The sequence below is a fragment of the Lygodium microphyllum genome, chromosome 1 (genome assembly GCF_053477565.2).
Source record: "Lygodium microphyllum isolate KBCC chromosome 1, Lygodium_microphyllum_v1.1.10, whole genome shotgun sequence".
NCBI classification, from domain to species: domain Eukaryota; kingdom Viridiplantae; phylum Streptophyta; class Polypodiopsida; order Schizaeales; family Lygodiaceae; genus Lygodium; species Lygodium microphyllum.
Window position 1 is genome coordinate 185801681 of NC_141135.1, and position 288358 is coordinate 186090038.

Genomic DNA, 288358 nt, shown 5'->3' on the forward strand with positions numbered 1-288358 from the left:
ACATCATGAATGGAAAACTGCAACAAGGGAATTATGCATCTTCTAGTAGACAGGGTGATGACAGAAATGAGCATTTGTTTATGGTGCAGCACATGAAGAATTCTGTGACAAGTACAGAAGAAAGCAATGATGTATGGTATGTTGACTCAGGTGCATCAAATCACATGACAGGTCATGCAGAATGGATGGAGGATGCAAGGAAAATGGAAAAACCAGGATTTGTGGAGACTGGTGATGATACTGCACATCCTATTGTGCAGATTGGAAAAATTCCTTTGTCTATGCAGGATGGGAAAAAGAAATACCTGTCTGATGTATTTCATGTCCCCAATATCACCAAGAATTTGGTTTCTATTGGTCAAATGGTTGAGCAGGGCTTGCAGGTCAGATTTAATCCTCATGGATGCTTTGTTGAGGATATGAAAAATAAAGGTCACTTGATAGCAAAAGGAAAGAAGAAGGGAAAAATGTTTACGTTGGATGCAGACATGCCTCAATTGAATGCAGCAATGTTTGCACATGGGACCAGTGTAGTTGCAGATATTGATATCTGGCATAAACGCATTGGTCATGTTAATGTACAACGACTTAAATCAATGCAGGCCCAAAATATTGTTGCACGATTGCCTAAATTCAAGGTTGCAGAAATGCATAAGGTATGTGAAGCTTGCCAATTTGGAAAACAGGCAAGGAAACCATTTCCTAGACATGTTCAAGAGAGTGAGAAGCCATTGGAATTAATCCACTCTGATGTGTGGAGTACTAAAGCTGCATCTCTTGGAGGCTGTCATTATTTTGTCACTTTTATTGATGACTATAGCAGAAAAATTTGGGTGTATTTTATGAAAAAGAAAAGTGAAGTTTTTGGGCATTTCAAAACTCTTAAAGCTATGGTTGAAAAAGAAACAGGCCTGCAGATAAAATGCCTAAGGTCAGATGGAGGGGGAGAGTACCTCTCAAATGAGTTTGCAAGGTTCCTGCAGGAGCATGGTATAAAGCAGCAATATTCATGCAGTCATACCCCACAACAAAATGGAATTGCAGAAAGGAAAAACATGCATATGGGAGAGGTATCTCGTGCCATGCTCAATGAAAAAGACCTGCTAGATTTTTATTGGGCTGAAGCAGTTGCTACAGCAGTCTACATAATGAATAGGACTCCCACTGCAGCAATACATGGGATGACTCCAGAGGAGAGGTATACTGGTAGGAAACCAGATATTTCTCATTTGAAAATTTTTGGTTGCATTGCCTATGTACATGTGCCAGATGAGTTGAGATCCAAGTTGGATCCAAAAGCTGAGAAGTGCATCTTTATTGGTTACTCTCTGCAGAAGCAAAAAGGGTATAGATGCTATAACCCTTCTACTCGTAAGTTTACAGTGAGCAGAGATGTTGTTTTTGATGAGATGAGTAGCTGGTATAAACCAGTAAATGTGATTGATGATGTAGATGCACAAAATGGTAATGCTGCACAGAATTCACAGCAGCAGTCACAAAATATTAGTGGACTTGGAGCGTCCTCTAGCAGTGGTTCACATTCTTCGCCATGGACAGGCAGATTGAGATTAGGAGAATCTTCTCAAAGCAATGCAGATAGTGGTATGCAGGTATCACGAAAAGGAAAAGAGAAGGTTGATCAGCCCATGTTTGATGTGAATGTAGGTCACTCTTATGTGGATGGTGAATCTAGTGGCTTAGAACAGAGCATTGATAATGAGTTGGGTATTCCTTCTATTGTTACACCTGGAGTAAGGAAGACCAGGGATGTTTTGAGAGCACCTAGGATTGAACCTATTTTGCGCAGGTCTACGAGAGCTAGGTATCCTGTGGATAGGCTGAAATATGATGGATTTATAGCCATTCACTATGCATATATGGTCAAAGTGATACAGGAACCAGAACCCACTTCTTTTGAGCAAGCCATGGGAAAAGAAAAATGGGAGAAAGCCATGAATGAAGAAATGGATACCTTGGAAGCAAATGCTACATGGGAATTTGTACCTTTGCCTAAAGGTAAGAATGCAATTGGCTGTAAGTGGGTTTATAAGGTGAAGCACAATGCAGATGGTTCTGTGAATAGATACAAGGCAAGATTAGTAGTCAAGGGGTATGCACAAACATATGGCATTGACTATGAAGAAACATTCAGTCCGGTTGCAAGGATGGCAACCATAAAAGCAGTCATTGCTATGGCTGCATCAAAGGGATGGTCTTTACATTAGATGGATGTAAAGAATGCCTTCTTGCATGGTGATTTGCAAGAAGAGGTCTATATGGAGTAGCCACCAGGTTATGTGCATGCCGTTCATCCTGAGTTTGTTTGCAGGTTGAAGAAAGCCTTGTATGGCTTAAAGCAAGCACCTAGAGTATGGTCTGACAAGATAGGACAGTATCTTGTCACTATTGGCTTTTAGATTTCCAAGGCAGATTTCTCACTTTATGTGAGAAAAACAGAGAAATGTATTATGCTACTTGTCATTTATGTTGATGATTTGATTAGGATAGGTGACAGTGATGAAGATATCCTTCATGTGAAAATGCTATTGAAGTAGAAGTTTGAGATGAAGGATTTGGGAGAGTTGCGTTATTTCTTGGGCATTGAGGTGATTAGATCACCAAGTGGGATACAGCTCTTGCAGAGGCAGTATGGATTGGACATGCTATCCAAATATGGGATGACAGGCTCTAAGCCTATTTCAGTTCCTTTGGAGCAGAATGTGAAGCTGAGCACAGATGCAGGTGAGCTTCTAGAAGACCCTACTATGTACATACGCATAATAGGAAGCTTGATTTATATGACTATTACCAGGCCAGATTTGAGCTATGCTGTTGGATTGGTAAGTCAGTTTATGCAGGCTCCAAGGAAACCGCATTCGGATGCGGCTAGATGCATACTCAGGTATGTGAAGTCCACATTGCAGTATGGACTATTTTATGAGACTGGGGTTCAGATACAGATGCATGGATACATTGATGCTGATTGGGCTGGTAGCATTTTTGATAGACGATCTACCAGTGGATATGTGTTCTCTTTTGGGAGTGCTGCAGTCACTTGGAGCAGCAAGAAACAGCCTACAATTGCCTTCTCGAGCACAGAGGCTGAGTACAGGGGTGCAGCAATGGCTGCATGTGAGGTAGCTTGGTTGCATAAGCTACTTTATGATATGCATCAGCCTACAGATGGGCCAGTTGTCTTTTATTGTGACAACATGAGTAGTATACACTTGGCAAATAACCTAGTCTATCATGCTAGAACAAAGCACATTGAGGTGCATTATCACTATGTGCGGGAGAGGGTTTTACTAGGTCTTATTGATCTAGTTTATGTCAGCACAGAGGATCAGGTAGCTGACATATTCACGAAGGCATTGGGCGCAGAGAAGCTGCGCAAGTTCAGAGACCTGCTTGGTGTGCAGGAATTGGGATTGAGCTCGAGGGGGAGTGTTGAGATATCGAGCTCCACTCGTGATATGCCAGGGTGACCGTTGTGCATTTATGTCACCGATGTGTTAGTTGTAGATGCGGTTGGTACACCGCCCATGAATAATAGCTATATGATAGCTATCCTTATCTACTCTAGTTTGTGGCTCAGTTAGTATGCCACCTTAGTTAGTTGAGTTTGGTTTGAGACCCATATATAGGGTTCTTCTATTTCCTTGTACTAGAGTTCTTTTTGGCTTACACAACTAAGAAGAGGAAAACTGTTTTCAGCCTCCACCCTTGTGTGTATTCCCCCATTGTGCAAGCAAGAAAGCTACAAGTGAGACTCCTTCCTTCTCTCCCACAATCTTGACACCATCTACTTACCCATATGCTTATCTATAGGTTTGTTTATTTCTTGGTCTGTCTATCTACTCACCCATCTATCTACCTATCCATTTGTTTATCTATTCAGCCATCTATCTACTTACCCACCTATCTATCTATTCACCTATCTATCTACCTATCCATATATATATAATATCCATGTATCTAGGCATCTATTTTCCCAAATATCCATCTATTGGTCTATCTATCTATATGTTTGCCTATTTATCTATCTATCCCATCTATTGATGCATTTATTTGTCTGTCTATCCACCTAGTTACCTATTTTCTACCTACCTATCTATCTATTCCATTTGTTGATCCATCTATCTATTTATCTATCCACCTAGCTATGTACCTGCCCATCCATCCATCCATCTATCAACATATCTATCCATTTATCTTTCTATTTATTGACCTATCCATCCATCGACCCACCCATCCATATATCCATCCATCCATCCATACACGCATGCATACATATATTAATGCATCTATGTATCTATGTATCTATCCATCCATTATCTATCCATTTATCCATCCATCGATCCACCTATTTATGAATATGTGTGTCTACCTATGTAGCTAAAATATTCAATAATCATTCCTTCTTAATTAATTTATTTTTAATCTATTGATGTATCTAAAGTTGTATCCATCGATTACCTACTTGCCTACCTACCTACTTACCTACCTGCTTATCTATCTATGTAATGTTGCAATATTTAGAATGAATTCTTATAAAACTGTGAGGTACCTCCTCCAACAGACATGGAGGAGACCTCTTAGTAGTCAACTGAAATTCATATCCATGCACATCACCGTCAGGTCTCCCCATGGGAAAACATTGGACTTAGTTGAACATGGGAATCTTAGTTCTACTTCACAAGGGAAGCGTGGACAAGTCACCCCTAACAGCAATCTAACGCCCACCTAAGAAAGACCACTTTGTATGGTAAACCTAGTAACTAATCCTACCGATATTGGGAAGGTCATGATTTAATCAACTCTATCTAATGTTTCGACTTATTGGGTCCACCCAGCCATAGGCGTCTAATCTTCAGGATCAAAGCCTCCCACTTTCCTCGATGGGATTTGCTTAGTTTTCTAATTAGCAAAGCATACTACCACACTCTTTGGACATATAAAATCAGTTTCCTTTTATTACTCCGTTAAACTGGGTTCGTTAAACTCAATCTTTAGCACATAACAAAAAATTTGAAAATTGGATACTTTATTTTATAATAACACCCAGAATCATCACTCTGCAGAGTGTTACAAAATTGTCTTTCCGCAGAAAGGCGCTGTCCAACCCAGGATAGGACCTTCCAATCCCTTGGGATTGGGCTCTTTGTGATCACACTCCATCCATAGTCAATAGGGTATTTATTGGCTTAGAGCCCCTCTAAGCTTCCCTGAGTCTCTAGAGCCGTCCCACATAACAGGGGCTCTTACCACTCGGCCCTTTTCCTTCTCAGGTGCTCGAGTAATCAAAAACCAAAAACACCTATCTCCCTAAGGAGCATAGGACCCCCACCCGCATGTGAGTTTTTCCACACTTTGCAAAGTGTTAGGGAGCATTGGGTCGCGGATCCCAATCTCCCAAACCACCATAATCCACAACTCGCCCACCGGCTGTGCAAGCTTGGATTCATAAGAACCATAATTCATCATTCACAAATCCAAAAGCAGTCACAACCATAAAACAATTTTAATACACGTGTATGTGATGCATAGAATCTATCCTCTTTGTCAGTTTCCGGGTCCTTCCTAAAAAGCAATTGATAATACTAACATGATTTTATAAGTTTAAGTAAGTTCTAATTAATTGTGATCCTTTTCTTATATACTAGCCTGATTATCTCCGTTCGACCATCCATCATGATTATGGTTTATGGTTGCAACCACGGTTTGTTGTGGGATAACCGGTCCTTCATTGTAGAGAGTTTGGTCATGAAGTCCTATTTGTCCACTTCCTGCAAGAGTAGGAGGTGATATGTACTCTCTTCCTAGGAATTTACCTTATAGACACAACAATATGGAATTAAGATCAAAGACCCATCCACATCTCAAAAGCTGAGTGTAGAAGAGAAAGAGAAAGAAGTTCCAAACTCTATCTTAGCTAAGGATAAAGTAGTTGATGTCATGGATGCAATTAAAAGGAGGAGGAATGTGGAGAGACAAGAACGTGAGAATGGGGTTGAGTCAAAAACTAGTAAGGTTGAGGAAACAAGGAAAGGGAAGAACATGAGGATGAGAAAAAAGAGATGAAGAGATCTAGAGCACCTAGAAACACTAACATGCATCAGAATTTTTGTTGGGTAAGGGAGAAAGTGATTATGATCTTAAGAGAGATTTGTTGGGAAGAAAATTGAGTATTACTTTTTCCCCATTGATGTAGTTGTGTTTATTAGGATAAAATTTTGGATAAGATAAGGATAGGAAAGTGTGTGGACAAAAGGATCCCATAGTTATCCACTTTGTAAATATCTAAGATATTTTAGAGTAGAAGATCACTTACCTCATTTAATGTATCATCTATATATACAACTACTAGCAATGCAATCAATAACTATAGTTCACTCTATTTTCCACGTTGTCTCTATCTCCTTCTCTCATTGTGCACAATGTCCTCTCATCTATTAATCCTCTAAATCTTATTTTCACTACGTGGTATCAGAGCCCTAGATCCTAATTTTCTAGCTTATCATATCCTCCTCAAAATTACAAATCATTAATCCTCCTTTACTCTCATTCTTCCAATGGCTCTCGTCAATGCCATTACCTCTTACAATTGACACATCAAGATTGAAAAACTCAATGGTAGTAACTATCAAGTTTGGAAGCTAAGGTTGGAACTCTACCTATCTCAAGCCAACCTCTGGAATATTATCAATGGGTTTCCTTGCCCCTGAAAACAAGGACTAGACAAGGAAGATTGGATGCAAAGAGATGCAACTACAATAATGGAAATACTTGTCCATTGCAGAGATCGACAAGTACAACTAGTAAGAACAATACCCACCACAAAAGGTATTTGGGATTTCTTCAACAACACCTATGAACACACAAACATTGCTTTTTAATCAAATGACCATGTTCAGAAAACTATCTACTACCACTATGCATGAAGATTAGTCTACCACTAAGTTCTTAGAATAATGGCAATCGGTGCTTAGATGAAACCATAATATCTAGTTTAGTCGTCTCTGAAGAACTACAAGCTATGTTTCTCCTCTTTTCTTTGGCTCTATCTTAGAGAGCTTTTATTACCACGCAAACTTCCACTAATAAATTCAAGCTTCAGGCCGCTCTGATTAATAGAATCAAGCAAGAGCAGTCATGAGAGATACTTTTTTCACTTCTTCTACTCAAGATTCCAAAGCCCTATCTAGAACTGCCTACAACCCAAAGCATCTTCACAAAAGAGCTCACTCTCTTCACCACCAAAAGCCCAAGTTTTCTCCTCGGTCTAACTTCAAAGGAATTCTTGGTAATTCTCATTACAAGCTCAACTCTCATTAGTCATTTCAATCCCTATCCCTCTCAAGAAATCCTCACTATCATCTCATATGTAATGTATACAAATGATAAGGCCATATAGAAAAGGGCTGTTGGCAAAAAAATAGATTCAACAAACATCACTCAAAGCGGAAAGCTCATTCTATTAGCATTGGCAATTATGATACAGAAGATAAACCATAAACTATAATTACCCTAGCCACAAGTGTTTGTGTACCTCATTCAAACTCCAAAGAAGAATATATCAGGCTTTTAGACTCTGGAGCTACTCACCATATGAATTTTCACAAAGAATGGTTGGTCAATTTCAGAGAGATGTCCACTCCACTCAATGTTTCCATGGGGTACAATAGCATTTAGTAAGCTCAAGGCTACGACACCATTCAAGTGGAGCTTCCTTTCAATCATGTAATCAAGGTACATTAAGTCTACTATGTTCCCAATCTCAAGAAAAATCTTTTAAGAATCAATAAGCTCACTTCTCAATCCTCTCACACTACTCACTTCTGTGAAGACCACTGCATCTTGCACCTACTTTTACATTCTCTCACATTCACTTGCCCAAAACTAAGTCAGCGTTACACACTTGGCTATTCACTTCTCCAACCCTCTACAAATACTTTTGCTAACTCCACCTCACTCACTAGTATGCCACAACACACTCTTCTATGGCACTCTCGACTTGGTCATGCCTCTCAACATGTTCTCCATCAACTTATCCACAAGAAATTTATCCTTAGCATTCCACCTTCCCTCTCTCAACTTCCATTTTGTCAAGCTTGTGTCCTCAGCACAGCCACAAATCTTCCTTACTCCAAATGCTACTCCATCACAACTCAATCCCTTCAATTAGTACACTCTGATATTTGTGGTCCCATAAATATTGTATCTCTCATTGGAGCAAAATACTTCATGGTATTCATTGATGATTACTCTAGATATACTGTTGTATATTTTCTCACAAGGAAGTCACAAGTCTTTTCCATGTTCCAAGAATACAAGGAAGAAATTGAAAATAAGCACGAGTTATGACTAAAAGCACTTCGGATAGACAATGGAGGGGAACCCACATTAAATGAGTTTGAAGACTATTACAAAGCTTTTGGTATTCAATACGAGCTTACTATGCTATATCATCCACAACAAAATGGAGTTGTTGAATGTAAAAATCGTACTCTACTAAATGCTATAAGAGTTATGCTATCACTAGCACATCTTACAAAAGAATATTGGGAGGAAGCAATTGCTACAACAACATATCTTCAAAACACGTTGTACTCTACCTCTCTACACAATCAACTCCTTATGAACTATGGTTTGGCCACCCTCTTGACCTATCACATTTGAAGGTATTTGGATGGACTCCTTTTCTTGTCAACACAAATCACAAGTCCAAATTCTCTCCCTAGGCCACACAACTTATCTTTATAGGATATGGTGAGCCCTATGGTCCCAAAGCTTATCGATTTTATGACCCACACAACAAGCTCATCCTTTATGGTAGGAATGCCATATTTAATGAAGTCAATCTCTTCCCTAAATGTTCCACCATCACACAAAATCAATCCCTAACCCTTTATCCACTTGCCCTATTTGCTACCACATCTTTGCATTCATCATCTAGAAATTCTCATGATGGGCCCACTATATCCACCACCATACAATCATACAATCATCTCTTCCTGTTACTTCCCATGGACATGAAACTCTTCCTTATCCCATAAAATAGTTTCCTCACCACTTATGACATGTGGACAAGCCCTAAATCCAAAAAAAAAAATTTACTCTACCTTAGCTCATTCTTTAAAGCTACGTTCCAGCTCACAAGTACCTCAAATCAACAACCATATGGTGCCATTCCCTATGCAGAATTCGGCACCAATCATGCCTACTCCATTCAGTGACATGTCTACAGCTACAACTCAGCATTCCACGCTACCCCTCCAACCCAAGCTAGACTACAACATGTAGAGTATGGCTTCGAATTTGCCACATAAGTTGTCCATGCAGGTAATCACCAATATAACTCCCTCTCCAACTCTTATTACAACAACAATTGAAGCTCCTCATCCATTTGAATCACAAAATACAAGCTCTCTAGCCGCCTCCTCACAATTATATGCATCTCAGTTACCCCATGCTACTATCATTGCATCTCTAAAAGCTAAAACTCCTATAGAAAATCTAGCATACTTCAGTCCACTCATAATTGCCTCTTCTCCTCAACAATCTTCTCTCTTATCCCTTGAACAACTCCCCACATAAAATCCCACAAAAAAAGCACAATCAAACTCCCTTCCCACTCTTCGAAGATTTTCCCAAATAGCTGCATTGTCCTCCACTTCTAACAACTTTCCTCATAGTACTCTCATAGTAACCACCCTTAAACCTCCATCTCCAATTTTCCCTTCCATGCCCATTACTCTCTTTAGCTATTTCAACTTTGACAATGATGAAGTCATCTCACTACCAACTCCATGTTACAAGAGCCTACATGACCTTCATATTCAAGCCAACATTGCCCTTGGACCTCGACATCCACCTCCAAATAGCATTCTCGAGCCACTTGATTGCCCTTCTATCAATCAAGCACTCTGGAGTCATGAAGCCTCTCAATGGCAAGCTACAATGCTCAAAGAATACAAGGCTCTTCTTGAAAACCGTACATGGACATTGGTCCCACTTCCTCTTGGAGAATCAACAAATCAGCTGCAAATGGGTGCTTCATCAAAAGCTCAAATCTAATGGCACTATTGATAAGTACAAAGCTCAACTTGTAGCTCATGGTTTCGAAGAAATTGAAGGCCTCCACTATGGAAGTACATTCTCTCCCGTATTTTCTATGACTTACTTACATGTATTAGTTTCCATGGGTACTCATTTCAAATTTATTCTACATCATGTCGATGTCAAAACTACCTTCTTGCATGGTCACTTAGATGAGCAAATCTATAAGTCCCAACCTCCAAATTTTGTCAATCCTGAACTTTCTAACTTTGTTTGTCTATTGCATAAAGCCCTCTATGGCTGGTACACTCACATTCATTCTCACTTAATACACCATGGCTTTAGAAGGCTAAATACTGATCATAACATCTATATTCTTCTTCAAGGCAACATAGTCATTATCCTAGGTCTCTATGTTGATGACATCCCAATCCACTAACTCTCATCATGCCATGTCCAAGGCCAAATCCATTATATCCTCCCAATTTGCTATAATACATTATGGTCCCATGCATTACTGTATTGGTATTGAAATTGAATAGACATCCACATTCATAAAAAGACATCAACACACCTAGATTATGTCTATTCTCTCACATTATTCCATGCTCCAATGTAATCCCATGGTCACTCCTCTTGCCCAGATTCTCCAACTCAATCTATCTTCATCTCACTCTCTTTCAAATGAGTAGGTCCGTGAAATGGAAACTATTCCCTATGAATATATTAGGTATCTAATTACTTGTACCCATCCAAACTTGTCTTATACAGGACATATTCTTTCCAAGGTCTCCATGCATCAACCCACATATGAATATTGGAAGCAATTGAAATGCGTCTTAAGATACATTCATAAAAAGGCATCAACACACCTAGATTATGTCTATTCTCTCACATTATTCCATGCTCCAATGTAATCCCATGGTCACTTCTCTTGCCCAGATTCTCCAACTCAATCTGTCTTCATCTCACTCTCTTTCAAATGAGTAGGTCCATGAAATGGAAACTATTCCCTATGAATATATCAGGTATCTAATTATTTGTACCCGTCCAAACTTGTCTTATACAGGACATATTCTTTCCAAGGCCTCCATGCATCAACCCACATATGAATATTGGAAGCAATTGAAATGCGTCTTAAGATACCTCAAGGCCATGTCTCATGTGGGGCTACATTTTCTAAAGATAGCAATGACTTTATTTTACATGCATATTTAGATGCAAATTGGGATATTGACCTTGCTACTCGAAGATCTCTCACATGTTTTATTGTTACTCTAGAAAGTGGTCCTATCTCATGGAACACCAAACATCAGCACACTCAGTGGCACTTTCTACTATGGCACTAGTCGAATAGGTGGCATACAGCATGGCTGCCCAAGAAGTTATTTTCCTTAAGAAACTCTTGGAGGATATCGGCTTTGGATATGAGCATCATCAGCAAACTCCCATCTTCACCAACAACAAAGCATGTATATTTGTGGTTCAAGGCCCCAAATTAAGTCTCAAACTTTTCCATATGAGATATCATTTTGTACCTGACTTAGTTGAAAATTCCCATATCACCCTTCAATATGTACCATCTTGTGATAATGCTGTTGATTTCCTCACCAAATCAATTCCCCACTTGAAGCATAAAATTGCAATACAAATCCTTTGCATGCTCTGATGGGAAGGGGAAAATATTCTAGATGGATGTAAGTCATGATCTTCAGTGGTACTCTCTTAATTTTTTTGCAATTGTATTCAGTTAAATTTCCTATGGAATCCTTGTGAGGGGGGATGTTAGGATAAAAGTCTAGATAAGATAATTATAGGCAAGTATGTGGACAAAATGATCCCATAGTTATCCACTTTGAAAGTATCTCATAGAGTGGAAGCTCACCTACCTCATTTAATATACCATGTATATATACAACTACTAGCAATGAAATCAATAATTGTAGTTCACTCTATTTTCCACATTGTTTGTATCTCTTTCTCTCATTGTGCACAGTGTCCTCTCATCTACTAATCCTCTAATTCATGTTTTCACTACATCATTCTAGGATGAGGAGTCAATGAAAGACATTGATAAATCCCAAGGGAAAGGAGAGAAAGAAGGGGACTATGAGAGTGTTAAGTTTAGAGGAACTTCTTGACATTTAACCTATGGTTGATGCTTAGCATAAAAATTAGAATATTGCTGAGGCTTATATTGATGGTGGAGCTTAAGGGTATGTCATACCTTAGGCTTACTTAGAGAAATTTGGATTGAAGATGGTTGAGGGATTGAGTTTTAGAGTTTTCTTAGCTAACCATGTGAAATTGAAATGCCTAGGAATCCTCAAGGATTTGGAGATCAAGATTTATGGAAACCCAATGAAAATAAATTGTCATGTGATGCATATAGGGTGGCTTAGAGCATTCTTGTTGATCTTACAATGGCCTTGACTGAGGAAGATAGATGCTATTCAAGACTAGAGTAATGGCACTATCATTATTTATGATCATTGTGGAGTTTTGAAGAAGTTTGGCATATCCACTAGGAAGCATATTGATATTGAGAGCATTAATGAGGTGGAGGATGAGATTGAGAGTGATAGTGAGGATAATGATGACTCATGAGGAGACCAATGAAACTAAATGTAGCTCTTTTAATCTAGATGTTTCTTTTCTTTAAGTGCCTAAGTGTGATAGATCCTTGAGAGAGACAAATGAGGTTATTGATATTGATGATGAGAATTCTAGGGGAGGTGAGATACCTCAAATTGTTTGGATGAGGAGGGACTAGATAGAGAGATCATATAGTATAATAGTTAGACGATCAAATATCCTAGATAGTTTGGAGGAAGAAGAGATCTGAGATAGTTTGGATGATGAGGATGATGAGAGCATCGAGTATCTAGAGAGGTTGGAAAGTTTTGAAATTTTTGGAGATTTAGAGAAAGTTGATACGTAGAGTATTTGAGTGTGCTTGAGAATGGTTTAAGCTCTAAGACATTTATTGAAAAGGAGAAGAAAAAGTTTGAGATTATACAAGAAAGAAATAAAGATAATGCTGATGATGACCTCATGAGTTTTTTAGATAAAGTAGTAGAGGAGTTTATTGAGATTAGCAATAATTTTGATGCTTGTTGGCACTCAGCAGTCCACTCGAACATGATTAGCAAAATACGATGGTCTTGCAATCAATGTGTAGTTCAACACGAAGCGCCGATAGTATTTGGTGTGACCTAAGAAACATTGAACTCCCTTATAGTCCTTTGGTGGCGGCAAGTTGACAATGACCTTGACCTTCGAAGAGTGAGTGGCTATGCCATTCTTGGACACCACATGCCCTAGGATGCGTCCATGCTTGACCCAAATTGGCATTTCAAAGGGTTCAATGATAGGTTGCAAAGCCTGCATTGTTTAAAGACTGCCCACAACTTCTGCAAGTGCTCTGCCCAACTAGAGTGCACGCATACGTTGTCTACAAACACCTCTAGCTATCATCTATGCATAGCTTTGAAGAAGGTGCACATTAGCATGTTGAAAGGTTGTAGGTTCATTCATCAATCCAAAGGGCATCATAATGTAAGTGAAGACACCCCACTTAATGGAAAATGTGGTCTTGTGCCTATCGTCGGGATGTACTTGCACACCTAGTTGTTTCCTCAGAACCCGTCCAAAAAGTTGTAGGCCTCTTTGCTTGCTACCCTTTTGAGCATGTGCTCCGTGTATGGTAATGGGTAATTATCCCTTTTTGTCGCAACGTTAACCTTCTTATAGTTCACACACACTCGTATCTTCCCATTCTTCTTCATGACTATCACAATTGGTGATATCCAGTCCATATGCTCTATTTCATAGATGAATCTTGCCCTCATTAGCTTATCGATTTCCTCCCTCACGACTTGAGCATGTTTTGGATTCATGGGGTATGGTCATTATTTTACAAGCACCACATCAGGGGCCATCGGTATGTTATGTGTCACCACTCTAGGATCCACTCCTTTTGAGCTCAGGCGAATGCATCCACATACTCTTGCAAGAGTGCAACGAGACCAACCTCTTCCCCCTTGGTCATATCGTTAGCTAAAAACATAGGTTGAGGCTTCTTGCCTCCCTTGCCAAGTTGACTTCCTTGACCCTGGTGGGTCCCTCAATCGACTCACTTGACTATCCTTGTCATTTTTCCCCCAACAGGATCACTACCCTTTCACCTTTCTTAAACTTCGTGAAACATTTTGGTAGGTCCTGCAGTTTCTTCTACTATTCCACCTTCGACTTCTTCATCTTTTCTTTCTTGTCCTCCTTCAATAGTTTGCGCCTCAGGTGGATTGGTAGGTCCCCCTTGGTGCGTTTAGTCCTAGGTGGTTGGGGTATCTCTAGGTCACTCTCCAAATTCTCAGTGATTCAAACTCCATCAGAATATCAAGGTAAAAGCTTCAAAACCTTGATTGACTATGGCAATACACATTCCTTCATCTCACCAATCTGTGCAAAGAGATTAGGAATAGCCACAATAGATGCACCTACTTTACTTGTGGAATTAGCAAATGATCGTGACCCCCATCCCGGAAGCTATTGAACTGAAAGAGAAACTCAAGCAATTGTTAGATCAAGGCTACATCCAACCTAGCAGTTCTCCATGGGGAGCTCCAGTGTTGTTCCAAAAGAAGAGAGATGGAACGCTTCGCCTATGCATTGACTATAGAGGGTTGAATCAAGCAACCATAAAAAATAAGTACCCCATTCCAAGAATAGATGAATACTTGACATTCTTCAAGGGGTGAAGATCTTCTCAAAGATAGATCTCAAATCTGGATATTATGAGATAAGCATCAAAGAAGAAGATTTCCCGAAGACTGCATTCAGTACAAGGTATGGACACTTCAAATTCCTAGTGATGTCATTTGGGCTGACGAATGCTCCTGCTACCTTCAATAGGTTAATGCAAGATATCTTTAGGCCCTATCTTGATGACTTCATACTCGTCTTTTTTGACGATACCCTAGTCTACTCAAAACAGGAAAAGGATCATGAACCCCAGCTTCGCATTGTTCTTGAAACAATGAGAGCACACAAGCTTTATGCCAAGAAGAAGAAGTGCACATTTTTCGAGCGACAGATTGAATATCTGGGATTCATTGGATCAGTTGAAGGAATTTCAATAGATCCAACTAAGGTCAGAGATGTTCTGGAAGGGCCAGCACCAACTTGTGTCAAAGAAATACGTAGTTTTTTGGGTTGACAAGGTGGTACAGAATTTTCATCAAAGATTATGCTTTGATTGCAGCACCTCTGACTGATCTACTAAAGAAGCAAGTAGCAATTGTATGGTCACCTGTTGAATAGACCAGCTTTGACAAACTAAATCAAAGCTTAGTATCAGCACCCATCTTGAAACTTCCTGATCTTAGCAAGGAGTTTGAAGTGGTAACTGATGCTAGCACACTTGCTTTAGGATTTGTACTTATGCAAGAAGTTCATCCCGTAGCATATTCTTCAAGAAAATTGAAGAGCCATGAAATGTGTCGAGTGCAGCATCATTCATCTCTTTGCCGATTGCCCTAGACGAAAGCCATCCCCTAGCTTGGAAATCGTGCCATCAGTACCCTTAGGCCTTTTTTGGAGTTGACACATTCAATAGCGAGGATACACCCATCCCTCTGCACGTCATGACTAGAGCACAGATGAAGCAGGCAATCATATCATTGCCAGGTCCCAACAATTTAGATGCAACCTCAATAGGAAAGAAGAGCCGACGAAGAAGGAACAAAAATATTGACGCAAAGGTCACTCTTAAGACTGAGGGTGTGACAACGCTAGTGACTGGCAAGAAGGTCACGGATGTAGAAGTAGAGACTACCACTCCAAAGACAACAGAGAAAGGAAGTGCCAAGGTAGGGGAGTATCCTCATCAGACACCAACTCAAAGCAATAGCCAAAGTAAAAGAGTGGGTAAAGGAAGCCCAAGAGCAGCTCAAGGATGATGAGCCTATCCTAGAGGACGAGATCAAGGATCTCTCGAGCATGAGCACACCAATCTCGCTTGCATGACCAAGGTCGAGAAATGCACCCATGCCATAAGCGGCCCCTCCGAGGTCAAGTCTAGATGTTGTGGGCCAGCTAGTCAGTCAAGACTAATGGCCAAGAGACACAAAACCAGGAGAGAAGCAGGCAATCAGCAACCTCCTCACGAGGTTGGTAACCACCCCAATGACTCTAAGTATAGGAGACATGCTTAGGCAGCACCCCAGGCTATGGCAGGAGTTGAAACATTGAGTGGAAGAATCGATGGAGCATGCTATAGTAGTTGACTTGTAGGATCACGATGCAATGCAGATACCCAGTTTGACACTACACTCAATGCCAAAGTCACTACACATCAACACTTTTTGGGAAAGTATTGAGACACATAAGACGAACTTTGAATAATATGCTTCAAGGGATAATCCTAGCTGCTTCAAGTCATAGAATTCATTCATCTTTTGTGTGCGGTAGGCAGGTGGTAGATACCTCCCTCTCACAGCTTCCTTAAGCTTATCCCAAGTGACTGTCCCCTCCGAGATCGCTTGGTCTCTGCATCACTGTTTCCACCAAAGTCTCGCTTCGCCTGTAAGCTTAAGTTTGGCAAGCATGGCTTGGTTAGTAGGTGCAGTTCCTACTGCCTCAAAATAGTCCTCCATGGACTCAATCCAGATCTCGACGTTGGCTTGAATAGTCCTTCCCTTGCCATCAAACTCGGGTGGCTTAATTTGTTTGAGAAGGAATTTCTTCTCTTGAGCCACAGTTGGACTTAGTGCAAGAGTTGGATTTGGAACCTGCACTTGGGGTTGCGTCTAAACAATAAGATTCTTTATGTTAACATCTTATTATACGTTCCCATATTATGTTAATATGACTTTTTCTTTTAGCTAAGCGATTTAATCACTTAACACCTTAGTTAACATTTATGATCAAGATAGACAATTGTAAAAAGTCTTATTTATTCATGAAGGCATAACCCCTTGAGTACATTTATTTTGGATAAGTAGGACATGCTGATTGATACATCCGTTTGGGGAAAATAGGATTGTGTTACAATCAGCTACAGGGACGGAATAATAATATAGAGTGGGGTCATGGATTTTCAGAAAACGGAAAGTCATAGGAAGCTTGGGGTATCCCTTCCTTTGATACCTGTTCTTCTCATAGTGCCCTAACACTTTGATTCTGTCAGCAGAGATCACTTGGGTCACTTCTTCATAGACATACTTGTTCTCTTGACTTGCCATGCTAACGTGCAAAGTTGCGTTTACGCGAGCTTCGACAAGGATGAACAGCTTCACGATCTTTAAATTCTCCATCCACTTGATTGTCTTCAAGTTCGTATGAAGGTACGCGAGTCGGTGGGCTGCTATGTAGTATATTCCTAAGTCTCCCGTCCATCTCCTCTCCGCATACAGGGGCGAAGGATTATAGATGCGGTCTAGAATATTCATCATGCCAAGCCTCTGACAATAATTCAAAGCATGTATTGCAGTCATGAACATGACCTGGAACACCAAGAACTTGCTCCATGCTTCGTGACTCTGCAACCCAGCATCCATAAGTGAGTAAAGAAATATTTTCAATAGAAAACACTGCTCTATTCTACTCACCCTCCCCTGTTTACCCCCTTATTCCCTTTATTTTCCTCCATTAAGTTCCTTTATAATCTTTAGATCTCGTTGGTTTGCTCTAATACCAACTGTAACATGTTCACTTGACCACGTGTGGGACACGTCTTAGCAGTCCATCGGGAGGGGAGTCTAGAAAGCACCACCTGGCACTCGCAAGGAATGTCATAGCGTTTGCGATCTAGGTCTTCCCGAGTCTGCCCCGAAGCGGAAGTATCTGGCCGTTCCCACTTAGGACCGACCTGAAGTCAAGGTTTCTTTCCTATTAGCCAAGTCTCTAGGAAGTTGCTAGCGTCGAGCTCCAGATGAACCACTTTGCGTAGGAACAATAGAGTTGAAGCGGATTTATGCTACACTTGGTTCATGGAGAATGGAAAATGAGAGGGATGCGAAGCTCAATCTTTCTACCCACCATAAGGCATAGTCCCATTCCGCTCCCCTAAATTAGCATAAATCGGGATTCTAACTCTACTGAATCTAGGTCTTCACAGTCTCGTTATCACATCTTTTGAGAAAAGTTCCAAGCTAACTGGGACCACCCTTCCGTAGGACGGTCGCATCCATCGCACTTTCCTCGGTTTGCTTAGTTATCTAATTACCTACCACATTATGTTTGACATGCAAATGTAGCTTTCGTAATTAATCAATTTAAACACATGTTCCTTGACGTAACTTAGGCATTGACAACAAAAAAAACAATGTCAAGCAAGTTCCTTTTCCAAATATTTGACCATTATTTATCATAGTCTTGGAATACATCAAGTATCATGCCCGAAGGCTATCCCAACAATCAATAGGATTGCTGCTCCAAGTTTCGCTTGCAGACTAGTACACGGGCCTCGAGATCCCATCTTGAGTCAGGTTGGCCTCTTATGCGGGATCCGAAGGCAAGGAATTTACAGCCAGAGCCTCCCCTTGCATCCAAGTGTCCTCGCGCTCCAAGCAGCACCCACGGAGAGACCTCTTGCAGCGGGTTCGGCGGTCCATGTACCCGGCGCGGCTAACAACCCCCTTGGATAGGGCCAAGCAGGCAGTCGGAGGTAACTGAACCTGCCTCTCCCTCCAAGCTATTAACCTGAAGCATTAAGTGTTTGGCCTTGAATTAGTTCCTTGAGCAAAGAAGTTCAACAATGTACCTAAGTGTACAATCACAATCATTTCTGTGGTCGTTCATATGACCAATTGCTAAGGTGTGATTCCTTTTTCCCGAATACTCCCAGCATTCGATCCTGGATCGTTCGCAACTTGGCAAGATTTCAAGGGCTTGGCAACAAGCGAGGTTCCTTGTTTACCCTTTTTCTTTGGGTTAGGGTTTATACCCTACCGACCCCAATCTTCGTTACCTTAGGTCTCCTTGTATTATAGACAAATAGATATTGGACAACCCTGTCATCCTCGGTTGGCCAATTTGCTTCTTGGCAATTCACAATTTCCCTAAGTTCGACAAATCGGTCCCCAAAAGAGAGAGTTGTAGTAGGGTGACTACTTGACTTCATAACGAATCTTACTTGTAATTAGATCTCGCCTCTCTTGGCCTAAGATGTAGTAGTAGCATCTTATGATTTAGTTGCAATAGCGTCTGACCCTACAGACTAGTTGCACAAGATAGGTAAAGTGCCTATCTTGAGGAATTACATCTCTTTGTTTGTCGATATTACTAGTATTCATGTCCTAAGGCCTGGAACCCTCTCTTACTTGCAACATAGGACGATCTAAGTACGAGAACACTGGATTAACTCTGCAAGCTCAATACTAAGCAACATTTTAACTTAACTTACCATATCTTTCATATTGAATGTAACTATCATTACATGCGTATTGCATCCTATATGATTTTCATCAAATGAAATATAACCCTTTTCCTTTTCATACATTTACTTATGCATGCAAGTTATGCTATGTACAATTACAATGATATTGAAATAAAAACATAATCTTTTCCTTTCCCATGCAAGTCACGCGAAATAGAATGCAGTTGCTTATGCGAAAATATAACCCTTTTATTCCTCATAGCAACTACCTATTCTTTAATTAAACATCCTCCTACGAGTCAACCTATTTACGGTCCTCACAAGGGATTTTTTATTGCACAAATGCATTGTGTACAACATAACTCATTCTTGCCAACATAAGTTACCCAATGCAAACCTTCCAATGCACATGAGAATCGCAATATATATTTAACCTATGTGCGCGATGCAACTAGGATATTATTGCATGAGTGCATCTTTTAACACATGAACCATATATTCAAGAATGCAACAACCTTTCATCATGATGGTGCGAGGAATATAAGTACCTTGTCATGCAATTTAAAACTTTTCCGAACATTCCCATGATATTTTTAAAACAAAGCGTTCTAATAATGCAATTAAGTTTTCCCTATGCAAATTTATACTTAATGCGCCCATATCATGCGGAAGCGAAAAGGGCGAATTTGATGGAACTTGAACTTCTGCAGGAGAGGTATTATCTATTTTTGCGCTTCGAGTTGGGACTCCTACATGTGCTCCTCTTATTCCCGCGTGTGCTCCTCTTGTGTGGCGCTTTGGGGCCATCACAATCGGGACTTGGGAATAAGTCGGACAGGTGGAGGGTGTGCTGAAATTCTCTGCAAACTGGCAGTCCTTCCTTCCCACAAGAGAACTTCCTTCGCAAGTGAGTTGTGCCCTTCCGCGGTCTGCGGGTGAAACACCCCCTAGGAAGATTTTTTGTGAAAGCTTCTTGGAAGCTTTTTTTTTTCTTCTTGTTTTCTGACAGGGGTCATGCTGAGAAAGGAGATGGAGATAATAATGATGTTGATGAGGGAGGCGGCGTCCTGGAAGCCTGGGGGGTGGCACTGCATGTTAGGAGAAGGGGGGGTGGGGGGCGTGACATGTAGGTGGAGTAAGGGGGGTAGTATCATTGCTGAAGACCATGGGGGGGCTCTCCCCTTAAATAGTGGGGAGGGGGTGGTTTATGAGGGGGGGAGATGGGCCGCCACCCCACACCTGGGGGGGTGCATGCCCCCCTCTCCCTCTCTTACTCCCTCTCTCTCTCTCTCTCTCTCTCTCTCCCTGACATGCTGTCGGCAGGGAGAGAGAGAGAGTAAAACATTTAAACTAATTTTTTAAAATTTAAAAAAGGGGGGTGGGAATTCTTATGGGCAATGTTATAACTTTTATTCATTATACATTCACATGAGTTAATTCTCTTATGCCAAATTTCAATATCTAAACCTTGTGCAAACATGGCAACATCCATTTCAAGTAGACTTACATCAAAAGTAAACAATCTGCTAGTACATTTCCATTTTGTAATAAACTTGCAATCACATTAGAATATTCTACATAATAACCATTAGATGTGAACCAAATCTACAATCCCTGTTCTACCATTGATGACACCCAAAAGAAGCATAAAAACAAGGTATTAAAATGTTCATGCATATATCACATTTCTAGTTTTTGTAAAGTTAATAATATTCACTTTGTTCTAAAACCACCAAAAAGAGATCCTACATGGGGAGGCCACATCCACTTTTATCATTAATAAATGGTATACACAAAAGTGTACGTGCATGCATTTGCAAAAGGTTAGAAAGAATTGAAATGTGAAGGCTAAAGCATTACGAATACCAATGTATTTTATTAGAAAAATCAAAGAAATAATAAAATATGAAGGGTTGTGTGTCTTTTGGAGAAAAGGTGGGGTGGAGTGCATGGTTGATTATGTGCCTCTTTCTCTCCTTTCTTCCAATATACACACATTCTCCTTTTGGGTGGTGCCAAAATTTCTCTCTCCTCTCTCCTCTGTCTTTTGTGCAAAAACTCCTCTTTTTCCATTCTCCTTTTCTCTTGTATAATTGAAGCTATGGATGAAGATGATGAAGATGAATAATTTGTTCATTATTAAGAGAGATTTATGGTTTCTTTTCAGTTTTGAGATACATGGCAAAGCCATACACATAGATTTTGTGTGCTTTGTCCCTAGTTTTCTGGTTGTTTCTGTTTGTGGGGGGGTTTCTTTCAACCATCTCACCAATAAAAATTAAAATTTTTGTAAGATTTGGTACATATAGCACATCAACCAAGTACTTAGTTTTACCATCTTACATACTCAAATGAACATTTTCAACATGAGTAATGGGGTGAGTTGTGTCATCCCCTCTCTCCACATAGCCTAGAGACTTTGGATGGTGCATCTCTCTAAACCACTCTCCATGAGAATTCATGTGGTTAGAGGCACTTGAGTCTATATACCATACATCATTCTTTTATGAACCATTATCATTTATAGTATTCATAAAGTGCTACATAGTAAGCCAATGTTCACTTCTGTCATCATTGTTTCTACTGTTGGATGCATAATTACCTTGCTACTTTTCCCATTTCTAAATTTAGTCGTCTATTTCTTATTTATGATTTGCAACTTGGCCTATTTGATTCCCCCTTCCTTATAATTTCCCTTCTTTATTTTGTTGTGCATTATAACTTTGACTAGGATCACCACCTTAGTCTTTTCCATGACCTCTACCTCTGCTAGTAGAGTAAAACACATGTTTGGACTTGTTCTTGATTTGAGAAGAAGAGGAATCCAAACAAAGGTTCTTCTCCTCAGGTATTAGCATAAAAATCAAGTTAGCAAAATCAGTGATATCATCCCTCATATTCATAGATTACCTGAAGCTCTCGTATTCATCCCCAAGTCCATCTAAACATAAATGCATAAGATAATCATCATCAACTACCACATTGATAGATCCAAGAGCCTTCATAATACTCTTAATATTCAAGGCATAGTCATCAATGGAAAAATTTCCTCTTTCCACTTTGTTCAGCTGTAACTTGAGCTACAACTTTCTGGCTTTTGTGTTTACTTCAAGTAGCCTTGGCAGATTCTTTCATGCAATAATAGGGGTAAATTTCACCCTAACATTGAGAATTTGTTCTTCAAGAACTTTCTTTATATTTGTTGTAGTCTTGATGTTAGAATCAAGCTTGTAACCTAACTATTTACTTTTTTTCTTCCCATCTTGTTTTCCATCCTATTTCTTTCCTTAAGATACATCCTCCATTGTATGCTAAGAAGTAGGATGAATTGAAGATTTAGGCTAGTTAAATTTTGATGTGTCACTCTTTTTGAAGGTCTTGTAGTATATTCTGTAAAATATTACACGGCGCAGCGAACAGAATTTGAGATAGAGATAGAGAGTACACAACAGATAAGAGGAGAATCAATAAATTCTTTAGCTCCAAACAACTGATACAAAGATGGCTCTGTCCACCGTGCGCTTCCATTGTGTGAAGCTTAGATGGCGATCTAGACAGAAGATAGGTGAAGAGCTTAAGGCTAGCTGGAACAACAACTCTGATTGGGTGAAAGATGAGTAATTGATGGCTGTGAAGGGGTTTATCTTTTATAGCCCGCAAAGGTTGTTTGGTCGGCCGACCTACTATATGAGCCTCCACTAGTCGGCCAGGGAATATTCCGCGGCCCTCGGACCCCAAAATAGGGGCCCCTTTTAACTCCTTACCCTGCAACTCGATGCAATGCACCTCGAGTTGCTACCAGCTTAACCACTCCATCTAACCCAAAGATTAGACCCACAACGGTCAACTTTTTGCCATCTGGTCACATAGACCTCATCTGATATACAAGTCAGGACTCAACCAATGTCCGGGCTCACATTTGGCTTCTCCTCATAATGGGGGCCTTACAACTTTGAGCACCATGGATCATTGGTAGCACCTAATGAGGGTGGGGCATTGATCATATCTAACATATTCATCCCTTTTTCTCTTATCCTCCACAATTATATCTATATTTTGCAAGTTAGCCAAATAAGCTTACATTGTGAAGAAATCAACTAGTGAGTCCCACCCTATCATGTTGCGAATGCTTGTACCTAAATTAGTTAGCTTACTCCATAATATTTTACCCTTCTTAGCATTAGCTTCATGCATCGCATGAGACCTTATCTCAGGTTTTTGACCAGCCATAATATGCCGAGTGACTTTCTCTGTCTGCAATCCACACATGGCAACATGCATTGATGCATATGCACTTTTATTAGCTATATCATCCAATAATTTTTCATCCCTCCTTTCCCAAGGTTCAAAGCAAGAGGAAGATATGTTTAATTTGCATGAATATTTCCATCTTTCCAAATATTAAATGCCTCTCAATGCATTATGATATATGTCACAATCATGCCTCTCATATTAAGGGTTGTCACACTATATACAATGATGAAAAAAGCCATATGGAGAAGGTTTAGGGATTGCAACCCACCGCTTTTTATCCAACTTCTCAACCTTTAGTTGTTGATCATGCATTCCCTTCACAAACTCATCCATGATATTCTCTTTCATTATAGTTATAAGAGATAGAGCCATATGCATAGGCAGCTTAATTGCAGATTCTATTACCTTGCCAGAAGTAATAGGTAGAGTCCTAACCAATTTGTCCCTTATCTTTAGTTCTTCACAAGCGCATTAACAATCTCTTTTACATGATACCAATATATCCTAACCATTTCAATTGTTTGATCTTCCAAACTCTTGTAAGGCAAAATCCATTGCCTATGAAAACATCTTAATATTTCGTGGCTCTAGAGCTTACTGTTTTTCTTCATCTAACTAGTCATATTTTCTTTCAAATTCATGTAGCGATTTAGTGTTTACAAGTCCTTTGTTAGGCTTAGTTACCCATTCTTAGAATGTTCTACCAATACCAAAATTAGTATTCTCTATGTAAAACTCTTCTCTTAAACTCAAGCCAATCTTGATCATTCAAATACAATTGAGTAATGCACACTTTTAGTTCATGCACAACCTCTTGAACAAAAACTACTAGCTCCATGCAAGTTGTAAAATCCCTAAGAATTTCATTTTCATTGCCTATAAATGTAAGAAAGTCGAAATATTACAATTGTTAAAAAAGGAAGTTCAATTCACTTTCCACAACCTTCAAAGCCTCAACCACTATAGATTCTACTTTTGAAAAGTCTAAATTCATTATTCCTACTACTACAGAAGCAACTATTTTGATTGTAGATACATATTAAAAGTTTGAGTCAAGTGCTTCACCTGATCGCCTACTTCTATAGAACAACCCAAACCTAATACATCATTCATCTTGCACCCTTTCAAGAGCCTTCACATTGAGTTCACTAAATGTTGAAGGATATTAAAGTGAATGCCTTAACCATGGGGGTTTAAGAGAGAAGGATATGAAGAGTATATTTTGAAAAGAATAAGAAAAGAGATAGCAAAAATCTTTAACAAAATCATTGGCTAAGAATTCCACACTATACCATGTATTACTTCAGGTAAAACTCTTCTTTATACAACTTATCAACTCCTTTCTAATTGAGAGCAATGTGTCTAAGGCAATGGCTTAGACAAATTCCTTCTGAGATGGTAGCTCAAATTTGATACTTCAGTCCAAAAGATTTTTGAATAGTAAATGCAAAGCTTTCTCTGCACAAACCCACACTCTCTTGAATATCCTAAAGAATACTATAAAAAATCTAAGTTTTTCCCTATAAAATCCTCACAAATAAATAGCTATAGTAATAGATACAAAAAGCTTCATATTTGTTCACTTTCTTTACCTATCCACAGCATAGAACAAAGTAATGGAATATATAAAATCTAATCAAATCCTTGTATATGTATAGTAAGAAAATCATTCCTTTGTTGTTCAAAAGCACCCAACAAAATGCCCTTTAATAGCCCAAAGAATCCATCAATGGTAGACACGTAGATAGCTTAAGCAAAAAACTTGTAAGCAATGGGCTTGGATTTTATTGTCATGTCAGGTTCCTTGCTAGCTTATTTGAGTTTAGAGTTTGACCAAGAGTCAGAGTTCAACTGAATGCAAATTTTTGGGAGAGAAGTTGAATTACATGCCATTTTTCTAGAGGTTTTTTTATGGTTATTCAGGTTCTTGTTGGTAGGATCTAACATGATAAAAAAATCTAGTGTTTTCTTCTTCTTTTGTCTAGGTATGAGCTCATGCCTTGCTGTGCCTGCTTTGGAGACCCTATGTCTTTCACCCCCCACCAAGTGTGCATCACTCTGACAATGGAAAAAGTTTGTGATGCCACTTCATTGATGCTTACGGGGAAAGTTTGTAATACCTAAATAAACTATTGATTCTCAAGGAAGCTTCTTGTATCAATTAGAGCTCGTTTACCTCAACATTTAGAAGGTTGATTGCTCTTATATACTCTCGTCAACAAGCATACATAGTCAACAAGCATACATAGTGAATGCTTATGTATTTCATGCCTACAAGCTTTCGAGGTATCCATATGGATGTATTGATGCTTGCCACTTATACATATACATTGATATGCTATATTGACCCTTGAGATTTGATATTGGGCTCGAATATTAACATATTTGTAGTGGCTACTTGCTATCGGCTATATAAGCTTGGTCATTTATGTCGTGCATATGCTCTCGAATATACATTTAATGCTTCTTGGATTTCGAATGATGTGACACTTTTTGTCTCAAGCTTGCATTGCTCTTTGCTATTCCAAATTTTGTATTGGTGGGAGTATTTCCTCATTTTCATTAGAGATCTTACCTTATTATAGACAATGGGAGTCTCTTGCTTATGTATATATACTCAACTAGTTTATGCATATATTGTCCTTGTAGACTTTGATCCTTGTGGGCTGATCTATGTGTGATTTTTATACTTGGTACTTCATTCTATTAGAGGGTTTTTTAGCTTTGGATACATGTTATATTTATATACGTGGGCTTCACTATTTATATACAATAAGTTTGGTTGCAGTTTATTGGATCTCTCTATTACTTGAAAGATCACCTATGCATAGTCAACTTATGTATATGGTTACCTTATTGGTTGGGATTCATCTATATACTTGTCGCCTTTGGTCTTTGATAGTATTTGGTATGTTGGTGGTTTTTGCTCCTTCTTGACACTACGAGTTGTATTATATATCGAGGTTTCTATTCGGATTGCACTGGTAGTGGGAGCTTCTCATTTGGGCTTTTGCCTATAATTGTACACTCTTTTACTACAATTTTATGGATAATAATGATGAAATTTGGTGTTGGGCCATCTTATTGAGAGCAAACACTTGGTTTGAGGACTTTAGTGCATTCATTTTGTGGATAGCTATAAATTGTAGTGTAGTTCACCTCTTATAGCTTTGGGCTAATTTTGGGACTAATTTACTATTATTATAGTAGCCCATTCACTCTTTTCTTTATAGTAACCATGGAATTCGCTTCAATGCTTCTAGGAATAGTACCATTTTCAACATAGATAAGTTTGATGGAAATGATTTCAACTCTTGGAAGACCCAAAGATGGGATATTTTGGTTTAAAAAGAAGAAAATCATACCATTCAAGTCTAAAGGAATAAATCCCAACAAGTATGTTATACTAGCTTGGGCTGATCTTGATGAGTTACGCAAGTCCACCATTATCTTCTCTTTGTCAAAGCATATTTATTTTAATGTCATTGAGATTGAGGGTGGTGCTTGGGAGTTATGAGAGAAAATATGCAATCTTCATGATAAGCGAACCCCTACTTTGGAATTATAGTAGCTTTAAAAACTCATGGATCTTTATATTGTTGAGATGACAAGCTCAACACATGTAGACATTAATGATGGACCGTCTGGTTAGATGGGTCCACACGTCTACACTTAGCACATCAGTGGTCATTATGACTCTCACATGGCCACTGACTCATTACTTATTATATTCAGGTTGTTACACCTATTTACAACTGGCATAGTTATAGTGCCAGTCGACTAGTGTAGTCGGTTATGCATTGTTTGACTTAATAGGCCACTTTCCTTTATGTTGTCTCTTATCTATACTTTGTGTACATTATAAAGTGTGTGGAAGAAGAAGAAGAAATCAGCAAGAAAACGTTTTGGCCTCGATCTCTCTTCTTGTCTCTTGAGTGAGCTTCTCCTTGTGCATTCTGTGTGTGTTCGGCGCAGCATCTTGAGCAAGTCCCCCCACCACATGATTCTTGACATGGTATTAGAGCTGTACCATTGAGAGAGGATGATTTCGAAGGCTGAAGTGAAGGAGAAGAAGCAAGGTTTGAGCAAGCAAGCCACGGGTAAGAAGCTCTCCCATTCTTCCACTCTTTCTCTTGGACAGTGCCTGTGGAGGCACTAGAAGCAGGGCAGAGCAAAAAATCTCAGATTGCAATGAGATTTGGTGTGCGCAAAGAGCATTGTGTATTTTGCAAACTAGCCCTTTAGGGCTTTCCCGCAGTTATTTTGGGCATTTGAGGCTGTTTCAGGCTCTGTTTTAGAGATATAAGGTTGCGGATAGCAGTTTCACGGTACACTATGACTTCGGCTGTATTGACCAAAAGTGGGTGCACAGGTTATAGATTTTAGATCTGTAAGTTCAAAGGTGTTTACCAAGGAATAAACACAAGGTTTATCTACAAACTGGTTGCAGATTGCACGTATTGTTGAGCAGACAGTGAAAAAGGCTGTCTAGTGCATTGCTGTGCACTACAGGTCGAGGGTTGCATAAGATTTGCTTGCTGTTTGGTATTGTGGATAGCAGAACAAAGGTTCGAACAACTCTGGTATTGTGTGTCACTACTGTGGCAAAACAGGTAATATTGCAGCCCAATGTTATGCTAAGAAATATGATATTCGCAATGGAAAGTTGTAGCAAGGAAACTATGCATCGTCTTCACGACAGAATGAAGATAAAAATGAACATCTATTTGTTATGCAGCATATGTTGAATGCTGTTACAAGAAAGGGAACACATGATGATGTTTGGTATGTTGATCTAGGTGCATCCAATCATATGACCAGCCATGTAGAATGGTTTGGAGAGATGCAGGATTTGCAAAATACAGGTTATGTGCAGACGGGTGATGATTCATGCCACCCAATTTCACACATTGGAAAAGTTTTCTTGTCCTTGCATGATGGTAAGACAAAGAGTCTTTCAGATGTATTACATGTGCCATCTATTACAAAGAACTTGGTGTCAGTCGATCAGATGGTAGAGCAAGGGCTGCAAGTCAGATTTAATGCAAAGGGCTGCTTTGTAGAAGACTTCAATGACAAGTGCACGTTGGTTGCAAAGGGAAGTAGAGTTGGACGTATGTTTACTCTGGATGTTGGAATTCCTACTATGAATGCTGCTATGTATGCTAAAGAAAAAGGTGTTGTTGCAGATATTGAAATTTGGCACAAACGCATTGGACATGCAAATGTACAAAGGCTGAAATTAATGCAGTCCAAAGGGTTGGTTATAGGTTTGCCTATATTTAGAGTTGCAGAATTTCATAAGGTATACGAAGCATGTCAGTTTGGTAAGCAGGCAAGACAACCCTTTTCACATGACAGAGATGTAAGCAAAAATATCCTTGATGTTGTGCATACAGATATTTGGGGGCCTACGAAAAATGTATCTCTTGGAGGCAGTTCATACTTTGTCACATTCATTGATGTGTGGGTATATTTTATGAAGGAAAATAGTGAAGCGTTTGAGCACTTTAGAACTTTCAAGGCTGTAGTTGAAAGAGAAACAAGCTTGAAAGTAAAGTGCTTGAGGTCAGATGGAGGGGGAGAGTACCTCTCGAATGAGTTCAGTGATTTTCTGAGGTCTCATGAGATAAAGAGACAGTTCACATGCAAGTATACCCCACAGCAAAATGGGGTTACAGAAAGGAAAAACAGGCATATTGCAGAAGTTGCACGCGCCTTGATGGTTGAAAAGAATATGCCTAAGCATTTTTGGTCTGAGGTTGTTCATACTGCTGTTTATATTATGAATAAAACTCCCACAGTTGCAGTTCATGGGATGACTCCTAAAGAATGATTTACTGGCAAGAAGCCTGATGTATCGCACTTGAAGTTATTTGGTTGTGTTGCATATGTTCATGTGCCAACTGAGATACGGAAGAAGATTGATCTAAAGGCAGAAAAATGTGTCTTTATTGAATACTCTTTAGAGTAGAAAGGGTATCGATGTTATAACCCTATCACATGTAAGTTCAGAGTGAGCAAGGATGTCATCTTTGATGAAATGAGCAGTTGGTATGCATCTAGTGGTGATGCATTGGATGATGATGATGATGATGATACTCATGTGCAGGTTGAAAAGCAAGAATCACGGACTCTTAGTGGACTAGAGACATCATCTAGTAGTCCTTGGTCTGGGAGACTAAGGAGTAGCTCTACATCTTCAGGTGCATCTAGTAGCACTACAGGTAAAGACAAAGGAAAGAATAAAGTGCTAGACGGCATTGATGCAGTTCTTGATGCATCTAGTAGCACTACAGGTAAAGACAAAGGAAAGAATAAAGTGTCAGATGACATTGATGCAGTTCTTGATGGAGACTCAGTGGCTCAGAGAGCTTGGATGATGAGCTTGGTATTCCTTCTGTCAGGGCACCAGGTGTACATAGAGCTCATAGTAATGTAAAGGATCCATTGAGTGATCCAGTGGTACACAGATCTAGCAGGGTCAGATACCCTGTTAAAAGATTTGGTTTTGAAGGTTATGCAGCTCACCATTATGCTTATATGGTGAAACTAGTTGAGGATGTTGAGTCCACTTGTTTTGAGGATGCTGTTGGTCATACTCATTGGGATGCAGCAATGGATGAGGAGATGGTTGCATTAGAGGCCAATAAGACTTGGGATCTAGTATCATTGTCGAAGGGCAAGAAAGCTATTGGATGTAAGTGGGTTTATAAGATTAAGCACGATGCAGATGGTTCTATTAGTAGGTACAAAGCTAGGCTGGTTACAAAAGGCTATGCCCAGACATATGGCATAGATTATGATGAAACCTTCAGTCCAGTTGCTAGGATGGCAACTATCAGATGTGTGATTGCTTTGGCAACAGCCAAAGTTGGAGGTTGTAGCAAATGGATGTGAAGAATGCCTTCTTGCATGGTGATTTACAGGAAGAAGTGTATATGAATTAGCCAGCAGGTTACGAAGATTTAGAGCATCCCATGTATGTGTGCAGGTTGAAGAAGACACTCTATGGGCTCAAGCAAGCACCTAGAACATGGTCTGACAAGATCATAGAGTATCTTGTCAATATTGGCTTTTATGTTTCTGATGCTGATCACTCACTTGATGTGAGAAAGGGAGATGCAGGTTTGGTCATCATAGTCATCTATGTGGATGACTTGATTATTACAGGTGATAGTGATAGTGGGATTGTTGAAGTCAAGGATTTTTTGAAGAAGAAGTTTGAGATGAAGGATTTAGGTGAGCTATAAGGTACTTCCTTGGCATTGAGGTGATCAAAGGTGATGATGATATATGGCTGTCCCAAAGACAATATGGCTTGGATATATTGTCCAAGTATGGTATGACAGCATGCAAACCACTTTCAGTCCCATTGGAGCAGAATGTAAAGTTGAGTGCTGATGTTGGGGATGAGATAGAAGGCCTTACTATGTTCAAGAGGATAGTAGGGAGTTTGATCTACATGACCATTACAAGGCTAGACTTGAGCTACGCTGTTGGTCTTGTGAGTCAGTTTATGCAAGTACCTAGAAAGCCACATTTGGATGCAGTCAGTCGTATATTGAGATATGTGAAGTCCACATTACATTATGGACTTTTCTATGAGGCAGGTACATATGTACAGATGTTTGGATACACAGTTGCAGATTTGGTTGGTAGTATGCCTGATAGAAGATCTACCAGCAGATACATGTTCTCTCTTGGTAGTGCAGCAGTTACTTGGAGCAGCAAAAAGCAATCTACAGTTGCTTTGTCGAGTACAGAGGCTGAGTATAGAGGTGCTGATGTTGCTGCATGTGAGGTAGTATGGCTGTAAACGTTATTGGCTGATTTAGATGTGCAGGTGGAAGGTCTAGTTGTCATTTATTGTGACAACATGAGCAATATATAGTTGGCTAGGAACCCTGTGTTCCATGCTAGGACAAAACATATTGAGATACACTACCACTTTGTGAGAGAGAAGGTACTAGCAGGTGAGATTAACTTGGTGTATGTCAGCACACATGATCAGATAGCTGACATCTTCACGAAGGCATTGGGTACAGAGAAGCTTCAAAAGTTTCAAAGCTTACTTGGAGTTGCAGAGATGCAGTTGCGCTTGAGGGGGAGTGTTGAGATGACAAGCTCAACACATGCGGACATTAACGATGGACTGCCTGGTTAGATGGGTCCACATGTCTACACTTAGCACGTCGGTGGTCATGATGACTCTCACATGGCCACTGACTCATTACTTATTATATTCAGGTTGTTACACCTATTTACAGCTGGCATAGTTATAGCGCCAGTCGACTAGTGTAGTCGGTTATGCATTGTTTGACTTAGTAGACCACTTTCCTTTATGTTGTATCCTATCTATACTTTGTGTACATTGTAAAGTGTGTGGAAGAAGAAGAAGAAATGAGCAAGAAAACGTTTTGGCCTCCATCTCTCTTCTTGTCTCTTGAGTGAGCTTCTCCTTGTGCATTCTGTGTGTGTTCGGCGCAGCATCTTGAACAAGTCCCCCCACCACACGATTCTTGACATATATGAAGGCATTGCTATGTCTTCTCACTTGAATGAGTTTCATTCCATTTCCATCAAGCTTAGTTTGTAGAAGATTATGTTTGAAGAGAATTTAAGGGCTGTCTTCTTGCTTGTTACTCTCCTTGAGTCTTAGGATACTTTCCACACTTCCATAAGTACAAATACTCTTATAGGTGATTTTAATCTCAATGATGTAGAGGTGTCCTTGATTATTGAGAAATTAAATGTAAAGAATATTAATGCAATCCCCATCTCTCATGCATTCACTACTAGAGGCCATCATGATGGTAGATCTTGTGGTAATGACTACCATGATAGAGATGCTTAGATCTCGTGGATAGGATCATAGTAGATCCCATTGCCTCAATCATATCTTACATATCATTGTTGTGGGTAACATGGTCATATTTGGCCATGGTGACATAAAATGTGCCATGATAGGTGAGATAAAGGCAAGGGAAAATTCTAGGAAAATATTAAGACTTTGGATGATCATAGCAAAAGTATACTATCAATATTGAGGAAATAAATGCATTGGAGTACATTTTTGATGACTACATTTTGGTTATCTCTACACTTGTCAATGTCTAGTTGATGATACTTAGCCATTTTTCTGTTAGTGTTGACTACATCGTGCTTGATTCTATACCTATCATCTTATGATAGGTTTTGTGAGATTGGGAGATGATCATGTTTATAATTCTGTTGGCATTGGGGATGTTCATTTGCAATTTTCCATGAGTAATTGATTTATCTTACATCATATATCGCATGTCCTAGCTTTGACTAAAATCCTTATCTCTAGAAGATAGTTTGATGGTGAGTGATATCATGTTTCTTTCTGTGATTTTGTATGGAAAATCACTTGTGGCAACCCCATTTTCACTAGAGTTTCAAAGACCATCAATCTTTATCCCTTCTATTTGGCACTATTGTTCATGTTTTAGCTATGATTGATCTTTCATATGTATCTCTTTAGAATCATTGTCTTGGGCATGTGTTTATAAAAGAAACCAAAGGCTTCACTCATTTACAATATCTCCCACCCTTTGACTTTTCATATTTTGATTCATGTGATCATTCTTTATATGGTAGCTAGACTTGTAATATACATAAAAAGTTAGGCACTATGTGGACAGATGAGCTTTGGTCTCTAATTCGTTTGGATGTTTATGGCCCCATGCCCTACCCATCCTTGGGTATTACAAATTATTTCAATACATTCATCGATGATTATTCGTATAAATTATGGGACTACCCCATAAAGTGAAGTAAGAAGTTTTGTCTACTTCTCAATGCTTTCTTACTATGGTTGAGAACGAGTCTATGTATAGGGTGATTTATGCCTAAGGTCTGATAATGGGGGTGAATATCTCTCTAAGGAATTCGAGAATTTTTTTAATGAGAGGCATACTAAGTATCAATTGACACTTCCCTACATCCCATCCCAAAATAGTGTTGTAGAGTGCATGAATAGGACTATTTGAGAAAGAGTTTTTAGTACACTTGGTTAGGCAATCTTACCACATAAATTCTAGACTGAGTTACTACTAACATTCACTTGATTAATAGATCCCCATTCACTGCTCTTTATGGTAGAGTTACATAGGAGTTATAGTATGAAAAATGTAACATGTCCGCTTGTCCACTTGTGGGACACGTCTTAGCAGCCCATCGGGAAGAGAGTCTAGAAAGCGCCACCTAGCACTCACAAGGAATGTCATAGGGTTTGCGATCTAGGTCTTCCCGAGTTTGCCCCGAGCGGAAGTGTCCGGCCGTTCCCACTTAGGACCGACTTGAAATCAGGGTTTCCTTCCTATCAGCAAAGTCTCTAGGGAGTAGCTAGCGTCAAGCTCTAGATGAACCCCTTTGCATAGGAACAACAAAGTCGAAGTAGATTTATGCTGCACTTGGTTCATGGAGAATGGGAAACGAGAGGGATATAAAGCTCAACCTCTCTGCCCATAGGGCATAGTCCCATTCCGTTCCCCTAAAATAGCATAAATTGGGATCCTAACTCTATTGACACTAGGTCTTCATAGTCTCGTTATCACATCTTTTGAGAAAAGTTCCCAGCTAACCGGGACCACCCTTCAGTAGGACGGACCCAAGTCACGTCCACTACACTTTCCTCAGTTTGCTTAGTTATCTAATTACCTACCACATTATGTTTAACATGCAAAAGCAGCTTCCTTAATTAATCAATTTAAACACAGGTTCCTTCACGTAACTTAGGCACTGACACAAAAACAATGTCAAGCAAGTTCCTTTTTCAAATATCTAATATTTATTTATCATAGTCCTGAAATACATCAAGTATCATGCCCGAAGGCTATCCTAGCAATTAACAGGATTGTTGCTCCAAGTTTCGCCCGTAGACTAGTACACGGGCATCGAGATCCCATCTCGAGTCACATTGGCCTCTTGTGTGGGATCCAGAGGCAAGGAGTTTATAGCCAGAGCCTCCCCTAGCACCCAAGCGTCCTCCCACTCCAAGTAGCACACACGGAGAGACCTCTTGTGGCGGGTTAGGTCCATATACACGGTGCGGCTAACAATCCCCTTGGATAGGGCCAGGTAGACAGTTGGAGGTAACCGAACCTGCCTCTCCCTCTAGGCTTTTAACCTGAAGCATTAAGTGTTTTTCCTTGAATTAGTTCCTTGAGCAAGGAAATTCAAACAATGTACCTAAGTGTACAATCATGATAATTTCGGAGGCCGTTTGTACGACCAACTGCTAAGGTGTGATTCCCTTTTCCCGGATGCTCCCATGGCGAGATCCTAAGGGCTTGGAAAGCTAGATTGCTTGTTTCCCCTTTATCTTTGGGTTAGGGTTTGTACCTTGCCAACCCTAATTATCCTTACCTTAGGTCTCTTGTAAAATAGATCATGGACGACCCCGTTGTCCTTGGTTGGTCAACTTGCCGGTTATCTCCTAGATCCCTCAAAGTACCTATCTACCTTTTTCTTTGATCTTAATTTATCAAGATTGTCTATCCCCTTGACCATGGCTAGTCAGGATGGTTCTGATTAGAATAGTTCCTACTTCGACTTAAGTATAATCTTCTTAAGCCCTCTTAATAATGCTCACAAGCACTAAGCCTTTACCTATCCCTCTTGAAGTCACCAAGGACTTTGTCATGGGATTCATGGATCTCAGTCCCAATTGGTAAATTACAATCAACATTGAATTTTCCCAACAACTTTAAAGCACGCAACGTAATGCCATGTCTTCATTTCAATGCTTACAATTTTGATAGTTTGTGCCACACATGCGAAGGTGCTTTCTATGCATGCAATCTTAACATTATCCTCCATGTTATTATTTATACGATCTATGACCTTCTTGAACGATCTAACTTTATGTGATCATTATATGAGCCTAGCTGCACTTTAATCTTTTCATCATATTATACATGTACTTTAGAATCCATCTTGCGATATGGAGGCACTTTGTTTCTTCCAATGTCCTCTGAAATGCATTTGAAGCAAGAATTTGTGCAAGGAGCAATGCACTTTATGCAAGAATTTTTGGTAATTTACGATGCAATTTCTAATCAATTCCACCTATAATTATGACATCTTATGATGGAAATTATCTTGATTGTTACATACATCACAACTAAGTTCATACCTAGAGGAAATTATCAAACACGCAATGCATGTGAATATGATTTTTCACCGTGGTAATTATAACCTATGATTTAAAAATAGAGCAACTTGGGTTCGGAGTGATGCCATGATTCCAATGATATTGATGCCTGATGAACCGTTCGTGGTTGTGGTGCCACCTTGTTTTGAACCTCCATCCACTCTTGTAGGGTTTCCGGCCATCTTTGTGGAACTACGCTTCGGGGCCATACTCGAAGACGTGTGTACGAGAGATAGAATTCCCGCACTCTCCTATGCAAAAATCTTGCTGCCTCTCCTTGAGTGGAAGAAGACAATGAAGGGGGAGGGGCGTATTTTTGGAGATCTCAAGAGGGGTGTGTGGCCTCTCTCTAAGGAGGGGGGAGAAGATGCTTCCAGAAGCTTCTCTCTCTCTCCCTCCCTCTCTCTCTCTTCTCTCTCTTCTCTCTCTTCTCTCTCTTTCTCTTCTTCTTCTTCTTCTTCTTCTTCTTCTTCTTCTTCTTCTTCTTCTCCCTCCCTCTTCTTCTTCTTCTTCTTCTTCTTCTTCTTCTTCTTCTTCTTCTTCTTCTTCTTCTTCTTCTTCTCCTTCTCTCTCTCTCTTCTTCCTCTTCCTCTTCTTCTTCTCTTCTTCTCCTTCTCTCTCTCTCTTCCTCTTCTTCTTCTTCTTCTTCTTCTTCTTCTTCTTCTTCTTCTTCTTCTTCTTCTTCTTCTTCTTCTTCTATTCTTCTCCTTCTCTCTCTCTCTCTCTTCCTCTTCTTCTTCTTCTTCTTCTTCTTCTTCTTCTTCTTCTTCTTCTTCTTCTTCTTCTTCTTCTTCTCCTTCTCTCTCTCTCTCTTCCTCCTCCTCCTCCTCTTCTTCTTCTTCTATTCTTCTCCTTCTCTCTCTCTCTCTTCCTCCTCCTCCTCTTCTTCTTCTTCTTCTTCTCTCTTCTTCTTCTTCTTCTTCTTCTTCTTCTTCTTCTTCTTCTTCTCCTCTCTCTCTCCCTTCTTCTTCTTCTTCTTCTCTTCTTCTCTTCTTCTCCTTCTCTCTCTCACTCATGGCTAGAGGGGGGGGGGGGGGGGGGGGCACCTGCTAGAGACCAATGGGGGGGGTATCTGACGACCAGGGGGGAGGGCACTATTCACGATGAGGGAGGAGGGCGCAGTCCATGAGGGAGGGAGGCGCTGCTGTAGGCCAGGGAGGAGGGGGGGCACTATCCAACGAGGGGGGGGGGAGGGCTTCCTTATAAGGTGGGGGGTCCTGATAGGGATGAGATGTGTGACCTTGGTGAGCATATCTACTACAACCATAATAGAGTTATATCCTCCTTGAACTTGGGGTAGGCCAACAATGAAGTCCATACTAATGAACTCCCATTTCATTTGTGGAATGTCAAGTGGCTGCAATTTCCCAGACATTTTAACATGTTATGCCTTAATGCGTTGACAAGACAAACATTCTATGACATATTTGAGTACGTTCCCTTGAGGCTTTCCCAATAATAGCTCTTTCTGACCGCATTAAGGGTCTTGTCATAACCAGGATGTCCCAAGAAAGGGGAGTCATGGGCTTCCCACAGTATCTTCTGCTTGAGAGTTTGGCTTGCAGGGATACATAATCTTGTCCTAAAGTAGACAAGCCCACTACTGATGGAGAATTCTTGATACTTCGTCTTTAGCTTCGGGTCTTGATCCTTGATGGGGATCTCCCTTAGCATTTTCTGAAAGATTGGGTCATGATATGCCCATTCTTTTGCTAGTTCAAGGATCGGGTTCTTTGGCATTGATACCTTTGTGGCTAAAGACCTTGCTATTGATGGATCTTGCAAAATGAGAGAATTTAGAAATGCCTTGCAACTGAGTGCGTCGGCAACTACATTCTCTTTTCCAGGCCTATATTTGATTTTGAAATCGTATTCTTCTAGCACTTTGATCCATCGACATTGCCTCATTTTGAGCTCATTCTAAGTGAAAATCCATTTAAGACTCTTGTGGTCCGTTACTAATGAAAATTTGTTACCTAGCAAGTAATGTCTCCAAAGTTTGAGAGCACGGATGACAGCCAATAGCTCCAGGTCGTGGGTAGAATAATTCCTTTCATGGCTTTTCAATTTTCTTGAAGAATATACTACGGGATGACCTTCTTGCATAAGTACACATCCTAAAGCAAGTGTGCTAGCATCAGTTACCACTTCAAACTCCTTACTAAGATCAAGAAGTTTCAGGATGGGTGCTGATACTAAGCTTTGCTTTAGTTTGTCAAAGTTGGTTTGTTCAGCAGGTGACCATACAATTGCTACTTGCTTCTTTAGTAGATCAGTCAGAGGTGCTGCAATCAAAGCATAATCTTTGATGAAAATTCTCTACCACCCTGTCAACCCAAGAAAACTTCGTATTTCTTTGACAGAAGTTGGTGTTGGCCATTCTAGAACGTCTCTGGATCTACTAAAATTCCTTTTGCTAGATACAATGAATCCCAGATATTCAATCTGTCGCTTGAAAAATGTGCACTTCTTCTTCTTGGCATAAAGCTTGTGTGCTCTCATTGTTTCAAGAACAATGTGAAGCTAGGGTTCATGATCTTTTTCTTGTTTTGAGTAGACTAGGGTATCGTAAAAAAAGATGAGTATGAAGTCATCAAAATAGGACCTAAAGATATCCTGCATTAACTTGTTGAAGGTAGCAGGAGTATTCGTTAGCCCGAATGACATCACTAGGAATTTGAAGTGTCCATACCTTGTACTGAATGCAGTCTTTGGAATATCTTCTCCCTTCATCCTTATCTGATAATATCTAGATTTGAGATCTATCTTTGAGAAGACCTTTGCTTCTTGAAAACGGTCAAACAATTCATCTATTCTTGGAATGGGGTATTTATTTTTTATGGTTACTTGATTCAACCCTCTGTAGTTAATGCATAGGTGAAGTGTTCCATCCTTCTTCTTTTGGAACAATACTGGAGCTCCCCATGGTGAACTGCTAGGACGGATGTAGCCTTGATCTAACAGTTTCTTGAGTTTCTCTTTCACTTCGATAGCTTCCGGAATGGACATCTTATACAGCCTCTTTGTGACCGGTGCAGCTCTTGGCATAAGTTTGATTTCGTGGTTGACTTCCCTTTGAGGAGGAAGTTCCGTTAGATCTTTAGAAAATACATCTACGTATTCCTTTAACCAAGAAGGTTCTTCTCCGGATTCCTGATTCTGATCTAGCTTATTTAGTTTAATCAGATAGAATGGTAGACCCTTTTGAACACCTTTTATTATCCGCATTGCCTTTGCCAACAGTATTTTTGGCTTATCGACCGCACCTTGAGTCGTGACTAGTTCCCCTTTAGAATTTCGGAAGGAGACTTGGCCCTTCCCACAGTGGATGTGGGCATCATTGGGTATTAGCTAATCCATTCCAAGTAAACATTCGTGGACACCTAGGTTCATTACCCTAAATCTCACAAAAGTTGGCTTCGCACCCAGTAGGAATTTCACCTTAGCAGTTTGCCTAGTACAAGTAACCTCACGACCATTTGCTAATTCCACAAGTAAAGTAGGTGCATCTATTGTGGCTATCCCTAATCTTTTTGCATAGATTGGTGAAATGAAGGAATGTGTACTGCCACAGTCAATCAGGGTTTTGAAGCTTTTACCTTGATTTTCTGATGGTGTTTGAATCATCGAGAATTGGCGATTTGGACCCTTCTTGTGAAGAGTGGCGTGAACCGTCGCCCTCTCAATGTCAACATCCATGGATGGGTCTTCTTCATCGTCCAGATCCTTGTTGGAAACACTGGAGGTTTTCCCTCTGGCCATAACGGTGGTTCCTTGGCTATGAGTGGCTCTATTTTGACATTGGGATTGCCCTTGGCGATGTCCTCTGCTAAGCTTGGGACACTCCCTCTTGAAGTGTTCGGGCTTGTTGCAATGGAAGCAACATGGGTTGAGATCATTACTTTGGGTTTGAAAAAAGTTGTTGATAGCATTGGCCCTAGCCTTCTTTCTTTGGCCCTGATTCTAACCCTGCGCTCTCTTGGTCTGAGCCTTAGACATACCCTTATTCTGATCTTTGTAAGGCCAAATCCTGTTGTACCTTGGTTTGTTCTGCACCTCCTGTATTATTGGAGCAGGTCGAATAAGTGCGTCTTGTAGGCCCATTGGGCGCATTGATTCCAATTTAGTGTTTATGGGTGGATTCAACCCAACATAGAATTTTGACACCTGTTGTGTCATATCCATTGGGGGTGCATACTTTAGGAGTAAAACAAACTTTGAATAATATGCTTCCAAGGATAATCCTAGCTGCTTCAAGTCGTAGAATTCATTCATCTTTTGTGTGTGGTAGGAAGGTGGCAGATACCTTCCTCGCACAGCCTTCTTAAGCTTATCCCAAGTGAGTGTCCCCTTCGAGATCACTTAATCTCTGCACCACTGTTTCCACCAAAGTCTCGCTTCGCCTGTAAGCTTAAGTTTGGCAAGCGTGGCTTGGTTAGTAGGTGCAGTTCCTGTTGCCTCAAAATAATCCTCCATGGACTCAATCCAGATCTTGGCGTCAGCTTGAACAGTCCTTCCCTTGCCATCAAACTCGAGTGGCTTAATTTGTTTGAGAAGGAACTTCTTCTCTTGAACCATAGCTGGACTTAGTGTCGGATTTGGAACTTGCACTTGGGGTTGTGTCTGAACAATAAGATTCTTTATGTTAATATCTTATCATACGTTCCCATATTATGTTAATATGACTAGCATAGCCTTTTGCTAAGTGATTTAATCACTTAACACAACAGCTACCATTTATGATCAAGATAGAAAATTGTAAAAAGTCTTATTTATTCATGAGGGCAAAACCCCTTGAGTACACTTATTTTAGAGAAGTAAAAAAGGCTGATTGATACATCAATTTGGGGAAAATAGGATTGTGTTACAATCGGCTACAGGGATGGAATAATAATATGGAGTGGGGTCATGGATTCTCAAGAAATGGTAAGTCATAGGAAGCTTGGGATATCCCTTCCTTTGATACCCGTTCTTCTCATAGTGCCCTAACACTTTGATTCTGTCATCAGCAGAGATCACATGGGTCACTTCTTCATAGACATACTTGTTTTGCTTGACTTGCCAACTGCTAATGTGAAAAGTTGCATTTACGCGAGCTTCGACAAAGATGAATAGCTTCACGATCTTTAAATCCTCCATGCACTTGATTCTCTTCTTGGTATGAAGGTACGTGAGTCAGTGGGCTACTATGTAGTATATTCCTGAATCTTTCATCCATCTTTGCTCCGCGTACAAGGGCGAAGGATTATAGATGTGGTCCAGAATATCCATCATGCCAAGCCTCTGACAATAATTCAAAGCATGCATTGCAGTCATGAACATGACCTGGAACACCAAGAACTTGCTCCATGCTTCATGACTAAGCAACCTAGCATCCATAAGTGAGTAAAGAAATATTTTCAACAGAAAACACTGCCTCTCTTCTACTCACCTTCCCCTGTTTATCCCCTTATTCCCTTTATTTTCCTCCATTACGTACCCTTATAGTCTTTAGATCTCGTGGGTTCACTCTGATACCAACTGTAATGTGTCCGCTCGTCCACTTGTGGGACACGTCTTAGTAGTCCATCAGGAAGAGAGTTTAGAAAGCACTGCCTGACACTCACAAGGAATGTCACAGGGTTTGTGACTTACCTTTCCATCTTATATTGTCATAGTAAGAATAAAGAATAAATTGAGACTCACAAATGGTCACCACTTGCAGTGTACAAGTATGCAAGAAGTAAGTACAAGATAAATTTAGGTAGTTAGGAATAGGTGGTCTTTAGCTCTAATAACCTCCCACTTAAAGGAAAATGTGCTTGAACAAGGACAAAACAAGAAATAGTGGCAAAGTACAAAGTGTAGAAATAAGTACAACTAGATGAGAAATCAATTCCATCTCATCGTATGCCCATCATCTTCCTAAGGAAGGCATACCATTCATTTAGGAGACTTTTAGTGAGTAGATCTACTAATTTCTCATATGCAAAGATCTTGACAAGCTCTATCCACTTCCCCCTAAACAGCCCTTTGATAGAGTGGTAATAGATCTCAATATGCTTAGTCTTCATCTGAAAGACTAGATTATATGCCACCTAGATAACACTCATAGAGTCCAAATGCAATGTAGAAGTCATAATTGTGATACCAAAATCTACAACCAAGTAGCCTAACCTTATAAGCCTCAATGATGGCTGCAATGTAAACCTTGGTAGTAAATAAGGAAGTGTATTTATGCACTCTAGAGATCCAAGAAACAACACCTCTACCAAAGATGAATACATAGCCAAAGGTAGAATTTCTACTATCTACATGGCCTAGAAAATCAGAGTTTATGTAACCCATGACTCTAGTATCCTAACTGCCATAGCATCACAATATAATGAGTCACATCTCACTTGTGTCATCATATCCAATAAAGATGTATTTGACGGAATTTGGATCTAGCTTGTTGTGTTTGTATTTGAAAATATGGAAAAATACATTGCATACAAAGACTCAAAAATGGGCATATAGTGGATAATTTTTGTAATATCCCCCGTGCCTTCGCCCCCATGAGAACGCCCCTTAAAAATTTTTAATTTTTTTTAAAAAAAAGTTTACTCTCCCTCTCTCTCCCCCTGTCAATTGCATGGCGGGGAGAGAGAGAGTGTGTGTGAGTAAGAGGTAGAGAGGGGGGGCATGCAACCCCCCAGGTGGAGGGTGGCGGCTGTGAATAGCCATCTCCCCCCCTTACCACCTCTCCCCCCACCTTATAAGGAAGCCCTCCCCCCCCTCTTCGGATAGCGCCCCCCCTCCTCCCTGGCCTGCAGCAGCACCTCCCTCCTTCGTGGATTGCGCCCTCCTCCCTCGTTGTGAACAACGCGCCCCCCCCCCCCCCCCCATGGCCATCTACAGGCACGCCACCCCCTTGGCTGTGAGTGAGAGAGAAAAGGAGAATAAGAGAAGAAGATAAGAAGAAGAAGAAGGGAGAGAGAGAGGAGAAGAATAAGAAGAATAAGAAGAAGGGAGAGAGAGAAGAAGAAGAAGAAGAAGAGAGAAGAAAAAGAAGAAGAAGAAGAGGAAGAAGAAGAAGAAGAAGAGGAAGAGAAAGAGAGAAGGAGAAGAAGAGAAAAAGAAGAAGAAGAGGAAGAAGAGAGAGAGAGAGGAGAAGAAGAGAAGAAGAAGAAGAGGGAGAGAGAGAAAGGAGAAGAAGAAGAAGAAGAAGAAGAAAAAGAAGAGAGAAGAAGAAGAAGAGAGAGAGAGAGAGAGAAGAGAGAGAAGAGAGAGAAGAGAGAGAGGGGGGAGAGAGAGAAGCTTCTGGAAGATTCTTCTTCCCCCCTCCTTAAAGAGAGGTCACACACCCCTCTTGACATCTCCGGAAATACACCCCTTTACCTTCAATCTCTTCCTCCACTCAAGGAGAGGCGGTAAGAATTTTGCATCGGAGAGTGCGGGAATTCTATCTCTCGTACACAAATCTTTGAGTATGGCCCCGAAGCGTAGTTCCACAAAGATGGCCGGAAACCCTGCAAGCGTGGATGGAGGTTCGAAACAAGGTGGAACGGCAACCACGAACGGTTCATCAAGCATAAATACCACTGGAATCACAGCATCACTCCAAACCCAGGTTGCTCTATTATTAAATCATAGGTTATAATTACCACGGTGAAAAATCATATTCACATGCATTGCATGTTTGATAATTTCTTAGGTATAAACTTAGTTGTGATGTATATAACAACCAAGATAATTTCCATCATAAGATATTATCATAATAGGTGGAATTGATTAGAAATTGCATCGTAAATTACCAAAAATTCCTGCGTAAATTCTTGCATAAAGTGCATTGCTCCATGCACAAATTCTTGCTTCAAATGCATTCCAGAGGACATTGGAAGAAAGAAAGTGCATCTCCATATCGCAAGATGGATTCTAAGGTACATGTAATAATCTGCTGAAAAGATTAAAGTGCAACTAGGCTCATACAATGATCACATAAAGTTAGATCGTTCAAGAAGGTCATAGATCGTGTAAATAATTACATCGAGGATAATGTTAAGATTGCATGCATAGAAAGCACCTTCGCATGTGTGGCACAAAACATCGAAATTGTAAGCATTGAAAAGAAGGCATGGTATTACGTTGCATGCTTTAAAGTTGTTGGGAAAATTCAATGTTGATTGTAATTTATCAACTGGGACTGAGATCCATGAATCCCATGACCAAGTCCTTGGTGACTTCAAGAGGGATAGGTAAAGGCTTAGTGCTTGTGAGCATTATTAAGAGGGCTTAAGAATATTATATTTAAGTCGGAGTAGGAACTGCTCTAATCAGAACCATCCTAACCAGCCATGGTCAAGGGGATAGACAATCTTGATCAATTAAGATCAAAGAAAAAGGTACATAGGTACTTCGAGGGATCTAGGAGATAACCGGCAAGTTGAGCAACCAAGGACAATGGGGCTGTCCATGATCTATTTTACAAGAGAGCTAAGGTATGGAAAATTAGGGTCAGCAAGGTACAAACCCTAACCCAAAGATAAAGGAGAAACAAGCAACCTAGCTTGCCAAGCCCTTGGGATCTCATCAAGTTGCAAACAATCCAGGATCAGATGTTGGGAGCATCCAAGGAAAAGGAAATCACACTTTAGTAGTTGGTCGTACAAGGCCTCCGAAATGATCGTGATTGTACACTTAGGTACATTGTTTGAATTTCCTTGTTCAAGGAACTAATTCAAGGAAAAACACTTAATGCTTCAGGTTAAAAACCTGGAGGGAGAGGCAGGTTCAGTTACCTCCGACTGTTTGCCTGGCCTTATCCAAGGGGGTTGTTAGCCGCGCCTGGTATATGGACCTAACCTGCTGCGAGAGGTCTCTCCGTGGGTGCTGCTTGGAGCGGGAGGACGCTTGGGTGCTAGGGGAGGCTCTGGCTATAAATTCCTTGCCTCCGGATCCCATACAAGAGGCTGACGTGACTCGAGATGGGATCTCAAGGCCCGTGTACTAGTCTACGAGCGAAACTTGGAGCATCAATCCTGTTAATTGCTGGGATAGACTTCGGGCATGATACTTGATGTATTCCGAGACTATGATAAATAAAGATCAGATATTTGAAAAAGGAACTTTCTTGACATTGTTTTTGTGTCAATGCCTAAGTTACGTGAAGGAACCTATGTTTAAATTGATTAATTAAGGAAGCTGCTTTTGCATGTCAAACATAATGTGGTAGGTAATTAGATAACTAAGCAAACCGAAGAAAGTGCAGTGGATGTGACTTGGGTCCGTCCTATAGAAGGGTGGTCCTGGTTAGCTGGGAACTTTTCTCAAAAGACGTGATAACAAGACTATGAAGACCTAGCATTAGTAGAGTTAGGATCCCGATTGATGCTATTTTAGGTGAATAGAATGGGACTATGCCTTATGGGTAGAGAGGTTGAGCTTCGCATCCCTCTCATTTCCCATTCTCCATGAACCAAGTGCAGCATAAATCCACTTCAACTCTGTTGTTCCTATGCAAAGTGGTTCATCTGGAGCTCGACGCTAGCTACTCCCTAGAGACTTTGCTGATAGGAAGGAAACCCTAATTTCAAGTCGGTCCTAAGTGGGAACGGCTGGACACTTCTGCTCGGGGCAGACTTGGGAAGACCTAGATCACAAATTAGACTGTTGGAGTCTCTACATATGGTCTTGCCCTCTCTTCTTACTCTAAACCCCACTCTTGATCAACCCTTCCACCTTTCACCCATGTGTTCTCTCTCACATGCATGCATTATACTTTTATATGATAAAAGAAAAAAAAGGAATGGCATTGCTATCAAAACAATAAGTCTCTCCATGTGTCTTCTTCATGAGGATGTGTCAAGACAATAGTGTTATTGCATCTAAATTTGACTAGGATTGAGGTTAACATTTCTTTTGATTCCTTGTGAAGGAATGCTATTAATGGAATTTCAAAAAGGTGTTAAATGCATAAAGGTAACTATGGAACCCAAAAAGAAATACACAAGACAAAGATGCGATGAGTTATTTAAAGACTTAGTGGGCCATCCAAACATAATGAATGCCATGGGAATTAATCTTACTTCCATGTCTTTATAAGCTAATTTTTTTTTTTTTAAAAGACACATGGATGTAAATGGATAAAGGCCTTGATTATATTGTATTCATAGCCCCTATTACAATTATATTCAAATTATATTACATAAATGGATAAATGCCTTAATTCCATTGTATTCATAGCCACTATTACAATTATACCATGAAGAGGCATGGAAAATTTTATTTCTAGGCTTTTCAAGGTGTGTACATGGAAAATTTTTAAATTATGAGAAAGCCCTCCTCTTAAGCTTGAGTCTTATTTTTTCCCTTGTGAGCTCAATGTTGAGAGAGGTGAATGAACCTTGTTTCAAATAGTACACAAGGTTTCCATGTTGTAGTAGAAGGGAAACTCCATGGATAATGTCTTCTTGCCTCAAGTATCAGCCACACCAAAGATCTTAGCCAAAAGTAGCTCTTGGTAAGAGAGCCTTGGCAAGGACCTTATTGAGGCACATCACTAAATTATTCATGTTCAAATGGAGCACATGGACTCAAATAGTAACTCTTTTAATAATAACAAAGCAACCATGAATAACCAAGTGAAGGTACAAAACAATCCTTTCAAGGCATACTTTCCACTTCGAGATTGTATCAATGGCATAATTCCAATCATACAATTCATTCACACAAGCTCTTAATAAAAAATTTCATAAATAAATTACTAACTTTCTCAATTTAGCCTACTCAAGGATCTTGAAATAGTTCTTAGTGTATCCTTTTAAAGAGGGTTCTTTGCTTGAATTAATGATTAATATAAGCCCTTGTGTAGCTTAACTAAGCTAGGAGAGATTAAATTATAAGAATGCAATTAATCTATGCTTCTTGTTTCATTCATTCAAAAAATCTAACTACTCACATCCATGTTTTGCTCCAACTTTGGGAAAAGTATGTATTTTTTGCCTTACAACTCTAAAATAGCTTTTCTTGGTCTAGAGTATGCTAACCCTAAAGCACAAACTCAATGAGATATCTTTTTATGAAGATCCTATGTTCCTTTAGGGAGGCCTTGGTTATTATGATCTCAATTATTGATATTATGTCTCAATCTCAAGATTTAATGGTACCAAGAATATTCCCTGAGAGATCACTATATATAAATCTTATATATCACTTGCATTCATTGTAATTGGGTCCAAGTTCCAAATGTGGTTGCTAGGTGCAATTTGGTTGTACTAGCTTTGTAGAATGGCAAATCTTTATCATACTCACACCCAACACAAGGTTATGCTAGCATCATGGGCTTCATGCCAAAGCATACCAACATGGTTAACTACCAATATGCACTATTGAGACAAATTGTTAATCAATAAAAGAGAATGCTCATATATTCCATCAAGTGTGTGTAGGGTTTGATCATAGACATCAAAACAGAGAGTATATCTCAAAAGGTAGCTACTTAGAAGAAATACATGATGATGGACTAGACTACTTGGCTTCCCTCAAGAATGGTGCAATACTCATTATTCCTTATGGCCCTATATGCTGATGTGGCAAACATGCATTGGCAACTTCATGCATCCATTCTCTCAAAAGAAAAAATTTCTTCACCTTTCTCTTCATTGTAATTCCTATTTTCAACACTCTATGCTCTCAACAACATCTTCACACTTGTCATTTCCCTACCATTGCTCACCTCCTAGCACCAATGGTGTTTCTTTACCTCTCATCCATCCTTTAACTCGACAAAGCCCCCCCTCTCTTCCCAAAGAGTGAGGGAACCATCAACCTATAAGTGCATAGCCTACGCCTCAATTCCTTCATTGCCTTCCCATGGGAGACACCTATATGCACCTTGATGCAGAGTCTATCTTGCTTCAGTTGCACAAAAGGCCTTCGTGTTCACATCAATGGCCATGACTACAAGCTTACCCCTCAGCATGTGTAGGATTAGCTTTACCTCCCTATGGATGGAGTAGTAGAGGATCCTATTCTTCTTCAAAATAGAGAATGATAAACTCTTTGGCTTGGTGTACAAAGGTGAGTATTGCCTCAACTCCATTGTCTACTACCACAAAGCAAAGCTGGAGGTACTCAAAATTTTTCTTCAAGCTCTATATCTATGCACGCCAAAGACTTCAACATCTCATGCAAGGTTGCCTCCCTCTTCTTCCTATCTAACACCTCAAAAATTGCATGGATAGGAATTTTTTTGGAGGGACTTTGCATCAAGTGCAAGCATGTTACCCAAGACTCCTTTGACACAAAATCCCTATGGATGATGCATGGCTAATACTTCACCTTCCTATTCCCTCCCCTTACCATAGTGGATCCTAATCACTCCCTTTACACAGCTAATGCCAACCACCCCTCCCCTTCATCCTAGAAATGTATGCATGGATTGTCACAAATGGATAGCTAAATACAATACAAGAGGCAACTTTCACTTCTACAAAACATCCCCAATAGATAATTGCAGAAGGCATACCTACCATCTAGTAGACTACACAAGCCACCCTCCACAACCACATCAAAAATAGAACCCTCGAGCTCTGAGTGGACTTCAAGCCCTATATTACTCTGCTCAAGTAGTCTACTCAGGCCCAAAAGCACCACAGAGAGGAGGAATTATAGACCACTAGCCAATCCACTGAAACTAGCACTGGCACTACCATCTAGGTAGTCCCCACAACCAACATGCTCCCATAGCTCACATCTACCTAGGAAAGCATAATTCTCACCACATTTTTTGTAGAGACCAGCCTACGTTGCCTAAAATATGTGATGAGAGGTCTACAATGCCACCATTAGTTGTGTTGCTGCAAAAGGTTAGATCACTTTGATCTATGGTGTTGCACAACAATGAGGCCATATGGATCCAAGTTTAGTAGTAATAGGAGGAGCTTCAAGAGCAATGTTAGTATCTTTACACCTATTATGAATCCCAATTAGATCTAACTGACACTCTTTAGGACCACATCTAGGGACTAGTAGTGGAATTCTCATTTTGGTGCAAAAGGAAACATCCAAATAATGGACATTTCCTTGATTTGGATATGGTGTAGGGCTTGTACACTAGCTTCCAGATGGACCTAGGAGATGCTTGGGAAGATGAAATGAGAATTTTTTGGGTTTCCTTCTCCTATCCTTATTCTCAATTGCCTATCTAAGAATATTCTATTGACTATCTAAAAAAATTTGGATTGGATGATACAACAGGGTATCATCTCTTTTGACCCAATTGTGTTCATAGCCATAGCCCTAGCAATAGAGCCCACATTTAATTCCAAATGTCTACTACAATTGGCACCATACAGAGGAAGTATACATTAGTAAAGAAGTCTAAGAAGGAGACTGAAGTCCACAACAAAGAGGCAAAAACTAGCTACTTAGTGCACAAAGCTAGAAGCGCTAGAGTTGGACATCAAGCTACATATCAAAATGGAGCAATTGAAAGGAAGGTTGATAAGTTTTAGGCATCTGATTTCATGATGTGCATCTAGTCCCTCCAAGATGCTACTAGCCAACAAGATGAATGAATTGATAATTTGTCACAATAGTTTGTAGTGTCAAGGATGGAGCACCATTGGCTCTAGCAAGTTGCATGGCTCGATGCCTATTACTTGGAAATCCTGGTAGCTAGCCGTACACTCACCAAATCCCATAGCCTTTGCACTAGGGGTCCATGTACCTTTAGCTTTAGTATAACAGCCTCCACTAATCCCTATTCCTATCCTTACTGTGAATCCTCTTAGCCCACTTTGACTCTAACCTCTACCCCATTAAAATCCACCTATCCCACTCGGTACACCACTACTGACTCCAAGAAATCCCAGTCACAACGGGGTGCCCACACCACTAGACTTGACACAAGATGCATCTACTTTGGAAGATGAAGGTGCCATTGAGGAATGATACATGTGATTTTGAATCCTCTATGCATGCCATGCGTTAGGTGTAAGATGGCTTGATTTTTGGTGACCCAAAATAGCATTCATGGGAAGATGGAAAAAAGAGCCATCAATTTTGAAGGTAGTGATGTAGTAATACAAGGCAATGGATTTACAATGTACCACCACCTATAATAAGGATCATGTAATAATATGATGAGGGATCATTACTAAGTGCCATGTCACTATAAGTGGTGGTATTTGAGTTACTTACAATTAGGATTCAAACGATCATTAGGGATTCATGATTTGGTGAGGAGCTCTTGGAGGCTCATGTGGAATCTAGTAATATTGGATCAATGGGGTACTTTGGAGTAAGTGGAAAGGGACACACCAATTTTTCCACATAATACTGTCATAAAATGGAATCTATTGATGGGTTGAGGAAGAATTTCCCATAAATGAGTAAGGTGGAAGGAATTTGTGGTAGTTGTATGGAAGATCCAAAACGGGCCGCTTAACCTCATTTTCAATTTTTTGAGAAGCTTGCCCATCTAAGTGTGAAAGACCACAATGGCTTATCCATGCTCTAAGAGCCTCTTCTTGGTGATCCGCTTAGTGCTTCTACCTAGGCTAGACTTCGGATAGGAGGTAGGAACTCCAAATGTCATCCTCATCTAGCTCTAATAGATTTTTTGGTTGAAATGGGAGGGATTCCTAGGGAAGAAGGTGATCTTTGACAGTAATCCAAAGACTAGGAACTACAAACTCTAGAGGCGTAATTACCTTGATACTGAAGGAAATCTTGTATTGAATGAGGCCTATAGACAATTTGAAGGAAGTGTGAAAAGCCCAAAGTGTTGTTGGGAGCTTTGTATCCCGATCTTTCCGATGATGCTCAACCAACTTTGTAAGGATTTTGCATAGGTTTTTATTGGTAGACTTGGCCTACCAAGCTATTGGCTTGTGGATAATAGAGAGAGGATTTCTCGTGAATGACCATGAATGAAAAATTCATATTTATGATGACTTTATTACGTACCAAAGTGAATTCCCAAATCATTGACCAATTCAATTGAGCAATCATAGCAAGTGAAGATGTCTTTGAAGAGGCACTTTGTTACTGCTTGTGCAAAATTATTGGGTAGTGCCTATGCTTTGACCTACCTGGTGCAATAGTCTATTGGTGTCCTCAGGATATGCAATTTTCTAGTATAGGATGATGCAAGTTTGATAGGCTGACAAAGTCTAGTCTCCGTTTCTAAAAGGATTCCAACAATAAGATTGGGTTGAGGGGTAATCAGGTGTGTAGCACAAAGATTGACCAAGCTATTGGCAAGTATCACACTTTTAGACAAATGTTTGAATATCCCCATTCATGATAGGCCACCACAGTTTAACTTATTGGATTTTTTAGATTGTGAATTTTTCTCCTACAAAGTGACCTCCAGCAATGCCCTGATGAGATTCTTCCATGACTGCATCCTTCTCCATGAGAACATGTTGAGGGTTGATATGACTGTGTTTTTGGGTATTTTTTTCTAGATTTTCAAGTGATTTTTGTATGCTTTGAATGATAATTGATTGTTTTGAAAGTTTTTGAGAGATTTTTGGATAAGGGTGAATAGCTTTGAGAAGCTCATGATGTTTTTCAGTGGAGATTTGATGTGTTGAAAGGCTCTTTTGAGTGCTTAATTGGTTATGTTGAGCTTCTGTTTTGTTGTGTTTTCCTTCTATTGTTTTAGTTGAGCTAAATTCTTTCTGATGACTTTCTATTAAGCCTCTATTGACCGTTCTGTAGAGCCTTTGGTTTTGTTCTATTTTTTGCTCTATATACCTTTGTAATTGTTCTGTGGGATGAATGTGTAGCTTGAGGAAGTTTTTTAATCTTTGGAATAGATGAATACAAGTTCAAAATAGCTCAAATTAGCAGAAGAAGTAATTGCTGAAGACCCAAGTGAAGACTAAAGTGATAGTGACATTGTTGAGCTATGAAAGGACATTGTAGTGGCTCTGGTGACCTTTAATGTAAAACATACCTCTTGGGATAGGTATTCACGACCAAAGAGGGGTTGTGGATGATTATTCTTGATGATTCCAATGTTTTATTGAGAGAAAGCATGTGAGAGAGAGTGTGTGTGAGAGAGATAGCTAATTTTTCATGCAAAACAATGTATTTACGAGTGAGAGACCATAAGAGAGACTATGAAGCTATTGAAGATGAATACTATGTGATGATTTCCATTGAAAGTGGAGAATTTATTTTTTCTTTCTTGTTCTTTTGATGAAGAATATGAAAAATGTATTAAAGTTTTGTTATGATAAATCCGTGGGAGAATTGTTATATGAAGTTACATGAAGATTTGAGAAGATTGGTGTTGTTTTCATTGTTATGGTTGATTAAAATATAAAGAACATGCTTATTGATGATACAAGATAGATTATCTTGTGATATATCCCCTATTTTTCTTTGTCTTTCTCTTGGGGCTCCATGTTTTTGATGCGTAGCTGGGAAAAACTGCCATTAACAAGCACCAACAGAAGTTGAAAATGGAAGAAGTGGCACTTTTGAAGAGGAAGAAAAGCAATCAAAGATTAGCGAATCCCTGCAACTGCTAAAGAATAGGTGATCTTCATTGCCAAATCCACCATCTACAAGAAGTGCATCCCTCAATGGTGGAAGCATGTCACTATCTTGATGCAGGCTCTATATGACAAACTGATCACACTCTCTTCTGAAGTTACAGAATGTTGTATCACAATAGCCAGTTGTTTTCCACAAGACTAAAAAGAAAAGAAAAAATAGAGAGAATGACATCCATGGAAAATTTAGCCTTCATTGAAGAATTTCCATTCATCATCAAGCGAGAGATTGCGAAGAAGCTTCAAGAGTCATGGCCAGTTGAAGCTCACAAGAACATAAAGGAAAAGAGTTGGAATCTATTTAAGGATGCTCAACAATAAGATACATGGGATGCTTGGCGCACTAACAACCTTTTGTTTTTCCAATTGACAATGCATTGGAAGCTAGTAGACAGAGTGTTCTTCATAAAATATGCTATTGAAACCCTTTGAAGTTTGTATTATTAGGACAATGGCACTATGGCGATCCTCAAAAGAATGAGTTTTAATATCTTTAGAATAGAATATCTTCCCCTTTGTAGCAGAATGAAAGATGAATTCAAAGACATTGAAAATAATGAAGTAGAAGAAATGTTGGCAAGAGAGTCTCTCTAGAGACTAAAGCCCTTCTGATTCTATTTTGTTGAGTATAGACAAACTAGGTGGAGCCAACTCCCTGATGAATGATGTGATTAAGAGACAAGCATTAGAACAAGGCTAGAGGTATATGAAAAGAGAGAAAACAAAAATCAACATGGCAATTCCGATTTTTGTATTAGCAAAGTTGAGAACAAGCAAGCAAATAGAAGCCTCCTTTGATGCCCTTGTAGCACTCTTTACACACTCAAGGCCCCCTTCCTAGTCAGATCTATCTTGGAAATATTGATGACATGCCACAAATGTAGTCGTGTTGCCCATTTTTAAGGGAGAGTATAATGAAGACCCTGATCTTCATATAGATGAGTTTATGGTAGCGTGTGTAGCTGATAATGCCAGAACCCTCGAGCATTGGTTGGCAATATTTCTCACCACTTTCAAAGATGAATCATTTCAGTGGTATGAGAGATAAGCAACATGAACTTTTGGCACATGGGACGACCTAAAGTTAGCCTTCCTCACTCACTAAATTCAGGTGTGAAGGTTTTGAAGAGTGGATGCAATAGGAGTTCATGAACTTAAGTCAGCCCTCTGGTGAATGAATGGAAGAATATGTCTCTAGAATGGAATCCATACTAAAGACCTGTTTGAGATTTGTAATGCTCCTACTACCTTCCAACAAGTGATGATGGTCGAATTTCAAAATCATCTGTTTGATTTCATTGAGGTATACCTAGATAACCTCTCTATAGCCTCTAATCTGTGAACATTGGGGACACCCAGAGTAGTGCTTTGACAGATTCAAGAGTATGGGATCTCTCTCAACCCCAACAAATGCATCTTCAGAGTAAGGAGTCCTTCTGGGACACATTGTCTCTACACAAGGGATAGCAATAGATCCTGCCAAGATTGAGATGATTGTAGCACTAATAGTACTAACTAACCTCAAACAATTAAGGGGGTTCCTTAGCCTTGTGGGCTATTACAAATGGTTCATTGCACACTTTGCACAACAAAGGTAGTCCGGTTGCATAAGATCCTTAGGAAAGATGTAGAGTTACATGGACCACTGATTGTGACAAAGTGTTCAACACCTTGAAGCAGTGTCTAATTGAAGCACCCATCTTGCAACCTCCTGATTCGACAAAGGAATTCCATTTGCACACTGATGCAATTGTAGAAGGATTAGGAGCAATGTTATGTCAAAAGGGCTCCTCAAAGTTAGATCAACCTTTCTACAATGCAAGCTGAAAAGTAACTAATCGAGAAAGAAACTATACAGTGTGATGGAGCTCAAAAGCCTCATAATGGTGTCCGCCTTGGAGAAATTCTGACACTATCTACTATTAATGCACTTCAAATTTTATGTGGACCATGAGGACCTATCCTTCTTGATGAACAAAGTAGATGTGAAGGGAAGAATGATAAGATGACTCCTTCTATTCCAAGAGTTTGAGTTTGAAGTAATTACAAAGCTTGGTTGCTCTCATGTCCTGGCTGGTCATTTGTCACGGTGACGTGCCGCTACATGGACACAATGTGAAAAACTCTAGAGTGCATTGTCATTCAGCTTTCTTATTGATCTAGAGAGTCAATGCCATATTAGTCATAAGTGTTAGTGTCCGTAGTGTGGATTGTTCAAAAATACTAGATTTTTGGACAAGTTTAGCCTTTTTTTGATATTTTGGATATTATTTCTTGTAAATATCCAAAAGATGTAGATAACTTCTAGAATAGGATCAAATGTAAAAATAAAAGTGGCTTTCAACCATTTTGGGGGTATTTTATGCAAAAAGATGGATTGGTGAAATCGCACGACGCACGATCACAGTTTACAGGTAGCAAACAGCATCCAAACTGGGAGAAGAAGGAGTGATCTAGGAGAATTCTGACCAGGTGTCCTAGTATTTTACTCCCCTTTCAAAGGCAACAAAAGCATCAGATTTGTGGTTTAGGCAGCAAAGAAGAAGCTATTGTTTGATGTACATTTTTTGTCTACAAGGGATTCATCTTCTTAGGATGCAGAAATAAATTGACAGGCTTCACGTTGTTACGTGAGCTGTGATCGAGAGCAAGCCTCACTCACAACTCGATAAAGAGACATTAAGGAGTGCCGATTGGGATAATTGAATTTTTCGGATACACAACACAACTTGAAAAATTCAAATATTCAACAATACACCACAAGCCACACACAAAAACATGACAACACACAATAGACAATGCCTCTTGTAGCTCAAACAACTAAAACCCAAATTCGGGTAGAGCATCACACAACCACAACACAACGAAAATACCAACAATTCAAAAATAAACCAAGTGAAATATATTCTCGTACCTTAACAACCTTGAGCCGACGCTCGGCGCTTTGACATCCAAAAGCTCCAACTTTCAAATTGGCATGACAAGGGCTCACTCTAGCATGCGAGCCTCCACTCTCCTCTCTCACAAAATAAAATTGTAATCAAGGGGAAAGGCCCTTAACTCTTCAATCTCCTCTCCTTATATAGTTTTCTATCCACACTCACATACATTAGGCTTTTTGCATTTAGCTTTTGGCTTTTGCTTTTCTACTGCTTTTCACTATTTTCGTTTTTTCTGCCCTATGCATGCTTGCAACTTGTTTGGATCATAAATTTGTCATTTGAACTTTGAATATAGTCATTCGGGTACTCAAAACAATTGAAATGCATCTGGTCAACAAGCTTACGTGGGCGGAATTACAAAAATCCATTAAAAATGGGCAAAAATATTGATTTTTGTAAATTGCATCATTTTTCTCCATCTTTTATCTTGGACGAATTATTCCCTTCCTTGGCCTATTGTTCTTGTAATTGCACACACTTTTAGCACACATGTCTTCTTTTTCTTCAAGAAATACTCGCTCACGATGTAAAACTTATGACCTTTTTCTTTGATCCTTGAGTCTTCAAAATAAATATTCTCTGGATATGAACCTGTTTTTTTAAATGCAGTGTGCCCTAGCAAGAATATGGTTTTTTAAATGAACTCCATGCCCAATCATTCATAATTTGAAAAAATATGCAATGTTGGATCCATAATATGCAACCAATCAATCAATGCTACACACAAAAATAATGTATGCATTGAAGAAATTATGCCTAGTCTATCTACATGTGATCGTGTGTCATGCAAATGCAAAAAAAATTCCTTGTTATTTTACATTTTTATCCTCACCTCTCAACTCTCATCAATAAAATATCAATCTCTGCTCAACCCATCCAAAATCTCACAATCAGTCAATAAATGATGGTCCTCAAGATGTTGACTAGATATGAACAACCCATCTCACAATTGGCGGCATCCTTTATGACCCTCTAACTCACCTAATCACCATACCCACTCAACTAGAGGTTCCTAACTTTGTGACGAACATCCCAAATATCGTGCATGTAAGAAATGTGTGTGCTTAATGATAGGTACTCTCTCATGTGCGTGTGCATCTAAAAATTACTGCTAGTGCTCAACGATGGTGCAAAACATGCATAATTCCAATCCATGGCATGGAAGTATTTGATAAGAACAGAAGACGACCCTTGAGTGTAGTGCATCAACAAGTGCAACGTGAAGTGCTCGTGAACCCATAGTCCTCGTGATGTGCAAGAGTCTCAATAAGAAAATAAACCTTGCTCCACAATGTTCGGTAGCTAATAGCAAACTTCAACATCAACCTGTACAAAAAAATACCAAGCTCAACCAAGGCTATCAAGTTTCACACTCAACAAATTAAAAAAAATGATAGAAACAAATCCTAAGCTAGACAAACACAAGAAATCCAATTACAAAACAATAAAACAAACAATCACGCAAACAACTAAGCTAGCAAAAATCAAATCTAACTACAATTTGACTAGGGCTTTTCAGTTTTCAGAAAAATGCTTGACAACGTTTATGAGTATTCTTCTACATCTTCTATTTCTTTGAACCCCTTCTCTTTCATCAATTTGCTCTCCTTGAATCTCTATTCATCCTACTGTCTCTTACCCACGTGGTAGACTTTCAACCCCAAAGACTCCGACAGTGGTGAACCCGACGTGAAAGTCGGCAACACGTGTGTAAAGATGGGAGATTCTGCATGTTCAAGTAGTGGTGATGCTTTACAACAACAAAGATGATTGCTTTGTTGCAACAACAACAACAACAATAGTTGTTATTACAACAACAAATGCAAACTTGATAGGAAGAAAAAAGAATTGATTCCTTAGCTATGAATGCATTGCAGGCAGTGGGACAAGAAATGAAGCATTTTAAGGGTCAAAATGTTTCCACCATCATCCGGTTGTATGAAGAAAAGATGTTGTTTCATGGGGTACTGCAGTATGCATGGAGTTAGTATTTCTCCCATTTGGCCATGCATGCATTGCATGATTGAATTGATGAGTTACATAGAAGAGATGCTGATTGGGTAGCTTTTAAGAAAGTTTTAAGAGAAGAGTTTTTCTTGGAAGATGTAGGATTGGTAACTAAAAGACATTTATAGATTGGATTGAAAAGCCCAATAAAGGGTTGGGTGCTACAGCTTTGCTCCATGAATTTGAAAGTCGATATATGCAGTTGGATGCCTATGAGCAACAATCATTGGAGAGTCAGAAAATTGATTTGTTTATGAAGGCTACATATCTTGTCTTACAGGAGAAGTTGATTGATTGTTTAGAATATGCCTCCTCTGAAATGGAGCTGAAATCAGATTGGGCTAATGTAACTAAGGCAATACATATATCCATAAAGAGAGAGCAAATGAAATTAAGATGGGGTATAGGGACTACGCCTGCCAGTGCGCAGAAGGGGGCTGAAATTGCAGCCAAGAAACTTGTGGGTATGGCAGAACAATAGACTATACCTGTTGGTCTGGCTCTTAAAGGTGATGTTATGGATGAATTAATCAAAGGCATGTGTGATTTGAGGCTGAATTTGATAGAAATCTATGCAAAGGTTGAAAACTTGGATGTTAAGGTAGAAGAGAAGGGTCAGGCAACAACCCAAAGACCATATAAAGAAGGATACAAGAGGAGATGCATTTGGTGTAACAGTTTACAACATGAAAAGTGAGACTATACAGCCTACTGTGAAGCAAAAGTGAAAAGGTTAGTCTCTTGGAAAGATGGCAAAATACATGCAACAGAAATTGGTCTTCCAATAGAGCTAAATTTTAGAAATGGTAGCATGTAGAAGAGGTTGGAAGAGATGGCAGAAGGACAACATTTGTTGCCATAGATGCAACCTTATATGGGTTGAGAATTGAAAGGATCAAAGAAGCTCGTAAAGGAGGCATGGCTAAAGCAAAATCTTGCATTTGGATGCAGGCATTAGATTGCATGGAAAAACGCAAAATAGCAAAGTCTGAATTGGCTAATGCAAGTGAGAGTATACAAGGGAGAACATGATGGAGTGCACCAATGGATTCATTTTCTATAATATTTCTACAACAAAGTATTAAAGACCCTAGATCCCACGCAAAAGCAATCCGTAGTAATCTCCCGTAATGAAGAATCACTGGCCTAAGTACTCCATCCTCGTGCATTAACGATACCAACCCCTGCATTGTGTATAGGAAGCCGTGGCTCAAAACCGTAACCCACCGTGGGAACTCCCCTTCAAGGGAAAAAGGATAATGAATTATTTGCAAATTTAAAAAAAACTCCCTCCCCTTCACCTGTTGCCTGGCGGGGAGAGAGAGTATGTGTTGGAGCTTGTGGAGGGGCATGGGGAGGAGGGCATGCAATCTGCCACTTGTGTGGCCATACCCCCCCCCCCTCACGAGCTTGGAGGGGGCATCGTGGTGCTACCTGCTGTCAAGGAGCTACTCGCTGTCGACCTACTACCGCCGTCGTTCTGGCCACGCCGCCTGGCTGCTGCCGCCCCCATCGCCATCATCATCATCATCATCTCCATCTTCATCCTCTCCATCATCATCCCAATCATCTTCACCATCACGTCTCCACGTTATCCAGAAGCTTGAGAAGCTTCTATTGAAGCTTTTCTAGGCCAAGTTCACCCGCATCTCTCGGGGTTTTTAAACTGTGTTTCCCAAGGCCTATTTCCCGTGCCGCGAGGGAGATCTCGAGCAGTAGGAAATTTTGAAAATAAAAAAAGGGACCAAGGAGAGTTCGTTGAGTCGGAATCTACTTCGTCAATGGCTCCTAAGCAAAAGTTGAGAGGAGTGCACATGCGGGAGCTTCCACCCAAAGTACGAGAGTGGACAATGCCCCAATATTGAATGCCCAAGTTCTGAAAAATATCCCCGCATGGAAAGGATGCATAAAGCATTTTTTTAAATTCACATAGGGAAACTTAAATGCATTGGAAAATCTATATACTTGTTCGATTTACAAAGTTCAATTGCATGAAGAGTACTTGCATTTGCTTGCACTTCCATGGTCAAAGGTAGTCGCATTTTTTTGAACGTAGGATGCATAAGTTAAAAGATGAAATTGTGCTCAGACCGTGTCCTTGTTGCATCACGCAAAGGATAGGGCATATAACACATAATGCACTTATGTAATAAATTCCGGGTTGTGACTCGTGTATAAGATAATCGTAGACAGTCATTAAATGATGTCTAAATAGTTGCAATGAAAGGAAAAGATTTATAAACTTTGACAATAAAACATATATTATGCAATCTGAATGCAATGATAGTTACATTTTAGGTTGAGATAAGCGACAAAAGAAGGATTAAATCAATGATGTATTCATTGGCATCTCGTCATGAAAGAATGATGCATCCATGCATAGAGTTCTTTTATCAAAGTTTGAAATTGGGAAAGGATGCATCTTCATTAAAATAGTAATTTTTTGAATTCAATGCATCAACGTAGGGTTTATAAGAATTAGCTCTGAATGTCAATCATTATAGTATAGGGCAAGGAAAAGAAAGATCACTATAGATCCTATAGTTGCATAAGGGCAAAAAGGTCTATGATCTTGAAATTGCATGGAATGATACATCTCACACATCTTGCAGTTACTTACATCTTTTAGGGAAAGTACTTGCAAGTTTAGATGAAAGTATTTGCTTCTTTAGAGGGAAGGTCATCTTTAATCGTGGGTTGGTTAGATCAACTAAGTAATTGAGTAACTTACATGAAATTCATAAAGATATGAGTAGTTAGCATATGATGGTCACCTCAATGTGCTAGGTAGGGTTAAGCTATGATAAAATTCTGCTTAGTATCGCACTTGGGATGCTGATTTAATATTTTCGATCTTAAAAGTTCTACCCACATTCACGAAATGTTAGGGTTGTCAAATCGCCCATGTAAGAATGATCTAGGGTTCTCACACTAAGGATCAGTTGACCAAATGCTAGACTTCCGCAAGGAATTTAGGGACCAAATCGCCCGTGTAAGAATGATCTAGGGTTCTCACACTAAGGATCAGTTGACCAAATGCTAGACTTTCGCAAGGAATTTAGGGACCCTAGGGTCAAGAAACGTTTATCAGCCTAGTAAGAATAGGGTTTTGGATTGGGGTCAATAGGACTCCCAAACCCTATATTCGCGATCAAGAAATACCGTATGATGGGAGATATACCCCCATAAGTTAGGTACTGAGACCTATCTTGTGCAACAAGCCTGCAGGGTCATATGCTCTTACATCTAAATCACAAGTTAGTACTGCTATACCTTAGACCAAGGTTGGCAAGTTCTAATTAAAAATTAGTTCTCTAAGAAATCGAGTTGTTTCCCTACTACAATACTCCCTCTTGGGAATTGTTTTGCCAAGTTTAGGGTAGTGGTGATTTGCCAAGAAGCAAATTGACCAACCAAGTTAGGACGACGGGGTTGTTGACTATAATATAAGGAGGCCTAAAGTAGTGACAATTTGGGGTCAACATGGTATACACCCTAACCCAAGGAAAAAGGTTAAACAAGCAACCCAGCTTGCTAAACCTTTGGGATCTTGCCAAGTCACCAATGATCTAGGATCGAATGCTGGAAGTATTCAAGGAGAAGGAATCACACCTTAGCAGTTGGCCATATGAACGACCAATGGAATGCTCGTGATTGTACACTTAGGAGCACTATTTATACTTCCTTGCTCAAGGAACTAATGCTAGAAAAATAACTAATGCTTCAGGTTAAAAGCCTGGAGGGAGAGGCAGTATCAGTTACCTCTGACTGTCTGCTTGACCCTATCCAAGGGGGTTGTTAGCCGTGCCAGGTACGTGGACCGAACCCGTCATGAGAGGTCTCTCCGTGGGTGTTGCTTGGAGCAAGAGGATGCTTGGATGCAAGGGGAGGCTCTGGCCATAAATTCCTTGCCTCCAGATCCTGCACAAGAGGCCGACGTGACTCGAGATGGGATCTCGAGGCCCGTATACTAGTCAACGGGTAAAACTTGGAATAGGGATCCCCGAGGATTGCTGGGATAGCCTTCGGGCAGGATATTTGATGTATTCCAAAGACCATGATAAATAAAGATCAAATGTTGAAAAGGAACTTTTTTGATATTGTTTTTCTATGTCAGTGCCTAAGTTACGTGAAGGAACCAGTGTTGAATTGGTTAATTAAGGAAGCTGTTTTTGCTTGTCAAAATAAATGTGGTAGGTAATTAGATAACTAAGCAATCCGAGGAAAGTGCGATGGATGTGACTCTGGGTCCGTCCTACGAAAGGGTGGCCTCAGTTAGCTGGGAACTTTCCTCGAAGGAATTAACAACGAAGTAGCAATGACCTAGAATCAATAGAGTTAGAGTCCCGATTTATGCTGTTTTAGGGGAACGGAATGGGACTATGCCTTACTGGTAGAGAGGTCGAGCTTCGCATCCCTCTCATTTTCCATTCTCTTTGAACCAAGTGTAGTATAGATTCGCTTCGACCCTGATGTTTCTGCGCAAAGTGGTTCGACGCTAGCTACTTCCTAGAAACTTGACTATTAGGAAAACCCCGACTCAGGTCGGTCCTAAGTGGGAATGGCCAGTTTCTTTCGCTTCGTGGTAGACTTGGGAAGACCTTGATTGCAAACCCCATGACATTCCTTGTGAGTGCCGGGCAACACTTTCTAGACTCTCTTCTCGATGGGCTACTTAGATGTGTCCCGTAAGTGGACAAGGGGGACACATTACAGTTGGTATCAGAGCAAACCAATAGACCTAATATTTATAAGGGAACTTAATGAGGGGAAGTAAAACAATGTTGCCGTTAAGAACATTTCCTTACTTACTTATGAATGCTGGGCTACAGAGTCGCGAAGCATGGAATAAATTCTTGGTGTTCCAGGTTATGTTTATGATTGTAATGCGTGCTTCAGATTATCGACAGAGGTTGGGCATGATGAATATTCTAGACCGCATCTACAACCCTTCACCCTTGTACGTGGAAAGGAGATGGATGGGCGAATCAGGAATATATTACATAGCGGCCCACCAACTTGCGTACCTTCAGATTAACTTGAAAAGAATCAAGTGGATGGAGGATTTAAAGATCGTGAAGCTGTTCATGTTTGTCGAGGCTCACACAAACACAACCCTACATGTCGGCGATTGGAAAGTCAAGCAGAACAAGTATGTGTACGAGGTAGTGACTCAAGTAATCCCTGCTGATAGAATCAAGGTGTTGGGACATTATGAGAAGAACGGGTATCAAAGGAAGGGATACCCCAAGCTTCCTATGACCTATCGATTCCTAAAAATCCACGACCCCTCTCCATATTATTACTCAGTCCCCGTAGTCGAATGTAACACAATCCTATTTTCCCCAAACTGATGTATCAGCTTGTTCTACCTTCCCAAAATAAATGTACTAAAAAGGGTTATGCCCACATGAATGAATAAGATTTTTATCTCTATCTGTCATGGCTATAAGTGTTGGTAAGGGAGTTAAGTGATTAGGTCACTTGGCTAAAAGCTGAACTGGGCATATTAACGTAATGTGAGAAACGTTTAGTAAGTTTTTAACATAAAGAATCTTATTGCCCAAGCGCAACCTCAAGTGCAGATTCCTAGTCCGACCCCTGCACTAAGTACAGCTGTAATTCAAGAGAAGAAGTTCCTCCTCAAACAAATCAAGCCACCTGAATTTGATGGTAAGGGAAGGACTATTCAAACTGACAACGAGGCTTGGATCGAGTCCATGGAGGACTATTTTGAGGCAATAGGAACTGCACCCGCTAACCAAGCGATGCTCGCTAAATTGAAGCTTACCGGGGAAGCAAGACGTTGGTGGAAGCAAAGGTGCAGAGACCAAGGGATCTCAGAAGGGTCAGTTACTTGGGAAAGCTTGAAAAAGGTGTGTGAGGGAGGTATCTGCCACCTGCCTACCGCACACAGAAGTTGAACGAATTCTATGAACTGAAGCAGCTTGGACTATCCCTTGATGCATATTATTCAAAGTTCGTCTCTCTCTTAAAATACATGCCACAAATGGATATGACACAACAGGTGTCAAAGTTTTGTGCTGAGTTAAATCCATCCATAAACACCCGCTTGGAATCAATGCGCCCAACGGACCTCCAAGACGCACTCATTCGAGCTGCACCCATAATACAAGAGGTGCAGACCAAGCCAAGGAATAACAAGACTTGATCTTACAAGGATCAGAACAAGGGAATGTATAGTTCTCAGGCTAAGAGAGTGTAGGGCCAAAACCAAGGACAAAGGAAGAGAGCTAGGGCCAACACTGTCAACAATCATTCCTACACAAGGTAATGGCCGCAATCTCCATTGTTTCCATTGCAATGAGCTTGGACACTTCAAAAGGCAGTGTCCCAAGCTTAGCAAAGGACAATGTCAAGGGCCATCCCAAGGAGTCATCCATGGCCAAGGAGCCACCATCATGGCCAGAGGGAGAACCTCCAGTGTGGCCAACAAGGAGTTGGGTGATGAAGAAGATCCATCCATGGAAGCTGACTTTGAGAGGGAAACGGTTCATGCTGCTCTTCACCAGAAAGGCCCGAATCGCCAATTCTTGGTGATTCAAACTCCATCGGATTATCAAGGTTAAAGCTTCAAAACCTTGATTGATTGTGGCAGTACACATTCCTTAATTTCACCAATCTATGCAAAAAGATTAGGAATAGCCACAAAAGATGCACCTACCTTACTTGTGGAATTAGCAAATGGTCGTGAGGTCTCTTGTACTAGGCAAACTGCTAAGGTAAAATTCCTATTGGGTGGATAGTCGACTTCGGTCAGATTTAGGGTAATGAACCTAGGTGTCCACAAATGTTCGCTCGATTGGCTAATACCCAATGATTCTCACATTCACTGTGGAAAGGGCCAAGTCTCCTTTCGAAATTCTGAAGGGGAACTAGTTACAACTCAAGGAGAGGCGGGTAAGCCAAAAATTCAACTGGCAAAAGCAACACGGATAATAAAAGGAGTTAGGAAGGGCCTACTTGTCTATTTGATTAAACTAAATAAGCTAGATCAGAATCAGGAATCTAGGGAAGAACCTTCATGGTTAAAGGAATATGCAGACGTATTCCTAAAGAGCTGATTGAACTTCCTCCTCAAAGGGAAGTTAATCACAAAATCAAGCTGGCACCAGGAGCTGCACCAGTCGCAAAGAGACAATACAGGATGTCCATCTCAGAAGCGATTGAGCTGAAAGAGCAACTCAAGCAACTGTTAGACCAAGGCTACATCCGTCCTTGCAGTTTGCCATGGGCAGCTCCAGTGCTGTTATAGAAGAAGAAAGATGGAACGCTTCGGCTATGCATTGACTACAGAGGGTTGAATCAATCAACCATTAAAAACAAATACCCCATTCCAAGAATAGATGAACTTCTTGACCGTCTTCAAGGTGTGAAGATCTTCTCCAAGATAGATCTCAGGTCTGGATATTATCAGATAAGGATCAAGGAAGAAGATATCTTGAAAACCGCATTCAGCATAAGGTATGGACACTTTGAATTCCTAGTCATGTCATTCGGGCTGACAAATGCTCCTGCTACCTTCAACAGGCTAATGCAGGATATCTTTAGGCTCTATCTTAATGACTTCATACTCGTCTTCTTTGACGATACCCTAGTCTACTCCAAATAGGAAGAAGATCATGAACCCCAGCTTTGCATTGTTCTTGAAACAATGAGAGCACACAAGCTTTATGCCAAGAAGAAGAAGTATGCATTTTTCAAGCAACAGATCGAATATCTGGGATTCATTGTATCAGTAGAAGGAATTTCAGTAGATCTGGCCAAGGTCAGAGACGTTTTGGAATGGCCAACACCAACTTCTGTCAAAGAAATACATAGTTTTCTTGGATTGACAGGATGGTACATGGTCTTTATCAAAAACTATGCTTTGATTGCAACACCTTGACTGATCTACTAAAGAAGCAAGTATCAAATGTATGGTCACTTGTTGAATAGACCAGCTTTGATAAACTAAAGCAAAGCTTGGCATCAGCACCCATCTTGAAACTTCTTGATCTTAGGAAGGAGTTTGAAGTGATAACTGATGCTAGCGCACTTGCCTTAGGATATGTGCTCTTACAAGAAGGTCATCCCGTAGCATACTCCTCAAGGAAACTGAAGAGCCATGAAAGGAACTATGCTACCCACGACCTGGAGCTGTTGGCTATCATCCATGCTCTCAAACTTTGGAGACACTACTTGCTGGGTAACAAATTCGCCTTATCGATAGACCACAAAAGTCTTAAATGGATTTTCACCCAGAATGAGCTCAATATGAGGCAACGCTGATGGATTGAAGTACTGGAAGAATATGACTTCAAAATCAAATACCGGCCTAGAAAGGAGAATGTAGTTGCTGATGCACTCAGTTGCAAGGCATTTCTAAATTCTCTGATTTTGCAAGATCCATCAACAGCAAGATCTCTAGCCACAAAGGTATTCATGCCAAACAATCCAATTCTCGAGCTAGCTAGAGAAGAGGCATGTCATGACCCAACCTACAAGAAATTGCTAAGGGAGATCCCCATCAAAGATCAAGACCCGAAACTACAAACGAAGTATCAAGAATTCTCTATCCATAGTGGACTTGTCTAGTTTAGGACAAGATTATGTATCTCGGCAAGCCAATCACTCAAGCAGAAGGTACTTTGGGAAGCCCATGACTCCCCTTTCTTAGAACATCCTGGCTATGCCAAGACCCTTTAATGCGGTCAGGAAGAGCTATTATTGGGATAGGCTTAAAGGTGACGTTCTCAAGTATGTCACGGAATGTTTGTCTTGTCAACCCATTAAGGCCGAACATGTTAAAATGCTAGGGAAATTGCAACCACTTGAAATTCCCCAAATGAAATGGGAATTAATTAGTATGGAATTTGTTGTTGGCCTGCCCCAAGTTCAAGGAGGATACAACTCCATTATGGTCGTGGTAGATATGCTCACCAAGATTGCACATCTTATCCTTGTTAAGACAAACTATAAAGCCTCAGACATCGCAAGGTTATTCATCATGGAAATATTCAAACTGCATGGGTTACCCAGAAGAATCATTAGTGATCTCTTCACATCACACTTCTGGAGGGCTATCTTCGAGGCCATTGGGACTCAACTTTGTTTCAGTACAGCTTATCATCCCCAAATTAATGGTCAAACAAAACGAGTCAACCAAGTCATTGAAGATATGCTTAGGGCACACTGCTATTGCAAACCCAAAAAGTGGATTCAATATTTGCCACTGACTGAGTTTGCCTACAATGCTTCTTACCAACAAAGCATTCAGATGACCCCTTTTCAAGCATTGTATGGGCACCATTGTCATACTCCTTTAGGCTTTTTGGATCCAACCTTGAGGGTTGAAGCTTCAAAGCAGATATTGGAAGATATGGATGACCAAATCAAATCAATAAGACGGGACATCCAAGCTGTCAAGGACAGACATAAGGCTTACGCAGACTTGAAATGCCAAGACAGATCCTTAGTTGAAGGTGATATGGTCTTCATTCGCGTACGTCCAAAGAAGAGTTCCCTATCCTTGGGTGAATGCAAAAAGCTAAGTCCAAGGCATTGTGAACCCTACAAGAGTTTCAAGTGCCTAGGGCCTAATGCTTACAAACTTCAACTCCCTGAAAACCTAAAAGTTCATAATGTATTCCATATCAGCTTATTGAAAAAGTATGTGCCTAACCCTAGTCACGTGCTTGATGATCAATAAGTTGTAATGCCTAGCCAAGGAGTCCTTGAGCTATGACCTAACAGAATCCTAGATGTTAGGGAGAGGCATTTGAGATCCAGGACCTTGAGGGAATACCTTATCAAGTGGAAAGATTATCCCGAAGAGGATGCTACTTGGATGGATGAACATACTCTCAACCAACATTACCCCCATATCTTCTCGACATGAGGACATCTCGATTCCTCTAAGGGGGAGAGAATATAATATTTCTACAACAAAGTATTAAAGACCCTAGATCCCATGCAAAAGCAATCCGTAGTAATCTCCCGCAATGAAGAAACACTGGCCTAAGTGCTCAATCCTCGTGCATTAACGATACCAGCCCCCGCATTGTGTATAGGAAGTCGTGGCTCAAAACCATAACCCACCACGGGAACTCCCTTTCAAGGGAAAAAGGATAATGAATTATTTGCAAATTAAAAAAAGAAAACTCCCTCCCCTTCACCCGTTACATGGCGGGGAGAGAGAGTATGTGTTGGAGCTTGTGGAGGGGCATGGGGAGGAGGGAATGCAATCTACCACTTGTGTGGCCACCCCCCCCCCCCCCCCCACCCACCTTCAACCTATAAAAACCCCCCCTCTCAAGCTTGGAGGGGGCATCGTGGTGCTGCCCGCCGTCGACCTATTGCCACCGTCGTTCTGGCCACGTCGCCTAGCTATTGCTGCCCCCATCGCCATCATCATCATCGTCATCTCCATCGTCATCCTCTCCATCATCATCCCAATTATCTTCACCATCACGTCTCCACATCATTCCTGTTATCCAGAAGCTTGAGAAGCTTCTCTAGGCCAAGTTCACCCGCGTCTCTCGGGGTTTTTAAATTGTGTTCCCCAAGGCCTATTTCTTGTGCCGCGAGGAAGATCTCGGGTAGTAGAAAATTTCGGAAATCGAAAAAGGGACCAAGGAGAGTTCACTGAGTCGGAATCTACTTCGTCAATGGTGTTAGAAGTCAAGCTCCCCGTGTAGTGTGTGACTGTCTTTATGTACTACCGACATGACAGCTAGTGTACAGCTGTCTCCTGCATGTGACTACATTAAATAAGTCGGTTAGCTAGTTGGTGACCTGACTATGGTTACTCTGTCTAGTCAGCATGTCACTTACTCTATGTTACTCTTGTGTGTGTTTTACTCTATGATGAAATAATGAGAAGAAGATGAGGGAACCTGAATGGTTCAGACATTGCTCAACCCTGTCTCTCTCTCCTCTTCAAACATGGTATCAGAGCAAGACTTGGTGGATCTCTGAGAGCTGGAGAAAGTGAAGATCTACTTCCAGGAAGTGAAGACTCATTTTTCTTTTGTGCAGACAGGCTGCCATTGTGGACTGCAGGTAGGTATTTGTTCATTACACACTCCAGGGTCAAGATCAGAGCTTGTGGCTTCTTGAGAGCCTTGAGGAGGTTGTTTAGAGTGCATTTGGGTGTGGCATCAACATCACCATCATCATCTTCATCAGCAGGAACTGAAAATAGGGGTCTGCAACCAGCGTGATTGCACCTGTTTGGGCTGAAGGCCTGCACTATCTACTGCAATCAATGGTGACCATAAATGGGTCATGAGAAGCATGTATGCCTACTGGAAAAGGTCTTTGTGAAGTACATGGAGTAACTACTTGTGGTTGAGCTCTGATATGAGCTGAAATAGAGTGGGCAGAACTGTGTAAATTGTTTGCACTACTGTATACACAGCATACATGGGGTCTACAACACTTTGAAGAGCATTGGAAGCTCTTGAGTATGCCCAGAAGCACCTGTGAAGTATAGGTACATGCTGGAGGCTACATGTACTTGTCTTGATCAATTGCAAGCTGAGTTTGGTGGCTGAAATACACAGATCTGAAGCTTCTTTTGTGGCTGAAAACTGTCTTGGATTGTGGGCAGTAAGCATTTTGCTTTCTACTGAAGCACAGAGTGACAGATGCAGACATCTGAAAGACATATATGCTATCATATGCATGTTAGAATTGTTTTGGGTTGAGAGGAGCATCAAATGCCACTAAATACTGGAAGTTTGCAGCTGAAATAAAAGAAATATTGTCTTCTTGGGATGAATATAAATTGTAGACATTTTGTTTGACTTGCTTGTCAGATGTAGACAGGGTATTGTCACTACATAGTCATGTACTGACGGTGACATACTGAAGCAAATGTATGGTCTGATTTAAGGACTTTTTTGAGCTAGTTGAATCAGGTTATGTTGGTTTATTGACTGCAATCTTTACATAAACTGTTGGCATTGGCACTTGTTAGGAATACATTGGCTGATGTCTCTATGCTTATGTCTGAAGTGGCATATGTACCAGCAGTCAACTAAGCAGCTTTGGAACATGCATTACATGTATCCAGGTGGAGTTTGACTTTGGAAAGGCTGCTGTAATTGCAGTTTACAGGTTTGGACTGCATGCTTTTGGACCCTGCAGTGGATCTGCAGGAGTTAAATCTGAACCAAACATCAGGCATATGTATTGACAGTTGTCTTTATGAGTTGGATCAACCGATTGTGACTTTGTTTGGGCTGATATTTGACTGAAATTTACTGGTTTTTTTCTTGCAATTAATTGCAGAAAACTGTCATAAACAGTTCCGGGCTGAAGTTGAACTGCTAAGAAGATCTTGGTTTGCAGGTAGCCAGGCAAGGTCTGCAACATGGCAAATGCTGATAGAACCGATAATGTAACCCAGATTGTGGGAGAAAAGCTTGATAGCAACAATTATGCAATATGGAAGTTCCGCATGGAGAACTTTCTGATAGGCAAAGGATACTGGGACTTAGTGACAGGTGTTGAGGCTGAACCTGAAGTTCCAGATAGGAATCCTATAGCTGATCAAAGAAGAGTGCATCGAGCCTGGACAGAAAGAGCTCGCAGAGTTTTACATTGGCTATCATTATGTATCTCGGATGCTATGGTGATGCAGATCATGAACTGTAAATCCCCAGCAGATGCATGGAATATATTGGTCAAATACTATGGCACAACTACAAGTGCAAGGAAGATACAACTGAAGCAGAAATTCAATTACATGGAGAGGAAGAATAGATCCATACAAGATTATGTCACAGAGGTTAAGACCATAGCAGATCAGCTGGCATTTGTTGGCTCACACGTAGAAGATGAGGATATGGTTGCAGTGATCTTAAATGGCTTGGGTCCGGAGTACAAGTCTTTTGACACTTCAGTATCTGTGCGGGCTGAGATGCCTGATTTTAATGAGCTGGTTGCATTATTGATTCATGAAGAGGTGAAGCTTGGCTTGGCTATAGGGTCAAGCAGCTCAAAGAATAAGGATGCAGTTTTTTATTCGAATCAGCGTGGTCGTGGTAGCCGTGGTAGAGGCTATGGATGTAGCAGAGGAGGCCAGCAGAATGCATCCTATAGTAATAGCAATCAGCAGTCATCAAATGCAAGAGGTAGTGGCAACTTTCGAGGCAGGGGGAGATCTAACTCCCGTGGCAGAGGCTCATGGCAGCAGCAGCGTCAGTCAGACAATCCAAATAAAGATAAGGATTGTCACTACTGCGGAAAGTATGGGCATATTGCAAAGGATTGCTGGAAGAAGCAGGGAAATCAGAAGGGCAAGCAGCATGGACATTATGCTACGTCTAGTCAGGCAGATGACTCTGGTGATAGACTGTTTGCCATGCAGTATGTCAAAGATAAGGCTGCTGAAAAATCATCTGATGATGCAGTGTGGTACATTGACTCGGGGGCTTCGAATCACATGACCCCTCATGGTGATTGGTTCATGGATATGGTGGCTGAAAAGCATGGTTATGTATGCACAAGTGATGATACGCAACATAGCATAGAGCACAAGGGGAAAGTGCCTCTGGTTGTACATGATGGCAGAAAGAAGAATCTTCATGATGTTTTGCATGTCCCTTCAATTACGAAGAACCTATTGTCTGTGGGCCAGATGACAGAGCAGAACTTGCAGGTTCGCTTCAATAAGCATGGCTGCTTTATTGAAGAGTTTGGCAATGGATGCAAGTTGATCGCGAAAGGCCACAAAAATGGAAGAATGTTCACTCTTGATGCTACACTGCTAGAGCTGAACTCCGCTATGTTTGCCCAGGGTTCTGGCACTATCAGGGACTTAGAGATTTGGCACAAAAGAGTGGGGCATGTCAATTTGCAGAGGTTGCAGACCATGCAGAAGAAGCAACTGGTAACAGGGTTACCTAGATTCCAATATTCGGATATTGGTCATGTATGCGAGGCTTGCCAGTTTGGTAAGCAGTCACGATTTCCGTTTGTCAGGCATGTAAGACAGAGTACACGACCACTGCAGTTAGTGCACTCTGATGTTTGGGGACTAGCTCATAATGCATCTATGGGGGGTTCCAGATACTATGTATCTTTCATTGATGACTACAGTCGATATACCTGGCTTTACATATTGAAAACAAAAGATGAGGTCTTTACTTTTTTTCAAAAATTTAAAGCAGAGGTTGAGAAGGAATTTGAGTTTTACATCTCTTGCTTGAGATCTGATAGCGGTGGGGAGTATGTCTCCAATGAATTTGCTAATTTTTTGGCTGAAAATGGCATTCGTAGGTAGCTAACCTGCAGCTACACTCCGCAGCAAAATGGAGTAGCTGAAAGGAAGAACAGGGTTCTGATGGAAGCTGCTAGGGCCATGATGAATGAGAAGCATATGCTGCTTTACTATTGGGCATAATCTGTTGTGACAGCCGCATATATTTTGAACATGACTCCCACTGCAGGCATTCATGATATGACACCGTTTGAGAGGTTGTATGGCTATAAGCCAGATGTAAGTCACATGAAAGTCTTTGGCTGTCTTGCTTATGTGCATATTCCAGATGAGAAAAGGAAGAAGTTGGATCCCAAAGAACATAAGTGTGTTTTCATTGGATATTCGCAGGAGAAGAAGGCATACAAATGCTATGATCCCTCTACTAGGAAGACTTTGGTAAGCAGGGATGTTATCTTTGATGAGATGGGTTCTTGGTATGTATCACCAATTGCAGTGCCATCTAATATGCCTTCCACTCATGTCTCTACAGTTGATTTGCAGCAGAGCACTGCTATGACCGGACCTATTAGTCAGACAGTATCCCCATGGACAGGGAGATTGAGGAGCTCACCGTCCACTGACACGGGTATGTCAGTGAGGAGGAGACATGATGTCTTGGACAGCAAAGGAAAAGAGAAAGTTATTGAGGATGCATCTGGTATGATGACACTTGGCAGAATGACTTCGGGCTATGAGTCTAGTGATACTTTAGACAGCAAACTTGGTATTCCGACTGTCTATACGCCTGGTACAAGGCAGAACAGGTACATTCCGCCTCATGAGAGAGGTGAATCGAGCAGTGCACCACAGCCTAGACGATTGCAGAGGGTCAAATACCCTGTTGACAGGTTGACGTACTCTGGTTATTCTGCAAAGCATTATGCATACATGACAAAAGTGATGGAGATCAAAGAACCAGGTACTTATGCTGAAGCAGAAAAGGATGAAAATTGGTGCATGGCTATGGACGAAGAGATGAAAGCCTTGGCTGAAAATCAGACTTGGGATTTGGTACCACTACCTGAAGGGAAAAAGCCTGTTGGCTGCAAATGGGTTTATAAAATCAAATGTAAGTCTGATGGCAGTGTGGAAAGGTACAAAGCAAGGTTGGTCGCTAAAGGATATGCTCAGCAGTATGGCTTGGATTATGATGAAACATTCAGCCCGGTTGCAAAAATGGCAACCATACAAACTGTTATTGCCTTGGCTACTGAAAAAGGCTAGAAATTGCAGTAGATGGATGTTAAGAATGCATTCCTCAATGGTGATTTAGCAAAGGATGTATACATGGTTCAGCCGGAAGGGTATGAGCACCCTGATTTTCAGCAGTATGTGTGCAGGCTGAAAAAGGCACTGTATGGGTTGAAGCAGGCTCCGAGAGCCTGGCATGCTAGGATCAGCAGTTACTTGTAGAGTCTTGGATTTGTTGTCGGCAAGGCTGATCACAGCCTATTTACAAAGAAGACTGACAGTAGCTTGGTAGTGCTGGTCATATATGTTGATGACCTGATAATCACTGGAGATGATGACATGGAAATTCAGCATGCTATGAAGATGCTAAAATCTGAATTTGACATGAAAGATCTGGGAGATCTGAAGTATTTCTTGGGTATTGAGGTTGTACCAGCTGAAAATGGCTTATGGCTGATGCAGAAGCACTATGCCATGGAAATGCTTAAGAAGTATGGCATGGCTGAATGCAAACCACTGGATACACCTCTGGACCAGAATGTAAAGCTAGACATAAACACTGGGGCTGAAGTAGAAGATGTGACTATGTACAGGCAGATGGTTGGCAGTCTGATTTACTTGACCATCACTAGGCCTGACTTGAGCTATGCAGTAGGGTTGATAAGCCAGTTTATGCAGAAGCCGAGAAAGTCGCATTTGGATGCAGTTAGACGCATCATGAGGTATGTTAAGTCCACTGCAGACTATGGGCTGTTCTATGTCAGAGATAAGCCCTTGACACTGATTGGATACACAGATGCAGATTGGGCAGGATGCTCAACTGACAGACGATCTACGAGTGGCTATGCCTTTGGCTTTGGTAGCGGCATGATCAGTTGGAGCAGCAAGAAGCAGCCTACAGTTGCTTTATCTAGTACTGAGGCAAAGTACAGGGGGGCTGCATTGGCAGCATGTGAGATTGCTTGGCTGCTCAAGCTTATGGCTGACTTGGATATTCAGGTTGATGCTCTAGTGAAACTGTTATGTGATAATCTGAGTAGTGTACTCCTGGCCATGAATCCAGTTTACCATGCCAAGACAAAACACATAGAGGTACACTACCACTTTATTCATGAGATGGTCCTTGCAGGAAAGGTTGATCTTATGCATGTGAGGACTGATGAGCAGGTAGCAGATATCTTTACCAAGTCTCTGGGTAAAGATAAGTTTTGTGGTTTTAGACAGCTACTTGGTGTGCACATGCTGTCTTGAGCTTGAGGGGGGGTGTTAGAAGTCAAGCTCCCCGTGTAGTGTGACTGTCTTTATGTACTACCGACATGACAGCTAGTGTACAGCTGTCTCCTGCATGTGACTACATTAAATAAGTCTGTTAGCTAGTCGGTGACCTGACTATGGTTAGTCTGTCTAGTCAGCATGTCACTTACTCTATGTTACTCTTGTGTGTGTTTTACTCTATGATGAAATAATGAGAAGAAGATGAGGGAACCTGAATGGTTCAGACATTGCTCAACCCTGTCTCTCTCTCCTCTTCAAACAAATGGGTCCTAAGAAAAAGTCGAGAGGAGCGCATGCAGGAGCTTCCACCCAAAGTATGAGAGTGGACAACACCCCGATATTGAATGCCCAGGTTCCGAAAAATATCCCTGCATGGAAAGGATGCATAAAGCATTTTTTTAAATTCACATAGGGAAACTTAAATGCAATGGAAAATCTATATACTTATTCGATTTACAAAGTTCAGCTGCATGACAAGTACTTGCATTTGCTTGCACTTCCATGGTCAAAGGTAGTCGCATTTTTTTGAACGTAGGATGCATAAGTTAAAAGATGAAATTGTGTTAAGACCGCGTCCTTGTTGCATCACGCAAAGGATAGGGCATATAACACATAATGCACTTATGTAATAAATTTCGGGTTGTGACTCGTGTATAAGATAATCATAGACAGTCATTAAATGATGTCTAAATAGTTGCAATGAAAGGAAAAGATTTATAAACGTTGACAATAATACATATATTATGCAATTCGCATGCAATGATAGTTACATTTTAGGTTGAGATAAGCGACAAAAGAAGGATTAAATCAATGATATATTCATTGGCATCTCGTCATCAAAGAATGATGCATCCATGCATAGAGTTTTTTTATCAAAGTTCGAAATTGGGAAATGATGCATCTTCATTAAAATACTAAAGCTTTAAATTCGATGCATCAACATAGGGTTTATAAGAATTAGCTCTGAATGTCAATCATTATAGTATAGGGCAAGGAAAAGAAAGATCACTGTAGATCCTATAGTTGCATAAGGGCAAAAAGGTCTATGATCTTGAAATTGCATGGAATGATACATCTCACACATCTTGCAGTTACTTACATCTTTTAGGGAAAGTACTTGCAAGTTTAGATGAAAGTATTTGCTTCTTTAGAGGGAAGGTCATCTTTAATTGTGCGTTGGTTAGATCAACTAAGTAATTTGCGTGTAATTGAGTAACTTACATGAGCTTCATAAAGATATGAGTAGTTAGCATATGATAGTCACCTCAATGTGCTAGGTAGGGTTAAGCTATGATAAAATTCTGCTTAGTATCGCACTTGGGATGCTGATTTAATATTTTCGATCTTAAAAGTTCTACCCACATTCACGAAATGTTAGGGTTGTCAAATCACCCGTGTAAGAATGATCTAGGGTTCTCACCCTAAGGATCAATTGACCAAATGCTAGACTTCTGCAAGGAATTTAGGGACCCTAGGTCCAAGAAACGTTTATCAGCCTAGTAAGAATAGGGTTTTGGATTGGGGTCAATAGGACTCCCAAACCCTATATTCATGATCAAGAAATACCGTATGATGGGAGATATACCCCCACAAGTTAGGTACTGACACCTATCTCGTGCAACAAGCCTGCAGGGTCATATGCTCTTGCATCTAAATATTTGACTATAATATAAGGAGACCTAAAAGACAATTTAGGATCAACAAGGCATAAACCCTAACCCAAGGAAAAAGGGTAAACAAGCAACCCAGCTTGCTAAACCTTTGGGATCTTGCCAAGTCACCAATGATCCAGGATTGAATGCTGGAAGTATTCGGGGAGAAGAAATCACACCTTAACGGTTGGCCGTACGAACGACCACTGAAATGCTCGTGATTGTACACTTAGGAGCATTGTTTGTACTTCTTTGCTCAAGGAACTAATGCCAAAAAAAATAACTAATGCTTCAGGTTAAAAGGCTAGTGGGAGAGGTAGTATCAGTTACCTCCGATTGTCTGCCTGACCCTATCCAAGGGGGTTGTTAGCCACGCGGGGACTTGGACCGAACCCACCGCCGCGAGAGGTCTCTTTGTGGGTGCTGCTTGGAGTAGGAGGGTGCTTGGATGCAAGGGGAGGCTTTGGCCTGTAAATTCCTTGCCTTCGGATCCTGCACAAGAGGCTAACGTGACTCGAGATGGGATCTCGAGGCCCATATACTAGTCAACGGGCGGAACTTGGAATAGCGATCCCCGAGAGGGTGACGATGTAGATCCTTGAGTAAGTTACTCATGAATATATGTTTGTATCACGTGGGTTCAAAATAAGGCATTTTTAAAATATATTTTTAATACATTTTTTACATATAGAAGGGTGTAATATAAAGGGGTTATTTATAGATTGAATAGAAAAGGGTTATGTTTTATATATAAAATTTTCACTGATAAGGATATTTATAAATAGGCCGTGAATGCACGTGATGTAGAGGATATACATATAGTAACTTCCCCAAGTGTAGATCTGGGATGGTGCATGCACGCAACAAACAATTCATCAGAGGATCTTTATGCAACTTGTCCGAATATACCTATGGCTATTGGAGATGTTAGGGATGATTTTATTTTTTTTGTGTAGGTTTCATGTAGTTATCCGGTGATTTTGGGGCAGCCACATATTTCAGAATATAGGGATAAATATATTTTTTTTGTGCAAGATTCATGTAGTTATCTGGTGATTTTGGGGCAGCTCTATATTTTAAAATCAAGGCTAGAAACACAATCCTTGGATGATGGTTCTTCATATGCTAGAGTTCAGAGTAAAGACAATACAAAGGCAGTATAGTTTCTCACTATTTGTGTGAATCATCCTTGCAATCGGGATAGGCTGCGAGATAATCCCATGCCACCTAATGCATGAGAGTTTAAGGGTTTTTAGGTAGCACTCCTATAAGTGGAGGCTATGGCAGTGCCTCTAAGAAGATAATTATGCCTCCAAGAAAGGGGGAAACTGTGTTTGTGTGTCTGGATTGTAGGAATGGACAACATGTAGTCTTGGTAGTTTTAAGAATATTTTAGCCATGTGTAGGGCTGAAAAGAAATATGTAGGATGGGCTAAAAAAGAGCTGAAGACATATGGTTTGATGGCTGCAAATGAAGGTATTTCATGGATGTTTTCATGGTTGGTTGATGTTGATACAATGGTTGAAGTTTCTATAGCAATTAATGTTGCAAATAGGGTAGAAAAAGAGGTTATTTATGTTGACACTTTAGAAATGTATGAAGTCATTCAAGAGTTTGTTGAGCATAAATGTTATGACTTGCAAAACAGGGTTGAAGCAAGGGCAGATACAAAGTACAAAACAGTTTCAAAGAAGGTTAAGCATGCGGCTTTGCCTTTATCATCTCTAAAAGTGATGGGTTGGCTAAAAAAGCAACTCAATATCTTAGTTTACAAGATCCACATGGAGTAGGACATAAATTTATAACTGAAACTTTACAAGAGCTGAAAATTGGCGATACAATCTTCCTTTTGCTTGTAGAAAGAGCTTGTTTTTTACAGATGTTGGCAAGGCATGGGAAAGCCTTTGCATTTCAGCCAGATAAAGTTGGATGTGTTGATCTGACCATAGTTGCACTTTTGGTGATCTTTACAGTACCTCATGTTCCATGGAATTTAAAGCCTATTCTAGTGCCTTGGGCATATTTTCCTAAGCTACCGGAGCTTTTGAACGAGAAGATCAGAATGCAGATTTTGGAGCCTTCGTCAGCTCCATATTCAAATCGGTGGTTTACTGTTCCAAAGAAGAATGGTGCTTTGAGGTTTATTGTTAACCTCAAATCGGAATGGCAGAAAAATAAAGGAAAAAGCTCAAAAAGAACAAAAAGAGAGCAAAGGTGTAGAGGTGGCCTCGAAAACTAAATTGAGGCAAAAAGATCAATTTTAAAGGAAATGCACCTCAAAAACTCTAAAAACTCTTGTAAAAGAGCGCCAGGCTCCCTCCTGTGCCACTTGTAAAAGAATAGATGGGTATAGTCTTAGGGCATGAAGCAAGAAGAGGGAATTAGAAAAAGGGACCTTGCCACAATGGCCGGTCATGTAACAAGGGATGGGCACCCATGGGGGTTTTAGGGTTTGTATATATAAAGTTCAAAAAGTGAATGAAAGCTCATTCTTTGGTGTGTGGCTAACAAGAGTCCTCTCTTTTTCTCTTCTTCTCTTCTTATTACTTGTGCGTGCGTTCTTGAGGGAGGGAGTGTGAGAGTGTGAGGGATGAGTGAGTGTGTGGGAGTGAGGGATCAAGAGGGTGAAGCTCTTCACCATCTTCTCTTCTCTTTTCCTCTCTCTTCTCTTCCCTTCTCTTACCTTGCACGTGGCTATGGAGAATGGAGCTTAGAGATGGAGGAGGCTTGAGGACGCTTGAGATAGCATCTAGGATCGTGGAGCTACCAACTTGTGTGAGGGAGGAGGCAACTTGTTTCTGCATCAAGGTAAGCTCACTACACCCCGAGAGGATCGGCGATGCGTCGGCTAGATGAGAGATAGTCATGAGAGCTCACTTGGAATGCTTGAAGCAATAAGCGGTTTGTGGGTCTTGGCAGTTGAGCGAAAGCTCTCACATTTTGATTCCGTTGTTGGGACCAACGGATTCAAGCTTGAGCCCTTGTGCACCTCATATTGAGCATCGAAGTTAGGGATTCATCCCCGAACCGAAGCTTGAGGTAGGTAGGAAGTTTGGGTTTTTGATCTTCGAAAAAAGTAAGTATTTGGGGTTATTTTGCTAGTTTGATGATTGAAAAAGATGAAGAAATCATCTCAGTTTTTTGCCTTCGACCGTTCTTGCATTTAGAGTAGGTTAGGATTAGGAAACCGGATAGGAAAAGCATAGAGTTTGTTGCTATAAAAAAGGGTAAAACAGGGCATAAGTCATGCAAAAATGAGAAAAAAAGAGCGCTTGGGATGTTAATGTCTGAAAATGAGTGATTGGGGATACTAAAACCTTACCCGGGAAGGGATTTAAGGGCCAAGGGGACTGGGAAGAGCTCATTTCATGCCCTGACATTGAGAGAGAGTGAGAGAGAGCGAGAGTGTGTTTCCAACATTGATTCGATTTGATCTTGCCATTGAGGAGTTCTTCGCGCGATTCAGGTACATTTGGACATCTCTGCTATGTATTTGTTGTGATCTAGAAGGCGGCGTACTCGGTGGTTGTGCGGATCATTAAACTCGATGGACGCATTTATCGTCGTGCATGACTCGGGCCGTCCAAGTGTCGGCGATTCTAGGCTGAGCCTCGGACCATTCAGCCCTCGGCCAACTATACTTGGACGCCTTTCACTCGGCCCGTCCGAGTGAAGCATTCAGACCAGCCTTAAAATTCAGCCCTCGGCCCTGCCAACTTGGCCCAACACCACTTGGAAAAGTCGACACTCGACCCGGACAAATTCACCATTCGGCCCTTGGCCCATTAGCCTCGGCCCATTAGGCTCGGCCCACTAGACTCGAATCACTCGATGCTCGGCCCACTTGACTCGAACCACTCGGCTACTTGCTCCTCAGCCCTCGGCCCATTTGGACTAGTTACCATTCGGCCTTCGGCCCGGTCTGAATGAATCCACTCGGCCTACAATCCCATTCGGTCATCCAAAGTGACACATTCGACCACCCTGCAACTTGGACGAATAACCCAAAGACGAACAAGATGGCCAAACGTGGGTCAACAAGCCTACTAGGCCTAAAATGAAGCGAGAGGGTACGTAAGCTGCTTAGACATTTGTTTTCCGCACTCACCCTTAATTTCTACACCTGAAGTAGACTTAAGGATAGCGGAAAGGTTGATTGAGCACAAGTGCATGGGAAAGAACACACACATATTGAGTAGAGGTAAATTGAGGATTGGATGCAATAAGTCACTAAAATAAACACCTCAAGGAACCCACCAGTAGGAGAAGATCCCAAGACATAGACGGACAACCAAGGTATAGAGTAGGACCAACCAAGCAACACTAGAGAAGTGGATCTCACCAGCTTGTGCAACTTGATCAACAACTTGGTGGAGCACGAGAACGCGATCATGTTAGAGAAAAGCTCATACCACAGGCCGAACGAGGAACGTGACTTAGGATTTTTTCCATAGGTGATTCAGCAGTTGGTAAGCAGCTACGATGCACACGCTCGCAATGAGCACCGTGGTAGAACAACAAAAGCCATCATAACAGACTTGGAGGAGAAACGAAAGCTAGCCCACAAGGCACTACAAGGCATAGTGAAATACAACCAAGACTAGAGTGCTAGGAGCTTAAGGCAGAATGCAAAAATGCGCAAGGTACAGTGGGTGCTGAACCTGGCAGGTGGGAATCAGATCGATCACAAGAGAGCCCTGGAAGGAGACTTGACCTTGAGTGGGCTTCTCATGAAGCAATTGCTCGACAACATCGCAGCGGAGCAGAGTGCTGCAGCACTAGTGACATCATTATTAACAAGATTAGGAACAAACCAAGGCTCTAAGGACTAGTCTAGAATCCCAATTGTTGCAAAGCAACTCGACAAGTACCAACCCCACGACAACCCATACATCTTTGTAGAGCAATTCAAGCAAGTCTGCGAGGCCAATGGCCTCACCGACTTAACTCAACACTCTCAAGCATTCGGGCTTTGCTTAGGCGACAAGGGTAGGACTTGGTACACGAGTCTAGATGTCGGAGAACGAGTAGATTTTAACGGCCTCAAAAACCTCTTCATCAAGAGATTCTCCGAGCCCCAGATACTCTGACAATCTGCTACTGAGACTGATGAATATCAATTAGAAAGAGAAAGAAAACAATGATGACTATGTCACCCACGTGAGGAGCCTCTTCAAGAGAATCCCCATGGGCGAACGACCTACCGAGAGAGCAGTGTCCACCGTATTTATCAGTGGAATACGGAGTGAGGAGCTGTATAAGGCCTTGGTAGGTAACTCGAGCTTGCAGGGAGACTCGATAGCTAGGGTGTTTGAAGAGGCCATTCGAGTGGATGACCAGCTAAAAGAACAGAGCTCTAGAGCTCAAATTCAGAAGAAGCCAACAACCCAGGACAAAGAATAGAGCTCTAGAGCTCTAGGTCCAACAACCCAGGACAAGCGGAAGGCCTCTGAGACAAACCAAGACTTGACTGAGGTAAAAATGGAGATAGCCAAACTATAGGATATGTTGAGATGACCAATGCACCCACACATACAATGCGTGTATTGTGGCAAAAACCACTTGCGGGCCGAGTGTCAAGACCCTAGGTAATGACCTTGTGCTAATTGCGGTAGATTTGGTCATGCATTGCACATTGCAGATTACCAAGAAGACTCCAGTACTCACAACCCTACGGCCATCCATACCCAGCGAGTAGGCCCCATTGGCTCTTCCTGTGCCTAACAACGTTAAACCGGCTGTTCCTAGAATGGACATAAACCCTACAAGTATACCAAGACCGCCTAGTCCCTACGTGACTCATCCACCAATTGACGTGCCAATCCACTATGTGGAGGAGCCAAATGAGGAAGAGACTTACGTATACCCACCCATACATCTCGCACAATGACGAGGGCAACATAGTCCTTATGGACTATTGACCAGCGCCGATGATGGTGTTAGAAAGAGGCCAAGGTAGAGGCCTAGGAGGGCAGATGCAGGATCCAATCATATGTTGGACTTGCGGTCATCCAAGGCACATCTCATCACTTTGTCCTCAAAGGGAGAAAGCAACCAAATAGAGACAAGGTAGACCTAAGGTGCCCAGAGTGCAGAATCACTCACCTCTTCATTGACTGTCCCAAGTGAAAACCATCCTCAAGTTCAGCCAACGTGCCATCTGTCCCATTGGGGCTGTTCGACATTGAGAATCTCGATGGGGAGGCCACACCTATCCCATTGCGTGTCATGACCGAAAATAGGCCAGCATATCATTGCCAGGTCTGAGCAACCTATCCCATTGTGTGTCATGACCCGAAGTAGGCCGGCATATCATTGCCAGGTCTGAGCAACCTCGATGCAGACTCGATAAAAAAGAAGAGCCGTAGATGGAGAAAGAAGAAAATCGAAGCTAAGATCACACAAAAAACCGAGACTGCCACCACTCTGCTTGCTAGAAAGAAGGTCACTAACGCGGAGGCAAAAACCTCAGCCCCTAAGACGGCCGAAAAGGGAAGTGCTAGGGTAGGGGAGTACGTGCATCTAAAGCGCCAACTAGAGGCTATTGAGAAAGTGAAGGAATGGGTAAGAGAGGCCCAAGAGCACCTAAAAGATGCGGAGCCCATCCTAGAGGATGAGATCGAAGATCTCTCTAGCATAAGCACGCCAGTCTCACCCCCTCGACCGAAAGCAAGAGATGCAACTGCACTACAACAAGCGGTATCGCTTAGGCAAAGCCTCAATGCTACAGGCCAACAAATCAGTCAACAGCCATTGGCCAAGACAATCTAGAATAGGAGAAAGACAAGCAGTAAATGGCCTCCTTACCACGCTGGTGACCACCCTTGTGACGCTGAGCCTGGGAGACTTGCTTAGGTAGCATTCCACCCTATGGCAAGACTTGAAGCAGTGGGTTGAAGGATCACAAGAGCAAGCTGCCATAGACTTGCACAACTGTGACACAAAGACACAAATGCCAAGCCTGATGCTGCACTCTATGCCTAAGTCCTTGCTTTCTGGGAAGGCACCAAGATGCATGCTGTCCTACCTGTCTTAGCCCTGGGCGACACAACTCAAAAGGGGATTGTAGACATAGGAACGGGGGTTAGTGTATCGAGCCACACAATGCTTCAGATGTAGGGAAACCCGCGTGTGGAGACTGCCAAGGTTCAATGTCACACTAGCAAACGGTATGAAAGTGAAACCATTCGGGGTACTTAAAAACTGGCCAGTGAAGATCGCATGTGTCCAGTTCTCAATCAACTTTATAGTCATGAAGGGAGTGGACTACGATATCCTATTAGGCCGACCCTGGATGCGCAATGCCACAATCATTGAGGATTGGGATAACAGCTTAATCTTCCTAGGCAATAGAATGGATGCTGTGAGGGTAGAGATGGACACATGGAAAACCTCACCAGTTGACTTGGATGCCATCTCCACGGTACTTAAGGGTAACGCTCAGGTCAAGAAGTCCTATGTGCCCTTGAACAAGTATATCCCATGCCCGGAGGATGAGCAAGACTAGATGCATGTCCTTGCTACGATCAACATGCCATTCTCAGATCATGAGGTTTTCTTTTGAGTGCTTGATTATAGGGTTTTTAGGTGCCTGTATATTTGTATAACATGAAGCTTTCGATCACATATGTGCGTAGGTCATGTCCAATTTTCCATAGCATGTGGAATACTTGGGGAGATCTGGTCTAGTCTAGTCTTTCTTTTGTTGTTATTTTTTGTTTTATTGTTACCTATCTCAGTGATGGTGGTATGTGTGGGTTTTACAAGAATACATTATCCTTTTTCAGGTTTTTTGTGTATGTATAGGTGATCCAATGTGGTCCAAATGGCATCTTCTTCCACACCTCCGCTTGTGATTTAGCATGTATCATTACCAATCCATGATTACTCTCTCCTTTTGGATTCTAACTATATTCGCAAGGCTGGTCTTCATCTCTTTGGGGCCTTGAAGTTCCCTCCAGGGGATGCAAAGCTCTGTTACTATTTTTTGGAGACTTACAATAAGCTTTTGGGCTTGGTCTATGGCCTTTAGTTTTGTTTATCCCCCATGCTACTATCAATGAGGCCTTGTTCCTGCCTTTTGCAGCTTCCCCAGTGCCTAGTGGTAATCATTTATTTTCCACTATAGAGATCCTTGCCTTGTTGCAGAAGGGGACCTCTACTCCTTTGGTAGCGCATAAGGTTATCACTAGTTCAAGAGTATTAGTGGCACATATTTCCTCTCCCTTATGGAAGCAATTATGCCAATTCTTCCACGACCAAAAAGCCTGCATCCAAGTGTTTGTCCCAAAAATGATTCATCACATCTATCAGAATCCTAGAGAGGATTAAGCTTAATTGGACACCCTTTTTGTTGGCTAAAATGGATCAACATTTTCAGCATGTCATGAAAGGTCAAGTTAGTTTGTTTCCTATGGGATTTTTCTACAAAAGATCATTCAGTTGGCACCTTGGAGCCCCGAGAGGAACACCAAGGAAAAGGGAATTCTCTTGCAAGAAAATCTATCTTGTAACATCAACAAGCTTGTTTATCATGTTTCATATGATCACAATGAAGAAAAGAACACCAGGCACAACAAATCTTCATGCAGCATCATGTAAATCTCCCACGGTTTTTAATAAAATCAACCATATTCTTCAACATCCTCATAGAATCCATCAATGAAACAAAGAAATCAAAGAAATACACCATCTTTGAATGGAAATACATCACATAGTATTCATCTTCAATATCTTCATAGTCTTCTCTCTCAATCTCTCATATACAATCACTCTGTTTGAGTAGAATTGGCTATCTCTGACTCTCTCTCTCTCACTCCATCAATAATACATCATATCCTCACTACAATCTCTCAAGAATTACTCTCAATAATCACTCTTAGGTCGTGGATACCCCTCCCAAGAGGTATGTCTGATATGAAAGGTCACCAGAGCCACTACAGTGTCTCTTCACAGCTCACTACTGTCACTTCACTCTAGTCTTCTCTTGAGTCTTCAGCAGCTACTTCTTCCACTTCTTTCAGCTCTTTTGCACTTGTATTCACCTCTTTCCAAGGCTAGAAAACTTTCCTCAAAATCACACATACATTCCACAGAACACTTACAGAACAGTCTACAGAACAGTACCAGAACAGAGACAGTACAGAAACAGAACAGAAACAGAACAGTCTACAGAAGCTCTACAGAAGACCTACAGAAGGTTACAGAAGGTATCCAAACCACATAACTTACTCTCAAACCATTCCAAACTCTCACAAACCATTCACTAAGCTTTCACAATATCTCATTCTTCATCAATCTATACTCCATCCCTCCTTATAGAAGACAATCAAAACAAAACAGACCAAAACAGAACAAAACAGAAGGTATACAGAACCATTCAGAACCTATCAGAACATCACAAAACCATCAACAAACATCATGATCTTCCAAAACACAATCAATATCATCCAAAACCCTCTCAAACCACTTCCAAATCAATCAATCATCCCTTAAAATCAACCATTCAGCTCTCAAAAACAACAAAAATCAGCCAAAAAACAAGTCATTTCAACACTCAACATATCCCCACACTTAATAAGGAAGCGTCCTCGCGACCCAGGAAAAAGGGAATACAAGTTCATTTAAAAGCTTCACTTTTGATCTTCAATAGCTTCTTACAAAGAATCCATCCACCACGACCCCATCTTATAACCTGTTTCTGATATAAAAATACAAAGAAAGGAAAACTCTTTTGACATTAACACCTCTTATCAAACTAAAAATCACCACAAATTTGTAAAGGATATAAGAGTTTGCTTCTTCTTCATCAGCATCATCTGCTTCAACTCTCCAACCACGACCCCATCTCTACAAATCTCCAAAACATAGCTCGTACACAAAATCCAATAGGAAACCACCACGTTCGTTTGACATAAATGAACTCACAACACTAATACACAACACAACCATCTGAATGACTTCCTCAAAAAGAAGAGGTTGGCATTAAAAAGCTTGCACCATACATTGGAAAGGCATCAATGAAGATGATCCCTCTTAAAAGATTGATGTTGTCTAAATCGATCCATAGATAAGGATTCATCTACAAAGTTTTTAGGAGGATTTTGGAAAAATTGGAGACAACACATCCTTTCCAATAGGACCAAGTATCTGCTAGGCAAACAGAGGGCATGAAAATACAGTATCTGCAGCTGTTGGGAATCAATGCTAACATTGACATTCATGCACAACTTTGGGATAGGCTTTGAATCAGTATGGGAATGCCTATGCATATACGCCAGGTACCAAGCAAAGTGAGCAGTTAATCTCACTGAGGGATCTGCAGACTGTGAATATTGTTGGGCAAAATGAACATAGTTTTGATAAGCTTGACTTGAAGCTGTCCATTCCCCTGGAATTACTGGCCAATTAATCTGCGGTCCTGTAAGGCAATCATCCGAACTCCATCCCCTTCTTCTGAAAATCTGAGTATCAAAACCGGCACAGTCACTAACCAACTGAGGTGGTTGAGATATGGAAGTGTTAGGAGAGGGTAATGGAATAAGAGAAAGTGGATGTAGGGAAGGATAAGAAAAATCATAAAAGGAAGAAAAGGTTAAAGAAGGAGTGGCAGAAATTTGTAAGGAATCACTGAGGAAAGGTGTTAATTGATAAATAGGAAATGTAGAGGGTACGTTAATGAGGGGTGAAGGACAGGGTGGAGAAGGGGAAAATACCCTATCCTCAATAAAGGAACAGTAAGTGAAAATAGGAATTTGAGGGAAATTGGAAGGTTGGAAAAGAAGTGGTAAAATTACTGTGGAATGAGTTTGACAAAGGGAAAAATATATAGCATAACGGTGAGCCAATTGTTGGTAATAGAGGAGGGTAGGAACAGAAGGTCCCAAGAGAGATCGTCTATGATAGGCATCAAAGAAAGTAGCATCAAACGGATTATGTTTGGAAAGATAGGTTAAGAGATCCATCCTCAGTTGGTTAGTACTCTGTACAAAGGTAGAAGCTGTGTTTTGTCTTTGATTTAGGACCACTGAATCAATCATAGGATGCCACGAACTATCCTGACAATCAGCTACTTTGGAGGAATAACTCTGAAACATATCAGCTATGCGCAACTCCAAATGATTGACATAGAGAACAGCCTGTAAGACCACATCCCCCACATACCATGCCATATCTATCTCATCTGGAATTAACAAATCTCCTCGGAGATACATGTATGACATCAGCATGGTGTCTGGCGTGACAGAATCTTCAAAGAGCATGCGGACTACCTCTGTCAACAACTCAGCAGACCAAGCCCCACTCCAGCCATCCTCTGGAAAAGGTAAATCCATCGTGGAAAGCTTCATATAGAAAACCAACTTCTGCAAGTGGTAGTGGATAAAGAAAGAATGGTCAGGTAAGACATATTCCTGAAACTGTTCAAAGGTAGACCATAACAAGTCCATTCGGGACTGCAATCTTTCCACTTTGTCTTGGAATAGAGGGCACAAAGTAGCCTGTCTCTGTAGGGCAGCCAAGTCCTGCTGTGAAAGAGAGGGAATTAATGGAACAGGAGGGCTTGGAGGAACAGAGCGGGACTTTGCAAGCTGATCTTGCAACTGCTGGATTTGGGAGGCTTGGTTGGCCACTGTGTCATTAGCCATTTGTAAAGCTGAAAGCTTGTCATCTAAGAGAATTTGGAATTCTTTCGCTTCGTTGGACATCCTCTCCTTCTCTACTGAAAGGCTAGTAACCTGTGACTGAGCCTCGAATAACTGGGTTTTTAATGAAGAAATCTCATCACTTTGAATGGCAACCAGTTGGGTTTGCTGTTCCATTTGCTTAAATAGATCTGCTAGGGTATCCTTAGCAGATGCTAACTCAGATGTTGCTTTATGCAACTGGTCTTTGGACTGCATGAGCTCCTCATAGAAAGACGCGTACAGCTGTTGAACACAGGCTGTCACTGACAACTCAATGGAACTTTGAATATCCTTGCAGAGGAAAGGAATGGCATCTCCTGAGACGAGACTGTTCAGGGAAGGAACTGAGATCTCCAAGGATCCTTCTCTATGTGCCCTGAATAGGTTATTGCAAGTGAGAAACCCAGGGAGGTCACTGCCAGAAGTAGCAGGGATAGGCACTGAGGGAAGTATAGCAGGGGCTTTATCCGCTACCCGCTTCAAGCGTTTGCGCTGTATGACCAGGGGAGGCGGAGAATCATCATCCTCAATGGCAATAGGTGCTGACTCTTCTGAAGGTGGAGGAGGAGGTACTGGATCTGATGGAGGAGGTGGAGGCACAGTCTTTTGTAAACCTGAATAGGTCAAGAAGGCAGACAAATATGATCCATAGGTAACATTGGTAACATTACCCCTCGTGACTTTAACGAAATGCTGATCCATCTTAGTAAGGAGGTATGTGCTCCAATCAATGGCAACTCCTTTTAGCACCATCCTGGAAGCTGTGAAAAGCTCTTTGGACAAATAGTGTGATGGCGTTTTGGCAGGCATGAACCTGTCCTGAAGGAACTGGCACATGGTCTTCCATACGGGATCAGTGATCATAGAAAACGAAACTCCTGAAGAGTTTATCACTTTCTTAACATCAAGGATTTCCCTTGTCTGCTTCTGCAACAGTTTGAGAATCTCTTCATTAGAGAAGAGCTGTCGAGTGGTCACAAAAGGTTCTCCTTTGGAGGGTAAGGACAGAGCCTTCCCTAAGCCTCGAGACGTCAATGTCATAGACATGCCTTGGACTACTCCTGTCTTCTTGCTGTAAGAGGCCAGGAACTCATCACATATGGACGGATCCTCTGGAAGTAATGGAAAAGGAGTGGCCACAAAAGCAGCAAGTCTTGCCTTCGTGAGGGGCTCAAAAGTAAGTAGGGACGAGTAATCCCTACTAACTAATGGGACATACTGGATAGGGGGAGGAGCATGAGAAGGCGCCATTCAGATGGTTACACACACACCACAAACACAGACAATCAAGGTGAATGCCTGCAAAGCAACAGACAAAAAAAAACCAAGGATAAGAGAATAACCAATCAAACGTGACTCGACCTACTAACCCCAGGCAAACCACATCCTAGAAAAAAATTTGACATGACCTCGAGACAAATGCGACCGAAAGCTTCATGCGATGCATCAGACAAACACCCTGAACCCCGTATCAGGCAATAAAAGAAAAAAACTACATACCGTACCCGTAACCGTAACCGTAACTAAAACAGGAAACCAAAACCATACCATAGCAATATATCATCTGTACGACATCTGTGATAGAACCAAGACTGGACCATGGAAAATAACACTAATGACTGCGTATACCCATCCCACGAAACGGTTCATTGAAAAGGGGAATTAAGTGCAGTGAGGGGGGAATTAATTTAATGAAGGGTTGATTTTAATCAATTATTAAAAATGGGTGAAGTTTTATTAGGTGATAAACCTTAATAAGAAAACGGCGGTTCCTTATTATAAATTTAATTACCAATTATTAGGTTAAACCGGTGCTTTTATTCGATTCCCAGACTTCGATTCCCGACTGGGTCTCTAAATGCAATTCATTGATTATAATTAAGGTGATGTGGAGCGCTTTTTTGCCAACGCTTGCTCATGTGACAGCTGGTTTATTTTAATTAAAAATTTTAAAGTGCCTCTTTAGCGCACGTAGCGCGTGCGAAGTGAACGGCTGGTTGATTTTAATTTTTAAAAAAAATGTGTGTTTAGCGCGAATGCGCGTGCCATGGTGGGTGAATTAAAGGGTTGATTTTAACAATTAATTGTGATTAAGGGGGAAAATAAATAAATAACATAACAGAAAATAAATACCTGGAAGGGTGTGTATGAAATGCAGGAATGCGCACGGAAGAGTCCCAGTAAAAGAAAAGCAAAAAGCACTGATGAAACAACAAACAACACCTGAGCAGATGTATTAATTTGATTGATGTTGGTTTTTTATTTTTATTTATTTTATTTTATTTTTAGGTGTGATTTTTTATGGTGGAATAAATGGAAAATGAGCAAGGGAGGTGAGGGAAAATTTTTTAGAATGTTTTTAGAATTTTTTACACTTTTTTACAAGTTTTTAAATGATTTTTCATATTTTTTTGGCAATTTATGGGTAATTTTAGGAAAGATGGATTTTTCTAAAATTAGAGGAAAGGCAATTCCTAGCAGACAATGGTCCAAAAATTGGCAAAAGACAGAAGGAATTTTTAGAAATTTTTAGAAATTTTTTTAGGGAAAAATTAATGTTGTGATTAATTAAGTCACATTAATCACATTAATCACATTAGTCATATTAGTCATAAGTCACTTAAGTCAGGTTAGTCATGTTAGTCAGGTAAATCTACCTAGGTTAGTCTGGTAAGTCAACCTAGGTTAGTTAAGTTAGGTCTTCCTAAGTTAGTTAAGTCTAACTAAGTTAGTCAGGGTCTAACTAAGTTAGTTAAGTCTAACTAAGTTAGTTAAGTTAGGTTTTAACTAAGTTAGTTAAGTTAAGTTTTAACTAAGTTAGTTAGGTTAGGTTTTAACTTAGTGAGTTAGTGACCTGAGGAGGAGGTGGAGGTTGGAGGTGGAGGTGAGGGGAAGGCGAGCCGGCGGCGCTGCAGCAGACTGGACGGCGACGGCGGGTGGTCGGACGGCGACGGCGGCTCGGCGACGGAGGACCAGAGGGCGCGGTGGCGGAGGAGGGAGAGGGAAGAAGCGGGCTGGGGGAGGAGCAGGACGGAGGGGGGTAGGAGAAGCACGGCGGGCGGGCGGGCTGGAGGAGGGGAAAGAAGGGCTGAAGGCGGCGGGGCGCTGGGGGTAGGGGACAGACAGCGGCGGCGCTGGGGGGGCTGGAAGGCGCAAGGAGGAGGGAGGAGACGGTGGAGGAAGAAGGAGTGGGGGGAAGAGAAGGCGTGGGGGGAGGAGAAGGAGGAGAGAGGGGAAGGAAGAAGGAGGTGAGAGGGGAAGGAAGAAGGAGGTGGCGACGGGGAGAGGAGAAGGCGTGAGAGGAGGAGAACGCACAGAGAGGGAGAGAGAGAGAGAGAAAGAAAGAGAAAGAAAAAGAGAGAGAAGAGAGAGAGAGAAGAGGGACGGTTGGGATTCGGGGGGGAAGGGTGTCCGTTGGGTAGGTTTGTTTTTTGTTTTTTATAATTAGTATTATTTTTTTTTTAAAAAAAATAAAAGGTGGGCAGGGGTAAGGGAGGATGGGCGGGGTCAAGAGGGGACGGATCCCCGTCCCGCGCACGTGCGCGGGGCGGGGTAAAAAAATTTGCCGTGATGGGATTGACATGACGCTGGGATGACGGTACGGGGTACGCGGACATGACCGGGGCGCGTGGAGACGCGTTAAATCGAAAAAGGGCGCGTTCACGCGCAAAACGGGCGCGAGAAAAAACGTAAAAATAAAGAAAAATTAACAACTCCCAATCCGGATGTCAAAACGAAATACCGTAAAAACGAAAAGTGGGCAGGACGACAGGAGGGAAACAAGAAAAATATGGGACGGGGGTTCCGAGAGGGGTAAAGAGCGTTCACGTGCAAAAAATACAAAAAATGAACCAAAAACGCAATTTAAAAATTAATATCGAAAGATCAGTGCATCGGAATGAAGTGCAGCAAAAAGGAAAACGGTGCAGAAAGATGTGCCCGACAATCCTATCATGTCAAAACAGAATTCCGACTGAGATAAGACGCGTTCACATGGGAAAAACCCAAAAAACAAACCCGAAAGTGGGATCGGAAATTAATATCGAACAAACCGTTCATCGGAATAGCATGCAGTAAGAAGGAAAAATGTCCGCAGGAAGGAGTGGCACAGGGTTATCACATTAAACCGCAGTTTCGGCGGAAGTAGGAGGGGTTCACATGTGAAAAACTCCAAAAATACTCCCGAAAAGTCATTTAAAATTTAATAAGTAAAAATCCAGAAGTCGAAAAAGGGTAGAGGAAAAAGGAAAAAGGGAGGGGAAGGCACAGGGGACACGGCTGTCAAATCAAATTGGAATTCTGATACCAATAGAGCAAGTTCACATGGAAAAATGTCAAAAATACGCACGAAAAAGTCGTGAAAACCCCGGAAAATTAATAACGAACAAACCATTTATCGGAATGATGCGGAATAAAAAGGAAAAATGTCAGGGGAGAAGTGTTTGGTAGGGCTATGACGTCAGATTACGGTTTTGAAGCAAGAAAAGCGCGTTCACATGGGAAAACAGGCTAAATTGTGTAAAATGCTTCAAAAATTAATAACGCAAAAACCGTGCACCGGAACAGGGGTAGGTAAAAAGGAAAAATGATCAGTTCAAAGGGAGGAACAGGGCTATAAGGTTGGATTTGGACTTTAGTGAACGTAGGATGCATTCACATGGCAGGACCTCAAAATCAGGGAATGAAGAAAAACTGCAAGGGAACAGCCCCAAGGGTGGGTGGAACATAACCGAGCGGGTGGGAAGGGACCCTAGGAGGGTAAAAGCAAGGCAAGGCATTCATGCATGAGCAAGATAAGGCATATGCAGATGGGTATGCAATGTAGACGCGCAGGGACGCGTCCCCACGCTTAAGACCTTAACGGATAGGGTTAACCGAACATTAGGGACCTAGGACCATGCCACAGACCATCCACTAACTTCCCCACACTTAAAACAGGACCGGCATGAAAAAACCAAAGTGTAGGGTTAGAAAAACTTGGCCCATTTCGTCAAGAATCAAGGTTGAGTGTCGACGGCACGTCCAGTGTTGTTGTCGGCGCTGGAGGGACCAAGGCAGCTTCTTGGCACACGTTCGTCATGGAAGGGACCACGCAGCAGCACCCAGGGAGGTAGCTGATGGAAGGAATCGCAGGAAATTCGTCGATGATGAGGGATATTGCACTCAACTCACAGTCACTCAAACGAAATGAAAGAACAGTCACTCGCCCCATGACTAATATCACTTGAGGAAGAATGATTAAAACCCATATCGCATACCCGGTTGAGGAATCGACAAGGGGGGAATGGTGCAGAAGGAGTATGCCAGGGTGCACAGTTGATGGTGCATTAGTACGTTCAACCCGTCTGGCATAGGTGCAAGGAGGAAGGCAAGGGAGCCTTATGGTGCATTGCACAGAACAGGGTGATGTGTTTTGTGTTGATGGTAAAGACCCATCCCGTGGGTGCATAGGGAAACGGGAACATACCTGACTCCAAGTGTCGTAACGTCCCTCAATCTCACCTCTCGGTATTTGATTGAAGAAACTCCAGTCACACTCAGCCCACCCTCTGTCTCACTCTCTAGTGATAGATACAGGAGGACAGCCTTTTCCGGAAACCCATTGATGTAATCCTCACAATCACTTGTGCAAAGATTGTATGCCTTGTGCGCATTTGATGGTGCAACTGTGCATCCCGCCCTGTGTCGGCATACGGTGCGAGAAGGAAGGCCAGGGAGCCTTATGGTGCAGTGCACAGGGACAAATTGTGCTTTGTGCTTTGAGAGGCCCACCCCGTGCGTGCAACACTTCATTCACACTTCTCACCTCTCATTCGATTTGAAGGGAAAAGACTGGTCTCTCGCCCCACCCTCTGTCTCACGTTCGGTGGATAGATACAGAGGGCAACCATACTCACTTCCCCATCCGGTTAGGATGAAAGCTCACATCACTCAAGGGGTTGTCGATGAAGATCGCGTCATCAGTTGTTGAAGAGGCGTACCCAGGGAGGTAGCCATCAAATCGAACATTGTGTTGGATAGGAATATGTCGTCTGCTAGAGGACAGGTAGTCACTTTGCAAAGAGACCCAGGACACAGCGTATCAAGGGAGGCAGCTTCGGAATTGGATCCGAGGGATATCAATCAATGAATCCACTTTCTGGACTGCTGGGTGTTACCACCTTTTCCACAGCCAGCTTCTCGCCCAAGGGTGTTTACAACCTTTTCTTGGAACGAGGCCTACTATGACAGGGAATTGCTTCCTTTTCTCTCATAACAGATTTGTTTTGTTTTTTTTTCTCTCTTTCTTCTGTTTTTTTTTTTTCTTATTTTCCCCTATTCCCGAGGGTGTTTCCACCTTTTCTCGAAGAATAGGTCGGCATGACAGGGACCTAAGTCCTTTTCTCCCATGACCGATATGTTTTGTTTTTTTCTTTTCTTTTCTTTTTTCTTTTTTTCAAAGTGAGCAAGGGAATGGTAGAAAGACCATGTGTCAGAACCAACCTCTGTACTGTCGCTGGTGGAAAATAGAAGATAAGAGATCAAGGCTGAAAGGAGGTTTTGAGGGAACAGAGGGTTGCATCCACTTCAGCAGGAGTGATTGAAGAACGGCTATCAGAAGTAGCATCATAAGAAGTACAGTGCCGCGCCAACGAGGGAAAAGATCAAGTGTCCGTAATTGTCAAGATCCCCAAGGAGGAAAGTACTTCTTCAGGCGATATCCATTGATCAGAAAGGGATCATCAGAGGCATCAACGGTCTGCACTTGAACAGAACCATTAGGGTTGACTGCAAGTACCTTATAGGGGCCCATCCACCGCTGTTGGAGCTTGCCAGGAAACTTGCCAAAGCGTGAATCATAGGCTAGGACCAAATCACCTTCTTTGAACTCCTTGCGCTTGATGAAGCTGTCATGGTAAGCCTTGCGTCGAGCTTGCGTGGCTTCCATGCACTGTAGAGCCATCCTGCGAATTTCGTCCAAACATTCCAAGTGCAAGAGACGGCGTTGCAGTGAATCGTCATCCCCCAAACGCTCTTTGATCGCCACTCTCAAAGAGGGTAGTTCCAGTTCAACAGGAAAAACTGCTTCTGTACCATACACCAGCTGGAAAGGTGTTTGTCCTGTTGCTGCTTTATGGGAGGTTCTATACGCCCAGAGGGCCTCTGTAAGTCGATCATCCCAATCACGACGATGTGCGACAATTGTTCTTGTCAGAATCGAGCAAAGGATGCGATTGGTGACTTCGACTTGGCCGTTGGCTCTGGGGTAATAAGGAGTGGACTTGCGATGGCGGATCTTATACAACTCTGTCAACTCTTCCATGACTTTGTTAAGGAAATGAGTGCCTCTATCACTTACCAGCTCTAAGGGACTGCCAAAACGGGTGATGATATTCTCGTACATGAACAGGGCCACGCTGTTACCATCGTCCCGCTTGAGGGCTTTAGCTTCACACCACTTTGTGACATAATCTGTACATACGAGGATGTATCTGTTCTGTTTCCTTCTGGTAGGAGGGTCGATCGGACCTACGAAGTCAATGCCCCACTTCTCAAACGGCTTCAATGGAAGGATAGGTTGCAATGGCATGGCACTTGTCTTGGTGGGTTTCCCCATTCTTTGACAAGCATCACATCTTTTACAGTAATCATAGGAATCTTTATGGATGGTAGGCCACCAATATCCTGCTAGTAGAGCCTTCCTGGCTGTAGCTTCTCCGGCAAAGTGACCTCCACATGGCTCGTCGTGGCAAGCCTTCAGAACAATCCCCATCTCATCTCCTGCAACACATCTTCTGAGCATTTCATCTTTGCCTTTCTTGTACAGTGCACCACCTAGCAAGGTGTATGGGGCTGATTCTAGCATGAGCTTCTTCCTTTCCCGACTAGAAATACCAGGAGGGTACCGTTGGGTTGCCAGCAGATTGGCAATGTCCGCATACCAAGGAGTGACAGTTTCTACCAAGAATAGGGAAGCATCAGGGAGGTCTGGATCATCCTGCTCCTCGTCTGCAGTTTGTGGGATACGCGACAGATGATCAGCCAGAACATGGGAACGACCAGGCTTAGTAATCACCTCAAAATCAAACTCCTGGAATAGAAGGAGCCACCTCATCATTCGTCCTTTCACATCTGCTTTGTTCATTAAGAAGGACAGGGCCTCATGATCCACATAAAATTTAAAGTGGGTAGATAGGAGGTAATGGCGAAACTTCTCCAGGGCAAACACCATTGCCAAGCACTCCAGCTCTGTCACTGTATAGTTCCGTTCCCTATCAGTGACTTTTCGGCTTGCATAATAGATCGGTTGATCCAACTTCGAGGAGCCCTTTTGGCAGAGGACAGCACCTAAGCCTTCAATTGATGCATCAGTGTGTACATGGAACTCTTTCGTCCAATCAGGAGGTTGCAGGATGGGTGCCTCTATCAGACACTGCTTCAGAGTGTGGAAGGCTTTGTCACATTCTTCTGTCCAAGTAAACTCTGCATCTTTCCTCAGAAGCTTGTGCAAGGAGGTTGCCTTTGTCGCAAAATGGGCTATGAACCTTCTGTAGTAACCCACATGGCCTAGGAATCCCCTCAACTGTTTGAGGTTGGTGGGTGCTTTCAGAGCTGCGATCTTTTCGATCTTTGCAGGGTTTGTTGATATCCCTTGTGCTGAGACAATGTGGCCCAACAGAACTCCGGAAGAGACCCCAAAGATGCATTTGTCGGGGTTGAGGGAAATCCCATACTCCCGGCATCGATCAAAGCATTGTTCCAAATGTTCCCAGTGTTCACTGATCAAACTATAGACACAGAAGTCATCCAAATATATCTCAATAAATTCATGCAGATGATTTTGAAATGCGGCCATCATGACTCGTTGGAAAGTAGCAGGGGCATTGCAGAGCCCAAATGGCATCACTCTGTAAGCGTAGGTCCCCCATTCTGTGGTGAAGGTTGTTTTGGATTGGTCTTCTTCTGCGATTTGGACTTGATTGTATCCGCTGAATCCATCCAGGAGAGAATAAAGTTCATGTCCTGCCACTGTATCCAACAGTTGGTCTGTGAAAGGGATAGGAAAGTGATCCTTCTTGGTCTTGGAATTAAGTTTTCGAAAATCCACACATATTCGCAATTTACCATTCTTCTTGGGTACAACCACGATGGGTGAAACCCATTCACTGTTTGCCACTGGATAAATGAACTCGGCTTCCAGAAGCTTCAGCAGCTCCGCTTTCACCAATGTGGAATAATTTGGGTTCATTCGCCTCTGTCGTTGCCGTACTGGCTTGGCATCAGGCTCCAAGTCAATATGATGTTGACATATTGTGGGATCAATCCCCTTTAGGTCTTTGTAAGACCATGCAAACACGTCCAAATTTTCTTTCAACAAGTTGTACAAAGTTGACAACTCCTCTTCTGGGAGACTGCTACCCACCTTCAAGTGGCGTTCAGTGCCTTCTGCATCCACAAAGGTTAACTGCCTTTCACCTTCTACTTCACGGATGAAGGTCCCCCGGACTACTTCTGGATACAGATCCGACTTCTTCAAGGGAGTGGTGTCCTCTTCTGATGTCCCACTAGAACCAATTTCTGCTTTTGGTAGAGACTTAGGTTGCTCCTGAAGACGTTGGAATGGGATTAGAGCTGTTTCGGGTTTGGTTTCAAAATTAATTACCTCTTGGCTTGAAGACTCATCTTCTGAAGATACATCCAGGAAAGTCACATAACAGGGACCCTCTGATGCCTGTTGGGTTGATGGGATTGGTGTTTTTTGGCACGGTGCATCATCATCATCCTTCTTTGGCACGGATGGGTTAGGACGGCATGAGCCACTACTGAAAGACGGCTTGTTCTTCTTAATCCACGTCTTATAAAGGTTTTGCATATGAGAAGATCCATTTACCAGACCAAATGGTACCATCACCATACTGTCCCATAGCATGAGCTCGTCGGCTTCTGATGCTTCTGGAACTTCTTCCTCAAATGTATCCTCTTCAGGTGGGATAGACTCTTCTGGCTCACTTTCATCATTCTCTTCGTCCATATCATATTCATCCTCTTCTGTCTCTGTCTCTGCTTCTGCTTCTGTTCCTGTTGCTGCTTCTGCTTCTGCTGTGACCATGTAACAGGGAGAGCAGTACATCCATGCTTCTATCTCACTATCAGAAGTGATTTCAGAAGTCATTCCCGGTTCAGGCAGGAAGTATTCACCCATTGATAATGGCTTTGCATCTTTTGGAAGTCGGCTTACAGTATCCACTGTTAAGGAATGTGCCACTGTTTTCTTGGGAAGGATCTGTTTGACAGCATCTTCGTCTGCTGATGTTCCATCTGTAGCCTCGTTAGGGGAATCAGAAGATAATTCCAAGGAGGTGGATCCATGTCCTTTTTGAGAACCATACAGTTTCAGCACCACTTTGTTGGGTCCTCTACCCAAGGTCAAGGTTCCTTTGAACCAATCCGTCCTTGCTCGGGCTTCAAAAAGCCATGGTCTGCCCAGTAACAGAGGATAGGATGTACCATAAGAGTTTGGCTTCACCACCAAATAGGTTAGCCAATAATCTTTTCCAGCCACTGTAGTCTTCACATATGGAAGAATGCCCAAAGGCTTGATTCTACTCTGATCCGCCAGTCTGATGAGCCATTGGGTTGGTTGCACACCTTGTAGGCCTAGATCCTTCATTGTCACATCCGTCATAATGTTCACTGATGAACCACCATCAATCAGTGCATTTGCGATGAAGCAACCTTCTATCCATACGCCAGTCTCTGGAGTACCCGGATCTAGGAAAGCGTTAGCCACGTCCACTTCTTTGACAGGCTCTGGAGCTTTGTTGGACTTTGTTGCTGTTGAGGGAGCAATCCTTAAACCATGTCTTTTTGTCAGTATACTTTTGAACCTTTTCCGGCAACTGGGAGACAACATCAATAATTGTCGGAATGTAAGGTTTGGTCTAAAGGTATCTAGATCTCTGACCAGATCGTATTCCTTAATAGGATCCACTGGCTTTTCTAATCGATTAGGGAATGGGGCAACACCCATTTTCATTTTCCCTCTTCCTTCCATCAGAGGAATTACAGGAACTTCTTCTGCCACTTGTGGCACGTCCTCCTCTTCTGTATCCTGGACCTCTGGTCCTGTCTCTGTAACTGTCTCTGTAACTCTCTGTGGCACTGTAGGGCTCTGTACGGCACTGTTAAGCTCTGTTCTGTTCTGTTCTTCTGGTGGAAGATTGAACTTCACTGTTCTGGCCGGAGGGTTATTTTCTTTCTGGGTAGGTGGTTCCTTCTGCTTTGCACGCGTGATGGCAGCAACTTCCAATTCTACCAAATTGGAGGTAGGCTCTTGGACCTTGGACGGACTATCAGTAGCATTGTTTTTCACTGGGGCTGGGCTTGGACAGTCTTTTGCAGTGTGGCCTTCTCCTTTGCATCGACTGCATAAAGGCTTGTAATCCACTGACCTTCGAGGATTTGGACAGTTTGGTGAGATGTGTCCCTTTTCCCCGCATCTGTAACACTCCACTTCTGATCTCTGACTACCGCCAGACTGTCTTCCTCTGTAACTTTGAGAAGGAAATCTTCTGGGTCCGAAATTAGGACCAAACTCTCTAGGCTTGGGTCCAATATCTTGTGTTGTCATTTTGGATTCCAGCAAGTTAAATCTTGCGTCTTCTTCCTTTCTTCTCCTATCATGCATCTCCTTCAGAGAGCAAATGTCCTCTGTATGGTTCTTCCGCAAACAGTAGGAACAGAAGGCCCCAGGAATGGTTGGTTTCCGTGTACATTCAGTGGCTAAATGGCCTGCTTGATGACACTTACCACACCAAGTATTTGACCGCATCACATCTCTTCCTGCTCCTGCAACGTTGGATATGCTCGCTGTGTTCACTTTCAGCGTCTGTAGTTGCTCTGTAATCACATCCATCAACTCCTTTTTGATGTTTGCAACTGAGTTGGATAAATAATCCTTCAAGCTTTCTCCTCCGGACGTACTGGTAGGAGGGTTTTGAGGAGTTTCTGTAATCACTGCATAAACGGGTTGGGCTGGTACAGAGGGGTCTCTGTTCTGGTTCTGATTCAGAGCTCCTGTTTGAACTGTTGGCTGTTGACTCCAGTTGGTAGGGTTCCACTGTTGCTGCTGATTTGGCATTGAGGAAATTGGTTGAGACCATGGTTGTTGTGGTGGAACCACCATTTGAGGCATGGATTGTGGCCACTGTGGATTTGGTGCACTGTACTGTGATACCGGGGGCATCTGTTGGTAGGGATAGGGAACAGTCCCTGGGACTGCATTTGGTGGGTACATCATTCCTGGCACCAGAGGAGGTAGGACTCCTCTTCCTGTATTCATTGCTAGTCTAGCTTCCACTTCATCGTACAGTCTTGCACCTTCTGTTGCAGCTTGCAGGGTGGCTGGTCTTTGTAGCTCCACAAACTTACGGACTTCTGGTTGTAATCCTCTGAGAAATACCCCCTTTTGAATGTCATCATCTAGATTATGGTTAGTCCATCTTTTCAGGATGGATTCCATTCGTGAGACATAGGCTTCTACTCTTTCTCCAGAGGACTGACTTAGGTTCATGAATTCCTCTCTCATCCGCTCTTCAAAACCTTCACGCCTGAATTTAGTGAGGAAGGCCAACTTCAGGTCGTCCCATGTGCCAAAAGTTCCTGCTGCTTGTCTCTCATACCACTGAAACGCCGCGCCCTTGAAAGTGGCGGGGAATATCGCTAACCAATGCTCAGGGGTTCTGGCATTGTTAGCCACACACGCTACCATAAACTCTGCTACATGAAGATCAGGGTCTTCATTGTACTCTCCCTTAAAAACTGGCAATGGGACTACATTCGCTGGCCTGTCATCAATATTTCCAGGACGGATCTGGCTTGGAAGTGGACCTCCAACAGGAGGAGGAAGGGCTTGATGTGCCATTGGGACTTCTATAAAGAGTTCCGCAAGGGCGTCAAAGGCGGCTTCTGCTGCGAGCTCGCTCTCGGCTCTGATTCTTGCTTTCTCTCTTCTCACGTACCTCTGGACTCGTTCCAACGCTTGCCTTTTTATTGCGTCATTCATCAGGGGGTTGACTCCACTATGTTGTTAGTGCTCCACAGAGGGTTAACAGAAGGCTTCAGTCTCTGGAGGACTCTCTTGCCAACATTTCTTCTACTTCTTTCCTCTCAACGTCCCTGAATTCTGCTTTCATGCCACTACACAGAGGAAGGTATTCGGTTCTGAAGGTGTCAAAATGCATACGTCTGAGCATTGTGGTGGTGCCATCATCATAGTAATGCCAGCTTCTGATGGTTTCAACAGTGTATGTTGTGAAAAACACTCCGTCTACCAACTTCCAGTGGGTTGCTAATTGAACAAACAGAAGATTATCAGTACACCAAGCATCCCATGTATCTTGCTGTTGAGCATCCACGAACAAATTCCAACTCTTTTCCTTCTTGTCCTTGTGAACCTCTACAGACCAAGACTCCTGAAGCTTCTTCACAATCTCCCACTTGATGTTGTCTGGAAACTTCTCAATGAATGCCAAATCTTCCATGGATGTTCATTCTCTCTGTTTCTGCTCTTCAGTTTGTTCCCAAACAGTTTGCCACCAAGATGCAAGTTTCTGCTGCTTCAATAGGAAGAGGAAACTGTCCACCACATAGAGTATGCATCATGATGGTGATGTGTTTCCGCCATTGTGGGATGAATTTTTTGTGAAAAGTGGCTTTGATTATGAGGAATTCCAATTCTTCAGTAGAAGAAGGAACTTTACAAACATCCATTGAATTCTTCTCTTCTTGGCAATGCCAATTCCTTCATTTTCAGCCTCTTTTGGTGCTTGTTGATGGCAAGTTTCCCCGGCTGCGCACCAAAAACATGGAGCCCCGAGAGGAACACCAAGGAAAAGGGAATTCTCTTGCAAGAAAATCTATCTTGTAACATCAACAAGCTTGTTTATCATGTTTCATATGATCACAATGAAGAAAAGAACACCAGGCACAACAAATCTTCATGCAGCATCATGTAAATCTCCCACGGTTTTTAATAAAATCAACCATATTCTTCAACATCCTCATAGAATCCATCAATGAAACAAAGAAATCAAAGAAATACACCATCTTTGAATGGAAATACATCACATAGTATTCATCTTCAATATCTTCATAGTCTTCTCTCTCAATCTCTCATATACAATCACTCTGTTTGAGTAGAATTGGCTATCTCTGACTCTCTCTCTCTCACTCCATCAATAATACATCATATCCTCACTACAATCTCTCAAGAATTACTCTCAATAATCACTCTTAGGTCGTGGATACCCCTCCCAAGAGGTATGTCTGATATGAAAGGTCACCAGAGCCACTACAGTGTCTCTTCACAGCTCACTACTGTCACTTCACTCTAGTCTTCTCTTGAGTCTTCAGCAGCTACTTCTTCCACTTCTTTCAGCTCTTTTGCACTTGTATTCACCTCTTTCCAAGGCTAGAAAACTTTCCTCAAAATCACACATACATTCCACAGAACACTTACAGAACAGTCTACAGAACAGTACCAGAACAGAGACAGTACAGAAACAGAACAGAAACAGAACAGTCTACAGAAGCTCTACAGAAGACCTACAGAAGGTTACAGAAGGTATCCAAACCACATAACTTACTCTCAAACCATTCCAAACTCTCACAAACCATTCACTAAGCTTTCACAATATCTCATTCTTCATCAATCTATACTCCATCCCTCCTTATAGAAGACAATCAGAACAAAACAGACCAAAACAGAACAAAACAGAAGGTATACAGAACCATTCAGAACCTATCAGAACATCACAAAACCATCAACAAACATCATGATCTTCCAAAACACAATCAATATCATCCAAAACCCTCTCAAACCACTTCCAAATCAATCAATCATCCCTTAAAATCAACCATTCAGCTCTCAAAAACAACAAAAATCAGCCAAAAAACAAGTCATTTCAACACTCAACACACCTCCCCCCAAGTGGCATTCATGTGCTTGATCATGTTCCACTTCCACAGTAGTCTACTTCTTTTGTTTCTTCTCCTCCTATGGAAGCCAATTCAAGTTCAACAGATGTACCCCTTGTCAGAATCATTTGCAAGAAGCGTTGCACACATGGTCCTTCTGAGCCTTTACCTGTTCCAACCCCTGTGGTACAGATTCTGATACTTGAGGTGTTTGGTAGCTCCCTTTCCTCATTCTTATCTTGTACCAACCTCTTTGCAGTGCAATGGGAAGGACAATTGAATCTGCAGATTCCTCCTTCCTTGCATACAATGCTTTCTGAATCTATGCTTTCATAGTTAGTTTCTGGTGTTCATTGTGCTTTGGAGACCTCCACGACCTCCTATCTTCAAACTTTGAGGTCATGGAGGTCTCCAAAGCACAATCTATATAGGAGTGTATACCTCATTGCAAGACAAAGTGGACTCTTTAACCAGTCATCTTAGCAAGGGTTAGGAGGATTTAGCTTCTAAAAAGGCTACTTTGAGTGATAGCCATACACAAATGACTATAACTACAACTTTGATGGATTCACAAAAGGCCATAATTAAGGAGTTAGAAGCCAAGGTTTCCACTTTAGAATAAGAGAAAGTGTCCTTAACTTTGATGGATTCACAAAATGCCATAATTAAGGAGTTAGAAGCCAAGGTTTCCACTTTAGAAGAAGAGAAAGTGTCCTTAACTAAGGAGAAAAATGCAGCTCTTAAGAAAATGATAGAATCAGCTCATAAGCTTGGTATATGTGAGGGTCAGTTACAACATTCCCAAGAAACTGTAGAGTCGCAGAAGAAGTTTATTGAAGAAATTAACCAGAAAGTTGCTACTCTTTTTGTTCCTCCTCTAGCCTCGGTGATGTCTTCTCTGCTATCCTCTAAGGAAGAGCTAGATCAATTGTAGCACAAAGCTAAATTGTGTGATGGGTTTTCTGCCAAGGCAGAGCGCCTTCAGTAACATATGTATTGTGTTCAGAAAGATTTTGTCCATTATGCTGAATTGGTGTCACCTCCATCATCCTTCTAGATTAAGTATCAACAATAGCACTTTGCGTTGTACATTTCCTTGAGTAATATGGACTTAGAACCTCCAGAGGATGGGTGGTAGAACATGTGGTCTACAAATTTACTCAAAGCAATGTTTGATAGATTTGTTGATGAGTTAATCTCTCATGAAGCCCATTTATTATATTGTATGTATCTTTTAGAAAATCTGCACACCCCTGATGAGGAGGATATGAATCTTTATGTAGGAGATATGATTTTTCAGGTAGTCATGCATGTACATTCTGCTATAATGACTTTGGTTGATGACATGAAGAATTATTATCAGTAGACATTATGGTGTAGAGGCTATGCTTGGCATCCTCCTTTGGAGGATGATGTTCTGGATCTTCATCGTCAACGAAGTGTCTTTCACAAGTCAGATATTCAGCCATTGATATCCCAAGTTTGAACCATATTACTAGCAATCCCTTCTTCACTGAGGATTTCTTTTCAACTTTTGATTTTCCATTTTCCATCTATCCATATGATCCTCATGATATCCTATCTTATTCCCTAATTTCTTATTGATTACCCTTGTATATTTCCATCCTCAGTTCTAATCCAAATAGTATCCCTCTCTTATCTTTTACCCCTGCAGTTTACCCTCAAATTCCAATTTTTACTACTTGTCCATTTATTGTTGATCCTATATCTTCACCTACTCCTATTGAACCTATTCCTATTGTCCCATCTATTCCCATTGTTTTTCCAACAGAATCCCTTAAAAAAATTTTACTTTCTTTTTCTTCTTTTCCATCATTGTTATCCCTTCAAATATCTTCATTTTATGATTTATCTTACCCACCTCTTCATTGTTCCCCTTCTATTTCCTTACCATCTCCATTTGACTATATTAATCTTCCTCCATAATCAATGATGGATACTCCTGGGTATGACAATGATATCCTCCATTGACAACAATGTACATTGAATGATTTTGTGACAGGACCAGTGTTTAATTGGCCTATCATTCTTGGGTCCTAGGATACTTTTGCACAATGTTCTACTTCTTATCTTCAATTCTCTAGAGTACATGCTCATTTTGAGGATACCTCGGTATGCTTGGCATCTCATTTTTGTTGATATCTTACTTTTATACATTAGCAGTCTCACTTGAATACTTGAAAGAGTATTCCAAACTAGACAATTAATCCTAGTGAGGATGTGACTATTACTTAGATGGATATCCTATATTATTTTGCACATGATTTGTCTATTAGGTTTATTATCGTGTTGGAAAGGATGTGTTATTTATAGTTTCTGCAGAATGTGCCTCTACATTTTGTGGATGAGAATAAGAGTCTGGAACACCTCAAGATGAGTATGAAGTTCAAGTAAAAATATATTTATCCTATATAGCTTATGCACACTCTCTTGGTTGTATTGATCTTCTAAATGAAAATCTTTCTCTTTGCTCTCCATGTTTTAGGAGCATGTGCCATTTAGACTACATTGTCTTGTGTATAGTGTGAGCTTTGTGTATGTTCTATGATGTATATGTGGTGTTTTATCCTTCTTGCATGGATTTGAAGATAAAGATGAAGTTGATCAAGAAGATGATTGATGGTGGTTCATGATTCTATCTAATAGATGGATGCTTATTTTGCAAAAGAAGCCTCTTATATCCTTTAAGACTTTGTCATGCTTTTCTGTTTCTAAGATGTGTTAATGGATAAAGGTGTTTTCCTTTCATCGCAATTATTTATTAGATGCAGGTTATAAGTTGGGGTGATGCTTGGATGGTGTTTCTTGAAGTTTCTATGGAATATCAAGTTGAGCTATATTTTAAACTTTTATTCTCTTTTTCTAAGGTCGTGAGGACGCTCCTTGATTAAGTGTGGGGATGTGCTGAGGGTTGATATGATTATGTTTTTGGGTGTTTTTTGTTAGATTTTTAGGTGATTTTTTATGATTTGAATAATAATTGATTGTTTTAGAAGTGTTTGAGAGAGTAATGGATAAGGTTGAATAGGTTTGAGAAGCTTATGATGTTTTTCAATGGAGATATGATATGTTGAAAGGTTCTTTTGAGTGCCTAATTGGTTCTATTGAGCTTCTTTTTTTTTCTATTTTCTTTCTATATGAGAGGTTGGAATGATGATTGATGGAGATTAAAAGTGTTTGAAAGCTTATTGAATGATTTTTTATGGTTTTAGTTGAGATAAATGCTCTAATGACTTTTTGTTAAGCTTCTATTGTGATAATCTGTAGAGCCTCGAAAGCATTCACTCATTGATGGATCATTTCTAAGGCCAATGAGCAATGATCTAAGAGAACATGTCGTCTTTCCACCCACATATTATGCACTATCAAAACGAAATAGTCTCTCTAGCATAGGTATCGAAATGCTAAAGAGAATGGCATGTAAATCTAGGCTTAGAAGGATGGAACAAAGACCAAATTTATTGCTTCAATGAGGAAGTTTCCAAATTGTCCCAAGCTTAGTACTTGCAACAATCCATCAAAAAATGAGGCAACTTTGCCTACACTAAATTCTCTCTATCTATGTATCTATCTCAATCATTAAAACGTTTACATTGATTTAACTTGAAAATGTTCCAATAAGCATATCAAAGTTAGCTCAATTAAACACAAGAATGTAAGGCTAGCCTCCGTGCCTCATGTTCACCAAAACTAACTTATCTCCCAAGTCAGACCTTAACTGAAATAGACCTGAAGATTCCAGCTCAGTCAGCAGCAGAACGCTTCAAATTGACCTATTAAAAGTATCTACCCTCCACCCTATGGTATTAAGATACTCTCTGTCCAAGGCTCTCCTGATCTTCCACATTTGCCTGTTAATAGAGAGAATCAGATGTCTTTTTTTGCCCTCTCCATAAGTACATAGCATTTGTTTCCACTTTGGAAAGGATCAAATACACTTCATTGTCTTTCCTCGGTCAAATCTTCCATGGAATCGCAAGATTGGACGTGATGTGGAAAACCACATCAAGATCGGGCGGCAGTTACTTAATATGAAGGGACCAACGCAAAAGCCATGGTGCGAGACGCAACATGCATCGCACTGTGGACTGAACACAGAGCGGGATCACTCACTTTTTGAACATATTTGTGAATTGAGCTCAGCCTGCGCCCTGTTGTATCTGCACGCCGTCCTCCACGCCTGATTGGCGTACAGAGACGAATGGTCTTACGTCTCTCACTCCTCTGGTTGTTGGGAAAATGAACGGCTTCTCATCAACTAGGTAACCTACTTTTCCCTTCGTCACAGGAGAGCTTTATTAAGCGCATGAAAATAGAAGTAATGAATCGAGTGGAGACGTAATGATTCAAAGAACCCCTCTTGTTAACCTAGCATTGTCTCAACCTTAGAGATAATTATCCAAGTCGCCATAGTCTTACCTATAGTAGGTGACATGTGTGGACTTTCAGAAAGAGCTATTACGAATGTCACTAATACAAGTTTGATGTAATGCTGGACCGATTCAAGGATGGAGAAGTTGCAACACATCCCAATCCATGTTTGCAGCTAAGACTAGGGAATATCCCTATGCATGTCTAGAACAAACATCTACTAAAAAATTATTACGTTGAGGGTTCTCATCGAGACAAATGAATGCTTGATTATGGACAAACATGTATTACTAGAGGGCAAATCCTTATAATGCAAAGAATACACTATAGCAGCACCTAAGTCTTAGTTTGAATTCTTAAATGTGTATGGATAAACAAACACTTTTTGACAATTTTTCTTTTGCATCAAGTGTTGTACTCTCTCTCTCTCTCTCTCTCTACCATCATACATGCATCTACTTAAGTCACTTGGGATGCCATATGTTATAGGTCAGCACTCTCTCTCTACCATCATACATGCATCTACTTAAGTCACTTGGGATGCCATATGTTATAGGTCAGCAACAAGGAACCTCCTCTTAAGCCAAGAAAGTGTTTTTGGAAAGGTGCATGGGGAAAGGATCTATCGGTCCTTTCAAGGAGATGGGAAAATATGTAAATGCCCTACTTGGTATGCGATGCGACATTATTGTCTTTTAGTACTAGAACTATGTAACACATTCCCCAAGTAGAGGTCCTTGTGCATTACTTTGCACAACTAGAGTGTCCACTTCCAAAATTAGCACTAGTAACCCTTAAGAGAGTTACACAATATACTAATAATTATGGACCACTTCAAGTGACCATTAGCAAAGCCATAGAGATTTTCAAGGTCAAGCATGCACTATCCTTTTCACGTCTCCAAGCAATATCCACTATGTAAAGATTTAAGCTTGAATAATGCCTTCAAAGCACTGCAGAAACCTGAGTAAGGGAGGCTGCCAGTACTCCTGAAGACCAAGAAAACCAGAAAAGAAGCACTCCTAAAACCTTCTCTTACACACAAAATCTAAACCATGAACCTTATGCACATAGAAAATTGAGATAGACATTACATCATCACCCTCTTCCTCTCATGAGATCAAACATGAAGCACAAGAGAGGAAAGCAAGAGTTGTGCAAGACCAAGAAAGAAAGAGAATCGTGTGATTAGCAAGATAAAGAAGAGAGGAAGTGCAACCACCTCTTCCAACTTCCTCTCATACAACTCTTTGGAACCTCCCTTTTTGTGTTGATTATATTATACTGAAGTACAAAATACAAAATTCTTCTAAGGTTCATAGCATTTAATGTCTTAGGCCGAGTACATAAGCTTTCTACGTGTCCAAAAGACCTTGTAATTTGCACTACATTTTAAAATACATAACATTGATTTTTGACAAATTTTGCACCGAATTAAGGGTTCATCAAGGCCACCATCCCCCAATACCATCAAAATTCTTGTGGAGACTAGCTTTAACAAACATTGATAAACACATGTTGAGATCTGTGCAGTACAATACCATGCTAGATTTTTAGGTTAACAAGTCAATCTTATCCATGTTTTCAAGTCTCTACTTTGAAACTTGTATCTTTGCGATAAGATCAAACAAGATTATGGTCTAGCCTACATACAATCATGAAAGAAGACACTTATAAGGATAGCTAGAACACTAATTTGCATGTAAACTTTGCCAACGATAAGTAGGGAATCTAATTTTTTGTATTGTAATGAGATTATGCTTCAAAATGTCCTCAATTACTTAATATGAATGTTCCATATGCTTGTGTTATACTACTTAGAGAGTGATGTAGCAAATACTATTGTGGTGACATGTGAACACGCCTACTAGAGCTTGGAGTTTTTCCCTCCTTAACAAATTTTCTCCCTTATGCTTACATAGACATAAATCTTATGCTTTTAGAATCATGTACATATCTATCCTTTTTGTTCATCTTTATTATCTTTCATAGTAGAGTTGTGAGCTTTGAATCGCTCTTTTAGTGTTCCTTGTGCTTCTACTTCACCCTCTTGCCATTGTTTCTAAAAGTTTGGTATGAAAGGCTTTGTATCCCCCCTTATTTTGCACAAGTTCAAAGAACATTGGATTCATGCACCATTTGAGGCGGCTGACCTTGTAAAGGAAATGCTAGGGTTTAGATAGTAGAAAACATGCCATGGACTAACAAATGAATTCAAGATTAAAAGCGAGCTTCGTCTTGCTCTTTTATTTTTGCTTGTGATCTTAAGTGGACTTTTTAAGAAAAAATTAGGGTTTAGACAATAGAAAACACAGCATGTACTAACAAATGAACTAAGAAATAGAAATAAGATATCTAAAGTGCTACGGGTGCCTGTGTGAGTAAAGCATGATAGTTGTTAACCGATAACCGTCATCAACAAGGGCTTCAAGCAAAGAATCGGTGTTTGAGAGATTGCATCACAAAAAAATACATTAGGTTCTTGTTACAAACTACGATGTAATTAATTCTAATGAGAGTCGGGCACACTTTACATAATTTGTATTACTTTTCTAATAGAAAATTAGTTGTCTCAATGTTTGAACATGTGGATGAGAATTTAAGCTTATAATAATCATGTGTAAAGGGCCAATCCAAGAGCTAAAAAATGGATAGGATGCCCAACCAAAAGAGGGGAAACCCTAAAAGGAGTACCCATGTGTAAAAGTTGAAAAGTTGAATGAAAGATCATTCTTATGTGTGCCAACCTATAATCAAGTTATCTATCTCTAACCTTTGCTGCTTGCTTCATGGTTATTGCTTGATGTTGAGAGAGAACGTGTAAGAGAGGATGTGAATGCTATCGTGAGAGCATGAGGGGCAAGAGGTGAAGCAAGTGTCAACTCCATTCCTTTCTTCCCTTCTTTGCATCTTTCTTGTAATGGTGGATTGAGCTTGGAGGAGGTTTGAACATTCAAATCGAGAGCTTGGAGATTGAGGCAATGGCATGAGGATGCTGAGACCACTGTCAGCATCACAATGAGAGTACAATGACGAGATAGATTGAGGTGTGTCTACTACAATCCTAGAACTATTGATTGTTTTTTCTTGATTATGAGAAGCTAATGGTTAGGAGAAAGGGAGATGAGTAACTAGGTGAGAGTTGGTTAGCATCAAATGGTTCGAGCTCTTAAAACAATAGCAATTATGCATTAACCTTTCATTGAGCATTGTTTTAGCTTGACACTTTGGTTACATTGCAAGGATGATAGAATCTACCATTTGAAGTGCTTGCTTCTCTACTATGCATACAAATAGGAGGCATGCTCAAGTTTGTAAAAGTAAGAGATCGAGGGGAATGATTTTTGCTCACACATTGCTTGCTTTCAAAACATGCATAGTTAGGATAGGAAAGAGAGCTTTTGTTAACGAATACATGTTGAGGCCTTGATGCACACATTCCACCTGAAAGTATGGTTAGAAAAACCTTGTGCCACCGCAATTCAACACCTTTTTGCTTATGCTATTGAGGTTTCATCTTGCAAGAAAAACAAGTTAAAGCTAAAAGGGAAAAGGAGGAGGGGGGGAAGGGGAAGGGGAAGGGGAAGAGCATTGTTAGACCTATTTGTGACCACAATCCTTGTGCTCATCATGCTAGGAAAATGATGCAAGCATATAAATTCTTCAATTTGTCTTGAGCCACTAGCCTCCCATGCTAAATAGATTTAGTCCAAGCTAGCAACATGCTAGGTGATATATGTGTATCTTTTGTGCCATGTGTAAGAGAAGTATTTTCCTACTTTCATCTTCACCATTCAAGTACACCTACTAGTACAACTTGTGGGTGAGGTTTCTATATCAAGAACTGTATAGTACAAGTCGATCTTCTTCCTTAAATGCTTCATGAAGTCATTGAAAGGCTTTTGTGCAACAAAAGGCAAGGCTAGAGGATTCAAAGGCAAAAGGGTGGTGAGGTCTCTATTGTTGAGAATCAGAGTCCCTTATACTCCCTTGCTTACAGTGGGTTTCTATCCCCATCTTCTAACACCCCCCCTCAATGCCAGGGTGGCATTGGATTACAAGGCATGTAAGAGATTCCCCCCCTTTTTGGGATGCCTTTATAAATCAGGCTTACAAGGTTGTTTTAGGTAGATGATTTAAATAGTCAAAACAGTCGATCTTCAGATGAATTGGAGACATAGTTGGCCACCAATTCTTTGGGTATTTCAGGAGTGTTGGGGCATTTACTAGTGATATGCCCTATCTTCTTGCATTTGTTACATTTCATCTTCTCGGGATACTTCTTCCAACAGTTGTTTACAAGATGTCCTTTTTTCTTACAGAAAGAACATTTAGTGAGAACTGTATGAACCAATACTTGTTCACGGGAATTTGAAGTTGCCTGACTATTGCTGCTTTCTTTGTGGTTCCTCTTTTCTTCATCCAAACAGGATTGAATGGTACTTGCCAAAGTAGGATCTTGAATGTTGGTGAGAGTGGTTACAAGAGTAGGAAACACATGTTTTACAGCTTTTAGGAGAATAGCAATGGCATCTTTTTCATGTATTGGAGCTTGTACAGAAGCAAGCTGTGTCATAAGTCCCTTCATATGAGAAACGAATTTTCCCAAATCTTCTCCTGAACGATATTCCAAGCTAAAGAATTCAATTTTAAAAAAGATTTTAGTATTTTTGCCAGTGGCTCCATAGAGCTTTTCAAGCTCATCCCATTTTTCTTTAGCAGTGTTTAGTTGATCAACATGATGAATCAGGGATTCATCTAAGTGTAGCATTATGATTGCTTGAGCACGTTGGTCATCCTCTATATCAATCATATTTGCAGAGTTTACAGCTCTACTGCCTTGAATAAGAGGCCAATACCCTCTCTCCATCATTTTGCATTTTATAAGTACCTGCCATGGATGGAAATCCTTACCATCAAACTTTCGAATTTGAGGACAGACATCAGCATATGTTGTGGTCATTGGGAAGGTCTTACCACTTGTTAGGACAAGGGCAGTGTCTAGTCCCTTACAAACTTTTCACTGAATGCGGAAGCAAATTAGACAAGTAAAGTCAAAGTTGCAATGAAGAGAAAGGCTGAAAATCATATAAGTGTAATATTTCAAAGTATGACTTTGGTGGTCCTTTCTTATGTGCAAGCTTCTTCCGTGGTTTAATAGTATTTTTAGGTTTTAATGAAGTAAACCTAGACTGGACTTCAGGCTCCTCCTTGTGGTACGGCTTAGTGGATGAAGCTTGTGTTGGACATGGTTTGTCTATGATCTCAATGCTTGTTGCTAATGATTCCGAGGAGAGTACGATGACACTCATGCTATTGATTTCACTGACCAATGTACTTGAGACAAAGTCACTCACGGTATGCACTACACTTCTTGTGCATGATGGTCTATGTGTTAATTTTACACATAACCTTACAACAATATATGAAGAGGAATAAAAAACTCACTGGGTTTTAATGAATGCCCAGCAAGCAATTAACCTGATGACTTATGATTAGTGTTAAAAGAACACTATTGTCAAGCTTAGTGAAGTGCTTGAATGGAACCCGGTTGGAAGTCGGCTTCCCAATGCTTGGTGATGTCCATTGAGCATGCCCAAGAGCTTTAGACTCTGGAATAGGCTTCAGAGACTCTGCTTCAGTGATTAGAATCACTGTTAATGAAGCTCAAAGTGTAAAAATGACAAAATGTCAAGCTTGGAGCTTGTTGGCTATGGCTGCCCGAAAAAACACAGTTAGGGTTTGGCTTGTAGGAGCCAGCAAAGGTTGAATTTCTCAGAGCCCTCTTACCTGAGGATAGCCCACTTGGGGGGCTATCAAAGCCCTATGGTGCTGGCTGAGATTGCACCGCATGCTGCCCGCGTTTCAGCACGAGGTAGTCGCCTGCCCAGAACTGCGCCGTTTCTGCAATCCACACAATGCTGCTCATGACGTCGACCAATCCTGGGGTTTATCACTCCAGGCTGATTCGCCCTGAGGTAGGGAAGAAGTTCCTAGAAGAAAATAGGAGCTGATATGGCCTCCTTTGTCCTCTCCAAGTCCTCCAATGGAGGTAGGTTGCAGGTAGCTATGGAGGAAAGAAGGATAGGATGAAGAAAATGACAGCTCATGTGCACTTAGTGATAATTGATGCTGAGGGAAGCTGAGGAGATCAGAGATGGCTCTGATACCATTTTGAGAATCAGAGTTTGTAGCAGTAGAATGTGTGCACAAGAGGGAGAAGAGAGCTCAAAGTACAAGAATGAAATCTTGCTTACTAAGTTGCTTAGAGTACAACTTGGGTACACTCTCCCACACTTTGATAGTGACCCATAGGTTGTTTATATAGCCCTTGCCAGCTAGGGTTAGGGTTTTGCCTGCCCCTAGGGCTATTCACACTCATTTGCCCTTATACTCCCTTGCTTACAGTGGGTTTCTATGCCCATCTTCTAACATCTATATCAGGAACTGTATACTATAGATGGATCATCTTCCTTAAATGCTTCATGAAGTCACTAAAAGGCTTTTGTGTGACAAAAGGCAAGGCTAGAGGATTCAAAGGCAAAAGGGTGGCTGATCCAAGATCCATTGGTCTATATCATAGAATATGTAGGGGATCAACATGGTGACATATGATCCCTATGGCATCTATAGGAGGACCCTTAGATAATTGGAGAGGTGGCCCAAGGCCAAGGGCATGAAAACAAGTTTTGTATGCTACATCATCTAGTTGTGGTGGAGAAGTGGCTATTAAATTTATACAAGGCTGCAAAGGAGCAACAAGAGGTGGCAAGGTAGGCCTTCAAGGTATCTTGCTAATAAGAGTTATGTAGAAGTGGGTCAATGCAAGCATGGAGGAATGTGAGGGTTGCACACTCAAGTAAGTGATTATTGGGGCAGCTTGCTTATGCATGCTTGTGTGAGAATAAAATATTTTCACAAGGTCCATCTTCTCTTGTCTTTTTCAATACAAGTCATGTTTTGCCTCATGGTCTCATGGCAACACTTTTAGATGGATTGTGTAGACCAAAGATGACATACCTTTGATTGAGATGTAGTGGGAAAGTTTGAACAAGAGATCCATCATAGGGCCACTGACACAAATATTGTGGTAGCTAAAATGGAGTATTTCTATAATATCTAAGAGATTTTAGAGGTTGATTATCACAATTTTAACATGTTCGTCTTGTATGTCCAATGGTGCAAAGTGGTGGAGGAGGGTCCAAGTATAACTATTTGAAGGGGACCTTTGGGATTCATAGAGGTGGACACCACAAAATTATGGATGTACCCTTGTAATAACATTGTGATCCCTAAGCATTGCAACAAGTAGGTTTGGGGTCCTTGTTCCCATCCACTTGTTTGAGCCACGTTCACTCTATGCAACTTTGCCATATCAAGTATTTTGCATACGAGTTACTTTTTATACTAATCCATTGGATGAGTGGTGGTACTACACGACATAAGTCACTTGACGTTATGATAGGCTATATAAAGAGTGCAACCTAGTGGAAGTCAACAATGATTCTAGTCAAATGTTTGGATCAAACTTTTATGTAGATGATGGTATTAAAGCTCACCAGCAAACATGAGCAAGGGTATTTTGATAGCCTAAGTGTTCATATGAGCAAGCACTTACTTGCATAGGCAAGGATAAGCACCTCAATGAGGGCTTGTAGCTTTCTCTAGAAGAAGAGGTACATATAGATCTAGACATTTTTAACAATTTATGCCAACACAAAGCGAAGGATAATCTTTAGAGTGCTAAAGCCTTATACATGATAGAATTCTAAGCAAGTTATGTACTAAAGACAATTTGCATATTTGAATGCAATGAGACAAACTATGTGAGACAATTCTACAAAACTTAAATTGGGTGTAATGATGTGTCTTAATCATTGTCATTGTTGTAGTCTACCTCAATTGCAAGGAATAATACTATATACTAATTTAGAGCCCTTGTCTTGCAATCTACCTCATACATAGAGTCTAAGTAGTTGCATGATAATACCATACACAATCGACACGCTCATCATCATCGCTCCTAAACTTATTGTAGTTATCGTGGCTCTAACCTCTATGGAGGTGACCATGCCACCTCATCATCTTGTTGTTGGTGCTTAGCTTAGCCTATCCCCCTTCTCCTCACAACTACCACCTCACAGACTAGAAGACCTTCACATGACCATTCACTCCCTTGATCTGTCAACCCATTGTTGAGAATCAGCAATCACACTCAAACAGCCTCTTTGTATGGAATCTCAGGGTCAAGGATATGCAGGGTAAATTATCCCATATGCACAATAGTGCCTACTGCAGTTTCCTACTTTCCTATAAAGCATTGTACTTGCTTCCTTTCTTAATGCAAATGATAGTACTCTTTTCATTTCAGTAGAGTGTCAATGTCATTGTCCACATACACAAGATTGTGTTTATGAGTCCAAGTCTCAATCTTGGAACCTAATTCACTTGTGTAACAAACAGTGTCCATTCCATCATGAGTCTACACTTCTCCTTCCATCCTCCATAGCTTCCGGTTATGTCATGCTCTAGATCCCGCATTTCTAACATGGTATCAGAGCCCAGTTGGGCATGGCATTGCTTCTCCAGCCTCTCTTGATTCTTCTGAACGTCCATCCAGCTCAGTGTCAGTGTATGACTTCTTTTCTCAACTCTACTCTCACTGAAGCTTCCATGGCAGCCATAGCCAGCAGCACCCTGTCAGATTGAACTGCTTATATCTCACTCCACAGGTCAAATCTCTTGGAGCTTCCTTCTGGAAAAGTATTCCCCAACTCATAAAGCTTCCCTGTATCACATCAATCCAGGACATTGGACCATCTAGAGCTCAGCATTGTGAAAATCCCCAATCTCTGTTCTGTGTCTGCCATAGCCAGACAGGACCTACCTTGCTTGGAGCTTTCATAACTCTTCAACCAGGCCATTTCAGCCCACGATTTCTTCTGGAGAGTTGTTCCTCTGCTCAAGGCATTTCATCTTGGCACAACAATCAATGACATTGATGCTCCCTGGCTCCAGCATTGCAGAAATTCGACCACGTTGTCCAGATCTGCGCCGAATCTGTTCGCGGCACCTGCGCGCCTCATACTAACCACGATCTGCACAATCTCCATGGGGCTTTGGTAGCCCATGACATAAGCTTCCTAGATATGTAAAAAGTTTTGAAAATGATGCACTGTAGCTCCTGCAATAAGCAAAAAACCAGGCCCCTGTCTCAGAAACCCTAATTCCACCATAGCCAAAAGCTTCAAAATCTTGACATTTTTCACTGTTTCTCTCACTGAAGTTATCAACAGTGATTTTAATCACTGAGCAATACTCTCTGAAGTTCGTTAAAGTACTGTCACTCAGATCTGAAGACATCAGCATCAAATCAAGAAGGGGAAGATCACTTGGAGAAAAAGACTTTTGCAGATTTGGTATTCATTGACACTCAGTTAGTGCTTTTTAGCACTTGTGTCTCTCAATCAATTCTTCTGTTGCTCAAATCTAATAAATTCTGAAGTTGATTTGCTACTGTTCCCGTAAATCTAACATGGGCAAAGACTCGCCAAATGCTCGATTCAAAGGAGTCGGATTCCACACTTGGCAAACCCGCATCAAGCTCATCCTGATGAAGAAGGGTCTCTGGGCCATCACAAATGGCAAAGAGAAGAAACCGCGGGACGCGGACCTTGCAACTACTTGGCAAAAGAATGATGACAGAGCCCAGGCCATTATCAAATTGGAGCTAGACGACAGTTATATCCATCATGTGGATAACTGTGAGACCTCACAGGATACATGGAAAAGACTTGACACCCTGTTCGGTGCACAATCTAAATCATCAAAGTATGGTCTCCTAATTGAATTCTTCAGGCTTGAAATGAAGTCCAGCACATCACTTGCCACACATCTTAATTACATGGAAGGACTCCTAACCCAACTTGCAGGAATCAACATTAAAATGGATGAAGATGTTTGCATCGGTGTTCTACTTAAGAGCTTGCCTCCTGAATATAATAACGTATCAACAACTTTAATCAACATGCCAAATCCTGAACTTGTTGATATCCAGGCATCACTGTTAGAAGAAGAAAAGAAGCTAAAAACTAAAGAAGAACCAAGTACCTCTAGAGATGAGCATGCATTATATGTTGGCAACAGGTACAAAGGCAAGAAAGATCAGCTCTTTTGTGACTTCTGCAAAAGGACCGGACACACCGAGAAGTTCTGCCACGCAAGAAAGAGATCCCAAAAGGCCTATCTAGTCGCAGTCAAAGAAGAAGAAGAAAATGAAGCAAAGGAAGAAGAAGATGAAGATCACCAGGATCGGAAGGACAAGACTCATCAGTCCTTGTACTCTCATAATTCTGATAGATTGTTTTAATAGCCTTGTATTTTCCTTACCCTAATGCTTCCTGCCATAAGCTTTGTAAACTCCTTATGTAACTTGGCATTACAGTCCCTGTACACTTTGTGAGGCCCCTGTTACAGCCTCTGGATGTCCACCATGTTTATGGTACCCACACTTAGCTTTTTCTGCAACAGCCTCTGGTGTTTTGCCATGTCTGTGGTATACCCACACTTTGCAGGTGGTTCTCATTACAGCCTCTATACACTTTGTGCCTTTCCTAGTTGTGATTGAGGAGGGGTGTTGAGAATCAGCAATCACACTCAAACAGCCTCTTTGTATGGAATCTCAGGGTCAAGGATATGCAGGGTAAATTATCCCATATGCACAATAGTGCCTACTGCAGTTTCCTACTTTCCTATAAAGCATTGTACTTGCTTCCTTTCTTAATGCAAATGATAGTACTCTTTTCATTTCAGTAGAGTGTCAATGTCATTGTCCACATACACAAGATTGTGTTTATGAGTCCAAGTCTCAATCTTGGAACCTAATTCACTTGTGTAACAAACAGTGTCCATTCCATCATGAGTCTACACTTCTCCTTCCATCCTCCATAGCTTCCGGTTATGTCATGCTCTAGATCCCGCATTTCTAACACCCATCACATCAACTTTCTACTAATACTTCAAATCCATCTTCATCTATAGTAGGGGAACCGGCACCAGATCCACAAGACTATTTTAGGTTTGATCACATCCCTATCTCCACTTAGCCTATCCAAGGCAACCCTAATTTCGGGGTCATCCCTCCTACTCCAAGATAGAGTGCATTTGTTGATGGTGAACACCCCCTCGTTCCAAGACTACCACACCTCACAAGCTTAATATCCTTTAAGATCCCTCCCATAATGTCGTATATGATTGCTAAGCAAATAGGTCAATTGGTTAAGAACGATAAATGAAAAACACTCGTCGGGAGATTATATGAGCTTGTTGTATAGTTGTATTGCCAAAAATCATGAGTTGAGCCACAAATTATATCACCAAATTTCTAGTGCTTACATATACAAGTGCATTTAAATACATTTTGCCCATATCCACTTAGAGGCACATGATGCCTATTGTGATGGATTGGAGTGGCCTAGGTTGCTTGATAAGGGGCAATGCAAGAAGGTTAGGAATGAGATAAAGGAAAGCCTTGACAAATGGAAGTAGCAAAAGGAGGCAATAAATGCTCGTGTCATAGCAAGCTCATCATCAGAACTCTTTTCAAAAAGATAGGCAACAACTCAAATTTCAAGAAGATGGAAAGACAAAAGCACGAGTACTAGAAGCAGTGGTGTATTAATTTTGAGTTGGCAATATTATTTTTGGAGTCAAGATTTTTATTTATGGACACTTGTAATTTTTTGAAAGGCATTATGTTGCAATTATGCTTTTAAAGAGAGTTGGGCTCGCTCCCATGCAAATTGTAACATATTTTCAAGTTAGGACAATAGATCATAAATGGGTATGAGGTGTTTTGGCCATGGAGCTTTGGTTCTCTTTAGACTAGGAAAAACCAATTCAACTAAGAAAGCATAAATAAAGTAAAGGAGGTAGGTATTGAACAAAAAAGTGGGGTAGAGTACCCAATCCACTTTTATGTATAAAAACTAGAAAATGAATGGATAAGCTCATTCTTGTGACATACAATCTTGAGAGAGCTTGCTTCTATCTTTGTCTTCATGCAAACATGACAATAAAGGGAGGATGACTAACGAGTGCGTGAAGCTCTTCTCCTTTCCTGTTCTTTTCTTCCATCTCTTCTCCTTCATCGGCAAGATCGGAGCAATCGAAGATATGGAGATGGAGCATGCTCGAGGTCCATCACTTGAACCATGGAGCCATCAAGAAGCCTTCATGGAGAGACTACAATGAGGATGTAAATTAGTGAGTTTGATGTGATATGCATGAGTGTGCAATAGTTATGTTCTAGGTTGCCATAGTTGTGTTGATTGAAGCACTTGAAACAATAAGCATTCTGTCAAGTCTGGCATTGAGCTTGGGAAAGCCTCAACACTTGCCTTACTTTTGTTAATATATTCTAAATCCTATGAGGTATCCTAAAAGTACATTTGGTTGTACTCAATATATCTTTGCATTCTCGTAGAGAAAGATCCCTTTTTCTATCATTAGGTGATTTAGCATACAAGATCAATTGAATCTTGCTTATAAGAGATGCATCCATTATTTTCTCTTTGCCTTGGGTTTGTGGGATCTCTCCAACCATGCTCACATCATCAAAGGGGCACCATAACAAAGATAACTCCTTGTCCTCTTCTTCAAGAAACTCCCAATGCATGGGCCAATGATTCTTGCTTGTAATACAATTACAACCAATCACCATGCAAAGACACTTGTTGACACAACTCTCTTGCATCTTCATCCATCTAGGTGTAGGATTCTAACTCTTGCTTTGAAGATGGAATCCTAATGAGCATGTAGCAATAAGGTTCTTAGTATATGTATGCAAAAAATTTGGCACATACTCAAGCTAACTTGCAAATCCGACTCATTGATGAGTCATGTTGTTGAACTACCTCTTTGATGAAAGAGGGATCAATGTATTCATCACTACATGCTACAATGTGATATGACATTGATGCCTCCCAAGTTCAAGTAGGTTAAGTACTAAATGACCCTTTAAAGTGTAGTTACTAGGTATTATATAGTCAAATCAAGTTGATCAAACTTGTACAATGATTCAATCTTGTATATAAATTTGAAACTCAACTTAGGTTTACATTTAGACCTCTCTCTTATCGTATATCTTCTCTTAGACTCATGGCATACTAGATTTAGGAACAGGTGACACTTGATGGAACATGAATGCATATATGGTGTGATATGTACTTCTATGATTAAACTGGAATGTGTGATAGAAACCTTCAATTCTATCAATATGATAGTAAGAAATACTATTACATCATTGATATATAAATTAACTACATGTTCATACAAGAGCCATGAGTGAAGCACTCTAAAAAATAAGCCCTTGAGTAGATCAATAGATTGGTAGTTTCTCAAAGTCTATTCACTTTGCCTCAATGGAAAATTGAAACTAGAAAGGTATTAAAGGTGCCTTAGAGCCCCACCAAATTTTTATTTCTCACTAAATGAACACATAGATACCTTGAAGATTCCATTAGGCCTATATGTTAACCTCAAAGGTCCATGGGTATTTAGTTTCATGATGGGGATAAAATAGGACCCATATGTTTACCTTAAAGATACATGGCAAATAAATTCCATGATGGGGTGCACTATCATTGGAGGTCACCTCCTCTTAGGTACATGCATATGCTCCAAGTGCCACTTGTTGTAAGGCCCCCAATGAGGAGAATCCATGATAGGCACAAGACATTGGTATGATTTCTAGTTTAGACATTGGAAGGGGTCCAACAACATTGAAGACCGTATGGTTATGAGATGGCCTATGTGGACTTGATAGTTGGGCCAAGTGGGAAATAGTTAATGAAGGTAGTGGTATGTGATAAGTCATCAAATGCACCTCATCCATGAGTCTAACCCCAACCCAATGGTATATGGAATATTCATTGTATATACCCTTAGACTATCATATTTCATATGCTTGGGTAGCAATTGGTGGGTCAATTGGACCAGGTGAGTTGTGAGTCAAGTAGAACCACTCATGTGCATATATGAAAACTAGTTGACCTCCAATGCTAGCCTCTTGCACAACATAGCTATTGAGTACTCATACCTTCTGTAGTCATTGTCCTCCATCCAATATCTGCCTAGATCACCATCAAAGCTCATAGGAGCACATGGGTGGACAACACATTTAGCCATCGATTGTATCACATTGGTAAAAGAAATAAAAAATTCTTATATTCTATACTTGTGTTCACTATTATATTTTGTTATGCTCTTTTTTCTTACACTTATAGCTATCTATCATTATGTATCTTTCAATTTTACTTTCTCCTCAAGGAAAGATGAAGAGACTTGGCTAACCTGATCTACTCAAGCACTTATTTTCCAAATGCTCTTCAATTATTACTCCTATATATCATTGTAGTTAATTCATATCTTAGTGATGTAATAACAACTTGTTAAGATATTAGTAATAGCCTTGAATGATACCATCACACATTCAAGTGTAATCTTCGAAGTCCATTCATCTCGTACATGCGTTATTGTTCAATTGATAGTTGCCCAACCCTAAAACTTACACTGATTAGTTTGTGAGTTCAAATCTATTAAGCGTAGGATGAAAGGCAGTAGGATAGCAAAGCAAATTGGCAAATATGAGCAAAGGTGAAAAAAGTAAAAAGAAGTGTAGATCAAGTGAAGGGTGCAAGGTATATATTTTTTATCAAAGCCCGCAATTATACAATTAATTGTAATGTTATTTTGAAAGCTGGGTGCAACACCCATGTAAGTTGTAATATTTTTTTCCAAAAGTAGAAAGACTCATAGCTTAGCAAGGGCGTGTGAACTAGCTTTCATTCACTTTCATGATAGTCGACATAATCTAATATATATGCATAAACTAGGAAAGGCCAATCAAGAGCCAAATAGGATAGACAAGCACCCAACTTAAGAGGAAACCTAAACTCCAAAACCCATGGTTAAAAACTAGAAAGTGAATGGATAAACTCATTCTTGTGGTATGCAAACTTGAGAGCATGTTTCTTCTTCTTCTTGCTTCTATTCTATCTACTTGTGCTCCAAGAGTGTGAGAGTGAGGGACTTGAGAGGTGAAGCTTCTTCCTTATACATGCTCTTCTCTTCTTCCCCTTCCTAGGTGAGACAAGGATTGGAGGATAGATCAAGTGGTCTTTCTTCTTCTTTACGTTTCTTCTCGTGGATCAAGTGTTTGCGGATCAGATCAAGAGCTACATAGTAGAGATTGCAGATCAAGTATCATCACATGAATCATGAAGCCACCATCAAGCCTTCACTTTGCAGCATTGAGGAGAAGGTAAGGTGATGAGTTTACTACACCCTTATTGGTTCTTTCATTCTTGCTTTCATGTGGTTTCGAAGAAGAATCAATAGATCAATGAGTTCGGAGGATGTATAGGCTATGTGAGAGGTAGCCATTACCAAATTGGATGAAGCACTTGAAACAATAAGCAATCCATGAAGTCCAGTGGTGGTTGAGCTAGTGAAAGCCAGTGACATTTTGGTTCCATTGGGGTTGGGACTCAACGAAGTTATCCGTGAAGGCAAACATTTTCTTTATCATGCATTATAATAGAACCACTAATTTGGAATGGAATAAGAGTGTGGACTCCAAAACAGATTAGGAGTGGAGCTTGAAATGAGAGTGAGATAGAATAGGATGGATGAAGTAGGAGAAGTTTGAAAAATAGTGGTTGAAATTTTTGATTTGAAGTGGATTAGGGAGTTCATACAACTTTAGGGATCAATTTTAGATAATAAAAACAAGCAAAATTTTTGGTGTTTTGGTTTTGCATTTGGGGGGACTAGTAAGGGGCCTGCTTATTACAAGCAAAGCAAGGGGCTAGGATAAGCACGGGGTTGAGTGCCCTATAACTATTTGCAAATTTAGCTTTCGTTTTTCTTTATTTAAAAAAAAAAAAAGGCTCAATCTTTGCAATTTTGGTCTTGCTTGTTCAGATTTGGGGCAAAGAGATAGTCATTCAAGAGTAGGAAAGAAGTAAGAGAGAGGAAGAAGACAAAGGCCGGTTTCCATGGTCACTATTTGTTTGATTTTATGTTGGTTAGGATAGTGGATGCTTTTGCTCTCTTCTCCTTCATCCTCCATCTCACTTCTTTAGAGGTCTCATGTTGACTAATGAGCATACAACTCCACTGCCCTTGAAGAAGAGAATTTAACGCCGCCGACACGTGGCTGCCACCTCACACTTTGTTTTGCCAACGATGCCGAGCTTGGCTCCACGTGCATGGAAATGGAAATTTGGTCGAATAAATAAAACAGAGAGAGAGAGCGCGCGGGGCCTAGTAGTCTTGCAAAGTAGCCTATTGGCCTTAAAAAAACCCCATTCCCCTTTTTGAAAATAGCCTATTGGCTTGGTCCAAAGGCCTTTCAACGTGATGTGGACGGCGGGCCTTTGTCGGTTGAATGACATATTGACCCATCAAAACGGTCTATTGGAGACACATCGCTACACCTTACTCACTCGAGGTGTTTTGCCACCCCACACACGTTAACCTTTTATTTTCATTGCTGAGACAATCTCATGATGACCTCAATCCTAAACGTTGGCTCGAGACAATCTCATGATGACCTCAATCCTAAACGTTGGCTCCAAGCCATGAGGCACACTCCCATGACCTCAAGCCAATCCATTAACAACACTTTCCACAAGACTTGCTCCAAGCCATGAGGCAATCTCCCATGACCTTGAGCCAATCCATTAACACCACTTTCCACAATACTTGCTCTAGGCCATGGCTTTAAGACCTCCTCTCAATGAGAAACCTAGCAACAATTCAACACAAATTCCCCATAGCCAATTAGGGCCATGTTTGCCACATTGCTCAAGAAAAGAAAAATCTTGTAAAAAGCCCATGATAATCCCTTGGGGCACTTGGATTGTCCCTCTTGGGGCAAGACCCTACGAGTGCCATCTCATAAAGATCATGCTCATTGAAGCATAAGACATCGAAGGGTTGGTTCATGCCCTTAGAGTGCAATCTCATGAAATAGATGATCTTCAACACATCGATTGAGGACTCATGGGCATATGAATTGATGCACTAGGGCGTAATGTCACGGTGCACATTTGGATATGCATGTGGTCACTCTTTGGGGACTTGAACACCTAACTTGTGGCATTTGTATTGACAATCATTCCCTTAAAAACACATCCTCTAATTTAGTTGTGCTAGCATTACCCATTGCGCACCCAAGACTTGTCAATTGGACACATACTACGGTAGCTCTTGTATGCATTAAGCACTAAGACCACAGATGAGGCAATTAGGCTTGTCTACACCTAGCATAAGAGTTACACACGCACTTTGCTAATCTTGGCATAGAGGAGAAGCAACCTTTGCAAACCATCAAGGGTACTTAACCAAGCACCATCACTTCGATGATCTACACCTCTATGTCACAATCCCTTTTGACCCATATGCTAGTGGAATAATCTATATACGAGCCAAGCACATCAAACCTTGAGCCTCATCCACATAAGACTTGAAGTAAAGTCACAGAAAACATTCCCAAGGATTCTTGTAGGCTCATTGCACTATATCCTACATTCCCTAACTTCTCAACTTTTCTTAGAGGAACTTGTGCAATAAGTGCCTTGTGGAGTTAGAAACATTGCACTAGGAGAGGCCATGTACCCTTGAATTAGTATGATAATTCCTAGACCCCTTCCCAAGGGAAAGTACTATGCTCATAGAATCATGGTGGCTCATACCTCTAGCTTGGAGCATCCCAACTTCTCCAAGATTCAAGAGATTGGCTGGATTAAAGGCACTAATAGTAGCTTGTGTTACTTCCACCAATCAAAACATCAACTTGGTTGGAAGCTTTAAGATGCCTAGCTAATCGAGTCCTTGCTACACTATCTTGATCCTAAGAAGCCATATATATTTAACATCCTATGATAATCCTTGGATTCAAGACTATGGTAGTCCTTGAAGAGCATTTCGTTCTCGAGCATGATTTTAGTGAGTAATATTACAAAGTAAGCCACACATAAGCTAAGCATCATCATCTGAGGACAATTGGATAGACTAGTGCTTATTAGCAAGAGCTCCCAGGCAAGGAAAGTCACTAGACTCACATATGCGACTAAAAGGAAATCTCCACATCCATGAGAATTGGTGCACACGAAAATATTGATGAGTTATTAGGAATAGCACTTGAAGCTAGACTCTTAGGGAAACTCCGCTAAAGACCCAGTAGCCACTTGCCAACAAAGTAATTCAAAATTCTAAGCTAGAATCCCACCTCCGAAGTACATGCGACATTGATTTTGTGACTTATACCAATGAAGCTTAGGGGGACTCCACTACAATGAATACTACTTGACTATGGAATTGCACTCAAGTGAGAAAAATACCATGATTGGAGTGGAGGACAATTATCATATTACATAATATTGGAAATTTATTTATGCTTAATAAAATATAGACAAAAAAAGTGGAAAACTAGATTGAGTATGAGTTGCAACTAGCACACTTGAACTCTAGCTCAACAGATTGATTTCGATGGAGTGGAAGCTTGGATGTGCATGTGTACTCATTTATCACAAGAATTGAGGCAAAAGAATTATGAACACCACATATCTTGTAAGAGAAAACTTTACAACAAGCACACAAGAAAACAAATTGTGCTTACTTCAAACATAATTGATGAAAGAGCATAAGAACCGCACTTGTTGAATAGTGACAAGGGAACAAGGGAAACATATTGCAACAAACATAGACAAAAGAGAGACTAACAAGCCACTAAACATCACCAAAGCGGGACAAACCGAACTAAGAATTTGTAGGATGCATTGCCAGGAGGAGCAACTGAACCTAAGCAATAGACTCGATAATTTAATAAAAGCACACAAATAGAAATAAGGGAAACCTACACCCAAAAAAAAAAAGAGAGACCATAACACTCTAATGGGCCATGCTATTCATCGAGGGAAACTTAGCACACACAAAAATACCTACACACTACATCTAGATTGCATTCAGTTTAGGTGAAAACATACAGATGAATCAACTCAATAACTCTAGCCTTGAATGCAATAAGAATAGCATTTCATGAAAGAGCCATATTTCTAATATGCATTCTACATTTTATAGTGCTGATAGGTTTCCAAGGATATGCATTTGAAAGATTGGGGTTATAGACCTAAACCTAGAAGATGATGAGATAATACCTCTTGCCTATCTTAGGGTCAAACATATAGCAAAATGAAAACATATTGTTGATGCTCTTATTGATGAGGAGCATACTTTAATATTTTGATGTACGAGGCATGGATTGAAATAGGCCAACAAGAGCTTACACTGACCAATGCAATCCTCAACCCCTATGGAGGAAAATCATATTCTCTCCTAAGAAAATGCAAAATCCTCACAACTATCAAGATCAGGAGCCTACCTACCTTATTCCATGTGCTCCCAAATTGTGAGGATGTAGGAAAAGAAATACTTCTAGGTAGCGCTTTCAAACAAGCAACAAAATGTGGGATTGATTATGTAGTGCAATGGATACATCTAACGCTCTCGGATGTAAGGACAATTACAACTCTCAGTAAGGTGATCTTTCCAATCCTCAACAAGGAAAAGGTAAGGAGCAAATCTCTCACTCAAAAGAGATATTAGCTAGTGAGAGAAGCAATGAAATGCTTGAGGAGTTGCTTGGAGTCCATAATGAAGAAAGAGAACTATCGATATGACCATTCTCCAAATGAAAAATTTGAGGGGTGATGCCAAGGATACAAGATGGACCTACAAAACTCATTAAAAACATGCAAAAAATACCCCAATCTCATAGGTAAAGACTTTGACAAAAAACTAATATGTAGTGATGGGTTCTTCCATCCCTCTTGCTTTCTCAAGGGTACTATGCAAGAAATCATTGGTTGTGATCTCCCAAACCACCTGCAAGACCACCTCCATTACACCACACATGGATGCCTCCTCAATGGAAGAAAAAAAAAAGCTTGAAAAGAGGTGTTTCAATGAGGCAATGTTGAGTGTGATCCCTATGGACAAGCCTTCCATATTTGAACGAGATAAAGCCCTAGAGTTAACAACTAAGCAATAACAATTGTTAGCACCCATAATTAATATGCCTGATGAAGAGGAGATAGTCGAAAGGCTTGATTCTTAAAGCAAGAGGCAATTGAATCACCACAACCTAGCAATATTGTTTAGCCGGACCTAGGGAAATTCCATGAAGAGACAAAAGGAGAAGAGGTCACTAATGAGACATCCAATGATACAATTGTCAGACCGGATGAAGGAACAAAATCTCCTAAGTTTGCACCTTCATTATCCAAGAGAAAGAAAAGAAAGTAGAAGAAACAACAGCAATAATGAACAGCTACTACTACTACAAAAGCTACAAAAGTAAAATCCAAGGAAAAGAGTAAGAAGTTGGTAGTCCTAACACACAACCAATCCATAGACATCCCCATTCTCACTTCTCCCAAAAGTACCTAAGACTACGAATGCTTCCAAAAGTTCCAATGGTTCAAAGCAACAAAGCAAACCCATTAGTTGTGATTGCACCTATCATGTCCCATATGGAACAAGACATCATGGCCACAAAGGCTCACAATAAACAAAAGAATCCGAAAAGCACAAGCAATCCTATACTCTTTCAATCTTGCCAAACCTCTTGCCAAAACTAAAGCTCAAAGCAATTGTCAGAACCTTAGAAGAAATGTTAGCAAAGCAAGAGTGCTTAGAAAATAGGAATGCTACTAAGTGTCTCACAGAATTGGATGCTAGATTGAAGTTGATAGCATGTATCTATGTCCATGCTGACATGGACACATTGCCTAAAGAACATGAGGAATACCTAGGATATCCACTGACTTGGGAGGAACACAAATATTTTGGTGAGCTCTATGATGAGCTACTAGACAATCTTCCATGGTGCATCTCGCATGAGGAAGCCGAAGAGTACCACTTAATAGTCACATTCAATGAAGAGCTTTGTTAGTAGTGTTCGAGATTGAGGACTTCAAACAACAAGCTAAGGGACGAAGCCAATCCAAGAAATGGTGGTTTAATAATAAAGCTTTGATGGCTAAACACAAAGGCTAGCTAATGACTATCTCAGAGGAGCAACGAGCTATATGGGAGTCTTAAAGAGACCTAACCTATGTAGACCCTACTTCCTTTTGTGTACTAGCTATTGTTTGTCGTATGGACTTAGTGGGACCCATCCTAGACTATCCCCTATTTCATGAAGTTCTAACGTAGGAGGAATTATATATTGCTACTAGACTAGGACAAGGAATAATACTACTCAATGTTACATAGTATTTATCATTTTTAATAAAGTTCCTATGACTCCTCGATGCTTGCCTTGTAGTACAGTATAATCCTAAGTTCTATAATTGGCTTCTAACATCTTAGAGTGACATGGATTCATAGTTGTAAACATGTACATAAATTGACTATATTCTTAATGATTGTGTATAGATCAAACAAAGTTTTATTTGTTTATCTTTTTATTTATTTGTTTAAACTGTGCACCCTACAAGCAATGATTGTTAAGAAAAGATAACCACAATCAAGGTCAATACAACTAGACTCAAGTAAGTGGTACTTTTTCTGACAGAGCCCTATCAATGGATTTTGAAGCACATCAACTACATGGACTCTCATATTTTTATCAAGTGATTGTAGAATAGTCAGATGATTAGACAAGTGGATCAAATATTTGAAGCCACAAAGGACTACCATCCCTTGGAAGAATTACCAATAGCACTATTGAGCAATGAAGGCATAACTAGAATATGTCATTGGGAAGGACCTTAAAGACCACATCTACAAGATCATGCTCCATATACAAGTTTGCCTCCATTGGCATTCTCTTAGCTATTCTCTCTTTCCAAGAACAAGGCACAATACAATTGAGAAGACAAGCTCCTATCAATGATGAAAGTTCATTCATCAACCAAGCCATAAATTCAATAACATTTTACCTTGATTCCCATGAACCACTATATCCTTGCTTCTTTAACATTGATCACGTTATCCCTCCTTAAGAGCCTCCTTAAGTTTCTTAGTAATGTTGTATTATCCTCATTGAGGCTAGAGAGTCCTCCTATACTATATTGTATTTCAAAATTTAAAAAAAAATAAAAGAGAGAAAAAGATGCATGTATAAACATGACATTGCATCTAGGGGTCCTTTAGTTAGGTATATTGAATGGCCTTGGTCACAGCGAGTTCCATCCCCAGCCTCTTTTCTAGTCCCCAACATAAACTTAGGGCTCATGGAGGGCAGGACATACCTAGGGAACCTTAGCTTGCCTATGGTTAGGACCTATCTCCTTGAGTCACTCACACAAAATCTGTCAATCTTTTCCAATCTTTCATGGCTACAGTAACAATACATGAAGCACAACAACCAACAATCCTCTGGGCATAGCTCAATGCTACACTCCTACTGAGCATTATAATCTCTATAAAACAAAACCTCTATCATTGTGGCTATGAATTTGAGCCCCATCAACTACACGATACTTTGAGGTTTTCCTCATGATGCCCATTGACTCCTCTATCCATCAGTAGTAATGATAATACTCACCTACCAAACAATAATACGTGTCCTACTTCATTAATGATTGATAAGCTGAAGCCATCATGCTATCTTCTAACTATGTAATAGCATGTTCATGCATATGCACTCATATAATAATCGCACCATAATCTATAAAAATTGGGTCCTCAAAGTGTGGGACAACACTTTAGATTTTGCCTCGAGTTCAACCTATTTCCCAATCCATACATACATCTTGTGCACGCAATCAAACTACTAGTCCCCTGGGGAGAGAATGAGAGGTTTGTCCTTATAGTACAAGCAAATGTAGCAGCTTGCAACTTCTACCTCAAGCCAACATCCTCTATGAGCTTCAACTAGTCCAATTGATTCCAAATTGTTATCCAATAGGAGGTCCTAGTTCCATGAGCTACATTCAATCTCCATTGTAACTTTCTACTTGGAATCTAGAGAGTAAAACAACTCTAATTATCACAAAGACCTTCTAATCACTTCAACATCCAACTTACCGGTCCATCTATGGTGTAGATGGTTGAAGGAGGAAAAGAGAGGACAACCAAAGAGGTCAGAAGACTGAACAACAAAAGAAACCCCAAGACCTACCAAAGTGCTTCATTAAATTAAAAAAAGGAGACATGGTAGTGATCTTGTTGGGAGTGAAGAGACAGGGATAGGCAAGTGAACCAATTGAAGGGCCTGCCAAGGTCAACGAGGTCAACTTAGTAGGGAGAGGGAAAAAGTCTCATTGATGACTTGACTCAGCAAAAGAGGAGATTGATCTCATTGCTCTCTTGTGAAAGTACATAAACGTATTTGCTTTAAACTCAAGGGAGTCGATCCGAGAGTCATAATATATAACACCCCAATGACTCTTAATGCAATCCCAATGAAATAACTACCTTACCCGATGAATTTGAAGCATGCTCACGCCATGAAGGAAGAGATCGATAAACTATTAAAGACTGGATTCATTTACGAGATTGAGCACACGGGATGGGTGTCAGCCATTGTGATTGTCCTAAAAAAGAATGGTAAAATCTGAGTGTGTGTGAACTACAAGAAAGTCAATGTAGTGACTAAGAGAGACAATTACTCATTGCCCTATACATAGCACATGCTGGAGAGAGTAGCAGAAAAAGAACCGTATAGTTTCTTGGATGGCTTCTCGGATTATAACCAAGTTCAAGTATACCTCGACGATAGACATAAGACAACAATTGCCACAAAATGGGGCATATTTGCCTACATAGTCATGCCATTTGGGCTAACGAGTGCACATGCTACCTTTCAACGTCTAATGTGCGCCATTTTGAAGGAAATGCTTAGGTGAGAGCTATAGGTATTTGTTGACAATCTATGCATACACTCTAGTTTGGAAGGGACACCTAGATAAGCTTTGCGTAGTCTTTGAATGGTGTAAATTGTATAGTTTCTCTTTGAACCCCTTAAAGTGCCAGTTCTAGGTGAAACACGGATGTATTCCAAGTTGAAGCCAATGATCGTGAGTCAGGATGTTAAAGTTGGCTCCCTTATCGATCAATGCATTGAAGGTGTGGGTTTGCTTAGTAATGACTGTTGTGCTTAGGTAAGCTGGTTCTATGGCTTCCTCATCCTCATCGTCTATCTCAATGATAGTGGTGGCCACTCGTACATTGGCAGGGGACTCTAGCATCATCGGAGGCTCATGTAGCAGGTGCATGGGAGGGTAGTACCTTTTTATGTGTTTGCCATTGAAGAAGCCTTTGCCCTCTCCTTCTAGGATCTCAAGTTCTATGTTGCCAGTTCGACTGATGGCGCAAACTCTGAAAGGTCCTAACCCCCAAATTTTCATTTTCTATTTATGTCCCTTGATTGAGTACAATAGGACTAAGTCACTCTATTCAAAGTCTCACTACTTGACATGCTTGTCAAACCAGCTTTTGTGTCTTGTCTTCTTGCATATTAGCGCATGGGTGGCTAGAAGTCAAGTCTCTGATAAGCGTTCCAGCTCGACTAAGCACTTTGTCCATGCCTCCTTTCCATCCCATCGCTCTTGAAGAACTACTCTTAGGCTAGGAACGAAGAACTCTATAGGTAAAATTTCCTCAATTGCATAGATCTGCGTGAAGGGAGTCTGACTAATTGCCATTTTATAAGCCGTATGATAGGCCCACAAGGCTACCACAAGTTTGTTATCCCAGTCACTGTACAAAGCAAAGACCACCTTGGTCAGGATGTTTACTAGGATTTTATTCATAGACTCAACTTAGCCATTCGCCTAAGGGTAGATGGTGAGGATTTTCGATGGATGATTAGAAAGGTGGATAGGAGATGAGCTATCACTTCATTGATGAAGTGTGTGCCTTGGTCGCTATAACAAGTTCGATGGGGCAGCCAAATCGTGAGATCAGCTGCTCCCATAAGAACTTAGCAGTGGTCCTAGGGTCATTCTTTCTCAAAGCTCGTGCTTCCGTCTACTTTGTGAGATAGTCTATGGCTGCGATGATGTACTTAGTCTGTGAATATTGTGCTGCACGGCTTATTGTTCCAATGAAGTTGATTTCCCATTTTTCAAATGGTTGTCTTGCAATGATTGGGGTCAGCTCCATTTGATGCTTGCAAATTGGGACCTTGGTATGTTGGCACTCGTCACAATGCTTTACAAATCATGCTACATCTCGAAATAGAATAGGCCACCATAGGATAGACTGTAGCACCTTGCAGGCTGTCGTGTCTCCATTGAAGTGTCCTCTTGTGATTCTGCCATATGCTTGAGTAAAAGCACATCATGCATTTCATGTTCACACATACATCGGTGCAGCAATCCATCTTACCCTAGCCGGTAGAGTTGGCCTGCTATTAGTTGATATGGTTGGATTTTCAAAATGAGTCGCCTAAGTCAGGCCTTTTCTATTGGTCATTCAAGGAGTTCATGCTCAAGCAGTTGGACTATGTCATCTACCAATTACGGCATCAAATCAGCTTCAAATAGATCTCTTTTGCTTGATAGATTAAAGAGCTAGGCATCAGGTAGTTCGTTTGTAATGCCTTGTCCAACAACTTCTCCTCTAGGAATGCAAAAATATGGTCAACCTTGTAATGCTATTTCCCCTTGCGTACAACCATGGAGAAGTCAAATTCTAAAAGCAAAAGTAGCCATCGAGTGATGTGTCTTATAGCAAAAGTTTTGTTAACAAGATATAGCGAGGCTTGATGGTCAACAAAGAAGGTAAAGGGCGTAGCCAAAAGATAGTGCCGAAACTTCTTTATAGAGAATATCATGGCTAACCCCTCTCTCTCCATTGTCAAATAATTCATTTTCGTATCCGTGAGTTGTCACTGCTAGCAAAACTCATAGGATAGTCTAAGCTCTATTCACCAAGCTTGCACAACATCACTCCTATAGCGAATTTAGAAGCGTCAATGTGAACATGAAAGGTGATTGTCCAATTTGGGACCCGTAGAATTGGTGCAGTGGTTAGAGCCTTTTTCAATTGCTCGTATGCGTATTGGCATTCCTCGGTCCATTCAAATACGATCAGGAGCTTGTATAGAGGTTTAGCGATCAATGCATAGCTCAACACAAACTGTCGATAATACCTTGTATGGCCTAAGAAGCACTAAACTCCCCTATAATCATTTTGGTGGTAGAAGATTGACAATAACCTTGACCTTTGAGAAGTTGGTGGCGATGTTGTTTTTCTTGACATTGTTCAAAGACAGCTAGGAGCTTGTCTGCATGCTTTTTCCAAGTGGAGTGAATACACAGATCGTCGACAAAAACCTCCAACTCCTTCCTAAGCATGTCCTTGAATATATCACACATGAGCCGTTGGAAGGTAGCTAGTGCGTTAGTCAACTCAAAGGGCATGACTATGTAAGCAAAGATTCCCCACTTAGTGGCAAAGGTGGTATTGTGCCTATCATCAGGGTGCACTTGCACCTAGTTATAACACGAGAAGCCATCCAGGAAGCTATATGCCTCTTTATCAGTAGCAGCTACTCTTTCGAGCTTGTGTTTGGTATATGGCAACGGATAATTGTCTCTCGTCGTGGTAGTGTTTAACTTTTTGTAATTGACGCACAGTTTGATTTTTCCATTCTTTTTCAATACAATGACTATGGGTGAAACCCAATTCGTGTGCTTAATCTCATAGATGAATCTTGCTCTCATTAGCTTATCAATTTCCTCCTTGACAGCGTGAGCATGTTTTGGATTCATGGGGTACAGTTGCTACTTGACTAGCGTTGCATCACGTGTCATGGGTATATTGTGAGTCACTACACTTGGATCTACCCCTTTGAGTTCTTCCAGGGACTACACAAAGACGTCTACATACTCTTGCAATAAGAGAGCAAAGAGACTTGCTTCCTTGTCCTTGGTCAGAGGTCATCAACTACTATAAAGATGAGTCAAGGTGTCCCCCTTCCTTGGCCAAATTGACCTCCTTGACCCTGGCGAGTTCTTCTATTGGTTTGCTTGCTTGCCCTTGGCGTTTGGCTCCCAAAAAGATCACTACCCTATCGCCTTTCTCAAACTTAGTGAACCTCTTTGGTAGGTCTTGCGGTTTTCTTAGCTCTTCTACTGTCCCTAGGATGCTTCCTCCTTTCCTTCTTTAACCTTTGGTGCCTCAGGTGAATGGGTAGGTCCCCTTTGGTGCATCTAGTCTTGGTAGGTTGAGGAATCTCGGGATCATTGTCTGAACTCACTTCCGACTCGGAGTCAAACTCTTCGCTTTGCTAGAAGAGGGAGTTTCCCCTCGTGGTCCATAGCTCAAAAGGTGAACCCGTCCTATATATGGGTGTAGCACTTGGTTGGATTAGTGCGTCTTGCTCATAGTCCATTGCGCCTACGTGTTTTAGTCAAGTGGGATTGCAATCCATGCACATGACTTCTTTCTCAACTCTAAAGGCATTTTCCCTGCACGGTTTGGAGTATGCTCATATTTGCTTGATTATGCGTCTCTCAGTATCATATTCTATTGTATCAATATTCCCTTCACTCTCATCACTAGAGGGGTAGCAATCCTCATACTCATCGTGCCAGAATCGCCCCCATCTGACTGCCCATCGCCTTGTAAGTCCTTATACTTAGGCTTCTTCTCATCAGTGACTAAGGCCCAATTGTACATCAAGTTTAAGTCATGCACTTTGGTCCATCATCACTTAGGTTCGTTCGAGAGATCTTCGAGTGGCTTAAGATTTGATGATGAGTTACCAGCCAGCTTGTCGATCAGCTGCTCTAAGATCACATGGAGCTCTCATCTATTGTTCAATACTTGGAATGAGACCGGATTGGGTCGTCTCTACGTGCTCCTAGCCATCATGCAAATTGTCCACCACTGAGGGCTCTTCTCAAGTCTTACCAACTATAGGTCGATAGTAGTAAGGACATGCATCCAGTCTCATACTCCTCATCGTCCAGCAAGTTGATAGTAGTAAGGACATGCATCCAGTCTTACTTGTCCTCAGGACAAGGGATGTACTTAGTTAGTGGCCCGTAAGATGTCCTAGCCTAGTCTTCACCCTATAGCATAGAGGAGATGGTGTCTAGGTCCATTGCTGTGGTCTTCCAAGTGTCCACATCTCTACTCTTATGTCTTCCATTTGATTGCTTAGGAAGATTAACCCATTGCCCCAGTCTTCTATGACTCTCGCATTACACATCCAAGGTCAGCCTAGCAGGATATCATAGTCCACTCCCTTCATGACTTTAAAATCAATCGAGAATTGGACTCATGTGATTTTCACTAGCTAATTTTTAAAAACTCTGAATGGCTTCACTTTCATTCCATTAGCCAGAGTGATGTTGAACCTAGCTATCTTGATTGGTGGGTTACCCCAGGTCTAGAGCATTGCATGGCTCAGCACACTGTCTCCCACTCCCGTGTCTATGATTCCTTGCCTTGTGGTGTCGTGCTTAGAGCTAAGACCGGTAAGATCGCATGCATTTTAGTGCCCTCCCAGAAAGCATTGACATGTAAGGAATTTGGCACTGACTATAGCATCAGACTCAGTAATTGCTTTTCAGTGTCGTGTTCATTCAAGTCAGCAATACCTCGCCCTATTGGTCCTTCAACCCATTGTTTCAACTCCTGCCACAATGACCGATGTTGCCTAAGCATATCTCCTAGGCTTAACATCATAGGGGTGGTTACCAGTGAGGTGAGGAGATTGCTACCTGCTTGCTGCACTCCTGTCTCTGCACTTCCTTGCCAATGGCCTTGGCTAATCCGCTGGCTCATAGCGTTTAGGCTTTGTTTATGTGGCACTATTTTTGGGGCTGTCGTATCTCTCGAATTTGGTCGTGGAGGTGACACTGGCATGCTTATGCTTGAAAGATCATTGATCTCATCCTCCAATATGGGCTCAACATCCTTTAGGTGTTCTTGAGTTTCCTTCACCCACTCCTTTACCTTTTCGATAGCTTCAAGTTGGCATCTTGCATTGGGGTACTCCCCAACCCTCGCAATTCCTTTCTTTGCCATCTTCAGAGCTAACATTTCTGCCTCTGCATTTGTCGTGGCACTCTTAGTTTTCAGTGTGACCTTCGCATCTGGTCTCTTCTTTCTTCATCTCTCCGACTCTTTTTCCCTATTGAGGCTATGTCTAAGTTGCTAGGCCTTGGTAATGATGTGCCAGTTTGCTTGGTTTGGGCGCAGGTCATGACATGCAATGGGATAGGCGTGGCCTCCCCATCGAGTGTCTTGACACAGAATAGTCCCAATGGAACTGATGGCTCGTTTGCTGAACTAGAAGATGGCTTCCATCTAGGGCAATGCATAAAGAGATGAGTGATTCCACATTCAATGCATCTTTGATCGGCTTTGTCTCAAATTTTTCGCTCCCATTTAGGGTAGCACGAAGAGATATGTCCTAGGTGACTGCAAGTCTGGGGTCTGCCCTCCTAAGACTCTACCTCTCCCCTCTACCTAACGCCATCATTCATACTGGTCGGTAGTCCATAAGGACTACATTGCCTTCTTTGTCATACGAGACGTAAGTGTGTATGTAAGGCTCTTCATCATTTGGCTCTTCCATGTAGTGGATTGGAGCATCACTTGGTGGATGGGTCATGTAGGGTCCAAGTGGTCTAAGTATGCCTGTAGGGTTTATCTCCATCCTAGGAATGGCTAGCTTGACATCATTAGGTGTCGGGAGAGCCAATGGGGCTCCACTTCTGAAGAAGTTTGGCGGTCTATTCACTAGGTAAGGCTGATTGTATGGTTGCGAGTATGGAAGTCTCATTGGTAGTCTACAATGTATGGCATCATGGTTAAACCTACCGCAATTCGTACAAGGTCGGAACCTAAGGTCCTCCCTGACTCACTATTCTTTCACTTGATTGATCTTTCTCATGGATTGGTTGTGTCTCAGGGGTCTCCCCCACTTCCTCTTCACCTTCCACCTCTCCCACCACCTCTTGGATAATAGTGTTACCGTGTTTTCCCAGCACAAAGGAGCGGAAAATGGAAAGAAGGGAAAATAGCAAAAAAGGTGCAGGATAAAAGCTGAAAAAGATAAAAGCTGAAAAAGGCGCCTTGACTGGCAACCAATCCCTGAAAAATTCAAATGTTCGGACACGACCGGCAAGAAGCTTCGGTGTCGGGCCAAGGCAACGAAAGAGGAAAAAGGCGTACCATTAAAATGCGGAGGCGCCCCCGAATCTATGTAAAAGAGTGCCGGGCTCGCTCCTGTGCAAAGTGTAGGCATTAGTTGGGAATAGGATAAATTAGAATGGTGGGAAATGGGAAAAAGGGCCTAGCTACAGCCGGCCATGTAAAAGAGGAATGACCACCCAAAAAGGACTTAGGGCTTTGAATATAAAGTTGAAAAGAGAATGAGAAGCTCATTCTTTGGTGTGTGGCAAAAAGAGTCTTCTTCTTTCTCTCTTCTTCTCTCCTTCTTGCTTGTGTGTGCTCTTGAGAGAGGGAGTGTGAGAGTGTGAGGGAGTGTGTGTGTGTGTGAGTGAGGGATCAAGAGGGTGAAGCTCTTCACCATCTCCTCTCCTCTTCTCTTCTTCTCTTTTCTTCTCTTGCGCGCGCGGCTATGGAGGATGGAGCTTGGAGATGGAGGAGGCTTGAGGATGCTTGAGCTAGCATCAAGAATCGTGGAGCTACTGAAGTGCAAGAGAGAGGAGCGTACTCTATCGAGCATCAAGGTAAGCTCACCACACTCCTAGGATTGACGGCGCATCGGCTAGGTGAGAAATAGCCATTAGAGCTCGCTTGGAACGCTTGAAACAATAAGCAATCCGTGGGTCCTAGCGGTTGAGTGAAAGCTCCCACATTGTGGTTCCGTTTTTCCGGGACCAACGGATTCAAGCTTGAGCACTTGCGCGCCGCATATCGCATCGAAGTAGGGTATTCATCCTCGAAACGGAGCTTGGGATAGGTAGGAAGTTGGGTGTTGTCGATTTTCAAAACATGTAAGTATTTTGGGATATTTTGGTTGTTTGATGATTGGAAAACATGGAGAAATTAGTTGAGTGTGTTGCTTTCGATTTATGTTGTGTTTAGAATAGGTTAACAGTAGGAAATCACACCCGAGAGGCAGAGGGTTTGTTGCTGTAAAATAGGGAGAAAATCGGGGAAAACAGGGGGAAAATGGAGGAAATGCGCATTTGAATGTGTAGGAATCACTAGGAGAGTGATCAGTAGCGTCCAGGGAGTGACCAACAGGGTATAAGTTCTGGAAGGGCAAGGGAATCCTCATTTGCAACCAGCTGAGAGAGAGAGAGAGAGAGAGAGAGAGAGAGAGAGAGCTTGGGCGACCGTTCGATTGATTAGGGCACGGAGTGACATTGCATTCGGCGATCCCCAGGTACATAGATCTCTCCCTCACCACTCCAACATCATTATTGGTGAATTTTGTGGTCTATAGTAATAGATATCTGGAGATTTTGGACGAATCCGTGCTCGAAAATTCGTCGGGCCGGCGGAATCGGACACTTGACTCAGTGTCCGATTCCCAGAATCAGACACATGGACAACCGTCCGATCAGACCACCCCATCCGATTCGGACACTCGGATACTCGGACACTCGGACGCCCCGACTCGGATGCTCAGACTCGGACCAACCCTCTCCGATTGGATGAATTAGGACACGTCAGCAATTGAACCACCGGTCCGGTCCGAGTCTCAGAATCAAACCCTCCCATAATCGGACCACCCAGAATCGGACACTCGGACCAGCCCGTCCGATTTTAGAAATCAGACCTTCCTGTCCGATCGGACCACTCGGACCAATCAGACCACCCAAAATCGGACCAGTCCAAAATCAAACCACCCTTCTCCGATTCATTGGACACTCGCCCATCCGATTTTGAAAATCGGACAATCGAACTCTAAGACTCGGACTACTCAACTCTGACCCACCTGGTCCGATTCTTAGAATCGGACCACTGGTAAATCGGACGTCCGATTCCCAGAGTCGGACACAAAAAAAAAAGAGGGAAAAACATCAAAACTTGACTCCCACGAGCGACTGGAAGTGCAACCCATTCATGGACGACATGGCGAACACCTTGCAGGCAGTTTCCGACGTAGGAGTCAAGACCAGGGGACAATACTGGAGCACTCCCCAGCGACCTACCCCCTAGTGAATGGTGAGAAGCAGTGCAGACCCTAGAACCTACTAGAACGGCCAAGACTTGAGTAACAAAGCCTATCAGGCCCGCAACGAGCGAGAGTGAGGAAGATGCCGGGAAATTGCTTGCAGCACTCACATTGAATTTTCGCACTTGAAGTACACTTAGGAAAGCTGAAAGCCTGATTGGGCATAAGTGCACGAGGAACAACACACTCACCGAGTGACCATAAATTGAGAATTGTATTCAATAATCAAAGGAACTCACTCAGATAAATCGCTCAAGGAACCCACTAATATGAGAGGACCCAAGACATAGACAAACACGCGAAGCGCAGGGTGAAACCAAGCAAGGAGCGCCAACGACAAGGATCTGCTCACGACTAGTCAACCTGATCGACAGCGCAGCGAGGCGTAAGAATTCGACCATGATGGAAGAAAGCTCAGACCATCAGTCTACCGAGGAGCTCGATGTGAGTGTATTCCCAGACGCTATACAGCAGATGGTGAGCAGTTACGATGCATACGCCCAGTACGAGCACCGTGGCAGGACGACAGATGCAATCATTGCAGACCTAGAGGAGGAGAGAAGGCTAGCCCACAAGGCATAGCTGATTATAATAGGGATCAACATGCTAGGAGCCAAAGGCAAAGCATGGAGCTGCATGAGGTGCAGCGAGTGCTGAACTTGGCTGGCCGGAACCGAATAGACCATGAGAGAGCACTAGAGGGAGACCTGACACTGAGCGAGCTCCTCATGAAACGATTGCTCGATAATGCCGCAGTAGAGCAGAGTGCCACTGCACTAGCGACGTCTCTGCTTGCAGGATTAGGGGCAAACCAGGGCTCAAAGAGCTGGGCCAAAATACCAATTGTTGCCAAGCAACTTGACAAGTACCAACTGCATGACGATCCATACAGCTTTGTTGAGCAGTTTGAGCAAGTCTGCGAAGCCAACAGCCTCAACGACCAGACTCAATGTTCGCAAGCATTTGGGCTTTGCTTAGGTGATAAGGGTAGAATGTGGTATACAAGCCTAGATGCCGTGGAACGAGCCAACTTCAATAATCTCAAGGATCTCTTTGTTAAGAGGTTGGTCGAGCCCGAATACTCCGATAACCTGCTAGTACGCTTGATGAATATCAAGCAGAAAGAGAAGGAGGACATCCGCAACTACGTGACCCATGTGAGGAGTCTCTTTAAGAGAATCCCTTTAAGCGAGAGACCGACTGACAGAGCAGTTTCAACTGTATTCATCAGCGGAATTAGAGACGAGGAGTTATATAAGGCACTGGCAGGCAATTCAAGCTTGCAGCGGGACGTAGTGGCTAGAGTTTTTGAGGAAGCCATCAGAGTTGATGACCAGCTGAAAGAGCGAAGCTCTAGGAGCTCAACTCTAGAAGAGACTAACCCGCGAAGCTTGGAGAGAGCGTGAGCCTCTGGTGAGCGGTCAAATCCATCATCCCAATATAAGGGGAAGGCCACCGAGACAGACCAAGGCTTGGCTGAGGTCAAGATGGAATTAGCCGAGACAGTTGGCTGAGGTCAAGATGGAATTAGCCAAGATACAAGACATGTTGAGATGACCAACGCGCCCGCACATCCAGTGCGTGTACTATGGCGGAAACCACTTGCTTGGCTGAGGTCAAGATGGAATTAGCCAAGATACAAGACATGTTGAGATGACCAATGCGCCCGCACATCCAGTGCGTGTACTGTGGCGAAAACCACTTGCCAGTCGAGTGTCAAGACCCTAGGTCAAGACCTTGCGCTAACTGCGGTAGGTTCGGCCATGATGTCGCACATTGCAAACTGCCACGAAGACTTCCATACTCGCAACCCTACGGCCAGCCTTATCTAGCTTATAGGCCGCAACCATTCTTCGGAAGGGGAGCCCCATTGGCTCTACCTGCGCCTAATGATATGAAACCAGTTGTCCCTAGAATGGACATAAATCCTACCGGCATTCCTACACCACCTGGTCCTTATATGACCCACCCACCGAGCGACACTCCGGTACACTACGTGGAGGAGCCTAATGACGAAGAGACCTACATATACCCTTACGTCTCACATGACAACGAGGGCAACGCGGCCCTCATGGATTATTGACCCGTGCCGATGATGGCATTAGGACGGGGATAGGGTAGAGGCCTAGGAGGGTAGCCATAGGATCCGGTCACTTGTTGGACTTGCGGACACCCCGGTCATGTCTCATCACGCTGCCCTGAAAGAAAGTAGCAAAACAGGGACAAGGCTGACCAAAGGTACGTAGAGTGCGGAATCACCTATCTTTTCATAGACTGCCCAAAGCGAAAGTCGTCCTCCGGCTCAGCTAATTTGGCATCCATCCCATTGGGGCTGTTTGGTGTTGAAAACCCCGATGGGGAGGCCACACCTATTTCCTTGCGAGTTATGACCCGAGCCCAAACGAAGTAGGCCGGCATCTCTCTGCTAGGACCTAGCAATCTTGACGCAACCTCAGTAGGAAAGAAAAGCCGCAGGCGGAAAAAGAAGAGATCGGAAGCTAAGGTCACATTAAAGACCGAGAGTGCTACGACCTTACCTAATGGGAAGAAAGTCTCAAACGCAGAGGCAGAGACTTCAACCCCTAAGACAGCCGAAAAGGGAAGCGCTAAGATAGGGGAATACCCGTATCCAAAGCGACAATTAGAGGCCATAGAAAAGGTGAAGGAATGGGTGAGGGAGGCTCAACAGCATCTCAAAGATGCTGAACCCATCATAGAGGACGGGATCGATGATCTCTCCAGCATGAGCACGCAAATGTCACCACCCCAACCTAAGTCGGCCGAAGCCACTGCGCCACAAGCAGTGCCGCTGAGATCAAGCCTAGATGCAACAGAGTCGCAGATCAGTCGCGGCCATTGGCCTGGACAGTCTAGGCTAAGAGAAGGACAAGTATCTGATGACCTCTTGACCACGCTAGTGATCACGCCTGTAACACTTAGCCTAGGGGATCTGCTTAAGCAGCACCCTGCCCTATGACAGGACCTTCAGTAGTAGTGGGTCGAGAGATCGCAAGAGCAGGCCATGGCAGACCCTCAAGATCAGGATGCAGAATCACAATTGCTAAGTTTGACGCTACACTCCGTGCCTAAATCCTTGCACGTCAACGCCTTCTGGGAGGGCTCTGAGGTGCACGCAGTCCTGCCGGTCCTAGCCCTGGGTGACACAACAAGGAAGGGAATTGTAGACACGAGGGCCGGGGTTAGTGTGCTTAGCCACGCAGTGCTGCAGACTTGGGAAAACCCGCCTGTCGAAGCTACTCGGTTTAATGTCATGCTAGCAAACAATATGAGAGTGAAGCCATTCGGGGTCTTGAAGAATTGGCCAGAGAAGATCGCAGGTATCTAGTTCTCTGTTGACTTTATAGTCATGAAGGGAGTGGACTACGATATCCTATTAGGCCGACCCTGGATGCGCAATGCTAGAGTCATCGAAGATTGGGGTAACGGCTTGATCTTCCTTGGCAATAGAATTGACGCATGTATGCCTACTGGAAAAGGTCTTTGTGAAGAACATGGAGTAACTACTTGTGGTTGAGCTCTGATATGAGCTGAAATAGAGTGGGCAGAACTGTGTAAATTGTTTGCACTACTGTATACACAGCATACATGGAGTCTACAACACTTTGAAGAGCATTGGAAGCTCTTGAGTATGCCCAGAAGCACCTGTGAAGTATAGGTACATGCTGGAGGCTACATGTACTTGTCTTGATCAATTGCAAGCTGAGTTTGGTGGCTGAAATACACAGATCTGAAGCTTCTTTTGTGGCTAAAAACTGTCTTGGATTGTGGGCAGTAAGCATTTTGCTTTCTACTGAAGCACAGAGTGACAGATGCAGACATCTGAAAGACATATATGCTGTCATATGCATGTTAGAATTGTTTTGGGTTGAGAGGAGCATCAAATGCCACTAAATACTGGAAGTTTGCAGCTGAAATAAAAGAAATCTTGTCTTCTTGGGATGAATATAAATTGTAGACATTTTGTTTGACTTGCTTGTCAGATGTAGACAGGGTATTGTCACTACATAGTCATGTACTGACGGTGACATACTGAAGCAAATGTATGGTCTGATTTAAGGACTTTTTTGAGCTAGTTGAAGCGGGTTATGTTGGTTTATTGACTGCAATCTTTACATAAACTGTTGGCATTGGCATTTGTTAGGAATACACCGGCTGATGTCTCTATGCTTATGTCTGAAGTGGCATATGTACCAGCAGTCAACTAAGCAGCTTTGGAACATGCATTACATGTATCCAGGTGGAGTTTGACTTTGGAAAGGCTGCTGTAATTGCAGTTTACAGGTTTGGACTACATGCTTTTGGACCCTGCAGTGGATCTGCAGGAGTTAAATCTAAACCAAACATCAGGCATATGTATTGACAGTTGTCTTTATGAGTTGGATCAACCGATTGTGACTTTGTTTGGGCTGATATTTGACTGAAATTTACTGGTTTTTTTCTTGCAATTAATTGCAAAAAACTGTCATAAACAGTTCCGGGCTGAAGTTGAACTGTTAAGAAGATCTTGGTTTGTAGGTAGCCAGGCAAGGTCTGCAACATGGCAAATGCTGATAGAACTGATAATGTAACCCAGATTGTGGAAGAAAAGCTTGATAGCAACAATTATGCAATATGGAAGTTCCTCATGGAGAACTTTCTGATAGGCAAAGGATACTGGGACTTAGTGACAGGTGTTGAGGCTGAACCTGAAGTTCCAGATAGGAATCCTACAGCTGATCAAAGAAGAGCGCATCGAGCCTGGACAGAAAGAGCTCGCAGAGTTTTACATTGGCTATCATTATGTATCTCGGATGCTATGGTGATGCAGATCATGAACTGTAAATCCCCAGCAGATGCATGGAATATATTGGTCAAATACTATGGCACAACTACAAGTGCAAGGAAGATACAATTGAAGCAGAAATTCAATAACATGGAGAGGAAGAATAGATCCATACAAGATTATGTCACAGAGGTTAAGACCATAGCAGATCAGCTGGCATTTGTTGGCTCACACGTAGAAGATGAGGATATGGTTGCAGTGACCTTAAATGGCTTGGGTCCGGAGTACAAGTCTTTTGACACTTCAGTATCTGTGCGGGCTGAGATGCCTGATTTTAATGAGCTGGTTGCATTATTGATTCATGAAGAGGTGAAGCTTGGCTTGGCTACAGGGTCAAGCAGCTCAAAGAATAAGGATGCAGTTTTTTATTCGAATCAGCGTGGTCGTGGTAGCCGTGGTAGAGGCTATGGATGTGGCAGAGGAGGCTAGCAGAATGCATCCTATAGTAATAGCAATCAGCAGTCATCAAATGCAAGAGGTAGTGGCAACTTTCGAGGCAGGGGGAGATCTAACTCCCGTGGCAGAGGTTCATGGTAGCAGCAGCGTCAGTCAGACAATCCAAATAAAGATAAGGATTGTCACTACTGCGGAAAGTATGGGCATATTGCAAAGGATTGCTGGAAGAAGCAGGGAAATTAGAAGGGCAAGCAGCATGGACATTATGCTACGTCCAGTCAGGCAGATGACTCTGGTGATAGACTGTTTGCCATGCAATATGTCAAAGATAAGGCTGCTGAAAAATCATCTGATGATGCAGTGTGGTACATTGACTCAGGGGCTTCGAATCACATGATCCCTCATGGTGATTGGTTCATGGATATGGTGGCTGAAAAGCATGGTTATGTATGCACAGGTGATGATACGCAACATAGCATAGAGCACAAGGGGAAAGTGCCTCTGGTTGTACATGATGGCAGAAAGAAGAATCTTCATGATGTTTTGCATGTCCCTTCGATTACGAAGAACCTATTGTCTGTGGGCCAGATGACAGAGCAGAACTTGCAGGTTCGCTTCAATAAGCATGGCTGCTTTATTGAAGAGTTTGGCAATGGATGCAAGTTGATCGCGAAAGGCCACAAAAATGGAAGAATGTTCACTCTTGATGCTACACTGCTAGAGCTGAACTCCGCTATGTTTGCCCAGGGTTCTGGCACTATCAGGGACTTAGAGATTCGGCACAAGAGAGTGGGGCATGTCAATTTGCAGAGATTGCAGACCATGCAGAAGAAGCAACTGGTAACAGGGTTACCTAGATTCCAATATTCAGATATTGGTCATGTATGCGAGGCTTGCCAGTTTGGTAAGCAGTCACGATTGCCGTTTGTCAGGCATGTAAGACAGAGTACACGACCACTGCAGTTAGTGCACTCTGATGTTTGGGGACTAGCTCATAATGCATCTATGGGGGGTTCCAGATACTATGTATCTTTCATTGATGACTACAGTCGATATACCTGGCTTTACATATTGAAAACAAAAGATGAGGTCTTTGCTGTTTTTCAAAAATTTAAAGCACAGGTTGAGAAGGAATTTGAGTTTTACATCTCTTGCTTGAGATCTGATAGCGGTGGGGAGTATGTCTCCAATGAATTTGCTAATTTTTTGGCTGAAAATGGCATTCGTAGGCAGCTAACCTGCAGCTACACTCCGCAGCAAAACGGAGTAGCTGAAAGGAAGAACAGGGTTCTGATGGAAGCTGCTAGGGCCATGATGAATGAGAAGCATATGCTGCTTTACTATTGGGCATAATCTGTTGTGACAGTCGCATATATTTTGAACAGGACTCCCACTGCAGGCATTCATGATATGACACCGTTTGAGAGGTTGTATGGCTATAAGCCAGATGTAAGTCACATAAAAGTCTTTGGCTGTCTTGCTTATGTGCATATTCCAGATGAGAAAAGGAAGAAGTTGGATCCCAAAGAACATAAGTGTGTTTTCATTGGATATTCGCAGGAGAAGAAGGCATACAAATGCTATGATCCCTCTACCAGGAAGACTTTGGTAAGCAGGGATGTTATCTTTGATGAGATGGGTTCTTGGTATGTATCACCAGTTGGAGTGCCATCTGATATGCCTTCCACTCATGTCTCTACAGTTGATTTGCAGCAGAGCACTGCTATGACCGGATCTATTAGTCAGACAGTATCCCCATGGACAGGGAGATTGAGGAGCTCACCGTCCACTGACACGGGTATGTCAGTGAGGAGGATACATGATGTCTTGGACAGCAAAGGAAAAGAGAAAGTTATTGAGGATGCATCTGGTATGATGACACCTGGCAGAATGACTTCGGGCTATGAGTCTAGTGATACTTTAGACAGCAAACTTGGTATTCCGACTGTCTATACGCCTGGTATAAGGCAGAACAGGTACATTCCGCCTCATGAGAGAGGTGAATCGAGCAGTGCACCACAGCCTAGACGATCGCAGAGGGTCAGATACCCTGTTGACAGGTTGACGTACTCTGGTTATTCTGCAAAGCATTATGCATGCATGACAAAAGTGATGGAGATCAAAGAACCAGGTACTTATGCTGAAGCAGAAAATGATGAAAATTGGTGCATGGCTATGGACGAAGAGATGAAAGCCTTGGCTGAAAATCAGACTTGGGATTTGGTACCACTACCTGAAGGGAAAAAGCCTGTTGGCTGCAAATGGGTTTATAAAATCAAATGTAAGTCTGATGGCAGTGTGGAAAGGTACAAAGCAAGGCTGGTCGCTAAAGGATATGCTCAGCAGTATGGCTTGGATTATGATGAAACATTCAGCCCGGTTGCAAAAATGGCAACCATACAAACTGTTATTGCCTTGGCTACTGAAAAAGGCTAGAAATTGCAGCAGATGGATGTTAAGAATGCATTCCTCAATGGTGATTTAGCAGAGGATGTATACATGGTTCAGCCGGAAGGGTATGAGCACCCTGATTTTCAGCAGTACGTGTGCAGGCTGAAAAAGGCACTGTATGGGCTGAAGTAGGCTCCGAGAGCCTGGCATGCTAGGATCAGCAGTTACTTGCAGAGTCTTGGATTTGTTGTTGGCAGGGCTGATCACAGCCTATTTACAAAGCAGACTGACAGTAGCTTGGTAGTGCTGGTCATATATGTTGATGACCTGATAATCACTGGAGATGATGACATGGGAATTCAGCATGCTATGAAGATGCTAAAATCTGAATTTGACATGTGACTATGCCCTACGATTTTGCCTATTTCGTGTGCCAGAATCAAGTTCTGAGTGTCTTAAAGGCTTTCGACAGTTTGCACTCCTGCGTTCTAGCCATGTCAGGTCAAATTTTTGAAAATTTGATAAAAATCTACACTCGGTCCAACTGGTCCGAATTGCAGGGTCCGAGTGGGTCACTTGGTCGGGCCGAGGCACAGGGCCGAGGGCCGAATTCCTGACTCGGATAGAGCAGACTCGGACGAGGTTACTCAGACAGGCCGAGGCACTTGGGTCGAGGGCCGAATGTAACATGTCGCCGATGGCTGAATGTTGAACTTGGGCGTGGCCGAGGACCAAATTATTGGCTTGGACGGGCCAAATCAATAGGCTTAGATGGTTTGACTTGGACGGGCCGAATAATGGACTCGGACGGGGGGCTGAGGGCCGGTTATGGTTTCGGGCCGAGTGGACCAACTGGTAAGGGGCCGAGGGCCGATTCTGGGACTCGGCCTAGAAAAGGCCACTCGGATAGGGCCGAGTGCGGTGGTGTGATGACCGTGAAGGGATGATTTTGGTCGATTCGTGCGATTTAGGAAATCATAGTAAGCAATAACCTCCAGATCCTATCTAGGGGGATAGGGGAAGGGATTCATATACCTGAATAGAGCGGTGGGCTCGTCAATGGTGCGATCGAATCGAATTGGGCGGTAGCTCTCTCTCTCTCTCTCTCTCTCTCTCTCTCTCACTGAAATGGTCACAAATGAGCTCTCCCTTGGCCTCTTGGCTCTTATACCCCTTCTCGGGTACGGTGTTGGTGCCCCCAATCACTCACTTGCCGATCTTAGGCATCATAAGCGATCTTTTTGTCATCTTTTGCACGATTTTTGCCCTGTTTTGCCCTATTTTGCAATGCTAAACCCTACCCTTTTCTGGTTTGATTTCCTAATCCTAACCTACACTAAATGCAACAAGAATCGAAAGCATAAAATTAAAATGATTTCTCCATGTTTTCCAATCCTCATACAAACAAAATACCTCAAAATACTTACTTGTTTCGAAGATCAAAACACCCAATTTCCTACCTATCTCAAGCTCCATTTCGGGGATGAATCCCTTACTTCGATGCTTGATATGAGGCGCACAAGTGCTCAAGCTTGAATCCATTGGTCCCGTCAACGGAACCAAAATATGGGAGCTTTTGCTCTACCTCCAAGACCCACAAACCGCTTATTGTTTCAAGCGTTTCAAGCGAGCTCTAATGGCTATCTCTCACCTAGCCGACGCGAAGTCATGTTGAGATATCGAGCTCCACTCGTGATATGCCAGGGTGACTGTTGTGCATTTATATCACCGACTTGTCAGTTGTAGATGCGGTTGGTACACTGCCCATGAATAATAGCTAGATGACAGCTATCCTTAACTACTCTAGTTCGTGGCTCAATTAGTATGCCACCTTAGTTAGTTGTCTTTGGTTTGAAACCCATATATAGGATTCTTCTATTTCTTTGTACTAGAGTTCTTTTGGCTTACACAACTAAGAAGAGGAAAACTGTTTTCAGCCTCCACCTGTGTGTGTATTCCCCCATTGTGCAAGCAAGAAAGCTACAAGTGAGACTCCTTCCTTCTCTCCCACAATCTTGACATGGTATCAGAGCCTTGTTCATGGTAAGGAGCTCAAGAAAGCAAGCCAAGCTCGCGGTGTTCTGGTAAGAGGAGTAGTGTTGCTTTCATTTTCTGTTTTGGGAGCAAATCTCTGCAGGTAGCACAGCCGGAAATTGCAAGAGTGCATTGTCTCAGGTTGAGACGCCCTTCGCGGTGAAGCAAGAGGGCAGTATATGCTGCGGGTTTAGGGTTTAGCCCTTGGTGACCCTGTTTTTTTGATTTGAGGCCATTTCGGGGCCTGTTTTGGAGGTGGAAGTTTTCTGCACGCACTCAGGAAAAGGCCTGTTTTATGCTGTGCGACCACTGTTCTACAGGTCGGTGAAAAGTTACCACAGAAATTGCATCGTATGCTTGTGTGCAGAGACATTGGGAGTTACAGAATCATCCTTGGTTCCTGTTTATGCAAAATCGTCACTAGGAAGTGACTATGTGGTCAAATACCACTTTCGCCAGTTTTGCAGATTTGCCCTTGTGAGGGTGAAGTTGTGTTTTTTGCAGTGACAGAATTTTTTGCAGTATTCTGTAATGGCGTCTGATTCTCTTTCACAGATTGTCACTGAAAAGCTTGACAATAACAACTTCCAAGCATGGAAGTTTAGAATGACGAATTTCCTTATGGGAAAAGGATATTGGGAATTTGTTGCAGGAAATGAAGAAGAACCAGTTCTTCCTGACGTTCCCAATCAACAGCAAATGCAGGCATTCAAAGCATGGCATGAGAGAGCCAGGAAAGTTATGTACTGGCTGTCTATCAATATTTCAGACTCTATGATTGTGCATATTCAGGATGCAAGTACGCCAAAGGAGGCATGGGATACTTTGTCAAAAATGTACAGCACAAATACTCAAGCCAGGAAAATGCAGCTCAAGCAAGAGTTGCATAATGTGCAAAGAGAAAATATGAGCATCAATGACTACCACATGAAGGTGAAGAAGATTACAGATGCACTTGCTTCCATTGGGTCGCCAGTGGAAGATGATGATTTAGTTTCTGTGACCTTGAATGGTCTAGGAAAGGATTATGCACAGTTTCGGACATCCATTTCAGTTCGTGAAAGATTTCCTAATTTTGAGGAGTTGATTGCTCTTCTAATTTCTGAGGAGCAAAGAAATGGTGGTGCATCTTCTTCAGGAGGAACTTTAAAAGAAACTGTCTTCTACTCAAATGCTGGAAGAGGTAGAGGCAGGGGTAGAGGAGGCCGATTTGGAGGCCGTGGTAGAAATCAGAATATGCAGCAAACTCAAGAAAACCAGTCCTATGGAGGAGGACGTGGTAACTCTAGAGGCAGGGGGAGCCAAAGAGGTCGTGGTGGATGGCAAAGATGTCAAAATGCAAACAGTAATGTTGAATGCTACTACTGTGGTAAAATGGGTCATATGGCTAAAGACTGCTATAAAAAGTAGAATGACATCATGAATGGAAAACTGCAACAAGGGAATTATGCATCTTCTAGTAGACAGGGTGATGATAGAAATGAGCATTTGTTCATGGTGCAACACATGAACAATTCTGTGACAAGTGCAGAAGAAAGCAATGATGTATGGTATGTTGACTCAGGTGCATCAAACCACATGACAGGTCATACAGAATGGATGGAGGATGCAAGGAAAATGGAAAAACCAGGCTTTGTGGAGACTGGTGATGATACTGCACATCCTATTGTGCAGATTGGAAAAATTCCTTTGTCTATGCAGAATGGGAAAAAGAAATACCTGTCCGATGTATTTCATGTCCCGAATATCACCAAGAATCTGGTTTCTGTTGGTCAAATGGTTGAGCAGGGCTTGCAGGTCAAATTTAATCCTCATGGATGCTTTGTTGAGGATATGAAAAATAAAGGTCGCTTGATAGCAAAAGGAAAGAAGAAGGGCATAATGTTTACCTTGGATGCAGACATGTCTGAATTGAGTGCAGCAATGTTTGCACATGGGACTGGTGTAGTTGCAGATATTGATATCTGGCATAAACGCATTGGTCATGTTAATATACAGCGACTTAAATCAATGCAGGCCCAAAATATTGTTGCAGGTTTGCCTAAATTCAAGGTTGCAGAAATGCATAAGGTATGTGAAGCCTGTTAGTTTGGAAAACATGCAAGGAAACCATTTCCTAGACATGTTCAAGAGAGTAAGAAGCCATTGGAATTAATCCACTCTGATGTGTGGACTACTAAAGCTGCATCTCTTGGAGGCTGTCATTATTTTGTCACTTTTATTGATGACTATAGCAGAAAAGTTTGGGTGTATTTTATGAAAAAGAAAAGTGAAGTTTTTGGGCATTTCAAAACTCTTAAAGCTATGGTTGAAAAAGAAATAGGCTTGCAGATAAAATGCCTAAGGTCAGATGGAGGGGGAGAGTACCTCTCAAATGAGTTTGCAAAGTTCTTGCAGGAGCATGGCATAAAGCAGCAATATTCATGCAGTCATACCCCACAACAAAATGGAATTGCAGAAAGGAAAAATAGGCATATTGGAGAGGTATCTCGTGCCATGCTCAATGAAAAAGACCTGCCAGATTTTTATTGGGCTGAAGCAGTTGCTACAGCAGTCTATATAATGAACAGGACTCCCACTGTAGAAATACATGGGATGACTCTAGAGGAGAGGTATACTGGTAGGAAACCTGATATTTCTCATTTGAAAATTTTTGGTTGCATTGCCTATGTACATGTGCCAGATGAGCTGAGATCCAAGTTGGATCCAAAAGCTGAGAAGTGCATCTTTATTGGTTACTCTCTGCAGCAAAAAGGGTATAGATGTTATAACCCTTCTACTCGTAAGTTTACAGTGAGCAGAGATGTTGTTTTTTATGAGATGAGTAGCTGGTATAAACCAGTACATGTGATTGATGATGTAGATGCACAAAATGGTAATGCTGCACAGAATTCACATCAGCAGTCACAAAATATTAGTGGACCTGGAGTGTCCTCTAGCAGTGGTTCACATTCTTTGCCATGGACAGGCAGATTGAGATCAGGAGAATCTTCTCAAAGTAATGCAGATAGTGGTATGCAGGTATCACGAAAAGGAAAAGAGAAGGTTGATCAGCCCATGTTTGATGTGAATGCAGGTCACTCTTATGTGGATGGTGAATCTAGTGGCTCAAAACAGAGCATTGATGATGAGTTGGGTATTTCTTCTATTGTTACACCTGGAGTAAGGAAGACCAGGGATGTTTTGAGAGCACCTGGGAGTGAACCTACTTTGCGCAGGTCTACGAGAGCTAGGTATCCTGTGGATAGGCTGAAATATGATGGATTTACAGCCATTCACTATGCATATATGGTCAAGGTGATACAGGAACCAGAACCCACTTCTTTTGAGCAAGCCATGGGAAAAGAAAAATGGGAGAAAGCCATGGATGAAGATATGGATGCCTTGGAAGCAAATGCTACATGGGAATTGGTACCTTTGCCTAAAGGTAAGAATGCAATTGGCTGTAAGTGGGTTTATAAGGTGAAGCACAATGCAGATGGTTCTGTGAATAGATACAAGGCAAGATTAGTAGTCAAGGGGTATGCACAAACATATGGCATTGACTATGAAGAAACATTCAGTCCAGTTGCAAGGATGGCAACCGTAAGAGCAGTCATTGCTATGGCTGCATCAAAGGGATGGTCTTTACATCAGATGGATGTAAAGAATGCCTTCTTGCATGGTGATTTGCAAGAAGAGGTCTATATGGAGCAGCCACCAGGTTATGTGCATGCTGTTCATCCTGAGTTTTTTTGCAGGTTGAAGAAAGCCTTGTATGGCTTGAAGCAAGCACCTAGAGCATGGTCTGACAAGATAGGACAGTATCTTGTCACTATTGGCTTTCAGATTTCCAAGGCAGATTTCTCACTTTATGTGAGAAAAACAGAGAAAGATATTATGCTACTTGTAATTTATGTTGATGATTTGATTGTGACAGGTGACAGTGATGAAGATATCCTTCAAGTGAAAATGCTATTGAAGCAGAAGTTTGAAATGAAGGATTTGGGAGAGTTGCGTTATTTCTTGGGTATTGAGGTGATTAGATCACCAAGTGGGATACAGCTCTTGCAGAGGCAGTATGGATTGGACATGCTATCCAAATATGGGATGACTGGCTGTAAGCCTATTTCAGTTCCTTTGGAGCAGAATGTGAAGCTGAGCACAGATGCAGGTGAGCTTCTAGAAGACCCTACTATGTACAGATGCATAGTAGGAAGTTTGATTTATATGACTATTACCAGGCCAGATTTGAGCTATGCTGTTGGATTGGTAAGTCAGTTTATGCAGGCTCCAAGGAAACCACATTTGGATGAGGCTAGATGCATACTTAGGTATGTGAAGTCCACATTGCAGTATGGACTATTTTATGAGACTGGGGTTCAGATACAGTTGCATGGATACACTGATGCTGATTGGGCTGGTAGTATTTCTGATAGACGATCTACCAGTGGGTATGTGTTCTCTTTTGGGAGTGCTGCAGTCACTTGGAGCAGCAAGAAACAGCCTACAGTTGCCTTATCCAGCACAAAGGCTGAGTACAGGGGTGTAGCAATGGCTGCATGTGAGGTAGCTTGGTTGCGTAAGCTACTTTATGATATGCATCAGTCTACAGATGGACCAGTTGTCATTTATTGTGACAACATGAGTAGTATACACTTGGCAAATAACCCAGTCTATCATGCTAGAACAAAGCACATTGAGGTGCATTATCACTATGTGCGAGAGAGGGTTTTACTAGGTCTTATTGATCTAGTTTATGTCAGCACAGAGGATTAGGTAGCTGACATATTCACGAAGGCATTGGGCGCAGAGAAGCTGCGCAAGTTCAGAGACCTACTTGGTGTTGAGGAATTGGGATTGAGCTCGAGGGGGAGTGTTGAGATATCGAGCTCCACTCGTGATACGCCAGGGTGACCGTTGTGTATTTATGTCACTGACTTGTCAGTTGCAGACACGGTTGGTACACCGCCCATGAATAATAGCTACATGATAGCTATCCTTATCTACTCTAGTTCGTGGCTCAGTTAGTATGCCACCTTAGTTAGTTGAGTTTGGTTTGAGACCCATATATAGGGTTCTTCTATTTCTTTATACTTGAGTTCTTTTGGCTTACACAACTAAGAAGAGGAAAACTGTTTTCAGCCTCCACCCTTGCGTGTATTCCCCCATTGTGCAAGCAAGAAAGCTACAAGTGAGACTCCTTCCTTCTCTCTCACAATCTTGACAATATGGCTAAAGACTGCTATAAAAAGCAGAATGATATCATGAATGGAAAATTGCAACAAGGGAATTATGCATCTTCTAGTAGACAGGGTGATGACAGAAATGAGCATTTGTTTATGGTGCAGCACATGAACAATTCTGTGACAAGTGTAGAAGAAAGCGACGATGTGTGGTATGTTGACTCAGGTGCATCAAACCACATGACAGGTCATGCAGAATGGATAGAGGATGCAAGGAAAATGGAAAAACCAGGATTTGTGGAGACTGGTGATGATATTGCACATCCTATTGTGTAGATTGGAAAAATTCCTTTGTCTATGTAGGATGGGAAAAAGAAATACATGTCCGATGTATTTCATGTCCCGAATATCACCAAGAATCTGGCTTCTGTTGGTCAAATGGTTGAGCAGGGCTTGTAGGTCAGATTTAATCCTCATGGATGCTTTGTTGAGGATATGAAAAATAAAGGTCGCTTGATAGCAAAAGGAAAGAAGAAGGGCATAATGTTTACCTTGGATGCAGACATGTCTGAATTGAGTGCAGCAATGTTTGCACATGGGACTGGTGTAGTTGCAGATATTGATATCTGGCATAAACGCATTGGTCATGTTAATATACAGCGACTTAAATCAATGCAGGCCCAAAATATTGTTGCAGGTTTGCCTAAATTCAAGGTTGCAGAAATGCATAAGGTATGTGAAGCCTGTTAGTTTGGAAAACAGGCAAGGAAACCATTTCCTAGACATGTTCAAGAGAGTAAGAAGCCATTGGAATTAATCCACTCTGATGTGTGGACTACTAAAGCTGCATCTCTTGGAGGCTATCATTATTTTGTCACTTTTATTGATGACTATAGCAGAAAAGTTTGGGTGTATTTTATGAAAAAGAAAAGTGAAGTTTTTGGGCATTTCAAAACTCTTAAAGCTATGGTTGAAAAAGAAATAGGCTTGCAGATAAAATGCCTAAGGTCAGATGGAGGGGGAGAGTACCTCTCAAATGAGTTTGCAAAGTTCTTGCAGGAGCATGGCATAAAGCAGCAATATTCATGCAGTCATACCCCACAATAAAATGGAATTGTAGAAAGGAAAAAATGCATATTGGAGATGTATCTGGTGCCATGCTCAACGAAAAAGACTTGCCAGAATTTTACTGGGCTGAAGCAGTTGCTACAACAGTCTATATAATGAACATGACTCCCACTGCAACAATACATGGGATGACTCCAGAGGAGAGGTATACTGGTAGGAAACCAGATATTTCTCATTTAAAAATCTTTGGTTGCATTGCCTATGTACATGTGCCAGATGAGTTGAGATCCAAGTTGGATCCAAAAGCTGAGAAGTGCATCTTTATTGGTTACTCTCTGCAGCAGCAAAAAGGGTATAGATGATATAACCCTTCTACTCGTAAGTTTATAGTGAGCAAAGATGTTGTTTTTTATGTGATGAGTAGCTGGTATAAACCAGTAAATGTGATTGATGATATAGATGCACAAAATGGTAATGCTGCACAGAATTCACAGCAGCAGTCACAAAATATTAGTGGACCTGGAGCGTCCTCTAGCAGTGGTTCACATTCTTCACCATGGACAGGCAGATTGAGATCAGAAGAATCTTCTCAAAGCAATGCAGATAGTGGTATGCACGTATCATGAAAAGAAAAAGAGAAGGTTGATCAGCCAATGTTTGATGTGAATACAGGTCACTCTTATGTGGATGGTGAATCTAGTGGCTCAGAACAGAGCATTGATGATGAGTTGGGTATTCCTTCTATTGTTACACCTGGAGTAAGGAAGACCAGGGATGTTTTGAGAGCACGTGGGAGTGAACCTATTTTGCGCAAGTCTATGAGAGCTAGGTATCATGTGGATAGGCTGAAATATGATGGATTTACAGCCATTCACTATGCATATATGGTCAAAGTGATACAGGAACCAAAACCCACTTCTTTTGAGCAGGCCATGGGAAAAGAAAAATGGGAGAAAGCCATGGATGAAGAAATGGATGCCTTGGAAGAAAATGCTACATGGGAATTGGTACCTTTGCCCAAAGGTAAGAATGCAATTGGCTGTAAGTGGGTTTATAAGGTGAAGCACAATGCAGATGGTTCTGTGAATAGATACAATGCAAGATTAGTAGTCAAGGGATATGCACAAACATATGGCATTGATTATGAAGAAACATTCAGTCTGGTTGCAAGGATGGCAACCGTAAGAGCAGTCATTGCTATGGCTGCATCAAAGGAATGGTCTTTACATCAGATGGACGTAAAGAATGCCTTCTTGCATGGTGATTTGCAAGAAGAGGTCTATATGGAGCAGCCACCAGGTTATGTGCATACTGTTCATCATGAGTTTGTTTGCAGGTTGAAGAAAGCCTTGTATGGCTTGAAGCAAGCACCTAGAGCATGGTCTGACAAGATAGGACAGTATCTTGTCACTATTGGTTTTCAGATTTCCAAGGCAGATTTCTCACTTTATGTGAGGAAAACAGAGAAAGGTATTATGCTACTTGTCATTTATGTTGATGATTTAATTATGATAGGTGACAGTGATAAAGATATCCTTCATGTGAAAATGCTATTGAAGCAAAAGTTTGAGATGAAAGATTTGGGAGAGCTGCGTTATTTCTTGGGCATTAAGGTGATTAGATCACCAAGTGGGATATAGCTCTTGCAAAGGCAGTATGGATTGGACATGCTGTCCAAATATGGGATGACTGGCTGTAAGCCCATTTCAGTTCCTTTGGAGCAGAATGTGAAGCTGAGCACAGATGTAGGTGAGCTTCTGGAAGACCCTATTATGTGCAGACGCATAGTAGGAAGTTTGATTTATATGATTATTACCAGGCCAAATTTGAGCTATGCTATTGGATTGGTAAGTCAGTTTATGCAGGCTCCAAGGAAACCACATTTGGATGCGGCTAAGGTATGTGAAGTCCACATTGCAGTATGCACTATTTTATAAGACTGGGGTTCAGATACAGCTGCATGGATACACTGATGCTGATTGGGCTGGTAGTATTTCTGATAGACGATCTACTAGTGGATATGTGTTCTCTTTTGGGAGTGCTGCAGTCACTTGGAGCAGCAAGAAACAGCCTACAGTTGCCTTGTCAAGCACAGAGGCCGAGTACAGGGGTGCAGCAATGGCTGCATGTGAGGTAGCTTGGTTGCATAAGCTACTTTATGATATGCATCAGCCTACAGATGGGCTAGTTGTCATTTATTGTGACAACATGAGTAGTATACACTTGGCAAATAACCCAATCTATCATGCTAGAACAAAGCACATTGAGGTGCATTATCACTATGTGCGGGAGAGGATTTTATTAGGTCTTATTGATCTAGTTTATGTCAGCACAGAGGATCAGGTAGCTGACATATTCAGGAAGGCATTGGGTAGAGAGAAGCTGCACAAGTTCAGAGACCTGCTTGGTGTGTAGGAATTGGGATTGAGCTCGAGGGGGAGTGTTGAGATATCGAGCTCCACTCGTGATATGCCAGGGTGACCGTTGTGCATTTATGTCACCGACTTGTCAATTGTAGATGCGGTTGGTACACCGCCCATGAATAATAGCTAGATGACAGCGATCCTTAACTACTCTAGTTCGTGGCTCAGTAGGGCACCCCTTTTGGTCTTCTCCAATGTCCACCTCTTCATATCTTGCCCCATTTGTGGCCAATTCCCCGTCCGGGCTCCAAATCGAGTGCTATAAATTTCTGCACGTCTGGCTTGACATCCCACATCAGCTAGCAACTCTTGACAACCCGCACAGTAGTTTGAAAAATTATCAAAAATCAACAAGTATCGCTTGGGCGCCTTTAAAGCACTTGATGCTTAAAATCGTCCCAGCTGGAGCCGCCGCCTTCGACGTTGAATATTTTTTCCTTGATATTCGTAATTTTTAGCTATTTTTAAGCAATTCTTGGCATCAAAACTCCGCTCTCACTCTCGCTTTGTTTTAATGAATACAGAGGGCAATCCATACTCACATCCCCATCCAGTTAGGATGATAGCTCTCATCACTCAAGGATTGTTGATGAAGATTGGCTTTGTCTGGTTGATGATGTAAACTTGGATTGGTTTATGAATAGGCATGCCCAAGGGGGTAGCCAACATGTTCAGTACTTGGATTGCACATTGGAAATATTGTCTACTAGAGGAGTCAGAAGCACTGATGGAGTTGCAAGATGTAGTGCACTAAGGGAGGTGACTTTGAAACTTCTTCTAGAATAGTTCTACTAGTGATTTAGCTATCCTGGACTTCGAGGTATTACCACCTTTTCCACAGCCAGCTTCGCATCCAAGGGTGCTTGTCACCTTTTCTTGGAAGGAGGCCTATTATGACATGGAATTTCTTCCTTTTCTCCCATAATAGTTTTTTTTCCTTTTTTTTCTATTTTCCTTATTCTTGAGGGCGTCTCCATCTTTTCTCAAAGAATAAGTTGGCATGATAGGGAGTGAAATCCTTTTCTTCCATGACCGATACATACATACATACATACATACATATATATATATATATATATATATATATATATATATATATATATATATATATATATATATATATATATATATATATATTCTTTTGAAAGAGGAGAATTGTATGAGCACCATCTATTAGAACTATCCTCACCACCTTTGTCAGATCAGATGGAAAGGAAGCCACGTTGGGATAGAAGGTGGCTATGAGGGGTTAGGAGAACAAGGCTACCTCATCAGGATAAACAAGAGGGCTATCAAAAGCAATAGGTAAATCCATACCAACGGACATGTAAAGAATGAAGGAGCTATCAACAGTGATTGTCAGGATCCCCAAGTAGGGTAATACATCTTGAGACGATAGCCATTAATCAGGAAAGGATCATCAGAAGCATCGACTATATGTACTTGGGCAGAGCCATTAGGGTTTATGGCAAGTACCTTATAGGGGCCCATCCATCGTTATTGAAGCTTGCCTAGAATTTTTCCAAATTGAGAATCATAGGCTAAGACTGTCACCTTCCTTAAACTCCTGCCTTGATGAAGCTATCATGATAGGCCTTTCTGCGAGCTTGTGTAGCTTCCATGCATTGTAGGGCCATCTTGCGAGTCTCATCTAGACATTCTAGATGCAAGAGATGGCATTATAGGGACTCGTCATCTCCCAAGTGTTCTTTGATAGCCACGCACAAAGAGGGTAGCTCTAACTCAACAATAGGGAAGATGACTCCTGTACCATATACCAACTGGAAAGGAGTCTGTCCTATAGCAGCCTTATGGGAGGTTCTGTACACCTAGAGGGCCTCCATAAGTTGATCATCCCAATCACAATGATGTGCAGCAATCATCCTTGTCAGGATTGAGTAGAGGATGTGATTGGTAGCTTCGACTTGGCCATTGGCTCTAAGGTAGTAGGGTGTGGATTTATGATGGTGTATCTTGTACAGCTCTATCAAGTCTTCCATAATCTTGTTAAAAAATTGTGTATCTCTATCCATTGACAAGCTTGAGGGGACTGTCAAAACGCGTGATGATATTCTCATATAGGAACAAGGCCACATTGTTTCCATCATCTCACTTGAGAGCTTTGGCTTCACACCACTTTGTCACGTAGTTTGTACAAACCAAGATGTATTTGTTCTACTTCCTTATACTTAGCAGATCAATGGGGCCCACGAAATCGATTTCCTACTTCTCAAATGGCTTTAGGGGAAGGATGGGTTGCAATGGCATGGCGTTGGATTTGGTAGGCTTTCCCATTCTCTGAAAGCATCACAATGTTTACAATAGTCATAAGCATCCTTATGGAGAGTCAGCCACCACCAATGTCTTATGAGTAAAGTCTTTCTAGGTGTCGCCTCTCCAATGAAAAATGTCCTCCACAGGGTTCATCATGGCATGCTTTCAACATGATTTCAATCTCTTCTCATGCAACACATCTTTCTAGGACTTCATCTTTGCCTTTCTTATACAAAGCACCACATAACAAGGTGTAGGGGGCTATTTCCAACAAAATCTTCTTCTTCTCATGGCTAGAGATACTAGGGGGATATTGTTGGGTTGCCAAGAGATTGGCTATGTTTGCATACCAAGGGTTAACAGTTTCGACTAGAAACAAGGAAGCATCAAGGTAACCACTTCAAAGTCAAACTCCTGAAATAGAAGGAGCCATCTCATCATTCTTCCCTTCACATTGGCCTTGTTCATCAAGAAGGACAGGGCCTCATGATCCATGTAGAATTTGAAATTTGTTGAGGTGTCATTCCATACCATCAACATCCACAAATGTTAATTTCTTTTCTCCTTTCACTTTGCAGATGAATGTCTCATGGATGGCTTCTGGGTATAGATCCAACTCCTTTAAGGGAGCAGTGTCCTCTTCTAGTGATTCACTAGAGCTGACCTCTTTTAATGAGGGCTCTTCTTGCTTCTTGGGATATTTGAAGGTATCATTATTGTTTCGGGTTTGGTTTGGAGATTAGTTACTTCTTGGCTTGAAGACTCATCTTCCGAGGATGCATCCAGGAGCATCACATAACAAGAACCTTTTGCATTGTGTTTGAGCTTCCAAACTGGTGGTTGTTGGTAAGGTGCATCATCATCATCTACTCCTAAGAAGAGTGGATTAGGGTGGCAAGAACCATTGCTGAAAGAAGGCTTACTCTTCTTAATCCATTTCTTATGGATATGTTGCACATGATGTGACTCATTAGTCAGTCCAAAAGGTACCAAAGTTATTTTGTCTAACAACATGGGGTTTTTTGTTTCTAGAGCTTTGAGAACTTCTTCCTCATATATGCCTTCTATGAGTAGAATAGATTCTTCTAGCTCACTTTCATAGTCTTCTCCTTCACTGTCATCTTCGTACTCTTCACATTCTACTCATGCCTCTATGGGGGCTCTATAGGAGAAGAACATACTCTCTTTTGTATCCTCTGCTTTTGCTTCTATCTTTGTCTCTTCCTCTATGTCTGTCTCGGGCTCTGCTATGGCCATGTAATGAGGAGAACAATACATCCATGCTTCTATCTCACTGTCAGAGGTGATTTCAGAAGTCAATTTGGGTTCAAGCAGGAGGTATTCACCCATTGACAAAGACTTGGCTTCTTTCAATAGTTGGCTTATAGTGCCCACTATTAGGGACAATGCCTCTATTTTCTTGGGAAAAATTTGTTTAATGGCCTCTTCATCTCCTGATGTGCCATCTGCTACATCATTCGAAGAGTTTGTTACAGCTTCTATTACAACTTCAATGGAAGTGGATCCATTGCCTTTTTGTGATCCATACAAATTCAACACCACCTTGTTGGGTCCTCTACCTAGGGTTAGGATTCCTTTGAACCAATGCATCTATGCCCTTGCTTCAAAAGCCATGGTATTCCTAGAAATAGAGGGTATGAGGTCCCGTAGGTATTTGTTTTGGCCACCAGATATGTCAGCCAATAATCCCTTCCTATAAGGGAACATCAAGGATATTTCTGCTTACATCTCTATCATGTGAAAAGGGTTGTCTTGCTTGTCTTCACATATGGGAGAATTCCCAAAGGCTTGATTCTACTTTGGTCTACCAATCTGATAAGCCACTGCGTAGGTTGCAATCCTTGCAAGTCTAGATCTTTCATTGTCACATCCGTCATTATGTTTATTGATGATCCTCCATCAATCAATGCATCTGCTATAAAGCATCCTTCAATCCATACTCCAATCTCTGGGGTTCTAGGACCCAGGAAAGCATTAGCCATATCCACTTCCTTCACAAGCTTTGGGGCTTTGTTGGGCTTTGGTTGCTATTGAGGGAAAAATCCTTAGGCCTCTTCTCCTTGTCAATATACTTTTTAATCTCTTTTGATAGCTAGGAGACAACATCAGCAATTGTCAGGATGTTAAGTTAGGTTTAAAGGTTTCTAGGTCTTTGACCAAGTCATATTCTTTGATAGGATTTGCATGCTTCTCCAATCGGCTAGGGAATGGAGCAACACCCACTTTTATGTTCCCTTTTTCTTCTAGGAGTGGAAACATATGTATCTCTTCTCCTTCAAGAGTTATTTTGGCATCCTCTATCTCCTAGACCTCTGGTCTTGTCTCTACAACTGTCTTTGTAACTCTCTGTGGCACTCGAGGGCTCTATACTACATTGTTTTGTGCTCCACTATTATGTTTCTCCCTAGGAAGGTTGAACTTCACTGTCTTAGAAGAGGGAATGTTCTCTTTTGAAACTATTGATTCTCCTTTCATAGCATGCGTTATTGCAGAAACCTCCAATTCCAACACATTGGAAGTAGGTTCTTGGGTCTTCTATTGTGGGTATCAGAGGTAGCTTTTACAAGAGCTGGGGACTAGGACAGTCTTTTGTAGTATGGCCTTCTCCTTTGCATCCATTGCATAAGGGCTTGTAGTCCATGAACCTTCGCTTGGGTAGCTTGGCGAGATATGCCCCTTTTCTCCACATTTGTAACACTCCATCTCTGATCGTTGGCCACCACCAAATTGTCCTCTTCTATAACTTTGAGAAGGAAACCTCCTTGGGCCAAAATTAAGACCAAACTCCCTAGGCTTTGGCCCAATATCTTGTGTTGTAATTTTGGATTCCAACAAGTTAAATCTTTCTTCTTCATCTTTATTTCTTCTTTTATGCATCTCTTTCAGAGAGTAGATACCCTCTATGTGGTTCTTTCTTAAACAATATGAATAGAAGGCTCCATGGATGGTTGGTTTTCGAGTACATTCACTGGCTAAATGTCTTGTTGCTTGATGACACTTTCCACACCATGTATTAGATCACATAATATCTCTTCCACCTCTTGCAAGAGTGGATATGTTGGTGGTATTCACCTTCAATGTCTGTAGTTGTTCTGTAATCACATCCATCAACTCCTTGATTCTTGTGATTGAATTGGATAGGTAGTCCTTCAAATTTTCACCTCTTGGAGTACTGGTAGTAGGGTTTTGGGAAGCTTCTATGATCAACATATAAGCTGTTTGGGTTGATCTAGAGGGTCCTTTATTTTGGTTCTAATTCAGAGCTCCTATTGAGACTGAGGGTTGTTGGTTCTAGTTGTTAGGGTTCCACTATTGCTGTTGAGTCACCAATGGGAGAACTATTTGAGGCCATTATTATTGTGGTTGAACCATCATTTGAGGCATTGTCATCATCTATAGCCATTATGGATTCGGTGCATTGTACTATGGCACTATTTGCATCTGGGGTAGGGGTAGGAAACTGTCTCTGAGACTACATTTGGCGGGTATGCCATTCTTGGCATGGGAGGAGGTAGGACTCCTCTTCTTAAGGTCATTAACAGCCTTGCTTCAACTTCATCATATAGTCTTGCACCTTCTAGTGCAACTTGCAGATTGACTGGTCTTCTAAATTTCACAAACTTGCAAACTTCTAGTTGTAGGCCTCTAAGGAAAACTCCCTTCTAGATACCTTCATCCAAGTGGTGGTTAGTCCATCTCTTTAGTATGGATTCCATTCATGAGACATAGGCTTCTACTCATTCACTAGAGGACTAACTTAAGTTCATGAACTCCTCTTGCATCCGCTTCTCAAAACCTTCATACCCGAATTTAGTGAAGAAGGCCAACTTCAGGTCCTCCCATGTGCCAAAAGTTCCTGATGCTTGTCTCTCATACCACTGAAATGCCACACCTTTGAAAGTGGTGGACAATATCACCAACCAATGCTTAGGGGTTCTGGCGTTGTTAGCTACACACGCTACCATGAACTCTACTACATGAAGATCAAGGTGTTCATTGTATTCTCCCTTAAAGATGGGCAACAAGACTACATTTTCTAGCCTATCATCAATATTTTAGGATGGATTTGACTAGAAAGGTGACCTTGAGTTGCCATGGGGATTTCTGTAAAGAGTGCCGCTAGGGCATCAAAGGAGGCTTTTGCTGCTAGCTCATTCTCGGCTTTGATTTTTACCTTCTCTCTTTTCATGTACCTTTGGACTTGTTCTAGTGCTAGCCCCTTGATTGTGTCATTCATCAAGAAGTTAGCTCCACCAATTTTTTCTATGCTCAACAATACCAAATCAGAGGGCTCCTAGTCTCTAGAGGACTCTCTGGCCAACATTTCTTCTTACTTCCTTCTTTTAAACATCTCTGAATTCAGCTTTTAGTACAGAGAGGAAGTTATTTGGTTCTGAAGGTATCAAAATTCATTCTTTTGAGAATCGTAGTGCCATCATCATAGTACTACCAACTTTTGATGGTTTCAATAGTGTATGTTGGGAAGAACACTCTATCTACTAGCTTCTACTGGGTTGCTAATTGGACAAACTGGATATTGTTAGTGCATCATGCGTCCCACGTATCCTGCTATTGAGCATACACGAAAAAATTCCAACTCTTTTCTTTCTTGTTCTCGTGAACCTCCACTGCCCACAAATCCTAAAGCTTCTTCACGATCTCCCACTTGATGATGCCTCGAAACTTGTCAATGAATGCTAAATCTCCCATCGATGATCATTCTCTCTATTTCTGCACTTCAGTTTATTCCCTAACAACTTGCCACCAAGATGCACGTCTCTGTTGCTTCAACAAGGAGAGGAAATAGTCCACCATATAGAGCCTGCATCATGATGGTAATATGTTTTCTCCATTGCGGGATGAAACTTTTTATAAAAAGCGGCTTTGGCAATGAGAATCTCCAATTCTTCAGTGGTAGAAAGAACTTTGTAAGCATCCATTGAATTCTTCTCCTCTTGGCAATGCCATTTTTTTCATTTTCAACCCTTTCTGATGCTTGTTGATGGCAATTTTCTCGTGCTATGCACCAAAAACATGGAGCCTGAAGAGGAATACCAAGAAAATAGGAATTCTACTGTAAGAAAATCTATCTTGTATCATCAACAAACATCTTTTTCAAAAATCAACCAAAAAATCAAATTGTCTCAACCCTCAATAGAAGGATGTGATGTGAAATAAATTTGGATTGCAAGGAATAATAAATTTTTAAAGAAGCCTCCCTTCGACATAGCCTTGTTCCAATGGGAAACTAAAGTAAAAAATGTCACTTATTCTGTGTAAGTTAGACATATATAAGTGACCTATATACAAGGTAGCTTATAAGATGTTTGGCTTTTGCTAGTTGTTGTAGATATCTTTGCACAATATATAATTGCTATACTCTTTATATATTTACAAACTGTACGAAATGTGTGGGAAAGTAATAACATGTCAAACCAACACATGGCATTTCATTATTCACAAAAACTAATCAAATTCTCCTAAAATAAATGGTGAAACTTAGTCAAATATAATGAATACTTATGTTTTTAAATCATAAATCTTGTAACATGGCTCGCATGTTCATTGTCATCAATTTGTGAATACAAAGTCTACATTTGAGAAATACCAATTCAACACAACATTGCTATTCTTAATAGCATTTTTCAAATGTCAATGATATTTTCTAATTTATGAAATAAAGACATGTATGAGACTAAAGAGGACCAATCAAACTCGTGATGAGGATGGGTAAGCTAGTAATATATAAATCTCACTACTAAAATGGAGCATACAATAGTACATCAAGGACTAGTCAAATACATTCAAGTATAATTCCAACCACTTATGTATTTGTTTATTTATTTTCATACTATGCACACGTGCTTAGAAATAGACAAATAAGGCACACACACACACACACACACACACACACAGATATATATATATATATATATGAAAACATGTATATATGTTACAAACATAAATTAAGGAAGACATAAATAAATACATCATGTGTGTCCATGAGAGAGAGAGAGAGAGAGAGAGAGTGTGTGTGTGTGTGTCTCTATGTGTGTGTGTGTGTGTGTGTGTGTGTGTGTGTGTGTGTGTGTGTGTGTGTGTGTGTGTGTGTGTGTGTGTGTGTGTGTGTGTGTGTGTGTGTGTGTGTGTGTGTGTGTGTGTGTGTGTGTGTGTGTGTGTGTGTGTGTGTGTGTGTGTGTGTGTGTGTGTGTGTGTGTGTGTGTGTGTGTGTGTGTGTGTGTGTGTGTGTGTGTGTGTGTGTGTGTGCACGCATGCATGCACAAGCATGTGCCATGTGTGATCATTATCATGAGGTTGTATGACAATAATTTATAAAATGAGTTAACTTGATGAACTCATTTAATTGATATCAATCAAGTATGCAACAGGTTCCTAGCCCATTGTTTACATGTATACTAATGTATATTATGCATTGGAGAAATTTAGGTATGTGTAAGCATTGCTTTATGGAAATCTTAACCATTTATGTGCCTCGTTTGTTTTGACAAACCATCTTAGGTAGAAAGATGTAAGCATAGGAAAGTTGCATGGATGGTTTGTAGAAAGAAAAATGGTTCTTCTTAATCCTATAAGGTAATTTAGTAGTTCAAGAGTCTTTTTTGGGTTTTAGAAACATCTCAAAAGTTCAATTTAGGTATATGGATTTGTTGGATAGAGATTTCTTTAGTGTAGTTCTTTATGCATTTCTTTGAAATTCAAGAAACATTTGTTTTGACATTGCACAATGTTTTGGGTAAAAACAAAGGAAACCCTCATATTATTTGTCATATCAACCCCTCTATATTTTTTTGGCCTTGATTTCAAGCACGCTATAAATACACTTTTTCTGTACTTGTTTTTTGCAACTTTGAGGCATGTTGTTGGATCATATTACTTAAATGTGGAAAATTGGCATAATTATTTCTACAAGGTGTCAACTTGTTTCTAGCATCATAAATTTAATTCCTTGATGATGGATTTAAAATATGGATAGATTTATATAATCTATAAGTTAGTAGCCTATTATTGATTTAAATAGTAAGATAGATACCATTAAGAATCCTTCATAAGGTTGAAATCTTTTGTTTATAAGAATCTTTGCAATTTTTCTTCATGTGGATTATCTTGAAAAGAAAGAGGATCAAGTAGGATAGAATAACTTCATACAACTTGTTGGTGAAAATTATAATCTCCTTTATGATTTGGCATTGGAATAATGCTATAAGATTTTTTTGGAGGACTTCACATGTTCCACAATTATATAAATGTCTCCAAAGTCTACATCTTACAACAACCTTTAGGAACCCTTCTCATGCTTAAGCTTTTTAAATTATTCAAACCAAGTAGTGCAAGGAAGGAACTCACTTTTTAAATTATTCAAACCAAGTAGTGCAAGGAAGGAACTCACAATCACAAAATACATATGGAGCTATGGTAAGCATATTTAAGGAAGTCTCCAATACAGTGTTTTCATGTGCATGGGTAGTTTTAAAAAGTTTTGCATGGTCAATTAAATTTAATTTGATTATAGCTTGTTTGTCTCACTCTTCTAACCATGTATTCTTTTAAGTAAGGTATGCCATATAAGGCAACACAAAAATAAGAATTTTTTTGTTGGTGCTACCTAATGATGATTTATGCATTCCATTAAAGCTTACTACAAAAGTTGTAGTTTGGTTGCAATAGAACATCTCTTTGAAACTATGAATTTCAATGAAAATAGTTTCAAGATTCTTTGCATGATCATTTCTACTAGTCCTAAGGTGATTTCTACATACTCAAGTATAGAAAATAAAAATGACACCTTCTAGGATCAAGTATTTTTTGTAAAAAAGTAAGCAAAGTACCAACTATATGCATAAAGATGTCTACAAGAATACAACACATATAACCATGGAAAAACCCCATGAAAGTTTTAATGTGATAAAATTTGAAAGGAAACAGGCAGAGAGTAAGACCCAATCCATTTTAGGCAATCTAGGAGTTCTCTCTCGAGGGCAAGGGCATCCCCAAGTAAAGACATATGAGCGTTTATTAGGTTGATACTTGATCTATCGGCCTTAATTTTAAGTCCCCATGAAGTACAAGGTAAATGTTGTAATGATATCCTTGATGAGATTTTGCTCTACCAACACTCGAACCTTATCTATCTCACACTCTAGGGCCACATGAAGTACAAGGTAAATGCTATAACGATATCCCTGATGAAATTTTCCTCTACCACTCAACCTTACCTATCTCACACTCTAGACAAGTGTCTTTTACTATTTGAGAGCATATATCAGTTTTTCCCATATCCATAACTCCATGGTTTAAATGTAGATACCTTACTCTCAAAGTGAACATTAGCTAGTTCTTTTTACATTTGGATTGAAAGCTTTCTTCATTAAGTTGTATAATCTTACTACCTTGTCTAGGATAGGATGGCTTTATTTCTAATTCCCAAATTCTAGTGCCTTCACTTTACATCGCTACAAGTTATATGTCATATACCTACATCTAAAGGGATGATAACATTCATAAAAAATATTTCCCTTGTTGTCACTAAATTCGTCAGTATGTATGTCTCTATATATGCATCGCTATTTGCATTGCAAAAGAGATGCAAGTAGCAATGCCATCCAATGAATTTACCGATGCAAATACCTACATATGCAGTAAATTTGTGATGCTAATAGCAAGGATTATAGAGAGAGAAAAAATTTCAGTGGAAGGGCATGTTGTCTTGCCACCCTTCTAGTCCCATGTACTAAATAATATTCCATAAAGTTGTAAATTGAGCACACAATCGTCATCCAAATATGTGCATTATGAGATGCTAGGAGAAAAGAGTCACTAATTAAATATTCAAATAAGTACAATACAGATGATGATGACTCAAAGAACTATATGGACTGATAGAGAGGAGAGTCCAAAATAAATACGAAAAAATATATATAAATATCGCAAAATGCGAGTCCATACAAAGGATGAGAAATATATCCAAGGAAAGCTATATAGAAAGAGTCTGCATGGATCATAAGGCCAAAAAAGTAAAGGATATATGCTCCACGAATCTAGGTGATTGCTACAGCTCCTCACCATCCAAGAGCTTGTCATGAAACAATGGAGCTTCAAACATACTGCAATATAAACAACCAAAGATTAATCCACAATAATATTTAATGCATCACAAAAAAAAAAGACAGAAAACAAGAAAGATGCATGACTTATTGGGCTGCCACATGCATATAATCTATCGATGAGTGCACTGAGACTATGTCTCTCTGCATACCAAGTCTCGAAACATGTAGGATTGTGGTTTGTGATCGAGTGCTTCAAGAAAGACAAAGTAGCATTGTAAAACTAATAACGTTATTAGCACAAGTAGTATTCCAAATAAGAAATTGAACACAACTAAAAGAAAACTTACAAAAATCCTCCAAATAAATTCTATGTCTGCCACTTCCCAGATGATGCACGACCCCTATCTCTAGTTGTACCCTCATTGCCTTGCATTGTTACTGCCATCGTCCTAGAGAGTCTATGGCCTCCTCCCTAAGTCTCTACCAATCCTCTCCACCCAACTACTTAGGCTTTGAAGCACCACTATGGATTGCCTTACGCACATTAATCGTCTATGTGACATGTATGCATACATACAATCCATTATCCATCATGTGGAAAACCTCGCCCTCGTTGCCGTAGGTACCGAGAACTCCTTATGCAAGGGTGCTATCACCTTGCTCCCCTCTAGTATATATTTCCAATGGTCTAAAATGTTGTGCCTAAATACTTATTGGCACAACTCTCTCATGCATACCATCACCCTCCTCCCTCATCATTCACATGAGCACGACACCTATTTTCTCATCCACTATGTATTTGTACCCTGGTGGAGAATTGAGAGTAGATTTTGAAGCCAAAATTCAAGTGTAAAAGGAACACGAGACATGTAAAAAGGCATTTTTGGTGCAAAATGAAACAATTACGGATCAAGAAGCTGGGTTTTCCTAGACACATTTTGACACTAGGAATCCAATGCAAGTGTTAGTTTGTCAATTAGAGTCCATTTGACCCCCCATTTAATGGCTACAAGGTCTGGTGTTATGAAGTAGCTACTACTGAATCCGAAAGCCAAAAAGTACGTAACATAGGCCAAAGTGATAGACTTTTACACCAGAAATTTGCTTATCCAATCAAATCGAGATTTTGAGGCTATTTGCCCCTCCAACCAGGTCCAAACCACTTGTGCACAAGTGTGAAAAGCCAAAAATTTGAACTAGTTAGTTGGTAGGTTATTGATTAATCATGCTTAAGGCAACAAACACAAGAAATGCTCACGAGATGGAGGGCATGTTTTTTTTTTTGGCACCCCTTCCTCCCCATAAAAAATGATTTTTGTTGGTTGCAATGATCTCCCACATCCTCTTGGGCTTGAGTAGAACCAAATTCTTGTCATCCATTGCTTCAAAGATCACCGAAAATGGTGTAGTAATCAAAAAGATCAAAATTCAATCTTTCTCTCTCCTCTTTGTTCCTTGTTCACATGGCTGTTTATGTGTGTGTGTGTGTGTGTGTGTGTGTGTGTGTGTGTGTGTGTGTGTGTGTGTGTGTGTGATGGTTGATTTGACGAATTGATGATGGATGATGGTTCGAAAGCATAATGGGAAGTAGATCATGTGATTTGGATGCACTAGTGGTGGTGGCTGGGATATTGCATCAATGGCTCCATTGTCTCGAAATGCGAGATGTACGTATGCAAAAATTTTAGTAAGTGATTGTTATTTAGTTTTCATGATGAATCTTTAGTGTATATGATGGAAAGATGGTTGCAAATGATTGAAACATGTTTGTTGATGTCTACAATTTTAGAAATTCATACATTTTATTTTTTGTATATTGGAAAATAATAAAATTGCAAAATTCAAAACACAAGATTTAATGAAAAATGGAGCCGTTTTTGGGTTTGGGGGGACCAAATGATATTCATATGGCATGAAAATAAATATGCTGATGGATTACACTTCATATAAGTCATATAAATTAGAAAAGTCAAAAGAATCAATAATTTATGTTGAAATAAATGAAAAATTTTATAAAAATTTTCAAAAGAAGAAAAAAATAGAAAAAATAGTTTTTGTGCATAAAAATTATAGAAAATTGGAAAAATATTTATGAATGTATAACAAAGGTGAATCATGAGGGTGTGCCTCAATTTTCCCTTATTTATATGTTAAAGTGTGTGTTTTAGAGCTCATTTCTATGGAAAATTATCACAAAATATCCTACATTTGTGCAATCAATCTAAACATAAATGTTAGGGGATATGGGGCTAAAATGAAAAGATATTTGATTAAGTTGCTAATTTATCTATATATCTTAGCATATAGGATGGGTTTTATATAAGTTTAAAGAGGTTTAGTAGCATGAGTTAGCCCGGTGGTGTTCCTTAACAATGTCATATGACACAATTAGAAATAAATCATGAAAAGATTGTTTGTGCACTTCATGTTGGATGATTTTTAGTTCAATTGTTTGAGCACTAAATGCAATACGCTTTACATGTCCAATCTAAATATGGTATCAGAAGATAAATTCTTGGATGCATTACAATTGTATGTTTAGGTGATGACCAATGTTGAGAGTGTAAGATTTTCCTTTACTGTGGGGTAGTTTGATAGTCAAGATTGTGGGAGAGAAGGAAGGAGTCTCGCTTGAAGCTTTCTTGCTTGCACAATGGGGGAAGACACACAAGGGTGGAGGCTGAAAACAGTTTTCCTCTTCTTAGTTGTGTAAGCCAAAAGAACTCAAGTACAAAGAAATAGAAGAACCCTATATATGGGTCTCAAACCAAACTCAACTAACTAAGGTGGCATACTAACTGAGCCACGAACTAGAGTAGATAAGGATAGCTATCATGTAGCTATTATTCATGGGCGGTGTACCAACCGCGTCTGCAACTGACAAGTCGGTGACATAAATATACAACGGTCACCCTGGCGTATCACGAGTGGAGCTCGATATCTCAACACTCCCCCTCGAGCTCAATCCCAATTCCTGCACACCAAGCAGGTCTCTGAACTTGCGCAGCTTCTCTGCGCCCAATGCCTTCGTGAATATGTCAGCTACCTGATCCTCTGTGCTGACATAAACTAGATCAATAAGACCTAGTAAAACCCTCTCTCGCACATAGTGATAATGCACCTCAATGTGCTTTGTTCTAGCATGATAGACTGGGTTATTTGCCAAGTGTATACTACTCATGTTGTCACAATAAATGACAACTGGCCCATCTGTAGACTGATGCATATCATAAAGTAGCTTATGCAACCAAGCTACCTCACATGCAGCCATTGCTGCACCCCTGTACTCAGCCTCTGTGCTCGACAAGGCAACTGTAGGCTGTTTCTTGCTGCTCCAAGTGACTGCAGCACTCCCAAAAGAGAATACATATCCACTGGTAGATCGTCTATCAGAAATACTACCAGCCCAATCAGCATCAGTGTATCCATGCAACTGTATCTGAACCCCAGTCTCATAAAATAGTCCATACTGCAATGTGGACTTCACATACCTAAGTATGCGTCTAGCCGCATCCAAATGTGGTTTCCTTGGAGCCTGCATAAACTGACTTACCAATCCAACAGCATAGCTCAAATCTGGCTTGGTAATAGTCATATAAATCAAACTTCCTACTATGCGTCTATACATAGTAGGGTCTTCTAGAAGCTCACCTGCATCTGTGCTCAGCTTCACATTTTGCTCCAAAGGAACTGAAATAGGCTTACAACCTGTCATCCCATATTTGGACAGCATGTCCAATCCATACTGCCTCTGCAAGAGCTGTATCCCACTTGGTGATCTAATCACCTCAATGCCCAAGAAATAACGCAGCTCTCCCAAATCCTTCATCTCAAACTTCTGCTTCAATAGCATTTTCACATGAAGGATATCTTCATCACTGTCACCTGTCATAATCAAATCATCAACATAAATGACAAGCAGCATAATACCTTTCTCTGTTTTTCTCACATAAAGTGAGAAATCTGCCTTGGAAATCTGAAAGCCAATAGTGACAAGATACTGTCCTATCTTGTCAGACCATGCTCTAGGTGCTTGCTTCAAGCCATACAAGGCTTTCTTCAACCTGCAAACAAACTCAGGATGAACAGCATGCACATAACCTGGTGGCTGCTCCATATAGACCTCTTCTTGCAAATCACCATGCAAGAAGGCATTCTTTACATCCATCTGATGTAAAGACCATCCCTTTGATGCAGCCATAGCAATGACTGCTCTTACGGTTGCCATCCTTGCAACCGGACTAAATGTTTCTTCATAGTCAATGCCATATGTTTGTGCATACCCCTTGACTACTAATCTTGCCTTGTATCTGTTCACAGAACCATCAGCATTGTGCTTCACCTTATAAACCCACTTACAGCCAATTGCATTCTTACCTTTAGGCAAAGGTACTAACTCCCATGTAGCATTTGCTTCCAAGGCATCCATTTCTTCATCCATGGCTTTCTCCCATTTTTCTTTTCCCATGGCTTGCTCAAAAGAAGTGGGTTCTGGTTCCTGTATCACCTTGACCATATATGCATAGTGAATGGCTGTAAATCCATCATATTTCAGCCTATCCACAGGATACCTAGCTCTTGTAGACCTGCGCAAAGTAGGTTCACTCCCAGGTGCTCTCAAAACATCCCTAGTCTTCCTTACTCCAGGTGTAACAATAGAAGGAATACCCAACTCATCATCAATGCTCTGTTCTGAGCCACTGGATTCACCATCCACATAAGAGTGACCTGCATTCACATCAAACATGGGCTGATCAACCTTCTCTTTTCCTTTTCGTGATACCTGCATACCACTATCTGCATTGCTTTGAGAAGATTCTCCTGATCTCAATCTGCCTGTCCATGGCGAAGAATGTGAACCACTGCTAGAGGACGCTCCAGGTCCACTAATATTTTGTGACTGCTGCTGTGAATTCTGTGTAGCATTACCATTTTGTGCATCTTCATCATCAATCACATTTACTGGTTTATACCAGCTACTCATCTCATCAAAAACAACATCTCTGCTCACTGTAAACTTACGAGTAGAAGGGTTATAGCATCTATACCCTTTTTGCTGCAGAGAGTAACCAATAAAGATGCACTTCTCAGCTTTTGGATCCAACTTGGATCTCAGCTCATCTGGCACATGTACATAGGCAATGCAACCAAAAATTTTCAAATGAGAAATATCTGGTTTCCTACCAGTATACCTCTCCTCTGGAGTCATTCCATGTATTGCTGCAGTGGGAGTCCTGTTCATTATGTAGACTGCTGTAGCAACTGCTTCAGCCCAATAAAAATCTGGCAAGTCTTTTTCATTGAGCATGGCACGAGATACCTCTCCAATATGCCTGTTTTTCCTTTCTGCAATTCCATTTTGTTGTGGGGTATAACTGCATGAATATTGCTGCTTTATGCCATGCTCCTGCAAGAACTTTGCAAACTCATTTGAGAGGTACTCTCCCCCTCCATCTGACCTTAGGCATTTTATCTGCAAGCCTGTTTCTTTTTCAACCATAGCTTTAAGAGTTTTGAAATGCCCAAAAACTTCACTTTTCTTTTTCATAAAATACACCCAAACTTTTCTGCTATAGTCATCAATAAAACTGACAAAATAATGACAGCCTCCAAGAGATGCAGCGTTAGTTGTCCACACATCAGAGTGAATTAATTCCAATGGCTTCTCACTCTCTTGAACATGTCTAGGAAATGGTTTCCTTGCCTGTTTTCCAAACTGACAGGCTTCACATACCTTATGCATTTCTGCAACCTTGAATTTGGGCAATCCTGCAACAATATTTTGGGCCTGCATTGATTTAAGTCGCTGTACATTAACATGACCAATGCGTTTATGCCAGATATCAATATCTGCAACTACACCGGTCCCATGTGCAAACATTGCTACACTCAATTCAGACATGTCTGCATCCAATGTAAACATTCTGCCCTTCTTCTTTCCTTTTGCTATCAAGCGACCTTTATTTTTCATATCCTCAACAAAGCATCCATGAGGATTAAATCTGACCTGCAAGCCCTGTTCAACCATTTGACCAACTGAAACCAGATTCTTGGTGATATTCGGGACATGAAATACATCGGACAGGTATTTCTTTTTCCCACCCTGCATAGACAAGGGAATTTTTCCAATCTGCACAATAGGATGTGCAGTATCATCACCAGTCTCCACAAATCCTGGTTTTTCCATTTTCCTTGCATCCTCCATCCATTCTGCATGACCTGTCATGTGGTTTGATGCACCTGAGTCAACATACCATACATCATTGCTTTCTTCTGCACTTGTCATAGAATTGTTCATGTGCTGCACCATGAACAAATGCTCATTTCTGTCATCACCCTGTCTACTAGAAGATGCATAATTCCCTTGTTGCAGTTTTCCATTCATGATGTCATTCTGCTTTTTATAGCAGTCTTTAGCCATATGACCCATTTTACCACAGTAGTAGCATTCAACATTACTGTTTGCATTTTGGCCTCTTTGCCATCCACCACGACCTCTTTGGCTCCCCCTGCCTCTAGAGTTACCACGTCCTCCTCCATAGGACTGGTTTTCTTGAGTTTGCTGCATATTCTGATTTCTGCCACGGCCTCCAAATCGGCCTCCTCTACCTCTGCCTCTACCTCTTCCAGCATTTGAGTAGAAGACAGCTTCTTTTGAAGTTCCTCCTGAAGAAGATGCACCACCATTTCTCTGTTCCTCAGAAATTAGAAGAGCAATCAACTCCTCAAAATCAGGAAATCTTTCACGAACTGAAATGGATGTCCGAAACTGTGCATAATCCTTTCCTAGACCATTCAAGGTCACGGAAACTAAATCATCATCTTCCACTGGCGACCCAATGGAAGCAAGTGCATCTGCAATCTTCTTCACCTTCATGTGGTAGTCGTTGATGCTCATACTTTCTCTTTGCACATTATGCAACTCTTGCTTGAGCTGCATTTTCCTGGCTTGCGTATTTGTGCTATACATTTTTGACAAAGTATCCCATGCCTCCTTTGGCGTACTTGCATCCTGAATATGCACAATCATAGAGTCTGAAATACTGATAGACAGCCAATACATAACTTTCCTGGCTCTCTCATGCCATGTTTTAAATGCCTGCATTTGTTGTTGATTGGGAACATCAGGAAGAACTGGTTCTTCTTCATTTCCTGCAACAAATTCCCAATATCCTTTTCCCATAAGGAAATTCGTCATTCTAAACTTCCATGCCTGGAAGTTGTTCTTGTCAAGCTTTTCAGTGACAATCTGTGAAAGAGAATCAGACGCCATTACAGAATACTGCAAGAAATTCTGTCACTGCAAAAAACACAGCTTCACCCTCACAAGGGCAAATCTGCAAAACTGGCGAAAGTGGTATTTGACCACACAGTCACTTCCTAGTGACGATTTTGCATAAACAGGAACCAAGGATGATTCTGAAACTCCCAATGTCTCTGCGCACAAGCATACGATGCAATTTCTACAGTAACTTTTCACCGACCTGTAGAACAGTGGTCGCACAGCATAAAACTGAGCCTTTTCTTGAGTGCGTGCAGAAAACTTCCGTCTGCAAAACAGGCCCCGAAATGGCCTCAAATAAAAAAAACAAGGTCGCCCAGGGCTAAAGCCCTTTCCCGCAGCATATACTGCCCTCTTGCTTCACCGCGAAGGGCGTCTCAACCTGAGACAATGCACTCCTGCAATTTCCGGTTGTGCTACCTGCAGAGATCTGCTCCCAAAACAGGAAATGAAAGCAACACTGCTCCTCTTACCAGACCACCGCGAGCTTGGCTTGCTTTCTTGAGCTCCTTACCACGAACAAGGCTCTGATACCAAGTCAAGATTGTGGGAGAGAAGGAAGGAGTCTCGCTTGAAGCTTTCTTGCTTGCACAATGGGGGAAGACACACAAGGGTGGAGGCTGAAAACAGTTTTCCTCTTCTTAGTTGTGTAAGCCAAAAGAACTCAAGTACAAAGAAATAGAAGAACCCTATATATGGGTCTCAAACCAAACTCAACTAACTAAGGTGGCATACTAACTGAGCCACGAACTAGAGTAGATAAGGATAGCTATCATGTAGCTATTATTCATGGGCGGTGTACCAACCGCGTCTGCAACTGACAAGTCGGTGACATAAATATACAACGGTCACCCTGGCGTATCACGAGTGGAGCTCGATATCTCAACATTGATATCGTAGGAAAATCGATTAAGTGAGGAATATATACAGTCTCTTGGATCATTATGTTTATATTAAGAGAGGACTGTGTTATGATAGTGTTCCATGTGTAAGACGATAGTGCATCGGGACTAATCTCAAGGATGTAGGAGAGCCATATGAGCCACATCATTCTACTAGGGGGAGCTCTTTTTGTATGTGAATTGAGGTGCTAATCACCTATATGTGTAGATACTTCCTCTGTTGGAGTTGGGAAGGGAAATTGTTGGATTGTAATAAATCCAAACACTTTATTTATTGAGAGTAGTGTATAGCCACTTGATGCTCTTGGCCGCGAGGCCGTGAGGGTGGTTTGGTGAGCATAGGAGGCTGGCTAAAGCCCTAGAGCCAATATCGAGCCCGTTTTAGGTCCCGACAGGTGATGTTTTGTCCGGAGCCACCAATAAGTGGTGGTTTCCAAATCTTGGTTAATAAGGACCAGTCAGTTAGTGTATGCGAAAGAACATTGAAATAGATTCATTATTTCCTAATAGACACCATCAAGCTGAGATTCAACAACAAGAAAGAGCTGAAAGGGCTAGAAAACGAGCTGAACCCATTAGGAGATATTCTCCTAAGTGTAGTAGTCTCATATCCTTGAGAAAAAGAGGTCTTATTGACCCAGTTAACATATGAGTGAGTTGATTAGGGGGAGAAGGAAGTTCTAGTATATTCCTTTCTTGAAAAGTCATTCTACTTTAAGTAAAAGTATAACCCTATCAATACAAATCCATAGGGCAAACCCGATCATCATGATGGCACAATCATTGCAATACCTATAGGAACATCTGATTTGCTAGCCCTAGGTTTCCCTCTATCCAACTTTAATGGGTTAGTAGAGGAAGATGCAGAACTTCACATCAGTGGGTTATAGAACTTAATGTTCAATTGTTGAATTTAGGTCAAATGACATCTCATGATATTTTTCAATGTGACTCTGAAAGGAAGAGCTATAATGTTGTATCATGGCTTAGAAGTTGGGACCATAACCATGATTGATTTATTTTTTGTAGCCTTTCAAAGGGAGTTTTCCCTTGAGAGAGGTGGTCAATATTGGCTATGTATTTTGAATGTGACACGTCAAGAGCCCCATGAGAATGCTCGAGTGTCTGCCAAGAAACTAAAGGAGGTGTTTTGCAAATTGGAAATATTTATTTCTATTCCACCTACTACCCATTTGTAGTACTTTTTGCATTGAAGATTACACTTCAATATCCATGTGCAATTGAGTAGTGTTGCTCTTTCTTACATAGACACTGCTATTACACAAGCAAAGGAGGTAGAGTCTCGCTTACAAGTGGCCTACATATTTATGGTAAACCTAAATTTAAGACTAGGTTCTAGAAATAATTTGGCATTAACCAATGGAAGTTCTGCATTAACCATCAATGGGTTATAGAAATTAATTTAAGACTAGGTTCTAGAAATTAATTTGGCATTAACCAATGGCATTAACCAATCGGTTAGTAGAGGAAGATGCAAAACTTCATATCAGTGGGGCGACTAGTACACCTATGAATAATTTGAATGGAAGAGGAAGCATAATGCAGAATGTGCCCATGTTTTTAGCTCCTCTTAATGTTGTTATGCTAATGACTAGCCAAATAGTTCCATTACATGATGGAAGCCAAATGACAAACCCTAATGTCATACCAATTAATCAATGATCAATCCCTAATCAGGTGGTTAGGCTAGTTGAACAACAAGTAGAAGAGTATGTTTATGAGTCTAGTACATCAAATATCCTTGGTGAAGTCAAGGACATTGTGATGTTATGAGGACACAATGTGAAAAAGTATGGAATGCATCATCATCCGACTTCTTTATTGATCTAGAGAGTCAATGTGATACGAGCCATTAGTACTAGTGTGAGTTGCATGGATTATCCGAAAATACTAGATTTTTGGATGATTTTAGCCTATTTTTTATATTATTTATTATAAAAATCCAAAAATTTTAGAAAAAGCTTCTAGATTGGGATAGCATGCAAAAAGCTAGTGGCTTTTTCAGTCAATTATGGGATTTTCACAAGAGGGACAGATTGACAAAATCGCGTGCATCGCGATCGCTGAAAACAAGCTGAAAACTGTAGATTGAACTAAAAGAAGAAGAAGGAGTGATCTGGGAGATCTGTGAGCAAGTATCCTAGAGTTTTACCCCCCTTTCAGAGCCAACACAGCCATCATATTTGGGTTCTGAGCAGTAGAGAAAGAGCTGTAATTTTGATGCACGTTTTGTCCTACAAGGAAGCTCTAGGAGATCTAATGCCTGGAGATTGCTTTTGAGTAGTGCAAAGATTCCAAGTTCTTTCAATACTTATTGATTCAATTCATTGTGCTTTGTCTTTGTAGTATTTACCACTTGGGGTATTCTCTATTTTCTCTTCCATCTCCTATCTCTACTTCCTTCTACTTCTGATCCCCAGTGGATTCAACCTTTCGACAAAAACCCCTTCGACATTGGTGAACTTGACGTGAAAGTCGATGGAAGGCGGGTAGACATGGGTGACTTATCACGAGGCATAGTTCTAGCTGTGAGTTCTATGGCGGATTTGAAGCAATTTATTGACAAGTATTCTTGGATAATTGAATTTGGAGATGCAAATATTGGTTTCAAAAAGTTTTTATTGGACACATGTGGACAGTTGTATGAGCAACAAAAGGAGATAAAAGAGCAAGGACAAAGCATGATGGAAGAGGTGAAGACTGAAAAAGAGGATTTGATCAAGGATTATTTTCAATGGATGACACAAGAATTGGGTTTCTTTGATGGGTCATATGCAACAACATATCTCAACTATTTTGACATAGCAATGCAAAGGCATGATGTGCCTGAGGTACAAAGGGTTGTCTATTTTCTCCAACTGGTGCAGCAAAATCTTAGGGACCGAATTGAGGGTATACAGCGAAGGCATGGTGCAACTTGGAAAGGGTTTAAGGATGCCTTGAAAGAAGAATTCCCTAAGTCTAACAGTGTTGATACGCATGTGCATGATATCAATGATGGAGATGTATTGCCTACTATAGTTTCTATTGATGTAGATGATACTAGGAGTTTATCCAATGATACTTCTTTACAGGTGAATGACCATGTGCATGAGGCACATTCCTTACTTGACGCTCTAGTTGACGAGTGTTTGCAAGAATATGTTACCATGTGGAAGGCTTCTGATGAAGCTATAATCGAGGTTTTCTATTCAAAGTTAGTGGTTGAATTGTTTGCTCTAGAAGTGAAAGTGAATGCAACTTGTGATTCTATGACAAGTTTACAAGAGACTACTGAAGATATAGAGATCCACAAGGAAGAGACAGAAGTGTTAGACCAAAGGACTACGCAAGAAACATTAGGCTCTCTGGCTACTTGTTTGCATGTAGATGACAAAGAGCATGCTGGCAATATTGAGGTATTTTATGAAGAGGCAAAGGGATCCATGTGTGGTTCATGTGAGACTCACTTGATTTCTAATGCAGGTGATGACTTTGATAATGCTGTTATTGTTGAGATGACAAGCTTAATACATACGGACATTGATGATGGACCACCTGGTTAGATGGGTCCACATGTCTACACTTAGCACGTCGGTGGTCATTATGACTCACACATGGCCACTGACTCATTACTTATTATATTCAGGTTGTTACACCTATTTACAACAAGCATAGTTATAGTGCCAGTCGACTAGTGTAGTCGGTTATGCAGTGTTTGACTTAGTAGGCCACTTTCCTTTATGTTGTATCTTATCTATACTTTGTGTACATTGTAAAGAGTGTGGAAGAAGAAGAAGAAATCAGCAAGAAAACGTTTTGGCATCCATCTCTCTTCTTGTCCCTTGAGTGAGCTTCTCCTTGTGCATTTTGTGTGTGTTCGGCGCAACATCTTGAGCAAGTCTCCCCACCACGCAATTCTTGACATGGTATTAGAGCCGCGCCACTAAGAGAGACTGATTTTGAAGGTTGAAGCAAAGGAAAAGAAGCAAGGTTTGAGCAAGCAATCCACGGGTAAGAAGCTCTCCCATTCTTCCACTCTCTCTCTTGGATAGTGCTTGTGGAGGCACCGGAAGTAGGGTCGAGCAAAAATCTCATATTGCAGTGAGATTTGGTGTGCACGAAGAGTGTTGTATATACTACAGATAAGCCCTTTAGGGATATCTCGCAGTTATTTTGGGCATCTGAGGCCGTTTCAGGCCCCATTTTAGAGCCGCAAGGTTGCGGACAACAGTTTTAGGGTACACAGTGACTTCGACTGTATTGACCGAAAGTGGGTGCGCATGTTACAGATTTTAGATCTGTAAGTTCAAAGGTGTTTACCAGCAAGTAAACACAAGGTTTATCTGCAAACTGGTTGCAGATTGCATGTATTGTTGAGTAGACAATGAAAAAGGCTATCTGATGTATTGTTGTACACTACAGGTCGAGGGTTGCATAAGATTTGCTTGCTGTTTGGTATTAATTTTGTGATAATGGTAGAGAACAGTGGAAGCCCCATCATTGAGAAGCTCGACAAGAACAACTACCCATCATGGAAGTTCTGTATCACGAACTTCCTTATTGGAAAAGGCCTCTACGAGTTTGTTTCAAGTGAAGAAAAGGAGCTGGAGAAGAGTGATCCTCCAACTGTAGAAGAGACAAAAACACTGAAGGAATGGAATGCAAAAGATAAAAAGGTTATATATTGGTTGTTTGCAGTAATTGACAATAATATGCTGGGACATATTAGAAATGCAAAGAATTCATATGCAGCTTGGACCATACTTGAAAGTATGTTTTCTTTAAATACAAAGGCACGAAAGATTCAACTCAAGCAAGAGTTGAATACATTGAAGAAAGGGAAGATGTCTATCAATGAGTATGCACTAAAGGTAAGGAGCATTGCAGATGCCTTGGCAACGATTGATGCAATGCCTGATGATGATGATTTGGTGTCGTCTACCTTGGGTGCACTTAACAATAAAAAGGCTTGGAAGTCTTTTGTAACTTCCATATATGTTAGAAAGCCATTCCCAGATTTCGATGAGTTGGTCTCCCTTATGATCACTGAAGAGATCAACATGCAGAGTGAGACATCTGAAAAAAGTGGTGAAGAGGTCCAAGCTTTCTACTCCAGTTCAGGAAGGGGACGTGGCAGGTTCTCTTCAAGAGGCCGTGATAGTGACAACCAGCAAAACAGATTGAATCAGCAATTTGGCGATATGCAGGTTTCAGGAGGTCGTGGTAACTTTAGAGGCAGGGGGAGCTTTAGAGGAAGAGGTGGATGGCAGAATAGAGGTTCTAAAAACTCTGGTATTGTGTGTCACTACTATGGCAAAATAGGTCATATTGTAGCCCAATGTTATACTAAGAAAGATGATATCTGCAGTGGTAAGTTGCAGCAAGGAAACTATGCATCATCTTCACGACAGAATGAAGACAAAAATGAACGTCTGTTTGTTATGCAACATATGCTGAATGTTGTTACAGGAAAGGGAACACATGATTATGTTTGGTATGTTGATTCAGGTGCATCCAATCATATGACCAGCTATGCAGAGAGGTTTGGAGAGATGCAGGATTTGCAAAATGCAGGTTATATGCAGACGAGTGATGATTCATGCCACCCAATTTCACACATTGGAAAAGTTCCCTTGTCCTTGCATGATGGTAAGACAAAGAGTCTTTCAGATGTATTACACGTGCCATCTATTACAAAGAACTTGGTGTCAGTCGGTCAAATGGTAGAGCAAGGGCTGCAAGTGAGATTTAATGCAAAGGGCTGCTTTGTAGAAGACTTCAATGGCAAGTGCACGTTAGTTGCAAAGGGAAGTAGAGTTGGACGTATGTTTACTCTGGATGCTGGAATTCCTACTATGAATGCTGCTATGTATGCTAAAGGAAAAGGTGTTGTTGCAGATATTAAAATTTGGCACAAACGCATTGGACATGCAAATGTACAAAGGCTGAAATTAATGCAAATGTACAAAGGCTGAAATTAATGCCTACATTTAGAGTTGTAGAATTTCATAAGGTATGCGAAGCATGTCAGTTTGGTACGCAGGCAAGACAACCCTTTTCACATGACAGAGATGTAAGCAGAAATATCCTTGATGTTGTGCATACAGACATTTGGGGGCCTACACAAAATGTATCTCTTGGAGGCAGTTCATACTTTGTCACATTCATTGATGATTGTTCTAGAAAGCTATGGGTATATTTTATGAAGGAAAAGAGTGAAGGTTTTGAGCACTTTAGAACTTTCAAGGCTGCAATTGAAAGAGAAATAGGCTTGAAAGTAAAGTGCTTGAGGTCAGATGGAGGGGGAGAGGACCTCTCAAATGAGTTCAGTGATTTTCTGAGGTCTCATGGGATAAAGAGAGAGTTCACATGCAGGTATACCCCACAGCAAAATGAAGTTGCAAAAATGAAAAACAGGCATATTGCAGAAGTTGCAAGTGTCTTGATTTGGCTTAAAAGAATATGCCTAAGCATTTTTGGTCTGAGGCTGTTCATACTGCTGTCTATATTATGAACAGAACTCCCACAGCTGCAGTTCATGGTATGACCCCCGAAGAATGTTTCACAGGTAAGAAGCCTAATGTATCGCACTTGAAGGTCTTTGGCTGTGTTGCACATGTTCATATGCCAGATGAGCTACGGAAGAAGGTTGATCCAAAGGCAGAAAAATGTGTCTTTATTGGACACTCTTTAGAGCAGAAAGGGTATCACTGTTATAACCCTGTCACATGTAAGTTCAGAGTGAGCAGGGATGTCATCTTTGATGAAATGAGCAGTTGGTATGTATCTAGTGGTGATGCATTGGATGATGATGATGATCATGACACTCATGTGCAGGCTGAAAAGCAAGAATCACGGACTTTTAGTGGACCAGAGACATCATCTGGTAGTCCATGGTCTGGGAGACTGAGTAGCTCTACATCTTCAAGTGCATCTAGTAGCACTACAGGTAAAGACAAAGGAAAGAATAAAGTGTCAGATGGCATTGATGCAGTTCTTGATGGAGATTCCAGTGGCTCAGAGAGCTTAGATGATGAGCTTGATATTCCTTCTGTCAGGACACCAGGTGTATAGAGAGCTCATAATAATGTAAAGGCTCCATTGAGTGATCCGGTGGTATGCAGATCTAGCAGGGTCAGATACCCTGTTAAAAGATTTGGTTTTGAAGGTTATGCAGCTCACCATTATGCTTATATGGTGAAACTAGTTGAGGATGCTGAGCCCACATGTTTTGAGGAGGTTGTTGGTCATACTCATTGGGATGCAGCAATGGATGAGGAGATGGTTGCATTAGAGGCCAATAAGACTTGGGATCTAGTATATTAGTTTTTTATCATGTTCTAGACTTAGTTCTTTTGTGTGGAAGAAGAAGAAAGAAGATGAAGTCCTATCTCTCTGTGTTCTCAAGCCTCCATTGCTTTTGTGTGTGTGTGCTATCAGTTTGTTTGAAATTAAAGCAGTCTTTGTTCTTCTCATATTTGATGTGTGTTCTCTACTCCTTGCTCAAATTCTTCCACCGTGCTGTGTAATTTTTATAGGTAGCTTGCCAATAACTGTATTTTTGCTTATTGTGCCATGTGGATGCTACCTCTTCATCTCTTGTAGTAGCATGCCCCAAATCAACCAAATCACGAGAAGAATAAAGAGCATTACAATCCAATCTTTCATCCCATGACATTGTATTTGTTGCATGGAAGCAATCTTGTCCATCGAGGGTCATGTTGAAATCCCTAATGACCAATGTGGCCTCTTTTGTTAGCATTGCCCTTTAGAACATATGCTTATCCAATGGTGTAGCGACATGGTGGTGCAGGTCCCAAAAAATTTACCCACTACACCTAGCTTCTATTGAGTGGTCCACTATGCCTCAAGTTATGTGGATGTCTTGATTTTTGAGAAAAATATGTTTATTTTAAAGAATTAAAGAAAAAGGATGTTCACACACACACACACACACACACACACACACACACACACACACACACACACACACAAAAAGGGTAATACTCTTACGTGTGATAGTGCATCCTTGTTCAATGTTCTTCCAGCTCCCCTTAAGCTTTTTACCTATCATCTGTCTAAATCACCATCTAAGCTTCATAGTGGAAGCACATGGGTGGATAGAGCCATCTTTGTATCAGTTTGGTTGAAATTAAAGCAGTCTCTATTCGTGTCATATTTGTTGTTTGTTTTCTACTCCTTGCTCAGATTCTGTCTATCATGCTATGTAATTTTTACAGGTAGCTCGCCAATAACGGTCTCTTTACTTATTATGCCATGTGGATGCTATCTCTTCATCTCTTGCAACAACATGCCCTAAATCCACCAAATCATGAGAAGAAGAAAGAGCATTCCAATCCAATCTTTCATTCCATGAAATTGTATTTGTTTCATACAAGAGATCTTGTCCATTGAGGGTCATGTTGAAGTCCCTTATGATTAGTGTGGACGCTTTTGTTAGCATTTTCCTTTAGAGCATATGCTTATCCAACGGTGCATTGACAAGGTGGTGCAAGTCCCAAATATTTTACCCATTGCCTAGCTTTTGTTAAGTAGTCCACTTTGCCTCAAATTATGTGGATATCTTGCTTTTTGAGAAAGAGATGTCTATTTTCAAGAATTAAAGGAAAAGGGTGCTCTCTCTCTCTCTCTCTCTCTCTCTCTCTCTCTCTCTCTCTCTCTCTCTCTCTCTCTCTCTCTCTCTCTCTCTCTCTCTCTCTCAAAAACGGTAATACTCTTGTGTGCGATAGTGCATCCTTGTCTAATGTTGTTCAATCTCCTCCCATTTTCTTCCTCATCCGACAACTATGTTTGGGGCATAAAGTGATATGATTTCAACCTTCTCCAAATCGATTTGGAGGGACCTAATAACTAGATAGCCCTCTTTGTCCTTCCATCTCAACTTAGGCTTGAGTGTATCTTTAGCTATAGGACAAGAGTGCCACCTTTCCCCATTCAACACAAGTGGACATCCTGCAGAGATATCCCCATGTATCTTTAGCCTTCCAATTATCCTCCCAAAATTGTTATTTCTTATAGGGCCAAAAGATCAGATTTTAGGTTGGCAAAGTTCTTCTACAGACTACCCTTCTTATCTTTAATATAAGTTACATTATAAGAAAGTTCATAATGATGAAGTGGTTTGTGCATGTAAAGGAAACTTTTATTCATCATTAAGCTAGTATTGAAGGGTATTCGTGTGTGATTATGGATGATTATTGAAATACTGAACAAAATATTTATACGAATGGCCACTCATAATTACTTTGGAGAAACCTTATAGGATGAAAATATCATTCTATAAAGGAGGTGAGAGTGTTATTATGTTTGATAGGTTATCTTTCGCTTTGTGTTCCAACACCCTCGAGGGGGATGGAGCTTTTAGTTGACCTGCTTGAGGGATTGCCAACCAGACATCGGTTATTTTCGTTCGTGTGCCAAGACATCTCGGTGGGAAAGATGGGTTTTGCTTCATTGTGAAAGGGCTCATGGGAAAACTACCTTTAAACATGAAGATAAAGTAGTGGGAAAAATGACAAGTTCCTCCTCAAGTGGGAAGAAATCGTGCAACGAAAGGAGTATTATTACAACCTACGAGAAGGTGTATGTATCTATGAAAGAAACAACTTGCAGAAATGGTGGATTATGGCGCCCACGAGTTGGCACATCCGGGGCGGCATGGGGATGTGGGGTCGTTGTTAGGACGAGGCGGTTTGACTCGTCGTGGGGAGGTTGTCCAAGCAATCTGCCGGAGGGAGGGAAGGGGAAAAGGTGGTTGAAATGGTCCACCCCGTGCGGTACGAAGACTTGGTCAGAAAGGCACATCCATCCCTACTACTCGCTATCCATGTGAGGGCAAAAAAAAAAAGAAGGAAAACGATTATCTGTATTTTAACGTAAATAACAATTCGAAAGAGCCTCTATTTAAGGAATTATATTCTCAGTATAAGAGCATGACATGAGAGAGGGTCTCGTGGTTGTCAGGCGTGGACTGAGCAGCAGAAATAACAGCGATCGACGTCCGACCCCGGCTGGTAGTGAGGGTGGGAGGGTGAAGGTTGTCTATCTAGAAGAGATCTCTATCGATATATACTCTCTCTTTCTCTCTCTCTCTCGTGTGTAATTCCTTTGCTGGAGAGATCACTAATAACATCGTAGAGACAGACACAAGCTGATCAGACATGGCGCTCCTCGACCTGATCCCCGACTCCATCGCCGGCCTCCCCCTCGAGTCCCTCCTCCTCTCCGTCTTCGCCGTCGTCCTTGCCACCCTCGCCATCCTCCACCTCACCCGCCCCCGCCTCCGCCTCCCCCCTGGCCCCCTCGCCCTCCCGATCTTCGGCAACTGGCTCCAGGTCGGTGACGACCTCAACCACGAGAACCTCTCGCAGCTGGCCAGGAAATACGGCGACATCTTCCTCCTCCGCATGGGCCAGCGCAACCTCGTCGTCGTCTCCTCCCCGGACCTCGCCAAGGAGGTCCTCCACACGCAGGGCGTCGAGTTCGGCTCCCGCACTCGCAACGTCGTCTTCGACATCTTCACCGGCAAGGGCCAGGACATGGTCTTCACCGTCTATGGCGACCACTGGCGCAAGATGCGCCGCATCATGACCGTCCCTTTCTTCACCAGCAAGGTCGTCCAGCAGTCCCGCGTCTACTGGGAGGACGAGATCGACCACGCCATTACGGACCTTCGGGCCAATCCTGAGGCCTCCACCTCTGGTGTTGTGATCCGGCGCCGCCTCCAGATGCTCATGTACAACAACATGTACCGCATGATGTTCAACCGCAGGTTCGAGCGCGAGGACGATCCCCTCTTCGTCGAGCTCAAGCGGCTGAACGGCGAGAGGAGCCGGCTTGCTCAGAGCTTCGAGTACAACTATGGCGACTTCATCCCTATCTTGCGTCCTTTCTTGAAGAAATATCTGCAGTTGTGCCAGAAGGTGAAGGACGAGAGGCTGCAGCTGTTCAACAAGTACTTCATCGAAGAGAGGAAGTAAGATGTCAGCTTTTGAGGCTAGTAGTTATATAATCTTCTGTCGCGAATTTTTTTTTGACTGAATCAGTGCTAATCTGTTGGCGTTTAGGCAGTAAATCTTTGTTGCAAAATTTAGCCTGATTGTCTTTGCGCTTAGGTATTAAATCTCTGCTGCGAAGATCAGGCTAACGATTGAAGCAGCTAACTTATTGTCGCTATTTGAGCAAACCAAGCTAATCTTAGGCGTAATGAAGGCCAAATCTAGGCTAGCCTCTTTGCATTCGGGGATGATTGATGCTAATCTGTGTCGCCGTTTCAGCAAATCGGGCTAACCTCTTTGCCTTTAGGGATGATTGCAGCTAAATATTTGGTCGCTCTTTGAGCAGATCAAGCCAATCTCTCTCTTTCAGGCATATTAAATCTCCGTCGTTGTTTGAGCAAGTCTTTGCGCCAATTAAGGGGACAATCGAAGTGAAATCTTCTGCCTCTTGGCTTTTGGGGATGATTGAAGCTGAATCGTTGTCGCTATATTCGTGTTACAGGAGATTGACCGCTCTGAAGCCTATCACAAACCCTGACGAGAAATGCGCCATAGACCATATTCTTGACGCTCAGAAGAATGGGGAGATCACAGAAGACAACGTGCTGTACATTGTGGAGAACATCAATGTGGCCGGTCAGATGTCCACTCCTCCTCCCCTCTTCATGTTTTGTCTTCTTCTCAAGTTTCAACAATTAAAAGGCCTAAAAGGTCTTGTGGTGTTTTTGTTCCTTTCGTATTCTTAATTGCCTGAAAATGCAGTTTCGATTTTGTCTACTTCTCAAGTTTCAATTGTTAAGGCTTTGTGTGGTTTTTCTCTTGTCTTCTTCCTAATGACAGCCTGCTAAAATTGTATGCATATGCAGCCATCGAAACTACTTTGTGGTCTGTTGAGTGGGGAATAGCGGAGCTAGTGAACAACCCTCACATGCAACAAAAGGTCCGGGAGGAGCTCCACTCAGTGTTAGGCCATGGCGTCCCAATAACGGAGCCAGATATACCCAGGCTGCCTTACCTGCATGCATTCGTGAAGGAAACGATGCGTCTCCACATGGCCATTCCTCTCCTGGTTCCACACATGAACCTCCACCAAGCCAAGCTAGGGGGCTACGACATCCCTGCAGAGAGCAAGATCCTGGTAAACGCGTGGTATTTGGCCAACAATCCTGAGACATGGGAGAAGCCAGAGGTGTTCAACCCGGACAGGTTCTTGGGCCAGGAAAAGATCGAAGCAAGCGGAAACGATTTCAGGTCAGTGCTAGTCCCATGGTACCTTGGCCTAATGAAATTCACGTAATGTATAATTCCTAGATGTATGATTAGAGTAGCTGATTTCGCCCGACAAAGGAGGTTGGGATTTGACAAACTTCGTTCTTGAAATCAACGACTACTAAGTATTAACAAAAAGTAGCCAAATTGGGTGTACATTTTAGTTGGGAATCGGGATCTTCCGAAACTTGGCCTTAGAAAACCTTCACTTTGGGGTATCAAATCAACAAAAAAGAGAGCCAAGGTACACGAAAAAATTTCCCCCATCCAACAGAAAAAGGGAAGAGGTTGAAATATGATGAATTTTGAGGAAATAATGAGGTTTTATAACTCTAACCTCCTCTTTTTATCAAGACAAGCTTTGAAATACACTAAAGGATGGTGTTGTTTGATATACCTCTTGGAATCTCTATAAGTTAGCTTTGTAATTGGAAATAGTTAAAATTTCAATTTTGTCAATTTATCTAACAAAAGACTTCACTTGATTTGTCCTTACAAAATGTGCTAAAAGTGGGTTTTTTACAAACCTTTTTATAGGTTTCTTCCCTTTGGAGTCGGTAGGAGGAGTTGCCCGGGCATCATCTTGGCCATCCCCATCATGTCCCTCGTCTTAGGTAGGCTTGTTCAGGCCTTTGAGCTTCTTCCCCCTCCCGGCCAAGACAAGGTGGACATCACTGGCAAGGGTGGACAATTCAGCTTACATATTGCCAAGCACTCTGTTGTTGTATGCAAACCGCTCTAGGACACATCTAAACTTCTCTTACTATGCCTTGAATCATGATGTCATAATGTATGTGGGTTTCTAGCTATATTATGCCATACTGGGATCATCTTATAACTAGGTGGTCATATGAATGCACAATCCATTTTTTGTATACAACCATATCACACTCACTTGACATTGAGTTGAAAAAGTTAACCTTATTTTTAAAGTACTTTTGGAAAATAAAAATTTGAAACATAATCATATCCGAGGGAGTAATTTGCATTTGCAATCTCCTTTGGTTTCCAAATAAGAGTGTTTAGATCATATCATGATTTGAGTCTAAATAATGTGTGTGTGTGAGTGAGTTTGTGTGATACTAGTTGAGATGTTTAACATAAAGGAAGTTGGTGGTCTCTAGGAGCCCATTTTTAAATCCAATATGGTTGCATGTTTGCTATCGATTCACTCTAATAACTTTGACAACTTTGGTATGACTACTAACAAATATTTTGGGAATATGATTTATTGTATGCTACTTTAAGATGTTTAACATAAAGAAAGTTGGTGGTTTTTACGAGCCCCTTATTTGATCCAAAATGGTTGCATGTTTGGTATTGATTCACTCTAATAACTTTGACAACTTGTGGTATGGCTACCAATGAATATTTTGGGAAAGTGATTTATTGTATGCTACTTTGATGTAGCATCATAATTATGAAGAAAATTACATATGGTTAAGTTTTTAATTGTTTACTTTTGATTAAGTCTCACAAAAGATTGAAGTGGTGTGATTTTTGTGGACCTCTCACAATACCAACCACCCCAACCCACATCTCCCACCAACTCCCACAATATCCTCCCACTTCACATTTGATACAACATTTGATAAACTAAAGTGAAAAGCATGGCATGTAAAGAAGTATTGGCTTCTTCATTTCTTCAAATCCACTTACTTTAGGATATATCAAGTAAAACTATATGTTGACCACCTCTGGGATTGAAGCTTACAACTCATGGTTTAGTCCTCAACCCATGTCTTGATTCCTCCCTCCTTTCCTTAACAAGATCCTTTTTTGCTTCCCTCTTACTTCAAATGATTCTCTGTCCATGTCATAGTACAAAACTCCAAGAATTCTCCCCGTTGTTTATTAGTAACATTGAGAAGTTAACATGTTAAGATTTTACGGTTTATCCACCCTCTTTTTTATGTTTCATTTACATATCTTGTTATCCAAAATTAAATTTGCACATTTGTGAAATGTTTACATAACACCATGTCACCCAATATCTAATATATATAAATGTTTATTATTCTTTTGGTAAGTGCAAATATATATTGTTCTTATTGAATTATCAAGTCCACCATGTGTTTGCATCCATTAACATTTTGAATTCTAGTATATAACCCTCCATAAGTGCATGCTTAAGGGATATTGTCTTAATCCTTTTATGCTAATCATGTCAATGAAAAGATGGTTGCCATGATTGTGAACATTAATCCCAACTAGATAAAGCATTTATAATTATTCTCCAACACAGGTACACACACAACATTAGTATTGAATGTAATGAGAATCTATAATGAGCATAATATATGTTGTCCCCTTGCAAGGACCTTTAAAGGCATCCCCTTAACTCTTCCATGGTCTATTCTCCTTAACTTTGTAAATAAGGTTCTTTAGTGTTTTAATAGTTGACCTCATAGTTACAAACATGGGATGAATTGTCAATCTTGGCAATAGAAGTCTTTGATTTTTTTTTCCCACTAGCATTAGCATGTAAAGCAACTTGAATTTGGAAATTATTTTTATAGTCTACACTACTATTGCTTGTCATATCTTAAACTATGCCACATGTCTTTACCTCCTTGATTGATTTTCTCTTTCATTGGGTGCACTTTTCATTCTCTCTTTTATTGGGTGCACTTTTCATACTCACTATCTTTATTTGCTATAGAAACATATAACTAATTTCCCTTTAAATCATGTGATGCATCATACCTTTTCAAAAAATATTGAGTGTGTTGGAAATTTTTTGTTTGTGTAGGAAGTACATACTCATTCAAATTTCTTCATTGTTGTTGAGAATACTCATAACCATGAGTGACCTTAGAGTGGTAATTATGATACACATGATGAATTATGTGTCAACTAATTATTACATTATCCAAATTGGACAAGCTTTTGAAAATTTAGACAAAGAAGCACATTATGAATTTTCTTTGGATGAATAGAGTCCTTTATCTTTATGGACTTTTGTGTTGTTTGAAAATCAATTTAAAGTTCTCTTTTATTAGGCATATAATGTAGGGTTATCTTTATTTGTGCATGATAGAGCTCCAAGACCACTAGAACAGAGCACACACCTCAAACCAAAAGAATAATAAATTAACGTTCAATGCTATATACATAATCTCCCCGGGGGGTCCACCTTATAGGCCCGTAGGTGTAGCACGTGCACTCAACAGGAGGGGGTTTAATATCAGTTTCACCTACATATTTAAAATGAAAGAAGGGGGTTAAATATTGTATACTGAGAAATTAAAATAAGGGGTATTTTTATCCATAAATCTTCAGAACTAGGTTGTTAGTATACACACACACACACACACACACACACACACACACACACACACACACACACACACACACACACTACAAGGTATTATGGATATACCGACACGGCCTATCGACGCAAAAATCGGTGTATGCCTCGGTATAAGTCTTTCTATACGTCTCGGTATGTGCGTCGGTATACAAAAATACTGAGGCGTATACCGAGACTTATACAGAGGCGTATACCAAGGCCAAAAAAAAGTCCCCGGGGGGTCCACCTTATAGGCCCGTAGGTGTAGCACGTGCACTCAACAGGAGGGGGTTTAATATCAGTTTCACCTACAGATTTAAAATGAAAGAAGGGGGTTAAATATTGTATACTGAGAAATTAAAATAAGGGGTATTTTTATCCATAAATCTTCAGAACTAGGTTGTTAGTATACACACACACACACACACACACACACACACACTACAAGGTATTATGGATATACCGACACGGCCTATCGACGCAAAAATCGGTATATGCCTCGGTATAAGTCTTTCTATACGTCTCGGTATGTGCGTCGGTATACAAAAATACTGAGGCGTATACCGAGACTTATACAGAGGCGTATACCAAGGCCAAAAAAAAGTCCTAACCTTAATCTTTTCCTTTTCTCTCCAGTGATGGGTTTCTACCAGTGTTCGAAATAAACTTATGTGCAAGAGCTTACAAAACCTATAAAAGCAAGAACTAGGATGTTTTTTTACTAAATTTCAAAGGCATTTTTTAAAAAATACACCAAACTCTCCCAACATCATATAACAAAAAGTACTATAAAATCAAGTCAAAAACAAACACGGCATCTTCATCATTATTGTAGTTAGAAAATTCATTTTATAAACCATACACAAATCCCTTTTTATAGAAAACCCCAGCCCGTGGTGTTACTCCAGGTCTTTGATTGCCTTTTTTTCTGTTTCATAAGAGGATTGATTTGGAATTTTGGACTGGAAACCATTTTGAGAGCTACCTGGATTTGGTGATTTTTGGTCACAAGGTGTTGATAATGGGCCTTTAGAAAGAGAGTCTGTACTTAATGTCTTGTGACTTCAGCAACCACACCATCCACACCTTCGACAACCCCCTCACCAACACTCCCTCACTCAACTCCACGCATGTGGGGAGGGTGTAGCCTTTAGGGCTGGTATGCAAGGCCTAAAATTGACGGCTGTTTTTCCTATCAAGGGCCATTTTGCCTGTCAAAAAAAGCAATGGAAAAATTTCTCTGTCAAATAACAACTCATGTTTAAAAGTTTTCCTGTCACTTTGACAAGTGTTGAAAAACCTTGCATGTCAATTGACATGCTCAAATGTATCAATCTCCTGTCATTTTTTTGTGTTATTAGTAGTAGTAAAGATAACTAGTCTAAGGAGTGGAGAGCGGGGGGAATGTTATGAGTCACGACTCATTATCAAAGGATTGTCCGGTGCCCAATGTCCATTGCCCATTGTCCACTGGCCCCAGCTTTAGCCCAAAATGAAGATTTTTTTTCCTCCCGTGAGAAACCATCAACAACTAATAAATGTAGTGCCAGTAGGTACCTCCCTCCCTCCCTCCCTCCCTCTCTCTCTCTCTCTCTCTCTCTCTCTCTCTCTCTCTCTCTCTCTCTCTCTCTCTCTCTCTCTCTCTCTCTCTCGGTATCTATCGACCACCATACCCAATGGGAACGTCTCCCACGACAAGAAGCCTCTCTTTCTTCAGAAAAGAAAGAAAAGAAACACGACAGACCAATTGCTCTCCCCACCCCCTCCCCTCTCCTCTCGTTAAAATTTCCCTCCTTTTATTTACATTTAAAATTTATTTTAATATTTACATTTAAAGTTTTTTTAAACCCAAGGGGGCTTGGTCGAGTGGTTAAAGTGAATGGGTGGGTGAGTAAAGGACTTAGGTTCAACCCCTGGAGGTATCGTCTGTCCTCTGTTGGGGAGGGTATTGCCAAAAAAAAAAAGGTGAATGGGTGGGTGAGTTCAACCCCCGGAGGTATCGTCTGCCCTCTGTTGGGGAGGGTATTGCAAAAAAAAAAAAAATTGCCCTCCTTTCCCTCCTCACGAACACCAGAAGCAGAGACAGCTTATTGCCTCTAATTCGCATGCTACCCTCTTCATCCATTCTTGGCCCGCCTCGTCTCCCATTGTTCCACTTCGGCGCCTCTTACACCACCACTCCGCCATTACGAGTCTCGCTCTCTCCCCTTCTGGAACTAGCGTCGCCTTCTGCTCTCTTGATCACTCTGTTAAGCTCTTCTCGTACCCAGGTAAGCTTTTTTTCTCTGATTGAAGTTCTCTTTTGGGCTCAGTGTCTCTTTCTACATGGAAACGATCCAGTGAATCAAGTGGACGTTCAGCGGCGCTACGCTCCTTTGCAATGCAAGAAATGTGCTCGCCTGAGTGCATCCTTTTCTCTGTTTTTCTCTCTGATTACTTGATGCTCTCGGTTATTTGTGATGAAAACTTGGATTTTTCTGTTACTGCTTGTCTTAACCAAGTTGCTGCCCTCGTTTATAACAAGTAGGGGGTCTTTTGGAAAAAGCTAGGGCACCATTTATCCTTTAGTAATGTCTCTCACCTTCATGCATAGTTTGGGTTTATGAATCTTTGGGTTCCCCTCATGGGAGACTACACTACAGCTTCCTAAACTTTTTGGATCGTTGAATTTTTATAGTTTGTGAGATGGCTCGTCTAATATTAGAAGGCCGAGCTCCATCAAGTACTATCTTCTTCTACTAACATGTCCAATGCCAGTTTCTGCAAAGCAGTGCCTGGCTACGTTATTGAGTAGGTGCTCATCTAGGTTTCTCCTGTTATGCACCTAACTATGTTCATATCGAGACATCTTGTGGTGCATTTCCTAAGCTTCAACGTGTTGGAATAAAGCCATAGGTTGTTCGTTATTTAGCTATGAGTGTTGGCCTCAACTTTAGCAAAGGAGGTTGTGAGAGACTATTTGTCCCTCTCTGTGAGAATAGGCGATTGGAAGAAAGTCTTAGTAGCAATCACCAACTATACACACCCAATAAAATGCCACAAAACTGTTTGCTGATATCATTTTGTGTTATTTTTAAAAGCGAGAGAGGAGCACCATGTAACTCGTAGAACTTGGTAAGCATTTCTTCAATTGAAAAAAGTTGTGAAAAATTTAAGTGTGACACTGTTGTGGTTGGGTAGGCTTTCTTGTGACTCCATTTGTTATTGGATGACTAGTGGAAAAAGACTGGTGAGTGGTTTGAAATCTTTTCCTATTATAGGAATGCTTGAAGCATAGCTGTTTGCTTGTCTCATGCTACATCAATAATTGTCGTTTTGTTTATTGGCATAATTACAAGCATAATTTGATGCCTTCTTCTCTTGAAGTTGGTACCTTAGCTTAGGACCAAACTGCATCTGCATCCTGTTTTCCCTCTCCAGGAAGGGTTCCTGTATGTAGGCCGTTAGGCAACATATCAAGACGTACATCAAGTCATTTACTGGATTCTTACTACATGGAAAGGTTTGGATTCTTACTGCATGGAAAGGTCCAGATGTTTCCTGGTTCTATTGAAGAACTGGAGAGTAAAGCTGCAGCAAAAGCTAAGCAAAGAAATGCTGGCTCATTTTGGGACACAGTGATGGATGCCAAAGTTGGCAGCTTCAAATTTGGTTTCTGAAATGCAGTTTTTTAGTGACCGCTATGTTTAGGCAGGTAATACTCTCTACAATCTTCCTGGTGCATGGTGAGAAAACTAACATATTTACCTTGAGTTGTATCATGTGATACCTTATTAGGTTCGTTGGCATGCAAAGTCAACTTTGTACTGATTATCCCATTTGCCTGCTGGTGGCATAAAAAAGTTCTCTTTGGTGCTCAAATCATATGCAAGGAAATATATTGAAGTCAAAAATTTATATTTAGCAGCCTCATTGTCTTCATGTCTTTGCCATGTAGTAGCGTATTATTTTTGTAGCTTCATACCCTAAATGCTGAGGGTGGTTGAGATGTGACCAAAATGTCAGTGTTGATACACTCGTCATTTTCTTAATGTTGGCCTCTACTTTGTGTCTCATAAGAACAGGAAGAACTTTTTGCAATCTGAGTAGGGACTCCTGCTTTTTCGAGCTCTTGGCATCAAGGGTTGAACTATGGAGTGATCTCACAAGGACACACTTGCCTCTCTTCTCTTTATGGAATGCTGCGCTTTCTTTATTATTATTTTTTTACTCCATGGCATGCCCAATGCAAAGGGCTGATGTGTTTCACCGCACTACGTTTTACAAGATGGACAGTTGCTTCTTATTGCTGTATTGGCCCTAATAGCATGGATTTCAACCTGCATAGGTGTTTTTCTTTGTCCTAATGAAGGTTCTCAATCAAGGTTGGAAAGCCACTCTCTAGTTGCAGTATCAAATACATTTGACAAAGATCTGCAATCAGACGAGCCAGTTTTTTAGATTACTTTTGAACCGAGTGCTTTCAAGTGCCACATACGATGTTAAGGAAACTTTTCACATAAAATGTCTTCTCCATCCAGTGCCTCAAGTGAATGGGCCTGGACGATTCAGCAAAAGCCTCGACACATGTCCCATGGACAAGAATGGTCTTTCTCTGAATACCTAGCTAAGTGTCGTTGGAGGGTCCTTCGCTAGAAAATGTCTCTATGGGTTGCATTTAAAGGCTGTGTTAGCTTGGAACTAAGTGCTAGAAGTGGGCCTGAATGATTATTGCAGCTCTGACAATGTCTATCTTAGTACCCAAATGTGCTAGATTGTCACACCTAGCATAGTTCTGTTTTAAGAATTTATCAAAGCAAGGTCTTAGTGCCCAAGTGTGCCAGATTGTCACCTAGAATACGTCTATTTTAAGACTTTATTAAAGCAAAGTCTAGACTCATGCAAGCCCTATGCAGTCTGGCATTATGAAGTTGTGTAGCAGAAATGTTGAGAGTAGACCTGTTTTTCTGTTACTAAGCTATCAAAATTTTTTTTGGCGTCTTCCATCTTTCTACTAATGGACAGTTTTGTGGATAGAAACATTTGTGTAGCCGAATAGCATAATATTTAATTATGGAAGGAGTGGTTGCACACATGGTCATAAGCCATAGTTGCCATGGTTTGAAAGCCTATGAGCCATGCGAATATGTGCGAAATAGAGTCATAAAATGATACTCTTACAAGGTTATCACACCAAATCAATATGGTGAAGCATGCAATACTGTCATTCTTTATTTATCTCTTCAAGTAAGCCTATTTGTGACTTCTGAGGGGTGTACCTATGGTTGAAGCTTGGCTCACCCAATGGTTCATGAAAGATTGGGTGGTTCAAGCAGTTAGGGTGTTCTTTTGTAATCCTCTCAAAGTCATGCCAATTTTGTCTTTTATGGATTGGAGAATATACTAGAAATAAAAAGATCGGATGGGTCTAGCAGACCTATTCTCAAGGAAATATTCTCTCCTTAAGTGCAGCTACTATTGTCCATCTATTCTTTGTCCCATTCTATTAGATGGGATGGCTATAATATACCTCTGCATGTGGTTCCAATTTTGACAACTACGCTCTTTTCTTTTTGTTTTCAGTTGTTTCCCACTTCAAAAGGGCATATGGTAGTGGTGGATCCTCATAGACATCTCTCAATTTTGTAGGTCTTACAAAGGCTGGTGCAATTGAGGCTATTAATACTTTTTTAACCCTTTATTCTTCCCAACTCCACCATCTAGTTGTATTTTGATACTCGTCGTTGATTCTTCAAGCAAGAGTTCAATTGCATATCTAACACGTGTATTTTTTTGCATATTCATTGGGCATTTTGCTTTCTCAATCTAGAAACTCATTGAACACTTCTCTTCATAGTTAGGGACTTCTCTTCATCGGGTCTGGCAATCCACTCTTGCGTAGTACCAAAGATCTTGTAATGTAAATTATACAGGGAGGGGGGGGAGAAATGCATAAGCTTAAAATTTTAAAATTACAGGAGGGTTATTATAATATACCACAAAGATAACAGGAGGTATATATTAAATAGGGCAAAAAAGGTTACAGAGGGGTTTTAAAATATGCCTTTGCACGCACGTGATATCCATGATTTTGTAAGGTGGACCCCCCGGGATAATCTCATGAATATAATTATAAGATACAACATTGCAACTTTGATGGGGCTAGGATTAGTGGTACATGGTGTATAAGGGTGTGTCCATGTTACAATTTTTTCTTCAATGAACTTGATGTCTACCACCCTGGAAGGAAAACTATTTGGTAGGGTCTTATCTTCCCAAAAATTGGAATAAAGCAATTATCAATATTTGACATGATAGCTACTTCATGTTTGAAATCTTCATCCAAGAACACTCACGTCTTTCATAGACCAAGAGCATTAGTATCACAATCCTTTGCAACTCCAAGTAAAGTCGGCAAGTAGAAACTCTTAGATCACCTATGAGGCGGTCTCACTCCAAGATACTTAGGAGTCAACTCCATGAATCTCTAATCGACTTGAATACCATCTCTCTACAATATTAGCCTACAACAACAATAACTCTACTTCAAGCCTCCATGTTCGGGATTTGATGTTGATGCAAGGTTAGGGTTTGTGGGGGTTGAAGCCTTAATATAATGAGATTGGGAATAGATGTTTGGAAAATAGAAAGAGGGAGAGAGAAAGAGAAGGAAAGGTGGAGGGGAGATGGAGACATGAGAGAAAGAGATAGAGAGGGATATGGAAACCATAGGGACAAGGGGAGAGGGAGAGGGAGAGGGGTGTAGAGAGAAAAATTTAAAAATAATGGAAAATAGAGAGGGAGAGGGAAGATGGAGGGAGAAAAAGAGACAGAGAGATAGAGGGATATGGAGATAGGGAAAGAGGGAGAGATGAAAAGAGAGAGAGGGAGAGAGAAAATTATGAATTTTGAAAAATAGAGAGGGAGAGGGAAAAGGAAAGAAAAGGGGAGGGAAGATGGAGAGATGAGAGAAAGAGAGGGGGAGGAGAGATGGAGAGGGACAGGGGGGAGAGAGAGAGGGATCAGGGAAACCTTTAAGGACCTATCTATATAATTCTATATTATAGAATATGTGGGTATAGTTCTAGCTTAGACTTTAGAAAGTGAGGCATTTTTTTGTCTAAATAAAAGAATTCTAATAATCGATCTAGTGAATGCTTCAAATGAGATCCATAAAGATATAGAACTTTAAAAGTGTTGTTTTTAGACTAATAATGGTAGAATTTTATGAGTCCATTGCTTGTTTGAGTGGTAGAAAGAGAGCAAGGGACCATAAGGGAGAAGGTTGTTTTCCTCCTTTTCTATTTTTCTTCTTCTTCCCACCTAGAAGAGAAGTGGGTTGGTGGTGGATCAGCTCGAGTAAGTTACTCATGAATATATGTGTGCATCACGTGGGTTCAAAATAAGGTATTTTTAAAATAACATTTTTATACATTTTCTACATATAGAAGGGTGTAATATAAATGAGTTATTTACAAATTGAATAGAAAAGGGTTATGTTTTATTCATGAAAAATTCATAGATAAGGATATTTATAAAAGGCCTTGAATGCACGTGATGTAGAGGATATATATATATAGTAACTTTCCCGAGTGGATCGGTAATTGAAGCACAAGAGGAGCAGAAGTATGGATTGTGAGGCCATTAATCTCTCTTTTTGAAGTGGAGCACAACAAGAAAAATGAGTCTAGGTGAGCCTACTAAAAACTTTCAATTTTCTTTGTTACTTGCTTTCATGGGGTTGAGAGGAGAGAGAGTAGATGGTTTAGAGCTAGAGTATGAGACAAGTGTATTAGCAATAGCATAAAAACCACAATAGAAGGAAAAACTCTTGAAACAATAAGAGCTTATCCAAAGTCCCACAATTGTGGGGAAGCCTTACATATTTGGTTCCAATATCAGGATGACTAATAAAATCCTCTCTTGAGTGGCTACTCAAACTCACCATGTGTCTAAATAGGAGGATATGAGTGCTTGAATGGATTGACTTTTTCCCCCTCATTCAAGAAGGCATAGTTGATCCGAACATATATGACTACTTTTGGAAAGCCCATTGTTGTAGACTAGAAGATGGAGCTTGTTGAAAATAAATAGACATGCTTTTTGAGATATATACAAATTAGAATAAGAAGGCCAATTTTAGAAGAGAGAAGAGCTTCATTCTCCAAGTCTCACACTCCCACACTCACTCTCCCTCACTCTCAACAAGATGCACAAGACAATGAGATAGAAGCAATGAGAAGGATTTCTTGCAAAGTTGAGCACATGAGAATGAGCTCTTCCATTACTTTTTGGTCTTTATAAATTAGTATTAGGCTTAGGTTTTCCACCAAAAGTTGGGCTTTGCCCTATCCTTTTAATATGTGCCTCCACCTTAGGCTAATTAGACCTCTTCTAAGCCAAAGTGAATAGAGTTTTCATGCCTATAGCCTCACATCCATTGCAAGTCTTCATATCTAACTCCTATAGATGTTATAATTTACACAAGAGCAAGCTTAACTCTCAATATAATGCTACACAATTAATAATGTAACTGCAAGTAATAATTGGGAATATGTTATGGTTGCACATTGTAGATGATAATGTAATGTCCTAATTACACTATTTTTATTAATAAAAATGATATTTTTGAATAATAAATTAATGTGTAAGAAATATCAATGAAGGGTTTTGTTGAAGAAATATGAACTATAAGTAGCACAATCATACATTTAAACATTATTAAACATAAGCGTAACTAGTAAAATTTTACATGTACATTCAAAACATGAAAAAAATCTATAAACTCAACACTTTTCATGCAATAATATAATGAAAGAAGAAAAGAATCTGAGAGGGAAAAAAGAAATTCTTGATTAGATTTTGGAGAAAATAGGAAAGGTGGAAAAGGAAATTAGATTTTGAAAGGAAGGCACAACTAACAAAGCAAAACTCAAAATAAGCCTAATTTTTGGGAATAAAAAAATAGCATCCTCTCCCCCCCCAAAAACATCTATTTAAACTTTCCTCTTTGGGAAAAATTCCACATTCATCCACGATTTGAGTTAGGCACAATCTCTAAAGGTAGGAGATTGGGAGGTCATGAGGAATTCAGTGGTCTGGTTGATCCGTGATGAAGTAGATGAGGTAGATTGTAGTGTCATCAACAAACATCAAATTGATATGGTGCAATAGGTTGATAATTTTCTCTTAATATTTCCCAAAAGTATCATGGTAAACCCCTCTAAAGTCTATTTACACTCAAACTATCCCCAAACGCACTTAATTTAGCCCCTATTTCTATCTACACAGTTGGGAGACAATTTGAGTGACCAAACGACTTTGGAACAAGCCCCTAAAAATCAAGCACACTACTATATTCCTACTCTTCCCCATGCAACACATTGCATTTGAACGTCATTCCCTTGCATACGAGAAAAAGCATCCAAAGTAATGTAGATAGATCGTGTGTAAACTCATCACCAATGAACCCATCGTTGAAGCAGAGGTGCATCCCAAGGCTAAACCACAACCTGAGGAAGTCATGGAAATAGCAATAGTCATACATCAATTTGGAGGCTATAGTAATCCCACATATGATCCTTGGCCTAAAAATAATAACCAAGTTTATGTAAATGATAAATAAATTATTTCTCATTAAGTCCCACTTTAAACTCCTTGATTCTTTCTCTTGAAATCATGGGAGTGGTCATACACATTAATAGAAACATAAAAGTAGCTCCAAGAGTCCTGGAAAAGTATGGAAAAATCTCTGCATCTTATTTCCAAAAATTGTAATGGCTAAAAATTAACTTGATTCAAACCTAAGGAACCCCAAAACCAACATTACATGGATTTTATCTTTTTTAGGAAGGAAAAATGGGATAAAAGCAAGGGTAGATGCACGATGTCATGGTCATAAATGATTGAAGTCATGGTTTCTACATGTGGTATGATTGTTTTTGGATGTGCATACGTGATGATTATATATCTTGAATTTGTGCTTGTGACAATTAGATGGAAAAGAGAATATGTTGGTACAAACCTCCATTTTATCTAGTGTAGTCTTTTCACATGGTTGGTGAGCTATGACTCGTTTTCAAATTGATGGAAAAGAGAATATGTTGGTACAAACCTCCATTTTATCTAGTGTAGTCTTTTCAAATGGTTGGTGAGCTACGACTCATTTTCAAATTGATATCCTTGTTCTGACATTCATCACAATGCGATCAAGTTGCATCCATGAGTAATGTAGACCATCAAAACTTGGCTTGTTGAGCCTTTCTAGTTGTAGTATCTCTATTAAATTGTCCTCCAAATATGCTTCCATATGCTTTTTAGAGTTCATTTAGCATCTCATGCTCACATACACATCTCCTTAAGAGTCTATCCAACCCTAATTTGTATAATTTCCTTGTAATCGTGGTAGGGTTGAACTTTGATGAGTAGATAGGTGATTTTGGCCTTCTTCATTAGGAAACTGGATAGCCCATATTCAAGAATATGTACATATCGTTTGTTGAATATGAAGTGAGGCATGTTTTGAACAACTTCATCTCTTATTAAATTTGAAACAAGTGGGCATCAAGTAGCTCATCCACTGCACGCTCTTTTGTTGGCTCCTGACTGGGAATTCTCGACATGTGACTTGCAATCTTGCTTTTCTTTACATATGACCAATGACAAATCAAAATTAAGTATAAGAAGTAGCCATCTAACAATGCGTACAGTTGTGCATTGGTTGGTTACAACATAAAATAATGCTTGATGATCTACAAAGAAACGAATGGGGTAGCCAGTAGATAGTGTCAAAATTTCTTGATGGCACAAAAAATTCCCAATCCATCTCTTTCGTTGTTGAGTGGTTCATTTTTTAATTGATGAGCTACATTCTTATTGAGCTCATAGGGAACTCTATGTTATGATAGCCAGGTTGGCACAATATTTCTCTTGTCCTCCCTGTTTTGGATACATCATCATGAATGTCAAACATTATTGTGATCAATGTAAGACTTGTAATATTGGTACTATCACTTGAGACTTTTTCAGAGTTTTGTATGTACACTCCATTCATAAGTCTATTCGAAGATAATCAACAATTTGTGTAAGGATCTAGGGAGAATGGCATAGCTAAAAAGGAACCATTTCCAATATCCTATACGTCCTAAGAAGTACTAAATACCCTTGGCATCAAACCATTCCCAATCCTTCCCTTTCATTGTTGAGTAGTTCATTTTTTCATTGCTACGCCACCTTATGAAATTCATAGGAAAACTCCATGTTATTCTCACCAAGCTAGTGGCACATTGCCATGAATATGGACATGGAATGTTACTAATTTATCCAAGGATCCCAATATTGGTACTATCACTAGAGCCTTTTTCAAACTCTTGTATGCATAGTGAATTCCTAAATCAATTCAAAAATAATAATATAATGTGTAAGGATCTAGCAATAATGACACATGTCAAAACAAACCATTGATAATATCTTTTATGTCCTAGGATGTATTGAATACCCTTTGAATTTGTTGGTGGTGGAAGATTAACTAGATCCTTCACTTTTAAAAGTGCATCCTTGTTTCACCCAAAATTGGCATTTTAAGAGGTTCAAAAAGAGATTATCTTTCTAACATCCATTAAAGACTATCTAGGTGCTCTCTCTAGGTGGAGTCTACGATTGACAAGTGTATAGTTGCTTCATAGAATGGTTGAATCATCTATTACACTCAATTAGCCTATTCCCAGTTCTCTTTAGATAAATGTAATCCCTTGAAAAACTATCTAAAATTCCCTTAAACGTTTTGCTACAATATTTCCTTGTCACAATGTATAGTGCCAATTGAAACCCCAATAAGAAACTACCTATCTTGTCTCGTCAAGGGCTGTCCAAATATGAGAAATCATATAGTTGCAACAAATCTATATTGTGCAATAGCTACACAAGGTGGTGGTCATTAGAAAAAATGGGAAACATGCTCTTTTTATATTTTATCAAGGCTTGAGATGCCCTCCTTAACACTTTACCCTTCTAGATGACTTCTTGAAGCTCCATATGTTTGTTGAAAATGAAATCCATGTTGCTAAGACCAAGGAGCTAGGAGGCTACCATTCAATATTCCATGAAAAAAATGGTTGATAATCCTTTTCTCTCTTTTCATGCATCGATGTATTTAATGGTATAATGTGGGCAAGAAAACAAGGTTTTGGAAACACTCTACTCTAAGGCTCTTAGCATGTCAGAAGGGAGGCTTGGTCTTTTTAATTGTGGATGATGATGACATTGAAGGAAGGACCTCGATGACATAGTTTAATACACCATCTCAACAGATGATGATGATGATGATGATGATGATGATGAATATGTGTATGGATACAATGACCAAGGGTGTTAAGAGGTACTAAGTTTATGCTACTAAATACTCTATAGAGATGGATACTACACACATGAAGTGCTCTGGTGGTATTGGCTTCTGTACAATCATTACCTATATTTTAAAGATGGAAGCATATAAGTATAGCACATTAAAATATTATCAGCATGACATCTCCTTTAGACTATAATTGAAGCCGTAAATCTTGTCAAATCTAATTTGAGAACATAGATTATGCCGGAATGAAAGAAATACAAGACTTGATTTTAAAAAAACCCATCGAAGCTTTCGATAAGGCATAACTACTCAAAGATTGACTCCAATATAGAACACCATTGGTATCTTTGATATAGCAATAACAACTATTTTACTTATAGAGCGAGCCTTCCAACTCAAAGTTCTCTCTTTAGTTTTAACTTATTTTGCACATTTGAAAATAGTGGTGGGAAATTGGAAGAATGACTCTAAGGAGCAAAGATTTAGGATTTAATGTTGTTGCAATAGCTTCTCGATCAATTAAGCTAGGTCTATGTTCTACGTAACGGAACTCAAAGTCTTCTCTAGTCTATTGCACCTTCCAAGAAATACATATCCAATCTCATCATTTTGCTAACAAACCATGCCTATAGACTTTAACATGTATCTCTTTGATATTTTTAGTTGCTCCTATACTATTGAAAGCTATCAAAATCCAAGAAAATGTGATCATATCTAGGTAGAAACCCACATCTTACATAAACTCAAAGCATTTCAAAAGCTTTGATACCCAACTTGTCTTGTACATAGCTAGCAATTTAGTGCATTCCAAGCAACCACATTGTGTACTAGAAGCCCTCTTGTGGTTTGGAATGTGTATCACACTTGGCATAGATGTCCATAATTTTCTACTAGCCTCATCTTGCACACCACTCCATACATGTGTTCATCCTCCTTGGCTACTCCTATGTTGGTGCAAGATTTCACAATGCTTAGAAATTAGATTCTCTTTAGGGAAAAATCCCGCATTTTGCATCTATCCCAAGTAACTCAAGCTTCATCACAAAACCCATACTAGGCATACTCATATATTAGAGCATTTCAAGAGATTCTATTTTGAAACAATAGCTTGTTATATGCTTCCTGTGCTTTTGTAAGTGTACTGCACTTGGCATACACTTGAATTAAGGCACTGTAGATACAAATGTTACTTTTTTAGCAACCCTATTTTCAAAATTTTAGCATGTATTATGGCCTCTACATAGGTTCTTATGTCTATGAAAATATTATATAATGTACATACAATCATGTTGCACTTTCCATATAGCATAGAGTTCTCATTCTTTCTCTTTCAACTATAGAAAGCCAAGGAAGATGCATTTGAAGAGTTGCATTTGAAGAACTACTATAGGCCCTCAAGTCAACACAAGCATTATTATCCACTAGTAGAACTCCTAGAGATTGAAAAATGTATTCAAATGTCTAAAGAATATCTATGTATAGCCCACTTTTGAAAGGGAAAAACCTTCTCAAATGAGAATGGCTCTCATTCATCATCTTTTGTTCTTCAAAGCATTGCCTCTATTCTATCATTGTAGATCCAAATTGCATTCAATGTCCCCAAATGGAGTCAATGATGAGGAGAGGATAGAAATGGAAAATCGAGTGCTTAATAGTACAAACTTGGATCTTTTCGAAGGAATCAACACTATAGTCCAAATTGCAAATTCATGTTGGATTTGATTATTGCGGCAGAAACTAATTGCAAAATGGGATTAATAGTTTAAATCTAAACCATGGGTAGGTGGCCAATCAAATAACATACAAAAATATGTGCTATCCACTCTACTAAAAAAGAAAACAAGAAATGGGAATAAGCACACAAAGATACCCAAGTCTATTTAGATTTTATTATAGGCATTGAAATATAGCACAAACTTATTGGATATGCAAATGTGCAAAGGTTGAAATTAATGCAATCCAAAGGATGGTTGCCTGCTTTTAGGGTTGCAAATTTCATATAAGTTTGTGAAGTGTGTCAATTTGGTAAGCAAGCAAGAAAACCTTTTTTGCATGATAGAGATGTGAGTAGGAATATACTTGATGTTGTGCATACAGATGTTTAGGGGCCTACACAAGACATATCTCTTGGTGGCAGTAAATATTTTTTCATGTTTAGTGATGATTGTTCAAGGAAGTGGGTATATTTCATGAAGGAAAAAGAGTGATGTATTTGAGCACTTCAAAACTTTCAAGGGTATTGTTGAAACAGAAACATGCTTGAAAGTTAAGTACTTGAGGTCAGACGGAGGGGGAGAATATTTCTCTAATTAGTTTAGTGACTTCTTGAGGACCCATGGGATAAATAGATATGTTACTTGTAGGTATACCCCACAACAAAATGTGGTTGTAGAAAGAAAAAAAAGGCATATTGCAAAAGTTCCACAAGCATTGATGGCTAAAAAGAATATGTCAAAATATTTTTGGTTTGAAGAAGTTCATACTGGGTTTATGCTACTATCTATGTTATGAACAGAACTCCCATAGCTGCAATTTATGGGGTGACCCTTGAAGAATGTTTTACATGTGAGAAGCCCGATATGTCACACTCAAAAGTGTTTGGTTATATTGCATATGTTCATGTTCCAATGAGCTATGAAAGAAGCTTGATCCAAAGGTTGAAACACATATTTTTATTGGATACACTTTAGAGAAAAAATGGTATAATTATTATAATCCTACCACATGTGAGTTCAAAGTGAGTAGGGATGTTATTTTTTATGAGATGAGTAGTTGGTATGGATCTCATGGTGATACATTGGATAATGATGATGATGATAGCTATGTACATAATGAAAAGTAAGAATCACGAAGTCTTAGTGGATCAGAAACACAATTTGGTACTATATCTATAGTTAGCCCTTGGTCTGGGAGACTAAAGAGTAGTTCTACATCTTTAGGTTTATCTACTAGTGTTGCAAGTAAATACAAAGGAAAGAAGAAAGTATTAGATAGTGATGATAGATTTTCTAGTCATCTGGAATTTGATAGAGATTCCAATGGTTTAGAGATTTTAGATTATGAGCTTGGTATTCCTTTAGTCACAGGACACCAGGTGTACAAAGAGCACATGGTAATGTAAAGGCTCCATTGAGTGATCCAGTGGTATGCAAGTCTAGCAGGGTCAGATACATTGTTGAAAGATTTGGTTTTGAAGGTTATGAAACTCACCATTATTCTTATATAGTAAATATGGTTGAGGATGTTGAGCCCTCATTTTGGAGGATGTTGTTGGTCATGCTCATTGGAATGCAGCAATGGATGAAGAGATGGCTACATTAGAAGTCAATAAGACTTGGGATCTAGTACCATTGCCTAAGGTAAATAAAGCTATTGAGTATAAGTGGGTTTATAAAATCAAGTATAATGTATATGGTTTTGTTAGTATGCATAAGGTTAGGTTGATTTCAAAAGGATATGCTCAAGCATATGGCATAGATTATGAAGAGACATTCAGTCCAATTTCTAGAATGGCAATTGTTAGATATATGATTACTTTGGAAGTAGCCAAAGATTAGAGTTTATAACAAGTGGATGCCAAGAATGCCTTCTTACATGGTGAATTGCAAGAAGAGGTATGTATGGAGCAACCACTAGGTTATGAGGATTTAGAGCATCCCACATATGTATGTAGATTAAAGAAGGTGCTCTATGGTCTGTAGGCACCTAGAGCATGGCTTGACAAGATTAGAGAGTATCTTGTCAACATTAGATTTTATATTTCTAATGGTAACAACTCACTTTATGTGAGAAAGGAAGATGCAAACTTGGTCATCGTATTTTTTATGTGGATGAACTAATTATTACAAGTGATAGTGATAGCGGGATTATTGAAGTTAAGGATCTTTTGAAGAAGAAGTTTGAGATGAAGAATTTGGGTGAGCTAAGGTATTTACTTGGTATTGAGGTATCAGATGTGATGATGTATATGGCTGTCCCAAAGACAACATGGATTGGATATGTTGTCCAAGTTTGATTATGACAACATGTAAGCCTCTTTTAGTGCCATTGGAGCAAAATGTGAAGTTGAATGCTAATGTTCTATGTTCAAGAGTATAGTAGGGAGTCTGAATTACATGAATATCAGAAGGCCATACATACTTGAGTTATGTTGTTAGCCTTGTCAGTCAATTTATGTAGATACCTAGAAAGCCTCATTTGGATACAATTAGACATATATTGATGTATATGAAGTCCACTTTGCATTATGGAAATTTTTTTGAGGAAAGTAAGGATATACATGTGTTTAGATATATAGATGAAAATTGGTCTAGTAGCTTGTCACAAACAGAGGATCTACCAATGGATTCATTCTTTTCCCTTGATTGTGGAGCAATTACGTAGAGCAGCAAAATGCAATCTACAATTGTTTTATAGAGTACATAGGATGATTATCAAGGTGTTGCTATGGCAGCATGTGAGGTAGTATGGCTACAAAAGTTATTGGGTGATTTGGATGTGCAGGGAGATGGTCTAGTTGTCATCCATTGTGACAACATAAGCAGCATACAGCTAGCTAGGAACTTAATGTTCCATGCTAGGATAAAACATATTGAGGTGCATTATCACTTTGTGAGAGAGAATGTACTTGCAAGAGAGATTGACTTGGTGTAAGCATGCTTTGGATTCATGGAATATGGTTGCTACTTGGCACTCGTTACATCATGCATCATGGGTATATTGTGAGTCACCACGCTCGGGTCTACTCCTTTGAGCTCTTCTAGGGACCAAGCAAAGACGTCTATATACTCCCATAGAAGAGTAACAAGACTTGTTTCATCTTGCTTAGCCAAGTCATCTACTATAAAGACAGGTCACGGGGTCTCCCCTTTCCAAGCTAAATTGACCTCCTTGACCTTGGCGGGTTCCTCGATTGGTTTGCTTGCTTGTTCCTGTCGTTTGGCTCCCAGCAAGATCACCACCCTATCTCCCTTTTTGAACTTTGTGAATCATTTCGGTAGGTCTTGTGATTTTCGTTGTTCTTTTGTCTGTGTCTCTTTAGGTAGCTTCTATCATTCCTCCCTCAAGTGTTGGCGCCTTAGGTAGATGGGTAGGTCCCCCTTGGTGCGTCTAGTCTTGGGAGGTCAAGGTATTTCAGGATCACTATCTGAGCTGACTTCTAATTTGGAATCAAACTCTCTGTCTTTGCTAAAAGAGGAGCTCTCCCTTGGCGGTCGTAGCTCAGAAGGTGAGTTTGTTCGAAGTAGTGGTGCATCCTTTGGCGGAGCTAGGCCTGCCTGCTCGTAGTCACTTGCACCCATGTGCTCCAACCAAGTTCGATCACAGTCCTTATGTCTGACTCCACCTTTAAGTGCACTTTGCTTGCGTGGTCTCAGGTCTACTTGTATTTGTTTGATTATATGCCCCCCAGTGTCACATTCTAGGGTATCGATTCCCTTTTCGCTCCCATCATTGAAGGAACAACAGTCCTCATATTCGTCATTGGAGTTGTCTTTTTTCGGTTGCTCTTGATTCTCCTAGTTTTGACTATTCCCTTCTTCTTGGTTGAGAAGCAAGGCCCAATTGTACTTCTAGTTCAAATCATGCACCTTGGACCATCGCCATTCAGGCTCATCCAAGAGATCTTGGAGTGGCTTAAGGTTCGTTGCTAGATTACCAGTCAACTGATTGGTTAAAGATCCTAGGATCTCCTAGAGCTCTCGTCTATTGCTTGGGACTCGGAATGCAACCTGAGTGGGTCTTCCACGTAGACTCCTAGTCATCATGCAAATTGGCATTGAAGGTGTGTCCTTGAACTTACCAGTTGCCTTGACAATTTGGTTGTACTCCTCAGTATCTAAGAACGGTAGGTCGATGGTGGCAAGAACATGCATCTAGTCTCACTCGTCCTCAAGGCACGAGATATACTTGGTAAGAGCTTGATAGGATCTCCTAGTTTGTCCATTGCCCTTTAGCATGGTGGAGATGGTGTCTAGGTTGAGTGGTGTAGTCTTCCAAGTGTCCACTCTACTTTCACAGCTTCTTTTCAATTTCCTAAGAAGATAAGACCATTGCCCTAGTCTTCTATGACTCGCGTTGCACATCCAGGGTCGGCCTAGCAAGATGTCGTAGTCTACTCCCTTCATGACTATGAAGTCTACAGAGAACTGGATCCTTGTGATCTTTGCTGGCCAATTTTTCACTACTCTGAATGGCTTCACCTTCATTCCATTTGCCAGTGTGATGTTAAATCTAGTAGTCTCGACCGGTGGGTTGCCCCAAGTTTGGAGTACCACATGACTTACCACACTCACTCCTGCCCCTGTGTCCAAGATCCCCTTTCTGGTGACGTCCCCTAGTGCTAAGACTGGTAGGACTGCATGCATTTCTACACCTTTCCCAAAAGTCATTGATGTGTAGAGATTTGGGCATGGAGTGTAGCGTCAGACTTGGTATTTGAGTTTTTACATCATGTTGAAGAAAATATGTGGCAACTGGCTCATTTGGTTTTTCAATCCACTACTTAAGCTCCCGCCATAGTGTTGGGTGCTGCCTAAGTAGGCCGCCTAAGCTCATAGTTACTGGAGTGGTCACTCATGTATTCAGGAGGTTGCTAGTCACTCGTGTCTCCTCTAGGTCTGTGGTTCTTGGCCAATGGCCTTGTTAATTTTCTGACTTGGGGTAGTTAGACTTTATCCACTTTGTTCAGGTAGCCCATCTTGTGGTTCCCTCGTCTCTCTTGGTTTTGGTTGTGGGAGAGAGATTAGGGTGCCTATGCTTGAGAAATTGTTGATCTCGTCCTCCAGTATGGGCTCAGCGTCCTTTAGGTGCTCTTGGGACTCCTCACCAATTCTTTCACCTTCTTGATGGCTTCAAATTGGCGCTTTAGGTTGGGGTACTCCCCAACCTTAGCACTTCCCTTTTCAGTCATCTAAGGCGCCAACGTCTCTCCTTCTGCATCAATGACTTTCCCTCCAACCGACAGAGTTGTGGCACTTTTGGTTTTGAGGGTTACCTTAGCATCTAGTCTCTTCTTACTTCATCTCTATTTTTTTTTTCCAACTGAGGTTGTGTCAAGGTTGCTAGGCCCTGGCAATGATATGCCAGCCTACTTCAATTGCACATGGGTCATGACATGCAATAGGATAGGTGTGACCACCCTGTTGAGTGTCTCGACACCAAAAAACTCCAATGGAATTGATGGCTTGTTTGTTGAACACTAGAGGATGGTCTCTGCATAGGGCAGTTGACAAAGAGATGAGTGATTCCACACTTAGCACATCTCAAGTCAGCCTTATCTTTGTTTGCTTGCTCCCTCTCAGGGCAGTGCGAAGAAATATGTCCTGGGTGACCACAAGTCTGGCACATGGCTCTTGGGCTTGCCCTCCTAGGCCCCTGCCTCTCCCTCTTCCCAACGCCATTGCTCGTACTAGTTGATAGTCCATGAGGATAGCGTTGCCTTCCTCATCGTATGACACATACAGGTTTACATAAGACTCATCGTTGCTAGGCTCGTCCACATAGTGGACTAGGGTGTTGCTAGGTGGATGGGTCACATAGGGTCTAGGTGGTCTAGAGATGCCCGTAGGATTTATTTCCATCCTAGGGATGGTCGGTTTTGTGCCATTTGGTGCTGAAAGAGCCAATGGGGCTCCCCTTCCAAAGAAGTTTGATGTCCTGCTCGCAAGGTGGGGTTGACCGTAAGGCTATTGGTATGGGAGCCTTCGAAGTAATTGACAATGCATGGTGTCATGGCCAAACCTACCACAATTAGCATAAGGTTGTGACCTAGGGTCCTGACACTGAGCTGGCAAGTGGTTTCCACCACAATGCACTCATTGGATGTGTGGGTGCGTTGGTTGTCTCATCATCTCCTGTAGTTTGCCTATGTCCATTCTAATCTCAGCTAGCTCTTGTCCCATCTTGGTGCCCTTCCCTTTGTCCTGAGTGCTTGAGTCTGCCCTCTCACTCGGTGTTGAGGCTCTCTTGGAGCTCTTGACACTCGAATCTTCTTGATTCGAGCCTTTAGAGCCTCTTTCCTTGAGCTGGTCATCCACTCTAATAGCTTATTGAGTTTCCAGCCAAGGCTTTGTAGAGCTCTTTGCTTCATATTCCATTGACGAATACCATGAATACCGCCCTTTCAGTTGGTCTCTCTCCCATGGGGATTCTCTTGAAGATGCTCCTCACATGGGTCACATAATCTCGAATATCCTCTCTCTCTTTCTGCTTGATGTTCATAAGTTGCACCAATAGGTTATCATAGTATCTAGGTTCAAAAAATCTCTTAATAAAGAGTTTTTTCAAGCCATTGAATTTGGCACGCTCTGCAGCATCTAAACTTGTGTATGAGGTCTTGACCCTTGTCGCCTAAGCACAATCCAAAGGCTTGGGAGCATTGAGTAGGATAGGTGAGGCCGTTGGCCTCACAGACCTGCTCAAACTACTCTACAAAGTTGAATGGGTCGTCGGTAGCTTTGTATTTGTCTAGTTGTTTTGCTACCACATGGATTTTCGATTGGCTCTTAGAGCCTTGGTTGACTCCTAACCCTATCAATAGTAATGTTGCCAATGCTACAATGCTTTGTTCTACAACTGTGTTATCTAGTAGCCACTTTGTCAGGAGCTCACGCTTAATGTGAGATCTCCTTCTAGCACTCTCTTACTCTCTAACCGATTCCTACCTCCTAGGGCTAGCACCCTCTAGATCTCTCGTATTTCTAAACTCTAGCGTAAGTTCCTAGTTTGCCGATCCTAGTTGTATGCAACTAGGCCATGCAAAGCTCTGCGAGCCAGTTTTCTTTCCTCCTCCAGGTCTACTAGGTGTCCTCGATTGGTCTACAGTGGTGTTCTAGCTAGGTTTGAGCATCATATTTGTACACTAATTGTTGAACAACCTCAAGAAAGTCTCCTAGGTTAAGCTCCTCATTCTTCTATGACTTGAGATGCTCTCTTCCATGTCTAAGACTTCTTGTATTGCCAAGTCATTGATCAGGTGGATAAGGCCAGGTAGATCCACCTCCACAATAGTATGCGTCTGGTTTTCAGCTGTATTCCTCGCTTCGTCCTCCCTTCAGGGATTCAATCACCCGTCTATGTCTTTGGGTCTTCTCCTACTGGTGGGTTCCTTCAAGTTCTTATGTCTAGGTGAGTCCCTTATTAATTACAACCAGTCCTCAACTTACCCTTAGTCTATGCCTGTGTGTGCTCTTTTCTGTGCATTGTGCGAAATCAGGCTTTTAGCTTTTCTCCATCATCGTGCTTTGAGGGTTGAAATTTAGAGTGACTGAGAAGAAAAGTGCCTAAATGACTCTATCACTCTTGTTGTGGGTTTAGCCTGATAGGCTCATATGCCCCAAATTTTGGCCGTCCCTGTTGATTTGTAGGGTTCTCTGCTACTCTCTCTACCCCATCATGATTCAATAGTGCTTTAAGACTCCACTCGATGCTTTTGTTAGGCTGAATTGCTAGATGGTCGACTAGCGTCGCCTTTATGCTTGCTTCTCGATGATCCCTTTGTTCCTTGTGCCAGAAAGGCTTCTCTAGCATCTATGTGGTTTTCTTATGTTCGAATAGCTAGGGTCTAGGTGGTCTGGTCCGATGTTCAAAAGATTCAAAAAATTCAAACTTGGTCCAACAGGTCCGAATTGCAGGGGCTGAATGTTTGATTCGGTCTGTTTGAATGGTCGAGGGCCGAATGAGAAAGGGCCGAATGCAATTGGTCCGAGTGTCGAATTCGGATAGTCCAAATGCGGTTGTCCAAGGGCCGAGACACATGGGCCAAGGTCCAAATGGTGAATTCGGGCGGGCTTTGTCTTACGAGTGGGATTGGGCCGAGTTGGTAGGGTCGAGGGCCGAATTTTTGAGTGTCTGACTAAGATGGGCTGAATTTTTGAGTGTCCGACTAATATGGGCCGAATGCCTAGTTGGTCCAAATGGTTGACTTGGATGGGTCGAGTGGTGGGTGTTCGAGTCAAGTGGGCGGAATGGCCGAATACAAGGTGGACTGAGGGCCGATTCTAGGACTCGGACCTGGATGGCCGTCACTCGCACGGGTCGAACGCGACGCGTTTTTGTTTATCTAACACAAAATTTGCCATGCCGAGCGCTCGAAGCCTTCACACTGCTTGAGCGCTCGAAGCCTTCACACTACTCGAGCACCTCCAGATCCTAACTACGCGTGCAGGAGAAGGTGTGGGAATACTTGTAGTGGGCAATGAACTCGCCAACGATGAGATTGAAGCAAGACCATGCAATGACTCACAATCACGTTTTGGAGACACGTAAGCGGTGGGGTTAATAGGGGCTAGTGACAGAAGTTTTGTGGGTTAGGGGAGAAGTGGGAAAACGGGCAAAGGTAAGGGTGGGGTGGAAAGGGGAGAATGGAGGGCTTAAGGAGGGGGTGGGGTAGTGAAGAGGAGTAGTAATGGGAAGGAGGGGCAGCGGCTCAAGCAGTGCACTTGGGCGCTAGAAGAGGCAGCGGAGGGCAGTGCAGAGGGAGGGGACACGGCACCTGGCAGCGACTACAGTGACTGTCGGCAGCGGGCGGGGCAGGCAACTTGGTGGCGTGCATAGTAGAAAGAAGAAGAAGAAGAAGAAGAAGAAGAAGAAGAAGAAGAGAAAGAAGAAGCAGAGGAGAGAGAGGGGAGAGAGAGGGGGGTCGTGGAGAGAGAAGAAAGAAAGAGAGAGAGAGAGAGAAAGAAGAGGAGAGAGAAGAGGGAGGAGGGAAAGGCGGGTGAGGGGACGCGGGAGAGGCAGTTGGGGGGAGAAATTTAATTTTAAAAAAATTTTGAAAAGAAAAAATAAAAAGAAAATAATAATAATAATAATAATAATATGTTTTTAAAAAAAGAAAAATAAGAATAGGAAGAAAAAAGAGAAATGTCCCCCCGTCTTGTGCGTATGCATGGGAGGAGGGTAAAAAACTTTTACCGTGCGTGCCCGGAACATGGAACAGATGCGGACATGCACAAGGAGGGCGGATGACAGGACAAACGTGACACCTGTGTCAAAAGATGGAAACGAGAGCATGTGCATGCAAACCCGTGCAACATCGGGATGCTAAAATAAACAAAAATTAATTGCGGAAAATCCGTCCATCGGAATGAAGGGTGGAAAAAAGGAAAAATGGGCAAGACAATGTGGCAGTCTAGCCAATCACATCAAAATGTGGTTTTGTCACACGGATAAGATCCATTCATATGGAAAAAAACTAGAAAAACATAGTCGAAACGAGGCATAAAAATTAATAGAATATGATCCAATGGTCAAGTCACGATGAAATGAAAATGGAAAATGTCCAAAGGAATAGGGCAACCAAGATGGGAAAGATCAAATGGGGTTCTGGAGATGGGAAGGTGCGCTCACATGGGAAAAACAAGAAAAATGTATCGGCACAGCTGGACGTGGAAATTAATTGGGGAAGATCCGTACCTCGGAACAAAAGGCAATAAAAAGGAAAAGTGACAGGAAAAGTGTGGATAATAGGGCGATTAGGTTAGAATGCATTTGTAGGGGCATGAGGAGGCATTCACATGGAAAAATGATAAAGCGGAGCTCGAAAACACATAGAAAAATTAAGAATGAAAAATTTGAAAGTTCGAACAGGGTGGAGTAAAAAGGAAGAATGGGTAGAAAGGGGGGTCGGACAAGGCTATCAAATCAAAAGAAAGTTCCGAGGAGAATAGGGCAAGTTCTTTTGGAAAAAACAACAAAAAGACACATGAAAAAGACACAAAAACCTACAAAAATTAATAACAGACAAACCGTATCTCGGAATGACTAGCGGTAAAAAAGAAAAATGTCAAGTGGAAGGTATAGGTGAGGGCTATCACATCCATTAGCAATTCTGAAGCAAAAGGTCACATTCACATGGAAAAACGTCAAGGTGACGTAAAATTCGTCAAAAATGAATAAATTTTGAACCGTTGATCGGAACAGGGGGTGTAAAAAGAAAAATGTACCAGTCCAAGGGACAAACAGGGTTATAAGGTTGAATATGGGTTCTGGTGAACGTAGGGTACATTCACATAAAAACTCATCAAATCAAGGGATAAAGAGAAACAAGGAAGGAACACCCTCGGTAGTGGGGTGAAAGAGGACGGGTGGGTGGGGAAGAGACCCCATCAGGGTAAAATACAGACATGGCATAGATGCATGATTAGAATCGGGATGTTCATGAGGGTATGCCTCATAGATGTGCAGGGACGTGTCCCCACACTTAAGACCTTAACAGGGTAGGGTGTACAAATAAACATGGAGCTAGGACTTGACATTCAATTGGTTCATGGCACGTCGCCACACTTAAAACATGACCATCACTTGAAAACAGAAAAAGGAATAGGGTTAGAAAAACTTGGCCCAATTTTGCAGATAGTCAATGGTGATTGTTAATGGAATGTGCGGTATCATAGTCGTCTGCAAAAGGCACCAAAGCATCTTTACAACACACATTCAACATGGCACGGACCATGCAACAACACCCATGGAGGTAACTCTGTCGGTGCAGTGTATCGGTGATGATGAAGGGTTTAACATTCAGCTCACTATCGCTCATGGAGGAGGATGAAAGAACAGTTGCTCACCCCAACTCTCACATTGCTCAGTAAATAATCATGGGAACCCATAACTCACACTTGATTTAGAACCGAACAAGGGGGAAATGATTCAGAAGGAGTATGCCAATGTGCAGAGTTAATGGTGCAATAGTGCGTTCCAACCCGTCTAGCATAGGTGCAAAAAGGTAGGCCAGGGAGCCTGATAGTGCAGTGCACAAAATAGAGTGACATGTCTGGTGATGGTGGTAGAGACCCATCCCATGTGTGCATAGGGAAAAGGAAACGTACCTAACTCCAATTGTCATAATGTCACTCAATCCGTACCTCTCAATAATTGATTGAGCAAACACTAGTCATGCTCAACCCCCCCTCTGTCTCACGCTCTATTAATAGATATAAGAGGGCAGCCCGTTCCTGAAACCCATTGATGTAATCCTCACTATCACTTGTGTAGAGAGTGTATGCCTTGTGTGCAATTGATGGTGCAACTGTGCATCCCAGCATGTGCCGGCATATGGTGCAAGAAGGAAGGCCAGGGAGCCTTATAGTGCCATGCAGAGTAACAAGTTTGTGCTTTGTGCATTGAGAGGCCCACCTCCCATGCATGCAATGCTCCATTCACACATCTTACATCTCTGTTAAATATCAAGGGCAAGGACTAGTCACTCACCCCACCCTCTATCTCACACTCTATTGATGAATATAGAGGGCAGCCTATACTCACATCCCCATCCGATTAGGATGAAATCTCAGGATGCTCTAAGTTTGTCGATGAAGATAACCTTCATCTGTTGAAGGTGTCAATGTGGATGGTTGATGAATAAGCCTACCCGGGGAGGTAGTCAACAAGTTCGACATTGGGATTACATGTTGGAAACTACGTCTGTTGTAGGAATCAAAAGCACTAGAGAGGATACATGGTTTAGCGCACCAAGGGGAGGTGGCTTGAAAACGTCATCTACAAGAGTTTAGCTAGAGATTCAGTGATCCTAGACTATGGGGTGTTACCACCTTTTCCACAACTAGCTTCCCGTCCAAGGGTGTGGGCCACCTTGTCTTGGAATAAGGCGTATTATGACAGGGAATTTCTTCCTTTTCTCCCATAACAATTTTATTTTATTTTTTTCTTTCTTTTCTTCTTTTCTTCTTTTCTTTTTCTTTTTATTTTACCCTACCCTCGAGGGTGTTTCCACCTTTTCTCAAAGAATAGGCCGGCATGACAGGGACCAAAGTCCTTTTCTCCCATGACTGATATAATTTTATTTTCTTTTTCTTATTGTTTTTGAAGAGTCGGATGGCAGGAACGCCATGTATCAGAACCATCCTCGCCACCTCTATTGCATATCAGACAGAAAGGAAACTAGGGGGGAGGGGGAGGTGGCTGCAAGGGGCTATCAGAATGGAACCTCATCATCAAGATTAGCAATAGGGTTATCAGGAGCATTAGGTAAAGGCGTATCTGCCATCAAACAAGGCATGAGGAAGCTATTGATGGCGATTTTTAGGATCCCTAGGGAGGGTAATACTTCTTGAGGCGATAGCCATTAATAAGGAAGGGATCATCCGAAGCATCGATTGTCTGGGGGACTTAGACTGAGCCATTCGAATTGATGGCAAGTACCTTATAAGGGCCCATCCATCGTTGTTGGAACTTGCCTGGAAACTTGCCAAATCAGGAATCATAAGTGAGGACTAAGTCACCTTCCTTGAACTCCTTTGCTTGATGAAGATGTCATGATAGACCTTTCTGCGAGCTTACATGGCTTCCATGCATTGTAGGGCCATCCTATAGATCTCATCAAGACACTCCAAGTGCAAGAGATGGCATTGTAGGGACTCGGCATCTCCCAAGCATTCATGGATGGCCACATGCAGAGAGCGTAGCTCGAGTTTAAGAGGAAAGATGGCTTCGGTTCCATACACCAACTGGAAAAGAGTTTGTCCTATAGCCGCCTTATGGGAAGTTTTGTATGCCTAGAGGGCCTCTATAAATCGATCATCCCAATCACGACGATGTATGGCTATCATTCATGTTAGAATCAAGTAGAGGATTAAATTGGTAACTTTGACTTGGCCATTGGATTTGGGGTAATAGGGTGTGGACTTACGATGATGAATCTTATACAGTTCTGTCAACTCTTCCATAATCTTGTTAAGGAAATGGGTACCTCACTGATGAGCTCTAGGGGACTACCAAAATGGGTGATGATGTTCTCGTATAGGAACAAGGCCATACTTTTACCATCGTCCTGCTTCAGAGCTCTAGCTTCACACTTTGTTACATAGTTTGTACAGACTAAGATGTATCTATTCTGCTTCCATCTGGTTGGCGGATCAATGGGGCCCAAAAAATCAATCCCGCACTTCTCCAACGGCTTTAGGGGAAGAATAGGTTGCAGGGGCATGGCACTAGATTTGGTAAGCTTTCCCATTTGCTGACAAGCATCACACCATTTGCAGCAATCATAGGCATCCTTATGGAGGGTCGGCCACCAATATCATACAAGTAAGGCCTTTCTAGCTATTGCTTCTTCTGCGAAGTATCCACCACAGGGCTTGTCATGACATACTTTAAGAATAATTCCAATCTCTTCTCCTACCATGCATCTTCGCAAGACTTCATCCTTGCCTTTCTTGTATAGAGCACCTCCTAATAGGGTGTAGGGGGAAGATTCCAACAAAAGCTTCTTCTTCTCACGACTTGAGAGGCTAGGGGCATACTGTTGGGTTGCGAGGAGGTTGGCTATGTCTGCGTACCGTGGGGTAACTATTTCGACTAGAAACAAGGAAGCATCAGGAAGGTCTGGATCATCTTGCTCATCTTCATCATCGCTTTGAGGGATTTACGATAGATGATTAGCCAAGACATGAGAGCGATCGGGTTTGGTAATCACTTCAAATTCTAACGCTTGAAACAAAAGGAGCCATCTCATCATTCTTCCCTTCATGTTGGCCTTGTTCATCAGGAAGGATAGGGCTTCATGGTCCACGTAGAATTTTAAATGCTTCGATAGTAGATAATGTCAGAACTTCTCCAAATCAAACACCATTGCTAGACACTCAAGCTCCATCACTATGTAATTTCTCTCTCTGTCGTTACTTTTCGGGTTGCATAATAGATTGGTTGATCTAACTTAGAGAGACCCTTTTGGTATAAGACTGCACCTAGACCTTCAACTGATGCATCAGTGTGCACATGGAACTCCTTCATCCAATCAGGAGGTTGCAAGATGGGTACTTCAATCAAACACTGGTTTAGGGTGTTGAATGCCTTGTCACAATCAGTGGTCCATGTAAACTTGACATCTTTCCTCAGGAGTTTATTCAAAGGGGCTGTCTTCTTCACTCTCAATCTTAGTAGGATCTGTTGCTATCCCTTGTGTAGAGATCATGTGGCCTAGAAGAACTCCTGATGAAATGCCAAAGGCACATTTGTCAGAGTTGAGAGAAATCCCATCCTCTCGACATTTGTCAAAACACTACTCTAGGTGTTCCCAATGCTCACAAATTAGGCTATACACCCCCTACATACATACATACATACATACATACATACATACATACATACATACATACATACATATAAACACATTTTTAAAAAAACACACAAAAAATAAACACACAAACTAACATAAAACTCAAAACCCCACAATCTCACCCTACCCCCACACAAAAAACCCAAACCTCGAAAAAAAAAAACAAACCACCAAACCTAAAAATAATTTAAAAAACAAAAGTGAGCACAAAACAAACCTAAACACAACATACCACACCCCACCCCACCCCTTTTTTCTTTTTGAAAAAAAAACCACAATAAACAAAACCATAACACATAAACACAAACACACAAATTTCACCTCCCCTCTATTTTTTTAAACACCCCCTCCCCTCGTCACTTTGCGCGTGACCACTCATTTTTTTCTATGTCATTGCTTGTATTGCCCTCAAAACGTCTTGTTTGCGTGCAGGGTTTTGGACATTGGTGCGCATATTCATGATTGTGGTCATTCATGTGCGAGGATGCGCGCGCAATTTTTTCTATGGGGTGGTGCACTCACTGTTGTTCACACGCAGTTGATTCACAACACACCCTCCCCTCCCTAGGATGGGCTAGAGCTAAGTGTGGAGTTTTCATAGCTAATAACACTCTTGTCACATGGAGAGTGACTTAGGCTACAAAATGAACTTTGTTTTCATGACACCATGATATGTGTGGCCTAGTTTTTATTGTAGAAGTTACAAAGTAGTACATACACTAAGAGTTTTTATATTATATTTCATTTGGTTATATGGCGTAATACATGGATAAGCAAGTCAATAGACATTTGCTTTAGGAGTTAGATATGTATGCATATGCATAGGCAAATGGTAAGGGTATACATTGAATGTCAAGCGTGTTTTTAGTAGATAGAAAATGTGCATTATGATTGTACTCTAATGTGGATGCAATATCATGAAAAACATGTAGGCCTCTAGCTAATTAATTGTGTGTGTGTGTGTGTGTTTTTATTTGTTTTTGGCTAGTCTCTAGAGGAAGAGACTTGAAAGGAAGAGATTAATCTACAAAAGAAGCAAGTGATTTGCTATAATGAGTTAGCTTCTACTCAAGAAAGGTTTTCTGATCTTTGTACCTAGATGGAGCAACATACTAATATTATTGATGCTCAAAAATTGGAGATTTCTAGTTTACAAACTTAGTTGGCTGACACTAAATCCCAAGTGGTTAATGTGACTGAGTAGAGGGATAGATTATCATAAGAGTCTCAAGAGCTTAAAGCTTTGATAGCTGCCCAGAAAGAAGAGCTTAAATTAGCTAATACCACCCTAGAACAGAGCAACAGTCAAATTCAACAACTTAAGGAATAGTTGGTTTAGTCCCGTTCTACTTTGCAATATCCTAATATACAAGCATTTACTTGCTCATCCCTTGTGGATTTTGCAATCCTTCAAAGGAATGCTACCTTATGTCCCTTATTTCAAGATAAGGTGGAACAAATTCAGTCTAGAATGGATTTATTGTGGTCTTCATTTGAGCAGTTTCAGGAGTTTATTCCTCCAAACCACTCTTTCTTTATTCATTATCAGCAACACAAGCTGGCCTTCTATATCAAGCTTTCAATGATGGATTTTTCTCTTCTAGAGGATGGTTGGAGTGAAACTTGGTTTGTTGATTTATTGAGATTGAAGTGACTAGAATGGTTTTTGAAGACTCTGTGACTACATACACTATGTTGATATCTTATATGTACTTGAGAGGTGATTTATTAATTCCAAGTGATGAAGATTTAGCTTGGTATGTCGGGGATGTGGTATTATAAGCTACATTCTCTGTTAGATATTTGGATTTGTAGATTGATCAAATGTTCTAGGCCTATTCTTCTAAAGTGGCTAATTGCCTTGAAACCTCTTGGCATGCAATGATTGAATTTGTGATCTTGAATCAGTGACAAAACAAAGCCTCTATTCATATGCAGAACACTAACCAACTGAGGGTGGACCTCTTAGCCCATGTTTCAAAACAACCTCCATTCAATTTATCTTTCTTTGATGCTTACCATCATTGATTCGATGTCTTAGGTCCATCAGTTCCTAGCTTATCTTATTATTAGCAGATGGCCCATAAATATAATGCTTATCTTTCCCTTTATAAATCTAACTCGCTAATTATTTTACCTCTCCTTTTTCAACCTCAAGGTGCTCCTCAAATTCTTATTTTTACTCAGTGTTCTTTTATTGAGGATCAAGTATTTTCCCCTCCTCTGTCTTGTCCCTCACCATCTATAAATATTTCTTGCACTTTTCTAGCCTATTTATTAACATCCTTTTTAACAGATTCACCTAAGTTCTTGGCTAATCTCTCTTTAGCATATTCTTCCTTTTATGTTTTTTCTTACCCATCTCTTCATCCTCTTTCATTGGTTCCCATTTCTTCTCCTACTATTATCCCTCAACATCTTCATTTGGCTAATAGGTATGCCGACTTTGATCAGAAGATTCCTAGAAAATGAGGATGGAGTATAGGAGATTTCCTTACCAGATTGCTGATCAATTGGCCATTAATTCCAGGAGAATGGACGACTACTAGTTAAGATTTCCAGAACTATCTTTATTTTGCTCAGCAGCATTCATAGTCTTCAGATCCTTTAGTGAGATTGACTGCTCACTTAGCTTGGTATCCTGGCATATATGCATAGGCATTCACATAATGATCAGAAGTTGATGCCAAAGTGTGCATGAATGTGAATGTGACCATTGATCCTCAACACTTGGATATCTTATACTTTCATGCTCTTTGTTTACCTAGCAGATACCTTGTCTTGGTGAAGAGGATGTGCTATTTGCAATTTTTCCAAAATCCTCCCAAAACTTTTGTAGGCGAATCTTTCTCAATGGATCACTTTCATAATCACCAAGCCTTCAAAAGGGATCATCTTCATTGATACCCATGAATGTAACTTTTGATTATTCATAATGATATCTCTTTTGGAGGTGCCATTCAGATGGTTGTTTTGTGTAAGTGTGTGTGTGTTGGTTATTTTGTTTTATGATGGGGTCGTGGTGGTTGGAGATTCAACACTATTCAAGAAGATATATTTTTGAAGATTTGTGGTGATGATGATGCTAAATGGATAGTTCAAGATGCTAAAAATGTAGAATCTCTTATATCATTTTAACAATTTATCATGCTTTTATGTTTTTGAGTTGAGATAATGGATAAATGTGTGTTTCCTTTCATTGCAATTCTTTATTAGATACATGTTATGAGTTGGGGTCATGTTTGGATGGTGTTTATTGAAGAAGATAAAGAAGATCGAGCTATATTTTGAACTTGTACTCTCTTTTTCCTCTTTTTCCTAGGTCACGAGGATGCTCCCTAATTAAGTGTGGGGATATGTCGAGGGTTGAGATGATTTGTTTTTTTGGTTGATTTTTGTTGTTTTTGTGGATTGAATGGTTGATTTTTGATGGATTTTAAATGATGTTTAATTGTTTTGGAAGTGTTTGGGAGTGTTTTTGATGAGGTTGATTATTTTTTGGAAGCTCATGATGTTTTATAATGGAGATATGATGTTATGACATGTTGTGTTGATGCCTTGTTAGTGTCTAATTGTGCTTGTTTGGGTTTTTTGACCTTTTATTTTGCTATGTTTCCTTATGTATGAGGGTTTGTAATAATGATTGATGAAATTCAAGAGTGTTTTGTAAGCTTATTGATTTATTTTTTATGGTTTGGAATGATTTAAGTGAGCTAAAGGCTTTTTGATGACATTCTGTTTGGATCTGTTGATCCTCTGTCTCTGTTTAGTTATATTTTGTATGCCTCTATAAGTGTGACGATGGATGAATGTGTAGCTTAGGAAGTTTTCCAACCTTGGAAAGAGATGAATATAAGTTTAAAATAGCTCAAACAAGTAGCTATTGAAGACTTGACTTAAAGACTAAAGTGATAGTGACATTATGGAGCTACGAAGAGACATTGTAGTGGCTCTGGTGACCTTTCATATCAGACATACCTCTTGGGAGGGGTATCCACAACCTAAGAAGGGTTATGGATTATTATTCTTGATTATCTCATTTTACTTTTGAGAGAGAGCATGTATGAGAGAGAGTGTGTGTGAGAGATTACCAATTCTATCCAAAACATTGTATCTATGAGTGAGAGATTGTGAGAGAAAGCTATGGAACCTTTGAAGAAGAATACTATGTGATTATTTCCATTCAAACTGGTGTATTCTCTTGTGACTTTGTGGTTTCTTGATGAATTCTATGAAGAGCATAATCAATTTGGTTCAAGTTAAAGTCGTGGGATAATTGTTTCTATGAAGCTGCATGAAGATTTATTGTTTCTAGTGCTCTTTTCCTTGTTATGGACATATCAAATATGAAAAAGATGTTTGTTGATGATACAAGATAGATTTTACTGTAGTAAAATCCTTGTTTTCTTGGTGTTCCTCTTGGGGCTCCACCTTCCATTCCATTCCAAACCAATTCAAACTCCTCATCTAGTCTCCCTTTGTTACAAAAGAAAATGAGCTTCATAGGAACTGAATGTTGACATGTGGCCTATCCATACAACATCAAAAATTCTTTCATTTGGTCTTTCTATAATACCAAAAAAGATGTGGCATGGTTTTTTCTTTCTCTCTCAAAGATAGATAAAGGGAAAGCCTAGAAAACTTCATGAGGATACTTTTAATAGGAAATTTCTGGATTAGTAACATCCAGAAACTGAATTTAGCTAAGGGGAAGGTCTTCCAAACACTTTTGAGTAAGCTTTTCAAAAATTTTGAATAATCATTTGTATCCTTATTGTTACATGTTGTATTGGCTTTGGTCAACCCCAAAAACTACTTATTTCCAAATCTCTTCCTTGCTTTCAAAATTCGATAAAGGCTTTCCCTCATAGTATGTGACTATCTTCCTAAATTTTCTACATTGACCATTGATGAAGTAGAGATCAGTTCTCCTTTGCTAAATTTGATGGAGTTGAACCATTCTGCTTCCTTCCCCATGAGAGGATACACTCTTCGTGTATCTACTCTATCTATTCCACCTACAAATTGGCACAATTCCAACAATTCTTCCATTTTTCTAAAGGCTTAGCATGAAGCTTTCGACATCTTTTAAGGATGTTGATGATGTCTTGACAATTTTATTTAATTGAGCAATCATTCCTACTATATTCCACACCTTTCTACTGAGACAACTAAATATTTTTCCAAGATTTGACTTGTACCTTCACATTGTCTAAATGGCCAATTAGGCCTTAGCAAAAGAATTTGATGGTGCCACTATAGTACATCCTCATGTCCACACAAGATTTTAGCCTTTTTGATCAAGTTTGCAAGTGACTCAACCCAAGTTCATCCTCATTGAACCTTACACTAACAATATAGCTATTATAAGTAGAGAATGTTTCTCTTGCAAGGACTCTATGGTGAGCCCTCCTTCTTTCTTATGACTTGTGATTAGGTAGTAAGAAACTTAGTGCCCATTCTATCTACACATGGTGCTCCATGGAAACTATTTAGACTAGGCTCCTTTGTTGAGAAAAATTTCTAAGGCTAAAAACATTGTCAAGAGACTTGGGATCTAAGGCCAAAAGACACTGGGTCTCAGAAAAGAAGAGCTTGTAGCACAAAAATATGGATTTTATTGGAAGAAGATTAAAAAGAAAGAGAAGATAACAAAATGAACCAGTTAACTCAAACCCTAACTATAGCTTTTGCATAATTCATTAAAGTTTGTGTCCAAACCACATACATCATACGGATCACCATATACATCATGTTTTCAGACTTTTTCTCAACATAAACCCAAGCTCCATATGCAAATAGATCACCATACATGAGTCTTAATAGCAAACAATGTGTCTATAGTTCAAAAATAGTCTTGCTCATATATAAGAGTAGCCTTGGACTTATTTAGCCCATATATACATAATAAATCCTATAGTGGCTCCTTTCAACCTTGTATATCATCCTTTCAAAGAACGAAAACAATGAATCAAGAAAGCATCAGAATAGTCCACTATATCTCTTGTTTTAGGATATCAAAGTACATAGACCAAAAAAGAATTTATGATACTAGTGGGCTACCTCATGTTTGTATCAGTACATGCTAGTAGTGGGCTGCCTCAAAATTCCTATTTGCATCAGTATATGTTAGTAGATTTGATCATAAAACAACCCATAAAGTATCCCATGTTGAACCTTGAAGTATAACTCAATGCTCAACCTTCATGCATGCTATGTAGGCCTTGTATATAGCCTTGTATTCTATCCCACAATCAATCCTTGTCCTCTCTCCCTTGCTACACATGATTTTTCCCAACCAATGCAACCAAAAAGGAGTCAAACCTCCTTTGCCATGACTTGTTGTTGCCCTCCCAAAGATCATGCCTTTACTTTCTAATTGTAGCCCCCTTATAACCCATTCTCATGCATATATGTTCATACCTATACTTTGGCTTCCCATATCTTCCACATCTCAATGGGTATGTATCCATGTAAACACTCCTAAGTCCTGTCCTATTTAATGGCCAATGTCATATATGTTGGGGGTAAAGGTGCCTCCGCCTAGCCGCCCGTGTATTACTACACTGATAGTACCCGCCACTACACACTGCAGGTGGCGAGCGCTCATCACAGTCACTTATTCTTTATTCTTTTAGTGATAGTTTGAGTAAAGGAAGCCCAGCCACACATTGTGGTTGTTGGAGTTCCTATTTCTTGTCTCTCTCTTTCTTGCTCTTGCTCTCCTGCCATAGCTCTCACGTGCAAAGCTTTGATCTTTATCACCTTTCAATTGATATTAGAGTAGGTCCTTCACAAGCGCTTTCTGGCCTTCCCCGTCATCTACACGAGGTATGAGAGCTTGCTTCTCACGTAGTTCTCAGCCATTCTTTGACATGAATAGCAGGGTTTCATGAAGATGCAGCCATATCTTTTCTCTTCACCTCTTGCTTGGACTTGTCCTAGGCTTATATAGGCCTATTGTAGGCTTTCATTGGGCTCTTTCTTATCCCCTACCCACCCTGATTTGGTCCCTCAAGTATAGTAGCATGCTCATGTTTATTTTGTGCCTGTTTGCAAAAATGGCTCAAAAATCACTCTTTTTGTCATATATCGGGCATTCAAAACCCGATTCAGGCAAGGTAAGAGTCTAAGTTGGGGCTTTTGGCATGCTCCAGACGTGATGGTGATGTCCAATTTGCCAAATTTTGATTACATAATATTCTGCAATAGATTTCAGGTTTGAGACAGCATGTATTTGTATGCCAATGCCTTATGTGATGCTTCTACTGATGTCTATTGATACCGGATCACTTGTGGATATTATGCCTCTTATGTGAGATGCATCTGGAGTTGATTTAGCTTAGCCATTGAATTTTTTGAATAGTCCCAGATTTGGTCAAAACAGGGCAGCACTTATCTCTTGAAGTCTATGCTTACCGGGATTGATCACTTGATGCATATTGATGCCCGGATGATGTCTATATGTATGGAGATGCTATGTTAATGGATTTCCATCATTTTGCTACTGATTTGAGGCCTAAAATACTCAATATCGAGCATGAATTTTTGTTGTAAACAGTTGGGCTGAAGCTATTCTAATCATGTATGCTTATGCCTTTGCTATTCAGGTCTTGTCTTGGAGATGTACATTGATGTATTGACCATCGGGGATTGGAAAAGAGTTTGATATTGCTTCTTAATCATTGATTGATCTTGAGCTCCGATTTCCATAGCATTTGGATATTTATCTTGGATGTATCTTGGCACTTATCGGTCTATGCTTGACAGCTTTGGACATGCACTTATGCTCATGTCACCTACCTATGTCAATTACATTGTTTGAGCTTGGATGCTATTGGAGTTTTACTTGGGCTTGACATTCGATTGTATGGAGCATATTTTGGAGATTTATTGGCTTGCAAGAGTTTATTTTGGGATATACTTGATGTCTATGGATGCTGCATATGGATGTCACACCGCCTCCATGTCTGAGATGTCTCATTGATGCTTGATCTTGGACACTTGTCACTGGTGCTTATACATGCTTTGTTCGAGCTTTTTTGCTTGATATTTATGGCCTTTGTGCCAGTGGGAGCGTCTTTGGATGCTTGACAGACATTGAGCAGGCGGTCTAAGCTATTTGAGCTTTTGAGACTATTTGGGATTTCTTACCCTTTGGGATGATGCATGGTTCATGTGTCTTGGTTCCTTCCGATGCTTATGAGCTGACTCTTTGACTTGGGTCCCTTTCCTTGTGAGCTGACACCTACTTGTGTCAAGTCTTGGTAGTGGCACGCATACTTTGCTCCATTGACTAGGGGGTGTGCCTACTCACTGGCAAATATTTCATGACTGTTTCGGTGTTGGATTCATGCTTATCGATTGTCATATGCCTATGTTATGCCCACATGATGCTGGTTATGGTCTTGGCAGTATATGATTGACTTGGGATTTGCTTCTAGCACAGTTAGCTCTCATTTATTGAAATCTCTCATTTATTACAACAAGCTGAAACCTGCAGATTTTGAGCACTTCTCTAAGGGTAATGCTTACTATTTGATGTTATCTTGGTCATATTTAGTAGACATGTGCTTCTCTTGGTAAAATCCACTCTTTCAGTCAATTTTAGCAGTGGTTTTAGTGCATTTTCTGCTAATTATATCAATATTCAATTTTGTCTTTTTGCATTGATTTGGGACAGTATGGCTGGTCATGTGAAAGACACAATTCTCTTTAACATTGCCAAGGTGGATGGTACCAGCTATGGGTATTGGAAGTCCCAAATATGGCAGGTTTTGGTGTAGAAGTTGCAGATTAAACCCTTGCATTTCAAAGGTGTCAAACCCGAGGATATGGATGATGATGTTTGGATGGAAGTTGATGAGCTATGCAAGTCTACCATTATTTTGTCACTCTCAGAAGAGGTCCATCATAATGTTGTTGAAGACAAGAATCAGAGTGCATGGGATTTATGGGAGAAATTTGAGGAGCTCTATGCACAGTAGAGTCTTGTGTCACAGATGTATTGGCTGAAGCAGTTAATGGACCTTCGCATGAAGGATGGGTCATCCCTATCATCTCATTTCAGTCAATTTCATGCTATCATGAAGAATCTATTGTCATAGGGTATTGAGTTCAACAATAACTTGCACCCGTTATTTCTGCTTAGCACACTTCTCGAATCATGGGATGTATTCCATACTGCCATATGCACGAACAAGCTTAATGGGCTGAAAATCAAAGATGTTGAGAGTGCTTTATTGACTGAGGAAATCAACAGGAGAAACAATGATGCTTCTCGCTCTTCACATGCATTGACCGTTAGAGGTGGCAAAAATGGCAGGCATGATAATGATCATAAGGGCAGGGACTCTCAGAAGTCTAGGTCCAAGTCACGTGGTCGCAGTAAGTCCCGTGGAGAGAAGTATGATCTTACCTATCATTATTGTGGGAAAGCAAGACATATTAGGCCGCAGTGCCATAAAATGCAGATGATAAGTGCAAGGAAAAGGGAAAAGAAAAATTTCAGGAAAAATCTTTTGAGCGCAGTATTGTACCTGCAAAGTCCAGTGTGAAGATAGAAGAGGTTAATGTCCTGTAGGCCACCGATTCAGATGATGATTACATACTTGCAGCTTCTTCATGCGATGCCTTACAGACTCCTGAGATAAATTCTATGTATGCGCAATGTTGGCTCTTGGATTCGGATGTGTCCTTTCATGTGACACCCTGTTGAGATTAGTTTTATACCTATCGTACCATGTCTAGTTCTGTGCGTCTTGGTGATGACAGGTCTCTTGACATTGTGGGCATTGGAGATGTTCAATTGCAGTTTCCTTCTGGCAGCTCTTTTGTTTTACATGATGTACGCCATGTACCTGTGTTGACACAGAGCCTTATGTCAGCTGGATAGCTTGATGATGCAAGGTATTTTGTATCCTTTGGAGACTCTACATGGAAGATTATTTGTGGCAGGCTTGTACTTGCAAGAGGTGCCAAGTCTCGCAGTCTCTATCCCTTTATTGTATCAGGAGCTACATTGGATCATGTTTTGTTTGTGGTTTCTATTCCCCATGTATCTCTTTGGCATGCTCGTTTGGGGCATATGTCTCTTAAAGGAATGAAAATGCTCCGTGCTTTGCAATATCTTTCGCCTTTTGACTCTTCACATTTTCATTCTTGTGATCATTGTTTGTATGGTAGGCAGACTAGAAATACACATAAAAAGTTTGGTAAGAAACGCATGGGTGAGCCCTTGGCTCTTGTGCACTCAGATGTATGTGGGCCCATGCCCTATCAGTCACTTGGTGGGGCAAAGTACTTTGTTACTTTCATAGATGATTACTCACATAAGGTTTGGGCTTATCCCATAAAGAGAAAATTTGATGTCTTAGACACATTTCAGTGTTGGCTTGCATTGGCAAAAAATTAGTCTAGGAAAAGGCTAAAATGCCTAAGATCAGACAATGGGGGTGAGTATGTATCACGTGCTTTTGAGAAGTTTTGTGATGAGTGGAATATTAAGTGTTAGTTGACCGCCCCTTACACCCCACCCCAAAATGGTATGGCTGAATGCATGAATATGACCATTCAGTAAAGGGCCCGTAGCATGCTTAGCCAGGCTAGCTTACCGCAGCACTTTTGGACTGAGGCAATTACTACTATAGTGCATCTCATTAACAGGTCACCTAGGAGTGGCTTTGACTTTCAGGTTGCAGAGGAGGTGTGGGCATGCAAGCCCCCCTCTTATTATCATTTGCATGTCTTTGGATGTGAGGCATTCTGCCATGTGTCCAAGGACAAACACAATAAGCTGGAGCCTAAGAGTGTCAAATGCATTTTCATTGGCTATGGAGATGGGTTACCATCTATGGGATCCGCACGCACGAAAAGTGATCCATAGCCATGAAGTCATCTTTCATGAGGACAAAATGCATATGCAGCCTGAGAAAGTGGTTGAGGTACACAGACGGCCAGCTAGACACTGTGCAACATCACCTGATGCTCATAGCCCAAATGTTAAACATGTTGATGCTAGACAGGATATTGGTCATGCAACAAAGCATGGCTTGAGGCATTCTACTAGAGATAGATGACCTCCTGACCATTTTGCACCCTCTATGGATTATGTACTAGTTACAAATGCAAGAGAGCCTCTTACTTATGATGAGGCTATGAGTAGGGGTGATTGTCACTCTTGGGAGAGGCCTATGCAGTTTGAGCTTGACTCATTGCATAAGAATAAGACTTGGGATTTGGTTTCCTTGCCTCAGGATAAGAAGGCTTTGCCATGAAAATGGGTGTACAAGCTGAAAAGTACCCCTGAACACCCCAAGTCAGCATACAAGGCTCAATTGGTTTTGTTAAGGGTTTTAAGCAGGAGCATGGTGTTGACTTTGATGAAGTCTTTTCTCATGTGGTCAAGATGACCACCCTACACTTAGTCTTGGCCTTGATTGCACAGCTTGACCTAGACTTGTACCAGATGGATGTCAAGACAACTTTTTTACAAAGGGACTTGCATGATGAGATTTATATGGAGCAGCCTAAGGGCTTTGCAGACCCTAGCAGGGAACACCTAGTGTGCAAGCTAAAGAAGAGTCTATATGGCTTGAAGTAGGCACCTAGGGAATGATACCATAAGTTTGATGCATTCATGCAGTCACAAGGCTACAGCCGCAGTGCTATGGATCCGTGCTTGTACACAAATAAAGCTTGTGACAGTTCTTTAGTGATTTTGGTACTCTATGTGGATGACATGCTTTTAACAGGGATAGCTCATGAGGAGCTCGATGCTCTTAAGGCTTAGCTCAAGAAGAGCTTTGAGATGAAAGATCTGGAACATGCCTCTCATATACTTGGTATGTGCATCACGCGTGATAGATCTCAAGGACTTCTCTATCTGTCACAGAGGGAGTACGTACATAAAGTCCTTGAGCACTTCCGCATGCAGAATGTTAAGCCTATTGGCTGTCCATTACCTTCTCATGTGAAGGTTTCACAGGGAGATTGTCTGCAGATAGATGAGTAGAGGGCCGAGATATTACTTTTATAGTTGGGGTTGTGGCACCTTATATGGCTACACCTGGCAAGAAACATTGGGATGCTGTGAAGGGTATCATGAGGTACCTGAAAGGCACAACACATATGTGTCTTTGTTATGGCAGCCACCATGATACATGAGTCATGGGGCACATTGACTCTAATTATGAAGGACATGCAGATAGTAGGAAGTCCACTTTTGGCTATGTGTTTACTTATGCTAGAGGGGCTATCTCTTGGATGTCCAGGGTGTAGAAGTGTACGACCCTTTCTACTACAGAGGCCGAGTATATTGCAGCCACAGAGGCTTGCAAGGAGGCTATCTGGTTAGGTCATTTGATTGCAGACCTTGGTATGACAGATGCTATGCCTACACTACATTCGGACTCTATGAGTGCCATTCAGTTGGCCAAGAATCTGGTCTTCCATGCGAAAAAGAAACATATTGAGGTGAGGTATCACTTCATTTGTGAGGTTATTGAGGACAAGTATGTTAACCTTGTCAAGATTCCGATTGAGCAGAATCCTGCAGACTTGCTCATGAAAAGCCTCACTATCGAGCGCTTTGCCTTCCTCAAGAGATTGATGGGCATTGGATGAGATGATGTCTTTTTCCTCATCCTGTTGTACATGTGTACATGTTGTACTTTCTTTTCTTTTTTCTCTCTCACTGGGGCAGATTTTCCTTTAAGTGGGAGATTGTTGGAGGTAAAGGTGCCTCTGCCTAGCCGCTCGTGTATTACTACATTGACAGTACCTACCACTGCACACTCCAGGTGGCCGGTGCCCATCACAATCACTTATTCTTTATTCTTTTGGTGACCGTTTGAATAAAGGAAGGCCCAACCACACATTGTGGTTGTTGGAGTTCCCATTTCTTATCTCTCTCTTTCTTGCTCTTGCTCTCTTGCCATAGCTCTCGCGTGCAAGCTTCAATCCTTCTCACCTTTCAATATATTCATGGTCACTTTAATCAAGATATATTAGTATTTTAATGAGTTGTCACATGACATCCACCCCCTCTAAACCTACACATCCTCTGACATGTGCCATCTATTTTAGTCTTCAACATATTCAAGCTACTCATCTTCCTTTTCTTCTTCTTCTTCTTCTTCTTCTTCTTCTAGACTTTCATGAGAATGCATAGGATCTTGCTCATCTTCTTCATAGGCATTAGATTCCCTTCTTTTGAGCAACTTGATCCTCTTTTCTTTTATAGAAACCTTCATTTGTGTACCATTAAGCTCACATAGAGAATATGTAGCATTGCCATGTACATACTTCACAGTGTATGGGCCAAACCATCTCTTTGAAAACTTACTCAAAGTGCTATGCTAATTGTCAAGTCTATTGTCATAGACTAGCATCCAATCCCTTTCCTCCACTAACTTGGGATGAAGTTTTTGGTTTTTTTCAAGCATGTACTTGTTCTTAAATCTAGCTTCTCTCATCACATCACTACTAGCTTATTTTCCATAGAAATACAAGCATGGCTACTAAGTCAACCACCAATTTATAATGCATAGCTAATGGATACATTAGATGTAGATCTTCACAATGTTGCACAAAAGAGTGCATTTGACAAGTAGCATGTCTCAAAAAATGGTAAGACCTTTCTCTACATGCCTTTTTACCAACATCTTTCTTCTATCTTTGTGAATATGGCTTGAACACCTCAATGTCCAGCCCATAGATTCTCATGAAACTCTTTCATAATATGTTGTTGAGTGTCTTTGCTACATAGTACTCTCAATGGGTAACCATTCCTTTGCTTTGGAATTTGGCTCCAAATCTCATAGCATACCAATTTCCTTCGTTATAGTCCTAACCAATAGTCCATCATGTCCCTATAGGACTCATATCAAATATAACAATAATAGGTTTTCCACTTCTATAATAAAAAATTCTCACTGTATGTGTTGTTCACAATAAGTATTTCAACTTTCTCATTACTTTTGTATGCATGCCATCCCACTAAACCTTTGCTCTTTTCTCAACTTCTATCATCAGCAATATGAGCAAAGTGTGGAATCCATATGAGATAGAATACACAAACACCCAAGTATCTTTGTACTTCTAAGACTCATGTACAAACTTTATTCATTATTCCAATTGCATCCATCTTAGTTGGACATGGTAGCCTTCCATATGGTCCACACATGTGGCCCACAATCAAAAAATCTTCTCTAATATCAAAAATTGAATTTTGTGCTTAAAGAGTAAGATTCACTACTTCCAAGTTGGTTAAGGTTTTTTCAAAGTTGGTTATGTAATTTGCAACAAACTTTATATATCCCTTTTCATCCATCGATTCATCTTTAATCTCTTCCTTGCACCCTTTTATCAATACATCATTAAGAAAAGGCATAGTGATCTACACTACAAATTTTCACAACACTTTATTCATCGGATTCATCATATGTGCAACCAAACTCATTACTTCCTATGGCAAGGTATACATCCTCACCAATCCTAAAGGCATTTACATTGTGGCTAAATCCCTACTTTCAATAGCCGATTGAAACTAATCATTTCAAAGGAGCAACATCACCAAGATCAACACATCCATTTTCAGTGGCTAAAATTCAAATGCTTTACCATGTTTTGTGAGCATATTCATGAAACATTGTTTCTTTGTAGGAGTAAAAAATTTGTCACGTCCAAGTGTCAAGTCCTTTAGAAACTCTATTGTAGACTTATGTCCAATCCTCTTTGTATTTCTAAGATTTGGATAATGAGAAGCTAACTCTATCTTTTCTTCACTATTAGGAAGACAACAACAATGGAATATGATTAACCTTCTTAGCCACATTTTTATATATTTTATTTCAATCCATGCCTTGGTATTTCATATGTACATATCCATGCCTATTTCTCAAAATCTTATATCATTTTGTACATGTCAAAATATCACACTTTGAAATGACATTTCTAACTTATAAAAAGTCCCAAACATTTATCAAAGTCAAGCAATCCATTTTGCTTGAGCTGCTTGTGAGCCTTAAGGAAATATTCTCTTACATATCTATGCATATTTTCAAGTTTTTGAAAGGACACTAAAATATATATGCTACAAACCTTGCAAAAAGAGCATTTATATATATACAAAAAGAGGTGAGAGCCTTTTCATTTTAGCACCATCATAGTGCCACTTTATAATGGCACCTGCTAAAAACACATCGTCTCATGAGACTCTTTGAATTCTTTAGAATTTGGGGGCAAAGGATACTCCCAAAGACTATCATTGTTCCCCTCATGGATAATACATGCTATAAGAACTCAACAACTTGTTTTCCATCACAACTTCTTACCCTAGCATAAGAAAATTCATCATATGACACCTTTCTTTCCATTAAAATTATAGTGATATACTACTCTCCAAGAATCATTATCCTATATAAAGAAATGTTACTCATCCTAACATCTCCAATAGTGATTTGGACATTCGGACATGCAACATACAAATCCCCTACTTCATTATTGGCAACCCACATCCTTTGTTCATGATTCATATCAACTAGCTATCTCCCCTTGTGATAAAGACTCCTTGTCAATATCTTAGACCATCAATGCAATACATGTCTCCTAAAGGTCTCCCACTTTAACAAGAATCTTAATTGTAGCTCTAGCCCAATGATTCCTTGTATAATAACTTCTCAAAATAACCCCTAGTGCTTATTCTTCCATGAAGTGAACCTATTTCACCTCTTGAGAAGTTTGGCTATATCCCAAGTACCTTAAAACCCTAAGTACCCTACATCCCTACGAAAATAGCTCTTCTTAGCAAAAGCATACCAAAAGACAAATCCTCCATAAGCTTTCTCCTACCACCTTTTCCAAAGTTGGTACCAAGGGATAATCATGTTTCACCTAAGCAAATCTTTCCAACTTTTAAGGAAAAGATATTTGATTCAATGATCCTTAGAAGCATCACAATATTTCTATGCAAGCTTTGTACTATTACATCAAATACATCTGTACACAAATCCTTCATGATTTATATGCTTAGATCTAAAAGATATTGAAGAAAAGCTTTTATCTTCCAACTTTGCAAACTTTAATTGCAAATCTCACAAAATTTGCCATCATATAATCTTTTGGAGTAGTATGACTTGCTATTTACACACTTCTTCTATTTTTTGCACAATTGGAGTGGCTTCTACAATGGCCAATTTGTCTCTACATCTCTATCTTTTCATAAGCTTTGACACTCTCTCATGTACATATTTCTAGACTATCTTGAACCCTTTTTCAACATCATTTTCTTCTAAAAAAATTTCAAGACTTGGTTGTAGTTTAGAATTTATAGCTTGAAGAAATAATTTGATTTTCCCCATCTCCAATGTCAATTGCACTCTATTCTATCCAATTGCTCATACCTGCAGTCAAACTTACCCTTGTTGGGTCTCACACCCCACTCTAGGAATATTCTTTTTGTTTTAGCATCCTACACAAAACACTCATCCTTATTCTACAAAATGTAACATGTCCCCCTGTCCACTTGTAGGACACGTCTTAGCAGCCCATCGGGAAGAGAGTCTAGAAAGTGCCGTCTGGCACTCCTATGGAATGTCACGGGGTTTGTGATCTAGGTCTTCCCAAGTCTGCCACAAAGCGAAAGAATTCGGGCCATTCCCACTTAGTATCGACCTGAATCAGGGTTTCCCTAATGGTCAAGTTCCTCGAAGGTAACTAGTGTCGAGCCCCAGATGAACTACTTTACGCAGAAACATCAGGGTCGAAGCGGATTTATACTGCACTTGGTTCAAGGAGAATGGAAAACGAGAGGGATGCGAAGCTCGACCTCTCTACCCATAAGGCATAGTCCCATTCCGTTCCCCTAAAACAATATAAATCGAGACTCTAGCTTTCTAGATTCTAGGTCATCGTTACCTTATTGTCAATTCCTTTGAGAAAAATTTTCGGCCAACCGGGACCACCCTTCCGTAGGACGGACCCATGGTCACATCCACCACACTTTCCTCAAGTTGCTTTAGTTATCTAATTACCTACCAAATTGAGTTTGACAAGTAAAAGCAGCTTTCTTAATTAGCCAATTATTCACTGGTTCCTTCATGTAACTTAGGCAGTGACATAGAAAAACAATGTCAAGCAAGTTCCTTTTCAAAAATTGATCTTATTTATTAGTCTTTGGAATACATCATATAATCCAGCCCGAAGGCTATTCCATAATCCGCTCAAAGGAAATTCCAACAATCCTCAGGGATCGCTAATCCAAGTTTCCACCCGTAGACTAGTATGCGGGTCTCGAGATCCCATCTCGAGTCACGTTGGCCTCTTGTGCAGGACCCGGAGGCAAGGGATTTACGGCCAGAGCCCCCCTTGGCACCCAAGCGTCCTCCCGCTCCAAGTAGCACCCACGGAGAGACCTCTTGTGGCAGGTTCGGTCCACGTACCCGGCCCGGCTAACAACCCCCTTGAATAGGGTCAGGTAGACAGTCGAGGGTAACTGATGCTGCCTCTCTCTTCAGGCTTTCAACCTGAAGCATTAGTTATTTTCCAGCATTAGTTCCTTGAGCAAAGAAGTACAAACAATGCTCCTAAGTGTACAAACACAAGCATTCCAGTGGTCGTTTGTACAGCCAACTGCTAAGGTGTGAATCCTTCTCTCCGAATGCATCCAACATTCGATCCGGGATCAATTGCAACTTGGCAAGATCCCAAGGGTTTCGTAAGCTAAGTTGCTTGTTTACCCTTTTATCCTTGGGTTAGGGTTTATACCTAGTTAACCCAAATTGTTTCCACCTTATGTTTCTTTAAATTAAAGATAATAAATCCTGGGCAACCTCGTCGCCCTAACTTGATTGCTTGCTAGGCAATTCATAATTACCCTAACTTGGCAAATCAGCCTCACAGAAGCGTGATGTAGCAGGATGTCTACTCATCCTCTAGAAAATTAGACTTGTACTTAGAACTCGCCAACCTTGTTCTAAGGAGTGGTAAATCTATTTTGTGATTTAAACACAAAACCCTGCGATGTTGCAACTTGTTGCATAGGTGTCGCACCTAACTTGTGGGATTATTTCTCCCATCACACGGTATTCCTTGGTCAAGAATACCTTTGGTCAAGATGTAGGGTTTGGGAGTCCTCTTGACCCAACCCAACCCTAACCCTGCTAGGCCGACAACTTTTGGCCCTAGGGTTTCTAAATTCAAACAGAAGTCTAGTATTTGGCCAATTGATCCTTAGGGTGAGGACCCTAGATCGTTCTTGCATGGGAGTCCTCTTGACCCAACCCATCCCTAACCCTACTAGGCCGACAATGTTTGGCCCTAGGGTTTCTAAATTCAAACGGAAGTCTAGTATTTGGCCAATTGATCCTTAGGATGAGAACCCTAGATCGTTCTTGCATGGGCGTTTGGCTAACCCTAACATTCCGTGAATGTGGGTAGGACCTCCGAGGTTGGAAATATTAGGTCGGCATCCTAAGTGCGATACTAGGCAGAATTTTAACGTAACTTAGCCCTTTCTAGCACATTGAGGTGTTTGTCATACGCAATCTAATCGCATCTTTATGATTTTCATGAGAGTAACTCAACTATATGCGAATTACTTAGTTGATTTAACTAACCCACGATTAGAGACAATCATCCCTTTTAAAGATGCAAATCTTCCTTCTAATTAGCAAGTACTTTTCCCTAAAAGATGCAAGGAACTACAAGATGTATGCGATGTATCATTTCATGCAAACTTGCGATTTCAAGACTATAAACCTTTTCCTTCAATGCAACTCTAAGATTTATAATGATCATTTCTTTCCCTCACCCTAAACTATAACGATGCAACAGAATCAAAGCTTTAATATTTTCAATGAAGATGTATTCAAACTTTGATAGAAGGACTCCATGTATAAGCGAATACCATGAGTCCAACATTAAATTAATCCTTCCTTCAGCAGTTCACCCAAACTAAAATGCCACCATATTCGCATGCAATTTGCAAAGTTCGTAATTCCTTTCCATGCATTGTGATGATTTGGACATCATTCAATGGGCATCTAAGATTATCCTCTATATGAACCACGACCATGAATTTACTTCGTAAGTGCATCATGTGACATAAGCTCTATCCTTCTTAGCACGATATCATCTTCTAAGTTATGCATTATACGTTCAAGAAGATTGCAACTATCCTTGTCCACAAGAGTGCGAGCAATTTTCAAATATTCAACATGCACTAAACTTTGTAAAACAAATGAATAAATGTATTTATAACTTCCCTATGAAAATTAAACATGCTTAAATGCATTCTTTTCATATGGTTTTATTAATGGAACCTGGGCGTTAGGACTCGGGGCATTGTCCACACGTGAACTCGGGTTGGAAGCTCCTCCGTGTGCGTCTCGCGTCTTTTGCTTAGGAGCCATCGATGACGTAGTAATTTTGTTTCAGCAACTCTCCCTTGGGTTACTTTTGCGTATTGAATCCTCTCTGCCCGGGATCTTCTCTTCTGCGCAGGACATAGCCCTTGCAGATACAGTTTTAGGAAACCCGAGATGGTGTGGATGAATAAGGCTTATGGAAGCCTTGTTTAGAAGCTTCTAATTAGAAGCTTCTAAGCTTCTATTACCAGAATGACGTGGAGAGAGAGAGTGTTGATGGAGAGGATGATCGAGAGGATGATCGAGAGGACGATGACGATGATGACGAGGATGGTGATGATGGGGACAGAAGCAGTGGCCTGGCGGCAGAGGGCTGGCGACGGCTTCCACAGGGCGGTGGTGGGCAGCACCGCGTCTTCAAGCGGCAGCAGCAACACGTCCTCTCTCTCTTCCCTCCTCCCCTCAAGATTGGGGAGGGGGTGTTCTTATAGATCAAAAGGGGGGGGGGGGGGGGGGGGGTAGCCACCAAGTGTCGGGCTGCATGCCACCTCCCCATGCCCTCCACCACTCCACACAACTCATACTCCCTCTCCCCACCATGCAACGGCTGAAGGGGAGAGGGTTAATAATAAAAAAAATTGCAAAAAAAAAACCATTTTTCCCTTTTTTTCCTCCCCTTAGAGGTGTTCTCGTGTGGGCTACAGGTTTTTAGCCTCGGCCTCTTTTGCACAACGCGGGATGGAGTTTATTAATGCGCACGGGGTAAGCACATAATCAAGGGTCTTTTGTCGCCCGGGGGGGGGGGGGGGGGGAGATTATTTTAACTGCTTTTTGCACGGGGTGTGTAGGGTCTAAAATCATTAATATTTCATGCGGAAATATTACACAAAAATAGCTTATGTGAGATCTAATCTTTGGGACTAAAACTTAAATAGAGTACTAGTTCATTTGGTTTGCATGAATCCCAACACATTTTAACTTCTCGGCATAGAGTTGTAAGTACTTAAATGCATCCCATCCTTCAAACCACTTCAATTCAGCCATAGATAACTCAAGTTAATTTCTAGCAACTTCTTCATATTTATACATCTCATATGTCTATATAATATGTTGTAGATCTAAAAACTCTTGCAACAATTTTTTGACCCCTTGTTGGGCCTCACAACCCACTCCAAGAAGGTTCTCTTTGTTACCCATTTAGCATCCTCCATAAAATACTCATCCTTGAGCACTTTTAATAAATCATCCTAGCTATTGTTATATTCTACAAAAATAGTACTTATGCAAGATTTAATCTTTGGGACTGCGACAACCCAAACAATGTAGTAGCTCATCTAGTTTGCATAAGCCCCAACAAATTCTAACATCTCTACATAGAGCCATTTGTACTTAGATCCATCCCATGCTTCAAACTACTTCAATTTAGCCATAATGAACTCAAGCATATTTCTAACAACTTCTTCATGTTTATGCATCCCATATGTCTCCATAATCTACTCTAGATCTACCTATCATACAAATCCTACTTTTGCAAAATCATCCATGCCATAAAAACTCTTCCTTTGTCCTTTCACATCAAGTTCACTAAAGATGTCAAGAGACTTGCTGTGTATGGCCAAAAGACACAAGATCTCAAAATAGAATAGCTCATAACACAATGATATGGTGTAGAGACTCAAGCTCAACCGCCAAGACCCACGGACTGCTTATTGTTTCAAGTGTTCCAAGCTGAGCACTAATGGCTACCTCTCACATAGCCGACGTGCCATCTATCTCCGAGTGTAGTGAGCTTATCTCCATGCTCGATCAAGTTGCCTCCTCTCTCGAGCACTCTGGTAGCTCCACGATTCAAGTACAAGCTTCAAGCAAGCTCAATCCTCAAGCTCCACGCTCCAAGCTCCACTACCCATGAGCAAGAGAAGAGAAGAGAAGAGAAGATGGAGAGCTTCTCCGCATGGAGGTAAGCTCACTACACTCATACCGATGGATAGTGCATCGGCTATGTGAGAGGTAGCCATTAGCGCTCGACTTGGAACGCTTGAAGCAATAAGCGGTCCGTGGATCTTGGTAGAGCTGATCGCCTCTACATTTTGGTTCTGTTGCCTAGACAACAAATTCAAGCCTTAAGGACTTGCGTGCTTTGAATCGAGCATTGAAGTAGGGTTTTCCCCAAATCGGTACTTGAGGTAGATATGTAGGAAGCGAGGGAGTTTGAAGAGTTATTCGATCTCCTTAACAAGTAAGTTTTTGATTTTTTGTATTTGGAAAGGTAGGTTGGAGTGTAGGTGTTTTCTTTATGACTTTTCTTGCATTTAAGTAGGATAGGAGCAAAACATTTGAGCACGTAGTAGGGTTTTCTATTGCTGTATAATAGGCTGAAACAAGGACCCATTTCTCAAGTCTTATTATACAAGTGGTGAAGATTGCAAGAAAATTAATAAACAAGTGCTCATCATGTTGGCACCCTTTCCACGCTTCTTGGTGATTCTCTCTGTCCAAGATTTATTGAAGACACCCCTTCACACCTTTTTCCACATGTCCCTCAAAATTGGGCATACCCCTTCATATTTGGATAATTTCTTGACCATTTTGGCTTTCCATATCCATTCCCCAATAAACTAACGTCCCTCACCCTCACACACTCACTCCCTCACACTCTCACACTCCCTCTCTTAAGAACAAGCTCAAGCAAGCAAGAAAAAGAAGAAAAAGAAGAAAAAGGAGAAAAAGAAGAAAAAGAAGAAGAGAAGAGCTACTTTTGGCCACACAGAAGAATGAGCTTCTCATTTACTTTTCAACTTTATATACAAAATCCTAAATCCCTTTTGGAAGGTCATCCCCTTATATCCTTTTTTACATGACTGCCTAGGCCCTTTTTCCCATTGTCCTCCTATCTTCCTAGCTTCCTTCCTACCGCCCATCTACCTTTACAATTTGCACGGGGCTCTCTTAAAATAAATCATGGTGCACCTTGCGCTCTTTTACAAAAGTATTGACTTGCACTTTTTCTTGTGCGCCTTTCTCCGTGATTTAGGACTTTTTTGCACTTCTTATGTTTCCATATTTTTCTTAGCATGCCTTTGTCTTCTGTTTCACTTTTGCCTTGGCCTTGTCTTCTTTTTTAGATTTTTCAAGTTTTCCACCTTGTTCGTATGAGGATTAACATATGGACTTCAGTAGAAGAAGATAAAATAGGAGTAGCAAGGAAGAATTTAACTCAAACCCAAACTATAACTTCTGTATAATTCATTAAAGCTTGTGTCCAATCCACATAAAACATATAGATAAATTTCTAAGACTATTGCTTGGCATGGATAGTTCCATATGCAAATAAATCACCATACATAAGTCTAGATAGTGAAAAATATATCTATAGTTTAAAAATAGCCTTTTTCATACATAATAATGGTCTTGGACTTGCTCAACCCATATATACATCATAGACCTTGTAGTGGATCAAGAAAGAGCCCTCCCTTCAACCTTATATATCAACCTTTCAAAGGAAGATAATAGTGAATCAAGAAAGCATCAAAAAACTCCATTAAATCTCTTATTTTAGTCAAGTGCACACAATACTAAAGAAATTTATGACATTAGTGAGCAACCTCAAAATCCCTATTTGTATTAGTATATGTTAGTATATTTGAGCATAAAACAATCCATAAATCATCCCTTACTCAAGCATGAAGTATAACTCAATGCTCAATCTTCATGGATGTTGTGTACACCCTATCTATAGCCTTGTATTCTAGCCATAATTAATCATTGTGCTCTTTCCCTTCCTACACATGATTTTTCCTAGCCTTGATAGCCAAAAATGTGTTGAAATTGACAATGGATCCTCCTCCTTTTCCATAACTTGTCCATTCCTTTATTTCTCCCAAAGATCGTGCCTTTACTTTCTAATTGTAGCCCCCTAAGCCCATCTTCATCATATATGTTCATATTTATAATTTATCTTCCCATGTCTTCCACATGTCAATGGTCATGTATTCATGTAGACACTCCTAAGTCCTTTCTTGTTTGATGCTCAATGTCATATACCTCCAATAAGGTTTCCTCAATCAACATATATTAGTATTTTTATGGCTTGCCTTCCCAACCACCAACGTTAGAGTTGGCATGAGAATGGACTTACAAGCCACTAGTTTACCATGAATATAACAGGGAGATTTGCATCCTCTTGGGCATAGACTTCATCTTCTCATAGAGCCACTCAAGCCTATCTTTCATAGTTTCACATACACTAAGGAGTATCCCAAATGTTCAAATACCATCCCAAGTTTAATCAACCTATATTTCATATATGATAGCTTACAGATAGAATCTATTTCACCAGTTATAAGTTAAAGAGACATTTTTTAACTACTAGTTGAGCTTGATAGTCATACACTTGTAGAAATGCTTTTATAGAGCCTACTTAGTCTAAAATATTTGGTTTATCATTTCCAAAAATAGTTTAGGTAAAGATCCCACGATCTAGAAGAAGCAAACTTTTCTCATTGCTTTTGGACTTAAAAGTCATTATTTCTAAAAAATGCTCTAATAGGATTGCAAAGTGAAGTGGACAAGTGGAAAACTTTACCTCACATATCTCCCAATAGAAGTGAATCTATTACAATTGCAAGGAGAGAACTGACGTATGGATAGCCTTGCCTCATTGATATTTTAAGTTAAAAGCCTTAGGAAACAACATCATTGATGCATTATGGAGCAATTGGTCAACAATTTTGTAGAAAGATGGGACGAACCAAATCCATCTACTCATTTCTCTTCTTAAAACCCAATTGATTCTAGCATATGAATTCTTAAAATCCATGTTTTTCAAAGTATGTTTTTCTCTGCTCATCACTATCTAATCAATTGCTGACACAAGGTTAAGGACGTCACTCATTATCTTCTATCCATGCACAAAACATATCCTTATCTATGGAGGATCTTCGATAGGATGAACTTTATTTCATCAATCAAAGCCTTAGCACTCACTTGATATACTATGGTGACCATAATGAAGGGCCTTCATTGACTAATGCTCTTTCTTTGCATACCTTTTGTTGAGATGGCAAGCTCAACACGTGAGGATAGTGATGATAGACTGCCTGGCTAGATGGGTCCACATGTCTACACTTAACACGTTGGTGGTCATTATGATACTCACATGGCCACTGACTTATCACTTATTATATTTAGTTTATTACACCTACCTACAGCTGGCAAATATATAGCGCCAATTGATTAGTGTAGTCTGTTATGCATTGTTTGACTTAGTAGGCCACTTTCCTTTATGTTGTATCTTATCTATACTTTATGTACATTGTATAGTGTGTGGAAGAATAAGAAGAAATCATCAAGAAAAAAATTTGGCCTCCATCTCTCTTCTTGTGTTCTTGAGTGAGCTTCCTCTTGTGTATATAGTGTGTGTTTGGGGCAGCAGCTCAAGCAAGTCCCCCCAACACATGATTCTTGACATGGTGTCAGAGCCACGCCATTGAGAGAGACTGATTTTGAGGTTGAAGTGAAGCAAAAGAAGTAAGGTTTGAGCAAGCAAGCAACGGGTAAGAAGCTCTCCCATTCTTCCACTCTTTCTCTTGGATAGTGCATGTGGAGGCACCAGAAGCAAGGTAGAGTGAAAATCTCAGATTGCTGTGAGATTTGGTGTGTAAGATTTTGGGCATCTAAGGCCGTTTCTGGCCCCATTTTAGAGCCGCAAGGTTGTGGACAGCAGTCTCAGGGTACACTGTGATTTCGGATGTGTTGAACGAACATGGGTGCATAGGTTACAAATTTCAAATCTGTAATTTTTGAGGTGTTTGCCAGGAATCAAACATAATGTTTTTCTACAAACAAGTTGCAAATTACATATATTATTGAGCAATCAGTGAAAAAGGTTGCTTGGTGTATCCCTGTGCAATTTGTCCCTTCATGGAAGTTCCATGTGACAAACTTCCTCATTGGAAAGGGCCTTTATGAGTTTGTTTTAGGTGAAGAAAAGGAGAAAAAGATGGGTATCCCTCCAATTGCAGATGAATTAAAGACATGGAAAGAATGGAGTGTAAAAGACAAAAAGATGATGTACTGGTTATCTACAGTCATTGATAACACTATGCTGGGACATATCAAGAATGCAGAAACATCACATGCAGCTTGGACAATTTTTGAGAACATGTTTTCAGTAAATACAAAGGTACGAATGATTCAACTCAAGTAAGAGTTGAATACCTTGAAGAAAGGAAAAATGTCTATTAATGAGTATGTTTTGAAGGTGAGGAGCATTGCAGATGCTTTAGTAGCAATTGATGCAATGACTGATGATGATGATTTGGTTTCATCCACTTTGAGTGTCCTTAATAATGAAAAGCCATGGAAATCATTTGTTACTTTAGTATACGTACAAAAGCCATTTCCATATTTTGATGAGCTGGTCTCTCTTATCATTATTGAAGAGATCAATATGCAGGGTGACTCGTCTGAAAGAAATGGTGAACAAGTCCAAGTATTTTACTCAAGTTCAAGAATGGGCGTGATAGATCCTCTTCGAGAGGCTGTGGTATGGGACGTGTTGGTGATAACCAACAAAACAGGTTCAATCAGAAATTTGGTGAAATGTAGGTTTCAGGAGGCCAAGGAAACTTTAGAGGCAGGGGGAGCTCTAGAGGAAGAGGTGGATGGAAAAAAAGAGGTTCTAGAAATTTTGTTATTGTTTCCCATTATTGTAGAAAAATAGGTCATATTGTAGCCCATTGTTATGCTAAGAAGGATGATATTCACAATGATAAATTGTAGCAAGGAAACTATACATCGTCTTCATGACAGAATGAAGACAAAAATGAGTGTTCTTTTGTTATGCAGCATATGATTAATGCAATTATAGGAAAGGGGACACATGGTGATGTATGGTATGTGGATTAAGGTGCATCTAATCATATGACCAGTCATGTTGAATGGTTTGGAGAGATGCAAGACTTACAAAATCCAAGTTATGTGTAGATGAGTAATGATTCATGCCACCCAATTTCACATATTGGAAAGGTTCCCTTGTCCTTGCATGATGGCCAAACAAAGAGTCTACCAAATGTATTACATGTGCCTTCAATCACAAAGAATCTAGTGTATGTTGGCCAAATGGTAGAGCAAGGGTTGCTTTTGTAGAAGACTTTAATGATAAGTGCAAGTTGGTCACAAAAGGAAGTAGAGTTGGATGCATGTTCACTTTAGATGTTGGAATTCGTGCAATGGATATGGATGGATGTGGCTATGTATGCTAAAGGAAAATGAGTAGTTTTAGACATTGATATATGGCATAAACGTATTGGACATGCAAATGTGCAAAGAGTGAAATTAATCTAGTCCAGAGGATTGGCTATAGGGTTGCCTTCCTTTAGAGTTGCAGAATTTCATAAAGTTTGTGAAGCATGCCAGTTTGGTAAGCACTCAAGACAACCCTTCTTGCATGATAGAGAATTGAGCAGAAAAATAGTTGATGTAGTGCATACAGATGTTTGGGAGTTTACACAGAATGTATCTCTTCGTGGTAGCAAATACTTTGTCACATTTATTGATGACTGTTCAAGGAAGCTATGGATATATTTCATGAAGGAAAAGAGTGACGTATTTGAGCACTTCAAATCTTTCAAGGCAGTTGTTGAAATAGAAACATGCTTGAAAGTGAAATGCTTGAGATCAGATGGAGGGGGAGAGTACCTCTCTAATGAGTTTAGTGGCTTCTTGAGGGCTCATGGGATAAAGAGGAAATTTACTTATAGGTGTACCCCATAGCAAAATGGAGTTGCAGAAATAAAAATAAGCATATTGTAGAAGTTGCACGGGCATTAATGGCTGAAAAGAATATGCCAAAATATTTTTGGTCTGAAGCTGTCCATACTGGTGTCTACATTATGAACAAAACTCCCACAACTATAGTTCATGGGATGACTCTCGACGAGAAGAATGCTTTATTGGCAAGAAGCTCAATGTATTACACTTGAAGGTATTTGGCTTAGTTGCATATGTTCATTGTTGAGATGACAAGCTCAACACATGCGGACATTAATGATGGACCGCCTGGTTAGATGAGTCCACACGTCTACACTTAGCACGTCAGTGGTCATTATGACTCTCACATGGCCCCTGACTCATTACTTATTATATTCAGGTTATTACACCTATTTACAACTGGCATAGTTATAGTGACAGTCGACTAGTGTAGTCGATTATGCATTGTTTGACTTAGTAGGCCATTTTCCTTTATGTTGTATCTTATCTATACTTTGTGTACATTGTAAAGAGTGTGGAGGAAGAAGAAGAAACCAGCAAGAAAACGTTTTGGCCTTCATCTCTCTTCTTATCTCTTGAGTGAGCTTCTCCTTGTGCATTCTGTGTGTGTTTGGCACCGCAGCTCAAGCAAGTCCCCCCACCATGTGATTCTTGACATGGTATCAGAGCCACACCACTGAGAGAGTCTGATTTTGAAGGCTGAAGTGAAGGAGAAGAAGTAAGGTTCGAGCAAGCAAGCCACGGGTAAGAAGCTCTCCCATCCTTCCACTCTTTCTCTTAGATAGTGCCTGTGGAGGCACCGGAAGCAAGGCAGAGCAAAAAACTCAGATTGCAGTGAGATTTGGTGTGCGTGAAGAGCGCTGTGTATCTGAGGCCATTTCAGACCCCATTTCAGACCCCATTTTAGAGCCGTTTTAGACCCCGTTTTAGAGCCGCAAGGTTGCGGACAATAGTTCGAGATACCCTACAATTTTAGTTGTGTCTGTAGTATAGAGGTGCACAGGTTATAGATTTCAGATCTGTAAGTTCAAAGGTGTTTACCAATGAATAAACACAAGGTTTATCTGCAAACTGATTGCAGATTGCATGTATTGTTGAGCAGACAGTGAAAAAGGTTGTCTAGTGTATTGCTGTGCACTACAGGTCGAGGGCACGAAAGGAATGGAATGAAAAAGACAAAAAGGTTATGTATTGGCTGTCTACAGTAATTGACAATAATATGCTGGGACATATTAGAAATACAGAGAATTCATATGCAGCTTGGACCATACTTGAAAGTATGTTTTCCGTAAATACAAAGGCATGAAAGATTCAACTCAAGCAAGAGTTGAATACATTGAAGAAAGGGAAGATGTCTATCAATGAGTATGCACTGAAGGTAAGGAGCATTGTAGATGCCTTGGCAGCAATTGATGCAATGCCCGATGATGATGATTTGGTGTCGTCTACCTTGGGTGGACTTAACAATGAAAAGGCTTGAAAGTCTTTTGTAACTTCCGTATATGTTAGAAAGCCATTTACATATTTCGATGAGTTGGTCTCCCTTATGATCACTGAAGAGATCAACATGCAGAGTGAGACATCTGAAAGAAGTGGTGAACAAGTCCAAGCTTTCTACTCTAGTTCAGGAAGGGGACGTGGCAGGTTCTCTTCAAGAGGCCGTGGTACAGGACGTGGTAGTGACAACCAGCAAAACAGATTGAATCAACAATTTGGCGATATGCAGTTTCAGGAGGTCGTGGTAACTTTAGAGGCAGGGGGAGCTTTAGAGGAAGAGGTGGATGGCAGAATAGAGGTTATAACAACTCTCGTATCGTGTGTCACTACTGTAGCAAAACAGGTCATATTGCAGCCCAATGTTATGCTAAGAAAGATGATATTCACAATGGTAAGTTGCAGCAAGGAAACAATGCATCGTCTTCACGACAGAATATGAAGACAAAAATGAACGTCTGTTTGTTATGCAGCATATGCTAAATGCTATTACAAGAAAGGGAACACATGATGATGTTTGGTATGTTGATTCAGGTGCATCCAATCATATGACCAGCCATGCAGAATGGTTTGGAGAGATGCAGGATTTGCAAAATGCAGGTTATGTGCAGATGGGTGATGATTCATGCCATCCAATTTCACACATTGGAAAAGTTCCCTTGTCCTTGCATAATGGTAAGACAAAGAGTCTTTCAGATGTATTACATGTGCCATCTATTACAAAGAACTTGGTGTCAATCGGTCAAATGGTAGAGCAAGGGCTGCAAGTCAGATTTAATGCAAAGGGCTGCTTTGTAGAAGACTTCAATGACAAGTGCAGGTTGGTAGCAAAGGGAAGTAGAGTTGGACGTATGTTTACTCTAGATGCTGGAATTCCTACTATGAATGCTGCTATGTATTTTAAAAAAAAGGTGTTGTTGTAGATATTGCAAATTTTGCAAAAACGCATTGGACATGCAAATGTACAAAGGCTGAAATTAATGCAATCCAAAGGGTTGGTTACAGGTTTGCCTACATTTAGAGTTGTATAATTTCATAAGGTATGCGAAGCATGTCAATTTGGTAAGCTGGCAAGACAACCCTTTTCACATGACAGAGATGTAGGTAGAAATATCTATGATGTTGTGCATATAGACATTTGGGGGCCTACACAAAATGTATCTCTTGGAGGCAGTTCATACTTTGTCACATTCATTGATGATTGTTCTAGAAAGCTGTGGCTATATTTTATGAAGGAAAAGAGTGAAGCATTTGAGCACTTTAGAAATTTCAAGGTTGTAGTTGAAAGAGAAACAGGCTTGAAAGTAAAGTGCTTGAGGTCATATGGAGGGGGAGAGTACCTCTCGAATGAGTTCAGTGATTTTCTGAGGTCTCATGGGATAAAGAGACAGTTCACATGTAGATATATCCCATAGCAAAATGGGGTTGCAGAAAGGAAAAACAGGCATATTGTAGAAGTTGCACGCACCTTGATGGCTGAAAAGAATATGCCTAAGCATTTTTGGCCTGAGGCTATTCATACTGTTGTTTATATTATGAACAGAACTCCCATAGCTGTAGTTCATGGGATGACTCCTGAAGAATGCTTTATTGGCAAGAAGCGTGATGTATCGCACTTGAAGGTATTTGGCTGTGTTGCATATGTTCATATGCCAGACGAGCTACAGAAGAAGCTTGATCCAAAGGCAGAAAAAATTATCTTTATTGGATACTCTTTAGAGCAGAAAGGGTATCGCTGTTATAACCCTGTCATATGTGAGTTCAGAGTGAGCAAGGATATCATCTTTGATGAAATAAGCAGTTGGTATGCATCTAGTGGTGATGCATTGGATGATAATGATGATCATGACACTCATGTGCAGGCTGAAAAGCAAGAATCACGGACTCTTAGTGGACCAGAGACATCATCTGGTAGTCCATGGTCTGGGAGACTAAGGAGTAGCTCTACATCTTCAGGTGCATCTAGTAGCACTAGAGGTAAAGACAAAGGAAAGAATAAAGTGTCAGATGGCATTGATGCAGTTCTTGATGGCGATTTCAGTGGCTCAGAGAGCTTAGATGATGAGCTTGGTATTCCTTCTGTCAGGACACCAGGTGTACAGAGAGCTCATAATAATGTAAAGGCTCCATTGAGTGATCCGGTGGTACGCAGATCTAGCAGGGTCAGATACCCTGTTAAAAGATTTGGTTTTAAAGGTTATGCAGCTTGTTAGAATATCAAGCTCATAGTATGTATGCCCGACATTAGTCTTGTCCAGCTGTATCAGCAAGTGTGGGATATTAAATAAGTCGGTGGTCTTAGACCCAGTGTGAATGGTCCTACAGACCTTAGTACTATTGTATACACTTATGTTATGTTAGTAGTCTATAAAATAATGAAAATAATGGAAGATGATGAACGACTTGAAGGTTAGGTTGCTGCTCCATTACATTGTCTCGCTCCCTCTCTCTTACAACATGGTATCAGAGCCATCATGGATGGGCTCTTGAAGGCATGAAGCTGTGAGAAAGACCTACGGCTTGAAGACTCAGGGCAGTGGTTGAAGAGAAGTAGGCTGTCATTGTGCAGGGTGTCATTGTGTCTATGCAACAAGGTATGCATTTTTTATCAGATGGAGTCTGTGCTTCATGTTAGTGTTTGAGGCTTCTGTGGGAGCTTTGGGGAGCACCCTTGAGCATATTTGAGTGCTCATCATCATCATTACCATCAACAGTAGCTGTTGGAATCAGATCTACAGGCTACGTGAACTGCGCATGTTTATGTTGCTGCCGTCATGGTCTGCAAATCATCAACTCCATCATCCATGACTGACACACAGCTTGTCTATGCTCTCTGGAAGGTCATTGAAGTCTTGGATGTGTCAGTACTTGATCATGAGCTCATCTATGAGCTGTAACAATTGACCACAGGTCTAAAAACAGTGAAGAACTGCTGTAACCAGTGAGTATACATCATACACTTGACTCTATTCAAGATCCTTGAGCTCCTTGGCATGCTCAGGAGAACTTGTTGAAGCATATACATAATCTGGGAACCATATGCATTGTCTGACATGGTTGTGGACTGAAATTTTTGATTGAAATGCTCAGTTTTGGGAAGCCAATGTGACAGGCTGAAAACTATCATAAAACTGTCAATATTATATACTCATTGGCCTTGAAGAAGTACATGCCTTCTGTTACTTACAAGGAGTAGCATGGTACGGGATATGAATGTTGAATGCTATATGCATTGATATGAGCATTGGAAGCTCTTAATAACTGAAGTCTGAATCTGGAAACAAATGTATTCACAGGGTATTGGTTGGTCATAAACAATGAATGCATTATATGACATTGCCTCTTACAGATAGAGTGTCTACGGATGCTTGTTTGGTCATGTATTGACCTGTATACACAGTGGCATAATGTATGAAGTGGTTTGAGGTTCTCTTGGGCTGAAATACATCTTGGTTTGACAGTTTATTGGTTGTATACAATCTATGAGCAGATTTATGTCACTTGTACTTGTTGTTGGATATGCATTGTTTTGTGCCCGTATGACTATGTCTAGTTGCCTACATATACTAGCAAATTTCTGGGGAAGTCTGGAACATGTATGACATGCTTTAAAGTGGTTTTTGATAGTAAATTCACTGTTGAGCTGAAAAATTACAGGTTTCAAACTGCATATTCTCTTTACTACAATAAGCTTGCATGACACAGAGTTACAATACCTGCAAAGTCTACGTACTACTGATGTACCTACGGGTTATACCACATGTTTGTGGATGTTTTTGAGGTTGTAAAGGGCTGAAATATCCTGGTTTTTCTCAGAGAATAGTTGTAGAAAATTGTCATAAACAGTCAAGGACTAAGGTTGGTCAGAGTGACAGGACTAAGGACTAAGGAAGTCAGGCAGTGACTAAAAGTGTTTGGTACAACATGGCAAATGCAGAAAGGACTGACAACATAACCCAGATAGTGGGGGAAAAGCTTGACAGTAACAATTATACCATATGGAAGTTCCGCATGGAGAACTTCTTAATAGGGAAAGGCTATTGGGAGTTGGTGACTGGAGCGGAAGCTGAACCTGAGCTCCCAAATCGACCTACGGCTGATCGGAGATGATTACACCGAGCTTGGATAGAAAGAGCTCATAGAGTCCTACATTGGCTCTCCTTATTTATCTCAGATGCCATGGTAATGCAGATAATGAACTGCAGCTCTCCTAAGGATGCATGGGACATTTTGGTCAAGTATTATGGCACAACCACAAGTTCCAGGAAGATACAGTTGAAGCAGAAGTTCAACAACATGGAGAGGAAGAGCAGATCTATACAGGATTATGTCACGGAGGTTAAGACCATTGCGGATTAGTTGGCATCTGTTGGTTCACAGGTTGAAGATGAAGACATGGTTGATGTGACCTTGAACGGCTTGGGGCTTGAGTATAAGTCTTTTGACACTTCTGTTCTGTGTGGGCTGAAATGCCTGATTTCAATGAGCTGGTTGCATTGCTTATCCATGAAGAGGTTAAGCTTGGTTTGGCTACATGATCTAGCAGTTCTAAAAACAAGGATGTAGTTTTCTATTCCAATCAATGTGGTCATGGAAACCGTGGTAGAGGCTATGGATTTGGCAGAGGAGGCCAGCAAAATGCATCCTATGGCAATAACAATCAGCAGATATAGAATGCAAGAGGTGGTGGGTGGAAACTTTAGAGGTAGGGGGAGATCTAGCCCTAGAGGTAGAGGCTCCTGGCAACAGCAGCGTCCATCTGACAATCCGAACAAGGATAAGGATTGTCATTACTGCGGAAAGTATGGGCATATTGCCAAGGACTACTAAAAGAAGCAGGGCAATCAGAAAGGCAAATAACATGGGCATTTTGCTACATCTAGTCAGGCAGATGATACTTCAGGAGATAGATTGTTTGCCATGCAGTATGTAAAAGACAGAGTTGCTGAAAAATCCACTGATCATGCAGTTTGGTATATTGATTCAGAGGCATCGAACCATATGACTCCTCATGGTGATTGGTTCACTGATATGATGGCTGAAAAAAATGGCTATGTCTGTACAGGTGATGACACACAGCATAGCATTGAGCATAAAGACAAAGTGCCTCTTGTGGTTCATGATGGCAAAAAGAAAAATTTGCATGATGTATTACATGTCCCTTCGATTACAAAGAACCTACTATCTATTGGTCAAAGAGCAGAACTTGCAGGTTAGATTCAATAAGCATTGTTGCTTTACTGAAGAGTTTGGTAATGGATGCAAGTTAATAGCTCGTGGTCATAGGAATAGCAGAATGTTTACTCTTGATGCTACCTTGCTGGAGCTGAATTCAACCATGTTTGCCCATGGTTCTGGCACTATCAAAGACTTGGAAAATTGTCACAAGAGAGTGGGGCATGTAAATTTGCAAAGGTTGCAAATTATGTAGAAAAAACAGCTTGTTACAGGTTTACCCAAGTTCCAATATTTAGATATTGGTCATGTATGTGATGCTTGCCAGTTTGGTAAGCAATCAAGGTTGCCATTTGTCAGGCATGTAAGGCAGAGTACACGTCCGTTGCAATTAGTGCACTCTGATGTTTGGGGGCCAGCCCATAGTGCATCCATGGGAGGCTCGAAGTATTATGTTACATTCATTGATGATTACAGTCGCTATACTTGGGTTTACATTCTGAAGACAAAGGATGAGGTGTTTGCTATTTTTCAATAGTTTAAAAAGCAGGTTGAAAAGGAATTTGACTGTTATATCTCTTGCTTCAGGTCAAATAGCAGTGGGGAGTATGTGTCAAATGAGTTTAACAACTTTCTGGCTGAAAATGGCATACGTAGGCAACTTACATGCAACTACACTCCTCAACAAAATGGGGTAGCTGAAAGGAAGAACAGGGTCTTGATGGAAGCTGCTCGTGCCATGATGAATGAGAAGAAGATGCCATTCTATTATTGGGCTGAGGCTGTTATAACAGCCATGTATATCTTGAATCAGACTCCCACTGCAGGTATTCATGAGATGACACCGTTTGAGAAGCTGTATGGCTATAAGCCAGATATAAGACACATGAAATTCTTTGGCTGTCTTGCTTATGTGCATATTCCAGATGAAAAAAGGAAGAAGCTAGATCCAAAAGTGCATAAGTGTGTTTTCATTGGATATTCGCTGGAGAAGAAGGCATACAAATGCTATGATCCCTCTACTAGGGAGACCTTGGTGAGCAGGGATGTTATTTTTTTTAGATGGGTTCTTGGTATGTATCGCCGGCAACAGTGCCATTGGATATGCCTTCCACTCATGTATCTACAGTTGATATACAGTAGAACATTGCTATGACAGGACCTAGTAGTTAGATAGTATCTACATGGACAGGGAGATTGAGGAGCTCACCATCCACTCACACCAGTATATCAGTGAGGGGGAGATATGATGTCGCGGACAAAGGAAAAGAGAAAGTTACTGAGGATGTATCTGGGATGATGGCACCTGGTAGGATGACTTCTGGATATGAGTCTATTGACACTTTAGATAGTGAACTTGGTATTTCAACTGTCTATACGCCTGGCACAAGGCAGAGCAGGTACATTCCACCTCATGAGAGAGGGGAATCGAGTAGTGCACCATAGCTTAGACGCTCACAGAAGGTTAGATACCCTGTTGACAAGTTGACATATAGTGGCTACACTACAAAGCATTATGCTTACATGACAAAAGTGATGGAGATCAAAGAACCAGGTACATATGCTGAAGGAGTGGAAAATGAGAACTGGTGTGCAGCTATGGATGAAGAAATGAATGCCTTGGCTGAAAATAAGACATGGGATCTTGTGCCACACCACTACTGCCTGAAGGAAAAAGACCATTGCCTGCAAATGGGTTTACAAAATCAAATGTAAGTCAGATGGTAGTGTGGAAAGGTACAAACCCAGGTTGGTTGTTAAGGGGTATGCCCAATAGTATGGACTTGATTATGAGGAAACATTCAGCCCTGTTGCCAAAATGGCAACCATATGCACTGTGATTACTTTGGCTGCTGCTAGAGGATGGAAATTACAACAAATGGACATTAAGAATGCATTTCTTAATAGTGACTTAGCAAAGGATGTCTATATTTCAGCATTATGTATGCAAGCTGAAAAAGGCACTGTATGGGCTGAAGCAGGCTCCGAGAGCTTAGAATGCTAGGATCAGTAACTACTTGCAGAAGTTGGGTTTTACTATTGGTAGGGCTAATCACAGCTTATTTACAAAGAATATCGACAATGGCTTGGTAGTGCTGGTCATATATATTGATGATTTGATAATCACTGGTGATGATGATTTAGGCATACAGCATGTAATGAAGATGCTGAAATCTGAATTTGACATGAAAGATCTAGGTGAATTGAAATACTTTTTGGGTATTGAAGTAATCAAGGCTGAAAATGGTTTATGGCTGATGCAAAAATATTATTCCATGGAAATGCTAAAGAAGTATGGCATGGCTGAATGCAAACCATTGGATACACCCCTTGATCAGAATGTCAAGCTGGACATTAGCACTGGAGCTGAAATTCAGGATGTGACTATGTACAGGTAGATGGTTGGAAGTCTGATCTACTTGACTATCACTAGGCTGGATTTGAGTTATGCAATTGGGCTCATAAGTCAGTTTATGCAGAAGCCCAGGAAGCCACATTTGGATATTGTTAGGTGGATTATGAGATATGTTAAGTCCACTATAGATTATGGGCTGTTCTATATGAGAGATAAGCCCTTGAAACTAGTTGGATACATAGATGCGGATTGGGCAGGATGCTCATATGATCGCAGATCTACGAGTGGTTATGCTTTTGGCCTTGGAAGTGGCATGATCAGCTGGAGCAGCAAGAAGCAACTAACTGTTGCATTGTCTAGCACTGAGGCAGAGTATAGGGGTGCTGCATTAGCAACATGTGAGATTTCATGGCTGCTCAAGCTTATGACTGATTTGGATATTCAGGGGGATGCTCCAGTGACCTTATTATGTGATAATCTCAATAGTGTACTCCTGGCAATGAATCCAGTTTACCATGCCAGGACAAAACACATAGAGATACACTACCAGAGAGATGGTTCTTGCAGGGAGAGTAGATCTTATGCGTATGAAGACTGATAAACATGTTGCAGATATATTTACCGTGTCTTTGGGTAAAGATAAGTTCAATAGTTTTAGATAGCTACTTAGAGTTCATCAGATGATTTGAGCTTGAGGGGGAGTGTTAGAATATCAAGCTCATAGTATGTATGACTGGCATTAGTCTTGTCCAGCTGTATCAGCAAGTGGGACATTAAATAAGTCGGTGGTCTTAGACCCAATGTGAATGGTCCTACAAACCTTAGTACTCTGTATACACTTATGTTATGTTAGTAGTCTATAAAATAATGAAAATAATGGAAGATAATGAATGACCTAAAGGTCAGGTTGCTGCTCCATTACATTGTCTCTCTCCCTCTCTCTTACAACACAGCTCACCATTATGCTTATATGGTGAAACTAGTTGAGGATGTTGAGCCCACTTGTTTTGAGGATGCTGTTGGTCATACTCATTGGGATGCAGCAATGGATGAGGAGATGGCTACATTAGAGGCCAATAAGACTTGGGATCTAGTATCATTGCCGAAGGGCAAAAAAGCTATTGGATGTAAGTGGGTTTATAAGATTAAGCACAATACAGATGGTTCTATTAGTAGGTACAAAGCTAGGTTGGTTGCAAAAGGCTATGCCCAGACATATCGCATAGATTATGATGAAACCTTCAGTCCAGTTGCTAGGATGGCAATTGTCAGATGTGTGATTACTTTGGCAGCAGCCAAAGGTTGGAGGTTGCAGCAAATGGATGTGAAGAATACCTTCTTGCATGGTGATTTGCAGGAAGAAGTGTATATGGATTAGCCAGCGAGTTATGAAGATTTAGAGCATCCCACATATGTGTGCAGGTTGAAAAAGGCACTCTATGGGCTCAAGCAAGCACCTAGAGCACGGTCTGACAAGATCAGAGAGTATCTTGTCAATATTGGCTTTTATGTTTCTGATGCTGATCACTCACTTTATGTGAGAAAGGGAGATGCAGGTTTGGTCATCATAGTCATCTATGTGGATGACTTCATTATTACAGGTGATAGTGATAGTGGGACTGCTGAAGTCAATGACTTTTTGAAGAAGAAGTTTGAGATGAAGGATTTAGGTGAGCTAAGGTACTTCATTGGCATTGAGATGATCAGATGTGATGATGATATATGGCTGTCCCAAAGACATTATGGCTTGGATATGTTTTCCAAGTATGGTGTGACAGCATGCAAACCACTTTCAGTCCCGTTGGAGCAGAATGTAAAGTTGAGTACTGATGTTTAGGATGAGATAGAAGACCCTACTATGCTCAGGAGGATAGTGGGAAGTTTGATCTACATGACCATTACAAGGCCAAACTTGAGCTATGCTACTGTTGGTCTTGTGAGTCAGTTTATGCAAGTACCTAGAAAGCCACATTTGGATACAGCCAGACACGTATTGAGATGTGTGAAGTCCACATTACATTATGGACTTTTCTATGAGGCAGATATAGATGTACAGGTGTTTGGATACACAGATGCAGATTGGGCTGGTAGTATGTCTAATAGAAGATCTACCAGTGGCGGATACATGTTCTCTCTTGGTAGTGCAGCAGCTGCTTGGAGAAGCAAAAAGCAATCTACAGTTGCTTTGTCGAGTACAAAGGCTGAGTATAGAGGTGTTGCTATTGTAGCATGTGAGGTAGTATGGCTACAAAAGTTATTGGCTGATTTACATGTGCAAATGGAAGGTCCAGTTGTCATTTATTGTGACAACATGAGCAGTATACAGCTAGCTAAGAACCCTGTGTTCCATGCCAGGACAAAACATATTGAGGTACACTACCACTTTGTGAGAGAGAAGGTACTTGGTGTATGTCAGCACACAAGATCAGATAGCTGACATCTTCACGAAGGCATTGGGTACAGAGAAGCTTCAAAAGTTTCGAAGCTTACTTGGAGTTGCAGAGATGCAATTGAGCTTGAGGGGGAGTGTTGAGATGACAAGCTCAACACATGCGGACATTAATGATGGACCGCCTGGCTAGATGAGTCCACACGTCTACACTTAGCACATCGGTGGTCATTATGACTCTCACATGGCCATTGACTCATTACTTATTATATTCAGGTTGTTACACACCTATTTATAGCTGACATAGTTATAGCGCTAATCGACTAGTGTAGTCGATTATGCATTGTTTGACTTAGTAGGCCATTTTCCTTTATGTTGTATCTTATCTATACTTTGTGTACATTGTAAAGAGTGTGGAAGAAGAAGAAGAAACCAGCAAGAAAACGTTTTGGCCTCCATCTCTCTTCTTGTCTCTTGAGTGAGCTTCTCCTTGTGCATTCTGTGTGTGTTTGGCACTGCAGCTCCAGCAAGTCCCTCCACCACATGATTCTTGACATTCATGTGCCAGATGAGCTACAGAAGAAGCTTGATTCAAAGGCTGAAAAATGTATTTTTATTGGATACTCTTTAGAGCAAAAAGGATATCATTGTTATAATCCTGTCATACACGTGAGTTCAGAGTGAGCATGGATGTTATTTTTTATGAGATGAGCAGTGGTTATGCATCTGTTGGTGATCTATTAGATGATGATAATGATCATGATAGCGATGTGTAGAAAGAAAATCAAGAATCATGGAGTCTTAGTGGACCAAAAACATCATCTGGTACTACACCTATAGTGAGCCCTTTGTCTGGGAGACTAAGGAGTATCCCCACATATTCAGGTGGATCCATAAGTGTTGCAAGCAAAGACAAAGGAAATAAGAAAGTGATGGATGGTAATGATGCATCTACTAGTCATTTTGGATTTGATGGAGATTCTAGTGGTTCAAAGAGTTTGGATGATGAGCTTGGTATTCCTTCAGTCAGGACACTAGGTGTACAAAGAACTCATAGTAATGTAAAGGCTCCATTGAGTAATCCAGTGGTACGCAGGTCTAGTAGGATCAGATACATTGTTAAAAGATTTGGTTTTGAAGGTTATGAAACTCACCATTATACTTATATAGTGAAACTAGTTGAGGATGTTGAGCCCACTTGTTTTGAGGATGCTACTAGTCATGCTCATTGGGATGCAGCAATGGATGAGGAGATGGCTGCATTCGAAGCCAATAAGACTTGGGATTTAGTACCCTTGCCTAAGGGTAATAAAGCTATTAGTTGTAAGTGGGTTTACAAAGTCAAGCATAATGTAGATAGTTCCATTAGCAAGTATAAGGCTAGGCTGGTTGCAAAAGGCTATGCTTAAACATATGGCATAGATTATGAAGAGACATTCAGTCTAGTTTGCTAGGATGGAAACAGTTAGGTGTGTGATTGCTTTGGCAGCAACCAAAGGTTGGATTTTGTAGCAAATGGATGTTAAGAATTCCTTCTTGCATGGTGAATTGAAAGAAGTGTATATGGAGCAACCATTAGGTTATGAGGATTTAGAGCATCCCACATATGTGTGCAGGTTAAAGAAGGCACTCTATGGGCTGAAGCAAGCACCTAGAGCATGGTCTAACAAGATTGGAGAGTATCTTGTCAATATTGGATTTTTTATTTCCAATGGTGATCACTCACTTTATGTGAGAAGGGGAGATGCAGATTTGGTCATCGTAGTCATTTATGTGGATGACTTAAGTATTCCAGGTGATAGTGACAATGGGATTGCTAAAGTTAAGGACTTCTTGAAGAAGAAGTTTGAGATGAAGGATTTGGGTGAGCTGAGATACTTTCTTGGTATTGAGGTGAACAAATGTGATGATGGTATATGGCTATCCCAAATACAGTATGGCTTGGATATGTTATCCAAGTATGGTATGACAGCATGTAAACCTCTTTCAGTACCATTGGAGCAAAATGTGAAGTTGAGTGCTGACGTTGGGGATGAGATAGAAGACCCAAATATGTTCAGGAGGATAGTAGGGAGTTTTATTTACACGACTATCACAAGGCCAGACTTGAGCTATGCTATTGGCCTTATCAGTCAGTTTAGGAAAATGCCTAGAAAGCCTCATTTGGATGTAGTTAGACATATATTGAGATATGTGAAGTCCCCTTTACATTATGGAATTTTTTATGAGGCAGGTAGGGATGTACATGTCTTTGGATACACAGATGTAGATTGGGTCAGTAGCATGTCAGACAGAAGATCTACTAGTGGATTCATTTTTTTTGTCTAGGTAGTGCAATAGTTACATGGAGTAGCAAAAAGAAACCTAGAATTGCTTTATCGCACTGAGTATAGAGGTGCTGCAATGGCAGCATGTGAAGTGGTATGACTGCAACAGTTATTAGGTGATTTGAATGTGCAGGAAGATGGCCCTGTTGTCATTCATTGTGACAACATGAGCAGCATATTGCTAGCCAAGAATCCAGTGTTCCATGCTAGGACAAAACACATTGAGGTGCACTACCACTTTGTGAGAGAGAAGGTACTTACAAAAGAGATTGACTTGGTATATGTTAGCATGCAGGATCAGATAGCTGATATTTTCACAAATGCATTGGGTGCAGAGAAGCTTCGAAAGTTCTGAAGCTTACTTGGAGTTGCAGAGATAGAGTTGAGCTTGAGGGGGAGTGTTGAGATGGCAAGCTCAACACGTGCGGACAGTGATGTGGACTGCCTGGCTAGATGAGTCTGCACGTCTACACTTAGCACATTGGTGGTCATTATGATATTAAAATGGCCATTGACTTATCACATATTATATTTAGTTTGTTACACCTACCTACAGCTGGCAAAGATATAGCGCTAGTCGATTAGTGGAGTCTGTTATGCACTGTTTGACTTAGTAGGCCACTTTTCTTTATGTTGTATCTTATCTATACTTAGTGTACATTGTATAGTGTGTGGAAGAAGAAGAAGAAATCAACAAGAAAACATTTTGGCCTCTATCTCTCTTCTTGTGTTCTTGAGGGAGCTTCCTCTTGTGTATACAGTGTGTATTTGGTGTAGCAGCTCAAGCAAGCCCCCCCACCACGTGATTCTTGACATCTTTGGATATTAGCTTAATCAAGACCCCATGCACCATTGATGTCAGTATCCAACTAATTCTCTTGCAAAAAATAACTAATTCATGTTAATAATTCCATGTATAAGAAGAAGAAGAAATCAGCAAGAAAACATTTTGGCCTCTATCTCTCTTCTCGTGTTCTTAAGTGAGCTTCCTCTTCTGTATACAGTGTGTGTTTGGTGCAGCAGCTCAAGCAAGTCCCCCCACCACGTGATTCTTGACACCTTTGGACATTAGCTTAATCAAAACCCCATGCACCATTGATGTAAGTATCCAACTACTTCTCTTGCAAAAAATAACTAATTCACATTAATACTTCCATGTATATCCCAAAAACTAAAATAATTCTATAAGGAGTCCAATCGTAGATCCTTCCAATTTTTCATTTATAAGGCCACATATTTCAACACCTCTACAAGGAGTCCAATCGTAGATCCTTCCAATTCTACAAGGAGTCCTGTTGTAGATCCGATCGTAGATCCTTCCAATTTTTCATTTAGAAGGCCACATATTTCAACTCCTCTAAGGAAATAGGCTAGTCCATTAGTCATATTTCTTCTCCAAGTATTTGAGTCGTAACATGCCTTCAAAAATCATGAACCTTATCAAAGTACACCCATTCTTGACTTGATGCTCTTCATGTTATACAATAGCTACCGAATGTGACTTGATAATTATCACACTATCATAGTCAACCTGAGTAAATATTGACATTAGAGTGCTCAATTGAGATTATGGTTTTATTCCTTTCTTTTCCTTTTAAGCATTAAAAAATATACTCAAAGGCTTAATTCCCATTCTACTCTTGATAGTATTATAATAGTTTCAACTTTATAAACATGTTAAAGGAAAATCTAACTTATAATGTCTTGGAGGAGTTGAAGCAAGAACATATCAATCTGACATCAAAAAATACTTAAAACAATACACAAATAAGTGAAATGTCTCATGTGCTTTGTTACAACTAAGATTTAATGAGAGTAGCATATGTAGTGAATGCTAGAAGCTCAATCTTAGTCTTTATCTCACCTCTCTTTCTATTGATATAAGTAAATATACTAAAAAACAGGAGAGCGCAACATTGATTAGGTGGTATCTCCCCCCATGTATTGAGAGGGCTCTTTTCAATGCATGTACTTGATTGAATTACATATGTTTTTGCCCAAAATAGACCTTTTACATAAATAACAACCTCGCATTTCTACTCATGCTTGCTAATCAAACTAAGGTGTAAGACCTTTACATATCATGGTTGAGTTTTAATAGTAAATGCCTATTGAATGAAAAAATAATTTTTTTTTGCCATTTCCTTACTTGGAATTAACATTCTTTTGAATCTCAAGACAAAGGTCCTAAGTGGGCATAGGGTAGCTTGACCACAATTCTATAATGGGAAATAGACTAGCATGCTAAGTCATCAGTTGAGTTAAGGGGTCAAGCGATGGCTTACATTGGGTCATAGGATGCTAGAGATTAGCACAAGGGTACATGGGACAAAAGGTCAAAAGATTGGTGAATGGTGTAAATGGACTCTCCAAGGATATATAATTATATAGTCCATAGGTTAACCTAAAGATACCAATGTGGTGCTAAAATGGGCTACTCTCTTGAGTGGATGGTAGATTACTTTTGATATTAAGTAAATTTTTATGTTTCTTAGAGGCCATGGTGGCCATGTGTGCATGGATTTGGTCATAAAATGATCAAGAAGCATGTGCACAAAAATTCCATAACCAATCATAGCAAGGTTTTACTGTTTGTGGAAACTTACAAGCAAGGTAGTAACCATGGCATACTTTGCAATGAGGCTACAAGGACTTTGTTGTGGTAATGTTGGCTATGTGAAAGACACAAATATTCAAATGAAGAGAAAACTTCTTGGGAAATCACCTGTCTCAATAATGTCCTAACACTTCTAGTTTTAAACCCATACCATAAAGAAAGTTTTCAAAATTTGAGTTTGAAATAGACAAAGATATTCTCAAGAACCTTCCATCTACATGTTGTTATATGATGCATTTAATAGTTCTATTGCAGCACCTCTAGATTTCTAATGCATCACCTTTAGAGTTCCATGAATTCTTTCATTGTAAAGGTATCCTATGTAAGAATTAATTTCTTTCTCTCATTTTCAAGCATCACATTATGGAGACATTATGTCCTCATCATTGTGTGCACAGCATTATGAGCCTACACATGCACATGAAGGCACAACCATGAATGATATAGATAATCTAGATACACATGAACTAGTTGACATGGGGGAATTTAATTTCCTAGTGACTTGCATGGTGGAAATAAAGGAAAAAATTGTTGTTCTTAACATAAATCTCACAAAAACATTGAATCATTTAAAGTAGTTTGTACAACAACAAGCTTCAAGCATTTTGGGTATCCTTATAAGGATAGTCTTGTTCTTGGAGCCATTATATCAATAGAGCCACCTCAAGGCATCAAGGTTTTTGGCTCTCTTGATGATAGGAGGCTAGTAATATGTTAAAGAATATGAAGTCACACGTGTTTCAAGGAGAGGAACAAGGTCATAACAAAGATGGAATCAACATGTTTTTGCAAAATTGGAGTAACTTGCACAAATTACATTAAAAATAGATTTTTGAGCCCTCGAGAAAAGTTACACTTAAAGGGAAGGGCTACAAGTGGTGGATGAGTCTTGATGACACTACTTATCCTACGATTTGAAAAAATGTTTAAGGAAATGGTCAAGACAAGCGTCAAATAGAAGATCCAAGGGGACAAGTAAGTGAGGATTGGTACATTCCTGGAATGATATAATATTGGTACCAAGAGCGGAGTCTATTTCGTATGTGTTATATGTGTTGACGACACATTGAGGGGCCAATCCCCAAGGTGTAGGAGGGTCACAGTGGGGCCGTGGTAATCAACCAAGGGGTGCCTCCTATGTTGTTCTACGTGATGAATTACACCAAAAAGTGTAGGATTATTCTCTGAGGAGTCTGAGAAGGTTAAGGGTTGGACTACAAAACACGATAAAAATGCAAAATGTATGTACGATGGAAGAGCAATGTGTCCTGTTGTAGACGCTTCTGACCGTGAGGCCGTGGGGTTGTCTTGTGCATGTCAGAGGTTTGACTAGTACTATAACTAGTGCCAGCCCATTTTAGGTCCCATCATTGGCCGATTGATGTAGATCCGGGATGGCGCATGCGGGAAACAAACAATTCATCAAGGGATCTTTATGCAACTTCTTGTTTGAATGTACCTGTGACTATTGGAGATGTTAGGGATGAATGTCATTTTTTTATGTAGGATTCATGTAGTTATCCAGTGATTTTGGGGGAGCCCTATATTTTGAAATCAAGGCTGGAAACAAAAGCCTTGGATGATGGTTCTTTATATACTCGAGTTGGGAGTAAAGACAATACAAAGGCAATACAGTTTCTCACTATTTGTGTGAATCATCCTCACAATTGGGATAGGCTACGGGATAATCCTATGCCACCTAATCACGAGAGTTTAAGGGCTTTTAGATAGCACTGGTATAAGTGGAGGCTATGGCAGTGCCTCTCTAAGAAGATAATTATGCCTCCAAGAAAGGGGAAAACTGTCTTTGTGTCTGGATTGCAGGTATGGATAGCATGTAGTCTTGGCAGCTTTAAGAATATTTTAGTCATGTGCAAGGTTGAAAAGAAATATGTAGTATGGGATAAAAAAGAGCTAGAGACATATGGTTTGATGGCTGCAAATGAAGGTATTTTAGGGCTATTTTTAGGGCTGGTTGATGTTGATACAGTGGCTGAAATTTTTGTTGCAATTAATGTTGAAAACAAGGCAAAAAAAGAGGTTATTTATGTTGAAACTTTAGAGATGTATGAAATCAGTCAAGAGTTTGTTGAGCATGAATGTTATGGGTTGTAAAATAGGGCTGAAGCAAGGATGAATACAAAGTATAAAATAGTTGCAAAGAAGATTAAGCATGTGGCTTTGCCTTTACCACCTGAAAGTGATGGGTTGGTTGAAAAAGTGACTCAAGTGCCTAGTTTATGGGATCCACATGGAGTAGGACATAAATTTACAGTTGAAACTTTACAAAAGCTGAAAATTGGTGATACAAGCTTTCTTTTGCCGATAGAAAGAGCTTGTTTCTTATAGATGTTAGCAAGGCATGGGAAAGCCTTTGCGTTTTAGCTAGATGAAATCGGATATGTTGATCTGCACCTATGGTGATCTTTACATAGTACCTCATGTGCCATGGAATTTAAAGCCTATTCCAGTACCTTGGGCATATTTGCTTAAGCTACTAGGGCTTTTGAATGACAAGATCAGAATGCGGATTTTGGAACCTTCTTCAGCTCCATATTCAAATCAATGGTTTACTATTCCAAAGAAGAATGGTTCTTTGAGGTTTATACAAGATTTACAACCAGTTAATAGGGTCACCACCATAAGGAATATTGGATTAGGCTCGTTAGTGGATGAATTTGTAGAACCATTTGTAGGCAAGGAAATCTACTGTATGGGATATTTATATTCAGGATATAATCTGTTTCAGCTTCCATTAGAAAGCCAAGATATCACTACCATGAAGACACCACTTGGATTGGTTAGGATGTGTACGCTTCCATAGGGAGCAACCAATTTAGTGGCGCATATGATGAATGCTATGCATAAAGTTTTCAGGGAGTATATTCCTCAGTTGACCTTACCCTTTCTTGATGATGTGTCGATCAAAGGATGTGATATCTATGAGAAGAATGAAGATTTGAATGAGCATGGATGTAGAAGATTTGTGGTTGATCATATTGTTGATTGTGACAGGATTTTTAGCCATCTTGAAGAAGTGCATTTGACTCTGTCAGGAGAAAAGTGGGGTTTTTGGAGTGGAGAAAGTATTAGTTGTTGGGCACATGTGTGGGCCATATGAGAGAAAGCTTCACCAGTAAAGATTGGTGCCATAAGCAGGATGCGGGAGACACGTTTGAATGTATCTGAAGTGATAAAATTTTTAGGTGCATGTGTCTTTTACTTGATATGGATTCTGCATTTTGCTCATGTGGCTGAAAGTTTATATCAGCTCTTAAGAAATGGGCAAAAGTTTTGGTGGGGTAAACAACATACCAAGGCAGTTCAGAAGTTAAAGAGCTTATTGATTTTAGTCCCAATACTAAAGAGAGCAAATTATGAGAGTAGATAGCCTATTATTCTCATTGTGGATACAAGCCCAATTGGCATTGGTTGGGCAGTGGGTCAGGATGATACTAATAGAAATAGGTATGCCATTTGGTTTGGAGCAAAGGTTGTTGATGAATAGCAACATCAATATTCTCATGTCAAAAGAGAGCTTTGGGGTGTAGTGACAGCTCTTAAGTGTGATAGAGAGTATTTTATGGGAGCTCATATAGTTGTAGATATTAATTGTCTACCTTTATTGGGCATGATTCAACTCATGATATTTCCATGTTACAATGGATTGCATATATAAAGTCACAACCCTAATTTTTAGCATATTGCAGATAGAGAAAACCATGTGACTAACATGCTTTCATGAGCAAGGTTTGAAGGTGAAGAGGAGCTAATGGAAGATGAAGAGGACGATGTGATAGGTGCTAAAAATGACTTTATGATAGTAGGGAATGAGTATGGAGCTATTGTTACTACAGCTACAACTGTTGTAACATGGATTTCAGCAGTAAGAAAAGAACTTACGACCATGGAGAAGAGATGGGTAGTGGAGAGAAAGCATGATCAATGTTATGCTTCTGTGAGAACACAATTTTTGGAAGAGTTGTATGAGAATAATTGGCTAAAAATAGGCCAATATCTTAGCCTCATGAGATGACAAAGAAGGCTAATTGGTCTGAAGCTGAATTCAAAAGGATTAAAAGAAAATCTTATGGTTTTTTCTTGAAAGATGGATATTTATGGAAGCATGCAAAGAAAAAGAGAGGAGATCCCATACGCGTATTGGGAGATAGGGCTTCTCAACAATAGGTGATGTAGAAGTTTCATAAAAGTTTATGGATGGACATAGAGAAGTTTGGGGCACATTTGCCAAGATCAAAGAGAAGTATTGGTGGAAAAACATGTATAAAGATGTGGAGCATTATGTGGAATCATGCAGTGTCTTTCAAATGTATTCCACGATAAAGCATAGGGATGGATTGCAACCAACTTATCCATTGTTTATGCATTACAAATGGGTAGTTGATTTGGTTACCATGCCTACAAGTTTATGGAATATGAGATATCTTGTGCTTGCATGAGAAGACTTGACAAATCAAGTGGAAGGTTGAGCTCTTAGTACAAAGAATACTCAAGCAGTTTGTAGGTTCTTATTGGAAGAAGTCTTTTGTAGGAATGGTTGTGTTGGTAAAGTGTTTATTGATAGAGGAGAATTATATGCAGATGAGGCTCGTGGCTTCTTTTCACGATTGGGTATCAAGCTAGCTTTAACTTCAGTCTATAATCCTAAAGCAAATGGAAAAAGTGAAAGAGGTCATCAGCCTATCATTAAGGCATTAGCAAAGTCATGCAAGGGTAGGATGAAAGAGTGGCCAAGAATGCTAACCTTTGATTTATGGGCTGATAGGTGTTGAGATGGCAAGCTCAACACATGCGGACATTGATGATGGACCATCTGGCTAGATGAGTCCGCACATCTACACTTAGCACGTTGGTGGTCATTATGATACTCACATGGCCACTGACTTATCACTTATTATATTTAGTTTGTTACACCTACCTATAGCTAGCAAAGATATAGCGCCAGTCGATTGGAATAGTCTATTATGCACTGTTTGACTTAGTAGGACACTTTCCTTTGTGTTTTATCTTATCTATACTTTGTGTACATTGTATAGTATGTGAAGAAGAAGAAAAAATCAGCAAGAAAACGTTTTGGCCTTCATCTCTCTTCTTGTGTTCTTGAGTGAGCTTCCTCTTGTGTAAATACAGTGTCTTTGGCATAGCAACTCAAGCAAGTCCCCCCACCACATGATTCTTGACATGGTATCAGAGTCACACTACTAAGAGAGGCTGATTTTTAAGGCTAAAGTGAAGCGAGCAATGGGTAAGAAGCTCTCACATTCTTCCACTCTCTCTCTTGGATAGTGCCTGTGGAAGCACCGGAAGCAAGGAGAGTGAAAACCTCAGATTGCTATGAGATTTGGTGTACAAGTAGAGCACTGTATATTCTAAAGATAGGCCCTTTAGGACTTCCCAACAGTTCTTTTTGGCATCTGAGACTGTTTCAAGCCCCGTTTTAGAGCAGCAAAGTTGCGGACAACAATTTCAGGGTACATTGTGATTTCAATTGTATTGATCGAAAGTGGGTGCACATGTTACATATTTTGAATTTGTAATTTTTGAGGTATTTTCCAGGAAGAAAAAATAAGGTTCATCTACAAACAGGTTGCAGATTACATGTACTATTGAGAAATCAGTGAAAAAGGTTGCTTGTATTGTTGTGCACTTGTTGTGAAAGGCTACAAAAGACTAGCTTGCTGTGTTGTATCCTTTTTTGTGATAATGACAAAGAATAGCGGAAATCCCATTATTGAGAAGATCGATAAGAACAACTACCCTTCATGGAAGTTTTGTGTGACGAACTTCATCATTAGAAAGGGCCTTTATGAGTTTGTTTCAGGTGAAGAAAAGGAGCCAGAGCTGGGTATCCCTATAACTGCAGATGAATTAAAAGCATGGAAAGAATGGAATGCAAAAGACAAAAAGGTGATGTATTGGCTATCTGCAGTCATTGATAATACGATGTTGGGATATATTAGGAATGCAGAAACTTCACATACAGCTTGGACAATTTTTGAGAACATGTTATCTCAGTAAATACAAAGGCACGGAAGATTCAACTCAAGCAAGAGTTGAATACCTTGAAGAAAGGGAAAATTTATGTCAATGAGTATGTTTTGAAGGTGAGAAGCATTGCAGATGCTTTAGCAGCGATTGATGCAATGCCTGATGATGATGATTTGGTTTCATCCACTTTGAGTGGCCTTAATAATGAGAAGGCATGGAAATCATTTGTTACTTCAATATACGTACGAAAGCCATTTCTAGATTTTGATGAGCTGATCTCTTTCATGATTACCGAAGAGATCAATATGCAGGGTGACTCATCTGAAAAAATTAGTGAACAAGTCCAAGAATTTTACTCAAGTTTAGGAAGGGGATGTGGTAGATCCTCTTCGAGAGACCGTGGTATGGGACGTACTGGCAATAACCAACAAAACAGGTTCAATCAGCAATTTGGTGAAATGCAGGTTTCAAGAGGTCAAGGAAACTTTAGAGGCATGGGGAGCTCTAGATGAAGAGGTGGATGGCATAATAGAGGTTCTAGAAATTCTGCTATTGTTTGCCATTATTGTGGCAAGACATGTCATATTGCAGCCCATTGTTATGGTAAGAAGGATGATATTTGTAGTGGTAAATTGTAGCAAGGAAACTATGCATCTTCTTCATGACAGAATGAAAATAAAAATGAGCATATATTTGTTATGCAGCATATGATGAATGTAGTTATAGGAAAGGGGACACATGATGGTGTATGGTATATCGATTCAGGTGCATCTAATCATATGACTAGTCATGTTGAATGGTTTGGAGAGATGCGGGACTTACAAAATCTAGGTTATGTGTAGATGGGTGATGATTCATGCCACCCAATTTCACACATTAGAAAGGTTCCCTTGTCCTTGTATGGTGGCCAGACAAAGAGTCTAACATATGTATTACATGTGCCATCAATCACAAAGAATATAGTGTTTGTTGGCCAAATAGTAGAGCAAGGGTTACAGGTTCGATTCAATGCAAAAGGTTGTCTTGTAGAAGACTTTAATGATAAGTGTAGTTTGGTTGCAAAAGGAAGTAGAGTTGGCTGCATGTTCACTTTAGATGCTGGAATTCCTACAATGGATGCTGCTATGTATGCTAAAGGAAAAGGAGTGGTTGCAGACATTGAAATATGGCATAAATGTATTGGACATGCGAATTTGCAAAGGCTGAAATTAATGCAATCCAGAGGATTGGTTACAGGTTTGCCTTCTTTTAGAGTTGCAAAATTTCATAAAATGTGTAAAGCATGCTAGTTTGGTAAGCAGGTGAGTTAACCCTTCTTGCATGATAGAGAAGTGAGCAAAATTATACTTGATGTAGTGCATACAGATGTTTGGGGGCCTACATAGAATATATCTCTTAGTGGCAGCAAATACTTTGTCACATTTATTGATGACTGTTCAAGGAAGTTATGGGTATATTTTATGAAGGAAAAGAGTGATGTATTTGAGCACTTCAAATCTTTCAAGGTAGCTATTGAAATAGAAACATGCTTGAAAGTGAAGTGCTTGAGATCAGATGGAGGGGGAGAGTACCTCTCTAATGAGTTTAGTGGCTTCTTGAGGACTCATGGGATAAAGAGGCAATTTACATGCAGGTATACCCCACAGCAAAATGGGGTTGCAGAAAGAAAAAAAAGGCATATTGCAGAAGTTGCACAGGCATTAATGGTTGAAAAGAATATGCCAAAACATTTTTGGTCTGAAACTGTCCGTATTGCTGTCTATATTATGAACAGAACCCCCACAGCTGCAATTCATGGGATGACTCCTGAAGAATGCTTTACTGGCAAGAAGCCTGACGTATCACACTTGAAGGTATTTGGATGTGTTGCATATGTTCATGTGCCAAATGAGCTACGGAAGAAGCTTGATCCAAAGACTGAAAAATATATTTTTATTGGATACTCTTTAGAGCAAAAATGGTATCGTTGTTATAACCCTGTCACAAGTGAGTTCAGAGTGAGCAGGGATGTTATTTTTTATGAGACGAACAATTAGTATGCACTTGCTAGTGATGTATTAGATAATGATAATAATCATGATAGCTATATGCAAAAAGAAAAACAAGAATCACGAAGTCTTAGTGGACCAGAAACATCATCTAGTACTACATCTATAGTGAGCCCTTTGTCTGGGAGATTAAGGAGTAGCCCCACATCTTCAGGTGTATTTATAAGTGTTGCAAGCAAAGACAAAGGAAAGAAAAAAGTGATGGATGGTAATGATGCATCTACTAGTCATTTGGGATTTGATGGAGATTCTAGTGGTTCAAAGAGTTTGCATAATGAGCTTGGTATTCCTTCAGTCAGGACACCAAGTGTACAGAGAGCTCATAGTAATGTAAAGGCTCCATTGAGTGATCTAGTGGTATGCAGGTCTAGCATGGTCAGATACCATGTTAAAAGATTTGGCTTTGAAGGTTATGCAGCTCACCATTATGCTTATATGGTGAAACTTGTTAAGGATGTTGAGCCCACTTGTTTTGAGAATGCTATTTGTCATGCTCGTTGGGATGTAGCAATGGATGAGGAGATGACTGCTCTAGAAGCCAATAAGACTTGGGATTTGGTACCCTTGCCTAAGGGTAAGAAAGATATTGGCTATAAGTGGGTTTACAAAGTTAAGCATAATTATGCAAATGGTTCAGTTAGCAGGTATAAGGCTAGGCTGGTTGCAAAAGGCTATGCTTAAATATATAGCATAGATTATGAAGAGACATTCAATCCAATTGCTAGGATGGCAACTGTTAGGTGTGTGATTTCCTTGGCAACAGCCACCAAAGGTTGGAGTTTGCAGCAAATGGATATTAAGAATGCCTTCTTGCATGGTGAATTGCAAGAAGAAGTGTATATGCAATAGCCAGTAGGTTATGAGGATTTAGAGCATCCCACATATGTGTGTAGGTTAAAGAAGGTGCTCTATGGGCTGAAGTAAGCACTTAGAGCATGGTCTAATAAGATTGGAGAGTATATTTTCAATATTGGATTTTGTATTTCTGATGCTAATCACTCATTTTTATGTGAGAAAGGGAGATGCAGGAATTAATGTATGGACAACAACCAATCATGCCTATTGAGGAGACTATTGCTACTTGGAGTGTTCTACCATGGGAAGAGGGTTTGAATAGAGAAGAGTTGCTAGTCCTATGCATTAGAGAATTAGAAAGAAGGCCTGAAGACATTGAGACAGCCATGAAAAAGCTCAATATTACAAGGATCAAGAACAAGAAGAGGTTTGAAAAGCAACACAGACTTCAACCATGAGATATATATAAGAAGGATATTGGGTGCTGGTTTATGATAGTAACTTGGAAAATCAGCATAGTGCTAATCAGAAGTTGGCAAAGCGGTAGTTTGGTCCATATGTGGTAAGGTTTGTTTTTAATAATGCTACCTAAGCATTAAATTTGATGGATGGGACAACTCTAAGGATTCCAGTGGTGGCTAGAAAATATATCAACCTCTTTCAACATAGGGAGTCTTCAGCATATGAGTTGAAGGAATTGGATATTGAGCATGAACATGAGAATATGGAAGAAGAAGAGGTAGAAGAAGACATTGACATGGTAGAAGATACTTCTTTTAACACTATAGATCCCTAAGACTTTGACACATGCGAGAGGATGTGCAAGTTAGGAGGGGGTGAATGTCATACCGCTATACGGACACAATGTGAAAAACTCTAAAGTGTATCGTCATTCGACTTTCTTATTGATCTAGAGAGACAATGCCACATTAGTCATTAATATCAGTATCGATAGTGTGGATGGTTAAAAAATACTAGATTTTTTTACAACTTTAGCATATTTTAGATTTTTTTCTTGTAAATATCCAATAAATGTAAAAAAAATTGGAATAGGATGACATGTAAAAAAAAAATACAAGTCGGCCTTTCAGCCATTTTTGGGGGATTTTATGCAAAAAGAAGGATGGAAAATTTGCACAACGCGCAATAACACAATATTAGTGAGTTTGGGAATCTCCCAATTCCCATTTTTTGAATACTACAAAAGGTGGCACCCGGATAACATGCTCGTAAGTTTCTCAAAACCATATGATCAGACCTATCATTGGAAAGCACTTGAAAAATGGAATCTATTGAGCTATAGAGCACTCAATTTGGAGTTATAATGTTCAAATTATGGCAAATCCAAAGATTTAACCATGTGTCCCAAACTTATGGGAAATTCCCATATTCCCCAATATGGTATTCAATTGCAACAGTAGACACAATGTGAAAAGCTCTAGAGTGTATAATCATTCAAATTTCTTATTGATCTAGAGATCCAATGCCATATTAGTCATTAATGTTAGTGTTCGTATAGTGTGGATGGTTCAAAAAGACTAGATTTTTTGACAAGTTTAGCCATTTTTTGATATTTTAGATATTATCTCTTGTAAATATAAAAAAATTGTAGACAACTTCTAGAATATGATGACATGTTTTAAAAAAAGTGAGTGACTTTTAGCCATTTTTGGGGGATTTTATGCAAAAAGAATGATGGGCAAAATTGTGCGGCATGCGATCACAGTTTTTAGGCAGTGAACTACACTCCGAACTTGGAGAGGAAGAAGGAGTGATTTGGGAGAATTCTGGCTAGGTGTCCTGGTATTTTACCCCCCTTTTGGAGCCAACAGAAGCATCAGATTGGTGGTCTGAGTAGTAGCAAAGAGGAAGTTATTGTTTTATGCAGGTTTTTGTCTACAAGAGATTTATCTTCTTAGGATGCAAAAATAAATTGACAGGCTTTACCTCTATGAGTATTCTTCTACATCTTCTATTTCTTTAAACCCCTTCTCTTCCGTCTACTCCTCTCCCTAAATCTCCCTTCACCCTACTATATCTTATCCCCGTGGTAGACTTTCGACCCCAAATGCTCCGACGACGGCAAATTATTTATTCCATAATGAAACTAGTTGTTTCCTTGGCATAGTCCTTCATTGTAGCCATTTTGTAAAGTAGTCCATTGCCACAATGATATAACTCTTTCACATAGTAGACAAAGGATGCACAGGTCCAACAAAATCAATGCCCCACTTCTCAAAGGGAAAAGTTATGAGAATCTTTTATTAAAAACATACATGAATAAAAAACATGGCTGTGAGATAAAAGATTCATTAAGGGTAACAAATGTCTAGCCAATGAATTAATGAATCAACTATAATACCAAACGGATGAAACAAAACTATGAACTTTTCTAGGGTAAGTGGGTGGACTTAGGGCCACAATAACAACCACCTTTTCAAGGTCAGAGTAGCAATACCCACCACACTCACAACATAACCTAGTATATAAAGAAGCTAATTCCCACAAGAAGCCATTAAACTGAAAATACAAGAAATAGACTATTTAACCAAGAAACCATAGCCAAGGTAGCTAGGCATGAATTGATATTACTAATGTTGGCTGAGTATCAAATGATGATAGGCTACAGCATGGTATGCACCCAAGCTATGGTGGCCAAGAGTATGCATCCTCTTAGTTGGTGGAAGGTCAAGACTTCAAACATGTAATGTTGTAAAAATGGCAAAAAGATCTTAGGCTAGTTACAACTTAACCTTTTATACTTAACCCTAGTAGGTTAAATATTGGCTAAGGCATTTAGGCACTTCTACTCTATTACAAACCATCTTGGCCTAAAGGAGCTTTGCCCTCAAAGCTGAATTTGGGAATAAGATAGCTTGAAATAGATGAAGTCATGTTGAAATAGGAGTCCATGCTAAAGAAGACCAAATAATTCGATGAAGAAAGAACATGTAAATGGAACAAACTGTAGTAGGCTGTCCAAAATAGGTTGCAGTATAAATCTATCCATACCTTGAAGTAGAAGTGTCTAATTTCCATGTGTAAGGTATAGAAATGTAGAGGACAATATAAAGTATCCAACATGCCATCAAAATCAAATTTTGATGAAGATAAAGCATTTAACTTCAGAACAAAAATTTATTACATCAAGCTAATTATTGTCTAGTGAATGAGCTATCCTCTTAAAGAAGCCATGAAAATTGTTCCAAATATGAAGCATGTTCCCAAGAAAATTCTTCCATAGGCAAACCCTTCCACTTAATAAGATGCTCCACAAAAACTTGGTTCCTTAGAACTTTCTTCCACTTACCAATAACATTTTCAAGTTCATAAATGATCAAAACCATATTCATCAAGGGGAGGTAGTTATTCAAGAACTTAGATTTCTAGGCCAACATACTTCTTGAATTGAGATACATGAAAGACATTGTGGATGTGTGTAGTTGAAGGTAAATCAAGTTGATAGGCAAGATCACAAACTCTCTTAACTATTTGGTATGGATCATAATACCTATGAGCAAGTTTAGTATGCCCTCCCTTAAGAGAAGCATAATGGGATTTTATAACCTTCAAGAAAACCCATTCACCTTTATCAAACTCCACATTTTTTCTTTTCTCATCTGCATAGGCCTTCATTGTCTCTTGAGTGTTTCCAATGTTGTCCTTGCACTGCTTCATAAGAGCCTCTATCTTCTCTAACTCTTCATGAGCATTAGGATTTACATCATCAAGAAACAATGAGGAAGACACTTGAACCTTGTAACCATATAATGATTCAAAAGGGGACATTCCAATACTCATGTGATGAGTATTATTATAATAAAATTTTTCAAGATGAAGCCAATGGTCCCATGCGCTTTGTGTGTTATGGCAAAAATGACGTAATAAACTTCTAGCCATTTGTTGACCCTTTCAGTTTGTCCATCCATTTGTAGATAATAAGCTATACTAGGAGTCAAAATAGTCTCCATAGAAGAGAACAAACTCCTCCAAAAACTGCCCATAAACTTGGTATCACGATTGGACACAATCTTCATTGGCATTCCACGAAGCTTAAAGACATGTTCCATAAATTGATCGGCCACTTGCTTTGCTATAAATTAAGCCTTTGTTAGAATGAAGTGGACGAATTTAGTCAACCAGTCTACCACAACATAAATGCTATTCCATCCGTGCTTTGTTGTAGGCAATCCCATTATGAAATCCATGGTAATATCAGTCCACTTCCCATGAGGAATAGGTAGTGGCTAAAGCAAACCACTGGGCAGAAGTGTGGGATCCTTATTTTATTGACACGGAAGACAACTCATGACATAGTCTTTAATATCTCTCCAAATTCCTTTCCAATAAAAGCTCTTATGAATATTATTAAATGTTTTGAACAAACCATGATGTCCTGCTAAAGGTGAAAAGTGCATCTCTTGCAAAATGTAGTCTTTTGAAAGATGCTTGAGGATTCAAGAAAACCCATCCTTGATACCATAAAAAACCATTATGCCATTTATAATTTGGATACTCTTCTCATTTGCCTTGCTGAAATTCCTTCATCATTTTAGATGCTTGCTCATCAAGCAAATACTCTTCTTGAATATCATGGATCTAATCCTTATGTACGGTTGAAATGGTAGAGATAGAACATGCTCACATTCTTGATAAGGCATCTGCCACCACATTGTCTTTTCTAGCCATATAAGATATCTCAAAGTCATATCCTTGAAGAGTAGCTAACAATCTTCACACGATGATTGCTTATGACCTTGAAATGGTTGCCATAGATGTAATAATGCCACTTTTTAATAGCATACAATGTTATCAACATCTCTTGCTCATAAACATGTAATTGACGCTCCTTGTCATCAAGCTTTTGGCTTTCATAAGCTATGACTCCATGGTCTTGACATAAAACAACCCAAATTCCTCTTCCACTAGCATCTGCACATATGATAAACTCCTTAAAGAAATCTAGGCATACAAGGATAGGTCCTAAAATTAAGAGAGATTTCCACTCATTGAAACTTTGATCAGCAATGGAGTCTGAAAGGAAAGACTCCTTGTTTAGTCTATCCATCAATGGAGCCACCACATGATCATAATTCTTGATGAACCTCCTATAGAAGGATGATAACCCAAGGAATCCTCTCAAAGAGGTTGCCTTTGTAGAAGTAGGCCATTCTTTAACACATTTTACCTTGTTGGGATCCATTCTAATGCCATGCTCTCCCATAACATGACCTAAGTGTTCAGCTTCATCTTCCATGAAAGAGCACTTCATCATCTTGGCAAAGAGTGTGTGTTTTCATAATGTGTCAAATACCTCTTGTATATGCTTCAAATGCTCATCCTTGGATTTGCTATAGATCAGGATATCATCAAAGAAAACAAGGACTATTTTGAACAAGAAGGATTGTAATATTTTATTCATGAGGGCTTGAAAATTAGCGGGTGCATTGGAAAGTCAAAATGGCATAACCAAGAAGTGGTATAATCCTCTTTTAGTCCTAGAAGTTGTTTTGAACTAATCTCCTTCCTTCATTTGAATTTGATGATAACCCAATCAAAAAAATATTTTGGTGAAGACCTTTGCATCTTTAAACGCATCCAAAAGATCATCCATTAGAGGAATATGATACCTATTCTTGACCATCAACTTGCTCAAATCCAAATAATCAATACACATGCAAAATGATCCATCCTTCTTCTTGACTAAGAGCACAAGAGAGGCAAACGGTGATTGACTTTGCTGAATTAAACCCATTTGCAAAAATTCTTTGACTTGTTGCTTCACTTCTTCCCTTTCAAACTTGGACAACTGATAGGGAGGTGTGTTGATGGGCTTTGTATTGGGCAACAAATCAATAGGATAGTCAACCTCTTTCTTTGGAGCTAAAGATGATGGTGGTTGAAATAAATCCTTGTATTCCTCCAATAGCTCTTCCAATCTTGGATCCCTATTCTTTGTGGAAGAAGCTGGCTAATTTGATAATTGCTCTTCATATACTTTTGCAAGAAAAAGAGTAAAGATGCATGACTTGGCATTGATTTTTTTTCGCAATTTCTTCATGGAGATGACTTCTATATGTTTGAGGTCTATGTCTTTCAATTCTATGTGCTGTCTTTTACAATTAAATTTCACTAGCATTTGCTCCAAGTCTAAAGTGAATTTGCCAAGTGTCTTTTGCTAATTACATCCAGTAAGAATGTCAATAGACCCCATATCTAAAGTGATCAAGTCCACTTGTATTGTGCAAGAGGGTGATAGCATAGACACGCTTCTTTACCAAACTCATATGCACCATTAGGAACTTGTATCTGTAAGGAAGAATCCATATCAATGGGTAGCAACTTCAACCATGTCAAGAATCGCGTGGTGGGGGGACTTGCTCAAGATGTTGCGCTGAACACACACACAATGCACAAGGAGAAGCTCACTCAAGAGACAAGAAGATAGATGGAGGCCAAAACGTTTTCTTGCTGATTTATTCTTCTTCTTCCACACTCTTTACAATGTACACAAAGTATAGATAAGATACAACATAAAGGAAAGTCACCTACTAAGTCAAGCAATGCATAACCAACTACACTAGTCGACTGGCGCTATAACTATACCAGCTGTAAATAGGTGTAACAACCTGAATATAATAAGTAATGAGTCAGTAGCCATGTGAGAGTAATAATGACCACCGACGTGCTAAGTGTAGACATGTGGACCCATCTAACCAGGCAGTCCATCATCAATGTCCGCATGTGTTGAGCTTGTCATCTCAACACTCCCCCTCAAGCTCAATTGCATCTCTGCAACTCCAAGTAAGCTTCGAAACTTTTGAAGCTTCTCTGTACCCAATGCCTTCATGAAGATGTCAGCTATCTGATCCTGTGTGCTGACATACACCAAGTCAATCTCACCTGCTAGTACCTTCTCTCTCACAAAGTGGTAGTGTACCTCAATATGTTTTGTCCTAGCATGGAACACAAGGTTCCTAGCCAACTGTATAATGCTTATGTTATCACAATAAATGACAACTGGACCTTCCACCTGCACATCCAAATCAGCCATTAACTTTTGTAGCCATACTACCTCACATGCTGCAATAGCAGCACCTCTATACTCAGCCTTTGTACTCGACAAAGCAATTGTAGATTGATTTTTGCTACTCCAAGCAACCGCTGCACTACCAAGAGAGAATATGTATCCACTGGTAGATCTTCTATCAGACATACTACCAGCCCAATCTGCATCTATGTATCCAAACACCTGTATATCTATACCTGCCTCATAGAAAAGTCCATAATGTAATGTGGACTTCACATATCTCAATATGCGTTTGACTGCATCCAAATGTGGCTTTCTAGGTACTTGCATAAACTGACTCACAATACCAACAGCGTAGCTCAAGTCTGGCCTTGTAATGGTCATGTAGATCAAACTCCCCACTATCCTCCTGAACATAATAGGGTCTTCTATCTCATCCCCAACACCAGCACTCAACTTTACATTATGCTCCAACGAGACTGAAAGTGGCTTGCATGTTGTCATACCATACTTGGACAACATATCCAAGCCATACTATCTTTAGGACAGCCATATACCATCATCACATCTAATCACCTCAATGCCAAGGAAGTACCTTAGCTCATCTAAATCCTTCATCTTAAACTTTTTCTTCAAAAAATCCTTGACTTCAGCAATCCCACTATCACTATCACCTGTAATAATCAAATCATCCACATAGCTTACTATGATAACCAAACCTGCATCTCCCTTTCTCACATAAAGTGAGTGATTAGCATCAGAAACATAAAAGCAAATATTGACAAGATACTCTCTGATCTTGTCAGACTGTGCTCTAGGTGCTTGCTTGAGCCCATAGAGCGCCTTCTTCAACCTGCACACATACGTGGGATGCTCTAAATCTTCATAACCTACTGGTTGATCCATATATAGTTATTCCTACAAATCACCATGCAAGAAGGCATTCTTCACATCCATTTTCTGCAACCTCCAACCTTTGGCTGCTACCAAAGCAATCACACATTTGACAGTTGCCATCCTAGCAATTTGACTGAAGATTTCTTCATAATCTATGCCATATATCTGGGCATAGCCTTTTGCAACCTGCCTAGCTTTGTACCTACTAATAGAACCATCTGCATTGTGCTCAATCTTATAAACCCACTTACATCCAATAGCTTTCTTGCCCTTCGACAATGATACTAGATCCCAAGTCTTATTGGCCTCTAATGTAGCCATCTCCTCATCCATTACTGCATCCCAATGAGCATGACCAACAGCCTCCTCAAAACATGTGGGCTCAACATCCTCAACTAGTTTCACCATATAAGCATAATGGTGAGCTGCATAACCTTCAAAACCAAATCTTTTAATAGGGTATCTGACCCTGCTAGATCTGCGTACCACCGGATCACTCAATGGGGCCTTTACATTACTATGAGCTCTCTGTACACCTGGTGTCCTGACAGAAGGAATACCAAGCTCATCATCCAAGCTCTCTGAACCACTGGAGTCTCCATCAAGAATACATCAATGCCATCTGACACTTTATTCTTTCCTTTGTCTTTACCTATAGTACTACTAGATGCACCTGAAGATGTAGAGGTACTCCTTAGTCTCCCAAACCAAGGACTACCAGATGATGTCTCTAATCCACTAAGAGTCCGTGATTCTTGCTTTTCAGCCTACACATGAGTGTCATGATCATCATCATCATCCAATGCATTACCACTAGATGCATACCAACTGCTCATTTCATCAAAGATGACATCCCTGCTCACTCTGAACTTACATGTGACAGGGTTAAAAAAATGATACCCTTTCTGCTCTAAAGAGTATCCAATAAAAATACATTTTTTTTCCTTTGGATCAAGCTTCTTCCGTAGCTCATCTAGCACATGAACGTATGCAACACAGCCAAATACCTTCAAGTGCGATACATCAGGCTTCTTGCTAGTAAAGCATTCTTCAGGAGTCATCCCATGAACTGCAGCTGTGGGAGTTCTGTTCATAATATAAACAGCAGTATAAATAGCCTCAGACCAAAAATGCTTAGGCATATTCTTTTTAGCCATCAAGGCGCGTGCAACTTCGTCAATATGCCTATTTTTCCTTTCTACAACCCCATTTTGTTGTGGGGTATATCTACATGTGAACTGTCTCTTTATCCCATGAGACCTCAGAAAATCACTGAACTCATTCGAGAGGTACTCTCCCCCTCCATCTGACCTCAAACACTTTACTTTCAATCCTGTTTCTCTTTCAACTGCAACCTTAAAAGTTCTAAAGTGCTCAAACGCTTCACTCTTTTCCTTCATAAAATATACCCACAGCTTTCTCGAATAATCATCAATGAATGTGACAAATTATGAACTACCTCCAAGAGATACATTTTGTGTAGGCCCCCAAATGTATGTATGCACAACATCAAGGATATTTCTGCTTACATCTGTGTCATGTGAAAAGGGTTGTCTTGCCTGCTTACCAAATTGACATGCTTCACATGCCTTATGAAATTCTGCAACTCTAAATGTAGGCAAACATGTAACCAACCCTTTGGACTGCATTAATTTCAACCTTTGTACATTTGCACGTCCAATACCTTTGTACCAAATTTCAATATCTGCAACAACACCTTTTCCTTTAGCATACATAGTAGCATTCATAGTAGGAATTCCAGCATCCAGAGTAAACATACGTCTAACTCTACTTCCCTTTGCTACCAACCTGTACTTGTCATTGAAGTCTTCTACAAAGCAACCCTTTGCATTAAATCTGACTTGCAGCCCTTGCTCTACCATTTGACCGACTGACACCAAGTTCTTTGTAATAGATGGCACATGTAATACATCTGAAAGACTCTTTGTCTTACCATCATGCAAGGACAAGGGAACTTTTCCAATGTGTGAAATTGGGTGGCATGAATCATCACCCATCTTCACATAACCTGCATTTTGCAAATCCTGCATCTCTCCAAACCATTCTGCATGGCTGGTCATATGATTGGATGCACCTGAATCAACATACCAAACATCATCATGTGTTCCCTTTCCTGTAACACCATTCAGCATATGCTACATAACAAACAGACGTTCATTTTTGTCTTCATTCTGTCGTGAAGACGATGCATAGTTTCCTTGCTGCAACTTACCACTGCGAATATCATTTTTCTTAGCATAACATTGGGCTGCAATATGACCTATTTTGCCACAGTAGTGACACACAATAATAGAGTTTTTAGAACCTCTGTTCTGCCATCCACCTCTTCATCTAAAGCTCCCCCTGCCTCTAAAGTTACCACGACCTCCTGAAACCTGCATATCACCAAATTGCTGATTCAATCTGTTTTGCTGGTTGACACTACCACGTCCTGTACCACGGCCTCTTGAAGAGAACCTGCCACGTCCCCTTCCTGAACTGGAGTAGAAAGCTTGGACCTATTCACCACTTCATTCAAATGTCTCACTCTACATGTTGATCTCTTCAGTGATCATAAGGGAGACCAACTCATCGAAATCTGAAAATGGCTTTCTGACATATACGGAAGTTACAAAAGACTTCCAATCCTTTCATTGTTAAGTCCATCCAAGGTAGACGACACCAAATCATCATCATCGGGCATTGCATCAATCGCTGCCAATGCATCTACAATGCTCCTTACCTTCAGTGCATACTCATTGATAGACATCTTTCCTTTCTTCAATGTATTCAACTCTTGCTTGAGTTGAATCTTTCGTGCCTTTATATTTACGGAAAACATACTTTCAAGTATGGTCCAAGCTGCATATGAATTCTCTGCATTTCTAATATGTCCCAGCATATTATTGTCAATTACTACAGACAGCTAATACATGACCTTCTTGTCTTTTGCATTCCATTCCTTCCGTGCCTTTGTCTCTTCTGCAGTTGGAGGATCACTCACCTCAAGGCTCCTTTTTTTCACCTGAAACAAACTCGTAGAGGCCTTTTCCAATAAGGAAGTTCGTGACACAGAACTTCCATGAAGGGTAGTTGTTCTTTTTGAGCTCTCAATGGGCTTCCACTATTCTCTACCATTATCACAAAACTAATACCAAATAGTAAGCAAATCTTCTGCAACCCTCGACTTGTAGTGCACAGCAATACACTAGACAGCCTTTTTCACTGTCTGCTCAACAATACATGCAATCTACAACTTGTTTGCAGATAAACCTTATGTTTGGTTCCTGCAAACACCTCAAGAATTATAGATTCACAATCTGTAACCTGCGCACCCACTTTCGGTCAAAACAGCCGAAATCACAATGTACCCTGAAACTGTTGTCTACAACCTTGCGGCTCTAAAACGGGGCTTGAAACGGCCTCAGATGCCCAAAATAACTGCAGCTGCAGAATACTTAGAGCTCTTCGCACACACCAAATCTCACTGCAATTTGAGATTTTTGCTCTACCTTGCTTCCGATGCCTCCACAGGCACTATCCAAGAGAAAGAGTGGAAGGATGGGAGAGCTTCTTACCCCCGGCTTGCTTGCTCAAACCTTGCTTCTTCTCCTTCACTTCAGCCTTCGAAATCATCCCCTCTCAGTGGCGCTGCTCTGATACCATGTCAAGAATTGTGTGATGGGGGGACTTGCTCAAGATGCTGCGGTGCCGAACACACAGAATGCACAAGGAGAAGCTCACTCAAGAGACAAGAAGAGAGATGGAGGCCAAAACGTTTTCTTGCTGATTTCTTCTTCTTCTTCCACACTCTTTACAATGTACACAAAGTATAGATAAGATACAACATAAAGGAAAGTGGCCTACTAATTCAAACAATGCATAACCGACTACACTAGTCGACTGGCGCTATAACTATGCCAGCTGTAAATAGGTGTAACAACCTGAATATAATAAGTAATGAGTCTGTGGCCATGTGAGAGTCATAATGACCACCGACGTGCTAAGTGTAGACGTGTGGACCCATCTAACCAGGCAGTCCTTCATCAATGTCCGCATGTGTTGAGCTTGTCATCTCAACAAACCCATTCAAAGATCTGGTGTTGAAGAATCCATGAGTGCTGCCCGTATCTACTAAAATATGTGTAACCTTGCCATTAATGAAACCTTTGAGTCTAAGTGAACTTTTTCCTTTGCAACCAGTCCATGCATAATGTGAAATGGTACAAAAGGAAGCATGAGAATCATGAGTTTCACCCGGATCAAATGGAAATCCATCCATGGGATCATAGAATCCATTGTTAGTAGCATCGTCTTCTTCATGAATCTCTTCAACCATTGGGTATGCATCAACATGCAGTAAATTTCCCTCTTGATCTTTTTCTTCTTCAACTTCCACATCTTGAGTGATCACCATATTGATTTTTTAGTTCTTAGCTTTACAGTTCAACTTATAGTCATGTGACCACTTCTCCCCACATTTGAAGCATAAACCTTTTACATGCATTTCTCTAAGCTTATCGATTGCGAGGAAGAAATTTTTGGGATAGTTTAGAAGCATTTTCAACTCTTGAAAAAGTGCCTCTTGTCTCAGCCACATTTATGAAAATTTTCCCCTTTTTCTTTGCATAACTTCTATCCTCTTTAGAGGCATAAACAATGGGAAAATTTGGCAATTTGCTGTTATAACTATTTTGACTATTAGAACCCTTGTTTTCTTGCTTAAAAGAATCTCTTGATTGGCTAAAAACTTGCTCATATTGTGTAGGTTGATTGGAAATATTATTGCCCATACTCCTTTGCTGGAAATTTGTGTACTTCAAGGAGTATCTTTCAGTCAATTATATGGCCTCATGTAATGTTTTTGGTTGTTGAGCTCCTACCTCCGATGATAGGGCAAGGTCAAGACCAAAAATGTATTTATTTAACTGAGAAAAATCTGAAATGTCTTCAACATACATGGAGAGATTCAAGCAGGTGTTGGAAAAATCTCTAACTTACATTCCTCTTTGAGCACATGCATAACATCTTCTTTGGAGCCTTTTTTTTTCCAAAGGAGAAACAAAAACATCGATCATTGCTTGCTTGAACTCCTCCCAAGTGAGAAATTTTTTCCCAATCTTATGCATATAATGCCACCAAGTATGGGCGTAACCTTTAAGATGAAGAGCCATGAAATAAATCTTGGATTCTTTACTTCTAAGATAAAGGGTGAAGTACAATTCAAGCTTATTAATTCACTCCTCCCATTCCAAAGGTGAAGTGTTATCCCCTTTGAAATTAATGATATTGATATTTTCCTTATATTCTTTTTCATTGTAGGATGGCTGCCCATAAGAATGTTTCTTGCATGAATCTTTGTTCCATGAGTTTTGCCTAAAAGTAGGTGGCCCAAACCCATGAGATGAGGGTTGACCATTTGAAACATGCTCTTGGTTTCACGGGCTGATCTTCGCTCATCATACCTTCCACCTTCATGAACTTGATTATTGACTACATTTCCTTTTTATACATTTGAGGGCTGATGATTAAAAGTCTTGTAGAAGGGATCACATCCATGATAATCATTATCCCATCGATTGTTTTGTTGTTCCCCTTCATGTCTATTATTATCTTTTAGGTTGCTAAATTGAGGCCTTGGGGTATGACTGCTATGTATTTGTGAAATGTGATGGTTGCCCCTCACTCTAGATGGTTCTCCCCTTTCAAAAGTATGCATAGGTGGCTGAGAACTCTCTTTTTTGGATGGAAAGGATTATCAACAAAGGGCATTAGGGGAGTTTTGAGGTCTCAAAAATACCTTTTAGGAGATAGAAAGAGAGTACTCTAGACCCATAGGAGCAAAGCCTCCGTAATGGAACTTCTATTTTGAAAAAGGTAAAAAGTTATTTTACAAAAATACATATATATAACAATATTAGGAATTTGTATTATCAATATCTATTTTTAGCCTCTTATATTTGTGATTATGATATTCTTTGCATTAATGATATACAGTCCCGACCACTTTTATTAAATGATATGTCTGGATTAATGATAATGATAAGTTTACTCTAAATTCAAATTAGTAAAAATCTTGGCACATTTTTTCCCACCTTTCTTTTGTCCCTCTCATGTTTTTCCCTCCTTTGTGGTAACCTAGTCTTCTCTCTCTCTCTCTCTCTCTCTCTCTCTCTCTCTCTCTCTCTCTCTCTCTCTCTCTCTCTCTCTCTCTCTCTCTCTCTCTCTCTCTCTCTCTCTCTCTCTCTCTCTCTCTCTCTCTCTCTCTCTCTCTCTCTCTCTCTCTCTCTCTCTCTCTCTCTCTCTCTCTCTTTGTGTGTGTGCTATGGATACAGAAATTTTACCTTCAACAAGGTGTCCAAGCTCCCAAATCACATCCATATCAGTGTTTAACTCATTCCAAAAAGATGGGAGATGGATTCCTACAATCATTAGCAAAAGCAGTTGGATCACCATGCAACAGGAAAAACGTGGAAAAATGGGAAGATATGAGAGCTCGTTCATTTTTTCTTGGAAGGGTAGAATTCGAGATTTCAAACTTGGAGTAAATAAGAATAGCATAAAAGAGGTATTGATGCAACATGTGTTTATGCATAGAGAGCTATATTTGGAACCAGGAACTTCAAATCTTCTAATGTATAGAATTGTAAGAATTTGATTCTTAAAGTCTTTCTTTTCTTGAGCTTGGTTTAAGATTTTCCATTATAACATTTGTTTGTTTGTCTTGTAGATGTCTATCCCTCTGATCTTGAGGAATGGCAACCGGTCGAGTCTATTGTTGATGGTATTGATGTGATGCATGGCTTGATTGGAGAATAAATGTACAAAGGTAGAAAAAAGACAAAGCTTGCAGAGAAGGGAATATTCTTTTATGATCATTCTTATATTGTCCCCATACACCGTAGCCAATGGGAATCAATATCCCCCCTTCCTTTTCCCACTTTTTCAAGCTTTGATTGGCCTTTTCCAAGTCCAGCTACTAGTGAGGGCTATAGATGTAAAATATTTTCTGAGATACTGAGAGCATTAAAACCTAATATCTCAAATAGGCTAAGCAAAGTTACTTTTTTCATGCCAATTAATATATTTGTTGAATTCTTTTCTAATGTTGAGAAAAGAATATCAATGGCCATGCTTTCAATGAAGAGACTAACATATGATCATGTCATACAACTTATTGATGAGGGATGGGACACTAGGACAGAAGGAAAAATTATATGTAAGTGTTTTGGCCTTCTAACACACCATAATAGTCATGAAACATCATT

At 40.6% G+C, this 288358-nt stretch overlaps 1 protein-coding gene across 1 annotated transcript; it reads left to right on the forward strand.

The window, feature by feature from the left end:
- The first annotated feature begins 186786 nt into the window (after positions 1-186786).
- Positions 186787-190090, forward strand: LOC148042078 (trans-cinnamate 4-monooxygenase-like). The gene is made up of 4 exons (XM_087685273.1): positions 186787-187830; positions 188355-188488; positions 188719-189103; positions 189659-190090. The coding sequence occupies exons 1-4, from the start codon at positions 187016-187018 to the stop codon at positions 189861-189863; spliced, it is 1539 nt and encodes a 512-aa protein (XP_087541399.1). The 5' UTR covers positions 186787-187015; the 3' UTR covers positions 189864-190090.
- The last annotated feature ends 98268 nt before the right edge of the window (positions 190091-288358 follow it).

Excerpts from the sequence above, each read along its gene's own strand:
- LOC148042078 (XM_087685273.1), top strand. The coding sequence starts at position 187,016 with ATGGCGCTCCTCGACCTGATCCCCGACTCCATCGCCGGCCTCCCCCTC. Across the intron at positions 187,831-188,354 it reads TACTTCATCGAAGAGAGGAA|GAGATTGACCGCTCTGAAGC; the intron begins GTAAGATGTCAG and ends TTCGTGTTACAG. Across the intron at positions 189,104-189,658 it reads GCAAGCGGAAACGATTTCAG|GTTTCTTCCCTTTGGAGTCG; the intron begins GTCAGTGCTAGT and ends ACCTTTTTATAG.